This window comes from Dunckerocampus dactyliophorus, chromosome 20 (assembly GCF_027744805.1).
Source record: "Dunckerocampus dactyliophorus isolate RoL2022-P2 chromosome 20, RoL_Ddac_1.1, whole genome shotgun sequence".
NCBI lineage: Eukaryota > Metazoa > Chordata > Actinopteri > Syngnathiformes > Syngnathidae > Dunckerocampus > Dunckerocampus dactyliophorus.
The window spans coordinates 15,263,420-15,534,646 of record NC_072838.1 but is presented as its reverse complement, the minus strand read 5'-3'; the positions used below and the strand labels follow the sequence as shown (position 1 = coordinate 15,534,646).

The 271,227-nt window shown below is 41.4% G+C and overlaps 8 protein-coding genes across 17 annotated transcripts; 4 read left to right on the top strand and 4 right to left on the bottom strand.

Moving 5' to 3' along the window:
- Positions 1–9,683: 9,683 nt before the first annotated feature.
- Positions 9,684–45,038, bottom strand: ctdp1 (CTD (carboxy-terminal domain, RNA polymerase II, polypeptide A) phosphatase, subunit 1). The gene is made up of 13 exons (XM_054764271.1): positions 44,577–45,038; positions 43,839–43,922; positions 42,849–42,942; positions 41,026–41,154; positions 40,801–40,951; positions 40,141–40,231; positions 39,903–40,069; positions 37,543–38,544; positions 35,576–35,717; positions 34,352–34,571; positions 33,092–33,244; positions 23,379–23,584; positions 9,684–10,045 (listed from the first exon to the last, which is right to left on the bottom strand). The coding sequence occupies exons 1-13, from the start codon at positions 44,858–44,860 to the stop codon at positions 9,859–9,861; spliced, it is 2,910 nt and encodes a 969-aa protein (XP_054620246.1). The 5' UTR covers positions 44,861–45,038; the 3' UTR covers positions 9,684–9,858.
- Positions 45,039–46,031: 993 nt separating this feature from the next.
- Positions 46,032–54,465, top strand: adck5 (aarF domain containing kinase 5). 2 transcript variants are annotated; one of them, XM_054764329.1, is made up of 15 exons: positions 46,032–46,181; positions 46,845–46,924; positions 46,994–47,143; positions 47,234–47,309; positions 47,406–47,606; positions 47,688–47,942; positions 48,201–48,332; positions 48,402–48,485; positions 48,576–48,657; positions 49,242–49,320; positions 49,398–49,489; positions 49,551–49,803; positions 49,883–49,999; positions 50,064–51,682; positions 51,784–54,465. In XM_054764329.1, the coding sequence occupies exons 1-14, from the start codon at positions 46,158–46,160 to the stop codon at positions 50,164–50,166; spliced, it is 1,728 nt and encodes a 575-aa protein (XP_054620304.1). In that variant the 5' UTR covers positions 46,032–46,157; the 3' UTR covers positions 50,167–51,682; positions 51,784–54,465. The 2 variants fall into 2 exon arrangements, with proteins under 2 accessions (XP_054620304.1, XP_054620305.1); XM_054764330.1 differs by lacking the exons at positions 46,032–46,181; positions 46,845–46,924 and having other exon boundaries at positions 47,072–47,143; positions 47,411–47,606.
- Positions 48,801–62,319, bottom strand: cpsf1 (cleavage and polyadenylation specific factor 1). 2 transcript variants are annotated; one of them, XM_054764328.1, is made up of 38 exons: positions 62,168–62,319; positions 61,517–61,696; positions 61,415–61,442; positions 61,196–61,329; positions 61,037–61,117; positions 60,789–60,940; positions 59,844–59,990; positions 59,621–59,760; positions 59,428–59,538; positions 59,260–59,353; positions 58,347–58,434; positions 58,095–58,238; positions 57,976–58,027; positions 57,824–57,897; positions 56,794–56,868; positions 56,627–56,707; positions 56,280–56,369; positions 56,019–56,198; positions 55,799–55,940; positions 55,561–55,739; positions 55,061–55,200; positions 54,818–54,998; positions 54,536–54,742; positions 54,370–54,459; positions 54,160–54,303; positions 53,939–54,091; positions 53,740–53,856; positions 53,565–53,655; positions 53,291–53,375; positions 52,576–52,717; positions 52,338–52,490; positions 52,084–52,260; positions 51,804–51,870; positions 51,677–51,724; positions 51,452–51,607; positions 51,246–51,375; positions 51,030–51,168; positions 48,801–50,788 (listed from the first exon to the last, which is right to left on the bottom strand). In XM_054764328.1, exons 2-38 carry the CDS (start codon positions 61,658–61,660, stop codon positions 50,741–50,743), a joined length of 4,404 nt encoding a protein of 1,467 aa, XP_054620303.1. In that variant the 5' UTR covers positions 61,661–61,696; positions 62,168–62,319; the 3' UTR covers positions 48,801–50,740. The 2 variants fall into 2 exon arrangements, with proteins under 2 accessions (XP_054620303.1, XP_054620302.1); XM_054764327.1 differs by having other exon boundaries at positions 48,802–50,788; positions 61,517–61,682.
- A 1,491-nt stretch (positions 62,320–63,810) lies between these two features.
- LOC129173459 (CMP-N-acetylneuraminate-beta-galactosamide-alpha-2,3-sialyltransferase 1-like) lies at positions 63,811–99,454 on the bottom strand. 2 transcript variants are annotated; one of them, XM_054764409.1, is made up of 7 exons: positions 99,182–99,454; positions 74,589–75,069; positions 72,855–73,048; positions 68,864–69,043; positions 66,074–66,119; positions 64,984–65,103; positions 63,811–64,914 (listed from the first exon to the last, which is right to left on the bottom strand). In XM_054764409.1, exons 2-7 carry the CDS (start codon positions 74,874–74,876, stop codon positions 64,741–64,743), a joined length of 1,002 nt encoding a protein of 333 aa, XP_054620384.1. In that variant the 5' UTR covers positions 74,877–75,069; positions 99,182–99,454; the 3' UTR covers positions 63,811–64,740. The 2 variants fall into 2 exon arrangements, with proteins under 2 accessions (XP_054620384.1, XP_054620385.1); XM_054764410.1 differs by lacking the exon at positions 99,182–99,454 and adding an exon at positions 90,088–90,108.
- A 26,178-nt stretch (positions 99,455–125,632) lies between these two features.
- Positions 125,633–135,412, top strand: LOC129173628 (CMP-N-acetylneuraminate-beta-galactosamide-alpha-2,3-sialyltransferase 1-like). Its single transcript, XM_054764684.1, has 7 exons — positions 125,633–125,725; positions 127,392–127,451; positions 130,857–131,056; positions 132,545–132,724; positions 133,189–133,234; positions 133,313–133,432; positions 134,657–135,412. Exons 1-7 carry the CDS (start codon positions 125,633–125,635, stop codon positions 134,837–134,839), a joined length of 882 nt encoding a protein of 293 aa, XP_054620659.1. The 3' UTR covers positions 134,840–135,412.
- Positions 135,413–142,180: 6,768 nt separating this feature from the next.
- Positions 142,181–152,087, bottom strand: LOC129173369 (uncharacterized). 3 transcript variants are annotated; one of them, XM_054764204.1, is made up of 5 exons: positions 151,345–152,087; positions 151,247–151,272; positions 150,856–150,960; positions 150,610–150,750; positions 142,181–150,499 (listed from the first exon to the last, which is right to left on the bottom strand). In XM_054764204.1, the coding sequence occupies exon 5, from the start codon at positions 150,006–150,008 to the stop codon at positions 145,485–145,487; it is 4,524 nt and encodes a 1,507-aa protein (XP_054620179.1). In that variant the 5' UTR covers positions 150,009–150,499; positions 150,610–150,750; positions 150,856–150,960; positions 151,247–151,272; positions 151,345–152,087; the 3' UTR covers positions 142,181–145,484. The 3 variants fall into 3 exon arrangements, with proteins under 3 accessions (XP_054620179.1, XP_054620178.1, XP_054620180.1); XM_054764203.1 differs by having other exon boundaries at positions 151,349–152,087; XM_054764205.1 differs by lacking the exons at positions 151,247–151,272; positions 151,345–152,087 and having other exon boundaries at positions 150,856–151,008.
- Positions 152,088–158,280: 6,193 nt separating this feature from the next.
- LOC129173641 (CMP-N-acetylneuraminate-beta-galactosamide-alpha-2,3-sialyltransferase 1-like) lies at positions 158,281–166,242 on the top strand. Of its 3 annotated transcripts, none has more exons than XM_054764702.1 (7): positions 158,281–158,389; positions 159,633–159,896; positions 160,128–160,324; positions 160,393–160,560; positions 162,812–162,857; positions 162,946–163,065; positions 164,305–166,240. In XM_054764702.1, the coding sequence occupies exons 2-7, from the start codon at positions 159,648–159,650 to the stop codon at positions 164,470–164,472; spliced, it is 948 nt and encodes a 315-aa protein (XP_054620677.1). In that variant the 5' UTR covers positions 158,281–158,389; positions 159,633–159,647; the 3' UTR covers positions 164,473–166,240. The 3 variants fall into 3 exon arrangements, with proteins under 3 accessions (XP_054620677.1, XP_054620676.1, XP_054620674.1); XM_054764701.1 differs by lacking the exon at positions 158,281–158,389 and having other exon boundaries at positions 158,922–159,896; positions 160,393–160,429; positions 160,520–160,560; positions 164,305–166,242; XM_054764699.1 differs by lacking the exon at positions 158,281–158,389 and having other exon boundaries at positions 158,926–159,896.
- A 15,709-nt stretch (positions 166,243–181,951) lies between these two features.
- Positions 181,952–270,849, top strand: khdrbs3 (KH domain containing, RNA binding, signal transduction associated 3). 3 transcript variants are annotated; one of them, XR_008567176.1, is made up of 12 exons: positions 181,963–182,089; positions 182,194–182,317; positions 220,998–221,116; positions 225,711–225,827; positions 236,059–236,205; positions 236,692–236,831; positions 238,852–239,032; positions 248,392–248,474; positions 261,816–261,868; positions 264,705–264,818; positions 267,931–267,978; positions 269,476–270,849. XR_008567176.1 is itself a non-coding variant. In XM_054763783.1 (9 exons), exons 1-9 carry the CDS (start codon positions 182,227–182,229, stop codon positions 264,794–264,796), a joined length of 1,023 nt encoding a protein of 340 aa, XP_054619758.1. In that variant the 5' UTR covers positions 181,952–182,226; the 3' UTR covers positions 264,797–267,921. The 3 variants fall into 3 exon arrangements, 1 of the variants encoding a protein (XP_054619758.1); XR_008567175.1 differs by having other exon boundaries at positions 181,952–182,317; XM_054763783.1 differs by lacking the exons at positions 267,931–267,978; positions 269,476–270,849 and having other exon boundaries at positions 181,952–182,317; positions 264,705–267,921.
- Positions 270,850–271,227: the final 378 nt, after the last annotated feature.

Genomic DNA, 271,227 nt, shown 5'->3' with positions numbered 1-271,227 from the left:
GTGTTCTCACATGAACAAGGCAACAAAACTTAGTGTTTCCTGTCTTCACATGACAGGAGTGTAACTGCTGTCAACACACCTCTAATAGCAAGACTGTGCTCTTTAATGAATGAGGTAGCAAAACAGTTTTTTATCTTCAAATGACAGGAGTGTAACTGCTGTCAACACACCTCCAATCGCAGGACGTTCACTGCAAAACTCGACAGGAGTGCCCCTTAGGAGGTGTGTTCCCACATGAATGAGGCAGTAAAACATTTTTGTATCCCCACATGACAGGAGTGTAACTGCTGTCAACACACCTCTAATAGCAAGACTGTGCTCTTAAATGAATGAGGCAGAAAAACAGTTTTTTTTTTATCTTCAAATGACAGGAGTGCAACTGCTGCTAACACACCTGTAATCACAAGACGTTTCTCATAGCAAAATTTGACAGTGCCACTTCTGTCAACACACCTCTAATGGCAAGAAAGTGTGTTCTCAAATGAACGAGGCAGCAAAACTTAGTGTTTCCTGCCTTCAAAAGACAGGAGTGTAACTGCTGTCAACACACCTCCAATCGCAGGGCTTTTCTCACAGCAAAACTAGACAGGAGTGCCCCCTCTGTCGACACCCCTCTAATGGCAAGGGTGTGTGTGCTGTTACATGAATGTGGCAGGAAAAGGAACCGCTTTAAACGTCATACCTGACGTCTTAACTCAGATGATCTTTTCCTTTGGTTCCTCCGGCAGGTTGCGGGTGACGCGTAGATGAGCAGCTCCGGTCATCGACGCGTTAAGCCCTCGCCGCCGACCTCGGATTAGGGCGAGATGTGGCCCCAAGGTGAGCATCTCATTAACGGCGGAGGGGTCAGACTGCTGTTAGCATTCACTCAGGTGGAGCCCCTGAGAAAGAAGTTGCATGTTTGAATAAGATCGTACAAGCATGAGATCGATATGTCTCGGGGAGACCATGCTGCTTTAAATCCCTCCGCAGTGTTTGGATTTATATTGGAAGGTTGGGAAATTTAATCAGCAACACGCAGTTCCCTCCACGGAGCACAAATGAGCAGAGACGTTTTGATGTTGCGGGACGCACAATGTGCATCCTTCAAATGAAAACGAATGATGCTGAAGGCTGTGCGCATTGGAGAGGAGGAAGTGGAGGAACTACTAGAAAAGGTGCTCGTGGTCGTCAGCTTTCACGGAGGTGAGATGATGAAGTCAAAGTTTATTGACCGCTGGGCCGAGGCAGCACATTTGTAGAAAAGTCATTCATCAACGTCACAGGCTGGCGGCTAATAACAGCCTCATTCTTATCAGCGCACACGCTGCTGATTACAGAAAGCCGTCCACAAATGTGCTGCACCTCGGTGTGCCGTCGCAGCCGTGCTTGTTTCCGTTTGTATTTGTTCTTTGTTATAAATGAAAACCCCAAAATAGCTGCCTGACGCAGGGCGGTTGAATTAAATATGATTTTACACAACAAGCCTGGAATGAGGACTTGATGGAGTCAGACAGGAAGTGGCTGGAGGCCGCCATCCTGTGAGAGGCAGTTTGTCGACATCAGAAGTGATCCCTATAAGATCCTTGGAGTGAACGTGAGTTTAAATCCCACTTCATGGCTCCTTGAGGGGACATTTACGAGACTTTCCTCTGTACGTTCCCAAATCCAATTACATTTTGTCACTTTTAAGGATACTTGGAGTCTTCCTCACCCAAATCCCACCTGCTTCTATTACTTTGCTTCAGTCCTCGTCATAAATACTTCAACACGAGGGTGAACGGCGTGTCAAAAAAAAAAAAGTCAATTAAAATCCGCAGTTGGCGCCGTGTTTCCACTGGATTGCTGCGTACTTTATGTTTTATTTATGAAACGTCTAATAAAGCAACCTTGAGATGAATAAATAACATGTCGTCACATAAGGCCGCTTAAGGCAGCTGCAGCCTCACTTGCTACCTTCATCTCGACAGATCGGCTTTGGCGCAGGTAACAAGCGTGACAGGGTGACTCTATGTGAACTCTGCCTAGCAACAAGTGGCCAGGAAAAAGAATGCCAGCATTTGTGGACATGATGATGAATGGACCATTAGGACGAGTCAAATGAAGCTCCTGCAGCAAGCTCTAATAATGTCTTTTGAGTTGGACACTATTGACAGCTTGTCCTCCCGCGAGACACATTGACTTTAAAGTAAACCATCGCCTAACGAGGGCCACAAGGGCTGATTACCACCGACACCTTCCATCAAAGTGACAAAAACACCGTTAATACGTATTAGTGTGTCCAACTCCACCACTAACATTCATGTTTTTGTTGTCATTCGCACGCAAAAACGTAAGTAATATTCACAATTAAACAAAAGAAAACAAAAATATAAAATATATATTAACAAAAAATAGATTAATAATATATTAAATCATATTAAAGGTGTGTTGATGGAAGTGACACTCCTGTCTTTTGAAAATAGAAAACACGAAAAATGTGCTGCTTCGTTCAAGATCACAGATTTGCCATTAAAGGTGTGTTGACAGGAGTGACACTCCTGTCATTTGCAGATAGAAAACAAATGCATTTGAAGGTCCACTTCCCAAATACGGCTAGAATGCTAACATGTAGCCACCCAGCACTGTGGAAACATGCAACACAAGCAGGAAGCGTCACGAACGCTAGACCGTTGCGAAGGATATCAGTACTTTCTGAGTCAACTAAGGGATGTATTTTCCAAATTAGGACACACCTGCAAAAAAGGTCCCCTGATTGTCCTTAGAAGCCTAAAAATTGCTGTAATTTATTCCAAAATTCCGCTTGGCAGCCTAGTGTGTACGGAGCTACCTCACTGGAGCTACTCTGTTGCCACTGGGAAAAAAAACGTGTCCCTTATTTCACTTTTTGATGGCGGCACAGCAAGACGCAGCAACACAAATAGTCACAAAGGCGTGATGGAAGACACTTTACTGCACTTCCATTTGGGAAAGAAAAATCCCAGAATGAGACATTGGTGAAAGGCGGGTGGAAAGAAAAGTGATGGGAAACTTGGCTAAATAAATGTGGATACCACATGCTTATTTGCATAGGCTTATATATGCATATTCATAGTGTTTTAATACTATTAACAAAATACTATTCATATTTATGACTATTTTTCCCTTTTTTAATTTTTTTTTTTACAAAATTATCTGACGATGTTATTTTAAAAATGATATTTCAAATCATTTTCCCCCTCCTCCATCACTATAAGATAATGACTGCTAATGGGCGAATCCATTTAGCAAGAAAGCACTTGAGTGATGAACACATTACATCCATTGTGCAGCCTTTTGGAGTTTTTTTCTCCTTAAATGTCACCAGGCGGCTCAGAAGCGGGAAGTGGGCGCAGGAAGTATCCCATGGAGGTGTCCACTCACTCTAGGCTTGATTGACACGCTCTTACATGCATTCTTACAGTACGCGTCTTTATTCTGGCGGCGCCCACGTGAATTACAAAGTCAAATCAGTGCGAAGGAAGAAAGAAATGTGCGGCGCAATGATCTCAATGGTGCACTTTTCATAGCAAAATACAAGCAACATTTCTCTTTATTGGCCTCGTAAGGTGGACCAGTGCTTGCTTGGCTTTTATTGTGAAGAAAACACGCCTCCCTGCCCTCCTCCTCCAATGCATCCGCCCTTTTATGTGATCACATCTTCCTCACAAAGCTATCACTGATGGAACTGGCTTAATGACGCCTGAACCGTTGCGTACGGGGGGGGGGAATTACATTTGTTTTGATGGAAAATGTCACGCATGAAAACTAAAGGAGCAGTCCGATGAGATTACTTCATATTGTCGACTCAAGCCAAGGCCGCAGCTGTAAAACAAACAAAATGACACTCCTGACGCGCTGCAATGGGCTGCAGGAGTGACACCCGTCATTTAAAGATATCCATGCCATTAGAGATGTGCTGACAGGAGTGACGCTCCTGTTGTTTGTAAACAGAAAACAAAACATGTTGCTTCATTTAAGAACGCAGTCTTGCATTTGATGCGCGTTGACAGGAGTGGCACCCATCTCACCTGAAGACAAAACTGCCTCACTCATTTAATAACACACAGTCTTGTCATTAGAGGTGTGTTGACAGGAGTGACACCCCTGTCATTTCAAGATAAATGACTACTTATGCTGCCTCTTACATGCCAACACGTTGCCTTTCCTGTCAATTGTTGCCACGAGTGACAGTTTTTGCTGCGTCATTCATGTAAAGAGTCTTGCCTTTAGAGGTGTGTTGACAGAAGTGACCGTCCTGTCATTTAAAGATAGATGACTAACTATGCTGCCTCTTTTGTGTAAAAAGTCTTGCCATTAGAGATTTGACGACTGGAGTGACACTCCTGTCGTTTGTAGACAGGAAACAAAAGTCTGGTCTCATTTAAGAATGCAGTCTTGCCATTAGAATAGACAGGAGTGGCGCGGCACCCCTCTTATCTGAAGACAACGCTAAAGCTGCTCCTTCATTCATTTAATACACGGTCTTGTCGTTAGAGGTGTGTTGACAGGAGGCACACCCTTGCCATTTAAAGGTAAACGACTACTCAGCTGCCTTTAGAGTTGTGGTGACCGGAGTAATACTCCTGTCATGTGTTGACATGGGTGACCTCTCTGTCATTTAAAGATAGACGACTAATCATGCTGCCCCTTTCATGTAAAAAGTCTTGCCACGAGAGACGAAGCGACTGGCGTGACACTCCTGTCATTTGTTGACAGGAGTGACAGTTTTTTTTTGACTCATTCATGTAAAAAGTCTTGCTAATAGATATGTGTTGACAGGAAAGAAAAAGTGATGCCTCATTTAAGAATGCCGTCTTGCCATCAGAATCATGCTGACAGGAGTGGCACCCCTCTTATCTGAAGACAATGCTAAAAATTGCTTCCTCATTCATTTAATTACAAATTATGCTGCCTCTTCTATGTAAAAACATTACCTTTAGAGTCGGGATGTCAGGAGTTTTACGTAAAAAGTCTTGCTGTTAGAGATGTGTTGACAGTAGTGGCACTCCTGTCATTTGTAGACAGACAACAAAAATGGGTGCCTGATTTATGAATGCAGTCTTGCCATTAGATGTGTGCTGACAGGACTGGCTCCCCTCTTACCTGAAGACAATGCAAAATCTGCTGCCTCACTCATTGAAGAACAGTCTTGCCATCGGAGGTGTGTTGACAGGAGTGACAAAAATTCAGCTTTTTAAGTAAAGTCTTGCCACTTGAGGTGTGTTGACAGGAGTCACACAAATTTAGTTTTCATGCCTCTCTCATGTAAGTGTGTTGACAGGAGTGACACTCCAGTCACTCCAGTCCATCCATCAGTGGAAAGCTTCTCCTGTGGCCACGTGCCGGAGATCATGGGACCGCCATGAAAGAACAGCCAGCCAGCAAAAGGCTGTAAAATGCAGCATCAGCCGCACTGAAGGCAGTCAGTACAGTAAAAAGGTGCAGTTGTTGTTGTTTCGCTTGACTACCATTACAGCCAACGAGGAAGCTGTGCTGTCTCTAAGGCAATCAGCACAGAGCATGACTGCAGCAATAAGCCCAAGTCCACAAAAAGCCACTTCCTGATTAATTAAGCCATTTTCCACAGACACGAGAGGGCACACGGGGGCTCCCGTTTTAGCCCGCGGCCTGAGCCTTTATGAGGACTGTAAATCAACATGGCGCAGACGTGTAATTTTTACAAAGTTAAAAATATTTTTTTTCATAATCATTATTAGAGAAGATGACGAACGGGCCTACCGGTCAAATCGCAGCTTGGAAAAATTCATCAAAAGAATTTGGTCCCGCTGCAGAGTGAGAGAAGAACCTTTATTGTTGGCCCTAAATGTAAGGTCGTGTTTGTACGCAGCCGAGCAGCAAACACGACGCATTCAATGTGACGCAATGGAACGCAACACATAAGAATGCGGTACGATGATACAATATTTCCTCATGATGATCCTCATGATGATGCACGGAGCACCACGTGTCTTCTAGGGTCAGGCATTTTAGTCGATTTCCTCAAATAAATATTAAATCACAAAATACAAATAGTCCAAAAAATATATTTAAAAAATACAAATATCAGTGAAAGTGTAAAATATTTTTAAAATAGATTAAAAAAATTAAATAAAAGGATCATTCTTGATTTAAAAATATACAGCAACTTTTAGACCGTCTTGCCTATGCAGCTGAATGGGACTTGTGATTCTTTTACAATATTACTGAATATGTATTAGAAGTAGGATAACACATTTTCAATAATCAAATACAATTGGGAGAAAATAAATAAATACACTATATCAAATATGTAATATTTTATGTAATTTTTTTAAACTGCAAAAATATATATACATAGTATTGCAAAAGTATTGGGACACCTACAGGACATGAAAATGGAAGAAAACATGGAGTCATGGCTTCCACCCGTCCGAGCATTACGTTCATTGAAGGTTTGTCTCAGGACTTTTGTCCACGTTTTATTTCCTCCTCTTTCTGTGCCGTTCGGGAAGAATCCCTCTTATGTAAACACGGGCGGCACCCCACACTGCATATCATCTTACTTTGATGTTTGAAAAATATGCAAACGATGAGGATGGACAAGAAGGGAGAGCGAGGGTGTCGTATTTCTGGCTGAGCGGAAATGAGCTGAGTTGTGGGATTGTGATTAATATTGTCAGCGGTTAATGACTGAGGAGGAGAGCTGATATGATGTCAACGTGCAGCCAATGTACGGCGTCCTTCATTCACATTTAATAGTGTAAAACATGTCAACTCACTGTTATCATCACTGCCTCCAGCATCCAGGACAGTACAGTATGGACACGTAGCCTCACTATCACATTGCAGTATTGCCAGTAGAGGTGCGTTGACAGGAGTGGCACTCCTGTCATGCTCCTGTCGTATAGAGGATCTTTGACTAGTGTTTTTTTAGGGGGTTTTGGGACCCCAAAAAAGGGAGACGTGTCTTTGAGAAGCTTCTCAATCCTCCACGGCGCGTCGACATGTTTTTGCAGTAGATCCGTAAAACAACAATAAATAAATATGAAAATGACACTAATAAAAGTGTAAAAAAACCAACAATGAAACAAATTAAAAATGATCTAAATAAAAGTGTAATAAATAATAAAAATGAATTAAAATGACTTAAAAAAACAAAAAAAATGTAAAAAAATAATTTTAAAAATGCCTTCAAATTAAAAAAAAATTAAGATGACTAAATAAAAGTGTAAAAAAAATAACAGAAATAAAATGATTTAAAGTGTAAAAAATAATACAAAATAAAAATGGCTGAAATAAATGTGTAAAACGTAGTAAAAATAAATGAAAATAAAAATGACTGAAATAAATGTGTAAAACATAGTAAGAATGAATGAAAATCAAAATGACTTAAATGTGTAAAACAATAAAAAATAAGTGAAAATCCAAATGACTTATAATATTAATAATGTAATTTTGAAATACGAAAGAAAAAAGACATTGTAAAAGAAGAAACAAAAATCGTTGGAAAATTGTGTTGGGAAAAAAGTAAAAAATGATGTGAATAAAGTCAAAATATTATGAAAAGAAAATGTATGAATATTATTTAAGAAGAAAGTTGAAATATTTGGAAAATAAAAAACAACCACAGCAATAATGTGAAAAAAGAGTAAAGACTGAAGTTCATAGTAATACTAGGTAGGCTTTTTCACGTGTATCACAAAGCTGAGATGCAGTTTTTTCTTAAAAATGATCAAACTTCTTTTTACGTCTTGCTTTACAAAACACCAAAGTGGCAAACTTGCATCCTTCCATTTTTCACTATGAAAACTTTGGAACACCCCGGGCTAACGTTTTTACAATAGATCCTTAAAAACAGCAGCGCACTCCCATCATATAGAGGATCTTGCTGCAGGTCCTTGACATACTCTTGCTTTAAATCATCTTCCTTTCAGGGCCATCTCCTTTCCAGGGTCTACAGATGAATGCCTGACTCTGAGGAGCGTCATCCACGTTCTAGGTGTAACATTTCCATTTAAATGCGGCTTCTGAGCCTTTTAATAGCCTGACGACCGACTTTGCGCTGCTGCTTTCGGGGTATAATCAAGCTGGCACCTGCCGGGCCATTGCACAGCCTGACAAGATGATGAGAGCCAGAGAACAGATGTCAAGGCGTGCCATAGGTGGACATCTACACAAGTGCTGGTTCTCACTGCTGGCGTCATTGTTGATAAAAAGACATTACAACTCCTATTATTACGCTCCCTAAACTGATGCATGGCGTCGTCTCAACCACTCCCCCCTCCTGTCTAATGACCCCGCTTGTCTTGAGCTGAAGTCTAATGGCTCGGTGATGGTCTGCGTGACAAAGGAGCCATTAGGTGGGAGTCTCACCGTGTCGTACGCCGTGACTACGACGGCCACACTGCGGCAAAAAGATCATGGAAATCATGAGGAGCATCATTGGGAAAGAAACATACAGCAACACTTTTGTTTTTCATATCTTTATTTAGTCAAAGTAGCTCTCTGGGTGAATCTAATCCATTAGTTTGTGATAAAAAAAAACCCAAAACACTAATACAAAGGAAAATAAGTACATGAAATGATGGATGTATTTAATACTGGAGCCAGGAGGAGGTTGATGTTAAAATATGAACACATTCCACCAAACAACGTCAATGATTCTTAATTGCAATGGAGCTCAATGAGGGGAACCCTCAACACAAAAGACGTGGATATATATTGTTTCTTTTTATTGGAGCTTCTTTTACTTGGTGCCTTAAATACACATTGAGACACCCTACAATAAATGTTTTTTTTTTTTAATGGAAATAAGTTTTGCAGGGATGTCTTACAAGGTCGTAAAATACAGGTGAAAGCGAAAACATTTATGACGTTGCTTAGCACCTTAACAAATATGCTTTTTAAATATTTTTTAGACACCTGACAATATGCTTCCATGTTTTTTTGGTATGCTAAGAACAGGTGAATGTGGATTACTTTTTTTTTTTTAAACAAACATTTTTTTTTATGTTTAGTGCCTTCATACGTGAGCTTTAACATTTTTGAGACGCCATTTTAGACAATCAGCTTTGACAGTTTTGTTTTTTTTAGTTAATCTATCTTACAGGGATTTCTGCTTCACAACTATAAAATAAAAGGTGATTGTGGATCCATTTTTTTTCAGAAAAAAGTGGTTTTTTTAATAACACCTGGCAATAAGCTTGGACATTTTTTGGGGTAAATACATTTCACGTGGATTTGTGCTCAACAGCCAATGAAATGACGTTCAGTGCAGACATCACTGCTGAGGGGGGGGTTTCATTGTCTTAAAAATCGGTACGTTGCGATTAAGCAAAGTCTCAAATATTTCCGCTTCAACTGGATCTCCATTTGTAGCCCGCTTTGAGCTGAGCTGAACGAGCAACCGTGTTGAAGCAAAACCACAAAACATGAAACATGATTGGCTCCAGTGTAAGCTGTCCAAAAAAGGTTGAGAACAAGAATGGGGTGGGGGTTCAATTTCAAGGTCAAAGTGCACAAGAAGAGTGTAGAATAAAAAAGAGCAAGAACCCAACTCAGTGTCTATGTACAAATATGACGCGAGTAGTCGAAGTCCAGAGTGAAATTTAGCTGCACAACTTACTTCAAAGTCTTTGGCATGAGCGGCCACATTTGCAAGGTTTATCGCCACTTTATTCAAAATAAATTAAAAAACTCAAAAGTTTTTTTTTTTTTTTTAACAATTTATTTTCTTCACCATAAAATAACTGCTTGGATGCCCACCTAACAAAAAAGGGGGGGCTATCAGGATGAATATTAATGCTACAAAACACAGCAATACTGTACAGAACATTCATGGTTGTTTTCAGAATAATTACAGCTTGTCAGCGTCCCACGTCACATAAAGTCATTAAGCTCCGCCTCCAACGCCGCCACCATCTCATCAGCCTCGGAGGAGCTGCACTCCTCCTCCTCCTCCTCCTCCTCCTCCTCCTCTTCTCCTTCTTCTTCCTCCTCCTCTTTGGAGGACTCGTCAGCCTCGTTGTCGTCTTCCTTGGCGTCGTCGTGCTTTCGTTTGTGGCCCCTGCGTGGACCAGAAACCACGTTTTAGACAGAAAACCCTCACCAAACTTGTACGCAAACACCAACGAGTGGAGAACCCTGACCTAAAGGCTTTTAAAATAACATTAATAAAGATAAAAACATCCATCAGGTCGTCAAATCCGCGACGCTACGATGTTCCAGTTAAATACAAAAGGACAACAACAGAAACAACAACAAAAGAAGAAAATCATTTGCTGGCCTGAGCACAGCACGGCCCCTTGAGAGTTACAATTAACACACACACGCACGCACACACACACACACGCGCACACACACACGCACGCACACACACGCGCACACACACACACACGCACACACGCACGCACACACACGCGCACACACACACACGCACACACACGCACACACACACACACGCACACACAGCAGCTCAGAGCAGAAGAAATTCAAAAGGATTGAGAGAAGCTGCTAGAAAAAGACAAGTCCTCCTCGCTCGTGCTCAGCAAGAAGGTGGCCGTGAGGAATTAAGACTGCAGACGCGACACAGAGGAGTGAAAAGTACAGGAAGTAGCGATCACTCCTATGAAGTGGAAATGAATGTCGGTAAAAGGTGACGGTTACGTATGACTGTGGAGGAGCAATTGCGTTTCTTGTATGACGCATCTTTGTTGGAGCGAGCGTGCTGCAGGTTTGGACTTTGTGGATGGTTTTGGGGTCTTTCTGTCGAATTCTCTTAGAAAGAAGTGGCCGCCATGTTTAACTGGTGAGGAGCGATCGCATTCATTATAGGACACGTGTCTATTTGAGAGAGCTTGTCGCGGGTTTGGACCCTCTGGAGTCTTTTTATTGATTTCTTCCATTCAGCTTGATGGTTCTCACATATACTCTTACTGTGGAGGAGCAATCGCATTTAGTTATTTGAGCAGGCGTGCTGCAGGTTTTGACTGTGGATTATTTTGGAGTCCTTGTATTCTAAAAAGGTGACCGTTATCATGCGGAACTGACGAGGAGCGATGGCACTGCGGTGCCACTGCAGGTTTTCTTTCCAGCCGGTCACCAAAGCAGGTGACTATAATGATGGACGCCTTCAATTTGACGGAAGGAGCTCATCACTTACATCACCTGCTGGACAGAACACCTGCGGCGTTTGCCGCGTGCGCTCCATGACTTGGCTGCACTTCGAGCACGCACGTGTGTGCGTATGTTAGCAGAAGAAGCCAATAATAGCGGCCGATGTATTGTTCATTGAAGGGTTGCAGACATCCGCTTGTGGATCATCGGCCCAAACTCCCACCTGTCATCCTTCCACCACATTTGGTGCAAATGCTGCCTCTAAAGTGTCCACTTGTGTGCAGAAGACAGTAAACAAGCCATCCTTCCTTCCAAATAAACCACTTGGCTGCACCAGCCAGGAGTTCTTTGCATCATGCTAATGAGAAGTGGAAGGGTCGTCCACTTATTATTGGGGGGGTCTGACACCAGCCCTTTCCCCTTCTCATTAGAGCACAGCGCTGTCACACAGCCTCCCGCCACAGCAGGACTGTGGTTTGGTGTTCATTAAAGGTTAGATGTCAGCTTATATCGGCCACACGGGCTCGCTGACGGGACGGGCTCGGCGGACCCCCTGTAGACGTTACGTCGGGATTGCGACAACACGACACGTTGGAGGCTAGCTGGTCAGGAGGGTAGCGCCATGAGCGATGATTGACTGTTTGCTAGAAATGTCAGAAAGATGAGGCACCTTCGTCTAGTAGTGGGAGTCATCTTGCCTGGGATGCTTAACTCTTTCAATACCACAGACGTACTACGGAAAAAGGTAGAAACTAACTTTTTTTCCGATGAAAGACGGGGGTCTAATCTTTCTTTTGGTAGGTTCCATGTTTATTTATATTATTGCGTGTCCCTTGAACCATCAGTGTAGAAGGTCTGAAATGGCCGCCACTGAAGGGGTCGTCTTGGAGAATGGCTGGGATGAACGAGTTAATGAACCTGCTTGGGAAATGACTTTGCATGCAAGGACACTACAAACGCATTTTAATATGAAAAAAAACAACATTTTTTTCTCTCTCCCGTCAATTAACAGCAGCGACAACTGGGGGCGGTGCCAATGAACTCCACGCATGGTCGCATCCAATCTCAGTCGTTATCTATTAATCCCAACACCCACCGACTCGCTCCAAGGGAAAAGTGGAGCAAATCCTTCCTTGCCGTGTTTTTTTTTGTGGCAGAAAAAAAAAAAGCCTTTCCCTTGATCTGTTTTCATTCTAGTTGTGGATTCTTGTTCGACTTTTTCCACACTCTCCTGAAAACCTTTCTACCGAGTGCCACTTGTGACAGCGACTTCCTGTTTGGGTCTCCTTCACTTGCAGCGGGATTGTACAACGTAGCACGCTTGCATTCCGCTAGGCTGTGATGAGTTCTGGGGTCCACCATAAGGCCCCGTGCTCTCGGAATAATGAACTTCACTGTTTGCTTAGTCAGGCTGTCAAAAGGCAAGAATAAGCGAATAGAAATACCAAAAACTGCAAGTAATCTGACCCGCTTCTTTTTTTCTTCCTCCTGGCCCGTGCCTTCAAGCTGCTTGTGTCAGCACTTTCCCCCGCCCCTTATTGTTCACTTATAGCTTAATATGAAGCAAAAAAAAAAAAAAGTGCACCTCAGGGGGAAAACACGAGTGCATGGCTACACGAAAAACTGCAAAAATTGAACAAATAGAGCAAAAGGGTGAAAAGAAGTTGAAATGTTGACATGCATAAATGACCCAAAGCTTTATCTTTAAATATGTATCAATATTTAATCATTATTTGTATTATTTAATAATCATTGGCAGGTCTGCATTCGCCACACATCTTCAGTGGTCAACTTAAGACTGTTTTATTCTTTGTACTTTTATTTTGTTATTTATTATTAATGGCGCCGCCTTGACCTCGGAACTGATTACTTACATTCCCGTTGTTTCCAATGGCAACAATAGTTCCCAAACAGAACGGGCTGTGCACACAATGAGGGATTCCACTCTGATTTCCAAAGGCTGTACCGTGCATGACAGGAGGCTGGATAAATACAAATCACACTCTTAAGACCGGACCCCTAATCAACAAAGTGTGGCTGCGACAGGTTGTAGCTTCTTTTAAACACACGGACAGCAACTTTAACCACCGCTGTTTGGGAAGCGTCCACTGCCGTGGGAAATGATACAACTATTAATCACAGTACGTCACAAAATGGCAGCTCGGCATGAAGACGGCGCCTCGTTAGGAGTACCTCATTATACAAGCCACCTTCTTTCGCACCGGGGCAATTAGCACGATGTGGAGCGAACACTTTTAGCACGGCGCTCGCCCCCTCAAATGGCTGATGAGGTAGGAGGGCATGGAGAGCGGGGAGGAAGGACTATGAAAGTAAGTTGTTCTTTTGCTTTGCTTTTCATTTTCCATGTTAGGGCTCATGTTCAAAAACATGTTGCCTTTAATCATCGTTTCCTTGGCCTTGTAGCCGGGCTTCATAGTGCATAATAAATACATCACTTTCATTTGCACACTCGTAACATCCTTAATGAAAACCTTATCCTCCACTGGCCCCTACTCTTTAACGCAGCGTTGATGCTGATAAGAGAATACAATAATCCCTCCTTTATCACGGTTCACTGGTTCGGTGAATTCCCTCAGAGTAGGATTCCTTTTTTAAAAACCAGATATTTGAATAGAGGATAGAAGACCTGTTACAGACCTTGTAAATACACTTCGACACTGATAGAGACAGGAAATAACACACCTACAGTCACCTTTACCCTCCTATTACCCGATGTAGCAGACATCATCATAAGAGTAATAAGACATCATATACACAGTCCCCCCCCCCCTTTTTTTTTTAAATACTTGCGGGGCGTTCTTAAAGAGTCACACAGAGTTTGATGTTCTTTTACTGCACCTTAACGCCAGCAGGAGTGCTCAAGTTCCAACAAAGGACACTGCTCAGCTCGCACACTTGCCTCCTCCTCGCTCTCTCCCACAACAACAACAACACGTTCTCCTTATGCGCCAGGAACATGAACCCTGAGGTGCGTTCAAGGACATCACAATTTAGAACATCAACAGTGCAGTCCACCAGTCGATGTCTTATATTTGCATTTTAGTTCATTTTGTCATTTTCATGCTTGAAAATGTTTAATTTAGGCCAAAAATATGTAACATTTGCTTCAACCTGCATGTTTATGACTAACAATCGGCCATATCCAACCACGAAACAGCATGTGTTTTTGAGAAACCGTGATCGAGTGGAGCTGTGAAATTCGGAGCACGCTGTGGCGAGGGACGACTGGTGCATCTCTGCAAACACGGAGGTAGATGTACAACATGCCTGCTGCTAATTAAGAAGTCAGCTAGCCTCTTGATGGCTGCTGGATGCGTTTTAAGACCAAGAAACCACCAGCGCTGGCTTGGAAACATGTCCATGTTATTTGGATGTTTTGGCAGCATATAAGCTCTCTCAGCACTGCCACTTACCTATACTAATATATACTGTATGTTCTAATATATACTTACAATGTGTGCACTGTTTAAAACCCCTGCAATGGACAGATTCTCTTTTCCATTATTTCTCACGAGGGCAAATAGTTTGAAATATAAATAAACTGAAGGTCAAACAGCCTATTTTGTTTCATTTTCCACAAAAACAGAATGCAAAAGACTGATAGCGAGCAATAAATGACAAAAGGCTGACAAAAGCACTCAGCAGTCAAGCACTGGCAGCACAACTTAACATTATTCCCTCAATTTGTCTGACAGGCGCCCTCTAACAGCGGCAATCTAAGCCCTAATGCTCCTTTCGAGCATCACTCGTCCACTTACAACCTTTGGTTGGTGGGAAAAATGCTGTCATATTGGAGAAGTCCAGAGGTGAGCAAACTCGAGAGCCAAAATCAACACAGGCAATGCAGCCATGTCATTTTTAAACCATATACAAAATGCAATGGAGCTGTTTTGTTTCTCCAGCCGTGTTAGACGTGTCATTCATCATGCATGGAAGTTTTCAAAGTACAAAGTGCTGTCAATGAGTCGGCTCCGTGACTCCAATAGAGTCGTTTGAACGCACACTAAAGGAAAGACGACACCATTAAGTGCGCTCTTTAGGCTATCAGAAAATCTTTAAAAACTATTACTCACAACAGAGCCTTGGGCTCGTCTAATTAGAAAACTCCAGAAGGCTGACTTACAATATGAAGCTGCGATGGTTCACATTCCTGCTCAGATGTCAAGAGAAAGACGAATTTCAGACCATTTTGATACTAAAAAAACTGGAAGCCATCACGGCAAGGGCCACATACTGAAGAATGAAAGGATGCATTCATTATCATGCATGATATTTTGTATATGCTAAGAAGATTCAGATATTTCAAGAAAAAACTGCATCTCCGCTTTGTGCAAAAACATATTATTAGTATGAACAGTCTTTGTTAGTAAGGGTCCGCTGCGTAATCTGACAATCATAAAAGAACATCTGAAGTTTACATACGTACATTCATCGTGGGAATAAATGTCATATCAATTCATAACGTATTTTAACTGCTCTTTTCACTTACTTATTTTGGAGTTAATATTTGGACCGTTGAACAGATCATTTCCACGTCCATTATTTCCAGTGGCAGGTGGGATCTGCTGTGTGCCCACTTTAAAATGACAATATGGTTTTGAAACCTTAATGGGCATGCTATAAAGCAGTAGAAAAAGACATTTGAAAAGAACATGTCGTCCATATCGAGTGCAAGGGCAGCAGGAGGAAGTGAGAGGGTCCAATTTACGCTGCGGGCTGGACTATATTTTTATTTTGCACCTTTCATGTGGGTCAAAGCAAACAGTGATCAAAAGGAGAGCAAACACTGAGGCGACTGTTTGTGTTCTTCTGTTCGCAGAAGAGTCAGATACGCTGCCAGATTTGAATAATTGAATTTTTTTCCGGGGCGGCGCGGCATATTTTATCCCAACACGCGTGTGCTCAAGTGCGTTTTAATATGATGACACCGCTCATTTCTTCATCCATCAATAAGATTTCACGTCTGGAGAACATGACATACAATGCCTTGCATGCAGACACGCTTCTTATGGAAAGAAATCTAACCCAGCAGCGGCAAACATTATGAGCCTTTTTAACCCCCAACTGCCATTCAGCTTTTTATTTGCAAGCCATTTTGGTTGTGTTGAATAAAGACTCCGGTAGGGGACATTTGCCAGAAGATATTCAGAATTGTCATTTCTGTTCTGGCTGGCGACCAGTCCAGGGTGTACCCCGCCTCTTGCCCAAAGTCGGCCGGGATAGGCTCCAGCATACCCCCAAGACCCTAGTGAGGATAAGTGGCATAGACAATGGATTGATGGATGGATGGAGCAATCCTGTAAGATTTCATTTGGATTACTGGATGTCAATTCTATTTTTGTCCACCAGATGGTGCTACTTTTCCCCATTGAAATCATGCAGCAAATAATGCATGAAAATCATTAATACTGCCAAGCATTGATACATAAAAAATACTCTTAAAAAACAAATACTCTACTTGAATACTTGAAATGTATTTTATTGAAATTGTTACTGTAATATTTTCTTTGTTCTTTATCCATTAAAACAATAATTATGTAAACATACAGGCTTTTAAAGGGTTAAAATACCAAAATATAACCAATACTTGATATGTATATTTCAGGTTGATGTTGTTGACTTACGCATATGAAAATAAATCTAAGGATGCGGGGGCCATTTTGATACTTTAGTTTGGAAAAAAAAAAAAAACAACAACAACAAAAAAACAATACAAAATAAAATTTCACTTTTGTGCTCTTTTTTTCCCTCCCATTGTTTCTGTTTTTGTTGGGGGGGTTTTAAGTTGAATTGAATTTGTAGAATGTGCCACGGGCCAATAAGAAACATCCTGACAACCCTCCTTGAAATGGATGACTTCTTTTTCAATTAAAAACAGTGGATGTATGTAAACATTGGACTTCTAAGGTTTAAACCCCCCCCCCACCCCCCACCAATTGGTACTGTACTGAATGTGATATGTGCATTTCAGGATTACGTCATTTTAAAAGACTGACTTAGTTAAAGTAGGAAAAAAATGACTATATCATATTTTTACAGCATTTTTTACAGTCTATAAAGGACCACTTCATGGTTAAATGCAATCTCACCGTAGGATATGTTGCTTACAAGGCCCAGCCCACTCAGTGGAGGTAACACCACCACAGGGCTGATGATGATCAATGCAAAGTATGGTAATTGACGGTTTATACTGGGGTACAGCATATGATTCTAGTGGAGAAAACCAATTTCCGATCAAGCAAACTGCTTGGGGTTGCTGTTGAAACCGTCCTAGATGGACTTGTCCATTAAAATACAGTAAATGTGGCGGTGCATGAAATGCATGATTTGTTCAGTGAGTTGTCATCACCCAACAACTACACTTTCCTGGAAGCTAGCATTTAGACTAATACTGAACTTTTTCATGTGAATCCTGTAATAGCTGCCTGTCACACTCATAGAAGTCTCTGTTTGAAGGCATCATTGTGTACCACTGATGAATATTTATTAACCCAAATGTTTGAGGAACAAAACAAGAAATCATCAACTGGCTTAGCTCCAGTCTAATTTGTTGGCTGTTCTTTGGGTTCTTTATTCTACAGAAGATGCAGTCTTTTGCATTTTTTCAGCATTTCTGGGCCAAACAAATGGGATTGTTAGGGTAGACCAGCGATATTCAACTGGCAGCCCTGGGGCCAATATTGGCACAGCAAGTTCAAATGAAAATTGGGAGCAGTAGATCCCTAAAACACCACAGCACTCATGCTATGTAGCGCAATGGTTCTCAACAGATGGGTCGGGACCCAAAAGTGGGTCACTGGTCTATGCCTGGTTTTTTCTTTTAAATAATGTAATGACCCAAAGTCTGTGAATGCATCTCACGTTCTTGTCTGCGCCATTCGCTTGCTACGCCGCCGTGAGGTGCATGCCATGTTTCCGGGTGACTGAGTGACGGCGAGAGTGGAGACTTAACGTGCAGTCCGTCTGAAACACAGTTGCAGATGTCTGCTGGAGAAGAGTGCACCGTAAAGAGACAGCGTGTCAGCGCTGCAGCTCTCCTTGTGTTGAAAACAGTCCCTTCAAATAAAAGACAAGAAAAGTTGGAATTGAAAAATTCCTGCAATTTGGGTCATCACTTGTCATTGCGAGGTGATGGTGGGTCACGCTGATGTAGAGGATCTTTGATCAGTGTTTTTCCAGCATGCCCTTAATAACAGCACAGCAGTCCTGTCATATAGAGGATTTCTGGTTGGTGTGTTTTGCAGCAGGTCCTCGGTCTAGTAGCTACCAAGGCGGGTTTAATCCCTACCACCAATTCAGGGAGGATCCAAAAACTGCTGGGCCCTAATGAATCACGTTTGACTTAACAATGTGCCACTCTGAAAAATGCTCAATTTAACAGCCCCAAAACTTTAGGACACTTTCCAGGCTGTCTTGCTTCAAACACGCTAGAGAGTGAAGATAAATACTTGTGCTGAAAACTTTAGGACACTTTCCAGGCTGTCTTGCTTCAAACACGCTAGAGAGTGAAGATAAATACTCGCACTCAAACCCCATGAAAAAGTCTTTCCCACGCTGTAAAAATGCAATACATTTTTCCTGGGACAACTGCAACAATGACCATAGGAGAAATTGGCACCAGGCGTAGTTTCATCAGCTCTAGACGTTTAATCTCCACCAAGGAGGTACAGTATATCGGGACACTATTTCCCCTGAGAAAATGGAGGCTGCACTTCTGACAGAACAAAGATTGTGTAGAATAAACTGCACTTGAAGAAATGTGGGGATTGTCAGACTGAAGAACTTAGGAGGTGATGGCTGACAAGTGGGTTGGGAGAACATGTGGCTGACCAATCACATAAACACAGATGGGATTTGGACGTATGAACCCCTAGCATGACCTTGACAGTGTGGCAGGCTCATGACTACGCATGAATGCATAGAGCAGAAGGTAATCCCCTATGCGCTGCTTTAATAATTCATCTAACACAGTACAACTAATAGTGCTGGCTCATCACTTATGACAACACTGCTCACAATCTGTTAAAGACTGCCTGAGGCGCAATGAATTTCACACTGTGATGTGTTCACTTGGTTTAACAACAGAGGCACATCTGGTTCAAGCAAACTGACAAACAAACTGACTCCACTGACAGAAAGTGGACACACTGGTGCTAGTTTGTTAGAAATGTCCTCGTCTTCCTGTCACTGCAAATCTTTATCAATTAAGCACAGTCTCCATAATTGCAATAAGACAAGTGGCATTAAGGGGGTAACTGACATAGGATGAACCCTTCAAGAACCTCATGCTCTCATCTAATGAAGCCCGCAAGACAAGCGGGGGCTATTTTGAGCCATTCAGCTCATTTTCAAGCCCTTCAGCCTGTGTTGCATGAATATAGGTTGAATTTCATGGATGATTTTCATTTTTTAAATGTTTAGAACTACCATGGCTTTTCTCAAATTGGCCTAAAATTGCAACGCTACAAACAAACAACGCCAGTTTAGATCCCAAATTATCTTAAGATTTAACTCTGACTACTGGCTCTCAATTTGATATTTTTGTATTTGTCCGCCAGATGGCGCTACATGTTCCCATGGAAAGCATGCAGCAAAATGTCACACCTGCTTGCTTCTTTCTGCAAGGGTGCCTTGCTGCTGAAATGACGAGTACGTGTCTCTACTGATCTTGGATAACGGTGTGCATGTTGTGTGCATACGGGAAAAATGATTAGTATTTGACATGTACTTCATGCTGAGGTAGTTTCAAAATATTATTGGTAGTAGATTGGGAAAAATGTTAATATAGAACATTTTTATAGTCATAATAATGCTACCACTAATAATTATTATTAATTATGAATATGTATATTTCAGGCTGAAGTAGTTTTAAAAGACAGACTCACACACCCATCACAACAAAAGACACACAAACCAATCAAGCCAGTGCAGTAAATTCATTGCCAGAGAAACACAAGATGAAACACATTTTTGGATTTCACACTTGGCTGTCTGACAACCTGAGCCACGACCCAAACCTACCCCTGCCCCCCTCCCCGCTGTGTCACCTTCACTCTGCTAACAACAAGTGACAAGTTTCACATGGCAGAGAGGCAACCGAGCATCTGAATGAATGCGTATCGACAGACAGGAAATGGAACAAAGACGACAGCTCATAATGGCGGACGTGTGTGGGCACCGAGTGGCTCCAATTATGGTCGTGAACCCAAAGAAAAACAATTTTACAGCGGCAAGGTTGTGCAATTTTTGATGTATGACATCAAATCTCACAATACCTCGCCAAAGCTAAGTATTGCTTACAAAGGAATAACTCATGTTTTCATTTTCCTTTGGCTTTTTGTGACTGCCTGAGTTCGACTGCTAACATTAGCTGCCAACTAGCTAGTCGCTATACTGATTGAGGCAAATTACTTTTACAGTGGTTAACTTCCTTTTGCACTTAAAGTCATCAAAAAGAGATGAGTGTTTTGTTGTTTTAATGAGCTAATATTGAAGTGGTTAGCGTATTTTACACTTACACAAAAGAGATGCACTTTTGTTGTTGTAACGAGGACATATTGCAGCAGTTACCTTATTTTTACACTGGGTGACCATTAAGCAGTGGCGGGCGATGCATTTGGTTCATCTAATCAACCAATCAGAGGACAGAAAAGTGCTGTTATCACTGTGGGCCGGCTAGCGGGCCCTGAGAGGCGAATCTGAAGTCTGATTGGCTAAAAAAACAAACAAACAATCAAATAGCCCTATTGCTAATAGTGTGAATGTGACATGGACCAGCACTCCTGATCCTGAAGGCCTTGGGCAGATTACATTAATATGGTAACACATAAAACCTGAAATCTGATTGGACAAAAACAAAAACTGATACACATATACACTACTGGAAGCAGTGCAGCCAAGAAACACGCTACAAAATGAAGATAATAGACTGCTGGCAATAAATTAATATAATTTAATGGAGCAAATACTACAATTTAAGTTTAATGGTAAGGCCAGCAGAGAAGGTCTTGCTGGCCGTGACTGCACACCACTGCCATTTAAGAGTGTTAAAAAGTTACTTTAAACATTGCCTGTTCAGTTAGTGAAGGTGACGGTTAATTCCATGTAAATCATGGCACAAATTGGAGGTGTGTTAGAGCTTTTAAGGTTCCCCTGCATACGGAAAAGCACGAATGGAGAAATATGTAATTGACATTTTTAAGCATACTGACTTTTATGCAGATGTGGGTTAAGATTTCCAGCTCAACAATGCGTCTGGATGTTTTGCATTTAACCGGAAGAGACAGTAATGGAAGAGTTTATCCTTGGAATGCTGTCAAGAGGATTGTACATGGTTCCCAAAAGTACTCGCTTTTTTTATTTGCCCGCCAAGCACAGTCGACGCGGGCTACTTGATCACGTTGTGCCAACTACTTCAACTAGTTTTTAGACACATCAATTAAACCAACCTCAAACCGGATGAGCTGCTCCACTGCCGAGTCCCGCGAGTCAGTAAAATCATATAATATGCTTCAAAGTCAAAGATTTATAAGGCTGTCGGCCAGATTTTTACACTTAAAGTGAACCAGTCTGCCCACACGAGGGGATGATGGTGGGGATAATGTGCTGAAAATAATCACCAGTTGGAATCAGCCTAATCACTCAAAGGTCATTCTCTGGCGGAAAATCTAATTAAGCTAATTATGCACAACTATGTGGGGACTTGCAATGAGGCGGCGGAGAATTGTGTACAATCACGGACATCAATGTACCCTAAAAAGCAGCGTCTTTGGACTAGCAAAGAGCAGCAACATTATTGTCATCATCAGGAGCGGGTAAGAACAAGGCGAGGGACACGTGCATTACTGCGGTATCTTAGCAACAGATGCATGTCTGTTTTGGTGCTGAGAACTACCAATCCACCCTTCTGAGGGATAAGAGCTGAATTAATGGAGGTTCTGATTGAAAACTCGAGCCCTAAAACCACAGCCTGAAAAAATAAACGCTATAAGACGATTGTGGAGGCGTATAAAAGACATTGGAAATTGGAAATAAACTGCACACCGTCCATTGATAATTACTGCACTCACTAAGCGACACATTTACAGGGAATAAATCAAACTGACCAGAAGAGACTGGATTCGTCCAGACTGAATCTAATGTCCTTCAGCAAAACTAAGACGCCTGCTCACAACTGTCTGCTCTCTGTTTTAGATATGTCTCCATGGCAGCAGACCACTCTGCCTGGTTCCAGTCTACTGATGAACTAAGTGGTGCCTTATTTTAAACTTGCAAATGCTCCACGTTTCGCATTTTTCCATTCCAAACTTAAAAAAAAGATTTCAAGTAGTAAAGATTTGCTAAAGGTACAAAGACAATGACACATTTCCACAATGGTGACGATGCAAGAAATCGTTACAACCTCGGTATGGGGTGCCAATGCCAAACCAATAGAATACAGCCGATCCCAACATACAATGCAACTCACTTTGCAATGTCATGATGTCACTACTTTAAATGTCTTGCAAAAAACACTTTCGACTGATGTTGGTGTGCATAAATGACCCGAATATAACACATGTTTTAAAAAAAAAATTGACTTTTTCTATAATACATAAAAATGTGGTGTTTTTTTCTTAAATCTTGTTATCAATCAGTGAAAACTGCAATAAAAAATATTTCTCAGCTGCTTCATTGTCCACCCTTTTCTTAAAATTCGCATTCTAATTCCTCCTCTGTTACAAGATAAGCTGCCCAACCAGTGAAGCACTTTTTTCAGGTTGTGGCTGCATCCCTCCAGGTCCACTGGTATAAGTGACAGGAAGAAAAGCTCTGACTCACTTGGGGAGAAGTCATAACGTAGACCCTGAATATAAGACCACATGACATTTTGAGACTTATTTTCTAGTGGAAAAAATACTACATGTTTGGGACGATTGGGTTTGTTCTTTAAGCAGTTTTTGACTCGTGGGACCCAACTAAACTAGCTCATCACAATAATGTGACGCATCGGTCAAAACACTTCTAAACAATACATCTTCCTGCCTTGTGGCCTACAAGTTCCCTGGTTCTGAACAGGAAGTCGTGCATGTGTACATTTCTAGACTCCAATTAAAAGACGACCTTAATCTTTGAGACGTTTTTATGCGAGTCAATTTGGTACGACAGCTTATGTTATTTCACTTACCGGTATTTCAAACCATGAGAATAAAATTGGGTGCCTTAAAATTGAGTATTTAACCATTTTCACTGCAGCATAATAATGAATGGGTTGTGGGTCTCACCTTGACAAAGTAGTCCCACTGGATGTCGCTTGGACCTCTTCCTCCACTTTCAGCTCCTGAGGGCCACCTCCTCTTCCTTCTCCTCCTCCTGTTAGGGGTCCGGCTCCTTGCGGCTGTTCCTGCTCGTCCTCCACCTCATTACCCGCTTTCTCTTTCCCTCGTCCCTCACTCTCGTTGTCGCTCTCCTCACCCAGGATGTCATCCACCTATTCATAAAGAAGACAAGGAGTTGCAGTGGAGTGACATTATGGACAGATGACTCAGTAATGAGACTTGTTGCATCGTGGACCACCTGAACAATTGTCACTCTCATGTTTTTTTGGTTCTATCTAAACAATCATGAGTATTTAACCCAAAAAATTAAGCGCCCCATGGCGTCAATAATGTATGGATGGATGTAATTGCATTGCATCAATATGTCATTGTACTCTGCGCATGTTGAAGTACAGCAGGGGCTGCCAAAATCCCACCCGGGGGGGCTATTTGTGCTGAGCAAAACATACAACATAAAATTAAGCACACATAATCTTAATTTCACATTAAAACAATTCCAAACTATTGGGATATCTATGGACCCTTTTTTTAGCATGTAAATAAGGAAACAAGAAGGAGAAGAATATAAGTGGTCCCTGCTTTCTTCGCTTTTTCTGGGAAAAAAAGTAGTAGTGTGAGTTCATTCATTGATAACTTGTAATGTTGTATTATAACGGCTGAGAAAGTCGTTTAAATTTCTTTGTATGAGGTCAGTAAATGTGTTGCTACACTTTCCAAATGGTCTCTTAAGAAATTCATACAATGTCATTTTCTGCCTTTTATGAGACTTTAATGTGCTGCCATGAAACACAGTATTTGAAGGCACATTAACGCACTTTTTGAAAAATGTAAAATATGCACAATTGCTGCTGAAGCAAGAAGGCTAAAAAGCAGGTCCAACAAAGGCGGTCAATTATCTTGACATTGTTTTCCCAGTAGAGCCATGAAAGATTACAGCTTGGATCTCCTGCTTCACAGCACAGTGGATGCAGGATGCAGTCATGTGTTCCCGATCGCCACAATTTAAAAATCTGCCATGACTCATTTGACCTTTTTCGGAAATGGAAGCATGAACAATCTCGAGATATATAGCTAAGTTCCCACAACATCCATTTCCTGGCTGTAATCAAAGGCCACACAAAGTGCAAAGGAGGCTTTCAGAGCCCAGCAGAACAGAGCACCCCCCCCCCCCCCCCCCTCCCTAAAGCTACATCACAAGTTGCAAAGGCATCAAAGTGTGAATCTAAGGTAGTAGATTTTGTTCAAGTTGGTGCAAGGTGGAAATGCACTGATTTCTTCTATGTTTCACACAGGAACACTGAAAACGGCCACGGTTCATCTCATTGAATCATTGGTGGTCAACTTCCTTGAGCCATGTATCTGACAAGACTGCTTTCTAGATTTTCTTGACGTTATGCATTGGGATTAGCTCTTAAAACAACAAAATACGACAGCAGGGGGGGATGCATGAACATTTTGACTTGCAGTTGCCAACAATGTCAGATGACGTTTAGGTGGAAGTTTCTTTTCTTTGTGTTTTCTGCAAAAACACCTGAAAATGCTGGAAAATGCATGCCACACCACTCTGTAAAGAAACACTGTACGCTAGTGCACCAACTGCTTGTCGTCCTGAATACCCTTCAGCTGCGCATCTGTGTGACAACCAGTTGAGGCTGCGTCTCGGTTCTGTTTGAGCTTTCTTCCTGTGAGAGAGGGTTTTTTTCCCCCTCAGTCACCAAAGTGCTTGCTCATAATGGTTTTCTTTGATGTACAAGCGTGGTCTCAGACCTGCTTTAAGTACCTTGAGATAGCTACTGTTGTGAATTGGCGCTATACTCGTACAGTGGTACCTTGGTTTTGCGTGTTTATTCATTCCAAAAGGTTAGATGAAAACAGAAACATGAAAATCGAGGCAAATTTTCCCATAGGAAATAACACCAAGTGCAAGTTGGACTTTAAGGTTTATGGTGTGCGTAAAGCACTTAATGTGCAGTTGTGCTCCTGCCTCGCACACTTCCAGTTCCATATTATGTGTATTATCATTCACAGTAGCGACGCCATCGTTCACTGTCTGACAGACTTCTGGCTGCCCTCTTTCCAAGCGACAAATGTCATCACATTTTGATCTCGTGAGATACACAAGATGTTGTTATTTAGCAGTGACACTATATAAAAAATGCACGGACAGTGAGCCAGCAACACATAAGGTTCTTTGTTTGGGCAGTATGTAGGACTGTATGAAAACCAAGACAGTGTACGAAAACTATGGTAAAACTTTAAAAGAAAATCATACGGGGATGTACAAAAACAGGTTTGATGGTAGAAATAAAACTGACTTGGCTTCTGTTCTTACTTTTGAAAAATGGAAACAGTAATGCGGTCACAAAACAGCATTTGAAAAAGTAAAGGCTCGACCTGGTAGACCAGTAGCCGGTGGACCTAATACAGAGTTTTTTTTCCAGTATGCCTCCCCCTTGAGAGGACATGCGACGGTTGGGGCCCATCCTACTACCTGAAAAACAGACTCCATTTACTTGTCCATTGTAGAAACTACAAATAAATTCCTTCGGCCTCTGACATAATTCAAGTTATCTCAGCAGGTTTCTTTATTTTTTTTGCCCCCACCCCGAAGTCTTCTGGCACCTCCCAGGGTAACCTATACCAACTAGACCTGATAAAGCAGTATTGGGTAGACCTAACTGGCATATACTCTGCCCGTTCCACCTGGAGTATATTTCACTGTGATGTTGATGAACTATCACACCTCAAAGCATCCCAAAAAAGGTGTAAATCCGCAGTGGCAGCTTCTGACTGGCCAATTTTGTTTGCGCCAGGCAACCTCAGCCTTTGCACAGCAAACACCCACTGAAGAAGGATTACGTGGGCTTTATCCCGTCTGAAAAACTGACTTCATTTGTGAGGAGGTGCTAATAGGTCAGCCAGTTGACGTTGGAGTCGGAAGATGGCGAGGTAGTCGTTTAATGCCGCCATGGAGGAAGATTAAGTCTTTACGTTCGTACCGGAAAGCTCATCCGACGCTCAGGGGGGATTTTGGATGGAATCAAACAAGAGGAGAGGCAGCCAGGCAAACATACACCTGAGTTGTTCATTAGCTCAGGGTGAACTCAAGGCCACGCAGATAGCGTACTCACCGAGCAGCTACCTCAACAACTGGCTGTTACGACAAGGACAAGTGAAGAATGGAACTATTTACAATACAATTATGTTTTATTAGACTGTCAATGTTATCCCTTTATCCCATTATCTCAGAGGCACTACATAATGAGTCGGTAGGTACAAGTATAAGTACAAAAATAAACAAAGGCGTGCTTGGACAAGAACTTAAGAGCGTTGACATCAAGCCAATCAAACACCTTTGGAATGAACTCGAATGGAGATGAATGCTGTCTTTCTGTGACTAACTCCACATTTTCTTCCATTTTCCTTTGACCATTGAGCATATGTTACTGTTTGAAATGTAAGAGATGACTGAGAGACCAGATAAAGATGGTTTATCTCGAGCATAAGAGGAGAACGTTCTGGAATCTGTATGCCACAACACGTCCTTTAAGCAAGCAGCAAAGCGAGACATCTTGCCACCGTCAGATGAATGAAAATATTTCTGCATTGCCTGCCAAGAACCGTGTGCAAATGGAAATGAGAGCAGGGGGAATATTCACAGTGTTCCAGTTTAAGGACACTCAATTGAGTCTTGGGAGATGGTTGTGTTGACGTGACGGCTGAATGCCGAAAGCTGGAACCTTTTAGCAGGACCACTCAAACTGGGGGCCACCGGGCAGGCAGATGTGTATTGTTTTGAATCGTCTATTGCTCTTTGACTTTGATCACTAGCCAAACTGCAAATTGTATCTAATTCTGTTAGTCAATAAATGCTTAAAAGTCATAAGCCAAATGACTGTTGTCTTAGCTTCCGGCCAAACAAACTTTCCAAGTGAGTCAGAGCTTTTCTTCCTGTCACTCACACACACACACACACACACACACACACACACACACACACACACACACACACACACACACACAATTCACTACATGCACTAAAAAATCTGAATTATTGTGTTCTAAAATCACATGTAAAGACAGTTACATCATGTTTGACTGTTTACTGATCGGATTAACACATGTAAACAATGCAATTGGAAACCAGATCCCTCAAGCATGTATGTACTTTTATCGACTGATCATTGGAGGGGGCTTTTTATGCATGTGCCATCGTGGCGCCGCTCGTAACAGCGTTGAATTCACAAGAAAATAAATAAAGCCAGAGGGAGGAGGGATGTTTAGACCAACAAGAATGGAATGTCCATATGCAAAAATTTAGAAAACTTCACTGACATGTAATCCAGTGGCTCTCTATTTTCTGTCATACCCCCACAGAAATGATTTTGCGCACCCCCCTCCGATTTGAAGTACTATTGAGACGCTGATAATATCTATTTATTGCTGTAAAGACTGAACACAAAACTGAAACCAGCAAAATGCAACAAAATGGAGAGCAGTGAAGCATACAAATGTATTTAAGAGTTAAATTGCATGCTGAGTATGACAAATTCATACATGTTGCCTGCATGATTATTTAAAGCCCCCCTTGACTCTCATGCCCCCCATGACAGTTCACCGCACCCTCCCACCCCACTATTTGAGAAGCACTGATGTAATCTATGAATTAAAATAATCCACTTTCATTGAGGGAAAGTTTGTTTTTAAACAGTCAAGTCAGTCAAAGCATCCACCTGTGATTTTTTCTGATGCCTCTGAGGAGCACCATAGCCACAAGCATCCAAAATCTTAAACACGCATTAAAATGTTACCAACCACAGGTAAGAGTTGTGGAATGCCGCGAGACTGCTTCTGCTCTTCCTCTACCCACACAGCTGAACACGCTGAAATGACCACAGTCACCCCCTAGCGTTTCAGAGGCTCACAGCGTTTTGGCCAATGATCGAATTAGAAATAATGCATGTAAGCGAGGACTTCACATAAAAGTGTACCAAACTAATTCAGGATATCCGACTGTTTTAGTGCATGCAAATGTGCTGAGCGAGACAGGAGAGGAGTCATGTTGTGATGCCTCGAGTCACTATAGTAGTTGAAGCTTTTGATGCGGAAATTCATAAATGCCTGTTAACATGTGCAACACATTGCCATCAAATGTCCTGGTTGGATTAATTCCTCGATTTTTTTCCTCAGTAGGGTGGGGGGTTAAAAAAAATGATCTATTGCAGGTTTATGATGGACACGTTTCCCGATAAGCTTTCTGCAGACTCACAGCAAACCTTGTCATCCCCTTGGCGTCTAACAAGGATTAAACCTCCAGATCAATATCTGTAAGGCGTGGGATCATCGTGAGTGATGACTGGACCACCATCTCCTATGATAGCAAGGCTTAACGAGTCGAGTCTCCAAGGGTTACACATACACACGCGTGTCATGTCCAATTCTTTACCTGCACTCACTACTTATTTCTTTATTCACATGCTGGAGCTGTTATTAAACACCAAAGTTTGACCCCTTAAGTCGAATAAACTTAAAATTTCTCATGCTACAAAACACCCACTGCAAATTTAGGGCTGAATCGCCTCCGAATTTGGTACACACCTTTAGGGGACAGACAAGCACATGCCTGCAAAATTTGAGCAAAAATGGTTATAAAACATGGCTTCCATCAAGCAAAATATCCAACTTACCTGGCAACTAATGTTCCATAAGTTATTGGCCATTTGTCTAATGATTATAAACTTTGAGGACATCTGCATTACATAGGGTCTTCTAATTTTTCAGATGATTATTTAATGAACTAATCAGCATTAACTGATATCATGAGTGGCTTGGCAGTCTTATCACTGGTCGTTATGAAAGGACAGATCTGCTACATGTTTATTGTTTACTAGCAGGGGTGTCACAGGATCTTGCCAGATTAAAACGTGACAAGATTGCTTCTTCAGAAGTGGGCACTAGGGCTGGAACAATAATCAATAAATTAATTACAAAATAAATGAAAATTAAGTCGATCGTTTTGCCGACCTTAATATATTGCCATGCGCATGCGTGTCCTGTCTTCCTTGTCTCTTGCTTCCAAACAGGCAGGAAGAGGATTCACTCTGCGCATTGCTTTCAGCACCTAGACGTGTTTGCTTCATAGAACAATGGCATGAACAGAACCTTTTGTCAGTTATACGGTCTTTTTGTCTCCGTGAGTGGAGGCACACACACACGCACACACACAGACAGTGCAGAAGAGTGCGGCCTCATGAGGAGCAATGCAAGCTAATGTAGTAGAAATTAAATTTATAGATTGCAATATACTGTCATATTTTTTTCATTGTACTTTTCTTAAAAGTTGTTAAAATCTTGTCTCACCTGACGTATCATCTTGTCGTGTGGCACCCCTATGTATAAGCAACAGCACTTACTTGTAGGTGTACCCCCATCCGATACCGATATCAGATATTGGTCTGATAATAACAAAAAAATGACTGCAAGTGCCCTGATGTTAGCACTCTGATACAAGCAGTCCTTTCCAGATTCCTCTCCAGCACTTCTATCCAGCAGCAGTAGATCCAGCATGCAGACCCCTGATCTCAACAATAGTGCTAACAAGGAAGGAGCGGGACCAACATCGGCAGCACCCCACAGCAAAGTCTGAATAAGACGTCGCAGCCCAGTGCAAAACCTGGCATGCACAAGCCCCCTGTGGTGGCACAGAACCGTGAAAGTTCAAAACAACCAACCACATTGCGCATCCAAAGCAGCACCACAAAAGAACAGCATGAAGATCCTTGCAAGACCTCAGAGGTGAAAAACAACCCTCAGGCCCCTCCGTAAACTAATACATTTTCCTTCATACCTACAGTTGATAACTGTTGTTCTCCGTTTGCGTGATATCACTTGATGAAGCCTTTTCTAACATCGCACACTAGAAAATAAGTAAAAAAAGGAAGTATGACGCGTGCTGATATCAAATGGGATTGATATTGGTATTGTATCGAAAGTGAAAAAGTTGTGTCAGGACACCCTCTCCTTACTTGTATAACTTGTCTTTGCACTCACCCATCAATAACTATGCTAAAATTGCCTATACTGCACAGCAATTACTGTAAATGTTTTACGATGACAAAAAGTTTGCCTTCTGAAACATTCCACTGGGGTCCACTGTAATTAAAACAAAACTAGGATTCCCAATTAAAACACGAATGGGAGATTGTAATATTTGAGCCCAACCATCAAAGACCAGGTACATTATATACATTGCAATGTTGCCTTTGCAGTACAAACCTACACGTCTCCTCCATGTCAACCCAACATCACCACAGGCGACATTTAAATGCGCGTCTGTCGCCCCGACTCAGGATTCTTACCTTGCTTCACTCAATTAAAGCTCTTTTTTTTTCCTTCTGCCCTCAAGATGGAGAACATTTAGTAATGTCACAGTCTGCCCTTTAGCTCAGGTGACATTTGAAATGCAATGTTTCTGCAAAGGCCGGGTCATTCCATTTACTTTTCCCAGGGTACAAACGTGTACAACAAGGATTGGTCTTTCAAGAAGCAAATACTCCTAATCTCTGTTTTGAAGGTAAGGTTTGCCACATTCATGGTTTTTGGAGGACTGCCAAAATGATGACGATAAAGGCAAAAAGTGTGATGATAACCAAAGAAGCAGGATTGAACAACTTTCCACTGAAGTTCCCATCACTATAAAAATGTCATTTCACACAATTTGTGAGCATATCATGGCAACCAAATGAAACACGGAAAACAATTAGCTATACAAAATACAACAAATGCGCCTGAACCGTGATAGGAATCCGTGAAGTGAGACATGGTCATTAACACTTCTAGATGAGCTACTTCGACTTTACGTTCATGCAAAAAGTGACAATTACACAGCAATCGCCGTGTAAGCATTGTACACCTCATTAACCTACTCGCTCTTCAACTCGCACGGTGCTACATTAAAATAAGATGGCCTTTAATTACTGCACAAAATTAATTATGTCCATTACGTCAGGCCATTGTACACAAAGGCACTAATTAATAAGCACTGTGAACAGAATAATACAGGTCTTTGGGGGTTTAAAGATAAATAAAATTAAAGTGTATGTACTCTCCCAACACTCTGAGCTCGCAATTTCCTTCTTACACGGAGTGACAATTATTGGATAGATTATCCAGCAGATATCTCAGTGGAAGGCCGTAATGGAACAACACCAGTGACATCATTTTCACAGTCGGTCCAAGACTTGCCATAGCAACGTCCTCGCAGGCTATTATAGTTCTCAGACTTTCATTACATGAATAAGAAAAAAAAACAACCCACAAACACGCTTTACTGTAAGTCACCCTATTATCAGCTGCAATAATGGTGTATTTCCACATTAATAATAACGGAAAAAAGTGATTCAGTCAGCATCATGTTGGGAAAATGTTTCCTTGCTGCAGGAATATTGTCTGAAAGCAACAATAGACATGTTATTTGACAACAAACTATGGCTAGAGGGAGTATATATGCATATAGCATGCCATGTATTTATTCAATTATCAGCCAAGTCTCTTACAGTTGCTGGGTGCATGGTCTACAAACGCTGGGGTCCCTAGGTAACGGCGGGTCCAAAATACATTAACGGCTGTGGCTGTAGGAAACCTCCTAATTTTTATTCATATTGCAAGATGGCCGTAGCTGCATTAGGAGTACCATGAGCGGTGAGCATCCGGCAACTTTATCTACCTCTGCATGCGCTTTAAAATGTTGCTACTCAGCTGTTGCTGTGAAACTCACGCTCAACTCAACTGTTTACCGTCTACATTGAACTGAAGCGGTATTAATGCTGGCTCAGCACTTTGCGTCTAAGCAATATTACAACATTGTTTCTATTGCTGCAGGGCAATACAATCAAAGAGTGCTACATTTTCCTTATAGACTTTCTCGTGCACTCCAAATTATTATTAGTTTAAAAACTAAGGTTTCAAGCAACCTCCCTCCAATTATCGCCTGTTTCCAAAGACGCTACGTTTTTTAAAATTCAAGTATAATACCTTAAAGGTCACCACAACAATGGCAATAATACAGGTAAACACTTATGGTTATATTTGTTTGCTTAGTTATTTTAATTAGATGACTTAAAGGCTGCCAAATTCAATTAACTTGATTTCAGTGGATTATTATCATAAAGCTTTACAATTGCTATTGAATTTGGCTCCTTTCCTGCCTTGTAAGCATTATGCGCCTGCATCTTTAAATACTTACATTTGAGAAAAAGGGTAGAACAAAAAAACAAAAAAAAGAAAAGCATGGCGCAGCAGTTTTGAAATCTGAATTGCCGCCTGCAGCTATACAGAGTTACTTAAAATGAGTTATTAAGTGTGGGATGGCTTTAGTTTAGTATTGCAGTAAATTCAGTCAAGTTTGTCATTCAATGCGTGACCAATCATAGTGACATCCAAGTCCTCGGGCCACATTTCATTTAATGAAGTCTCATTTCCGTGCGGGATACACAACCGCTGATGAGTGAGATCAAGCGTAACGGACAAAAATATTTAAAATCTTCATAAATAATGTGTATTTTTCTGCTGTTCTCTCTAATGCAAACAGCAGAAAATACATAGATGAGAGATACATGAGTGTATCAAAAAGAAAAAAGTGCAGTATTGACTGGTCTCACCTCTTTATCCATGCTCTCTAGATCCTCCTTGCAAAGCGTATATAGCGGCATCGTTTCCGACAAGCTAGGCTCCCGACGTGCCGGCCCTAATGACTTGTCTTCCTGGCTGGGTCCCGCTGCTACGTCTTGTTGACTATTTGGCGTTCCCCTGAGGTATGCAAACAAACAAACAAAAAAAGGAAAACATCGTTAGCAAAATGAATGCAAAGATGAAAGTCTTTCCATTTCTTCATTCTTTCATTTTACACTTCCACTTCATTAAACTGATCTTCTTGATGACTAAAACCAAAGTTGATATAACTGTGCTGTGTCCATAATCCTTGAATTACTAAAGCCTCTATTGAACTGAACCGCCGGGTGTGTGGTCTACAAAAGAAAATAACTGCCGGGGTCTGTGCTGGGTCAAAAAACATTAACAGCTGTGGCTGTAGGAAACCCCCTGATGTATTACACTCCACAAGAAAGAAGTAGCGGCATTTGAAGTAGAATGAACAGCTTTATCTAACTCATTGGTGGTATTAATGCTGGCTGAGCGCTTCGCTTTTGCAACATACAGTACTTGGAGCTACTTTACACTTTCTCTTGCACTCCAAATCCTTATTAGTTTAAAACAAATGAAGTTACAGTATGAGTTCATGAGTTTTGACATTTCGGAAGCCTCTCTCCAATTATCGCCTGCTTCCAATAAATGCCAATCGTCTTTGAGGTTTAGGTAAATAGACGCCATGGAGTACTTAGGCTTCTTTTATCCTTCTTCATTATCATCCAATATCAAAAAGACATCAACTGTGGTACCATAGAGCCGCAACTCAATCCTTGCTCGCCCCCTTGTGGATCATTTCAGAATAAATCGTAAATCTGGCTGTGCGATGTTGACATAACAGTAGCAGAAACGCAACAAATAACCACCAAAGTGTGAGCTTTGCCGCCCTGATGAGTAGGTAAAGCAACAGTATGTCTCCATTGGGAGCCATATAGCAAGCACAGAAGCTTGTTTAAAGAGAAGGAGTGGAAGCAAATGGGACTCAGTGGACAAAGCCATGTAGTTAAGATGTGTTATGAATGAGTTTTTAGGTCAATACTACACAGACAAATACCAATAGTAGTTTTGAGCAATACCCAAGGGTTGGTACTTCCATGTTGCCCTTATTTTGCAAACATAGCAATTAGAGCAAATCATACTCCAGCTGATGTCGAGTGGTGAGAAACTGCTAGAATGTTATTGCATCCGTATGTTATCATTATATGACAGTACCTGAGACACGTTAGCTCATGTTGATCAGACAGAGAAGAACCCGACGTCTGGAGGTAAGGCGCTGCCGGCAATGCCCGAGGGGCCCTGCGAATCAGCTTCCCGGTGACGCGGTCATAGGTTCGAACCTCGGGAGGCGGAGGTGGAGGTCTGTGTTGGATCAGAGGGGGTTGCTGGAAATGAGGCTTCAGCCGGGAGCCCCATAGGAAAGCTGCTGGGCTGTTGCTCCTTCAACCAGGTGAAGAAACAAAATGAGAATGATGTAACACCCTGCTACCTTCACCTACACAGTCATGTTAATATCACGCAACATCGACAAGATCTTTTTTTGCATCACTGCCGCCCACAGGGTTGTGATGTTCACATTTACTACAACAGCTATGTCCTTTCCGAGTGAAATAGCAGGGTAGCATCAGAAACTTGATGCGCAATGCAATTACAAATTATGTTAGTGAATGTTGTAAAAGCTATTTCTTCTCTTTAGCCTTTTTCCCTGGTCCTTCAGGGCACTTTGCTATCAGTGAATTTGTCAATGACCACACAATTTATAAGGTTGTCAAATCGTATTACAAAAATTAACAGCAACATATTTGGTTACAGAGCTGGACTCCATCATCAGTGAGGAAGATTGAGGAAGAGCCCAGTCTATATAGCAGTTGCCGAGCCCCTCTAGAAAGCGAAAGTTAAGCTTGTGTGAGTGAGAACAATGCATCTATTGTGTGTCTCCCAGTGCTTTTCCATCAGTTGTACGCAAGTGCTATGCAACTCTGATTGTGCTGTGTGAGTGTGTGTGTGTGAGAAGCCATTAGACTTAAAATGCACTGATATTAGACTGAATCTACAAGTGTAATGTAACAATGTCCTTAATTAGGAAGATTAACAATCACAAATGTTTTGTACGTTAGTTTATGTATATGTATATATTATTGAAGCTGATGTCTTGTTCGCCTTTTTATTTTTTGCCTCTGTTGCCTCAAGATGCAATTAATCAACAATCGATTAATTCTAGATTAATCCAAAATTATGCCCATCCATAGTATGAATAGTAATTATTTCATACCTATACTACTGGACTGCAAGGCAAAACAGCAGTCCAACAAGTTTATCAATTTATAATTTAATGTTATCAATTCAAATTAGGGCAGACTCTACTATCTGGTATTACTGTTCAGCCTTGGCGATAAGTGTGTGCTCTACCCAGTCAAGCCTGGTTGTTGCTAGTTTCATCGTACCGTGTCTGCTTGGAGTAGTCCTCCTTTAGCGGGAAGAGCGTCTCCTCCACCCTCTCCCAGCGCTCGAGACAACTCCACAGCCAGTCGGGGTTAACCACGTGGAGATGCTTGCACGCCAATGCCTGACGGACCTTCTCTGTGCCTGTGTCGACAAGGATTAAAAAAAAAAAAAGGTCAGAACGGGTGACAGTCTTGACCTTCTAATCAAAACCTCTTTGTGATTACACTACTCAGTTCAAGGATCACTTTTTGGGGACCCCTGGAAGAGAAAGGAGCAAATAATTGCCAGGTCAATAGGCTGAGAAAGAGAACAAGGTTTCTCTTCTGGAGTCGCTGTCCTTTCACTTTTCTGCCCACTCTCTGAATCCAGAAAGGCATGTCTTCATTGGGCAAATCCACAGTCGGTTTTGTGTTTGGATAATATTTATTGATGTTTGACACAGTGGCACAGTAATGCCCCAGCTGTAATTATAGCAATTACTGTTCTTCCATGGGCTTTTTTTAGTTTGCGACTCGCTTCTTGGAAAGTATAAACAGAATTTGGGGAGAAAATAAAGTCAACTTCATGAAGCTAAATGACAAGAGAACGCAGATTTTAGACGAACACCTTTCCAATCACTACAGCATGTGCTTTATTGACAGCACGCCAAGCGTTTTCGGGGTTTCATTCCAAATTAGGCACACTTTGCAATGTCCTGATTTCCTTTATGTTGCTTCTCCTCACTTCCCAGTCGTCGTCGTCTTCTTCTGCTGCACCATGTGAGTGATTGCCAAGTGAGGCTCCCAAGGCAACCGCCACCGCTTCCTGTGCTTGCTCGCAAAGCAAATTGAATTGGTGGCACATGCAAGGACGGGCCTCATTTTGAATATTCCTCGCTGTTTCTGAGCCAAGAGTAAGCAAGCATTTTACTAATGTTCTCTCTATGAAATGAAGTCCATTATCAATGACCTCTCTATATGGGTTTTGTGTAAAGTTTGGCCAAGGCTGCGTTACACACCACTGCCAGTATGCTGGAAATCTGGACGTTAAAACAAGCCTTGGACAACCCTTGTTGGATTCCAGCCTCATTAAGCAAAGAAAACCTTCCATCACTTCAGAATGGTTCCAGCTAAATGGGCACGTCTCAACTGGCTGAATGAACTAAATAATAATATGACACAAGAATCACAAAAAACAGGCCCTTCCTTTGACTGTGCGGTATAAAGAATGTATCAAGAATGAATACTTTAATAAGAACACATCCGTTAGAACCAAATTTGTAATAATTATTTTTGAAGGGATGGGATGTTCTGAAGTTGCTGCTGAACTTGAACTGTTCTGCTTCCGTGCCTAGAGAAGTTGCCCCAATGGACGTATTCCTGGATGCAAATTCCTAATTTTACCTTCTTTAGACAGCAAACTAGTTGAGACAGCGCCTCTGCGAGTTGTGGCCAAGTAGCACACTCCGTATTGCCTCATTTGCATCGCAAAAATACACCGACCACAAATTCAACATTAGTCAATAGTAAATACCTTTTGACTGGCTATGAGCCATCACAGCCGAGCCGACATGCCATGGCTGAAAAAAAGGTTCTCCTCTCATTCTGTGTGGAAGTGGTAAGTTTTTGGCGAGTTAGCTCAGGAGCTTGCTATGCTAGAGACGGCCATCTCTTATGTCCCTGCAGTGATACCGTAGCCTTCTCAATGTGATGTAAACAAAGAATAATAGGAGTGTAAAAGTAACTATTGGGGTGTTATTTCATGTCTACGGGGCTCTAATAATGTAAAAAAAAAAACAAAAAAAACATATTTAGAAAGTCATAACCAGGTTTTCTGTGCTCCAACTATTAATACTGAATCCTACTTCACGAAAATTAACTTATCGCAGCTGAGACTGGAACCAATTACCCGCGGTAAACAACAGATGAGACTATATCAAAAAATAAAGTAAAACAACATTTGGGAAATAGCAGCCACTCTTACTTACCAGATTTTGCTGCAATGAGGTGTGTTGTTCCATTGGGTTCTTGTGAGTTCAGAACCAAATTCTTGCCAATCTTTGCCCCCAGTGCCTTCGCGTGGTAGAACTCCCGAGTCCTCTCAAATGGGTAGTTGGTTGGGTACAATCCACTGAACACTAATGTGGTGCCCTCTAAGGTCTTGCTCTTCAGCTCAGGAACGATCTTGCGAATGTCCGGCGTGTCGGGCACCTCCTTCTTCAGGAAGGTCTCATAGCGGGCGTAGTACTCCGTGTGGATGCGCTCCAGCACTTCTTCCAGGTAGATGAGGTGATCGTCCTTGTCGTTGTCTGCTTCCTCTTCCTCCTCGTCCTCCATGCTCTGGTCCAGGAGCTCCTCCCCCATGGTCACCCCAGATTGTTCGCTATTCTGCGACTCGGTTTCGGGTTCCCTCCTGTCTGAGCAGCCGTTCCCAAGCTCAGGGAGAAGAACGTCCGAATGTTCTGCTGAGTCAGAACTTGCTCGTGCTTCACTTTGGGCTTTATCTTCTGTCTCTTCTCCGCCATCTTGTGAGGTTGCTTCATGCTCAGACTTCTTTTCCTGACTGACCTCACTGTCACCGTCCGCTGAGGTTGTCTTTTCTCTTATGGATTCACTGTCGCTGTCACTGGAAAGGTCAAAGTCCAGATTATTGGACTCACTGACTGCTGTTAACGAGTTTGCACTGTCCTGTGCATCACCTGTTCTGCCAACACTCTCCTCTTTACTATTTTCTTGGCTATCACCCCCCTGGGTTTTCTTCGATGTGGCCTCAGATGCCTCCTCGTCAGCCTCTAAAGGTTTACTTATCAACGCCTCGTCCTGTGCAGGCCCAGCGGGATGTGTCCGTTCATTTGTGGGGACTCCCTGAGAGCACCGAGACTCCGCTGTGCCGTCGTTTACTGGCTTTTTCCTGAGGCTGTTATTGTGCTCGTCTGCACCGGGGGCCTCTAATGCTTCTGTGCTCTCTGCTGGGCGACATGGTGGGCTTCCTGCAGGGGGACAGGGCACAGCAATCACTTGGTATTCAACAACTTTACAGAGACTGGATGGAAGTTTGCTTGGCAGGAGGATCAGGGCGAGACTAGTCATTGTGCAAAAATAAAGTGATAGCGTTGCAAGAATTAATACAAAAACAACGTTATATCGTCCGATAGAATATTATGTGAATATAGTTATAATTAAACAAAATATAGTCTACATTTAATGAGAAAATTTTTTACAAGAATACAATTTAATGATTAGTAACATTACTTCTTAAGTCATAATTGAACAAGAATGGAGTTGTTACAAAAATTAGTTGTAATTTTCCAAGCATGTGATATTTTCAACATAATTATACAAGAACAAATTTATCAAATGTAAAGAATGAAGTGATACAATTACCAAACTAAAGCTGCCATTTTATGCGAACAAAAAGTCCTCATTTACAACCGTGGTACATTAAGTTACGAGTCAGTGTTACGGAGAATGATTAGATTAGAGTTGTATTATTACAAGAATAAAGTAATCCTAGTATAAGAATAAAGTAAAAAAAAAAAAAAAGTCATACATTTTAAACAATAAAGCCACAATAATAAATGTTACGGAAAATCAAAGTCTTCAAAATGCATAAAATGAAAATACTGCAAGAAAAAGAGATTAATATGACAGCAAAGTACCAACTTTACTTGAATATAGCAACACTTTCTAAACAGTGTCTGTGATGTTTCCTTTTAGTATTGGGCTTGTGTGGGAATTTTGTTGCTCACTTGTTAAACTTACAAATTTATTGTTTAAACGTCTGGTCTGGGGAGGGGGGAAGAAATGTCATTATCATGATATTATTCTCATACTTGTGAAACATTTTTCTCCTGAACTCACTATTTCTTTCATTTCCGTGTGACGCTAATATTCATTTGCATCCAACATCAAGAAGAGCTCATTACATTTGATTTCCCTATAGAGTCTAATTGTGTCTTAATATCATCAGTAAACCTACACGTCATCCTTCCTCCCTCGTCTTCACATTGTTCTTCTTCCTTACACAAATACTGTATATCTTAATTCTAAAAGTCTTCTTCGGGGGACATTTATCACTGAATTTGTTCTGTGGCTAGATGTGTCAAAGTGAATATCCAGTCAAACGCAGTAGACTGAACTCTGTGCTCTCATTTAAGACTCTGCACTGCCTTTAAACAACAACCTAACAAGAGAGCTTTGCTAGAGGACTTTGTTGCTAACTTAAAAGTGCCTCTTAAGAGCGGACTGTGCAGGGAAGTGGAAACCTTGCACATGGCAACCTTGGTTGTACACACAGCTTCACAAGGACACTGTTTACTGGGAGAAAAATGACCAGTAACTTAAGGACCTTTCTTGGCCATGAGAGCTTCCTGCGAGCCGGGCGGTGCGTTCATATCCCCGATGCCCTCGAAGTAGACGTATTTCTTCACAGTGATGAGGTTGGGCGCAAACTTCCACACATCTTCACGGTCATCAATGATGCAGACCATTGAATCCCCACAGGGGAAAAGATTCCTGTTCGAACAATGGAGGGATATCAGCTTGCTGATGTGATTTATTTGCATTTAAAAGAATGGAATTCCCACCTAAGGTTGCCTGTCTTGGAATAGGGGTCGATGCATTCATCTCTTGAAAGGATTCGATGTGAGAACAGCTTTGTTTCAGGGTCTAAAAAGCCTAAGAAAAAGGACATTAAAGAGCAAATGAGCACATTTTGCTTGATAAACCAATCTGCTTTAATAGTTTAAACTCTTCCACAACCTCTCTCTTGTTCCTGACAGGATATATATAAAGCAGACGGTGGCTGCAGTGAACCACACCGGCCTCTCCTCATCGGAGGTAGTAGTAAATTTCAATTCCAAAGGCATTAAACATTCATCATATGGCGGCAAAACAGTGCCGGGCCGGGGTTATATACTGTACAGTGTGATGGAGGGCTGCAGCCTGAATAAAGCATGGCTGGCCTACCTCAATTTCAAATGCATCACAATTCTGCTGAGGTTTTCATGTTTGAAAGTTTTGTAGTATTTCCTTGCAGACTGGTGGAGAAAGAAGTCAAAAATACACATCAGGGGGTAGTTTATGCTCTGTATAAATCAGAATGTGAAGGTTAAATTAGTCTACAGCTAACCTTCCAAAGAACGCAATATACAAGCACAGAGCTCCCCCCTATGGACACACACGGGAAGTACAACCAACAAAGGCAATTACCAAATCAATAATAGACGATCAGAGAAGCAAATTACCCGCAATGGTGTGTGCATAAAGACGACTTCCGAATGTGAAAACGTGCAACTCGTACAGTTTGGCAATTTTCTCCAGGAATTCCTTGCAATGCGGGCGTAGTCGCGTGTGGAGCATCGGCTCTCCTCGCCCCAGCTGGAAGTGGAAAATGCCCTTCAGGAAAAATGACAGGGTTGAAGTGTTGTAGTGTCTTGTAGAATAAACTCGACTCGTGCTGTGATAAGTACCTTATTTGACATTTGCTGGCAGTGTTGATCGGTGGTGTGGATGAGAGTCTGGTCCAAGTCCACCATCAGGACCAGTTTTTTGTTGCGGCGCAGCCTCTGCTGGTCCTCCCGGCCAAGCAGCTCTGCTTGCTGTTTGGGTGGATGAGGACAATTGATTTGGTGACCACAATATTAGACCACACTATATAGAAATGTATACTGTATATACTCACTCTTGTCCCAAATGTCCCAACCACCACTACTTTTTTCCCCACTTTAAACGAGGCAATCTTTTTTCAGCCTAAAATATACATATCAATAATGATTTTTGGGACTTAAACCGTTTAATTAGGCCAGTATTTTTACATAGCGCCACTATTTTTTTTTTTATTAGCAAAAATCCATAATACATTCCAGTAATGCCTCGTTTATCGAAGTTAATTAGTTAATTGGTTCCAGACGCAACCGTGATAAGTGAATTTCCGTGAAGTAGAATTCCTTTTTCATAAATGGAATGTTTTCGCAGTTAGAGCGTTGTAAACCAGTTTTTAATATTATTAAGGTCCTCTTTTAGTCACCTTTCAGTGAAAAATACACACCAACAAGAGAGACAGAACCTTGCTGGAAACATTAAAAGTTGTAAAAAATTTTGCTGCATGCTTTGAATGGGAAAAGGTGCTGCCATCTGGTGGACAAATATTTAAAAAATAAAATTGAAAGCCAGTAATCTTAATTGAAATGTTAAGATGAAGAATTTAATTAGTTTTTCTGAAGATAAATGGGGAATCAAAAATGTCATCTTTAATGGGACATTTTTTGGTCCGAGGAATAAATGTGTCATTTTTTGTGTAGCGTTGCCATGTTAGGCTAATTTAAGGAACACAGAAGTCCATTTTATGGCACAAAAGAATCTCTTAAAGGGGACCTATTACACTAATTTTCAGGACTTTGTATTGAGTTCTGGACTCCTATAGAGCAGCTACACACGATAACCCGCACAGAAAGCTTTCTGGATCTTCCAGACTGTGCACCTCTTCCTTGGGTTTCCTGCCTTCCGCCCAAACGATCTTTGTAATTGACTCCACCCCCGGCCCTCCTCCAGGTACGCCTCCCGCCGAGCCCACTCCGCTGTGATGGGTCATACTCCCAAGCGATCCCGAGGACTTCCGGGCAGCTGCCAAACTGCTTTTGTCCGATTACTTACACAAAATAAACACAGTTAGGGCACTGATAAATTGTTACTTACAGGTTGCTCTTCTGACTCTTCAACACGAACAAGTAACGTTGGAAAGGCATCGGACTTCAGCAACAGTTTGGCGGACAGTCCAGCTTCGTATTGGCCCATGTTCACAAAACAGTCCCGTGTAAAGTGCCTTTGACAGATGAGCATATGTTTCTCTTGCTGGCCGGGAATCAGCGACTCCGACCACTTCTGCCTGATGCTTGCCTCTTTAAGCACACCCCAACAAGCATTTCCTGGGAGCCGTTGCTCGACGTGTAACACAGTGAACAGAGCGATGCAGAGCCGGGGTGCTTTTCATACAGTACAAGGAAGTGCAGGTTTCATCGACGTCAATGGAACTCGGTGTTAAAAAAAGACTGTACAACACAGCGTGCAGAGCTGCCCAAAACGGCTTTCAGGGCTCACTTCCAAATGTGCAAACTTCATCATCTGACGCGTTGGCATCATTTAACGCGAGAATACAATATTTAAAAGGTCAGAAAAGAGGAAGTGCATAATAGGTCCCCTTTAAGGGTTAAAATTGGCCTTTAGTGTACAGAATATTGGAGAAAAATGCACCCAAAAAAATAAAGAGGGTATGTCCATCTGTCAAATGCCTCACCTCAGAGCTGACCATCAACTCGGGCACACTGTGCACCATGGAGACTGTTGCCGTGGAGATGGGAGTTTGCTGGTTTCCATTTGTGCTCTGCAGTCTGAGAGACAGAGAGAGACAGAGAGAGAAAGAGAGAGAGAGAGAGAGAGAGTGAGTGAGTGGGTGTTATGCTTTTTGCTGGTTTCTATTACATCCTTGAAGACACCGTGACTCAAAAGAGAAGAACCCTTTGAATTGGAAGTGTTTTCAGTTTGATGTGACGCAATTCAAACGGAATGATTTATCGCCACAATATTATCTCTGGCGCCACCTGAGGGTCTGGTCTCAAAATGAAGACACCACTGATACTCTAGCAACAGCAACAACGAAAATGTGTCAGGTACAGACAGTACATGCTTAGCAATTAGCTTGTTGCATCACCTCAAACAAACTAATTAATATGATTAAGTTTTCAAATTACATTAAAATTTGTAGAAGATGATCAAAGGTGCGATAAAAGCAAATACACATGACGTCAGTAAGTCCCTGGAACTTTCACAGCGTCCAATCAAACTGCTCATGTCATCTCCTGTACCAGGGTTGCCCAAAGTGCGATCCAGGGGCGCACACTCATTTTGTATTGCCCCTTGGCATATTGTAAGGTTAGAATATAAGAGGTACTATTAGATACTACTCTATTTGATCTGTCAGCTCCAACAAAAATCTCAGATGTCAAGCACATTTAATGTACAAAATGTACAAAAGCGGTCCACTGCCTTCTTACATTTTTCTGTACGAGGCCACATACGTGCAATTCACATCTGTGTTAAAAACCTTTACTGTATTTAGAAATGTAAAGTCACCATTGAATCAATGATCTCAAAATGAAGGCACCACAAATACTCCTAATAATGTGTCAGGTACATACAGTACAGTACATGCTGTTAGCGCCATCACAAAATGTCACAGTTGACAAATATGTATGCAGAAATAGTGTTTTCATTTGTATTTCCTTACTGAGTCAGGTCCAGGCCACATTCAGCACATAAGCCTTTCATCACTATGGGGTGGCTGCATCCTGCTATTCTGACGATGACACCCCTAGTAAAGAACACAAAAGACAGTACAGTGTTAGTCATTTATAATAATAATAAAAATAATAATAATAATAACAACAATAATAATAAGTCACTTTACAGAAACAGAAAAAACAAACTGCACGATAAGTTAAACTGTATGTGATGACAATTATTAATAGTTGCAGTGTTGGGAAAAGCAGAGAGTAAATACGGCAATATGTTATCCTTTTAGCCGAATATTTCCTTAATACTGTAACTATGAAATAATGTCATCAAGAAGGTATGATCGCATCTTTCTCAAAAATACAATGTCCCACTTCCTATTTCAAAATAAGAGCCTACAGATGTACCAAGTTAAAACCCAAGCGTGGGTACCCCAGTTATTAAAGTATAGTGTTCAAAGATTTAATGCATTCCTAGTTTTTGTCACCACCACCAACAACGACAACCATAAAGCTATAAATAATCTTTACTAACACAAAGCTAATTTATTTTGAAAGCCAAGCCAAACAAAACATTGTAGTCTCTAGCTTGATAGCAGTGTACCAAACAAGCTAGCACCCATGCTTAGCAGATTGTTATCCAGCTAGCATAACACAGCTGCAATGTCCTCCCTCAGGGTACAGCTGAACCGGTTAAAATGTTGAAAAGGGGTTTAAATGTTACAACAACTCACCCAGGCTGTATGACCTGTCCGGGGTGACAGCACAGCTCCTTCACGACTCCCGCGCGGTCCGACTTCACCTTCTTCTCCGGTAGCCTGGTCGTCGCTGCCCTGATGGGGACACAGAGCGCCAACACGGAGTCCACATTGACGTGAGAGCCAGGTTTGACTTTCCACTCCAGAAGCCGACAGGGGAGCGTCCCAAACGTGTAGCAGACATCCGTCACCTGCACCGCGGGGCCCAGCGTTGATACATCGCCGCCACCGCCGCCAGAATCTGCGAGAGGATCCTCCATCTGCTCCGTACAAAAAATAATTAATGTTCCGTTTAAAGCGTATCCACTACAAGTTGCAACTCTAGAAACATTTAAAAACGAATAAATGGCAGGCTTGCACGGAGAATTAAAAGAAAAGTGCTGGATTTAAAGCTACTAGCTTCGACAGGCAGCCTCGTTCACTCTTCCCGCCCGTAAACAGGAAGTGGCAACACTGCAGACGCGCAGGTCACGATGACAACTTCCGGTAGTTAAAAACAGACTAAATGTATAATGCTACAGCATTAGAAAAACAAACCAACTAATATTAAGTAGTGTAATCAAAGGTTAGTTCTGTCTGTCCAACCACTTACTAGATATTGTAGATTTTCTAGAAGATCCGCTGTGAGATAAAAGCAAATTGAATATAGTCGCACTTTCACAACGTCCAATGAGATTGCTTATTGCTCAAACGTCATCTGCTATACCATGGGTGTTCAAAGTGCGGCCCAGGGTTCAATTTTAGCTCAGCGCGTTATGTATTGCACCTCAGCATATTGTAAAAGAAAATATAAGTTTAATGATAAGATATTACACAAATTTGCTTTGTCATCTGTAACACAAACCTCAGATGTTGATGTTTTATTCAGATAGCTTAGCGTACATTGACCTACACTGGACTCGTTTTAGCATCTTTATGTACAAAGTGTATCAAAGTGACCCCCACATTTAATTTTTCTGAATGTGGCCACACACACACACACACACACACAATATACACATATACATATACAAATATATACACACAGACATTTTGGATTTTCTATTCTCCTCTAATACTCCTACTCTATCCTCCTCTAATCTAGTATAATTTCATTCTTGTAAATGTCCAGTTTTTCTTAGTACCACGAGATGGAGCCCCATGTTCCACAGTTTGACAATAAAAGGTCTTATACCGATGACAATCCACAGCGGTCACTACTGCATATTATCTGGGATTTCTATTATATGTTGTGAGGTATTGTCACCAAAAGTTCCCTTTATTTGCCACTTCAGCAACTTTTTCATTACATTTTCAGTATTCCATGTTTAATATTTTGGCGTATATAGAAGGGAAACGAGATAAAACTACAGCTCAAAATAACACACTGGTTATTAACCAATGATGGGCGTGACAGCGAAACCGGAAGTAAGTCTTTACGTCTCCGCCCTCTGCCGGTTGAACCAATAGCTTACTAGCAATGTAGCAAAGTACTAGAAATGTAGTTAAAGGCTGGCCAGGCGGACGTCACCTTGGACATAAAATTCATCCGACGAAGAGGTGTATTACTCAGGAAATATGACGAGGAAGATCCAGGGAGCTGTACGTTGTGTATATTTATTTTTTTTTAGAACCCATGTGTTCAAAGTAGCCTTGTTTGCTATAGTTAGCTAGTTTCCAAGAAGCTAACAGTAGTATGCTGGCTTGACCAACTAAATAATATGCTAACATGCTAACTAGCAGGCGTAAAATGTTTTTTTATTGCATGCTGCAATATATTTCCATCAATCTGATTATGGTTGTTATCAACTACCTGATAAAAAAAAATGTTAAGGAAATGTCTAACTAGTCACACTCTTTGTTTAGAAGAGCAGTTATTTCGTTTCCCTGACATGACTTGACCATCTCTAGCACCTATTTGGGACATTGTGTCCCTCCGTTGTAGACATGCAAAACAAAAACAACACTCAACACGTCCTGGGCTGGCCACATCGGCCTTGGCTTACACCCCCACCCCTTGCCTTTTTTCCCTCTCACAACACACACATAGCAAACACACACCATTGACACTTGTACGCTTTACACATTAATATTATAGTCTGCTTGTGTCATGACATCTTTGCTGTATAAACACATGCCTGTTTAAAAATCAGCCAACACTGTAGCCCGCGTCTACTCAGTTTAAAGTCCACTGTTGCAAACCATCGTTTTGGCCCAATCGGTTCAAAAATACACTTTTTATTTTTGTGCTTTCTTTCCCTTTAGTGTAGGTTATGTCTGCAGAATCTCCTCCAAAGACATCCTGGCTCATCGCTGCAGAGCTCCAGATCCTTTACTACACTCAGGTACCAATTGTTGGCCCATACTGTTACCATGCAATGTTCATGCATCTCTTCTTATTACTAATATAATAGGGAAGGCAGACGCAGGGGACTGCTATGGAAGACGCTTGCTGCCGTTACAGTTAGTGTGCCAGCAGCAGCAGGTGTGAAGTACGCCGTGTCAGATCCGAGAGAGCGGAGGAAGATGAGAATAGTGATTGAAGGATTTGGTCGTTTTTGCAGGTTTGGGAGTATCTATTTGTACTTAATGTGTAAAACTGCACTGCAGTTTGTCCCCTGAAAGTCACATTTTGGACTGTTTGCATGTTTTAGGTCTCTCTCTGTGGGACTGTTCATATCTGTGGATTACTGGTGGACCGCCAATGTGACTTTGCGAGGCCTGGATGAGGTAAGCTTCATGCAAATACCCTAAATCGAAACTATAAGCACGCAACACCATTTGGTTAATGTTCAAAGTACTCTACTTTGATGTCCTACCTGCCAGAGCAGCCCATCCTACTTGGCCGGGATGTCGGCGTGCCACCAGAGGGCAGCGGAGGGCATGGTGGAGGGTGCGGTAAAGAACGGCGGCATATACATCAAACTAGGCCAAGGTCTGTGTTCCTTTAACCACCTCCTGCCACCCGAGTACATCCGCACACTGCAGATCCTGGAAGACAAAGCCTTGAACAGGAGGTACAAAGAGGTGAGGACTGCAAGGAAAAAGAAGCCTAAAGAGGACATGGTGAGATTTCTTAGGCTTGTTTTTTCCCCCCCTACACAACAGGTGGATGCTCTTTTCCAAGAAGACTTCAAAAAAAGTCCACAGCAGATTTTTAAAACTTTTGATTACGAGCCCATAGCTGCGGCTAGCTTGGCGCAGGTTCACAAGGCAGAACTGTTTGATGGAACCTCAGTCGCTGTGAAGGTGCAGTACATTGACCTCAGGGACCGCTTTGATGGCGACATCAGAACCTTGGAGATCCTGCTGGATATCATCAAGTTCATGCACCCCAGCTTTGGGTTCCGATGGGTCCTCAAGGTCAGGAAGCGTGCATTACAAGTTCCACTTATTGATGGATAGTTTTCAGAGCTACAGGCTTTAAGATGTGTAGCGAAGCCTGAAGTGTTGTGCGTATACACTGGGCGAGCTGATCAAGTTAGGAGGCGGGAAACAGTTGGTGTCATGTCATGAGCAAGGTGGTTTTTCCTTCTGTTTAAGATGATTTTTTTCATGTTTGGTGCTCATAACCACAGGGAACTTTTAAGATGCTGATTTGTGACTTTGATTGCCATTTAGGACCTGAAGGGAACGCTGGCTCAAGAGCTGGACTTTGAGAACGAGGCCAGGAACTCTGAGAGGTGCGCCAACGAGCTGAAACACTTCAAGTTCCTCGTGGTGCCCAAAGTCTTCTGGGAGCAAACGAGTAAAGTGAGGTTTCGACCGCGCTAAAGATGACTTTCGTGTTCTTCTCGATTAAAAGCCCCTTTTCACTTAAAGCGGGTGCTGACTGCAGAGTTTTGCAAAGGCTGCAAGATCAACAATGTGGACGAAATTAAAAGACAAGGATTGAGCCTGAAAGACGTACGTTGACGCACTGGAGTTTGTCCAAATGTACTGTCATACATCAAGTAGAAACCCTGATTAAAATACTTGGGCTAATATTTTCTCCAGACTGCAGACAAACTGATCCGAGCGTTCGCTGAGCAAATCTTCTACACGGGTTTCATCCATGCTGATCCCCATCCTGGAAATGGTAAGTAAATATGTTTAAGTTTCAAGATTCAAGAGTTTTATTGTCATGAATCTAGTTTGAACTTCAAACAACTTAAACCACTGTTATTTCTATTAATATTTATTTCATGATATTTGGAAATAAATTATCAATGTTCCTGGATTAACACAATATTCAATACATTTACAGCATAGTCAAGAATATATTATACATACATATTTATAATCTATTTAAAAATTTTAATTACCATAATTTTGGGGTAAAAGAAAAAAATAGTGGCTCACTAAAATAAGGATGCAGGTTTATTGTACAATATATATTTTCAAATTAATATAAATTACCAGTATTTTTTTGATGGAAATGATTATTAAAAACATGATTCATATAAAATGCATTTGTATGAATGTCTCCTTTCCAATGAACGGCATACTTCTAATAAATACAGGGCCCTCTGCAGTTGAGTCAAGGGCCACTATTGTAGGAAATACGGTAATGTTTTATCTGTAATTAATTGGAGCAAAAGCTTGCAATTTGTGGAGAGTAAACAAGCGAACAAACAAAAAAAAAGCACAGTAGCTAGATGTGTGCTTGTTGTGTGTCTGCAGTCCTTGTAAGGCGAGGCCCCGACAACAAGGCAGAGTTGGTGCTGTTGGACCACGGCTTGTATGAATACCTCAGCCAACAGTAAGTTGTGCTGTTTAAAAAAAAAAAAAAGTAATTCCTTCCATTGATACCAACATGATATTTCTACTCACCTTTAGCGACAGGGCGGCGTTGTGTAAACTGTGGAGGTCCATCGTTCTGCGAGATGAGGCTGCAATGGAGAAGTACTCCAATGCCTTAGGGGTCAAAGGTAAGGACCACTTCAGTCATCACTGAGTGCCAGTATCAAAGTGATACACCCATTTTGGTAGAGTACTTCCTCTTCTGCGAGATGCTGCTGCAGCGGCCCATCAACATGCGGGAGCTGCGCCTGTCGAACATCCTTAGTCGGGAGGAGACGGCCTACATGCGCCAGATGGCCATCAACCGCTTCAACAGCATCATGCAGGTGCTCAAGTCCATGCCTCGCCCCATGCTGCTGGTCTTTCGCAACATCAACACCGTCCGAAGCATCAACATCACCCTGGGGGCGCCTGTTGACCGCTACTTCATCATGGCCAAGAGGTCAGTTCCACGGCGGGCAGCCGAGTCCTACAAATCACTTTACTCCAATGAGAACTGATTAGATGTGATTGGATCTTAGCGCGGTGCGATGCTGGGGGAAGATCCAGGCAGAGAGGACCGGCATGCTGCAGAGATTCTGGGTCGTACGCTGGTTGTGGACCAGATGGGAGGGCCTCAAGTTTGAGCTGGCATTAAGGTTAGAATAATCACAATTTATACGTTTTGTGTGTTTGTTACGCTTAAAATGTATTATCTTGCAGGACGGAGATGGCAGCGATGAGTGTGACCCGGTCACTCGTAAACCTGCTGAACTACTTTGGTCTCATCTCTCTGAACTCGGACCTGTACGAGTACTTGAGATAGTTCTCCTACCTCACAATGTGGATATTTTCTTTCAGGCTTCGCAGTCGGACCGCCTGGCAAACAGTATCTACTCACGCCATGTGTTTTAAAAGCCTAGTGTATGCTTTTAATGAAGGAAACACTTTTAAAGCTAACTAAGTCATTTTAAGCTGCTGAAATTGGTTTTGCAGCAGCGTATTTAGCCAATATTTTAAATTCAAGAATGTTTAGAAGAATATCTGCTTGATTATTAGTCAATGATAATGAGGTGTGTCCTGGATTATGTCAGTGTGCAATGATGTTTGCATTGGGGTCCATTTCTCTATTGAGTAAATTCTCACTTTCAATGCTTTAAAAACAACCAAATGTTCTTAAGTTATTTTAACAATATTAATAAATTATTCTACCTCTTTTTTCCTAGGTACTGGTGCCAATTATTACTGCCAATGAACAAACAAAAATATTGTAAACACATTTTTGTATTTCATTTACTGACCTTTTTTCAACAAAAAATCTCGAGGTTTTCCATAAAGATGGGCATAGCAAATTGGATATAAAACAGACAATAATCACATAAAATATGGGAATGTGGCTCTTAGAAATGAGCTGTTACTCTGTCCATTTCCAGAAGGTCATCCAAGATCTGTGAAGAATCAAAAGGAAAACAATTAGAAATAAGAGGACATATCCAATCCACTTTCTGTAGCGCCTGTCCTCATTGGCATCACGGGTGAGCTGGAGCCCATCCCAGCTGACATTGTGCAAGAGGCACGGTACATATAGGGCTGCTCGCCAGCCAGTTGCAGGGCACGTCTAGACCAAACAACCATTCACATTCACAGCTATTACTAAACATGTAAAACACTGGCATGCTGGTTCCTTACAATATCTTGAGTGGTACCGATCTTCTTGGCCAGCTCACTGCGCTCCATCGTGCTGAGATACAAGTACTTGTTGAGGAGTTCTCCATCCAGGATGTTTCTCACAGCATTCTGCAGGCCTCGTCGGTCACAGTGCAGCATCCTGGAGTACGGACATGAATTTGTAAGAAATGACCTTCCAGTCTTGTGGTAAATACCGCATTGTGAGATGATGGGAACCTGAAGGCTTTGGGGTTTAGCCCGGCGTGATGAGGCAACATGGTGTTAAGAGCATTCTGCAACATGAGAAGTCGGCGATACGTCTTCTCCTGCATTGGGAGGAGAAGCCCTATTCCTCCATCCAGTGTTGCTGTGGAAACAGACAAGCATTAGCGGAAAATCTTTTGACTTGGGTTGTTTTTTTGGGGGGGAGGAGGGAAACTTACCAAACCACGTGATGTGCTTGTTGTCCCAAGTGAGAGACTTCTTGCTGCTGGTGTCCATAGCTCCTCTGCAGGGCATGCGCCAGAATGTGTTGACGTGCGAGCCAACATTGAAGTCTGCGCGCCTCAGCAGGCGCATACCTCCGAGACTCTCCTTAGCTACAAGCACAAACAACATCAGACCTGTGTAATCGGGTGCTGACCTTTACAGGCAACAACATGACCCACCTTCAGGTAAATACATGTAGACGTATAGGTTCCTGTCTCGATCAGACACTGGAAGGAGATAATTGGTAAGAATGTAAAAGGTGGATGTTTTTTCTCTCCCTTTCCAGGATGGCATTCTTATATTTACCCAAGAATCCAAGCTGGTTGTTATCCACCATGAACTCAATGCTGTACACTTCCAAGGGCTTGGCATCCTGTTCCCAAAACAAAAAGAAAACAGCTCAATGCCACCAAAGATGACTCAGAATGATCTTCTACAGCCAGTGTTGCTGCCTTCAAGACTCCCATCAACTAGGGACTTCTGATTGGACAGTGGGAAATCTGCTGTTTTGAAAAGGCAAAAAAACGTAGTCGAAGGTCTTCTATATGAAAGGAGTGCTCTGCTGTGCTCTGCTGCTGTGGCTCACCCTACTGACGAGTGACAGTGTCTTGCTCGATTCCTGGTAGCGCAGCAGTGAGATACTCTTCATCAGGTCAGCGGCCAGGATGAAATTCTTGATACTAAACATCTGGTGGATGTGGAGCTGCGTGTCGATGAAGGCCATGCCGGTCAGATCGTTGTCCTTCAGGACCCACAGGAAGATCTACAAGAATGTGACACCATGCGTAAGTGTAGGGGAAAGGCACAACTTTCCCACATGTGGTTCTGTCGAGGAGATACCTTCTGCCCGATGGCCGACACCAAGTATCCGCTGCAGTGACACAGTGCCGTTACAGGTCCTTTCTGCTCCTTCTCATAAAGCACTTTGAACTTGTTCTTAGTGAGAGGCTGACCCGGCTCAGGCACAACTTCAATCACATCCAGGATCAATATCTTAAAAAAAGAAACACAGGAAATTGATCACTCTCAGTGATGCACTGCTCCTTTGAAAGAGGTTGCATCATCGTGTACTGCTCACTCTCCCCCTGCAGGTGACCTCCTCCCCCTGCATGACGCAGGTGCCGGCAGCGATGTAGCCCTTTAGGCCTGACACCGTCTCCTGACTCCTCAGGGCCACCGTCTTCATGCAGGTCACATGCTCCCACTCCTCCAAGTCGATCCTGGTTCAGACACAAAAAGGTCGACAACTGAGCTGAAGCATGTACGTATATGACATATTGTGATCTTAAAGTTCCCCAATGATGCAAAATGGAATTTGTAGCAATGTGTGCCGAGAGCCAAACCTGCCAAATGTCTATCATCGGCCCTCATTTATTTGCTCCACTTTTGACAGGACACTCCAATGGTCACTTTAAAAGGGAAAACCAACTTCCTCATACCCCGCTATACCTCTTAAAATGCTGGAGCTCTGCCAACAACCCATTAATCAGCTCACAGCTATGATAGTGTTGTTAGCGTATGTGTCCTCCTGTCCCACTCCTTAATGTTATGTTGACATTGGACAAATGCAGAGTCACAGTGCACAAATAAAAGGAGATAAATTACACGCTAGCGCTTCATGGAGACAAACACACTGAGACAGGCATGGATAAACAACTCATTAGCGTTAAAAGCTACAGACACACAAAATGTGTGTTCCCCCTTTTAAATGTTTTACTTTCCAGCATCATGGCCAGCATTTTGGCCAAGACACTTCCACTCGTTGAAAAATGCTACACTTCTATGGATTTTACCGTGTGTTGGGAATGGTCTCCCAGCTGACTGGAGAGATGAGCTGAATGGAAAACCTCTCCTGCTGAGGATTAATGTAGCGTTCATCTGCACGGTGACAAAATCACTTCTTGTTAAACAGCCAAAAGGAAAGACAGCATGGGGTCCGTGTAGTAATTTGGAAATTAGCTGACATTCACTGGCCACTTCATTAAGTACACCTACGAACATTTGGTGCGCCTAATGTTGTGGCTAGTACATACAATGGGTTGGGGCATACGTCAGTTCATTTGTCACCTCGTTCGATCATTTCAAACTCCTTCTCTTCTCCTGTCATCCTGGGGATGCGCGTGCACAGCTCTTTCACACTGGTGCACACAGCATACACCTATAGTGGAAGACGCAAGAATACTTTTAATGTCATGTCAGAGACAATTGCTGACATCTCCTGAGTGGGGGGGTGGTGCCCTGCCTTGGATTCCACATGGTATGAGACATAGTGGACGGTGCACCTCAGTGGGATCTTTCTTACTGGCCATGGGGCGTCATAAGACAAGTACGTGGGGAGGACGCTAATCCTCAACTCCCCCTGTAGGCACATTTAAACACACGCAGTGAAGCATGGTTTAAGTGATTTAGAAGCACGTACGCGTCTCATGTCTCATGCTTACCTGTTTGTTGAAGTAGAGGAAGCCTTTCGGGCAGTTGATGTTATGGAAAGGGGAGAAGGACTCAATGGTGCCATCGATGGTCATGGGATGAAGTCTCAAGGCACCGCGAGAGGTAACCAGCATCCAATGAGGGGAGGGTCCACAGATGAACACCTGAGAAGTATATGGAAAATTAAGAGTGCAGTAATTACAGAGGAAATATTGTTGCATTATCTTTTTACCCCTGAGTATCCAGAGATGTCCTCAAAGTATCTGAACCTTGCACTACGACTTTTGGCCGGCGCATCGTCAATGAGGCCTCCTTCGGCCTTCCTGTCTTTCTTCAGCTTTGACCTCTTCTCTCGGAAGTTAATGTTGTGGGGCACCTATGAAGGGCAGAACTTAAGGTGAGCATCATCTAAAAGTCATCCCTGGTCTGATTGCAACCATACCTTTTTGAAGCGCACTTTGAGGTTATTTTGAGGTTGCTGCTGATCATATGGGAACGCTTCATAGATGAGAAGCTCTTGTTCCACGTGGACCTGAGAAATGAGAGCATGTTGGAATTAAGAAGTGGTGTGAAGGGGAGGGGCAGCTATGGGGGAAGGAGTGACTCACCAGTAAATATGGTCGACTGCGATTGTTGCCCAGCGAAACCAAAGTCACCTCCTTGACCACTGGGATGTCTCCTTGACGAGTCACTTCCTCTTTCTTCCCTTCACCCTGCGTTGCTGACTGGCCGGAGGAGCTGTCCACTAGCACCCTCTGACCAACGGGAAAGTTCTTCACTAGGAAGACCAACCTCCAGTCTGGCAGCTGGTATATCTGGTTAAAAAAGCAGAGTTGATAAATATGTATAATAAATATGCGATTGTGATGAGGTCACGTGTGCTCATTTACCTCCATGACGCCATTTTCTCGCACAATCATACACCAGTGTGTGGGCTCGGCTGTGATGGAGACTCCCTCACTTCCAGAGGACGCTGCTTGTCCAGAAGTGCGAGTCACTTCCTCCTTAGGGGGCGCTGTGCTCGCACTTGAGTCTCCGTATAACATTTCCTCCTCGTCATCTACTGCATTACTGTGCAAGCATTTGCCATCATTTATATTAAAGCATAACAATAACAATAATGTGGCTCTTACCTGAGGTCGTGAATGACTGTTTCCACTTCAGATAGACTCTTCATGTTTGTGTCCTCCAAGACAGGACAGCTCACTCTGTTCTCCGTTGTGAACATTCCGCTCACGTCTCGGTACGCACACAGCGCTATCACCCGGGGTTGCTTGATGGGAGACAATGGAAAACTTTCCATGAAAGTGAGTGACGTGTGGACATTCGCTATACGCTTCATTAGGTGTAATGAGATCCAATTACGCCAAGAGCTGAGTGGTATTAGTTTAATGTTATGGTGGTTGTAATTTGCAGTGGTGCAGAAGTGCATCATACTGAGAGCTGTTCCTAATATTTTGATGATTTAGCTGCACAAGAAGTGTTCTGCAAACAACAATCACAATAATAAACATTTTGTTAAATTACTATTCAGAATTCAGATACTTCAGAGCTCTGCATCGTGAAGACTTTTGGCTTAGCCAGCAGGGGGTGTGCTTTAACAATTCCATTGGTAATAACTTAAGTTCCTCACCATGACAATCTGTGGTTTCTGCAGAGACAGCCGCTGCGTTTTCCCCATGTAAGAGTCCGTCTTCAGCACAAACATGGTGACACCTCCCTCGGCGGTCATGATAACCACAAACGGGTCCGCCACGGAGCAGTGCACTATGGGAGAACCCAGGTCCACTGGGATGAAGTGGAGCTGCGTCACTGGAGAAAGAAGCTGGTCAGATGCAAATCCTTATTTAAAATGCATCATTTTTGTTTACCTCCTTCTAGCAGCCGAATTCCCATAGGCGAGACTTGGATGATGTATTTGTTGTCACCAATGTTGCCAGCAAACACAGTAGGGCCCTGAGTGGCAAACCCACTGGTGTCCAGCTCCATGATCTCCTGACCTGTCTGCAGGATCTACAGTGCAACATGGGTGGCTATGTTTGATATGAAATAGCACAAGATGCCAATAAAGTGGAAAAAATGGCCTCCCACCATTGTTGAATCCTCTCGGCTCAAAATGAGAAAACCGTGCTTCTTGGCGTCATCCTCCAGTGGCGCCTCTTTTTGCTCCTCCTCCTCCTTCTTCCCTTCCTCCTTAACCTTTTCTCCCTCTTCCTTGTCCTCACCCATCTCCTTCTCACCCCCGTCATCTGATTCCTCACTTTTCCCTGCCTGGAATGAGAACAAACTTGTAAACAAAGCAGGACACACTGATTTGAACCTTTAGGCTGTGAGGTTATAAGAAAACAGTACTTTTTCTTTGGCTTCACACGAGATGACTGTCCACATGTCGTGGCACCCCGGCAACTCAAACGTGGTGACTACTTGGGGTCTGATGCTCCTCTGACAACATAAAGGATACATGTGTCAACGTGAAATTGTTGAAAGGTTGTACTCACTGATACTGATACAAGTACTGCGGACAATAACATGGAAGAAGTGTATCTGAGTTGTTTACAGGCTACTCCGTCCATCTCTGAGACAGCCCTGGTAGACCCAGAATTCACTGTAGCACCAACACTGATCCTGTGATAGACGGGCCTCGCGACCACAGGTTTTTAGGATGGTGCGGACTGTCAGAATCATGCAAACACGTGTACCTGCAGTACCGACAGCGCCCCGTTCTTGCCGAAGCCGGAGCACACCACCACTTCCAGGTCAGGCTCTGGGTTGCCCTGGAACTGTGGGTGGGAGCGGAGTTTAGCTTTAAGCCTGAAGTGGTGACACATTTAAGTATGATTTTGATCAGGATGCGGAATATATCTACCTCTTCTGAGAGGAAGGCAGGTTCACCCATGGAGGCATTGGCACACGGTCCAATATTCAGTATGCTGTCACACACCTGTAGAAACAATTCATGACCTTTCATAAAAGCTGTGAATTACAAATCATCCACAATCCTTGAGACACTAACACACGTCTTTCTCTTTACTGTGCGTTCTAAAGATCTAAAAACAGCTTAAAAAAAAAAAAAAAAAAGAAGAGGCAGGTAATTAACGCACATAATGGGACACACCTATCCCGCTATTAAAACACCTCCAGGTTTTATGGTTTTATATACATGCGGTGGCCATGTAGCAACAGGCACATTCATGATAACATGTAATACTTACAGTATTTTGGTCATTTTTAAGCATTACCGAAACTTCCTTCCTTGGCGCAATGATTTCAAATAGCAACATAGAAAAAAAACACAACACCTCACGTTAACTTTTCCAAACTCAAAAACAAAACCGTAGTAGCAGCAGCTTCAATGTGTAGCGTTACCTTGTGGTAGCCTGAGGCATTGTGAGTGCGGCGCTGCGGGCGAGTGTGAGGTGAAGCTAGTCACTAGCCGATAGTAGCTAGCCTGTGTGGTGTGGCGAAGTGCACTATGCCAATAATGTAGTTCTTCGGCGTAACAATGTTAATAACAATAATAATAGTTGCTGTAGCTTGGTTAATATGCAGGTCACATTATGCAAATGGAGGGTTGTTAGGAGTTTTGGGAGATTTTTTCGGAAGGCTTAATAGGCGGAATAGGCGCAAAACCAATTTTGTGCATTCTTACCTGCCTCTTTTTATAGCTTTAGAACCCACAGAAAAGAGAAAGACGTGTGTACATGTATCATAACGATTGCGGATGATGGGCAAAATTCCAAAAAAAAGTGCAGTTTCCCTTTAAGACAACAGTTTGACTCTGGAACAGATTATTCAAATGACCACTGCTTTCAGAAGAAACTGTTTGGAGGTCAACAACCCTCACGGAAGGGACTTTGTTCAACCTTAAGAACTTCATTTTCTTTAGTTTTTTTTACCTCAAATGAGTATGTGGCCAGCTGGGTGCCTGACTGGGCCTCGCTTCCATACACCTCGATCTCATCCACCTCATCTGTTAAAGGGGGCAAGAAGCACAGCAATGTAACAACCATGACGGTGAGGAAGCACAGAGCACATTTCTAAAACGGACCGGTCCAGTTGGTGGAGGATTCTACTCTCTTCTTTTTGCTTGGCGGCTCCTCCTGGAATTTATAAGCTATTGTTCAGTAAAAAGACAACCAGATGCAAGTGATCATCACACATGTTCACCTGTTTGTCTTTGTCTTTCTCTTTGTCTTGCTTTTCTTTCACCTCATCCGGCGGCGTCTCCTGCAGCTTCTCTGTGTACTTCAGCAGCAGGGAGTTGCCGAGGCGGGACCCAAGGAAAAGATAGCCGGGCTCCATGGTGACCATCTGAGGTGGGAAACACGCAAACATATGAAGCAAGGACCAGGTCAGCCAAAACAAACAAACAAAAAAAAATCGCATATTATAGAAATAAAGCCGGCTAGTGAAGCGTACACAGGTTGTGAGGACGCTGGCCGCTGCTTTGTCAAAATGGAAGTCCCGGACGCTCCTCATGCCGTCGGTGATGAGAGTCAAAACATAACTGCAGAAAATCAAGAGACAGGAAAAGACATCTATATTAGCATTGTTATACAACAGCGTCCACTTGTGCACATGTGCAAATTTAATCTCAAGTCCTGTAATTTCCAGTGCATAAGATGCACGGGTGTTTAAGTTGCACCCACCTAATTTAGGGAGAAAAACAGATTTGTACGTATATAACCTGCTCCAAGCTGCACCGGACTATAAACTGCACGTCCACTTCATAAAATGGCATATTGTGGCACGGACGAATCCGTGAGGACCAGGCAGCACTTTATTTGACAGAAGCCAATTAGGAGCTATGAGAAAACTCACAACGAGCTTGTCAACCCATCAGAAATGGCAGGAAGTAATTACTCAATATAACAGTCTGACTCACAGTGTTATCTTACAAAGAATGCGAAAATCATCACACAGCAACTTAACACTCAAAAGGAAAATGGGAAATATGCAGGACAAGTAATAATACGAGTTTAAAATGACCCCCCCCAAGCTATTTTAACTTCTTCCCATAATGCATTGTTCCCAGCAGAGCAGTTCACTGGCCAACGGCCAAAGGCTGCCATGGTTATCACCACAGGGAGCTTGTCGTGAGTTCCCTTGCAGCTAGTGATTGGCTCCTGCTTAAAAAAAAAAAAAAGAGCTACCGTTTCCTCACTGACTCGCAAGCGGCACAGTATTTAAACAATTTGTAGTAATTGTGAAGTACAAGAGATGTCAGGAGATTAGAACATATTCATAAATTAGCCGCCTCACTGCATAAGCCACAGGGTTCAAATTTTAAGAAAAAAGTAGCGGCTTATACATCGGAATGTACGGTACTTACATTTCTCCTCCTTTCAAAGAGATAACCATCTTATCATGGGCAATAAAGTCAGACTGGGAGCAGTCCAAGGTGATCTTCACTTCCTCTTGTATGCCTGAGAAACCACAAAAGCATGTTACATAGGTAAAATGTACTGGAAGAAGCATGTGTGTTCAGTTTTACGCTTACGCAGAGGGAATGCTGTGGTCCCGTTTGTTTGGGAATTAAGGGACACTCCGTATGGTGGAACACTCTGGTTCAGATACAACAAAGAGTTCACAGCAAAAACCACCACACCACCTATGAGAACAGTGGTAAATATCATTTAAAATATCTTGTAGGAAAATATACAAACTACTGTGGAGAAAAGAAAGATGCTCACCAATTGGCTTAGGAACCGCCATGACTTGCGTGCAGTCAAACGGCAGATTGCTCAGGGACCAGATGACAGGGTGGACCTTCTGCATGATGTTGAGAGAGATGGCGACAATGCTGCACGTGTCCTGACGCACGGCCACACGCCTGGAAGGGAGGAGTTAAACGGACATTGTTTAAAAACCTGCCATGAGTGTGTGTCATGGCAGTCGGTGGCGTGAGGGACGGACCCAGGCCAGGTTTGGTTGGGCTCAAACAGGATGAGCAATGTCGATTCGTAGTAGCCGTGGAGGAACTTCATGTCGATGATGTTTAGCAGCTTCTCGTCCAGCTCACGGACGTCGATGATGTAGCTCGGCAGGAAGCTGGATTTGGGTCTGCAGGAAAGTTCACACAACGGATTTACGCCATCTCCGAAAATGCAAACACACCTCACATTTGAGCAAGCATTTACTTATAGTATCAAGGGACAATACTATAAAAAATGTGGACACTTTAGAGTAGTCAGTGTACAGCTTATATAGCAGTATAGCTTTACTATCCACTGAAGGTGACTCAAGACACCCAACGCAAGTCAAATACGATGGTGGTAGCTTCATGGTCTGGCGGTTCATGACGAGGAATTCCATGATCCCCCTCTCTCTAGGGAAACTGGGCCAAAAGGCAGTTTTCCCAACATGATAAGGAGCCCGAACTAACTTCCAAGATGACAAGTGCCTTGCTGAGACAAAGATGAAGGTGATGGGGTGGCCAAGCATGTCTCCTCCAGACATGAACCCACTTGTGGAGCAACCTTAAGAGGAAGAAAGGTGAAAGACAGCAAGGTGTCTAACATCCACCAGCGGAAGAACATTCCAGTAACAGCAGCTCTGGTGAATTCCATGTCCAAAAGGATTAAGGCGGTGTTATATAACAATAGTGCTCACCATAAATATTGACTCCGAGGCCACATTTTGGACACGTTCGCTGTGAGGCATACTCACTTGTGTTGACAACAATGGCGGTGTGGATACTAAATCTACACCGTTTCTCAAGGTGTACACTGACTACTCTAAAGTATATCCAAATTTCATTTCTACAGTATTGTCCCTTTAGAAGATTTGCTGAAGTGAGGGGAGTACAGTATTATTTTTTGGGGTCACAAAGATGTTAAATATACCGGTGTGGACACTCACCCATCGCCGACCCCACCCTCCTGCTCGTCAGTTAGCGTGTCCTTCCGGAACGGCAGCACCACCAGCTTGGTGCCGTAGATGAGCATCACAGCACAGCGATTCTCCGGATCCACACGGACAATGGGAATATGTACATTCTGTACAAAACCATCCTGGTTTAAAAAAAAAAAAAACAGAGACCCATCAGCTTTTTATCACAGTGTACAAATAAATGTCAATTGTATGCAGAGTTTATACATTGTACATACTCTGAGTTCTGGCTCCTCGAAGTAGTGCAGAGACAGGGTCTTGAGGTCATGTGTCCCAGGGTCATACTCCACCACAGACAGCTAGTGGGAAAACACGGACAAATGTAAAGGGATCCAAATCATTTTGTTGATTTTGTTTGGGCTGTGCACTGCTTAGACCTTGGCATCTTTAAAACTGAGGAGAAGCGCATCCCTGCTGGCTCCTACAAGCTGCACGCTGGCCATGGACATGACGTTACCAAAGAGCGAAAAGCTGGCCACCTGCTCCAGCTTCTCCTTGCGAGCTTTGCCATCTAATTAAAAAAAAAAAAGAAGAGTGTCACCACAAATTAACTTATAGTAAGGTACGAATTTCATTTCAGTAACATCTGGACATACCTGAGGGCTTGTCGGCCTTTGATGTACTCTGAAAACACGCATGACCCATTAGATTAGTCTTCCAGTTTCTCGTTTTTTGATGAAATGACGCAGTGCAAATACCTCCACATCGTGGATAATCCTGTAGACGAACAGCTGAGACGTCCCGGCAACGACTAGATTCTTCTCTTTGCTGGAAATGAAGTTGCAGTAGACGGAGAACTCCACAGAGGTGGGCGTGTGGGCTTGCCTGTGCACAGCGTACATCTCGGCAGGCTGCCCTCAGCTTCTAAATACACACGTCTACATCATCACACCATATTCATCACTTGGCCAGTGATTGTAGAGTTCAACATAACGTTCCAAAAGGTAACCAATTACATTCAGCAGGTATTATGTAGCCTAACATTACGATATTACAAACACTAGAATTAAATGGAAGCACTGTACTGTACTATATGTGTAAATGTTAGTCAAACCTGCCTGATGCTAGCATACAGCTGATATCCATTCAAAAGTTTAAGATTTTACTGGTGTTTCGCTGTCATGTAATGACCAACTATGACTTAAAAAACATGATTCTATGTAGGAGTCGTGCTAATGTTTGTGCCTCTGCTCGCATAGTGCGACTTGTTTGAAACAAACTCAATTCAAAAGTCTGCAGTGGAAGAGAGCGGCGCAGTTAGCCGTGCATGCTAGCATAGCATGAGGCTGCGCGTACCACAGCAGACTACATTTTCATAAAAATTTTGTGAATGAAAACACATAACGTACCTCTCTTTACCACACTAGCGAAATGAAGAAGGCTTGCTGTCCCCCCTTTCATTCAGCATTTCACACAGATGAAGGTTAGGGCTAATTTAGTAGCCATTTAATTGTAATTCCGTTTTGTGTTGCTGCTGCCGCTTCGGTCTCTTCTTTGTCGTTCAACGGCGGAAGCAGACTACGTTGAGTGCACTACCGCCACCCTCCGGATGTCAATGATCGCTATGGCGTGCAGGCTATATCAATAATACAGTATATAATTTTTATATATATATATATAATGTTTTACAAATAAAAATCGATTATACTCGATTGCTAAGTTTGGTGGCTTTTAGAATTTCGAACAGATATGTTGTGACTTTATGCTCTGATGGTAGATTTTCTGCTGAATGAATCTCCCATGTCCACAATTTTCCATTCATTTTCGATGCCTCATTAGAGTTGCAGGGGTATACTGGAGCCTATCCCAGCAGACTTCGGGCGAGAGGCGGGGTACATCCTGGACTGGTCGCCAGCCAATCGCAGGACACATAAAGACAAACAACCATTCACACTCACATTCATACCTATGGACAATTTAGAGTCTCCAGTTAACCTAACATGATTAACACGATTTTCGTCTTCATATGATTTCTTTCTCTGTCCTACCTAGTGCAATTTATAAGAACATGCTCTACTGTCAAGAGAACTTTACAGCTATCACACTTACCAGTGTCGTGTTTACCTATTAACAACAGTGTTTTGTTTAACCCAGTGTGTCCTAATCGAAGCCTTGTGATTAATGTTTCTTCTTTTCTGCGGCGGCCTGGACCAACGTGAGGGCTATTAAAAAAACAAACAAACATACAAAACAGTTCTCTCCCTTACTTTCATTACTCCACCTCTCCTGCCATAGCTTGCTTTCCTAATTACAGGTCTTCGTCGTTTATGTCCGGCGGTAATTGTAAATATGTCATGGTGCCACTAGTGGTCATCTTTATTATTACAGTGAAGGCTTGAGCGCAGTCAGATAGACAGACAGTCTTTGACTTGTGCTTTTGCAGTATAAAAACCAGAGTGGACCTGTCAGAAGCAGTGGTTCCCAATCTTTATTGAGCCAAGGCACATATTATATTCAATTAGATGCAAATTTATTGTCATTGTACATGCACAAATACAAGGTACCGTTGCTTGGGGCTGCCATTTATAAACTAGCATAGTTTATGTTAATTTATCATCATCAACTGACTGAATTGTTGCGTGAGTCACACTAAAATGCAATGTGGCCTGTAAAAGAAATGTAAAAATATTCATTAACAAAGACGTTTTAAAAACTTGAAGGTCATTATCATATTGCTAAATAACTGAAAGATTAGTTTCCCTTCAAACAGGAAGCGAATGGATTGTCTTCTAAACTTTACCGTTCTAGCTTTAGTTCATTGCTAAATACCCTAAATTTGGCCACAAACGATCTAAAATACGTTTAAAACGGTACAAATTTGAGTTATTACATTCTTCATTAAATTAACCAATTATTGTGTTCAGTTGAGACCACTGAGCAGTGGTTAAGACCGATTCGTGACATACGTGACGTCACATCTCCGCGACAAGCGTTTTATTTACTGTATGTGCGACACGCCATTGGCGAATTTCCTATTATTTTCAGTCTTCACCAGTAAAAGAAGGTTTTTATTTTGGGGTCCATAGGCGCAATCACACATATCACATTTATCAATAAAATCGTCGTCATTGTGTAAATTATTGAAAAAATAAAGTCCACTTCAACAGATGATTATCGACAAGGTGGCGTTACAGTTCTTGTCCACGTGGTGGCACTGTTGACATCTAATGGCAGCAGCACACAAAGAAAGTGCTCTCATGAAAAATACAACTGACACTGCAATATTTTAAGGCACGTGGCGCAAAATGGAACATGACAAAACTCCCCCAACCATATGATGCTCTGGAATGCAAACGTTTGACAAAACAATGGATATCACATGGATATAATGTAGTTTAATTCCATGTTAAAAAATACAAGCTAAACCCATAAAGGCACTTTTTGTTAAGCTGTCTCACAGACATGCAAATAATTGACTTTATCGATAAGGCACTTGTTTTTGGCGACAGATTATACTAAATTATACTAATACCTTCAACAAAGAGCTACATTCATTCTGTCAACACCTAAACAAAGCTCTTTTTCATCAATAATAGACACTTTATATGCTGCCCTTGTTGTACCACAGACAAATAGCAGCGGCAGCTTGATTTTAAATGTCACAGACTGTATTTTACCTTTGATTTAAGTGGTATTTACAGCAGTTAAAACAAACAAACAAACACACACAAAAATGACAATAATAAACATATAGATACAATAGAACATTATTATTAGGTTTTTGATTGGTTTGGATCTTATTAGGTAGTTGTGTGATTTAGGGACACATTCTGACATGTTTTGACGCAAAATGGAGGCAAAGATCTTAATCTGGCAATACAGAAGGCGTGAAAAACAGTAAAACTTCCTCTAATCCAGAAAAGGTGAAGATTTTTCCCTGGTTCAGTTTGTGGTCATCCAACAGCACACCTGCTCCCTGTCATCATCTACCTTTAAACATTTGGATTTTGTGTTTGTCTGCCAAAAGCTGTGTGACCTTATATTCAAAATCTCCATCATGGACACCCGTGTGTCGAAAAGCGCCGGAAAGAAGATTGTCCTCCCAGTAGTGGTGCCAGTTGCCGGCCTGGTCTGCACCGAATCCGAACACGTTCACCTGGAGTCGAAGAGCACAGAAATTATGAAAGGTGCTAAAAAGCCGAAGTTTAGTGGTTGTGCATGTTACCTCATCACATATGTGGACAGCCAGCATCAAGCTGAGGAAGCCGGTGGAAGGGTAGCGTCCATGCCCCTCAAGCCAAGACTCATAGATGTACTTAAAAAACGTCGGGTTGTAAATCAACACCTGCAGAATATACAAACAGTAAGACAATACTGCTGCTACTAATATTACTATAGTCCAATTTATATTTACTGTAAGAAACCCTGTTCTGCCTGGAAATTATTAAATAAATTTTAAAAATGATACAATAAATAAAAATAATTCATAAAAATGCACATTTCTACAACATTTTTTCCCAATATTTATAACTTGTTGCCATTTATTTTTATTGAATTAATCTCTTTATTACCTGCAATATGTGTTTGCACAATAAAATATTACACTTCAAATTCCAAACTACTGTTCCAATAACATTTTAAGCTTGTTGACTTTCATTTGTATTGAATTACTCTCCTTATGCCCTGCCCGTGAGATTCAATTCAATTAAAATGCACTTTTCTGCAACAAAATTTCCAATATTTCAAAGTTGCTGCCATGTATTTTTTTACTGAATTTTCACAGAATTAAATTAAATATTACACTTCCAATTTCAAACCAATAATATTTTAAAAGACAAAAAAAAAAAGAGAAAAAATACACATTTCTACAGCAAAACTTCCAATAATATTTGTAACTCGTTGCCAGTCATTTTTACTGAACTAATCTCCGGGTTCCCTGTGATATGGGTGTGCTCGACAAAATAAAAATGAAATGCCATCAAATAAAAAATCACTAAATATCTCATCTTATCTTTTTGTGTTGTATTTGGCTTTCATTTTTATTGAATTGATCTACTCCCTGTGATAGAGTATTTGTGTGCTCAGTAAAATAAAATGAAATAAAATGTACACTTCCAACGATCAAATATTGCTCCAATAATATTTTAAACCTGTTGGTATTTATTTGCATTTCATTAGTATTTCACTCTACCCCCTGATTTACCATCATATTCCTTCCATGCTAACTCATAAATGACAGTATATTGAATAAAAAAAGATGCTGCATTGCTCCATCTGAGACTTGCTTTCATATTAAATATAGAATGTTACATTACGTTATCCTTGTTGGCCTTTATCCTGGACTTGACAGGCACGTAGGTGCTGCAGGAAGAGACAATAGAAGCAGGTTAGTGTGTTGTGTCTTTTTCACGCTGTTGATAGCAATCATACATTCCATTTTTTGGAAAAATACAAGTAGGAGATCCTGCCAGACGCACGACACAGTCGTGTGTGACTTCCGTTTCATTTAGGTGATGATGGCCCGGTGTCTCGCCTGTTTGAACAAAGCTGATTAAATCAACCTAGCAGGGTGGCTGATACTGTAAACTGAATTTGGAAATCATTTTTCATATCTGAGTTGTTTGTCAGGGAAACGGCACACCTCAGCGTTAAAAATGTGAGATAACGCGCGTGGAAAGGCTGTTTGCATTGGTGGTTCTGCACCCGTGTAAACCTAACGGTCGGCATACCAATGAGTGCGATGAGAAGCGGTGATTATTATAATTAATATGCTACACAATCCGGGCAAACCTGTAAAGACAAAACCAGGTTTATCAAGTCCATTGTTCTGTGCCTTATTAAAATTCATCGCGTCTGCACTTTTAGTGTGACTTATATGTGCTGTCGCGCCTTTTGCTGTTAACTGTGAAATGAGCGGTGTTTCTGTGCATATTCCTGCACGCAAAATAGCTCAACTCCAGCGCCGCCGTTTGAAATAAAGAGTGTGGCTTAAGCACTCTCCATTCAGTGTCACCTCACACGTCGCAGTCCTTCAACTGGTGGCGGTGAACTGACATTTGATGATAGCTTGGGCGACAACCGCGCTTCTATGAGAAACATTGGTTTGGATGTGCTCGTCCTTCTGCTCCGGAGTTATTGGCAAAGCCTTTCACTTATTATCAGGGGGGTTATTTTCATTTAGTGCAGGGGCGTCAAACTCGAGTTCACCGTGGGCCACATCGCAGTTATGGTTATCCTCAGAGGGCCACTTTTCATAATTCTATTTTAGAAATTCGTTAATTATTACATACATTTTTCATTAAAAAGTAACAAAAAAATAGTCATTTTAAATTGGATTTGACAACCAAAAAATATATGGTTTTCTGTCAATATTGACAACAAATACATTTAGCAAGAAAGATTGTGTTTTTGATTAAAAATATATATATTTTTAAGTTGTTTTTGTTAGTAATATTAATTTTCTTTTTACTTTATTATTTTATTATTTATTGTAAATGTAACGGTGAATGTTTATTAAATTGTTGTAAAAATATGTTTTAAATGTTACATTTTGTACTTATTTAAATATATTTATATTAAGTAAAAACAAAAATTTAATTACAGCATACAGTACGTATAAAAATGCAGTAATATCAATATAATTTTACAATACTGTAAAAGTAAAATAATAAAAAATAAAACTTAAAAAAGTAGACAAAATGAATATTAATAACAAAATTACAATGTACATACAAATATTTTAAAAAATAATAATAAAATAAGTGTCCTTTTGACATGCATTATTTCAAGGCTTTCGCGGGCCACATAAAATGATATGGCGGGCCAAATCCGGCCCCCGGGCCTTGAGTTTGACACCTGTGATTTAGTGATGTATATTATGATCTTAGTTTCATAAATTGAGCATGTTTGCACCTCAAGTGCCGATAACGAGAGCATTGTATGCTGGACTGTAACCTTGGTATCTGGAGCAACACAGAAAACGTTGCCTATTGAAACCAGCAGCAGATGAAACTCCACCTGTTCCCATTCATCATGTTAGCAGGCCAAGCATGCTCCAAACGATGATACGTCAAGAATGGCCATACCATCTGTGTTTCTTCTTGTTGTCCGCCAAAATGTTCACCACAAATCAATCATGGGGGAAAACCCCCCCCCCAGCAAAAGTAGGTGTTAAAACTGAAAATGTGTTAAATACTGTAAGAAATTAAATGAATTAAAATCCGTTTGCGAGACTCTTTAGACCGGTGGTCACCAGCCTTTTTGGGACTAAGATCCCTGGTATCAGCCGTGAACCTGCGCAAGATCTATCATGCAATATATGCTTGGTGTTATTATTCCTTCTTGGTTTCAACATGTTAGCGTTTTCTCATTGTGCCTTTTGCTGTATTTTTGATCATTTTTGCTGTTTTTTAAATGTTTCTGCGGTGATGCAATGACATATGAGCCACAGGCCGCAGATGGCCCCCGAGCCGCACATTGGGCACCCCTACACCCCTACTTTTGTGGATCTTGGTCGGGGTTGTTCTTGTGGCGTCGGCTTCGTGAGCAAACCACAACTCTTATTTGGCTTGTTGGCTCAGTGTAGTGGGCGAGCGACGCAGGCCGAGGAGAGAGGGGCGGGTCAATACAACAGTCAGCCCTTAACGAGCGGCAGCGTCGCGGCTCAAACATTTTTTTGGAGGTGCACATCTACGGAGTTATATTTGTGCCTTAACTTTGAGGTGGCAAAGGCAGACTTGGAGCCCCATTCACGTGCAATAATTACTGTTGTACGCACAGGCACTTCGCTGCATGCGCTCCGTCACTCCCTCCCTCTCTCGTTTGACCTTTTTGCGAGCGCAAACGTCCAACACACAGCTGCACATAACTGCTGGAGAAGAGCACGCCGTACAAAAACAGCGTCTCAGCCGTGTGGCTCATGTTGTGTTGAAAACAGTCCCTTAAGTATCAGATATACGGGAAGGTTGAGTTGGAAAATTCACGTAATTTGGTCACCGCTTGTCATTGAGGGGTGATGGCGGATCCCGCAGCCAAGCCAGTTGAGAACCACAGGTCTAGAACAGACATGGAGACATTGAGATTGATTACGTGACGGCTGCACGTACTATTTAACCGTGCCAGTGGTCAAGGCGCTAATGATCCACTGCAGGTCCAGAGTCTTGAAGGGTATGAGCACCAGCATGGTGGCGTTGTCCAGGTCTATGGCGCTTTCGGGATACATCACATGGTGCGTCGTCCTGGAGCCCACATCCTCCTCAAAACCAGCGGTGGGGGCTTGGTTCATTCTGGAAGGAAGGGAATGCGTTTAATATTGACTTCTTTTCAACACACAGAGCCACCTTGACCATTTTAAGAACAATATATCAGCACAATGTGTCCCATTTTGACCACTGCTGGACTGCCAAACAACAATTTAGAACAACCGTGTGTCCATTTTGAGCACAACAATGCTCCCTCCCTATTATTACGGCCAACGACGCTCGCTCTCTCTCCTGCTGGAGCGGTAATTGCTGAGAACAGAGAGGCAGTTGGGTGCTGTCAGCGCCACGTAGGAGACAAATCATTAGGATGACCCCCCCATCAGCACCACCACCAGCACCTATGAGTAACACCGCCTGTCTTGGCCGTTGAGGTCTGGGCAATATCATTGTGCTCATTACTCACTCTGCTGATGACAGCTACAGTACGTAACAGCGTGACATTTGCAGCGTCAGTCTGTCGCCACTCCAACGGGCCTCCTTGCAAAAAAGGCATTTGGTGTCTATCCACCATGGAAATGACTCGTTTTCTGGTCTTCAAATTGTTCTACACGGCAAATAAAAAGCAGCCTGTGGCAAGAAATGCAAATAAGAAGTAAATTCAACTTTTTTTTGGTCCGTTTTGAAGACTTTATTGTCACATTGACAGCATAGTAAAAGCATAGTATCGATTCCTGCAGGGTTTTAGGTGAACGATGACATTTTTCTTTCTTTCCCCTCAATGATTAAATATGATTTTATAATAATTTCAAGACATTACAATAATGTTTGTACTTTATTTGGTAAAATATTGAATATTTATTGGTCTGAATGTTGTGGCCGAGTGGTTAGCATGTTGGCCACACAGTCAGGAGATTGGGAAGACCTGGGTTCTAATCTCCGCTGTGTGGAGTTTGCATGTTCTCCCCGTGCGTGCGTGGCTTTTCTCCGGGTACTCCAGTTTCCTCCAAAAACTTGCATCTTAGGTTAACTGGCGAGTGTAAATTGTCCATGTGTGAATGATTGTCTATATGTGCACCTGCCATTGGCTGGCGACTAGTCCAGGGTGTACCCCGCCTCTCGCTGGGATAGGCTCCAGCATACCCCCACTACCCTAATGAGGATGGATGGATTTTGTGGCACTGCTGCCGCCTACCAGAATACTACATATCACTTGTGACTAATAATAATTATTATTTATTAATCAATTTATGAAAACCTGCGATATAGAGAGGGAGCGATAATCGAACCGTGATATTGTGAGGGATTACTGGACTGAAACGTGGAAGATTATTTTGTCACCAGTAGGGGGCACCCTTTCATTTGTCCATTCGTTTTTAGCAGACCAGAAAACGGTGCAATGAATGTTGAATGTGGATATGAATCGTGTGCAGCCAAAACTCAGACGCAATTGAAATAATGGCGTCATCGCGCACAATGACATGAGGTGATTTGAACTACCAACATTTTAATGTCACCATGACTCTGAAACATAACGTTTCCAACATTACAATTGAGATTTTTTTCTCCTGAAATGATGTATCTAATCAAGCGGCGACAGTAGATGCTCCGCCGTAGTTTTTCCATTGTAGCCTTTTAAAGGTCAGTGCTATTTCACTTCTGTCTCATTTCACACGCTTCAGTCTTTGCAGCTGCTGTTGCCTCCACTCCTTCTCCTTGAGGTTAACTTCTTCAAATGCTTCAGGCTGACTCATCGCCACGTGGAACGCCGTAGGAGACATCACATCAACAACAGGGGTGCTCCGATCAGGGATTTCTGATGCTGATTCCAGCACCGATCATCCATGAGTGAAATGAATGAGTGAATGATGAATGAATGAATGACATTTTTTCCCCGCTGTGGGATAAATAAATAAAGTACAAATACAAATGGGCCGATACCGACACCAATCAGATAGATTCCCAAAGTGGTTTTCGCTGCATACAATTCCAGCTGGAATAGGGGGTACGTGAATAAAAAGCGTGTACTGCAACAACCCACAGACCAATAAGGCCTTGACGACCAACATCCGTCAGGAAATTTGGAGAACTTGGTTGTTAAACTTTCCCCTTCAATTTGGTATTAAATGAATATGCAGACTTAAACCATAGCCATCACGAGTGGACAAAAAAAGTGATGCACCAATACAACCCATTCAAACAGAAGGACGCAGACATCAAAGTGGGATAAAAGATATGTAGGACAATTACTTATCTATTTATCAGTGCCCAAAAAACAGGTTTGTGGACATAAAAGCACTTACTCAGCGTCCTCTCAAATTCATGATGTCATCCTCTTTGCTTGCGACAGCCACTAGGGGGCACACGGGGCCCGGTATCCAGGGATTTGTAATGTGATGATATGTTCTGATGTATTACCTGGCATTCTAGTCCATTTTGTTGGTGTTAGGCTGAGTACATATGTGGAAAATCACACTTTTAAAGCCAATTTCAAACAACAGCACATATGACGCACCAAGCCTATTTGACACGCTGGCTTAACGGTCCTTCTTAATGGAGTTATTTGCACAAGCTTACATCATGCTCGCCAATATTAGCTTGACTGATCCTCAATTCAGCAGAGGAAATACCGCTGGGAGAACTTGATTGATGAGAAAATAACTTTTTTATCTTTATTGTGGGGGCAAGCATTTGGGGTGAAATATGTATTTTATTGTTCCACAGCTTGTTCTCTTGCAGCAAGGCTGACCTTTTGGCTCGGTAGCGCAGCCTCCAACCAGGCATGACTACAAATATCACGCTTGCGCTGGAATGAATGAATTAAAGAACGGCAGCGCCGTGAAGCAAACCGCTCCACTAATGGCTCACAGAGGATTGTTGTCTTGGTGCCGTCGTATAATTGACTTGGTAAGACGGCGCCATACTGCTGTCACAGCGCTGGCTGGCCCGGATGATAAGCAGCAATGCTGTTACGCGGTGACACAGCAGCCATGTTTGGCATTAATGAAAAGCCGTGTGAGAAAGCAGAGCTGTTTTTTGTTTTCCCATTAGGCTTATAATGAGAAAACTTCGTCTTTGTTTCACTTTCAACAGGATTTATAGCTTTACTTTCGACTTTTTGTTGTCGTTTATTGATGTGACAGGGTTTATTTGCTCTTGTTTTGCGGCAAGAAATGACACAAACAACAACAATGGATAAGGACGAGCGTCTAGTGTATATTAAGTAAAACCGACATGTTATTCAAGAGGAGACTGAGGGCAGCAAGGAAACACAGCAATACAGCAAAGTGGACACTGTGGAGTTATTGCTTTACTTGTTTTTTGGCAGGAAACAAGACATGCTAACAAAAAATGACAACAGAGAAGAAGAAGACATGTTATCCAAGAGGAGAATGAGGGCAACAATAAAACAGCAGCTGCAACAAAATGGAGATTGTGGAGTTTTTAATTTACCTCAATTTAAAAAAATATAATTATTAAGGAGACGTGTTATCCAAGAGGAGACTGAGGGTAGCAAGAAAACAGAGCACTGCAGCAAAGTGGAGACAATGATTTTATGTTGTTTTTTGGCAGCAAGCAAGACATGCTAAGATATATTTATTTCTAAGGAGTAAGATGACCAATTTTATCCAAGAGGAGAGTGAGGGCAGCGAGAAAATGGAGTGCTGCAGCACAGTAAAAGACGTACAGTAGAGTATAATACTGCAGCATTACGGTAAGCTAACATTAGCATGTGTCATTTTTGACATTTTCAGTGAAATTTTGTGGCACATCTCAACTAGCAGCAGTTTATGTCAGTGATATTACTAGAAGTACTAGAACTAGTACCTGGTAGTACCTACTTTGGGAAGGCCCATGACAAATATGGAAAACACGGACGATGCGTTCACAGACTGACCTTATAATGAAATGGCTGGAGTCGATGAGGCGTCCGTACTGGGATCCTTTCAGGTTCCCCGAGTTCCCCACCACGGAGCAGGTCCGGCAGCGCTCGGGGCCGGCGTCCATGTAGAGCACCTCGTCGGGAATGACTTGGAAAAGCTCGTCCACCACCTCGCTGAAGTTGGCCGGCCGGCTCTCCGACTGCAGCCACTGGTGACACAGCAAAGAGACGGCGGACCCTTAGAGAGCGCCTCGCCGCGGGCTAACTTTAAGTGGAAGCGATTGAACAAGGCCAAAAGGTAGCTTCAAACAGCCAACACATCACTGACGTGTCCTCGGGGAGCGCTTTAGGGCGTGCTTGTCTTCTGGTGGCTTTCAACTCACAAAGACAGCAAATCAAATAAATGCAGCATGTTTTTTATGTGCAGGGAAAGCCGAAAACAAGCGGGCAAAAGTTCGCATCACAACCCAATACTTTGACAGCAAAGTGACTATTTCATTAGATGACGTTCCATTTAGCTTTCACGTGTCATTTACAGAAATTAAGCCAATCCAAAGGTTGCGCCCTTGACATCACCGCCAGCCAACTGTTGACATTTGCTTCATCCGAGAGGCATTTGCTCAAATTGCTTGTGACAGGAAGGCAACCCTGCACTTTTATTTTCCTATTCTGGCCTCTAATTGGACACGGTGTGAAGGGAATGCAGGATGGGGTGGCTGCCCGCCAGATAGAAGAGGTTTGACCTTTGAGATAAATTTGCTGTATTCCCATGAAAAAATGTAATTGATTCTTCAACAAATTCAATCAATTAACCACAGAGACTCCTACAACCACCAAAGCAAATAACCGTCAGGGTCTCTAATTTGCGCTCGCTCAAAAATCACCGCCATTGACAACTGAGGCTGTAGGCAACCTACTGATGTAGTTTTTATCAACTCCACAAGATGGCAGTAGGTGCATTTCAATGCATGTGTGCTCAGCGTCCAGCAGCTTGAGCTACCTCTACATGCACTTTAAATTACTCAGCTACTCAGCTCTTGGTGTGCATGTCATGCATGTTACACTTGCCGTAGTGTTGTTTCCAATGTACTACACCATCGGTTCTGTTGCTGCTGTGTTGTGCAAGATACATGTTAATAAACGACCCGCATACATGGCGACATAGGGTAATGGCCTTGGCCGACATTGCAAGTCCCTGTGGACGGGGATTGCTTTATTCAAAAACGTAAAGAAAAATGTGTTGTTTCTAGAATAGGAAAACTCTTCTAGCCTTATGGTGGAGATAATTCGCACATTCTGTCGTCGCTGTATGAGAAAGTCAACATTAGTGCAGTTAGGCATGGGCCATCATCAGAGATTCACGGTGTTATAATTACAGCCCTAAAATGTGTCATTTTAAAAGATCGTTACAGAAAAGAGAAACAAAATTCAAGTCAGAACAGTCGCTTTTAAACCATATACTGTAATATAACACAATGGAAGTGGAACATATGTACATACAGTACTATGTATACTAGTATGCATACTATGCATTGCTGCCGGCATCAACACTGAATTCCATCCATTAGGATTCACTTAGAATTGTTTTGCATTGTTTTCTGCACGTAAAAGTAAATTGCGTTTTTATTGGTATTTTTTTTCCATTATTTCCTATGGTAAAAATGTCGGACCTTTTGGAACTAATTAATGACAAAGACTCCACTGTACTTTGAACCAAACCCTTCCTAAAACACACCTGGCGAATCTTACCTGCCACCAATTAAAGGTGTCGTCAGAGAGGGCGCTGTTGTCCCTGGTCATGAGCGGGTGGACAGACAGGTTGAAGCGCTCCGTGAACCAGGCGTCGTCGTCCTCCAGCTCGGTCATGCACTGCTGACAGGCACACTGCCCCTTGGAGGAGGCCAACAAGTGGAAGGGGTGTTTGTAGAAGCGACTGGAGGGGTCCCAGAAGGTGAAAGTGAACAGGAACGTGGTGACGGTAATGGCGCAAAACAGCAGAGCCAAAGTCCTCAACTTCCTCCATTTGGGGAGCTTCATGCTGGAGTCAGTTGGCTAACAAAACCTTGAGGACAAAAACAGCATCCGGATCATTCTAAAGTGCGTGGAGGAAAAGCAATTCCGTGGAGGCCATGTTGCTGCTTGCTAATGAGATTCACGCAGCTCACTCTGCTGCCATGTTGACTCTGTAAGGTCAGCAGCTGACGGGTCGTCCACTCTCTTAATCATCAACCTAAAATGCACACAAAATGACATTTTGGACATTAAGTGTGTGGGAGAAAACACACGTGTACAAGCTTAATTTTCATCCATTTTTTTGTTAAAACAAAAAAACAGGAGTCCCAAAAACTACTTTTCCCCATAGAATGACACTTTTTAATTAATGTCTTTTTTTTTTTTTCATAAAATCATGACATCATCTTGTAAAATTAGGCAGCCGCTCAGGAGGAGTTCCAGCCTAGGACAGGGGTGGGCAAACTGTGGCCCGGGGGCCACAATAGGCCCGCCAAGCGTCTTAATCCGGGCATTTCCAAATCCCTTTCCATCCAAACAACACAACACGTCAACACACACGATGCACAAAGTAACCTACCTAGCCAATGTTTTATCGTTCATAGCTCATATTGTTGTTGTTGGACTACCCAGCATACCTTGGGGGCATTTGGTAATAACAGTTGTAAGTTGAGTGCTATGTTTAGCGCTGAGTTGTTGATTTATGTGATGCGTAAACTCGCTCTGGATGTGTTGTGTTTCCGTTTTGTGAAACAAGTACGTTGTTCTGCTTGACGCCACCCCTCCGCCAAATTTTTTACCCCGATGTGGCCCACGAGTCAAAAAGTTTGCCCACCCGTGGCCGAGGACATGTTGGAGGGATTATGTCTCCCAGCTGCCCCGGGAACGCCTTGGTGTCCCCGGTGGAAACGAAAGAGGTCTGGTCTGGCCGCGCTAACCCAGTCCTGCATAACTGGAAGAAAATGGCTGGATGTTGTGTTTGCTGTACTACTCGACACAAGTCATGAAATGACTAGACGTAATATGGGTTCATGGAAATCAATGCGAGGCGAGTCCAAAACCATCCTCTTGAAAGTGGCCTAAGTGGATTAAATTGCTGGTGTGCAGAGAACAAATCTTGTGACTATTTTTAGTTTTTCATCAACCTGAGACTTTAATCATAATAACAACATAAGCGGCGTGCTGTCGCTTTCGCTTCTGAGAGGTGTCATTTGTGACGTCTTAAACGTCTCGCATGTTGTCGCAAAAGAAGTGAGCTTTCAAGAGCGAGCGAGAGGAACCAATTTCCGCAGAACAGAAGCCGAACAGACTTTCTTGTAGCGACATCCTGCGAAGGTGATGACTTTCCAAAATTGAAGATTAAGGGCCCCTCCTTCCCCTCCTCTTCCTTCTTTGCTGTCTCAGCTTGGCAAACTTTGATCCGTGCGAGGTTGCCATTCTCCAGTCAGACAAGGTCGAAGAACCAGCTGTTCTAGAATGTTCAAGATAGGAGGGGGGAGAGGCTTCAAAGTGAACAACAGCCTCATTTATGGAAAGAAGCATTCAAGTGTCCCCGGCTTGTCAAAAGCTGCCCCCAGTAGACAACAACCACAGTGGCGTCGTATGCAAATCCACGGTCCTCTGTGACGGCGCCACTTAGAAGAAGCCTTCCTGTGCATCGGCTCGTGTCCTCGCTGCCGATAAGTACCCTTGTTGTTTTCCCTGCTGGCCTGCTCTAGCCAATCCTCTTTGCTTCCCTCCAGGGGTTAGGATTTGAATGACCTGATCAATTTCTAATCAGGAAAGACCAGAAGGCTTTCTTCAATCTGTAATGTACTTTGCCACAAATCTTCCCTATGGGAAGAGGGCGGCTTGTTAAAGGCGAAAGGGCAGGTAGAGTGATTCTAGATGCATTACACTCTCTCTGCGCTGTGTTGATAGCCCCGTATCTTCACTGGAATCTGCTGTCAGCTAAATATAGACATATAGCATTTGTGAAAGGCCCAAACATGAAATGAGAGCCACAAGCAGTCTACATCTCGGGAACATTTTTCCTCCCCGTTTTTCCTTAAAAGCCACATTTTTCATGATATTCAAAATGTTGCTGTTTGTTGGCAGCAAAAACTACAAAACCAATGAGCGCCAAACGTCGAAAACAGGCGGCGCACGTGCAGAGCAAAAACCCAGAATTGCAATAGAGCGGAGGATATATCCCGGTTAACTGGCTCCAGACACGACCGTGACAAGTGAATATCCGCAAAGTAGGATTCCTTATTTAGCTAGAGCACCTGTTTACAACCTTCTAAATATGGTTGTTAACATTATTAGAGCACATCTACACATGAAATAACAACCCTTCAGCCAACTTTACACTCGTATTACCCAATATAGTCGACATAAAAGACAGAAAATAAACCATTTCAGACATAACACAGAATCACACATTCGCATTGGGAGAATTCCTTTTTTTTTTTTTCCTGAACAGCACACGTCCTGGGGGCTACTGTCTCATCAATGTAACATTACTGACACCTAGCTACAGATCAAAGTCTTATTCATCTTGTGCGTGAATTTCTGACTTGTAGGCAATGTATTTCTGTCCCAGTAGGGGGCATCAGTTCTCTTTTCCTCCAAACGGCAGCGACAGATTGTCGATGAAGAAGACGGATTGTGGGTTGAGTTAGGAAAATGGCGAAACACATGCAGAAATCGAGCGGAGACAAAAAATACAGGCAGCTAACACTGTCACAGAGCTTGTCTGGCGGTGGATCTGCCTTTACTAGTGACGCGATCGCAAAATAGAGAGGTGTGGTTGACAATGGCAGCAACAAGCTAGTGGTTAGCGTTTCTGAGCCGGGTGGCGCGACACCGAACGCAGTTCAGGGTCGAGTGACTCAGAACCCGACCCTGATTCTTGTGACGAGTGGCTGCCGTCTGGATCAGTCAGCAGCAGGGATTCATCCCCACATCCGGCAGACCCCACCGTCACTCCGCTTGAATTGGCTTCTCTGCAAAAAAAGCTCGTTTTCTCTGTTTTTTTGGTCAAAATCAGGTGTTTTTGCTGAAACTATCCTATGATCTATCGCCAGTATCTAAAGACCCAAAAGGGCTAGAAAGAACCTTTTTTTTCTGATGAAAGAAGAGCGTCTAAAGGTTCTTCAGATAGTTTCAATGTTTACGTAGTCCTAAAACTCAATATTCTGTGGGTCTTGGAAGTTCAGCAAAAATGCCCAAAAAGTCTGGCAGTCTGGAGCTCTCTGCTCTGAACATGGCTGGCAGTCAATGAGTTAATGTGGACAGATTTATTTTTCCAACCCAACAGTGTGGAAAAAAGGGTTTAAATAAATAAACAGTAGTAGTAATAGCTATGGTCATAGTGTAAAAGTGGGCTGGTTTAAAAGTGTAATATCAGCATTGTGTTTGCTACGCAACCTTTTCAGTGTTTTTCCACCAGTGGAAATTCAAGTAAGCAGTGCAGATGTATGTGAGATGTGTATGTGTTACTGATGGAAGAGGACATTTGGCTTGTGACCGATGGGTGCTAGAGAAGAGAAAATAGTCTGTCAAGCAGGCATGTTTCCCGTATTTTCACTTCCTCTATGGGTAATATTTTGGACGTGGTCACCTTCTGTGTATGTTTACGAGCTGTCATGACAGGAGTCGGGCCCTAAACTGGAAGCCTATTGTCATCTGGGATGTAGACGTCGGCTTTTCTGGCAGGTTGGAGCAGGAGGGCTGACAAGATATAACAAAAGCAGGCGAGGGAGCCAAGAACAAAACAAAGGAACAAAGACCTAACAATAAATCAAATCCCTACAGCTCATACGTGCAAAAATGCAAGGAGCCCATTGGTTGTGAAAACATTCTTTTTGTGTAGTTTTTAGCAAATAAAAGCCCAGGAAAAGCAGTTAATTCATATGTTTATTATAAATGTAGCGTGGTCCCTATAAAACCTGGAAGGGCCCCTGATAGAAAAAAGCTATTTTAGAGGACACAAGACAATAAATCCAGAGGAGGCACAATATCCTCTCCATAACTAATACCATCACTCAGAGAATATGAAATGCACATTTTTACATTTGATGGCATCATATCTGCAACTGCACACAGGCTTTCAGTCTGACTCTTTTCATTCTCACATATTGCCTTTCAAGGCAGCATTTTATCTTCCTATAAAAATGTAAAAAAAAAAAAAAAGAATGGAGCAGCAGCAACTCCTCGAGTGCATAAAGAAGCTTTCAGAGCGCAGTGAAGTCTTTTCACACGATTACAGAAAGGCAAGAATATGACGGTGGACGTGCGTTGTCAGATCTTGAGGATTAAAAACAAACACGAGATAAGGACTATTGCTTTTTGTGAGGTGGAACGAGTGGAAGTAAAACAGGTTGAACCTTTTTGGTGCGCTGATAAGTTCAGCTGATATTTTATTCCTGGATGGAAACCTTATGTGACATGGGATTTTAAGATACATCGAATCACAGATTCAATGTCTTCAGTCTGACATTTTGCAGGCGAGACAATCCAAGCCTAATCACAAAATGTACTTTTTAAGACTGGAATTGATTTGGACCACATAGTTACACAATGTTTCTACCATGTTATGCATTGAATTAACTGTATGTATGTAATATTTGCAAAATAAGTGCTTTTAAAATCTGATTACCATATTTTCCAGACTATAAATCGCTCCCGAGTATAAGACGCACCAACCAAAAATGCACAATGAAGAAGAAAAAACATATATAAGTTGCACTTGACTATAAGTTGCATTTTTGGGGGGACATTTATTTGATAAACTCGTGAATAGGTGGTTTGTTAACGTAACATATTAATAGTTATTCAGATAACTACGTATAGCTAAAACAACATGACATAACCAGTTTACTTGCAGCTTGTAACCTGCAGAGTATGGTTTTCTTTATGGTTGCATTCGTTTTCCGTCTTTCTCAGTTGTCTTTATAAGTTGACGTTTACATTGTAAATTTCCAGTGGTACAGAAGTGACTCTCGCGGTTGTCAGTGTGAAGTCGCTCCGGTGTATAAGTTGCAGGACCAGCCAAACCATGAAAAAAAAGTGCGACTTATAGTCCGGGAAATACAGTAATCACAGCTTTCAATGAATTCATCATGGTTAATCACCATAATTTTAACTCAATTCACACACAATCATAATATAACTTCCTGTCTGTCCATTCATTTTAGTCCCAAAATAAAGTGCTTTCTGTGCACAGTTGCCCGCTCCAGTTGCAAAATCAGTCTGGTTTGATGGTAATTTACTGCTTACTTCTTACATTTGTGCCACTGATTTGTACTTCAAAAGGAAAGAAGAAAAGAAAATGTGGACAATACTTGTGTTAGTTTCAGTTCCACGCACTAATTGACCTTCGCTCATTGGCCCTGGCTCCGCTGCAGCTTATTTTAGGTAAAAGTATCATAGCAACAGTACCGCGTTCTCCGCTCACATGTTTAATGCGTATGTCCTTCACACTCCATCCGTGCGCATGCAGCCTGGAGCTCCGAAATTTCCCCAGTGAGTTACCTCCTTCGTCTGGTGTCCCTGAATGGAAGCACAGAGCAGCTCGGTCTGAGATGAGCCGTCACACCGTGAATTGTTCCCTCAGCTCTGCTTTGCCATTTTCTAACACTCAGACAGCACTTTACTCTCCCCTTGAAGCTCTTAGAAGTACACTGCGCATACAAGGTGGGCGCACTAGCTAATAAATACCTAGGGCGCTAGCAACAGTTTTAAAACTGCTGGTTGCCAGTTTACTGTACCAGTCTATTCACATTCACGTTTGTCTAATCACATACACACATCATTTAAATATCACACTGTCTCTTTGCATACACACACGATTTGAATATCTCTGTCCATTCACACAAACATAATGTAAACAGCTGTCTGTCCATTCACATACAATGTGAACATCTGTCTGTCCATTCACACAGACACATACAGTGATATGAACACATGTCACACATTAACACGCTCTGCACACAATGTGAACACGCCTGCCCATTCCCATACGTGCAATGTAAATATCTGTCTATCCATTCCCACATAATGTAAACATCTGTCAATTCACACACACACACTGCAATATGAAGACAGCAGTTCATTCCGATACACAATGTAAATATCCTCCTGTCCATTCACACATCAAGTAAACACCTGTCTGTCCATTCACGCATCACATTTGTCTGCCCAGTCCCTTAATACAGTATGAACAAATGTCGGTTCATTCGTATACACAATGTAAACTATCTGCCCGTCCATTCACACATTAAGTAAACACCTGCCTGTCCATTCACTTACAGACATAATATGAACAAATGTCAGTTCATTCAGATACACAGAATGTAAATATCTGTCTATCCATTCCCACATAATGTAAACACCTGTCCATTCACACACATACCGAACACACGGTGCATTCAGATGCACAATGTAAATATGTGCCCATCCATTCACACACATTGAACATCTGTCTGTCCAGTCATACATCATATCTGTCTGTCCATTCACTTCCAGACATAATATGAAGACAAGTCAGTTCATTCAGATGCACACAATGTAAACACCTGTCTGTCTATTCACTTATCAGCATGTTCACTGACACACACATACTGTATAATATGAACACATCTGTCCATTCATTGTACATACACACAATGTAAACATCAGTCTGTCTATTCGCACATCATGTAATGTAAAGTCTGTCCATTTAGACACACGGGCTATGGCCACAGGTTGAAGCAACAGGTTTTGTATGTGTAGACATACTTTGGTGAAAATAGTATTTCACATTTGGTGATGTGTTTACTGATCAATAGTCACTCAAAGCAGCGTTGCTCTCCCCTGAAAAATGGATTTCTCTCAAATGGAAAATATCCAATTCTTGCGTGCAGTCAATTTGTTTTTTTTTTTTCAGGAACTGATACCAAGGTGCAGAGAATGTAGAGCAGCCTCGTTTATTGATGTGCGTGTGTTGTCGAGCCCCTTCTCCATCCGAAATGGGACATCTGTCTCATTAATCTTTAACAAAACGTAGGAGGCCTCGGATAGAATGAGATGGATAATCCATTTGCACGTTTGTCAACACTGAATGTGAAGCCAGGAATTTTCTCCTTTTGCATCTTCCTGGTGTTTTTAGCAGCATATTTTTGATGAGGCTTCCTGCACTTGCGCCGATAGGGTAATGTAGCCGGGAATAGCGTATGAAGCAGCCTTGTTATTAATGTGATTTGTCAAGGAAGTTGTTCTTCCAGAAGCCAGACTGGTCCCATTTATCATTAGCACTGAGGGGAACAACACCAAAATAAATGGCTTTATTTGCATTTTTGTCATCATTTGACATGATCCCGGTGTTTTTATGCAATTTTATTGATACTCTCATGTTGCACTGGGTTTTTATTCTACATTTTGAATGATTTTGGGTGATCATTTCCACACATGGCAGCAAAACAGCTTACAATGTGGAACTAGAACCCGGAGGATTTGGCTCACCATTTGAAGGAAAACAGTTGCCAAGCCCGTCTTGTCCGACAACTGCATCTCTTTGTTTAATTCCCGCAATCTTTAATTAGAGGGGATGGTGTTTTACGCCACATGACGCCAGAATGATTGATTTTTCCATTCCTTTTTAGAGCTATTTCTCTCACGGTGTGTCGATCAGAGCCACTGAGGAGTGGAGGCTGTGTTTGATCGCGTTCCAGATTAAGCTCAAAAAATGCTGTCATCAAATGAAACGTTGTCCTCTCTGGAGAAACGTCGCTTGTTTGTTCAAACTTGAAAGGACCAGTGATGCTGATCATCCTCATGGTGGTGTGCAGCCACCATTGTTTTTGTAGAAATCATCATTTTGAACACCAACAAACAAATCCGATTAAATGGCGACGTAGGCGCCATGTCGCAATTTGTTGCTGGATGCGTCCTCAAATGTCTTTAACTTCTCTGTCTCATCCCGAATCTTTCACTGAGAACTGATCTTACATTATTTCAATGTCAGTGCGAGAAACCTATTGATTTCAAAGAAGCAGATCCAAGAGGGTAAAGGTACCAGAGCTCAGAGGTTCATGTCGTAGGTTTAAGTAGCTTCTCATGACATAATTGAAGTCTTTCTTGACACTTTGACTTACAGTATTTCAATGTCAATGCAAGAAAACTATTGGTTTCAAAGAAGCAGATCCAAGAGGATTAAGTCACCAGAAGTCAATGCGGTAAGTTTAAGTAGCCTGTCATGACTTAATTTAAGTCTTTCTTGACGCTTTGACTTACTTCAATGTCAGTGCGAGAAACCTATTGATTTTCAAGAAGTAGATCCAAGAGGGTAAAGGTACCAGAGATCAGAGGTTGATGCTGTAGGTTTAAATAGCTCTCATAACATAATTGAAATCTTTGACACGTTGAGTTATTTCAACGTCAAGAAAACTATTGATTTCAAAGGAACAGTTCCAAGAGGGTCAAGCCACCACCGGTAGGTTTAAGTTTTCAGATGTCACGTCCTAATTGAAGTCCTTCTTCACACAGACTTATTTCAATGTCCATCCATCCATTTTCTGTGTGGCTTGTCTTCATTCAGGTCCTGGGGGTATGCTGGAGCTTATCCCAACTGACTTTGGGCGAGAGACGGGGTACACCCTGGACTGGTCGCCAGCCAAAAGTAAAGGCACCAGAGATCAGCACAATGCCACAGGACTTATTTCAATGTCAATGTGGAAAAAAACTATTGATTTTAAAGAATTAGATCCAAAAGCGTTTGAAAAATCAAGTTAGAGTTGATGAGTTGATGCAAAATGGGATATAGTTGTGCATAAATCAGGGAGTCTTTCCTAACTTCCAAAGGAGCCCGTGTGAAGATGGATGGACACGGGGGGACTTTTTGTAGGCGGACTTGTCACTTACAGTGCCAAGCGATTTAGACGCGAAGTATTAAATCACCTGAACCTCCTTGGGAAGGAGAGGTAGCTCTACCTCCGCTAATCTACTGGGCCATAGTGTTATCGGACCACTGCAGGTTGCTCACACTAAGAACCTCTAATACACCAGACAGACCAAGCCATTATGTCATTTTTGCAAAACCGAAAACCTTCTCCAACCAAAATATAGATCGTTAATTGCATCCCAATATTGTATCCTTTATAAGATTTACCGAAAAATTAGGACACGCATCCTCAAAGTTTTATAATCAGTAGACAAATGGTCAGTGACTTATGCACCAAAGCCTTTTGTCTGTTGGCGGCCATGTTTTTCAACCTATCCTGCTCAAACCTGACACACATGTGCTTGTCAGTCCCCTAAAGGTGTGCAGCAAATGTCGTGGCCATTCATGTAAAAAACAGAGAATGTCTTGTAGAGCAGTACGTAGAGGCATATGAGAAATTTCAAGTCAAGCTGACTTATGGGGTTTAATAACAGAAGAATAACAGCACAGGCAACACTGTAGGAGTGCATGTTTGGGTGCATTTGCAGCCTTTTGTGTGCAGTCGTCCCTCGCCACTTTCCGCTTTGAATTTTGCGGCTTCATTCTATGTATTAATAAATCACACTGTTTTGTGGTTGACTACAACCTATTGTGAGTGAAATATGTTTGTATTTAATAAAATTTCACATGTTTCTGGCTTAAATAAAGCATTTTCAAGCATAAAAAATGGCTAAAAGGACTAAAATACAAATATAAAATGTTCAGAAGAAGCTTTCAAATACATGTACATGTGTACATGTACAAATACATGTTGATATGTAGTATTGTACATATCATTGATGATACATTGATGAGACAATAGCAGGAAGTACTCTGTGAGAATGTGACTCCCAATGCTAACATGTGTTATATTATCTATATTACGTCTTATTAATGTCTCAAATGGCTTATTTTCTGTCAAAAATATGCAATTTATAAATAAGGGATCCTACTTCATGGTCTGGTCTGGTATTGAAGGGAGGGATGACTGTACTCCATTTTTTTTTTTTGCTTAACTATTCTTGTGTGGATTTACATGCACTGAAACAATCAATTCTAATTAAATGAAAGGACAAACTGACTTATCTCGTAGATTTCATTAACTGATCCTCTTGATTTTTCGGGAGTGCTCCATTATGATCACCATTAAGATTCCTCATTGACCGCTTATCAATGAAAAGCAGCAGCAGCAATGCAGAAAAGATCTGGAAAGAACGCTTGAGATCAATGGCATGATCCCATTAAAGAGCCCAGTTAATGGATTGGAAAGCACTTCTATCTAATGATACTCGTGTACGTACGAGAAGGTCAGAGACTTTTGAGATCTTCCATACTGTAACGCCAAATACTCGTATTCTTAGCAAGGAACAACAGTGGTCAACTACAAGCCCTGTAATTTGACAAGTAAACACTACACAGGCATACACTAAAATAGCGATCCCTTTGACTTGACTAGTACTAGTTTGCGCCAACATTGTCAAAGGATGTAATTTTGCATTCAAGCTGTATCTTGCTGAGGATGACAGGTTCAGCTTAAGTATCACCGCGTGTTCTCAGATAAGAAGTGTGCTGGAGGTGAGCTAGAGAACAGGAGCAGCTTTTACAATCTGTCTTTTAACACACAGCCGCCCAAAAAATAAAACAGTGGCTTGCTAAGTCTATAAAATCTACTATTTATTTGTTGCGTGTTTCCTTTCTCAAGTGGTTTGGTAGTGCAAACTGAAACGTGATAGCTGGAAGCAGATCCTTCCTTATGAGAACTGAGTGGAAGATTGCCCGACAATTCAGCACTATATTTGACATTTTTTCACTATTTTCCAGTCGCTACGTAACACAGTGGGGTGCAAAATGCGGCCCGGGGCTATTTGTGACTTATTTTACTGTGACTTATAAAGTAATTTTCTAAAAATGACTTTGTCATTAATGAGATGTTACACTAAATTGCTTTCTGACGTATAAGACAAATGATATGTTAGCATGTATTGACTTTGTATTGATTTTAGTATATTTAATGTGCAAAATATATTAAAGTGGCCCCGCATATTTGATTCTTCTGTGTGTGAACCTCGAGGAAAAAATCTGGACACCCCTGCTGTAAGCAATTTGTGAGTTGATATCCCCACTGTTAAAAAAAAAAACAGGTAATAATGCGGGTACACGTTCTACAAAAATGGCTTACAATGATGAAAATGCAAAATTTAGTCACAAAAATGAAAAATATTACCATAATTGAAACATTATTCATCTTTTAGGAGTTACATTAAATACATGATTAAATTAAAATAATTACGAAAATATTATTTTATACCATTATTTTTTATGTGCAAAATCCTACTAAAAATCAGATGTAATTGCAGAATTTGTATGTTGTATGATGATGATAATACCAAATTATGATTACGCCATTTTTTTATCTATTTATTTTAACGGCTGCCAAGCTCTTTATTTCTTTATTTTATGTTTTATTATGTTTTAAATTATTTTTTACATTAAAACGACTAGGTGTTCTTGGATTTTATTATATTTTCACCCAAAATCATAATATAAAGTACTATAATACAATTTTGGAAAAATTATCCCCCCGGCCGAAAAATACAAATAAAAGAAAATAAACTTTAAAAAGGTTTCCAGATAATCCAGATTGCCCATTCAGTTACCATTTATATTTCACATTGGAAACCGCATGGAACACATTCAGCCCTTGTAGGCAATAATGACTGTGTGTTGTGTCATTTTCAGTGGACATGTAAATACCGCTATAGAAGCTGTACAGTGACTACTCTAAAGAAGTATATCCAAGTAACCTCTCTGTAGTATTGTCCCTTGAGAAGCTATACTAAACATGTGAAGGGTGTACTGACTTTTGTGAGATCCTCTACTGTATAGGTCTAGTCTGTATATATGAGTTGAGATGATAGTTCTGTTAGGTACAGGTACACCACATACAGTAAGTAGCCGATAGGTCAGTGTCGTAACATAATAACAGCAACCTCCATCAAGTCTTTAAATCAGGATTTTCCAGGTGGTGCTGGCCGACTGTACTAAATCTCTCAGGAGGCAAGTAATAAAAAGCGTTGATTTGAATTCGCGGAGAGTGACGTTAAAGGGTTACCCCCAGGAGAGGAGTGGTCGGCGGAGAGAAAGCAAAACTCAATAATGGCGGCATTATCCTTTAAGATGATTATGAGCACTGAGTCTAATCTGACAGCAAGACCGACTGCTCATTTGTGGGCAATGCAGGTGCGAGTCCAATTTTCAAACTTTTGCCGGCTTCTTTGATTAAGCGAAGGTGAGGCTCCTGTCTGTTTCGCTCCTCGCGCTCGCCACTCCTTGACGTCGGCTCGCCTTTGATGGCGACATCTGTGGCTTAAGCCTCCCCGGCAAAATGAAGCGTTTGATCAGCCCCAAATGGAAACGACGCAGTCTGAAGGCCCACACTTGTCGCTGTGCTTTCAGCCTCCGTTTGTGCCAAATGACAGGAAGTGTGTCCTGCTGGGAGGCGCCGCGGGAGAGTCGGACGTCGCAGAAAATCAAAGGGGCACGCGTTACTCGAAGACATCTATTGATTTGAAGGCATCACATCCAAGAGGGTTCATGTCGGTGAGGCCAAAGATCACATTGTTAGCTTTAAGTGCCTTGTCATTGCTCAATTTGAATCCCATCTTTTACGTCATGTGAGAGCAAGGATACTATTGGTCTTAAATGAGCGCAAGTAGAAGAAGTGAAAGGTCAGATGTACAAGTACAGCTTCTTCTTCCTATCGTGACTCAATTTTCAGCTCATGTTAATGATCCAAGAGGATCAAGGTACCATGGGTTGAAGCAGTAGGTTTAATTAGCTTGTCGTGTACTAACTGAAGCCTTTCTTGACACTTTGACTTGTTACTTCAATGTCAATGTGAGGAACCTTTTGGTTTAAAGAAGCATATCAAGAGGATCGAGATACCAGAGTTCAGAGGTCAAAGCAGTATGTTTAAGTAGCTTGTCAAGTCATAATTTAAGTCTTTTTTGACACATTGACTAATTTCAACAACAACGTGAAAGAACTATTAATTTTAAGTAGCTCCAAGAGGATCAAGGTACCAGAGATCAGAGTTCATTCAGTAAGTTTAAGTATGTTGTCATGACATAATGGAAGTCTTTGTTGGCACTTTGACTTATTTCAGTGTCAAAACAAGAAAACCTTTATTTTAAAAGAACCAGATCCAAGAGTAGCAAGGTACCGGAGATCAGCAGTTGATGCAGTAGGTTTAAGTGGTCGTCTGGTGGTTTGACTTATTTCAATGTCAACACAAACAACCTATTGATTTTACAGAAGCCAATCCAAGAGAATCAAGGTACTAGAGGTCAGAGTTTCAAGCAATAGGTTTAATTAACTTATGTTTACAAACTTTAAGTCTTCCCTACATTTTGACTTGTTATTTCAATGTCAAAGCAATAAACCTTTTCATTTAAAAAAAAAAGAAGCAGATCCAAGAAGATTAGGGTACCAGAGGTCAAATTTTGGAGCAGTAGGTTTAAGTAGTGTGTCATGACATAATTGAAGTCTCTCTTGGCACTTTGACTTATTTCAGTGTCAAAGCAAGAAACCTTTTGATTTTAAAGAAGCAGGTCCAAAAGGATCAAGGTACCAGAGGTTGACTCAGTGGGTTTAAGTACCTTGTTACAACATAACTGGAGGCTTTGTAGACACTTTGACTCGTTATTTCATTGTCAACACAAAAAAATACTGATTTTAAAGAAACAGATCTAAGAGGATCAAGGACCAGCGGTCCGAGTTTGAAGCAGTAGATTTAAGTAGCTTCTCATGACATACTGAAATTTTTCTGGACACGTTCACTTCAATGTCAACACAAAAACCTTTTCATTTTAAAGAAGCAGATCCAAGAGGGTCAAGGTACCAGAGGTCAAAAGCAGTAGATTTAAGTAGGTTGTTGTTCAATTATATAGCCTGTGTCTCTTGATGCATTAACGTAGTTTCCTTGTCAAAGCAACAAATGTATTTGTTTGTAGTTTTAAGTGACTTATCACGTCTCACTTTAATCCCATCATCAGGTGGAAGACAAGTGGAAACAAGACACCTATTGATTTTTAAACAAGGACATCCAAGCCTGGGTGAAAGGTTGTCACCCCCTGTAACATATTACAGCTGATCTTCAAACCTATATCAACCCTATTGATTTTTACTTTTGGAATCCCATTCAAGATGCTTGAGGTAGCTTGTGTCAAAGGTCACAACAGCTGGTCATTTTTAGTTAAAAATGACAGAAAATACAGCTCATTAGTAATCATATTAATAATATTCTTCAACCACTAATTCATATTCATCCACCAATCTACCACTCCTGTCACACATATCCAGTATGCATATGCTATATTCTTTATATTTAGAATGTGAATGAATAGATTAGGAGTTTCCTGTGAGATGAATGAGTGCTTAGAGAGCAGCCCAAATTAGCAGCTACACTCAGGATGTCGGAGTCTTCCCACTCCCACTCATCTGGCTAGAGCACCACTCATTTGCATATTCACAAGGCTTCTAGGCCGTGCGGTCGGGAGGTGGCAAGACCGCCACCACTTTACCCCTAAAAATACCACCCAGTTCGTGTGAATAATGCAAGAAAATGCACTCAAAAAATGATGAGGAAAAATAGGCGCCTGGGGTCGGAAGCAAAGTAGCACAAGCTGCGTTCACACACTTGAGGGTTGGTACTCTGGTCTGCAAGAAAAATGGGGGAAAAAAGATACTTTGGTGTCGTTCGCTCAGGTGTCGCACTGGTATCAGATATTCCAAACCAAAATGCCGCCTGCTGAGTTGAATTCCTACTTATACTGGCTTAGATTTTTTTTTAAAAGGTTCTAAAATATACTTTTAAAGAGCACCATTGTCACACACACAGAATGAGAGAGGAGAGCAGAGAGACAACGCACTTTCTTACATATTTGTAATTTCTGCATGATTTTTGCAGTCATGTTACCCCTGCTCTGTGTCTTTCGTCACATTTGAGCTCAAGTGAACCGAACTGCGCCAGAGTTCACTCGTTTGTTCGACTGATCGCATTCACATCTGACCAAAGGAAATGGCCGTACCAGCACAGCAAAGGCACCAGTGTCGGTTTTATCCGAACCAAACACGACAAGTGTGAACGAGCCCAACGTGTGCAGCATTTACTGCGTTTGAAGAAGAAAGTCTGCTCTTTACCCTGCGAATTTTTAAGTTGTCGAAACGGCAAGACTCCAGCGCTCCCCGTTTTCCCATTTAACACGCTGTCAGGAAGCAGCCCCTTCTCATTCTTACCTTTCTCTCTGCTCTTGAACATATCCACATGAAAATGGAGCTGGAATCCTGTGTGATTAATAGGTTTTTCATTTCAGCCCCTCAAAGCAATATAAAAAGCTGGAAATGAGAAAGAGCCTGTGGACGTGTGATATGTGCGAACCAACCAGGCCTGATGTACTCGCACTGCCGCTGATTACGGAATTAGCAAAGACAGCAATTATTCACAAGCGTTACAGGAACAGAGCGGCATGCATGAGCTGCTAGGAACTACATTAACACTCTGATGTGACTTTTCTGGGAACTAGCAAGCAAACATTATATCTCTATTCATACTTTTAGGAGCTATTCTTAATTGTTGTTTGAGGTAAACGTGAAATATAATGTTTGAATTTCAAATATGCGGTCTCTGAACGGGAAACGTGGCTTCAAGTGGACCCTCTAAATTCAAAATTTGACCAACATTATCTGCAAAACTATACCTCTAAATCAGGGGTGGGCAAACTGCGGCCCGGTGGCCACATCATCCAAACAACACAACACGTCGACACACACGATGCACAAAGTAACCTACCTAGCCAATGTTTTATCGTTCATAGATCATATTGTTGTTGCAGCGGGACTACCCAGCATACCTTGGGGGCATTTGGTAATAACAGTTGTAAGTTGAGTGCTATGTTTAGCGCTTAGTTGTTGATTTATGTGATGCGTAAACTCGCTGTGGATGTGTTGTGTTTCCGTTTTCTTGCACCGTGAACAAATATGTTGTTCTGTTTGACGCCACCCCTCCGCCAAATTTTTTAACCCAGTGTGGCCCACGAGTCAAAGGGTTTGCCCACCCCTGCTCTAAATATTTGCATTTTGGACACCATGCATAACATCACATGATCATAACACGCAATAATTAAGATGAAGCATAATGAAGGAACGTTTATAATGAACCCAATGGGTTCTGTCATTACTAAAGTTAATAACTAATGTATTTTAAAATACATGAAACTACTGTAGTTGTTGTAATTTTGTTGTTTAATTATGCACATTTAATGCTGTCCATTTGTATGGCTTATAAGTGAACAGCAGAACAGAAAAAACACATTTCCCCCTGCAGCTAAATTTTGTCCGGTTTGACAAGCGAGCGATGAGACTGCTTCGGTGGCAGCCTCATGGATCGATAACAATCAGTCATAAATCCTTAGATTAATCGATTGTAGAGACATGCACCGGGTATCGCCAGACTAGCACCCGGCTGAAGGTGCGTCTCTGCTGGCATGAGGATTGTCACGCATGCTCCATACTAGCTTACCACGACTGAAAACGAGAATGGATGTAGGAGATGGTAGTAGCGCTACATTACAGTGACCTAATTTATCTTTTATCTATCTTTTATCTTTTTCTATTATGTACTGCGTAAAACTAAGACAGCAACAACGCAAAATATAAATCACTAAATGAATACAGAGCCACCACCGCCAATACAGAGTTTGTTCCTCAGAGAGAAGATTATACGTCGCTGCTAGCATGTGCTAGCATGAATTAACTTGATGTTGAGGGCCGAACATGCGCAATAGCACTCAACAAAGTCGTCAAATGTTACCCCATGCCTTCTCACATAGTATCAGCATTTGGGAACAAATATGAGGTGAAAGAAACATGGGAAAATACAGTATAGTAGTCTATCTGTGCAGCGTGGGAGAAAGTCAGATGGTGCGTTCAAGGACCGTCAAACAACATGGGACATGCAAATCGGGGGGAATCAGAGTATTCAGACCCCTCTAGATTTTGTTTCAAAAAAGTGACTAGCAACAAATCTAGTGACTTTTTGGACATTTTTGGAGACTTTAGGAGACTTTCACCAGAGTCTGACGCTGTTTTGTAACTTCATTCTGACCTGAACACATCAACAGCAGTACAATCCCATCACCATATACTGTATGTACATCCAACCCACACACGTCTCCAGCCCATTCATCCTGGGAACGACTCTTCCTCATTCCATTGACGAATGCGAGATGCATTCAAGGACACTCCGAACATCACAAAAAGGTGACATTTGTTATAATGTGTGTGTGTGTGTGTCAAAACACAGGAAGGAAAACATGAAGTGGATGTTCTTAAGTGTGCTGAAAAATACACTGAAAAATGTAGCTTAAATTATGTGATGTCTTTGAACGCAACCCCTCATTGCTCATAATAACAGGGTGAATCTCAAGTGTGATTCAAATGTTCCGCTACAATCCAAGAGACTAGTGTTTTTAGACTTGTGTGGTATCTTCTAGCGTGATTCAGTGCATTTGGAGCTTTAATGCATACAAATATACAGTATACAGTATAACCCTGTCCTGATGTAATACAGTAAAAATGGGCATATTCCAGGCATGGTTGCTAATGGTGATTACTCATGATTAATTCATTTGAAAAAACTGTGATTAATCAGATTAAAATGTTCAATCATTTGACATCCCTACTTTCTAAACATACTTATTTTGCTCTTCATGTTTTCTGCTCACTTTTGCTGTCCATGAAACGTACACGCACACGCGCCACGGCCGATTATGCCAACTAGACAATGACGCCGTCACCTCCCACACGCTTTGAAATTCTCCATTTTCATTTTAAAAGCTAAACATCTCATTAAGCATCTCCGGCTTGTTTCAGGTGTTGTAAGTGCTGCTGGTCATTAGGCAAAGCGCTATATTTACATTTCCGCTGCTCATTATTCCTGAAGAAGACCTCCGGATTAAAATCACGCTACACTTTCATTCAGTCAAGGAGTCAAGTCAGTCCATTTCTTCATACAAAAATACGCTGTTTTCCAAATAACGAGCTGCTATTAAACGCTGATAGCGGTGAAGCATTAGAGGGAGTGATTCTGTCAGTGATTACAGCAGAAATAGGCCTATTTATTATGATTAGCTCGTGTAAGGCAATCAACTGTTATTCTTTGTTGCCTCTTAATATATGTTTTCATTAATTTGCTTCCACACTTGTACGACTCGAGCGGCCCGAGGCAGCGAGCATAACATGGTTACAAAGCGTTTTAAAGCCCGCCGCGACAACATTGCGTCTGTTTCAAATTCCCATTGTGAGCGTGGAACAAAGGGATGACATATTTGGAAATCAGCGTAAACGTTAAAAGCTGCTGGAGCGTGACAACACACGGCTTTGTGGACAAGCGCGGGTCTAAAAAGGACAAAAAGACTGTTGTCACTGTCACAAAGCACGTTTTCACACGCTGGACTGGACACAACATTAGGTACACCCAGGAAATATCATCAGATCCTCGACTAATTGCTGTTAAATACTCAGCTGCAAAGAGAACAAAGAGTATTCATGGGAACATACAGTATGTATTAAAGGAGGAGGTACAATGCAATTTAATAACTCAATCAAACCCTTGGGACTGGCTGACAGACGACGACATAAGCGGTTGTCGACATAACCAAAACTAACCATTGCTTGCACATTTACTTGTGACTTTCGGCCAAGAGAGAAGAAGAAGTTGCAGCGTGTCGTGCGTGTTGGCGTACGGTGGAAAGTAGGGATGCACGATATTGTTTTTCAAGCCGATACGATAACTTTCCGCTTCTCAAGACCGATAACCGATAACTTTAGTGGTGTAGTTTTTGTCGTTTGTGCACACGTGGAAGTACGAACGACTCAAACAAAGTTGGATTTGACAAAGTGTACCTTTGATTTGTACAAACCGTGGATCCAAGGGCTTTACTAGGCGACAAAAACCTGTAATCTTCAATGATGGTAAAGGGCTGGTCATCGCCTTAGCTCTTTTTGCACTTTTCAAATGCCACGGAGATAGGAACAAGCTCTGGGCGTCTCAGCGATGCTGGTGTGTCAGGTGGCTGATAAGGTTTGACGTGTTGAAGCTCAATAAATTATATATTTATAATGCAAAATATAAAAATACTAAATGTATTCATAAATGTAATCAGCTCAATTGTGTCAAAGGTCATTCTTTTCTATTTTTATTCTGTTCAGTCCGTGCCGATATTCCGTAAGCTTCAGCTTCACAGATGCCACATCTGCCTTGCAGGCATTGTGGTAACGACGTCCCGTGCGACACATGGAGGTGGTACCGGTTTTAGTAAAAGGTAGTTTACCTGTTCATTCATGAAAGCGTTTATTTGAGCAGTGGCGTTTATTTCCTTTGAGTGGACAGCACGGCGTTTTTTACCACCATTTCATCCTCGATGAAACGAGGAAGAGTTTTTTCACATTTTGATATAAATATTTTTTTGTATGACGGTATTTTCTAAGAGAACAAACGGTCACAGGAAAGATAACTGACCTGCTAATTAATTAAGGGGTTAACTTGAGATGTGGTGTTTATTTATTTCCACTGGAAGGCAACTTTTATTCATTCTAAATACAAGAAAATTCTACAAAAATTGCTTTTTTCCCTCTTCTTTTTCTTTTTTTATATTATTGGTTGAGTAAGCGTGTTGTATAAGTGCTATAGCGGAAATTCTGTCTTGCCAATGACACACATAAAATAAGTGCATACCTCCGCCAAGGCCAAACAATCCAAATGTTTGACACCCACCTCCTGCATAAAGCCTAACTGCATCTAAATAACTGAGAAATAAGCCAGCGTGCTGAAAAATGCTCTGAAAAATGAGGAAAAAACTAAGTTAACACAAGTTTTGAATATGCCCATCAACACATTTTTGTTGGTTGGTCTTTTATCTCCCAATGAATAGCAAATGCTGTGTTTTGATTGACGCTGTCATAGAGCTATCCATTCGACATCTTTGTGTTTCTGCAGCAGTGTGGAACTGCATTGTGTTAACATTCTGCTCTCATTATTTGGAGACTGGTGTTCGTATTTTTTCTATCTCAGAGACCCTTTTGCTTTGTAATTCTCTTCCACCGTTCTGGCAAGTGCACCTGGCAAGGGGTAAAAGTCTTGGCTTGGTGCTTTACAGCTTTGACTGCCAATTATAGCCATACGACCGGGCCAGGGCTGCCTACAGTGGACTAGCTCTGAGGCCTGACTATTAGCCAAGCTTGCCCTTCAAACAACGCCGGGTAGCAGCAAGAACAGTGCGTCTTCAAGAGTGAGTGGGACAGTGAAGGCTGCATTTTTTTCCCTATGTTTTCAAGGCCACTGATGCCTGACTATACTGTAGGTGCAAACATGAGAATAAGGCACACCTAAAATAGTAGACACTCCATTAGGTGTACAAGCCACTAACATGGAAGGATAGCCACATAATGTAAAAAAAACAATGCTGGCTATAAAATTTGTACATATTTTTTCAATGTTTTCTTATATTACGCTACATTGTTTGACATTTTACTGAATTTCTCAGTGATTAAAGCATGGATCTTAATGGCAAAATGATATGCTGTTTGCATGTTTGAAGGCGCTGGATGTTAATTAACCAAAATGCTAGTATGATGTTCTACGCCACTGCAATCCACAACCACAATAATAAAACATTGAAAGTGCAGCGGGGGGGGGGGGGGGGGGGGGGGGCAGTCAGTCAAGTCAGTGGGTGAGAGATGACTCTGTAGCTCAGCCATCACAGTTTGCTTAAAGTGTCTATCTAAAAAGGCACCTGCCAATGAGCAGTGAGCCAAAATTGCGGGAGGCTCCTGAGTGCACTTCTATCAGCGGGAGGACTGTAAGCGCTGCAAATCGTCATCTGGGAACCATTTAGAAATCAGGGGGAAGAGTATGTAGCGTATATCCAAATAGTATCTTATCTGTATGTGCACTATGGAGTATAAGCAGTCTGCTCATGCATGAAAAAGAAAAAAAGTTGCTGAGGTGTTTCCTGGAAACCAGCCAAGACAGCTAAGTGGAAACAGAGGGCAAATCAAAAAAGCCAGGAAGAAGTCCGATGGGAATACGGTGAAGGCTCGGACGACTGGATGAAAAAAAAGACAAACTATTTAGGCTATATCCACACGTACACATTTACAGCCAGTAAAGTGCATGCCAAAGCAACAGGTGGCGCTGTTATCCATAACGGTAACACCATTCTGCTCAGTCGGAGGCATTAGTAGCTCCTTGGAAGACATCCACCAATTCCACTTCAAAACTGTAGTGTTGTTTGCGTTTAGCTATCAGGGTACTTCCTGGTTCATGGCGGATGTTGTAGCACAATGGGACCATACCATTTCATTCTTGGGCAATGGGGGACAGTTTTGCTGACATTTAAATAGCCAAAAGAGAGAATGGAGTTTTTTAACTAAAAATGCAAAGTATTTGTTTTTGTTTGTTGTTGTTTTTTTTAGCTAGTAGGCTACTTCCTGGACTATACCATTTTATTCTGGGGCAATGGGGGATGATTTTAGTTTTTTAAAACTACAAAAACAAAACACTTGTGTTTGTTTGTTTGTTGTTGTTGTTTGCTTTAAGCCGGCAGGGGACTTCCTGGTTCATGGGAGATGTTGTAACACAATGGGACCATACCATTTCATTCTAGGGCAATGGGGGACAGTTTTATTGGCATTTTAATGGCCAAAAGAGAGAATGGAGTTCTCTAACTAAAAATACAAAGCATTTGTGTTTGTTTGTTGTTGTTTATTTTAGATAGCAGGCTACTTCCTGGTTAATGGGAGATCACGGTGACCACTTGAATGGCAAAAAGTGAGAATAAAATCTGTGTTTTTTCATAAAACTGTTGGCTTGCTAACTAACAAATCAACAAACACACAAAATTAGTGCGTTAGCAGCTAATGACACATAATGATTAATTAAATGTTTTGAGTGAAGTAGAATAAGTTCCAAACATCACACTTGGTAAGTAAGTCACCAAAGCAACTACAAATAGGCTACTTCGTTGTGGACGACCACAAACATATCCTATCCCCCATGGTCTGTCATACCGCCTCTGACCCACCCCTAGCTAGATATGAGACGTCCATCACTTCTCTAAAAAAAAAAAAAAAAAAAAGAAGTAAGCAAAGCAGGCTTTGCTACACATCCTAAAATAAACCATCCATGAGATAACTTCAAATGTGTTTTGTGGTTGAATACGGCCTATTATTAGTGAAAACATATTCAAATTTAAGGTACATTTATGCATTTTTTGCATAAATTAGGCATTTTCAAGCATAAAAATGGCTAAATGAACTAAAATACTGGAGGCATTCAAAGACGCGGACGTAGTATTCCACACTGGTCACTAGGTGTCAGTAATGTTACTGTAATCACCAGACTTGATCGCTGAAACAGGCTTTAATTGCAAGTTTGAATTTCCTCACAACAGCCATATTAATCCCGACAAAAATCTCTAAGAAAAACATGCAGCTGTAACCCACACAAAGCTGAAGCTCAACTCTGAAGCCCCGACTTCACTTCCAGTCCGCCACTCACTCAACTCCCCTGGGGAACACATTTATAGCAACACGCACAAGCACAAGTCGTATTTATGTCTGCTATCTTGAATAGTACGAGTGTAAAGGTGACTATAGGGGTGTTATGTCATGTCTACAGGGCTCGGATAATGTTAAAAACCATATTTAGAAGGTCGTAAACATGTTTTCTATGCTCTACCTACAAAAATATTCCATTTATAAAGAAGGAATCCTACTTCATGGAAATCACTGTCAGATCTGGAACCAGTTAACCGCAATAAACGAGGGAATACTGTATATGTAAAAAGTAGATAAAGTACACAATAGCGCTTCATGGAGACACATACTATCGACGGTTCATTAGCGTTAAAGCTACAGACACATAAAACGGTGTGCTCCCAGTAGGGCCTACTAAAAGAACTTTCAATACAGCACTGAAATGTATTCAAAACCGGTGAAAAATAGTATAATATGGGACTTTTAAGGACAAAAACCTATACTTGCGTGTGGACGAAAGGCACAAAAAGACACATACTATATCTGTCTTAGGTACACCAAGAAAACACAAAGATTCCAATGCTTACGCATGGACTGGCTTTGGAGGACTATACACTACACACACATGCTGCAGACACATGTGGACCACCAACTGGGGGAGAGGAAAAATTCCTGCTCTTACATTCTCGGCCGTTGACCTCGCTTGGAAAGCCTGCACTTCTGACGTACGATGAACGACTGGGATGCTTTTGTCAGGGGATGAAATGCAGAGAAACTTTTCCAAACTTTGATACTTACTTCACCCTGAGGTGTCATTGCCCCCCCCCCAAGAAAAAGATCGCTAATCATCTCAGCACGGATGAGTGACACAGTTAAAAAATAGCCTGAAAACAAACACCTCCCCCGATAATTGCTTCCTTTGTTAATAACTGGTACCTGCACGCGTGCCACCCTCCTCGTGAAATACAGCAGTGCGGTCTCCCAAGGTCACGGCGTCCAATCTGAGATGTGATAAGCGGTGGGGGGGGGGAGTCGGAGCTGCGCTAATGCATTCCTCTTGCTTATTATTTATAACAGTGAGGTGGACGAGAAGGGGAGTTTTGGGAAACGAAGCCGTAGACGCCTTCATTAGCAAATGAGGAGGCATCTGCTACAAAATGTCAGCAGTTCAGTCACCTGGACCTTTTTTTGGGTGGGTGGGGGGGGGGGGGGGGCACGCAAATGGACAATAGAGATAAAAACAGCATCAAATTAACATTTGTGCAATATTCACACAATTTAAAATAAACACAAATATTTCAAACTATCAAAATCTAATTTAAGAAATTGTAAAAAAAAATACGCTTAATGCAGCAAATATAATCTTACAGCTGTAAATGCAACAGTTGCACACACACGCACACACACACATTTTTTTGTAAAGTGGAGCCTAGCCTATGTAAAGCCCAGGTGTTCCTCAGGAATAAGACTGTCCCACCAGATGGACGCGTTTAAAACACATTCATTCGTAATTGAAATAAATGTGGATTAAATGAGCTCTGCTTCTTCCTCCTCCTTTTCAGACATGATGAATGCTGCGCATATAAACGTGTGATGCACTCCGGTGTAACGTTGCCACACAATAAATGAAAGCATCACCGTTACCGTTACATATAGTGCAAGAAAAGCATGTGGCCGAATGCAAAAGTATGCAAGTATCGTGTGCAGAAAGTGAAAAGTTGCACCACCTTTTCAATAAAGCTTGGAAAACATGCTTAAACTCAAAAGGTAACACTGTAATTGAACGTGCACTCACTTTAAGGCGAGCCCCTCAGTGGCTTCTCCCCACACGTGTGTGTGTGTGGTCCGGTTATTTCAGCGCAGCAGCCCGCTGATCCACACCTAACCGAACCACGCTGCAAACACCGCAGGCTGGAGTTGAAGCAGAGAAGAAAAGCGAGCTGCAGACCGGCTCCTTTTCTTCCTTTCCTTTTTGTTTGCTTGCTTGCTGCACACAAAAGAAAGAGCAGGTTCGGGGGAGTCCTGACACCAACAGCACTGTCCACAGCACTGTTCTGTGAGAAGGAGAGGAGAAAAAGGACGAGGGAGAGTAGGAGGAGAAGGAGGAGGAGGGAGAGGAGGATGCATTGGTCGCCTTCAGGCAATGAGGACGGCATGCGCTACGCCTCTCAGCATCCTCACTTACTTGCTAATTGTTTGGGTTTTTTTCATTGCAATACATAATTATATGAATTATTTGTGATTCATTATTTGGCTCTTTATTGCAATATATTCATAAATAAATGGGAATTACTTTGGGATTTATTTTTACTGCAACCAATTATTTTTTTTAAATACGTCAAACAAATAAAACATTAATAAAAAAATAAATTATTATTTGGCTTTTTAAATTCAACTAAAGTAATTAATAAACACACATGGATTATTTTGTGATTGGAAAAAAGTACTTTGATTTGTAATAAATTCATACATAAATGTCAATCAATAAACTTGATTTATAGCAAAACATAAACAATATGTGAATTTTTGTCATTATTTGTGTTTTCATTACAACACATTCATAAATACTTTGGCATTTTTACTGCAACCAAAAGCTATTATTCAATATTGTTATTATTCAATATTAACAATTATTTCTTTGGCTTTTTAAATGCAATTCTAACTAATGACAATAATTAATAAATAATAAAACAAATAAATACATAATAGGAATCATTAATAATAAGCACATAAATAAACACTGTTTTGTGCTTGGAAAAAAGAAAAAAAGTTTATTTGTAAGAAATTAATAAATAAATGTCAATCAGTGAACTTTTTTTAGAGAGCACCTTAAGGGGTCTTGAGCTGACCCTCAGTCCCTGACCAATCGCCACAGGTTAGGCTTGATCGGGGCAGGGGGCTGCGGAATCCGAGCATGTCGGCCAAGAGGAAAAGAATGCAGAATTACCCTGGAAGCAATGTGAAATTTATGGAGTATTTCATTAATAGTATACTTACTAAAGTTCCCCACTGGGTTCCAATATCATTTGGAATGAGCAGGATAGGGCCCCTTTAAGAAGCAACAATAGCTATACAAGGTGCTGTACACCAGGCCAAGTGGACAACTAAAAACTCACACAAAAAACGTGGAAGTACAAGAAAGCAAGATCGATGAAATAAATATAATTATTATTTATATATTAAATATAATTATTTGAGATGTTTTGTTAACTGCAAGCATATCAATAAATGCGATTAATCTGCATGTATTGCAAGCTGTAAAGAGCTACAGTAAATTCCCCATTAAATAGTGACATGAATTACAAGTCGGTGGGGAAATGACACCGGCAAATAGTTGTGTGCTTTCTAAGGTGTTACATCCGCAGGTGACTAATAGGATAAACAGAGGTGACTGGTAGCTTAACTGTACTGGATCTAAAGTTCACTCAGCCGTAATATCCTCCCTCCCGGGCCCCCCAGAGACCTGTTTGCTTTGGCTGCATGACTCTACCGACGTGGCGGCTCACCAAAAGTAGCCTTGAAACAATCAGGTCACGCCGTCGTGCCTAAGGGTTTTTTTTTTTTTACACATATTTCTTGCACAGCATTATTGTCGGCACAATACCGTTGCGTAGTGTAACAGGCTGGAGCAGGCAACAGGTGGTGCTATAATCCCCAGCAACCTGAAGAAAGGGACTTCTGGAAATGACACTAGAACAATTGCAATGGCACCCAATGTTTACAAAAGTGAAAAGGTGTGCTGTGTGTCGTAAATTCCGGTGTTTTTTCTTGAACTTTTAACCCTGAGGCTTATACAGCGGTGCGGCTAATTTATGGCTAAATTCTAATCTCGTGACATCTCCTTTACAACTAATTGTTTAAATACTGTGCCGCATGCAAGTCAGTGAGGAAACAGTAGCTCTTTCTTTGGCCGCAGCCAATAACAAGCTATCAGTGCACTCACAACGAGCTTTTCAACCCATTTCAAATCCCAGGAGGCCATTATATATAACAGTATAACAACATAAGAGTCTGACTCACGGTGTCATTTTACTAAGAACACGTTACTAACAACACTAAATTCATCACACAGCAACTTAACACTCAAAAGGTGTACCTGCCAAATACAAAAACATGTACCAATATGAAATGGAAATGAAAAAAACAACTCTTTTAAAGTTTTCTCATAATCCATTGCATCTGAACAGCGCATTCATTGTGGCGTTGCAATGACGTCAGCCACTCTCTAGGCTGTGGGCTCTGGGTCCTCTGGCTCCCTCTGGTGGACAGAGGCAGCGTTGCGGTGCCATCCACCATTTTCTAGGCAACTTGACCTCCAAGGACCTGCTCTTCTGGCAGTAATGGATTAGGGGTGGATGTTAAAATGTCTGCTGTTTGTTATTTTATACTTATCTGTAATCGAAACCTAGCTGTGAATAAAAAAGCAGAGAGGGTGTGCGGCTCTTTGGAAGACTGGTGCCTTTGGAGGGCTTCGGTCTGATGGACAGCTGCTTCTTCTCCTTTTGCAGCAAAAGATAAAATTCTGACTCCGGTTGTGTTCTGTGGCTCCTATCTCTCGACGGGTGCGCGTCCTATCAGGATAACCCTGACACCGCGTGACACACCAAACTACAGAAGAAGAAAGAACGCATGTGTCCATCGTCTTCAGCCTGTCTAGACTGACGACAAAGTGGAATTACTTCTGCGAGTCATTTTTGAGTGTAAGACAACAAAACATCAGAAGAATGTCGAGTGGGGTGGGTCATGCCAGTCAGAGTATTCAGGTATTATGTCAGCTTGCTGACGTGTCACTTCTGGACGGGGCGGTGATGTCGTCGTTCTCAGAAAGTAGTGGCGCGGCTGTCTACACGGCTGACTTTCCCACTCTTTCCCACTCTGGGAGCCGTTTTGAAAAAATACCGTTTCATGCCGTCTCCGTGTGGATGAAAGGCTTTGGCATTTTCACCTGAAAAACATTTTCGTGTGGACAGCCCCTAATGATTCTGGGGCAGGGGAACCAGAATGATATCCAAATGAAAAATGTCATTATTAAAAAATGTATCATGAACAAAAAACAGGTAATGGTACTGTACTGGTACGGTACTGATGAAGAGGGCACGGGAAAATATGTTTTGTTGAACAACCATGGTAGTGTAGTGGTTCATGTAGCTGGATGAATGTTTGTGTGGACATGCAGTACCTTTTGGTGGGTAGGTAGCTTCACTGTTGTCATCCAGGGGTTGATGCAAAATGTCTGCACAATGAAAAAAGAGCCTTTAATTGTAGAACAATAGAAAGTAGGCAGTAGTAGTAGTTTGTCAATACTTGCAAGAAAACACGGTCGTATAAAAGCACAATATACTCCACCCGGAAGACAAGGGTGTGCTTGTTTTAAAAATGTCTCAATGATATTGTGTTTCTATTGATTTTTCTACAGCTTGCCTTTGAGCGAGTGTGCTTGTTTACACAAAGACTTTTGGCTTTCCATTCGTCCACATTTGCATTCAATCTTCCACTCAACAGATGGATGAGCACTGCTTGTGATGGCGACTTGACAGGCCAGCTGAGCATAAGGCATGCTGCATGGCTGCTGGCACTCTCTATATGCGCTTTCAGTCAATGACATGGCCGCTATCAGGTGTTGTCACAGCCGTTTTAAGGCTTCAGCAAGTGCCAGCCGACCAAAAGATGACCAGGGCGGGAGGCGCTACGAGATTCATGACCATTAATGTCAATCAGGGATTTTCCTCACATTTCAAAATCAACTTTTCAGAAGCAAACTTTTACAGGGCACTCACTGAAATGTCAAGCCCTGAGAATTATTGTAGTACAGTCAAACCTCGGTATTCCGTAAGATTCGGGTTTTGTCAAAAATGTTTTGCCTTGGATTTTGTACAGTATAATACAGTCATGGAAACAATTATTAGAACACCCTTGTTTCTTCAGTTTCTAGTTCATTATAATGCCTGGTACAATCCAGCCATCCATTTTCTATACCGCTTCTCCTCATTAGGGTCGCGGGGGCATGCTGGAGCCTATCCCAGCTGACTTCGAGCGACAGGCGGGGTACACCCTGGACTGGTCTCCAGCCAATCGCAGGGCACATATAGACAAACAATCATTCACTCTCACATTCATATCTACCAAAACTCAACAGATTTCTGGTCTGAACCAGGAAATAACCTCTAAAAGTCTGAAGATGCTTTGAATATTTTGACCTTGCAAATGTGATGAAGATAAGTACTTACCAATTTGATCTTGACATCAGCTGTCTGGCTATTTTTCGGTATGTGTCAATCAAAATCAAAAAATTTCTTGTCTTAGGCAGGAAATAACCTCTAAAAGTCTGAAGATGCTTTGAATATTTCGACCTCAGAGATGTGCCGAAGATAATGTTTATACCGATTTAATCCTTGATGTCAGCTGTCTGGCTATTTTTCACCGTGCATCGATCAAAATCGACTGATTTCTTGTCTTGAGAAAGCAGCGATGGCCAAGAAAGTTGGAATATTGAGGCCGAGATGAGGAAGAGCGCGTGTGCCTTCAGATTTCTTGCCTCGACAAAGAAATAACTCCCAAACCTTTGAAGACTGTTTGAAAAGTGTGACTTTAGGGATATGATATTTCATACGTTTTTTGTGGACAAAAAATAGCTCCGTTCGAACATTGTGACCAGGATACGCAAAGAACATGTGCCTAACGACGCCACCTTTACCTCGGTCACCTAAAGAAGAATTAAGCGATTGAGAGAGAAACAGTTCAGTTGGAAACCATGGCTGACAGAACAATGCTCCAACAAAAAAACGCCTTGGCCTCAGTTGCATTGGAAATCATAAGTCAGATGGAATTAAAATTCAACAGGGTCATTGCTTTGAAATGATGACGCGCGGCATTGCAAGCATAGCAGCTAAACTCAGAGCTGAGAAAGACTCGTGGTCGTATTTCCTCTCGGAGGAACCAAAAAAGGAAATTCTTTATGTGCTGCGCATGGCTCGCTAACTAAACTCCACCATCATTCATCTTTTGGAGAACTCCCAAAGCGCTTTGAGGAGGTTTAGCAAACTGCCAGTCAAAGCCACATTTGTATGGAAAACTTACACTGAAGGTTACTTCCCTCCTCCCACAAAAAAGAGAAGAGAAAAAAATGCTTTTAGAATTCTGATCAACCGGTTGATTCATGTGCTGACGCTCCCCTGCTGGTCTAAGCTGAGGTCATGAAATGTTAATGTCAGCTTGTAATTACTCTGTTCAAAATAAAAAGTAGAGATAGATGGGATGAGCGCACTTTCTGCTGATGGTGCCGATCAATACCAAGCATTCCCCCCCCAAACGCTCGCCCGCTGATGTTCAATTAACGATGAACAAATGATGGATTGTCTTCATTTTCAAACCTTGCTCACCTATTTCTATTATACATTACACGCCATACTTTGACAACCACAATGTCCTCACTTGCATGAATATTTCACAGTGTGCGCTACATTGGAGAGCTGGCTGGAAGCTTTGCATTCTATTGTGCACGAGGTCGGTGGAAGTTCCATCAACGTCGATATCCGCGGCTGAACTTTTGTCTCAAAATGGGGTTTGGATATTCTCCTGTTGTAAGCTTTCACTACAAGCTCGGTATAACAGATGGAAAATGATTACTTTCACTGATAGGAGTACATATAAAAACAGGCGCTACACTCACCGAGGAGCTCAAGGGTGAGACTCTGAGGGCTGCTGGACCAATCAGAAGACGGGAGAAAGTCTTTTCCGGAAATGGCTCATTAATAAAAATGGAGGACTGACTAATGACTGTGAATCACACTTGAATATGAAGTTAACAGAGTCTGCGTCGAAGCCGAGCTGTTTGTTTGTTTCCGCATGCTAACATGCTACTTTCTGGTTCATGAAGATGAATGTAAGATGACAGGACTGTGCTGTTTTTCATTCAGTAGCTGGGCTCCCTTGTCATTTTAGATGTCAAAAAGAAAGAAAACAAATTCCTCTCACAAACAAAAAGAATATCTTATTAGCTTAGCTAGCAGGCTACTTTACTGTATAGCTCATGGAAGATGACGGAAAATGGTGTCGACATACTATTTTCAATTCAAACAGCAAAAAATGCAATACATTCCTCCTTACAGTGAACCCCCCCCCCAAAAAACCCCCCCCGCCGGATTCATGTCTGTTTGGTCGGTTGTTAGCTGCCAGGCTACTTCCTAGCTCACGGAAGATGACGGAAAATTGTGTAAATATGCCATTTTCAATTCAATCATAACTCAAAGAGCAAAAAAAGTGATACATTCCTTTTAAAATAAGTGAAAAAAAACATGAACATCAGCGGATTCATGTTTGTTAGCTAGCGGGCTACTTTGTAGCTCATGGGAGATGACGAAGATGGTGTAAAAATACCATTTTCGATTCAACCATAACTCAAATAGCAAAAAAAAGAACATGCATTCCTCCGAACAACAGAGGAAAAAAAAGCATGAAAATCGCCGGATTCCTGTTTGCTTGCCTGTTTGTTAGCTAGCCGGCTACTAACTAGCTCAAGTAAGATGACATATAATGACATGAATGTACTACTTTTTATTGTCGTAATTCAAAAAGGCATCCAGCGATTACGTTCCTTCTAACAAAAGTGGAAAAAGAATCCTGAAAAGTTCTGGATTCATGTGTGTTACTCCGTTTGCTAGCTGGTGGGCTACTTTGTAGCACACAGAAGACGACGGAAGATGACATGAATGTATTATTCTGTCATAACTCAGACGCCATAAAGCGATTGCATTCCTTCTAACAAAAGTTAAAAAGTGGACACATTTATGTCCTTTCTCAGCAAGCAGGCTGCTTTTGAACGAATGCAGGATGACGTAAAATGACGACGCCATAACGGAAACGGATACATTTCTAAGTAAACACACAACAATGCAACAACATGAGAAAATGTACTCTTTTTTTGTGCAACTTTGCTAGCAAGCAGGTGATTTTCAAAATCAGTTTGTAAAATGGGATTTTTACAAAGTACCAAAAAATAACATACTACGATATATATGTTCCTATTCCTGCACACCAGTGATACTTCTCAATGCAATGTACCCTTTAGGTAGCATTCCACTGGGGCTGGTACCCAAAACAGCAGGGTGCCAGAAACAGTATAGACTGGTTATTTGGTAGCCTTCAACAACTACTTTACTGATACTGCTGGTGGAAACGGGGCTTCAGGGGGAGGAATCAATATGGAAAAGCCACCAAGAGATTATTAGGGATGGGGGGGGGGATCTGGTTGTTGTCATGGCAACACAACATGACATCAATGATCCACACAAAACTTTTGGGCTCCGTCAGCCAAATAAGTGAAGATGCGTGGCGCTAAATCAAAGTTGGCGCCCCAGGCTATTGGCAACTTGCCGTTTTCTGTCTGCGGGTCATCAATATGACGCCGTGCGAGACACAGAGAATTGGCATCGCTAGCGAGCCGGCAGCAGCAGCAGCAGCAGCAGCAGCAGCAGCCGGCCCACACGAGAGGCGAGACCCCGCCAGTGTTGTACACGGCACATGATCAATTGGCTGCAGCCACGGGGAAAAAGTAGCGCTCCTCTGCGGGATGCCATTATTTCAAATCTTTGTCCAATTCTATTATGCTTGCAGGGCCAATGTGTGCAAGACATGCTGATTGATTGGGCAGGCTTTACTGCAGGATGGGAAAGGGGGCTGGGGCTGGGGGGTGGGGAGGGGGGTCGTCCAAAAGTGTTCACAGTCAATAAAAGCAGTTGGAGAGCTTCAGAGGGCGAGCGGGAATGTGTGCTCTCTCAGGACAGGAGTGTCAAAACTCCTCTGGATTCTTTGGATTTGGACCTTTCCCGCTCGTTCTGATTGGGTGTGATTTGGTCTCAGCGTGAGGCCGAGGACTCACAGAAGACATCGCTTTTGATTTGACGCTGCCGTCGTCTTGTTAAGTGGATCGCAGTGTGGCCCTCACCCTCCTGGCTGGGAACGTTAGAACTCGTACTGCAGTTTCTTCACGGCCGCACGGAGAGAGAAGATGACTTGACTTGAAAGTAACAAAGCACGCTCGCGATGACGGACCTTGAGCAAAGACAGCCTGAAAGCCTCACCTTTCCGTGGGGGGAGTCACCGAATGAAAATTTGTAGCAGCGGGGAACGAAAGATGACCTTGTTTGTGTACGTCTAACGCAAAAACAAGGCGGAAAGATTTGACAAAACTAAACCAGAAATTGCAACTTGCGACTGTTGGGGAACAGAAGACCACAGAAGACTTGGATTTGAGTCAGACTCGAGTCGCAATTTTGATGACTCGACTCGACAATATCATCAAAGACTTGCAGCTCGAACCCAAGTGAGGGCGAGCGGTACAAACAATGGATGGATGGACTCACAAGTGGACTTAGACTGTGACATCAGTGACGTTGTGTGTGACTACACCATGTAGTCTCGGGGGGTGTGGGGGGGTGTGTGCTGGGGGCGCTCGGGCCGTTCCAGCTTTCAGCCGGCTGGGCTCACCGTGGGGAGTGTGGCAAGCAATCTCTGCTCCGCTCAGTCAACCAGTCAGTAAACATACAAAACAATGTTGATTGTATTCATTACCTCCGCCAAGGAGGTTATGTTTTTATCTGTTTGCTTGTCTGTTTGTGTTCAAAATGAGTCGAAAAGTTCTGAATGGATTGGCATGAAATTTTCAGGAATTGTCAGAAACGGGATATGGAAGAACTGAGTAAGTTTTGGGGGTGATCCGGATCACCGTCTGGATCCAGGATTCTTTAACATTGTGAGATTGGACCTTTTTCTGCATTTGTGCATATAACGCCACATAAAATGGTCGGAGCACTTTGTAAAAAAACACAGAAAAAGTTTCCAACAGGTTCTACAAAAGCTCAAAGACCGATCCAAAAAGTGTAGGATGAATATTTTGGTGCGAATCACAATATGGGGGGGAAGTGTGGTGCTTAGTGGAGGTCTGCGTTCTCCAAGTGCTTCTCCAGTTATTCATTTTTCAACTAGTATTTTTGTTTTTGTCCGATTTTATCTCATTTTTGCTCTCCCTATTTTGTTATAATTTACTCTTTTTTTGTCGTTATACACATACTCGTACATTTGTTCCCCCTTTCTCTCTCCACTATCGCAAACATGACTGCTACTTATCACCATCTTGGGTGTTTTTTCCCTCTCATATTCCATTAGTCTTTTCCACTTCTCATTCAACATCGCACAACCCTCCCTTCCTCTTGTTATCTGTCTTATGTCTTAAGTGTGGTGTTTTAAACCCCCCCCCACGTATGTAAATATGCACACTATATGTCCATCACTGCTGTGAATACACACTCAAATAAAATAAATAAAACAATAGATTAATGAAATAAGACTTCTATTTTGGGCCGCACGGTGGATTAGTGGTTAGCATCTTGGCCATCGGGATCTCTTTGTGGAGTCTGCATGTTCTTCCCGTGTGCGTGTGTGGTTTTTTTCCGGGTACTCCGGTTTCCTCCCACATTCCAAACAACATGCATGTTAGGCTAATTGGCGACTCTAAATTGTCCATAGGTGTGAATGTGAGCGTGAATGGTTGTTTGTCTATATGTGCCCTGCCATTGGCTGGCGACCAGCACAGGGTGTACCCCGCCTCTCTACCAAAATCAGCTGGGATAGGCTCCAGCAGAGCCCCGCAACAGGACAAGTGGCATAGAAAAGGCATGGATGTATTTTGAAGTTACATATTACAGCAGCCACCGACACAACTTACCTACTAAGCTTTCTCCTTCTCCCGCTTCCGTTTTCTGTCGTGCACCCCGAGAGCTTTCTTTTCTGCCTCTCCATCTTTAGCTCCCTGTCATCAGATGACAGCATCATTCAAATGAAAAGACTCAAGCTCCAGCGCGTGCTCCAGGGGGCGCTCAGTGGAGCGTATGCTGCGTGTGCGTGTGGCGAGGGGGGTTTGTGACGAGCCCCTGTCATCGATCACATCATTTACACGTGTGCCAACAGCTGTTAAATACAGAAAATGCAGACTCGACATTCGGCAGCAGAACCCTCCCCCTTCTCTCTCCAGTTTGCCTCACGCACTAATCGCATTTTAAAGTGTCAAATGTGGAGGTACTGACCACGATCCATCCATCCATGTTCTATGCCGCTTGACTTCACTTGGGTATGCTGGAGCCTATCCCAGCTTACTTAGGGAAAAGGCGGGGTACACCCGAGACTGGCCGCCAGCCAAGCGCAGGGCACATGGAGACAAACTTATGTGGCCCTCGCTGGAAAAAGTTTGGACACCCCCAGTGCAGACATTTAAGAATAAGCGAAATCCATGCAGGAATAGCTGGACAGGTCTATCATTTAGTGGAAGGCCTCCATCACGAAGAAAACAAATCACAAACACTGTATTTTTCTTTATTTCTAAGCAGGCTACTTCCTCGGTCATGGAAAATAATGTACGAGGTTAGCATTAGATGCACGGGACGCTACCATAGCAATACCGCTACCACGCTACCATTGTATATTGGGGCAGGACTCAAATTCTCCATCCATGCAGCAATAAGTGCAACAGGTTATTTTTATGTGTAGTTTTACATCCTGCAAAATAACAAACAAACCACCTGATGAAAACAATAGCTAACGTTGTGAGCTGTGAGGAGGTAATAAGTGCGAAAACATCAGCATTCACACAATTAGCATGAGGGAGTTACAGGCTGATGTCATCCTGGGTTAATGACAAACATCATCATTAAGTGTGAATGCCGCTAAGCACACACACACACACACACACACACACACACACCTGAGGATAAAAACAAGCGTGGGGATTCTGAGACTGCCACCCGCTCTCCACCACCAGCTTTTATCCTCTTTTTCTTTTGACTCTATTTTCCCTTTCAGGCTCTCAACTTGTTAGTCGGCGTACCAAACAGCCTCTTTTGCCACATTGCTAAGAACTTCAAAGTGTATTCGACATGTACTCTCGGGAGCCGGCGTTTCTCACGCTGGGTCCTGAGGTCTTCAACGCGCAGCGTGCATCGACTCCATTGGCATTCAAGGGAGCTGCGACTCGGACGAAGCTCGCAGCCGCTTTGAATTTTTGTCATCTGCAATAACACTGTCTGTCTGTAGAGGACACACAAAAAGGTCAACATATTAATTAAAGTCCTGCATTCTGCTTGACATTTAACACACCGCTGGCGCCCTTTTGTCCCGCCTGCCATGTTTGTGTCTGCCCGTTTCAATAGCAGGCAGACTTTTTTCCTCACCTTGAGAGGGATCGGGACCGAGAAATTCTTGTACAGAACAAGCAAAAAGAAAAAGGCTTCATTTTGTCGTGAGACGCTGGGATTTACTCAGCTTGTCTCTTTATGTCTGCAGCCGCCACATCAAGGAGGAGCTCAAATTACAACAGTGCTCAAGAGGGCTTTAACGCACAGGCTGCATGAATGACTAATGAAGCCATAAAAAAAGAAGTGTTGCAAATCTTAGAGAATTTTAATACTCATCTCATACTGCGACTGTGCTGCGTTTCCACCTAGCAGACTCAGTTCCACTTACAGTAAGTCTGTTGGAATTGGAATCTTTCATGCAACAAGCTCTAAATAAAATGGGCAAAGTGAAATACTGTATGTTATTATACCCGGATGTGAAAGCCGAGTGCCTTGGAGATAAATAAAGTATTCATCTATCTATGTTGTCCATTGTGTCTAAAGAAACTCTGAAATATGTTTCTGCTTTCATTCATCATGTGACCAGCTGACCTCGAGCAAATGTGCTCTGTACGCAATCACAGAAAAGTGGAAAAGAGTTTCTTCTGTGCTTTCAATCCGTCGGGTAACCATGAGGGACTATTGTCCTGGAGAAATTCCACTTAAATGTACAGTAGTAGATATGTTTCCCATTAGTAGACCTACAAAAAAGCCTCAGGAACCCATCCCTGAAACCGCACAGGAAGTCGACCACTGTGGTTCGAAACGGCCATTTAATGTCATTTTGGGCATTTTCGGGGATCCTTCACAACTTAACTTCTCCAAGAGGTTTCATCCAATTGCTACTAAATTTTAACCACCTATACTAATCAAACGGCCGACGCAAACTATTATGATTTTTTATTTTTGTGAATGCACATGCCCAAACTTGACTCCAAACAATGTGGCGTCTTTACAAGTTGAGTAGTTAGTTTATTTTACTTTAATTATATGTTATCTTAATACTCGTATTTGAATGAAGACTGTTAAATGTCACCCTGAACTAGATAAATCTGGATTGAACTAGAGTTGTCAATTGTCCAATTCATCAACAACAATTTTGCTATTTGATGAATTGTAATTTCATTAAAAAATGTAAATATCCTCTCATTTCAGCCTACGAAATGTGAATATTTCTTGATTTCCTTGGTCATCCATGAAAGCAGACCTATTAGCTTGGTGTCTTAGGCAAGCGATCACACACATGAGCTGTGATTTTGGAAAACACTGATGGACATCGTTGCCTCTTTTGTGATATGTTGCGGACCCAACCACTAACCGTTTGTGTTTGGTTCATATTGATTTGTTCCGTCTGGGGCCGATTACTCGATTGATTAAAACAACAAGCGCCAGATTAAACCACTGAGAAAACCGTCCTACTCTGAACGTTGCTAAGGTTTCGTGATGGCGACAGGAATGGCTTAATCCACTTTACATTATTATCATTGTGGTTGTAGTTTGCAGTGGCGTACGGCTGCACTGCATCACCCTCAAATCCGTTCCTAATATTTTGGTTAGCCTCAACAACAGACAGAGATCACACACTGTACACAAGCAAAGCCAGGCTGATAAAAAGTGACAGTGAAAGAACGGTGAAAATGACAGTAAGCCAAGTCGAGACAGCAGAGCTGCTCCCTCCCTTGTCGCTGTTGCTTTTCTTGCTTTCATAAGTGACCTTGGAAAGAACGTCTTTGTGTAAACATGACTGCAGCGCGCCAGTAATTACAGCAGGGGTGGCTGTTTGGATTCAATGCCAACCCTCCTCCACATTCTCTCCTGACCAGACAGTAATTTGATTGTTCCCACATTGTTTATCTCTTAATTTCCCTGAATCTGCACTTGGGAGTGGGGGGGTAGTGTTCCCACAGCGAACTCTCCTGCATGGATATGTGTGTGTGTGTGTGTGTGTGTGTGTATGTGTGCGTGGAATTACAAGGTGATTTATTGATCATAGCTTATGGCACAAAAGGCAGCGTGTTTGATTTTTGTATTGATCCTTTTGGACAGAAATGGGAGTGGAACTCATTAGAGCGAGATAAAGATGTTTTTATTCACAATATGCAGCAACGGATCAATAAATCTCATGTGTGGTGGAACATGTCTGTCCTGCATTAAATTGACAGGTTCAAAATCAAATACAATTTAATAAATCAAAGAAAAAAATTGAAAAAATATCATATGTAACAATAAGACTATAAAATAAATGAACGTATCAGTGCTGTGTTGATCTGACATGTTATGAATAGATTTAAATACATGTAAAAATAATACGATATAATAACACACAAGAGCAGACGATAAAACAAAAATCTGACAATATAATGCAATCTACAAATTTAACTTTGACTACGTTACACTCTCCTGCACTCTGTGTGCATGCTAGCGGCCCCGCCTCCGCCCACTGACACAAAGAGACTGTATGACGGACAAAAGGGCTCACTTCATTAGTGCCGCTGTTCCATGGAACAAGCGCGCCAAAGTGCTGAACTCTCTTCCTGCCTGTTTGGCGGCAAGAGACAGGACAGACACGTACACGCACACGGGGAGAACGTGGAGATTTTAACACATTTCTACATTTCGATTCTGCTTCAAAACTTTCACACACAATTTGTACTGAAATTGCTTCATCTATTTATTTGTAAAATGATTTATTATATATAACGTAACCACTAGTTTTACACGTCAGATCCAATCCCCCTAAAAACGTTTATTCCCGTCACGCTTCCTGAGCACCTTTCAACCACCAAGTAAATAATAGCATTGAGAGCTAAAACAGATTGAAACCACTTTCTCCCGTCAATACTGTTTAGATATTCTTTGTCCCTCATTAGTCAAAGTCTCCAGCAGCAGCACTTCAATGCGGCTGATTAATTATAGATTTAGACACAACAGCAAATGCATCTCGGTAATATCATGAATTAGTCATCTTTCATCATATGCGACCTACATTCTTTTTTCTATTTGTAGAATGAATATGATGTGAGGACACGTAAGAACAATAAAATACGCTGTAGTGCCAAAAGGGGGATCACATGACACACGTCCGCAAGGCAAAGCGTGGTGTCATTGTCACTTGTGATAAAAATCCGCGAGCCGTGTTGCTGCGCTGACCTTTTCACAAAGCGAGCAGACAAGTTCAGCGCCGTCCATTTGCATCGGCAAAATTAAAGCCCCCGAAGCCCCCCCACCCCACCGACGTCCACCCCTGTGAGGTTAAACCCGCTGCCGTCAGGGTTGGAACCAATTACATAACAGCATACGGTGAAATGGAGGCTTGGTTCACTTCCTCCAGTGCTCAACACAGAATTCAGAATAGGCCAAGAGTTTATTCATTTTCAGTTTTTTGCCACAGAAAACACATCTTATTCACCAGAAGTCAGTAATAATTCATACGTACATGATAATACAGGTCAAAAGTACGGCATACACAAGCCGTGTGTCTTAGCCATTTTACAGGGGAACCTCGGTTAGCGTGTTTCTCAGTTTACGTCAAAAATTTAAGCTACAATTTTGCCCCGGTTTACGTACGTTTCCCGGTTAGCATACCATTTGGAGGTCGTCATGTTGTGTTGTTAATACACAGCGTTTGTCCAACTGTGTTTTTAGTGTTATTTTTTTAAGTCACAAAACGCCAATATTGTCAGTCATCCAGCTCATTGAATTCCCAGGGTCGTTGAATCAATCGCAACCGGACTGTTCAGGGTTGTCTTAGAAGATGTTTCGCCTCTCATCTGAGCAGGCTTCATGGGTTCATGCTCAATGACTAGGTAGGACAGCCCTAGTCTCGGATGAGAGGCGAAACGTCTTCTAAGACAACCTGAACAGTCCGGTTGCGATCGATTCGATACCCTGTGAAGCTGTAAGTCTTTGTCTCTCCGTCGCCCGTCTATGAAGTCGTCAATGGTTGACTCTGCAGTTGTTTGCCAACTAACACAACTACGCCACAGTTCTCTGCTTTTTTTTCATTTTTATTGATCACTGCTGCAAAATAACCCAGACAAAGTTGCATGTACCAGCATTTTGATAAAGAAGGTGAGAAACACTACTCAAATTCGCTTCTCATCCAAACAGGGTTCATCAGTTCACGCTCAATAACTAGGTGGGACAAACACTTGTTTCACTAGGTAGGACAGCCTTGTCTCCTGCTCAGATGAGATGATAAACATCTTCAAAAACAAGCTGAACAGTCCGGTTGCGATCGATTTGATACCCTGTGAAGCAGGAAGTCTTTGTCTCGCAGCTCCATTGCCGGTCTCTGATGTGATTGGTGGTTGACTCTGTAGTTCTTTGCCAACTAACACAGTCACGCCACAAGCTTTGTTTTATTGATCACGGCTGCGAAATAACCTACCACGGAGCCATAGAAAGCTGCAAGTTCCAGCATTTTGATAAAGAAGGTGAGAAACATTACTGGATTCCAGAAATAAATCATAGCAAAACACTCACGCGGTGTCTGTGTGGCCCTCGGTGCTTTGTCAACAATCAAGGTAAAAGTGACATTAAATGCAGGGATGCACTTTTGTTTTCAAGCCAATCCCGATAAAATCCTGCTTCTCAAGACCAATACAGACAACAATTACCTTTTTTTATATTATTCTTTTAAATTTTCATTTAACTGTAGTTTTTACACACCTGGAAGCAAGAACGACTCAAAGTTGGATTTGACAAACTGTACCTGTAGATTTCTTGTGACCAAATATTCTGTAAGAATTGAAAGTAAAAACCGTGCTTCGGAGTGGATCGCTGGCCGATGAGGACATGTCTCTGGTGGAGGACACTGCTACGTCTTTGCTGTTGGCTTTAGGGCAGCTTCTTTGGCGGTGCAGGAGTCTCTGTGGGCTTTCGGGGTGCCCCGTTTGTGGGGTTTGGTGTGTTGAGGGTCAATGTTTTTGTTTTTCCTCTTGTCACAAAGTGTTTGCGGAGCGTTTGGTGCGACTGGCGCGCGAGGTGTCTGAGGCAGTGGGGGCGTCCCACTCGACGGATGCCGTGTTTGTTTACAACACGTGTTTACAATACGTCACGCGTATGAGATTTTTATTTTTGCCATTTGGTGATCGTCTTGGAATGCAGCCCCTGTGAAAAGCACAGAGCTACCGTACTTGAATAATGTTGTGTCCCCATTGGTGAATTGTAGAAAATCAGAAGGTTCTTGTCCAATTTCACAGCCATTAGAGTGACATTCACTACCTGCTGTCTCCTCTGGTTTGTCTATCAATGAAGCTATCAATCATGTTGCATTGCCTGTCAGCACACTTACCAGTTATGTGTGGTTTCCACCTGTAAAGAATATGTACAAGTGTGTGTTTCTGTGTCTCCGACTCCCAATGAAGACAAAATTGAGGACACACCCTCATTCAGAGTGTCTCCAGATGTCAGACAGACAGAACCAGGGCCTCATGTTTATTAATTACAGACTATATATCCTGGAGCTGGGAGGGGAAAAGAAATACAATTTGTCTTTCACCACAGGAATTCATCCTTCGCTGCTGTGGCTTCTGGCTTTGGTTTGTGAATTCTACGGGTGTCTTTCATTTTTATAGGCAGGAAAAAAAAAAGAGGGGGAGGTTGGTGGAGATTGGCGGAGTAGGTGGGGGGATCCGAGATTCAATTTACAGACGAGATGGAAAGCCAACACACATGTCGGAAGTGGAAATAGTGGCAACGGACAAAGACATGTGCGGCTTGCAAGTTGAAGGCCAAATATTACTAAATGTACAAATGATGTCATCATCGTAAATGCTGTGTCGCAATATCATGAGAATAATATGGAATACTGATTACAGTGTGATGAAAAGAAATTAGAAAAAAGCATTGAGAGAATAAACATGTGGTTTTTAGACCAAAGTGGTTAGTGGTTTTAGCATTATGTGAATTTCTACAGTTTAGGATTCAATGTTAATAAATGGAATACTCGTGTAGTTAGAGCATAGAAAACCTGTTTCTAACTTTCTCAATATGTTTTTAAACATTATTAGAGCCCTGTAGACATGAAATAACACCACTATAGTCACCTTTACACTCCAGTTATTCATTGTTTATGCCACATTACGACTCTTATGCTGCAGGGACTCAAGATGGCAGCTAGCTGGCAAGCTAGCGAGCTAACCAGTTAGCCTCAAATTTATTTCTTTTAAACTCAAGAAGCCAAAAACTTACCACTTTCACACGGAATGGGACTTTCACTCTATCATGTGGAACATGCCATGGCTGACTTCATGCAGTGTTAAGGTAATGTCATGGAAGCTAATGTCTCAATGTTTTGTGTCATTACTGCCACCGAGTGACCAGAATACTGCATGTCACTTGTATTTCAATATGTTTTAACTAATAACAGACCATAGTCTTCCATCAAACAGCGATCATTTATTAATACATTAATATGTTGCGAGGGACGACTGCACTTTAAAACAAATATTTACTTTGATTCTGTTTAAAAACGATTCCAAAAAGGGTTGTCTTATATTCCAGTCCATTTGGTAACAGAATCCTGTAGCTATTTCGAAATGGACATACTCAACGTGTTTTCTCTGTATGACTTTCCTACTTTAGATTTTTAATGCTTTTTTTTTTCCTTAGTCGAATCTTTTCTCCAAACAGTGTTAGAGGTGATGCCCTGAAGGAGCCAAATCTTGCATGTTGAGCTTGTTTACAGAGAATCCTTATTTCGGGATGCCTTTGGGAAAACATTTGCAACAACAGGTTGCAGGAAAGGCACGTGCATTATTCATTTCCAGGCTGTGGTGATCAAAGCTGCCTTCTTCGCCACCAGACCCACCGACTCCCAACCTGGCTTGTCTTCTGTGACTGACACTGACGCTTATAATCCACAACGCTGGAAAATTCCATTTCCCCCCGCATTCCCGGATCTTGTATAATCAGTGCTGGTTCATCAGGAAATGAACAACAAAGAGGACTTGAATCGGTTCAATAAACACAAACAAACACGATCAGGTATGCGGTTGGCATCCTTCTAAAAATCCACATCTCCACCCTGCTACACTCAAAGGTGTGTTTATCCTTAATCTCCTTTCTTATTCCTCATTTAAAATGAGAGGTGATCGGCGGTCTTAATGCACTCGCTGGAGAATACAGCGCGAGGCAGGAAGTCGCAGCCACTAATACATAAAGATGAAGGAAGGCTTTACCAAGACAAAACCAATTACTTTAGCAATTTCCCAGTCAGAGAGCGGACAATGGGTCACTTCACGCCGATTGTCCAGGAAATATGGAAAGCATACAGCAGCAGAGGTAGAGGAGAGAGAAAGATGATATTCAGCAAGAACACCGGGTTAGTAGGGGTGGTCCCGAAATATAATATATATATTATATAATATATATTATATATATATATATAATAAATGCACTATAACAACTATAATAAATAAAAATGGGGAAAAGGTCAAATAAAAACATTATTGTAACTTGTATTTTCTGTAGTGTTATATTCCATAAAAATATATAACATTTATTAAAACATACACAATATTGCACGATAAGCGAGACAGTGTACCACAACCGGGGCAAAATTTTGAGAAAAATATTCGGCCAAAAACAAACCACACCAAAACTAGGGAGTGCAAAAACCAAGATTCTCCTTTACTAAAAACATAGATGTGCAAGATTAGTACGGATGCTGTCGCATATGTCGAAGAATATGGAATTTAATTCTATTTATAAATGCATATTTTGTTCATCAATGAAAATAAATCACTGTTCTGCTTGCTCTGACTGGCGCAAGAGCACAGAATGTTGGCTTCTGCAAAAATAAATATATAATAAATACATAAATACAAATATTATTGTAGGTTATATTATATTACATAATATATATAACATTTATTAAAACATACACAGCAATATAAGAAATTACGCATATTTTTTTATCAGTTTATCAGTAGTTATCAGCAGTAAATCCAACATGAATAGAAATGGTCTTTAACATGCAGCTATCTTGGTTTATTCCAACACTTCAGTGCAATTCACCACGTTTTGCTGTTTCCTGTTGGATTGTGGACGTTTATGCACATACTGCATGTGTGTTTAACCCAGCTGTGCACCCTGATAAGCCACCTGCCAGGTCTGGGAGGGAAAAAAACCCGACGTGAGTAGAATTTGCAAGCTACAGCTGAAACGTAAAGTCAGACTGGTGTCGCGATATCGAGCGGCCGCTTTGATTTATCGGTGATAAAAACATATGAATCGGTGCGGGTTTAATTTCTACTTACACTAATAGGGCAGGTAAAGTACTCATGGAGAATATTAAGAAAGTATCAATTTGTTAAACAAGATATGTTATTGGGCTTTGCCCTTCGCTGTCTGAATTGATGGAGTCGCTATGCAGATGACCCCATTCTGGCGCGGCCAGCGACTGGATCATGAATCATCTCTCACAAGGGACTTGGCTGCCGGGGCAGGTTATAAAACTCAGCCTGAATGGCCGAAAATCATTTCATCACAAGAGTTTTCGCTATAAGGTGTTTTTTTTTTCATGCAGCGGATGAGAGAGAAGGGGAAAAAATACACCTCTGGAGATGCGAATATTCAATTAAACACTTCACAGTCTGGAGAGTTCAACCGCGCCACGGGGGCTACATTTTGCAAAATAGATGAATATTTCCTTCGGCGAGAGCTAAAACTTTTTAGGGGGGGAAACAACAACAACAACAGCAGCTGTTTAGTTGCAAGGTTGCACCAGAATCAACCAGCCATGAAAGGCAGTTGAGGTACCCCAACAGCTGGCATGAGCTTAGTAAATAAAACAGTGGAAAGCACGCTTTTCAACCCACATTTCATGTACCGAAGGAGCTGAACGGAGGTAATAGAAATTAGGGAGAGCGGTGTTAAATAACGACGGGTAATAAATTGCAGTGATAAGCAACACCTGACTCACGATGATCGTACGTGACAGACTATGCAAGCAAAGTTCAAAAAAAGTCATTTCGGTTACTCAACGGTACGAAAGGTAATTTCACAGAGTAATTCAAAGCCTTCCTTCTGACCTTCCGAGGGACATCATGTATGCTTCCTGCGCTCTCTGCAGCACAGCTTGAGGGAGCAACAGCCTAGCATCTTCAGTGTGTCTTAATGTGATGTGACAGTGATGTTAAAGTGGCACTAGTCTCCAGGGTTGCACTCCTGTTTGGCCCACTTTTCACCACGAGCTCCTGTAATGTGCTAATGGGACCTCACGAGCGAGTGCGGTACTGAAGAGGAGAAGGTTGAAAGTGGCTCTCAACGTCCTGTTACGGCTTCTGCACAGTTAACTGCAAACACAAGGACACAGACGACCTAAATGAATCCCACGGGGTATTCACCAAGTGTTTATGATACTGTGGAGGAGCACCGTAAATGCTGTCATTATACCGCTAGTGCTTTTATTTACCTAAACAGCAAACTGCATAACACAGAACCAATTGCGGTTAATTGGTTCCAGACCAGACCGTGATAAGTGAATTTAAACAAAGTAGGATTCTTTATTTATAAATGGAATATGTTCGTCGTTAGGGCATAGAAAACCTGTTTACAACCTTCTAAATCCGGTTTTTAACATTATTAGAGCCCTGTAGCCATGAAATAACACCCCTATAATCACCTTTCCACTCCCATTACCCAATATAGTGGACATAATAAAAGTCAATAAGACTAAGATATGTGTGTGTTGCTATTCCCTAGGGGGACTCTAGGAAGTGATGTTGGTGGTTCAGCAGACTATTTAGCCTGCCGTTCTCCTTTTTATTATTTTTAACTACAACTTTCCTTTCAAGATGAAAGATCTGTCATAAATGTTCCCCCCAAAATGCCACTTATAGTGTGACTTTTCTGTTTTTTTTCTTTTTCATTGTGCATTTTTGGCTGGCGCAACTTACACTCCGGAGTGACTTATAGTCTGGAAAATACGGTATTTAAATTTGAAAAAAATACATTTTGTTTTGAAAAGCACACTTTACGTCACAGATGGATCATTTTAAACATGAAAGCAAAAAAAAAACGGCTTCTTCCATGCAAATTTAGCATGATTTTATATAAAAATGACTGCAGTGTAACCAGTTACAGATTAAAACAATTTAACTTGAAGCTTAAATAGCTCAATTCTTTCTTGCACCACAGCAAAACATGGCGTTTTTTTTCTCAAAGTGTAACATTTTCAGTGCTGCCATGTTTGCGGAGTTGGCTTGCACCAAGACTTTCAGTTATGCACTTAATCCCTTTTTCCACCAGGACAATGTTTTTATACCCCTGTTTGTCACACAGTGTACGCCTACACCACGCTGACTCCTAACCCAGCAATTTTACTGCAGAACAATAACTCAAATTCCTTCCCTGAAAGTAACATCGCCACTGAACATTATCTGCAATTACCAGTCCCTCAAAATAAACTGGCAGAACGACAACAAGAATGTAAGCCAAAACAGCATCTTGATGATAGGTAGGGCGTTTGGATGAGAAGTGGCGTACGCTTCTAATTAAAAGTTGGAAATGCAGGAAGGACTTGCTTGAAGGCTGGCATATTTCAGCTGAGACTGCCGTGCATTAAGCAAATCTCCTTGGATTTATCGCCGCAAAAGTCAGCAAATACGTTAGGAAAAAGAAAAAAAACTTTTTTAATGAGGTGTACAAGGAAGTGTCAGATCAATGAGATGAAATCACTGCAGGGACGCATGAATTAAACACCTACATAAGTTATCTCTCTTGATAACTTAAGGCGAGAAGAAGGAGGAGGAGGAGGAGGAGGAGGGAACAACCCCGTTCATGTTTCATGTTAAACACGAGTCCCTGTCTGACGTTTAATTAAAACACACTTTAAATAGCAGCAGTAAAACTTTCACAGCCTTGCACGTGTCAACAACACAATAAGAGCAGCTTTAATTAACATCTCTAAATATCACACTGATGCCATTCTATTAATAAAAGCATCATTCATGCTGGTACACTTGCTTTTTGTGTGAGATATTTATCTGGGGTTGTCGTTTGCAAATGTCAGCCATGTTTTTTTCTGAGGTGACAATGATGATAAGATACAGACAGCAAAAACATGCCATAAAACATCTGATGTATTGATAAGACGAGGACATTTCATCTTGCGTAGTCCAAATTGATGTAGAGTGTCCCCTCGCTCTATCGCGGTTCACCTTTCGCGGTTTAATTTGCAGACAAAAAAATGTACAAAACAAAATTAAAATATTTTTCCAAATTAAAAAAAAAGAAAGAAAGTGCAATGTAAGAAGAAAAAGTCCATACTAAAATAATTTCCATAATTTCCAGTGTGTATGGTAAGCTGCTACTTTGAACCCTGCGGCTCATACAGCTCGGGAGCTCATGAGCTCCCTCTGATGGCAGCCATTGGCCAATGAACTGCTCTGCTGGGAATAATGCATTAAGTTCAAATAGTTGCAGTTTTTTTTAATTTTAAACTCATATTGGCACTTAACTCTTAGCAACTTTTTCAGTGTTAAGTTACTGTGTGATGATTTTAGCCTCGTATCTAAGATGACACCCTCAGTCAGACTGTTATACTGAGTCATGACCTCCTGTGATTCCTCATGGCTTGACAAGCTGCTTGTGAGTTTTCTCACAGCTCATGATTGGCTCCTGTCCATCATAGGGCTGCCTGGTCCACATTGTCTTTTTATGATGTGTACAAGTGGTGCAGCTTCTACAGTATATGTACAAATCTGTTTTTCTCTCTAAATTTAGTAGGTGCGGCTTAAACACCGGAAATGACCGTAATGCGCTTTGTCACTGATCACACAAAGCTGAGATGCAGGCTGTGTGTTTCTTCAAACGTAAACAACGCCTCAGCATATCTACATGGGCTGGTTTAAAAAATGTAAAAGTGGCCCCCCACATCCTTAGATTTTTCACTATGTTTGGACATACCTGCTCTCAGTCATCTGATGCATTTTGCCCCTTTTTAATCATTTAGGAGACGCATTCCAACTAGAAGCGGCTCCCCTGTTAAAAATGCAAATCTAATTTATATTACATACAAAACAACTTTGTCAACTGTGTGAGCGGGCTTACAGAGAACTGTCCATCAACCTCCCTGCAGCCCAGCACGCTATTAAATATTGAAATTGAAAATGTGAAACAATTTGCAAGGTGACAGCGCAGAAAGGCAATTATTGGCACAAATGGACGTCACTGGGATTTGGGAGTAATTAGCCAGGACTCGCCTTGACCAGACCCTCTGCTGTCTTAAGTCTGTCAACCGCGGAGGACACAACTGGTGAAGCAGCCTAAACTCAAAAGCAATCACCGGTCCCAGCATAGGACCGAGGCTCTTCATTCATTAGCATCTCGTTAGCGCTTAATTGGACCTCCGTTTGAATTTATTCATGGGATGGTGATTAAGGCTTGCATGCCATCACGCTTCCAACGAGGGCTGTTACAGTATCGTAGCCCAAATTCACATTCAAATAATAGAAAAACAAATGGTAAATACCACTTCGGGGTTTAAAAATAGCCAAGTAATGACATTAAAACCTTATTTTCAGGGCTTGTTAGTGTGTTATAAAAATCAGAATGAACAATATTATAACACTTCATACCTGTGTATTACCAATGGTTAATTTTGCAGGTGTAGTTGCAAAGCTTTACCTCAAGAGGGAGTGTTTACTTTTTCCTGTGATGCAAGGGCCACTGATATTTTGTAGAGCAACACATGTACAGTAGGTATGCTAAGAGGTTAATAGTACTGTGGTACACTGTAGGGGAAAAAGCCTACTATTAGTATCTACTTCGCTCTTTTTTTTCTTATTTTTGTTGTTGTTTTTTACATTTTCAAAATGTTTCAGCTTTCTTCTTATGTAATCTTTGTACATTTTCGTTACGTAACATTATGACTTTATTCCCAATACATTTTTGACTTTATTCCCATAATATTATATATTTTTTCCCCAACCTAATTTTACAAAAATTACAACTTTATTTTGTTTTGTTTATTTCTTGGAATATTATGACTTTTAAAAATACAGTAACATCTTTTCTTGAATATTTCAACTAAAATGACTTCATTTTCCCTCACATTACAAGTTTATTTATTATCCACTTATCCATAAAACTGCAACTTTTTTCATGGTTGGACTTTATTTGTTTTTTTTCTTGTAAATATTCTTCTCATAATTGTGAATTTTTTTTTCATAATATTTTCACTTTATTCGCATAACATTGTAACTTGCACAACCTAATTTTCCAAAAATGACAACTTTATTCGCTGTTTTGTTTGTTTCTAATATTACGGCTTAACTTTTTTTTTCTTTAATATTTCAACTTTATGTTACTAAAATGACGCCATTTTCCCTCATAATATTGCAACATTACTCTCCTAAAATTATGACTTTTTCTCATTCGATTACAACTTTTATTCTTGTAAAATTACTGCAGATTTTTCCATTTTTGCTGTTTTGGGGAGGTTTTTTTTGGTAGTTCTGTTGTCAAATTATAGTTTTAGAATGTGCCACGGGCCAATAAAACAACAGCTGTGGGCCACAAATGGCCCTCGGGTCACACATTGGACACCGGTGAGTTAACCAATGAGTAGCATGGTTAGGCTGCTGGCTCAGCATAATGTACATCTCTTGTTTCTGTCGTTTTTACAGGACCAAATCCAAGAAAAGCAGTTTTGTATAGCACAGAATTTTTGTTCATTGTTTCACTGCGTGGAAAAACTAACAAGAAGCGACCTGCACTGCGGGCAAAGTCACTGACATGTGCCTCTTCTCTTCCAAGTTGGCCCGACAGCGAGGATTCATCACGTACTAATTTTCACTCCGACATCCCTAAACAAATATTTTCCCCGACCTTCTCCGCACGTCACACCGATTCACTTAGCGAGCGCCAAATAAACGACGACGCTCACGCTTTGCGTCGTAAATCAGACAAATACAGGACAGAACTAATTGAGTTCTCCCACTTAGACTGATGAGTCTTTGCTGCTGGCCAAAACTTGCTAAAGCAGGTCATCCCTCCCCAAAGTTGAAAGCACGTGAATAATGGAGTTCTTCTGAAGGGGCTCGTTTAAATAGTTGATGAGTTCTTCATATTTGTTTACATAAAAATAAAAAAAAGACAAATTCACTCAGAAATGGGCCACGTAGTGGCCTAGTGGTTAGCATGTTGGCCACACAGTCAGGAGATGTGGAAGATCTGGAAGATCTTGAATCTCCGCTGGGCATCTCTGTGTGGAATTTGCATGTTCTCCCCGTGCGTACATGGGTTTTCCCCGGGTATTCTTCCAAAAATATGCGTGTTATGTTACTGTTATGTATATATATATACTGTATATGTATGTATATATAGTCATAGTCTACAAATCTTAGAAAAATAATATGGGTTTTCATGCCAACTTTCAGGGCTAGCTAAACAGGAACAGCTTCTCACTCGTCTTGTATCTTGCAGTCGATCTGTCAGTCAGTCAGTCGCCGCCAGTCAAACAACATAGCTGTTGTGGCTGATTGTTTTTGTGGCCGTTATATCAGATGGTCAGGGAACTGCTTTGTCAACACAGCTCTACCTTCCAAAACTGATGTAGGGCCAGCCGACGCTGCTCGTTCTGTAACTGTTGAAAAACAAATGCATACAGTACACGTACAGTATGTAGTATCAATGTACAATCTTATCACTGTCTTATTGTTGGGAATATTTCTCTTTCTTGGCTTTGCTGTGCGCGGTGCCTGTGTTTTTGATGAGTCACAGCAAAGATGGCGGCGGTTTTTTAGCCATTTTTATTTCTTACAAATGTATGTCTTTTTTTTGTTTTATCGCCCATCATCTTTTGAAACATAAACACACATAATTAGGTGTCCTAAGTCCATTTTAGAGGAATTTATTAACACATTTTGTCAAGGAAATGAGGAAAAACATGACAACTGCATGCATACAAATAATGCATAAGCTAATATTAAATATCAAAAGACCACAAATAGATATTTAACTTGAACTGTGTAAGGTACACATACCAAGATGACTAAAACATTGCTCTCAATTTTACATCCAAGTACCTATTTTTATGTCATTTCAGACTAGCAGTCTGCGACCCACCCAGGATGAATCCGCGACCACTTTTGGGTCCCGACCCACCAGTTGAGAACCCTGATGTCGGCGAACACGTGGCTGTTGCTGCTCCATGGCTGCTCCAAGTACTGAACGGAGAATACATTTTCAGCACCGTGTTTCAAAACTACTAACATCTTACTGGCTTTGAAAACGACCAAAATCTCTTTGGCACTAAAATCAATAGCAACTAATACCAGTGTAGCTAACAGATTGGTTTTGGATAAAAAGCAGCAGTGTTATTGTCATATACTGTAACACAGAGCGTCTTGCTGCGTCCTCTGGGATATTCCAGCATGGACACCCGGATGACGTCCGCACCAACCAACGTGTATCTTAGATACTCCAGATGCACTGAAGCAAAGGTAATTCACGCTCCTGTAGAGGTGCACTGGCAGACAGTCAAACATGTTCCCTTGGCGTTGAGACGGATTAATAAATAACAAGCAAGTGCAACGTGACCCCCACCGCCTTTGTTGGTGTACGGCCGACAAAGGACTGAGGATGGAGTCGCATTCTGGAGTAGCTGCATTATTGTCCTGCACGTGTCAACCGAGACTCTCCATTGTCCCTGTGAACACATTCTGCCGGACCACACTAAAAAAAACACTAAGCTTTTGAAAAGGACACACCTGTTTGCATATTTACTGTCAACATACTCACAGATGAATGCAAACTAGTGCAACTCCATTATCTACTGTACATGGTGTTAAAATGCAGCACATGTATCCACATTTCGACTGCTGCCAGTGTAATAGTTTCACAAGCACCTCCAGGAGAAAACATTTGGGATGCCAAATATAAATAACAAACCTTAATGTAGTGAATGTCAGATCATGACATTTATTCTATTGGGATTTCTTCTGATAAATTTTGCAAGTAAAATAGTCGCAAAGGCTTTTTACAGGGAAAAAGTGATAAAAAGATACAAAAAGTAGTGAGGGATTCAGTTGATAGCACGTTCTCTGCCGGGTAACTTCATCGAATCACGATGAAAAGGCACCCAGGAGTCGACAAAATTGAATATGTCTTACTTTTATTGTTAAGACATGAAAAGAAAAGTCGGGTGAGAATGTGAGGAGCGGGTGAAGGACACAGTGTACAAAGCACTGCCGTGTTGACAATGTGTGCGATTGTTGCAATGACGTCAAGATGTGTTCTTCAAAGTGAACAGTGAAAATGTTCTGAGTCACTGGCTAAAGCAAAAGCACATAAGAAGATCTCACAGTGTAAAGACCAACAAAGTAGCGGCTCAGGGACTGAGCCCAGTGGAACACCAATGGTTAAAAAATGCACTTTCAAGACATGCGGTAGTTGCTACATAGTTTAAATGTGAACCACAACAACCCTGAGTGTGCGACAGATACAGTCATCCATCATTTATTGCACTTAATTGGTTCAGACCTGAGCTAAGTAGGATTCCTTATTTATGAATCAAATATTTTCATTTATTTCATTTAGAGCATAGAAAACCTGTATATGACTTTCGGTTTTTAACATGATACCAGACCTCTAGACATGAAATTTCGCCACCTTTACACTCTTCTCTGCCTTTTCAAGTGCAGGCTGGCTTAAGTCCAAGAGAACTTGACATTAGTGTGCACTAGTCTGGATAGTTGGAAATGTAGAAAGAGCCTGTTTCTTGTTGACCTGCATTGATTTTAATCTGTGAGAGGGAAGCCACTCCCCCTGACTTCTTAGCCTTAGTGTGCAGTTATTTCCTCTTCTTAAACACATGAACACACACCTCAGGTTGCCCTAACACAATCATTTGTTCACTCAGTACAGACGGACTTACTTCTCTCTGACCAGGTAAGACAAAAAACAAATTGATATTGAACATTAATCACGAAAATAATTTCATTTAAGTTGGACTTAGTTGCAAACACTGTCAGACGGGCGTATGGTATTTGACATTTCATGTCGTGATTTAGGTAGTGCTATTGGCAAAAATAATAAGAAGAATTTGGCCCAAGTTAAAATAAACAAATAATTTTAAATAATTTGTATATTATAATATACTGTAATATAATACTATTATATAATAACAATTATAATAATATAATAACACTGTGTACATGCAATTCTTTGTCTAAACAATACTACACTCACTACTAACTCTTCATTCTTGTGAGTTCATTGTCAGTAATCACCCATTATATTACCAAATACAGTCAAACCTGTCTATAGCGGCCACTAAAGGGAAACGGCAAAAGTGGCCGCTTTAGGCAGGTGGCCGTTATAGACAGGTTGGTGGCCATTTTGAATTTGTGCGCGCACATATTAACATGTCTGTGATTAGAAGCTTGTGTTTGCAAATACATATAATTATACTGTTACATGTTGACCAGTAGAGGGCACTGTGGGACTGCGGATAAAAGTTGTAAAGAACTACAGTACTTGGTTAATAAACCGCTGTTAATAAAGCGATTAAAGTGCATCGGCGACGTGAGTCTCTCCTTCCCCACAACAAGGGCATTACAGTATTGACTAGTACTTCAGGACTGCTTTGGCTGCACAAACTGGGATGTGTTTAGAACTGCAGCAGGGAGGAAAGATTGTACTGTTGATTTGAATGAATATGATTCCGCTGTCACTGGCTACATTAGCACATGTATAGAGACTGTTACCACCACCAAGTATTACAGAAAATACCCTAATCAAAAACCGTGGATGAACTGTGATGTAAGGGCTAAGCTACGTGCTCGTTCGACTGCATTTGTCACTGGCACTGTTGAGGATTATAAAAAGGCCAGATATGACCTGAGGAGGTCCATACGAGAGGCCGAAAGACAGTACAGACAGAAGCTGGAGGGCTACTATTCCACCTCAGACCCTCGGCGCATGTGGGCTACAGCACATCACGGAGTATCGACAGCGGAGTAGCGTAGCCACGTCCAGCCAAACCACTCTTCCCGACGAGCTGAATGAGTTTTACGCCCGCTTCGACACCCAAACTCCGGATGAGCAGAGAGGGTAGCTGAACTTGAGCACACAGGACTCACCTCTCCTGGTGACATCAGCTGATGTGCGCAGGATTCTGAACAAAACAAACCCACGAAAAGCAGCAGGCCCACACAACATCTCAGGACGTGCACTTTGGGTTTGCTCATCAGAGCTAGCTGATGTGCTTGCTGATATATTTAACCTGTCGCTTGCACAAGCATCTGTACCGACCTGCTTTAAGTCCACCACCATAGTGCCCGTACCCAAGAAGAGCAACGTGACCTGCTTGAATGACTATCGCCCTATAGCACTCACTCCTATTGTTATGAAGTGCTTTGAAAGAATAGTCATGACCCACATCAAAAAGAGCATCCCGGCGGCAACTGTGGACCCTCTACAGTTTGCATATCGCCAGAACCGGTCCACGGATGATGCAGTCAACACTGCCATCCACACAGCCCTTTCTCACCTACAGGGCCAGGACACATACGTCAGAATGCTATTTATAGACTATAGCTCTGCTTTTAATACAGTCAGCCCCCACAAACTCACAAATAAGATCCTCACACTTGGCCTGTCACCCTCCCTCTGTAACTGGGTGTTTAACTTTCTAACAGGCAGGTCCCAGTCAGTCAGAGTCCACAATCGCACATCCAGCTCAAGGATTGTGAGCACTGGGACCCCACAGGGGTGTGTGCTGAGTCCGCTCCTCTACACGCTCTTCACCTACGATTGCGTGGCATCCCAGAACAACACCAGCATCATTAAATTTGCGGACGACACTACAGTCAGCGGCCTGATCACTGGTGGTGTTGAAACATCATACAGAAGAGAGGTGGCGGACCTCATAGCTTGGTGTCGTGATAACAATCTCCTTCTCAATACAGATAAGACTAAAGAGATGATCATCGACCCAAGAACAAGGGAAAAGGAGCCGCATAGACCCCTGTTTATTGATGAGACTGAGGTGGAGAGGGTGAAAACCTTCAAGTTCCTTGGCACACACATCAGCGAGGACCTCACCTGGTCTCACAACACCCAACAAATTCTGAAGAAGTCCCAAAGGAGACTGTACTTCCTGAGAAAACTGAGGAAATTTGGCATGTCCACCACAATCCTGAGTTGCTTCTACAGATGCACTATGGAAAGTGTCCTTTCCGCCTCCATCACTGTTTGGTACGGTAACTGTACAACACGTGATAGGAAGGCACTCCAGCGGGTGATCAAGACCTCACAGAACATTGTTGGGGCAGCCCTCCCCTCACTGCAAGACATTTATAAAACTAGAGTCCTACGCAGAACACACAACCTCATCAAGGACAGCACACATCCACAACACTCATTATTCACACTCCTACCGTCAGGCAGACGCTACAGGAGTTTGAAGTCCAGGACCACAAGGCTGGCGAACAGCTTTTACCCACAGGCCATCAGGCTTCTCATCGAAGCACTCACACACGCCACACGCACACACTCATAGCACTTTTATTTATTTCTTTATTTGTTTGTATTAATGTCTCTTCTGTTGTTGTTGCTTTATTTGTTGGTATTTATGTTTCTGATGTTCTTATTCATTTTCTTGTGTTTTTCTTTCTTTTTTTGGGAGAATGAACAGAACAAGAATTTCACTGCATAACAGAACTACCTGTTTTACTGTGCATATGACAATAAAAACTCTTGAAACTTGAATTATCAACTGGGTTCTGTTATGTCAATCTCACACATACGATTTATTATGATTGTCATGTGAAGTAGCTAAGGTGACAAGAAATTTGACAACTATTTTACCACATTATGTTCCTTTTGGACATGTGGACTGTGAATTGTAATATGTGTTGTATTCCAAAGTAACTTGTATGCATGTTCAAATCAATTTAATCATTACCATTACCATAACAATTTAGTATAAGTAATATTTTACCCCAATTTTTGCCTACAGAGCGAAACCACATGCCAGCAGCAAGCATGAATATCATTTTGAAACAGAAGGTGCTCGTTTTGCTGTTATTTGTCCCACTCTTTCTGCTTATGAGCAAACTGTTGCCGGAGTGGGTTGTGTACGAAAGCCGCGCCGAGGACGACCCCTGGTTCACGCGGCGTTTCGATAGCTCCGTCGAGCCGTTTTTAACAGCAAATACACAACTTTCAAAGGACGTGTTCAACTGGTGGGGGGTGAGTTTGCAGTCAAGCAAGCGTGCAGTAAACACTTCATGCTTCGTCGCTGTTGGCAACCTCGGCTCATCCAACCTGCTTCTTTTGTTTATGTGTCAGCAATTGCAGTTTGAAAGGCGCAGCTTCACTTCCTACCAAAGAGCAGTGGACGGCTTGTTGAAGACGTTTCCATCCATCTCAAAGGTTGCAGAGGTCAGCCTGGTTGACCGCCGCAGGACTTGCGCGGTGGTGGGCAATTCCGTTAATTTGAAGGGCTCTCGATACGGACATCTGATAGATGCTCATGATGTGGTTCTAAGGTAAATCACAATAACCCCATGGGGTGTCCTCATTTTTTCCCATCTCAGTAAATGACGCAGTGCCCACCTTTGAGCTCAGAATGCTGTGGAAGACATGCGAGCATACATATAAGAAAGATATTCTCAAAGTTTGATAAGCATTAGACAAGCCGTCAGCGATTTAAGAACAAACTTGTTGCTATGTTTTGTTTGATGGCGGCCATTTTCAACTAATTTTGCTGAAATTTTGCACACATGAGCTTGTCAGTCCCCTAAAGGCGTGTAACAAATTTCGTGGTGGTTTGTCGAAACAGGCAAAAAGTTACACTGGGTGTTTTGTAGAGCACATTGACCTGTGTGAGAAATTTCAAGTCAGTTATGGACGCCAACATTTGTCAGAAAGCACAGGCAACACAGGAGGGGCGCGTGCTTTGACAAATTTTGTCGTCACTCGCTACATCGCGGTTGGAACCTCACTCCCTCACTTTTTTTTTGGAAAATTAAATAATAAATTGCCGCTTTTTTTCCGGTTGACTGTAGACTATTCCATCCTCACTAGGGTCGCAGGATTGTGCTTGGTCCTATCCCAGCTGACTTCGGGCAAAGGGCGAGGGACACCCTGGACTGGTCGCCAGCCAATCGCAGACTATGGACTATTATTAGTCAAAAAATATTGAAAGACAAGGTATATGTAGTATTCTGGTCACTAGGCATCAGTAATGTTACATTGATGAGACATAGATTACCTTACCTTAACACTGCATGGAGTTTACCATGACATAGCAAAAGAATGTTCTCCTCCCATTCCGTGTGGAAGTGGTAAGTTCTTGGCTTCTTACTTTGTCCTTCTTCCCCACTCCGTTTGAAACCCTTTCTCATGTTTATAATAAATAACTTGGAGGCTAGCTAGTTGCTATGCTTAAAGCGGCGGCCGTCTCTTGTGTCCCTGCAGTGACCCCGTAGCCTGCGCAGTGAGCGATGTGTTGTAAGCAAGGAATAATAGGAGTGTACAGGTGACTGCATGGGTGTTATTTCGTGTCTACAGGGCTCTAATTATGGGAAAAATCGTATCTATAAAGTCATAAACAGGTTTTCTTTGCTCTAACTATGAAAATATTGCATTTATTGTACTTTATCTGGAACCAATTCATGAGGAACGACTATACATCAACACACCCACGGTCAATAAAAAACCTACTAGTTAAAGTGAGTGGAGAGCATCAGGCGTTTAATAAATGTATACAGTGATATCGGATCCGGGTTACTATACTGTACTTGTAAATATATGGCAAGATCTGGATAAAATTGTGAGTGAAGGAATTTTTGCCGTTACTCTCCACTTGAAGCCAAGCACCACCACATTTTTTTAGTCCGACTGATTGAGTGGCCTTGGGGGAGGGCTAATGAGTGCCATCTACTGTAGCTGCTACTGACATGCTTGTCATGTAAATGTAAAAACGCCACACTAAACGCTGTGCTATCCTTATTAACCCCACCGGGGTTATGTAGAATGAACTACGCTCCTACCAAAGGATACGAAGAAGACGTGGGGACTAAAACGAGCCATCGCCTCATGTATCCAGAGAGCGCCCTAGACTTGAACGACTCCACTCATCTTGTGCTGTTACCTTTCAAGATCCTGGACTTGGAGTGGCTCCAGCAAGCCTTCACCACGGGATTTAATGGAACGTGAGTCCTACTCATAAACAGTACAGGCCATCCCGGTGGAACCTATACTGACCTGTCAATTTGAACTCCCGCTCTCTGTTGCTGCCTCTCCGCTTGTGACCTTCTAGAAAGCAAAGCAAAACACAAAGATAAAAAGATATTTAATAACAAAAAGTCACCTCCGCCGCTCTAAGCGGTACGCGGGAACAGGACAAAGTCACGAGTACAATGCCAGAAAGTCAGAACCAGAAACAGGAGTTGCCTCTATGCGGAGGACGTGGTGAGCATGGGAGTACAATCTAGCACGGGAGTGCAGCCTTCCAGCGGCTTAAGAGCAATGAGTGGTACATTTTTTAAAACTTGAACCATGAAATTTGAAGCGCGAAGTGGCGAGGGACGACTTGATGTGCGCCGCTATGCTTACTAGCAGCTTCAGAGAGTCCCTCGCTATTCCCCTCATGAACCCTTTGTGTTGATTCCACCAGGTCATACAAACCAGTGAGAGCCACCATACGAGCAAACAAGAGTCTGGTGAGTATTATATTATTTTGAAAGGGCTCTGCATCTTGAAAGAATATCATGTATGATGTGACTGAGTTTCAAAAAAAGGTGATGGTGGTCAATCCGGGCTTCATTGCCTACGTTAACCGAGCGTGGCTGGGAATGAGGCGCGGGTATCCCTCCACTGGCTTTTTGGCCGTGATTCTGGCCCTGCACATGTGTGACGAGGTGGGTGGCACAGAAGTGGTCACTTCATTATTCCTGTCCCACACTACTCACAACGAGTTAGGCATACTTGACTTTTGGGTGGAATGTCCTAAAATGCGCTGTAAGTAGTGATAGGGCCCTAGGATTTCTGCGTTAACAGACTAGCGGAATTGGCCAATAAAACGTAATCTAACGTTAAACGCGGAATCTTTCCGAAATGGACATAATATGACTGAAATGCTATCATCGTGAGGAGAAGGAACGTTTGCGTGGGGAAATATTTCCCCAGCAAAACGCTCAATCGTGGCGGAATCTCCTCACAAACATGTAGAAGCAGCCACCTGAAACACCGGCTACGTTGGCCAAAAAAACCTAAGAAACTCATCTTTTTTTGCATGTAAAACTATAAAAAGGTGTTTTGTGTTAACATTTTTGGCTTTCTGGAACTGATTCATTTACAGGATTCTTTACATTCTTTACGTTTCAGCCCTTCTGGAACCAATCAATGACTCGAACCATAGTACAGTGGAACCTTTACTATAGAAATGCTGACCAATCACAGTCGCTGTTGATGGAGTTTGGAGGGGTAGCTTAAGCGGGCGCTGATACGCTGGAGCATAATTCAAGCTTCCCAGTCTCTCTGTACTGACTGAAAAGACAAGATTGCGGCCAAAATGAGTTTTCTCCGTGAGGTGGCTGGGCTCTCCCTTAGAGATTATTCGAGAAGCATTGTCATCCTGGAGAAACTCGATGTAGAACCGCTGCTCCTTTGCATTGAGAGGCGCCAGATGAGGTGGCTGGGGAAGGCCCAGGACACACTGGAGAGACATATGTCTCTCAACTGATCTGGGAACGCCTCGGGATACGCTGCAGGAGCTGGATAAAGTGGCCCGGGAGAGGCAAGTCTGAGCTTCCCGACCTCGGATAAGCTGAAGAAGATGGATGGATGGATGGACAGTCTCTTTGTCGCAACCTGCTGATGAAACTATGTGAGCCACTTCATGATGAAGATGATTAACGATGGTTGATTCCCAATTTTGATTGAAGTAGGACATTTAATCATCCAACAGCAAGTTGGGCAAAATGTACGAAAACATTCAACAGTTGGATTCAACTTTAAAAAAATGTCAAATTAAGTTCACCTGGAAAGGTTACAGTGCATTTTAGGGTCATCCTGAATTTTCACCCAAAAGTCGCACTTTTCCGACTTTTTGTGAGTAGCATGTTGTCTTTATGTCTTTCCAGGTCCATGTGTTTGGCTACGGAGCAGACAGAAACGGGAACTGGAGTCATTACTGGGGAAAAGTGGGGGAAAATCCAAACTTTAAAACTGGATTACACCATGGAAAACACGAGTACCACATGCTACGAACGATGGCTGTGCATCAACAATTAAAGTTTTTTAGAGGGTGTTTTCAAAAAGCGTAGAAAAAAAACGCAACAGGTGCCATTCTGTTCTACATTTTGTTGCCATGTTGTCTTGTAGCACCAAATGAGTGCTTACCTGAATATCCTTTTATGGATTCTGCTATTTTTGTATCAATATGACTGGATTATTTATATCAAAGGTCTACAAAGAGTTGCCAGAGTTATTTTTAATAAAATAAGACTCTTTCAACATGTCCTCATATGGGTGTCGACACTGTGGATGATGTGGCATAATTGTGAATTAATTGAACAGACTGCCAGCTTCAGTTTCATTGTGAGTGAGACTTAATTGCTCTAAAATGGAAGCTAGAAGCACAATTGTACGGCCACTGCATGTTTACAAAGTAGTGCAATGCTGCTGTATTCACTGGCAATAGCAATAATAGATGCCTGCTTATTGCTGACGTAAATGGACAAATCAACCAATCAGGAGTGTTCAGGACATTACCTTACATTACATTACCTTAACATTGCAAGAAGTCAGCAGCGTCTTTTGTTCCCAGTTTTTGTGTGGCTTCACCTGGTATTTTGGTTTGTGCTTTGTTTCGGCTTTGTATGTTTATTTCCCACGCCGTGGAGTGTATGGTATAAAACTCTACACCTTGCTTTTGTTGTCTCTGCATTGGGGTCCAACCACCGGCTTAACGCCACTCGTAACACTAATCATGTTAAAAAATATACTATTTAACATTGAATCCAATATTGCTGAAATTCGGGTCAGGTCTGACCACGATAAACGAGGGACGACACTTGACGTACATATTCTTTGACACTTAGGCAAGCGACTCACAATAGTAGGGTGACATGTACATTATATAGCTCGCTAACTACCTGCTGGAGACCCCCCCAGTAAAACTTATATCCAGCACTGTATAAATGATAGAGTCACGGCTCACCTGTTCAGAAGTTGGCTCAGAAAGTGTCTGCTCTCTCAAATATAATAATTATAGAGGTTTTTCAGATACTGTAGACAGATTTAAACAAACGCCTGACCAGGATGTTAATGAGGTCACGTGACAGTCTCATTTATTTCTGGCTTGTTGGGTGGAGCCAAGTCCTCAAACTAGTACCTTTTATGCTGTCTAATGTAGGAAAAAAATGACTGAATGGGTAAATCATTGTTACAAGTAGATTTTAGAATAACCGTTTGCATTGGTGGTTATTGACTGAGTTATTGTTGAGCGTCTTAAAATACGTACAGTATAGATATAACTATTTAATCAATTCATCTAATAACTTAGTGAATGATTACAAGTCATTTAGAGAAATAATGCTTTATTAAATAGTTAGCGGAGTAGATGAACACCTGTTTAAGTGTGTCAAAGGTTAAACAGAAATACTGTTGGTCAAAGCTTCTACACACCGACGTTACCAGGCAGATATAGCTGTAAGCTCGACGTCTAGCGTGAGTTTGAAGGTGTCAGGGAGTAAGGTTTACGATCGTACATCTGCAACAGAAGAGAAATTTAGAGTAACTAAGTGACAAAATGTGATGACGTCATATAAATTTAATCATTAAAAATAATCGTCAGAAACTAACTGTCAAAATATGATTGATGACTTGACACATCAGATGACATCATTTGGGAGGGGCGTGGTGAGGGGGTGTGGGGAAAAGGAAGAGGCGTGACTTTGTTATTTACATTAGAATGTGGCTATTATTCTAGAGGAGGGTTGATGGGCGTGGTTAAGGTGGTGAGGGGGTGTGGAAATATATGAGATGTCTTATATAACGAGGAGTGTTTCAGTCAGACTATGAGTGACTGCTGGAGAAAAAAAAAAAAATGGCGGTGTTCAGGAAAAAGAGTCTGCATCTTGACGGGGGACGTCTGGTGGTTAGTGAGTTTAGAGGTATGGGAGTAGTTCCCTTTGTGGATCTATACAGTTATGAATATATGGAACCAGAGGTTACGCAGCTGAGAATTTATTCTACTGAATTTGAAAAACTGAAGAGCTCCATTCAAGATTTCATCGATTACATGCAGCATGTGCATGATGAAGGGGAAGTAGGACTTACGAGAATGCCGCCAAGTGTAGCGGTGAGAACGGATTCGCTACAGCGTGAAGGGGAGGGATCTTTTTTCGTCGATTGTTCGAGATCACACATCTGGCTGCTGGTGAGATATGGCTCCTCTGATGCTAATAGTGTCAGACCAAGAACTGTTATGGAGAAAGAGCGGCATTTCCCAATTCACCTGGCGTTCAAGGTGGAAGACTTCCCAAAGCTGGGTGATCTCTTGAAAGAAATGAGTTTGTTTTTCACTCAAGATAGTGTGAAGCGGAGGCATGACCTGCTGGAGAAGAGGTTAACCACTCGAGCTGAAGGCGGTGTTGGAAGACAGAGGCTGGCTAGTGTTAAAAGGCGGATAAATCTGAACCCCGTTTTTGACAGAGAACTGGAGGCTGATGGATTGGCCGGGAGAGGCTATGTTTCTGAATTGGAGACTGATTCCGCGTAATCACGCATGCGGGTCTCCGCCTTCTACACAGACCTCCCAGTCCTGCTTCTCTGACCCCTCCCACCAGAACCCTCCTACCAGACCCGCCTCCCACTAGGCCCTCCATCTACAAGACACGCCTCTCAGACCGGCCTACCAGACACACCCACTCGTTTTAAAATATAAATACAGAAGAAGTGGGAATAGAGAAAGTACTTTACTTCATCATGGCTGATTTTTCCTCGGACAACGCTCTGACCTCTCTTGCTGGAAACAACGTCGGCAGCAGCAGCACCAGCTGCAGCAGCTATGAAATCCGGGATGAAGAGCTTCTCAACTGGCTGTCAAACATTTCTCAGACATCTTCAGGACACGCTGAGATGTATAGGCCACTTTTCCACCGCTATCATGAGAATGATTCGACCCTTGTCACGACGTGTGAAGCGCAAGAGTACCAGACCGATCCCTACGCGTGCATGGTGAAGGGGGACATGGCGCTCACCCCTGGTCGGATCACTGGAGGATCCATAGCCAGCTCCGGTTCTCCACCCAAGGTGACTGAGCGAGAGGTGCCAGAAGGCTCACCGATGTATACAGTCGGTTGTTTTTCCCAATCCCTCGACAATGGACAGAGCCATGGCGAGCTACCATGCGGACCTCCATCCTACTGTCCATACTGGGGGGATAATGACAGCGGGGAAGAGGCAGCGCCTGCTCCAGTCTACTCCGTAGGAGCACACAAAGCGGTCCTGACGCCTCCAGACTCGCCCGCGCCTCAGTCTCCGATAGCGGCGAGTGGCGGATTTCTAGACACTGTAAAGGCGTGCGTGGCTAGTGCCGTGCAAGTGGTGGTGCAGGAGCAGATAAAAAAAGACTGTTACGGCTGTGAAGTCGATCACCCTTCTCAACGTCAGCATCCCTGTCTCTATCCTCCAGAACCTGGATATTTCAACACTAACTTTAAACTGTTAACAGAGAATCTGATGACATGGGAATTTCTTCCAGCTCTCAAGTATACACTGGAATTACTTGGGTTAGACATACTGGATGCTAGAGTGGAAGGAGCAGCGGAGGCTTTTCTTTACGATCTGAAGCCTGAAGAAAACATTCTGGAGAAAGTTGCAGAGATCAGGCGCGCCTACATAGAAGACGACACGGATAGGGAAGATCTGCTGCAGCGTTTCCTCGGTTTCTGGAATCCTTGATTCATCAAAATGGGAAATTATTATTTTAAACCACCCCCTAAACCAGTTGACAGTTTTCTTTTAAAACATGCAATTGCTAATCGGATCAATGATACATCGTTATATCTGGCAAGCGGGGATGTCGATACAAAAGACTTGGAGCGTTTTGAAAGAGTGATGGCCATTGTAAGGGATAAGGGTCCTTTAGACCACTGGGAGAATCTGGTGTATCTCGGGTCAGACTTAAACAGCGATGGTTTTGAAGCAACATTACGGGGCATTATCGGGAATATTTCTGTGTGTAGTCTCAACTCTAGTCTCATGCACGTCTTGTATACCTATGTAGTCGATGTAGCGGTGTGTAAACTGAAGAATGGAGATAAAGTTGATGTTGATCAGTTGCTAAATGTATTACATGCTTTACACGCTTCAATTTTGAAAAAAAAAAAATAATTTAATATAAAACATGTATTGTAATCACTAACTGTGTAATCACTAATCATGTGTGGTCATCAATAAAGTCGAAGTCAAAACATTGTCGTATGATCTTTTCTGTTCACTAGTAGACATGGCTTCAAAGAAGACAGAACGCATGCTGAAGAGTATATATTATGATCCTGCAAGAGCTGGATCTTATGGTGGGGTTGAAAGACTTCAAAAGGCTGTCGAAGAGCAGATGGGAAAAAAAGTTAGCGGGGATGAAGTGCGAGACTGGTTGTCAGCTCAGGATGCATATACCTTACACAAAACGGCACGAAAAACTTATGCTAGAAATCGTGTTTTTGTTCCTCGTCCTTTGTATCAATTTCAAGCCGATCTTTGTGATATGAGTGCTCTGTCTAAAGACAATGATCGGTTTAAATTCCTGCTTACAGTAATAGATGTATTTTCCAAGAAAGCTTATGCACGACCACTGAAAAACAAGACAGCCTTTGAAGTTGCAAAGGCTTTTGCTTCAATTTTAGACCAGAGTGGTATTCCGGCTAAAATTCAAACGGATTCAGGGAAAGAATTTTTTAATCGACTCTTTGAAAAACTAATGAAGAAGTACAACATTCAACACTTTGCAACAGGAAGTGAACTGAAAGCATCAGTGGTGGAAAGATTTCACCGTACGTTGAAGGGAAAAATGTGGCGGTACTTCACTGCAAAAAACACTCGTAGGTATATAGACGTAATTCAAGATTTACTCGATAGCTATAACAACAGTTATCATAGTGGAATAAAAATGAAACCTGCGGAGGTAACCCCTAGCAAGACCTCGCAAGTGTTTGAAAATTTATATGGGACACTATCTCTGAGCGCAAAACCATCCGTATTTAAATTCAAAGAAGGAGACATTGTACGGATTTCAAAATACCGTGGAGTATTTGATAAAATGTATGAACAGTCATTCAGCGATGAATATTTTATAGTGAACGAACGTATCCCCAGAGTCCCCCCTGTTTATAAGTTAAGGGATATAAGAGGTGAAATTCTGAATGGGACATTCTATGAACCAGAACTGCAGAAAGTGATAATTGGTTCTGACACTCTTTTCCGCATAGAAGAAATTTTAGACCGGAAAATTAAAAATGGTCAGAAGATGGTTTTAGTCCGGTGGCAAGGGTGGCCTCGTCAGTTCGACTCTTGGCTAGCTGCTAACGAGGTCGTTGAGCTCAGGAAGAAGAGAAACAAGAAAGACCAGGAAACAGCACAATGACAGGACGAGAGTCTTTCTACGTGACACTACCGTCGAATGCCTGTAATGACATTTTCCCGAGCAATACCAGCTCGAACTATATGACAACATTGTCACAACCTATAGAGCTGGATGGAGCTTACGAGGTCGCTTTAGCTGAAATTATGTATTGTCATACATGGAATAATATACGTGGGGGTGAGAATGGTTATGAATTATTGGATCATTCGAAGCCAGCGAATCCTCCAATGTATATGAAAATTCCTAGGGGACATTATGACAGCATTGATCTAATACTGAGGGAGATAAATGCTTTATTTAAGTCAGTAAACATTGATCTAATTTTTCATTACAATTCTATAAACAGAAGAATTTATATATTAGGGAGTGCTAAATATTCTATCAAGTTCGAAGCGCCGCTGTCCTACATGCTGGGTTTTGAACCCGGTCAATGGATTAAAACAGAAGGAAATCCCGTGAGTAAATATCCCTGCGATATTAACGGCGGTCAATATAATTTTTTCGTCTATACCAATATTGTGGAAGCACAACATATCGGAGACTATGTTGTTCCCCTTCTAAGAATTGTTAAAAAGGAAGGATCTTACGGTGATCTGATCACTTTCTCCTACAACCGCTTACACTACGTTCCTGTCAATAAACAGCGCATACAGGACATCCAGATTGAATTAAAAACAGATTTAAATACCCCGATTCGATTCACATACGGGAAGACCATCTGCAAACTACACTTTAGACCGGTATCAAAGATCTTGATCTGAATTCAACAGAATAACGCAGAATGAATTCGCAAAGATTTGTGGATTATTATGTGAATCAGGCTGGAGGCGGATCACTCAACGGATTTGTTGGTGCCCCGGTTCTTTACGGCAGGGGATTTGGTTCTATGCTGAGTAGGGCATTCAGATTCGTCTTGCCTCTTCTTAAACGTGGAGCTAATATTGCCAGGCCGCATTTGAAATCTGCTGTGAGAGGGATAGCATCTGATGTTGTTGGAGCTGTAACCAGCCATATTGCCAATCGTCGACGTGACGAAACTCAGGACGGATCGGGACTACTACGAATAGCACGTGGAAGAGGAAAAAGAGCTCTAGCAGCATTATCACACGCTATACCAAAAAAGAAACGTAAAACCTCATCGAAAATACACCGGAAAGTTAAAAGTCAACGAGGCGGAGGGGATATATTTTAACCATGTCTCTTACACATCACCTCTCGTCAGAGTGCACCAAATCAGAGCTCGACCTCTTTGCTCCTCCGATGACACAGCTATCTATAGATCAGACCAATTATGTAGAGATCCATCCTTTGAACTCTATTGCTGATCAAGAAGTGTTAGATTTCCTGATACCTGGAAACGGGAGTTTCTATCTAGATCTAAACTCAACACTACTCTATTTACGCCTCAAGATTACAAACGCCGATGGGACTAATCTCGGAAATGCTGATAACTGTGGAATAATACAGTACCCTCTAAATACTATATTTTCACAGGTAGATGTCAGTCTGAACGATGTTCTCATTAGCTCTTCATCCGCAACTCATCCTTACAGATCTATTATTGAAACCCTCCTCAACTTTTCACGACAAACATTGGAGAGTCAGTTTTCAGCAGGTCTGTGGTACAAAGACGATGGCGATGATTTAGATTCAATTGACACGACACCTGGGGGCCCCAACAAAGGCCTTATCAAGCGTACAAGCTTCACTCGTGGTTCGCGACCATTCGAGTTAATTGGTCCCCTGCACAGTGACATTTTTTTTTCCGAAAGACTCCTGCTAAACAATGTGGATGTGCGATTGAAACTTGTAAAGGCTAAAAGTGCTTTTACACTGATGTCCGCTGCAGCTGACGAGTTCAATTTAAACATTCTGAGTGCTAGCATTTTTGTGAAAAAGGTGCAAGTCTCGCCGGATGTCATGCTAGGACATTCAGCCGCTTTAATGAAATCCAACGCAATTTACCCGATAAGTCGTGTTGTTGTTAAAAATTTTAGCATTCCAGCACAGTCACGTGTATGTTCACAGGACAACTTGTATCTGGGTAGACTTCCAAAATATATAGTCGTCGGAATTGTCGACCACAGAGCATTTGTCGGAGCAAGGGAGCTGAACCCATTTAAGTTCCAACATGCAAATCTTGAATACCTCTCTCTCAGTGTAAATTCACGCTTTATCCCGGCGAAACCTTACCAACCCAACTTTAATACACATCAGAGTGTTCGCGAATTTTACAATCTCTATCTGGGAACAAACAGACACCTCAGAGACGCTCCCCTGAGTATTGACCGCGAAAACTTTGAAAATGGTTACTCACTGTTTCTGTTCAATCTGTCAAGAGACGATGAAATGGACGCTGAAGCTCTCTCTCCTGCGCTACATGGAACATGCCGTTTGGATTTAAGATTCAGAATGGCGTTACCGAGAACTATGACATTGATTGTGTACGCTTGTTACGACAGTGTCATAGAGATAAACTCGAAGCGTCAGGTTCTGATCGACTACTAAAACTGGAGAAATGAACAACCATCAAATAGATTCTATCCTGAGACCGATCTTGGGCGAGACGTTTGGAGGGGTTTGGCCTAGTGATTTACTGCCAACTAAGATTGATAAACGACCGTGCTATCTCGTCGTTAACACCCATGACCAAACCCGTGAGGGTGAACACTGGGTGGGGATGATTATTGAAGCTGAACAAGACAAATCATGCTTCTTCGACAGCTATGGCCACGAACCGGATTTTATATTTTATCCTGAAAGTTTTATAACTTTCCTCACTAGAAATTCTCATGAAATACGCTACAACAAACTCCAAGTACAAGATGACAACTCTTCGACTTGTGGCGCCCATGTTATTTTTTTCCTCTGTCAACGCTTTAAAGGACTCTCTTTTCAAGAAGTAATGAGGCTGTATTCTGATAATTTAAAAAAGAATGATGCTCTTGTCACCAAGTTTGTCAAGAAAAATGTTAAATGTATTTCACATGTGAAGACCGCTAAAACCTGTAATCAGAAAGCATGCTCTTTAAAACTATTTAATGAGTGTTATATCTGTTCTGAATAAATGCTCTTACTCCGATGTATAATTCCCAATAAATTTTTATTGGTAAAAAAAAAAACATACAGTCTGCATGAATTCATTTGTATCGAGTGAAATCTAACCAGTTGGAGGGGATCGGTGTAGACAATCGCCATTCAGACGCTGTAGGTGTATACAGTTGATGAACGAGATTCGGACTGTCATAATCTCTGTCTAACGGTGATGCCGCCCCAGATTTTTTCCCCCCGCGTTTTCTCTTACTCCGACGTATCTGAGGGCGAGGTTCACTCGTGGTATTGGAGGGTTTAAGTCGTAATTGCTCGCGTGCGTGAGTGTTCATAACAGTTGTGATTGGAATATTTAATTCAGAAATTGTTTTTAAAAATGTATCCCATCCGCGAGGTACGGTCCGTCCGTGGAATCGACGGTTTGTCAGAGTTTTCATTAAATCGAAAATATGAGACCCTTTAATGAGGTTGTCCTGCACAATTATCTCGCCTGAACGGTTCCATCTTAGAAGGTCTGAATTACGAAGCTTCTGTAGAATATATGCCGCATTTTTCCGATTGCGTGATCCTATGTTGTCTAAAATCTCTTTTTCAATGTTGTCAGGACGTTCTTCCTCTTCAACCTTGACATAGTCACCTACATCTTCACCTCCTTTCTCTGTGGGTGTAGTAGGTAGTTTCAAAAGTATTTCACGACTGCGACTCTCCTCCTTTCTGAGTAAGGCCAGATATTTTTCAAGTAGATCGTTATAATGTAGTGACTTGCTGTATGCCGGTCCAGGTTGTTTTAACAGACGTTCCATTTTCTCTTCCAAAACATGCTGAGCTTTCTCGCTGATGTTTTCTGCATGCGTCTTCTTCTGGGTTAAAGTCTCTAGTTGATGGGGGGAAATCATGTACATTTTACTAAATGACGCCATGACGATGGTCTGTGTCTATCTCCCACCGGTAAACAAACTGGTTAGGAGTGGGATTGCTGCTCCTAATAACGCCCCAAGGAAACCACCGGACTGTGTCAACACCTTACGCTTATGTTTTATGGCAGTTTTACGGTTAGCAAAGAGTTTGATGATTTTTTTCTGCTTTTTTAACCTACTGTACTGCTCGGAGGATAGTGGGATGTTCCCCTTCAAAACATTCAAAGCTATCTCACAGACTGCCAGGACGAGATCTTTCGATGCATGGCTAAGAAGGCTCTGTCTCTCTTTTGGTTTTAGACTGAGCAGGGCTTTTAAAATGGGGAGGTTTCTTTTAATCCGCTTTGACATGGTTTAAATCACTTTTTATACTGATACACTACAGGCCACTCGTGTGGAAGTATGCCGCTTCTCAGTCGGAAATGTTCTGGACAGTCGGGTCTTAAGTCCACGATTAAATATGAGTAGGGGTCTTTAGTCGCGTCATTAAAACTCTGAAGAAAATATTCTCTTCGTCCGGGGAACATTTGCTGAGCCAGAATTCTAATCTGCAGTTTATCACGAGGCGATTTGAAAAGGACCATATAATTAGTGTTTAAACTAATAGTTCTGCTATGTTTTCCTTGATGAAACAAGTTTTGAACTAGAAAGATTACAGATAATTTTCGATGATGTCTATACATTGTAAATGCCTTCATTAATTCATCATGATTCGCCCCAACGTCCATGCAATCATCGACAACTAAAAGACTGTGCTGATTTGATGGAAAAATATTTTCATCCGTCAAAGAGTCAGGGATTCCTTCAATAAATTTAATCTTTACATCTCTAGCCAATTCATCATACATGGGTTGGTAGGATGAATAGCTCCAGATGATTCGATCGGGAACTCTGGAAAAAGTATCCTTCATATTTTGGAGTACATGTTTCACAAAGAACGACTTCCCACTTCCACTTGCCCCTACAAGGAGAGCGGTGAATGGAAGTTTGAAACGAGGATCAAAATATACTTCTTCCATGTTACGCATCTGCTGTTTCTGTAAACTGGCAACCTAAATAACCAGAACACTGATTTTATTCACAGACATCAAGATGTAAACACAAACAAATGAAGAAGGGTTTATTGATATAGCATATGTGCATATATGATTTACTACAGATTACATCATGACTAAAAATACAGAATACATCTTCAAGAAAAACACAGAATACATGATAAAAAATATAAAAAACAGAATAGAATTACAAAACAATGATATAATTCTAAAAAGGTCTGGGTAGAAAAGTCATCAGGTCAAACCGTCATAAATCTACACAGTCCTTTTCAGAAATTGCTGCCGTTTCATCCTGGAACTAATAACCAAATGGTAATGTTTTTCCATCTGCAAGGAGTCGTCTTTTATCATAGACAACTGCGAAGTTGATTATGCGTTGTTTATTAGTGAGTTCAAAGGCTTTCATATTGCGAGTAATTTTATTGTAATGTGTAGAGATTTCACGCCGATTGTCCGGCTCTCTGAGATATCCCTCTACCAGATCTGTGAGGCTGTCAAAGTTAATTTTTTTACAGTTTTCATAATTTTGTGTAATCCCTTTAGCACGTAAAGTCACCTTACCCTGTTGTGTGAGATAGGCATACGATTTGGGACCCGCAGCGCTCCAATTGCATATGTAGTCTCCATGATCTAATTCTGATGTCAAATCTCCGAGATAATTACCGAGTGGAGGGTTATATTGATCAGAGGGGCTGCTTGTGTAAACGATAGAATCAGTGTCACAGTACAGAACACGATCTTGGAGCAAATCTAATTGCTTGTAAAGTTCAAGTCGTGCATAAGAAGTTGTGAACGCCGCTAGAAAAATATTTGCGTCGCCTGGGGGTAAGACACACCTAGAATTATGGCGCCATTGAACAAGTGCAATATCGTCATTTATGAAGTGAAACTGTGAAATGTCGTACTTGCTAGAAAAGAGAAATTCAAAAAAGCGTTGCGGTGTGCTCACCAGACTGGTTGAGAGCTGGTTTGATCTTTGTGCTAGTTTTCCCCAGAGAGAATTTAGCAGTAGTTTGGCAATCTGTCTTTTTGCGGGGTTGTAGACAATTTTCTCCGGATCGAGATCGATACCTTGCTTCTCTTTATAGTCACGGATGTAACCCTGTTTAGTCTGAAGAGTTTCAACTCCGCTAGGGTAGCCCGACGCCTCTTGCTTCTGTTTAAGGAAAGTGTAGATATAGTCTTTAAACAGCACATCTGATTTCTCTTCGAAGTTCCATATTTCGTAAATTTCAGCCAGAAAATACCCCTTTCGCACTGCCTCGATTACTTCTATCGTTACCCACACCCCTTGGAGGGCCCGTTCTTCATCATTGTGTGTACAGTCAGTAGTTTGATTGTTCACGAGTGCACATAATCGACACAGTGTGAAAATTAATTTCCCTTTGTCGTTTCTAATAGGCAGTACAGGGAAAAACAGTTGACGTGGAGGGTAAACTTTAGCATGTATTAATCCAAAGTAATTTTCAATGCTGTCAAAATCCTTTCGAATTATTTTCGGATGCCCTAATGGGTAGTGAAAATGTGCATTTACAAACGGATACAACGATGTGAAATCAACGTAATTTACACGCTCACCTGGGCTGACAACATGGCGGAGACGGATAGCAGCCGTACGGCCTCCATATAAGGCTGCTCTGGGATCTAACGGAATTGGTTCTTGAAACCTCTCTAAGAAAGATTTAACATTCGGGTCTGTTTTTTTCTGTACACTCCATTCGTGTTCCCACTTGATCACCACAGTTTGCACCTTGTAATCGTTTTGTAATCGATCCAGCCTTTTCAAAGTCTCAGAGTACACCTCACTAAAACAAGTCTTTGACAATGGAGAAACATCACTTCCCATATAACACTTTGGACAGCCATGAAAATAACAGCCTAGAAATTCAAAGACAACTTTCCCTCCATTTAACTCTCCATATCCATCAACTGAATAACGCCCAAATTTAACTTCACCTCCGTTCAAAGCATGTCTTATTGAAATCCCCCGTGAGAAGGCCTCATACTCAAGCCACTGTATAGACGCATGTGAGAAAGCCTTGCTGTTTGTTTTGTAATTGTTAGGACAGGGAATCGCGATTGTATTGGGTTTTAAAAATTTTGTTTGAAAGACATTCAAAGCTGCTGAAGCAATGGTCACACTGTCAAAAGGATCACAGTCGGTTGTTTTTATGAATTCATTACGGAAATTGCTTGCACCCTCGGCTAAGATTTCAACATCGTTTTCACAGTAAGATACTAACTCTGCATCATAGTCAAACTCTTGATCTTTGACAGTCTGATACCAGTTAAGGAAATCCTCTCTTTGTTTTGGACTCATTTCGTCAGGTGAGTACATCTCGGCCGGTGGATAGCTTCCTCTATAGCCATTTTTTGAAAGATCGGTAAATCTGTGTGGGAAGTAGCCTTTTTTAAGCTGTGTCTTACATCCCAACGCCTTGGAAAAGTCTCTGAGTGGGATAGGAATAAATGAGAACGAGTCAATAAATTTAAGTTGAAAGTCATTATCCAGGATCAGGATTATTTTACTCCCTTGTGCTATCACAGACGGTGACAAACCTTGAGTTACATAAGCATTCAAGATGATATGATGATCAAAACCTTTGCCAAAATGGGAAATGAAAGTTGTCTGTTTATGTTTTTTCTGTCGGAAATGGAGAAGAAATTTTAAAGCGCATGAATGCCCCTTCCAGACACGGCGCTCACCATTAAGTGACTGAGCCACCACAAGCACCGGAAGATGGGTTCCAGTGGTTTGAGAAGTCTCAAAATCAAAAAATACAATCTTTTTTTCATGTATTTCTTTTTCAGATTTGATTGGTTTTGTACGCATGTAACAGACATGTTTATCTTCGCCGCTTTCAATCATAGAGTTATTAGCTGATGTCTGCTCTAACTCATTGTTACGAGACGACAATGTTGTTTTAGGTTGTTTACAAATTGTGCACATCTTGATAGCACAAGTATGCTCTTTAGGATCTCTGATAGATGTGTAGTACAATGATTTACATCTAGGACATGTTTTATTGGTCTGACACATGCTGGCCATCTTTTTGATTTTCGGATGCCATTTTTTCTCGCGATGTCGTTCGTAGCATTGTCTATTTGTACAGAATCGATTGCAATCAGCACAGTAGGTTTTTTGAATTGGACCCTGTTTACAATCTGTGCAACAGATGTTGCAGCTTTTTTCACAGAAATGCTTATATTGACACTGATACCCTGTGTGACAATGTTTACAGAAAAACTTCACACCTAGAAATCCCTTAATATTATTTATCCCGTAAAAATGATTATTGTGTAAAAGCAGATAGCGTATTGTGTCTCGTTCGGGTGTTCCTGTTTGAAATGTAACCAGGTTGTTGTTTTTTTCTCTGTCAGACGTTTGGTAAAAGATAACAATTTTACACGCTAACAGCTCCTCAAATTTGACAACATCATCGAATGTGACCATTGTATCAGCAGTCAGACCTGCTCTGGTATGGATGTCCCAGCCTGCCTTTATGGCTTCCATCATCGTCAACTTCGGATTTGTCAGTAATGCCAGATTTACAGCAAAACATGTTTGATCGGGATTGGGGAGTACAAATAAATGTCGTGCTTTTTTCTTCACAATTTCGCTCGCAAGACATGATTCAATTCGTCTCTTACCCCCTCCCCGCGGAGCCTTCACAAAATTGACAATTAGCTCAAGCGATCCATCGGTGAAAACAGACATATTACTCTGGACTAATCTGTCTAAAAGTTCCTGTAATTGTGACACTGTCCCCTCTCCATAACGCACGCTCATTGAGACATCGTCTTGCAAACGATCAGCACGCAGATTAACTTGGATAACGTCATTTGGCTGGACATCAGCTCTGTGAATCATGCTTGAAATCCTATCGCGAAAACCATTTGTGACATTCAAATAAAATTCACGAAAATTGGGAATTGCAGATGGTGGTGGAAAGCGAAGGAAAGAGCGAATCTCAACATTATTAAATCTTTCACGGTTTGTGACATGCATGTCATCACTAGTGCAAGGTGCTGGAACATTAACAGCCGCACTATTTGTGTTGTTTATCCCCATAGATGTGGATTGACCCTCATTACTCTGATTGATGACGCTCTCTGTCTGTTCACCCTCGCCCCCACCCCCCACCTGATGGCCTCTTTCCAGAATGTTGAGTGCATCACAACACTGACTGTCTGATGGAGACCACGGGTCATCTATTTGACTGTTGAGTGCATCACAACACTGACTGTCTGATGGAGACCACGGGTCATCTATTTGACTGTTGAGTGCATCACAACACTGACTGTCTGATGGAGACCAAGGTCCTGAGTCAACATTGCTTTGCGATACGGGCGAAGGAACGGGGGAGGGGTATCTGTACATTTGGGGTAAGGAAATTAGCTCATCAGGGGATGGAAGAAAAACTTCTCCCCCTCTTTCAGGTGAATCATGCCGAGCCTGAATTGGGCTATTTTGGGGAGAAGGCTGATTAGCCCGGCCTTCAGATCTTTGACAGTTGATCTCTGAGATCAACTGGAGAAGATGCTCTCTAATTTCAGGGGAATTGTTGTGATCTGATTCCGCACTGCTATGCGGAACGGGGGAGGGGTATCTGTACATTTGGAGCAAGGAAATTAGCTCATCAGGGGATGGAAGAAAAACTTCTCCCCCTCTTTCAGGTGAATCATGCTGAGGCAGAATTGGACTGTTTCGGGGAGAACCCTGATTAGCCCCGCCTTCGGATCTTTCTCGGTTTATCTCAGAGATCAAGTGGAGGAGATGCTCTCTAATTTCAGGGGAATTGTTGTGATCTGGTTCAGCCATTTGTCTTTATCACCCGATCAAAAATTAGTCTTCAAATTGCAACCTGCGATGGACTCTTTGTGGCAGTGTTCTTTGTTCACGAGTGGCACGTCTAGCGTTAGCTGAATATGAATTGACAGAATGCCTGCGTCTAACGTTCTGTCTAAGTTGATTATATATATTCTCAATCATGCGGCGATTTAAACATGCTATATCATACATGTATCTTCTGAACACTTGTTCGACAATTAGCACAGAGGTGTTGAAATCCACTGTTTCAATTCCATCATTGTCTGAGACTATATCCCTCTGATTTAGAGCTTGCATGTCAACATATTCACTTTCACTATCTGGAAAATAATGAAATCTTTCCTGGTTGTAGACTCCAGCGTCAGATGTCTCCTCCTGTCCCGTTTCTTGTCCCACATCGGACTCTGCTGTGTTTTCCTCGAATTCTGTGTCGTTTTCTCCCTCTGTCACATCCAGCGTTGAGGGGGTCAGTGGCGCAATCCCTATAACAGAGCAGACTCTGTTATTCATCAACATTTACACAGTACATACAGAGATAATTGTTGACATAAATATGAATTCATTAAAACCGACACACATTTGTTTAACTTACCGTGACTTGAGTTTGGACTTGTAAACCCCACAATAAAATGCAGTGGGTTTTGGACCGGCGGTGTTAAAGTGTTTTCCACGAATCCCGAAGTCTGTCCCCAAACTCCCCCGTCTATCGTAGAGCGATCGCCCTCTGCAAATCCTGTGTCAGAGAGGATCTTGTTAGTCATCAGCATTTACACAAAACATAAAGAGCTAATTCCCGACATCATCCTGTATTAAACTAAACCTACACACGATTGTTTACCTTGTGCCTGGTTTTGAGGCGTTATAAAGTCCACATTAAATCCCTGCATTGGGTTTTGGACCGGTGACACTAGGGCCACTGGTGGCGGTGAAGTCAGATCGATCACTGGAAATCAAACATACTCAATTTATTTTATTTTCCCCAATATATATTATATAATCAACATCCTGGCTCTCTCTCTCTCTCTCTCTCTCTCTCTCTCTCAGAGGTAGAGAGACATGCGCACTCACACACACACACACACACACACACACACACACACACACGCAGACAGGCAGACAGGCACGCACGCACACAGGCACGCACACACACAGGCACGCACACACACGCACCCTGAGAAACATAAACCTCTAAAAGAAATTTCTTTCAGCTACATGATTTGAAAACGTACCTTCAATTGGTGAAGATGCAGCTCTCCTGTAAGTAGAAAAAAAAATTTACCTTTCAGGCTAAACACCCTAGATAAATTATATACAATATGAAACTTACGTACATGCAACAGCCCATGTCAATGTCCGATGTCTTGTAGTCGTCTCCAGGCTCTGTGTTCAAACTCTCTGTCTTGACGTTGTTCGCTGATTTTTGCGAGTGATCTGGAAACCTACCGTCGACACCTGCCTTTTATACCATTTTATACAATAGGGGAGGAATGTTTAAGTGCCAGATATGTTTTTTAAAGCCTCAATCACATTGTCTTTTTTATACAAACCATGAGGCCCCTAGTATTGATTAGAGCTAGCTAAAAAAGACCCCGCCACGGATCAGTCCAAAGAAACCCCCATCTACTATAAAAATGGTATTAAAATGATCTCATGTGAACCATGGGCCCCCGCTATTGACACGGGAGCCATGAGGCCCCCGCTATTGATTATAGTTACCTAAAAAACACCCCCATGAGATATGTTTTTTAAAACTACAAGCACATTGTCTTCTCCCGTGGGAAAACGAGACACCCTATTGATATTATATATTTCACACACCCGAGACAGCACCCCACCATTCTTTCTTTTTGCTTGAGAGACCCCCATAGATCACGCCCAGGAAATCCTCATCTACTACAAAAATGGCGCGAGTATTAAAATGATCTCATGTGAACCACGGGGCCCCAACCTAATGATCATAGTTACCAGAAAACACCCCCATCAGATATGTTTCTTCATCGCCCCAAGCAGATCCTGTTCCCCAGGAAACATGAGACCCCCACCATTCTTTCTGCTTGAGAGACTCCATACACTAAACCCAGAATGCCCCCACATACCCCCTCCCCTTCCCTCCACAGCCAGTGAGAGGTGTCTCCCACAAAAATGGCGCGACTATTAAAACGATCTCATGTGAACCATGAGGCCCCCGCTATTGATTATAGTTTCCTAAAAAACACCCCCATCAGATATGTTTTTTAAAACTACAAGCACATTGTCTTCTCCCGTGGGAAAACGAGGCCCACCTTATTCATAATATATACCGCACACACCCAAGAGTCACACACACACACACACACACATCACCCCCCAAGAATCTCGCCCACACCCCCCTCCCCTTCCGCAGCCCTCTAAGACCTCTCTACTCACAGTTTAAAAAAATGATGTCATCTGATGTGTCAAGTCATCAATCATATTTTGACAGTTAGTTTCTGACGATTATTTTTAATGATTAAATTTATATGACGTCATCACATTTTGTCACTTAGTTACTCTAAATTTCTCTAACAGATCCGTTACATATGAATTAGGACCTCCGCCCTCCACTTGGAAGGTCCCCACAGGTGGAAGTCTTGCTCAGTGCCCAGCGAAGGTGTGCATCAGGTGGGCAAAGATGGCACCCTAATACATGTTCCTTTGAAGTGTTCAGAACTTGATGACTCAAACCATGTATGAATGCAACGTTGTAGCAGCTGTGGAAAAGACAATTGGGTGGTTTGCTGAACGTGTCTACAAAAGTCAACAATTTTTATGGATGTTTAGCATCGTTACTATCGTACCGTGCTTTAGACAGGAGAACTTTTAAGTGGAGGAACTCAGGGTGCTGTGGCCGGGCAAACACGTCTCCGTCCGACAACAACTGAAACCACGCCAAGAGAAAGACCATCCTGTAACAAATGCTAAGACAAACACTTGGTGACTCACGTTAAGACGTGTCATTCAGTGTGGAAACAGACTTCCAATGCAAACATTCTGTGGAAGAAGAAGTGACTTGTCTTGCTCTTCCAAACAATGGATGCCATGTCCTGTCCCTAACGAGAAATGCTGGTTCTACAAGCAATGACTTTCACCGAAGATTGTGGTGTTTGTAAGCGTGGTGCACTGCACCCTTTGCCCCTGACAATACAACTAACACAAAATTCTTGATGGGGTGTTTAGCAATTGAATCACAGCTCTGTATTACATATAAATGACATTCTGGAATGAAAAACGGTGCCACCTGTTGGCAGGAGTTGCCCTTGTTAGTGTCTTCATGCTCCATCCATCGCAAGGGTGCATTTTTCTTTTGGCGTTTTTTCAGTTAAGGTGTATTATGGCACATTAGGAGTAATCCTATGCTGGCTACATTTAAAATATTGAACATTTAGTTTGGTTTGGTTTCATTTCATTTGAACATGCATGCAGGTTCCAATGAAAAACATCTCATGAATCATTTCACAGTTCCACATCCTACCCACCATCCATTCCACATCTTGTGCAGTACATATTATTCACTTCCTGTATTCCATGTAATATTATTCCATATAATAATCTATATAATAATACATAAATAAGATGAAGGTGGTCTAGTGGTTAGCATGTTGGCCACACAGTCACAGTCTGGAGATCGGGAAGAGCTGGGTTCGATTCTCCCCTGGGCATTTCTGTGTGGAGTTTGCATGTTCTCGTTCCGTTTGTGCCTGGGTTTTCTCCGGGTACTCCGGTTTCCTCCCACATTCCCAAAAACATGCATGTTAGGTTAATTGGTGACTCTAAATTGTCCATAGGTATGAATGTGAGTGAATGGTTGTTTGTCTATATGTGCCCTGCGATTGGCTGGCGACCAGTACAGGGTGTACCCCGCCTGTTGCCCGAACTCAGCTGGGATAGGCTCAAGCATGCCCCAGCGACCCTAATGAGGACAAGCTTCTCTCCTTGTTTCAGCAGTGCAGTCTTTGAATTTCCTGTCAGTGAACTTGACGATGATGATGCTGTTCCTGCCATACAGTGGGATACAAGTATCAATAGTTCGGATGTCTTCGTCCACCTCCGTAGATTGCAAAAAGGTGACAACTTGTTGCTCTGTTGAAGCAACATCCATTTCGTCTCGTTCGTGAGTATTCGCCACTGCTCTGGCATAGGACCCAGGTTTGATCCGAAGCCCCGTCACGACCACATCCTTCATTCGTGTGTTCTGATCCATGTCATCTGTGGTGCATTGAGTGCATTTGTTAACTGCTGAGAGATTTATTTGGAGTATTTACGATAAAATACAAAGCTAAATACAACTTTGCAGGGCCATTGGATCCTGTTGAATAGTTCCAGTTTGAAGCTGCGACCTCTTTTGTCTTTCTCCACCTTCATTACTCGGACTGCCCCGCTAAACAAAAGAAACTCAATGCTGCCACAGCTCCTCCTCCTTACACTTCTGCTTTCTCTTTGTTTTGTGACTTAAATTGGCCAGGTTTGCGAAAGCAGGTTTTATGTTTCTCAGTCGGAGCCATTACAATTAAAGGTGGAGCTGTACACGATAACATGTCTCACTACAGGAAGAGCATGGAGGCATCAACGAGCACGGGTCAGGTTTATCGTGTCTGTTGGCAGGATGATGTAAAAACAACTCTGTAGAGTGATGGGTACCTTATAGCATTTTCCTACTTCATTCTTGCCCATGGTGTGCGGTCAGTTGTGGTGAATAGGGAGCTGAGCCGAAAGGCAAAGCTCTCAATTTACCGGTCGATCCTCTGTTCCTTCCCTCACCTGTGGTCAAGAGCTTTAGGTAGTGACCGAAAGGACAAGATTGAGGGCCAAATTGAGTTTCCTCCCTTAGAAATAAGGTGAGAAGCGCTGTCATCTGAGAAAAAACTTGGAGTATAACCGCGGCTCCTCCTGATGAGAGGAGCATCTGGTCAGGATGCCTCCCGGATACCTCCCTGGGCTGGTGTTCAAAAAATATACCGTAAATCACGGTGTATAAACCGCACCCCTATTTTCAGGCTCACGGCGGGGAAAAAACATTTTTTTACTTAATAAATGCTTGCCAACTCTTTCATCTCAAAGCAACATGCGTAAAGGTACTAAGCAATTTCAAAAAGAAGAAGAAAGGAGAAATCTGCCATCCATCAATTTATCTGCAATGGAACTCATGTAAGAAAAGTTTGCCGTCAGCTTGCTGATGATGTCCGCTCTCCAACGCAGGATGACTGACTCGTCCACACCGTGCTGCCGTCCTGCTGCCCGGTTCCCAAACTCTTCTGCATCCCGCGTTAGCTCCGGTGCTAGCTCTGGGCCTGTTGATGCTAACCGGGGTGGTCGCGCAGGCTTCGGTGACCGCACCAGCTCTGGGCCCGCTGAAGGTCGCGTTAGCTCCGGTGCTAGCTCAGGGCCGCCGATGGCAGGCTCCGGTGTCCACACCCGCGTTTGAGCGTCGGCGAGGAGCAGAACGAGACCCGAGGTGAGCAGCAGCTGTAGCAGCAGCGTTGCAGGTCTCATGTTAGCGCCAAACTGTGGGAATGAAGCGGTCGTCTTTGGTGCAGCCGCCGATGACTTGAGCGATTTTTACCCTTGAACAGTAAGAAGAGGGGGCCGAATTTCAACAACGCTCGTCACAAAATGGGAAAATGAATTTGAATAAAGTCCAACGTTGTATTGTATTTGAAACCATCTGCAATGTTTTAATGGAAGCTTAGGTTAGCTTCAGTGTATATAGAGATCGTTTCACTGCGTGAAAATACAGACACACAGCAAGTTATAGAGGAATTGCACTTTCAGCAACTGTACAGCAGAGGGCGGTAAAGTCAAAGCAACTGTGTGACCCACAGACGGCTCTTCTAAAGTCTGCTTCTGGTCAATTTCTGTCTGGTCACAGACTTGTCCTCGTGTATAAACCGCACCCCGATTTTTGGCGTCTTGCCGGTGGAAATAAAGCGCGGTTTATACACCGTGATTTACGGTATATAAACACAGTACTGTACTTTTGTTTTTGCTCCCATCCTTCATGAGTAGAGCTCAAAAGATCTAATTGTCTACATTTCTCAAATATTTTTCACATCCATCCACCTCACAATTGTAACATATCAACATGGGCAGTTTTACTCAGTGCAATATAGTAAAACAGCACAATTTGTAGTGACCTTTTATTCTGACCGGCCTCAGGCACACCTGCGTAATAATGCTGTCTCATCAGCATCTTGATATGCCTTACCTGTGAGGTGGCTGTTTTATCTCAGCAAAGGAGACGAGCTCTCTAACACAGATTTAGACGGATTTGTGAGAAATATGCTTTTGTGCACATAAAAAAATCTTGACTTAGGCTCATGAAAGACTGGAACAAAAGCAACGTTTTTGTTGAATGTAATTTGCAGCAAATCTTGGGTTCATTGGTGTCAGCACAATCATTGTAACTCATTTGAAAAAGTCCAGTGTTGCTACGTACCCCTAGATTGAACTTTTTGACTCACGGGCCACATTGGGTTAAAAAATTTGGCAGAGGGGCCGTCAATGTATAGGGGTCATGAAACAGAACTAAACATACTTGCTCACGGTGCAATGGAACGGAAACACATCCACAGCAACGCAACACGAATGACATAAATCAACGACAAAGCACTAAACATTACACGTAACTTAAAACTGTTGTTTCCAAATGCCCGCAAGGCATGCTGGGTAGTCCAGCTGCAACAACAATATGAAGTATGAACAATAAAACGTTGGATATCAAGAGTTTGTTAACTCCTCTTTTATTTCTCTGACCATCTCCTCAACATATTTTGCAATGAGGCAAAAATGCGACAAACACAGCAAAATGTTGGGAGAAATAGTATCACAAGCTACCCAGCATGCCTTGCGGCGGGAATAGGTAAATGGGTGGTTTTTTTGGCATGGGTATTGCGCATATAGATATTTGTTTGTATGCCCACATGGTGCAGTAGGTAGGTTACTTTGTGCGTCCCGTGTTGACATGTTGTGTTGTTTGGATAGCTTTTTTGTACAAGCTACTGATTGCATCTGGGGTCACTGCAAGTCACCGGCTGCAGTTTCCATGTTAAAGGTTTAAAAAAAGGAATCTGGAAATGCTCAGTGGGACGGATTAAGACGCTCGGTGGGCCTGATGGGTGGTCCGCGGGCCGCAGATGGCCCACCCCTGCCCTAGATGAAGCTTGTGTACCACCAGCAGTACTCAGTTTGACAATGACATATATACAGTAGGGTTGGGCATCGACTCTCGATGCTCTCGGTTAATAAAGGTTGCATAATGCATTCAATTCGTCCACTTTGCATTATTCCGAATGCTGTGAAGTCAACTTGGAAGTTAACCAGTATTCCGTTGTATTTGAGTATGCCGGGAAAATACACAGACTTCCACAATAATTGCAATATTGACACAAGATCTTCTTTTCCATGTTTGGAATGGTGTCTGTGTTTTTTTCAAGAGCCACCAGCAGGTCATATGTGCAGGATACTGCCTCAGAGAGTGTTCTTTCAAGACCTGGGAGTTGCTGGTATTAAAGGACAAGTGACAAAAAGTGCTGCGTGTATCGCTATGACATCTGCCTCAAGGGGAGGAGTTGATATACACCAAATTGAATACTTTCTTGGCTGCATTTTGGTACTTTCGCAGCCTTGAAAATGAAATAGCATGGATAAGATATGAACTCACTTACAAATAAATGGGAGACTCGTTGTGCATGTTGCTGACAAGCGATAAGTGGAAATGCAAAGTATCATGCAAATGTTTAAATTTGTTAATAAAACAAACACAGGCAGGTGAAATTTGGTACTTCGTGATGATTTATTTACAGTCAATTGCATTTTCAAAAAAATCTGTCTTTGTAAAGATTGTAATGATCGATATTGTGTTTGCCACTGCATTTAATCGAAATTGAACACTTATCGACTTTTATTTTGAAATCTGCCATTCGTGTAATACGGAGTTTATGTGAACCCCGAGATTTATTTTCAAAACCACATGACCGCAATGGACCAAATTTACATCACTTCGCACATAATGTGCAGTGAACGCCGGGGTACCACGCGCTTTTATTTTGAAATCGTTGAAACAAAACACGTCAGTAAACACCTGGAGGCGACCATTATTGTTTGGGGGTAATTAGCCTGGAAGATGAGCCCTGTGGCGGTAGATTTATCACACAAATGGCGTCCCAGACACTTGTAGGAACTCCCAAGCATAATTTTAAAACTATTGTCGTTTTAAATCGTGATGTATCAGTTCCCCCCCCCCCGCCCCCACACACACACCTTGCAGAGGCCATCCCCCGCCCCTCCCCTTCATCCACCTGTTACCTGCTCGCATCCCTCGGCTGTATTCGTAACTGGTACTCCTCATCTCTTGGCAGGTAAGACAATATCTCTTTAAAAACCTTACACTTTAATATGTTTGTTAATGTTGTCCTGGGAGTGATTTGTGTTACAGTGTACAGCCCAACAGTGATTTCTATAGGACGTAACATACAAACGACATGCCGCCATCTTGCCTCCATTTTGATAAAATAAGCTGTTAATTGGCACCGACTAACAGTTGCCTAACTATGCTGGTTGACTAACCTGTATGCTCTGTGCGATAACATGCAGAGGAAACAATTACCTCTTTCTTAACGATTAACGTTCAGTTGTTTGCGTCAAAGTATTACATGAAATGAATGTAATGTATGTTTTTGAAGGCCACCCTGGCCCACAAGGTGCGGACACAACAGTTTTGCATGTTAGAATAACGGCAACAAAAGCGATAAATGTTAAGACCACAAAAACAGGCGTCAGAACCTTTTCAGAACAAGACACAGGTGGCGTTAATTGCATGTAATGTTTTTTTTCTAATTTTTTTTATCATGACAATCAATACTAAGGTAGTGGCTTTACTTTATTGTGTTACACTGTGGTAAACTTCATTTTGTAGTAGTCATGTGTGATCTTCTTTTCTCACTGCTTTGATGACAGGAGCAAGACATTTTTTTATATATATGAACTAAAAACATTGAAACGTGTCACTTTTTGTCGTTTTGTTGTCATATCAATGCACACATTGTATATAAAAATGTAGTAAGCCCTCATGTCCCCCACTAAGGACATTGGAAATGTGTTTTGTTTTCAGTCTCTTTATAAATAACTGTATAACACTTAAAAACACACATTTTCTCCGGTTAAATAAATGTGGTGATCAGTATGGCAGCCATTGAGACGCCAACAAATCACATATCACTGGAAAGCCCAGGATGTCCTCTCCGCAGCACAACTGGTTTTATTCTTGTAGAGTGTTTTACATTTGGAATAAAACTCCTGTTCCTTACAGAGGACAAAAATTCCATTGCTGGGTCTCAGGAGGATGCGTCAAAGTTTAAAAATAACGTTGGTAAAAAAAAAAAACAATGAGTCGCATTGTTGTTTTTGTCTCCTTTTGTGTTCATCTATGAGACTGAATTTCGTGGTGTGGACCTCCTAAGAACAGGTTTTGGGTGTTGATACGAGGCAACAATGGTCACGACTGTTGCAGCACATTTGAATGCCAAGGCCAGGTGTGGCTGTCCTATAGAAATCGGGATATTAGCTCATATTTTGTTTGTAAATATCTGTTGTGCCTCACAGGCCCACATTGCTGAGATGTCCAAAGTGGGGAGGACGAGGGTCGTGGTGGTCCTACTGTGTTTGACGGCCGTGGGTGTGTTTTATAAGTCCAAATGGAATCTGGCGTTCATGTATTCTCTCAGGCCATTGAACCTGAGTCTGTGCAGCTGCCAGAAATGTTTGACTGAGAGCAACAAGGAGTTGAAAGAGCTTTTGGACGTTTCGCCCAAGCCCTTTTTGTCCAAGCGGGACCGGACCTCGGAGGACGAGTTCAACTGGTGGAAGGTAGGCTTTTGATGGTTAATTTTTATAGTGGAACCTCCTTTTTGTGATGCCACCGCTGTAAAGAGTGATGGCAAAGGTAGAAGTTTTACACTCTATATCACACCAGCAGCGACCTGATGCCGTATTTTCTTCATTTTTAAGATCTCTGCTAGCCTGTGACTGCCAAACGAAATCTATCCGTAAGCGCCTCCAATTAAAATATTTCTTGCAATTGCTTTCTACCCGTGTCAGCACTTGCAGTTGGAAAAGCGCCCCTTCAGTTTCTTCAATGAAACAGTCAACCAACTATTCACCATCTTTCCACCCGTCCCAGATGTGGAGTCGTCGTCCTCGGATCATTGCAGGACGTGCGCGGTGGTGGGCAATTCGGGTAACCTCAAGGGATCACACTATGGGACCCTTATTGATGACCATGACATCATAATCAGGTAGGTCCACCACCCTGATACTTCAAAATGCCTTAAGTTACTAATTTTATGACGCACGCGTCGACTAGAATGAACCGCGGGCGCACCAAGGGCTACGAGAAAGATGTGGGCACCAAGACGACTCATCACATCATGTATCCCGAGAGTGCCGTTTATTTGGACAACTCCACTCATCTTGTGCTCTTTCCATTCAAGATCAAGGACTTACTGTGGCTGCTCAAGACCTTCACCCCAAGGTAGCTTGTTGCCACTCTCAATACTTTGGACAGCAGATTTAAATAAACATCACGCTCACATTTTGATGGCCGGTTGGAAATTAGAATGAAAAAATCCATTGACTTTCCATGAATTACTTGCTTCGTATATGAATGCCTTTGTGAAATAAATTGAAAATAATACACGCACATCTAAATGAAAGAAAGAAATTGACAAATGAAATAATGTTTGAAAAAAAAAATTATAAATGAATAAATACCTTTAATTTAGTAAAAAGAAAAACTGACGCACAAATAAAAAAAGAACTGCAGCCACACGTTGCATAAATGTGGCGGACACACTGTGCTGAAAATTATTTTGCCATAAAAAAAAATTACAATGTTTTACATTTACCTGTAGATATTTAGTATTTAAGTTGCTAAATTTAAAGACAAAAAAAGATTTGTTCATATACTGAATAGGCCGCACCGATTTACAAGCCGCAGTTGGACTTGTTGTAACATGGGATATTTAGTACACACAAAGTTTTAATTAAATAAATGCTTTTCCTAAACAGTGCCAAACAGTGGGTGTAAAATTGCGTGTAATTCATCGCTGTCTTCTTCCTCCTCTTGGGAACTAAAACCACTACACCTTTTCAAGTGTTGGAACCGAACAGCCACACAATTCCCTCAGCACACACACCGCCGGTCTCGCTCCTTCTGTCGTCGCTCTGTGTCACCCACGCCCTGAGGCAAATGAGCCTAGAAAATGAGCTACCAAGATCCACCGGCAGACCCAAGCAAAAGCCACTGGATCGATTGCCTTCAACCTGAAAAATATTGACACTGATACCAGAACTTTAGGCTCTGAAATAGATTCTCAAATCAAAATATTGATACTTAGATACTTCGGTCATTTGATATAATGTATATTATTAACAGGAACACAGGGGAAAAGTATTGAGACTTTCTCTAAATGGCATGCAGTTGTTTTAAATCAAAGAATACATTTATTTTATGAGCTACGCTATAAATCGAAATACACTACTTTTTCAAATTTACCCGACACATGAGGTGTATTGCACACAGTATCGGTATCGCACACCACTCATGGTGAGGGCGCGCACACGGCACAAAATGACTGCTCCGAAGCATACGAGGTGGCCGCTTTCAAAGTAGCCACATCACTGTATAAGCCGTAGGGTTCAGAGCGTGAGAAAAAAGTAGCGTCTTGTAGGCTACACTGGAAATTACAGTAATGTAAAAGGGTTATATCTGAAAAATAAGTGGAAAAAATGTAATTAAACTAAACAAATAAAATTACACAATATATAATAGTTAAAATTGTTAAAAAAAAAAAGTTAATGCAGTCATGGCCAGAAATATTGGCATGCCAAAGATGCTAATGTTTTTGGCCATGGTTGTGCAAATTAGGCTGATTTTGTTAGGGTTTTGACACAGAGCCACGCCACACTTTGGGGTACAAAAAATGCAAGTCTTTTAATGAACAAAAAAATACAAAGGTCTCCAATGACTGTGTCACAAGGCGCTAGGAGGACGGGAGACAGGTATACAAAAATGTGAAGCCAGAGCGAGAACAGGAACTACAATAATCAACTAGATAGGAAGAAAAGGAAACTGACAGGAACTCCACTGTCTCCAGTAGCATGCAGGTGAGGCAGTACGATCCCATATCGTTCTCCTGCAGCCAAGTGGCTAAATACCACTAATGGTTAGGTGGCTACAGGTGCGCCTTGTGGCACCGCCGTCTTCGGAAGTCACAGAATCTAAGGGGAACAAAAAAAAGGAAAAATGGGTCACCAAGGTAACACAGAGCCAACACAACAGATTTGGTTGTGTTCCACAGTCATGGCTAAAAACATGTGGCATGCCAATACGTCTGGCCATGACTGATTATGCAGATATTTCTGAAATAGGGTGAAGTGCATTATATTACAAATTTAAAAAGGCAACCGTTTAAAAAAAATAAACTATTGAACTTGAGTAAAAGTGGCAATATGTTCTCACATAAATTTAGTGGTAAATCGTAAAAGGGGGGGGGATCTGTCATTCTCAGCACATCATATTTAACGTTGAAGTACCAAGGGTTAAGATAACAATCCAAAGTATGTCACAAATTTTATCTGTGCAAAATCTTCCTGAATTCTCGAGAACAGCAGGTCTACTGCATGTCTGTGTGCGTGCATGAGAAGGTGTTAAGCCGTGTGTGACGGTGGGGAACTGATTAATGATGTGCATGTACGTGCTGCTGTACTTCACCTTTTAACAGAGAAAACGGTCAGGAAAACCCAGAGAAGCGAGGCAACAAGGACCTGGTAAGTGCTGCATGTAAATAATCACGTACAGCATCTTGTTTTGTTTTGTTTTGTTCATTTAAGATTTGAGTGTGACTTGTGATATCAGGTGATGATCCTCAACCCCGCCTTCATGAAGTACGTCCATGAAATGTGGCTGAAAAAGAGAGCGAAGTACCCATCCACCGGCTTTATGGCCTTTGCTCTCAGCTTGCAGATGTGTGATGAGGTAGGAAATGATGCAAACTTGTGTATGATCAAAACTGGGGCAATTCCACGGTTGCCCACTGGGGGCAGTACTGCACAAAATACAATTACAATAGGTCCTCTGTTTGAGTTTGGTGCTGATGATGCGTTGTTAGAGCTTATACCTAAATTAAGTCACTCACACTCTACACAGAAGACATTTAGGCCATATAAAATACAATAATAAAAATACTAAATACAAAATTACATAACACTGTCATTTAAAAAGATACAAGTTACAGGATCACTGATGTGATACAAGCAGATTCTGTCACATTTAAGAATACGATCTTTATCCATGATAGTCGTGGCTGTCAAGTGGCTTTAACGGGGCATGCGGCCATTGTCTATTGCCGTTTCGGAACATTTCTTTCAATGTCTGGTTTTACTTCCATGGTGGTGGCTTTCCTTTTCATTGGTGCACTTCGGGGGAAGTCTGCCTTACGCTTGGGGGACATGAATAAGAGCGGGAGGTCGGCAAGGGACAGCAGGGACCCCGCCATCCTTCCTCAATGTAGTGCACGTAACTACTTCTCAAGCCGGTCTTGTATGTGTGAACCAAACGGCTTTTTTTTCCCGGGAGTAGCATTATACAAATACTAGCCGTTTTTATGTGAAGGAGTCTGGCAAGACAGAATGAATGCAGGCTCAACTGAGTTCCATTCTAGTTAGTTTTGTCTTTCTCTAAATTGTGTACATATAGTAAACTTAACAAGATACTGTATGTTTGTGCACAATCAATGCCTTGCACGTTACTCTCATATTGGCCGCTAGGGGCAGTAAAACTGCTTGAAATATTCAACTTAGTTTTAGTTCTTTGTATGTTTTTGTACATGGCTTGTAATTATTAGTCGTAAAGAAAGCGGCCTGTTGTACTTTCTCATTGTGAATACATTAGGAGATTTGCCTTGCCGCATGTTGCCGGCATGAGAAGGTTGTTATAAAATATACATGCGGGTACAGTACATAAATATTCTGTTGGAGTCAGCAGCTGTGAAGCACATCCGTCAAAAAGGTGGCGCCAAAACCGGATACTCGCTCACTTAATATCATGTTGCATCCTGCCTATTTAGCCTAGCGTAATAAAGATGTCCTCATTACAGATTACACTTTACTATGCATTAGAAAGGATGGCAAATTGGACAAAAATATGACTGAATTACAATGATAAACTAGTGTTTAAACAACAACAACAAAAAATGTTTACGTATTTGTTTCCTAGGTCAGTGTTTTTGGGTTTGGAGCAGACAGAGAAGGAAACTGGAACCATTATTTTGAAACCCTGAGGATCAAAAACCTGAGAACCGGACCTCACCCTGGCATGCAGGAATATGAACTGATTCAACAGTTGGATCAGAAGCAGATCATTCGTTTTTTTAAAGGACTGTAATGTTTGTTGGCTTCTTTCCTTAAAATAACCTACATTTGTTTACGTTCTTCCGTAGGTTTTTGGGGCATCTGGTTGTTCATACACTGTGCTTATTCAGTCTGGCATCATTTCACTTTCTTGCCACAATTCAGTGTTTTTGTTCTTGCATTGGACCCCGGTGATAACTTACTTGCTGCTTTTAAAACGATCTCTTTCAATTGTGTGAAGGAAATGCAGCAGACGCAAAGCACCCAAGCCAAGTGACTCAAATTTGTAGTTGTGTCCCACCGTGTGCCTGCTTGATGCCTCGTTTACAATGCTGATTATTCCCAGCAGCCTTATAATAAAACGTGGACTTTTACTTTTTCATTTTAAGATCACTATATGATTAAGTCTTCCCTAAAAAGTTTAAATAAATATATTTGTACTACATATTTCTTAGGCCTGTGTACTTTAGGAATGCAAAATCTTCAAATAAATATGCACTTTTTAAAAGACAGTTTCGCTGAGTATAGTTGCATGGTGCAAAACAAGAATGGCACCAGAAATGTCATACACTCACTGGCCACAACATTAGGTACACTTGCACCTAATTTTGCCTTTCCTATGCTTAGAATTGTTTTGTCCCTCTTGTGGCTAAATTAGGTAACCAAAATATAAAGAACTCGTTGTGATGGCACTGTACCCCTAATGAAGCGTCTCATTAAAAAAAAAAAAAAAAATAGAGTGCTGCCATCTAGTGGCTGCTCACTGGTAAGCGCAACATTTTCTCTTGAGGGTCACAGTGGTGTTTATGGTAATAATTCAGAAGTAAACCTTAAATGATTGCTTTGTACGTTATTCAGATGACAAGAGATCGCATCAAAAGGTAAAAAGTTATGAATGTTTAGTAAACATGAATGTCTAAAGTGCTGAAGGGGGACGGGGGACATTACAGCCAACTTGCCTGCATGGCAGCATAAAACAAACACCATAACATGACTGACGGGGCTTGTATGATGAGGTTTCTTTAATTGACCTGCAGTGTTGGCATTTAAAAAGCAGCATAATTCCTTGTTGTGCAACACAAAGAAAACAATGCAGGGACACATAAACTAACAAGCCTGCCTAATTAAATTAATTGGGGAGAAAATACAATGATGACTTGACAGGCTCTAAAGGACAGCAACATAACGTGACACGATCTTTTAAGAGGTTTTATTTGCACTTTCTGGTTCTTCTGGTGACGTTTGGTGTTGCCAGTGCACGTAAACAACCTTCTCTCAGCCACTTCTGCAGCAGATTCCAGCTGAGTGTAGGATGTTTACATGAACTCAGCCCCGATATTTACATTTACTCCAGGTGAGAAGGGAAGTGTTCATCCCTGGCAGTGGAGAGAGGCTGGAGGTAGGTCGGGGTAGCAAACATCAGACTGAAAGCTCGGTGGGTGGACAGCTTCCAGTCGGGGATGTTTACAGCCCCTCAACTACCTGGTGAAACTGACAGGCTGTAAAAGTAAATACAAAAAAAAAAATACATTAATGTTGACAATTTTTTATGGAAAAAAGCTGTAATATTGTGAGAATATGGTTGTAAAATATGTTATATGAATAAAAATATTGTTTGTCCCTGGAAAACATGAATCAAGTCGTATTACCATAAAAGGTCATTACGCTATGCTTATATGTACAGTATGTATATGTGTGTGTGTGTGTATACAGTATGTATGTATATGTGTTCCAGGAAATTCACAATATGAACGTCATAGTTTTACCCAAGGAAAAAAAAAGTTTGTTGAAACAGAATGCAATGGGAATACAATTGCATTTCTGTGGGGGGAAAAGACACAATATGGAAAAAGTTGTAATATAGGTTTAAAAAAGTCAATCTTAAGTCACTTATTATTATTATTATTAAAAAGCAGACATTTTGAGTGGCAATGCTACAAACATTTTATTTTAAAAAAGTCATTTTTTTAGTTATGTGTATTGTAATGTGACTACATCAACATACTCTCCATGTAGAGGAAAGTCTCTTTTTGTCAGAAAATAACAAAAGTTGTAATATTACAAGAATAATTTTTCTGTCAAACGCCATAAAGTCCCAAATATAATTTTCAAGTCAATGTTTCCCACTCAGATGTAAACGCAACTAACATTACGTTAATTATCATGAAATGATAACCTTTTCTCCTAACATTACTGTCATTATTCTCAAGCTATTACAACTTTCTTGTAGCACAACAACTTTATTTTCGTAATAGACTCCAACTGGCATCCCATAACTTTATTTCCACAGTGTTTTTTCCCTTGTGGCCCAAATACTCTTTAATACTAACAAAGTGTCTTTAAATTTCTACCTAGCACGCTAACTGTGCTGGTGTAGCTTTGCATGCACGACACTACAGTGTGCATTCCTCCTTCACTTATACGATTAAGAACCACACAAAAAAGTTACCCTGACGTCACATGTATCTCGTCACCTTGCAGTTGTGCTTACGTGACCTCTGTGTGTTTACGTTGACTTTTAAAGCTGTGTTTCTTGTCCCTTTGTTTGGCATTGCAACACCACGGCTTTTTAAACAGCACGCGCACGGACGTGCCGTAACGACACTGTAACGTTGGCGAAGTTACACAAACACTTGATGAAAGGCCACTGCTGTCAAAGGCTGCCGAAAACACCTACGAAAAAGACAACTTAAACGATCACGTACTCGCCATGGAAAGGCGTCGGCGCTTCGAAACGCGCCCGCTGTGGCAGGAGAACTGCCTAAAGTAACTTTATGAAGCCAAACGGCTGTTAAAAACAACCAAAATAAAAGTGATAGCTGCAGCTAGCTCGGTGACTTAGCTAGCTAGTGCTAGCTTGGCTGTGACCCTAACCTTCTGATGTATGACGTCTTCTTACCGCCGAATAAAAGCAGCCTTCCGCCGGGACGACGTCCATTCGAGACGAATCTTATTTAAAAAGTCACTCTTGGCATATAATGGATTCAGTTCGGGCAACCTGTTGTTTTTGTTTCCCCCCCCACCATCTTCATTCACTTGCCTTTATTTTGACCTTTGGTTACTCGACACCAACATTGACGTCATTGTCATGGCAACATAGCCCCGCCCACTGCCAGTCCTTCTATAGTGCACATCCAATTATTTAAAATTTACATTCAGTTTATTAAAATATAAATTTGAATAAAAAATAGGTATACAGTGGTACTTTAAATTTAAAGGAGTAATTATTGGTTTTAAGTTTTTACTATCTAAAAAAGTCATGTTACATAAAGTTGTATTTTTTTTCCATGAAAAAGTCGGAATGTTATGACAATAATAATGTATTTGATTGATATAGCACATTTCTAAACATAGGGATAAAGGTGCAATGTTATGAAGAAAAAAACTGTCAGTATTACACGAATATTAGTTTTTTTTAGAAAACATACTTTATAATAGTCAATATACAAGTGTGTACAATACAGTAAAGTTTGACGATCCACTCTGCACTATCCGTCTAAATAGTCTACATGCCAACGCAAGTATGTGTCACGAGCTCTGTTGTCGCTCTGCTGCCGCCTGCTGTCTGTCTGTTGTAGTGCATTCTGCCTTGACGAGGCGGAGCTGGCGACACACGCACCTGTTACCTATCACCGCTGATTGCCGACCTGCTCTTAAGCTGTGGGAAGGCAGCACCGCAGTGCTCTATGTCCGCAACCTGCGCCAAACCTGCCTTCTGTTTCTCTGCTTATGCCTTGCGTATGTTTTCTCCACTCGTTGTTAGTGAGTAGTTTGGATTTTGTGGCTTCTTTATCTTCAGCTGTCAGTTCAGTAGGTCGCTAGCCTTTCTCCTGCCTGAACTGAAACGGCAGCGTTTTCAGTTCGCTAGTGTATTTTTTTGTGGGTTTTTTCCCCCCCCCCGCAGCACATTTTTGCTGGCAGTGATTTTTGGTTTTGTATTTTTGTGGCTTTGACTGTGCCTTTTGTTTTGGACTTTACTATTTTTGTATTGTACCGTTACTTACCTTCGTAGGTCACCTTTTCGTTCTTAAAGTATTTCTTGTCACTTCACAACCGTGTTTGTGTTACCTCTCTGCATAGCGGGTCCGAACTGCGGGGTAAGGAGGGCGGAAGTGAGAATGCTAATCTGTTTGTGCTCATCTGGTCTGTTTTGCTTCCACGTTATAAATAAAAGCTCAGGAACGTTTCATTCCTTCCTGAAGAGATATGCTCGATTTTTCCCTCTGACGCGTACAGTATGACACCATGGTAAGATAAGATGTGCCTTTATTAGTCCCACAAGGGGAAACTCCAGGTTTACAGCAGCAAAAGCAGAGTACAAAAAGCACACAGGAGCATGGAAAGTGCAAAATCAAGGTAATACAAATCAAGAAGTTAGATTATCACTATTTCCAGCTGTGTACATGTTGATCAAGCCACAGGTTTATTGCACGGTTATCGTACAGGATTGTTGGAGCAGTTTATATGATGAAGACCTGAGATATCTATCCTTCACACACTTTGGATGTATCATCCTGATATGTTAAAGGAAAAAAAGTTGTAAACTTACGACTTTATACTCATTTACAACTTTATTCTCGAAATGTCAGATTTAGTTTTGTCAATGTGGCCCTAATGCTCCATTGTCGTTATACAGCGTGACTTTCCACAGCCTGTGTCATAACATTTATGTGAGTGTGACGTCATTATTCTTGGTAATCGGACAATACAATAGAGAAATGTCAAACGCACAGGCAGTTGCAGTACTGCCCTCATCCTGACGGGGTGGGGGCGTGCTTGAGCTGAAAGGTGCTCGTCACTGCCATCCTTCCATAAAATCTTTTTTTGTTATTTGTACTTACTAGTATCAACATGTCAGCTTTTTCTCCATACATTGTTGTTCAATTGATGTTCTATTTTCTTATTTTTGCTGTTTTTATGTTTAATTTGTGCCGCGGGCCAATAAATAAAACAAGCCAAAAGCCAATTTGCCCGCCGGGCACCCGTCTTAGTACATTTGATGCTTTTTGTACTGTTTTCTTGTTTGTTTTTGTAATAAACGTTGCGGAATGTAAAAGTAAATTCCCCATGTTCTGTCTAGTTAGTCATTTGTGAACATCGTGTTGTGCTCCGAGTGAGCCGCATCATTGGAAATGGAATCAATATTCCAAACAATGATGTAGCAAGTGAGGCATTTTTAGTTTATAGGAGAAGAATACACCATAGAACTTTGTCTGTGTGTCAAAAAGTGCTCGAGGATAATATTCCGAGACATTTACATGGAATGTCATTCAGCAGCAGGGTCGTTATTGGACATTAACATCACTCTAACTGATAACCGTGTCTCCCCTTAAGGTTTTAAGGCTACATTTAAGACATATTTAATAATGTGTGCATCCATTAGAGTCGTTCACGACTTCACCTTGCTGTATTTAATGCACCATACTGATCACTTCTGACAGCTTTGACCTCCTTGTTACCTTTGCTGGGGCACATGCTTGCAGTAACAGCCATCTTGCGCTTATTGACAGACACGTGACCCCACTTGAACTTTATGTGCAACCTCCTCCACTAGAGGTCAGGCTGGGATAGATCACGTGGAGGCATGTCTATGATTCACGACATACCAGGCGTGCTGCAAATGAGCTGGCTAACCCTCCAAGTCCACATACTGAAAAATGAAAAGATGCAACTTTGATATTTTGTAAAGCAACACATGTAGATATGCTAAGAAGTTTTATATTTCAAGAAAAAAAATGCATCTCGGCTTTAATGATATCGGTGAAGAAGCGTATTGTAAGTATGAACGTCAGTCTTTGCTCTTTGTCTCTCATTTTTGTTGATTTTTTCACATTTTTCAAATATTTTCAACTCAACTCCTAAATTTTCTTCTCATAATGTTATGACTTATGGCTAGTCTTCATTCCCATGAGATTAGTACTTTTTCTCCCAACCTTATTTCGTTTTGCTTGTTTCTCAAAATATTCAGACTTAAAAAAAAAAAACATCTTTAATATTTCAAGACTAGTATGCTGCAAAAATGACATTATTTTTCCTCCTATTTTTGTAAAATTGTGACTTTTTTCCTGTTGCGATAAGCAAGGCAAGGCAATGTTTATTTATAGAGCACAATTCATACGCAAGGCAATTCAAAGTGTTTTACAGCAAAAAAGGGTAAAAACACGTCGTAAAATCATTCCATAAAACCATAAAATCATTCTAAAATTATTACATGAATTTCCATAAATCATTCCATCAAACAAAAAAAAAGATTCAAAATGAAGAGAGCAGGTAAAATACTTTCCGTTGTCGTGTGCTCAGTTGAACAGAAGTGTTTTCAGCCTGGATTTGAACGTTGCCAAAGTTGAGGATTGTCGCACATCTTCTGGAAGACTGTTCCAGATTTTGGCAGCATAAAACTGAAACGCAGCCCCACCGTGTTTACTCCACTCCCTGAGCTTCTCGGAGTTCGAGATGGTTTGCAATTGGACTTTTTTTCTTTTAATATTTTGACTTTGTTGTCGTAAAATGACAGCAGTTTTTGTCTACTTTTGTCTACTTCTACTTTTGTCTACAACCTTACAACCTTTCAACCTTACGCTACTAAAATGATGTTATTTTTGATCATAAAATTAAATTTTTTTTCTCTTAATATTTTGCCTTTATTCTTTATTGTCGTAAAATGACAGCAGTTTTTGTCATTTCTGCTTTTTTTGAATTTTCCAACTGTATCTAAAAATGACAACTTTATTTGTTGTTTTGTTTGTTTTTCATAATACTTAAAAAAAATGACGACTTTCCTTAATATTTCAACCTTACGCTACTAAAATGATGTTATTTTTGCTTATAAGATAAAAAAATTTTCTCTTAATATTTTGACTTTGTTCTTGTAAAATTACTGCTGATTTTTCTCTTTTTTGCACCTGTTGTTTTTAAAAAAAAGTTTTCATGTTAAATTACAATTTTTAGGATGTGCCGTGAGTCAATAAAAAAAACAGCCGCGGGTCGCAAAAGGCCCACACTGTAAGTAATCAGTTTGTACCCATCCATCCATGCATCCATCCATCCATTGTCTATGCTGCTCCTCCTCATTAGGGTCGCGCGGGTATGCTGGAGCCTATCCCAGCTGGCTTTGGGCGACAGGCGGGGTACACCCTGGACTGGTCCTAACCTAACCTAACCTTGGAATGTGGGAGGAAACCAAAGTACCCGAAGAAAACCCACCCACACAGGAGATTCGAACGCAGGTCTTCCCGATGTCCTGACTGTGACAGTGTGGCCAATATGCTAACCACTCGACCACCGTGCGGTCCGTTTACAGTTAAAAAAAAGCAAAAAGCAAATGACCTCCACATTTAGATCTATTAGATTCCACAGGAGTACAATATGTGCCGTGTGCGTAGCTCTGATTTCTCAAGATTTCGTAATATTTTATGTAACACATTTCCGCTCCTGCTTATGAAAAAAAAACCACAGTGAAGAAAGTCCATCTATAACCCAACCAGGAAAATGGATTCCCTTGTCGTCCTGTGTGGTCTGAAATTGCCCAAAGCTGTTATTAGAGAGAGAGAGATTTTCTTTGCGCACTGGAGTGGAACCTTCTCTCCTTGTGGGGCTTTTTGGGCCAGATGTGAAGAGATTTACAAGCAACAGCAAATGTTCAGGAGGTCTCCTGTCAACTACAATGAGAAAGATTTGGGACTTTTTTTTTAAAGGCATTGAGGTCGCAGGGGGAAAAAAATCAACAAAATATTGAGATATAAAGTATTTTTCCTAAGAAAAAAAATGTCAGAAAAAGACGGCCACCCTCAGACGGCCACCCGCCCTTTCCATGTCGCCTCCTTTCTCTCCCTGGGGCCACCCAAGCCTTTTCTGCTGGCTGAACCCCCACCACAAGCACTGACCTGCATTTCAGACTTCAATTCTCGTACCGTGTCTCTTGCCAGTACGTTGGATTTTTTTTGTCAAATCAGATTTCAGCTTCAACGTAAACCACCCAAGGCCTTCAGAATCAAGAGTGCTGGCCCCAGCGATGGAATTGTTTCTTTAAGCAATCAGATATTCAAGTTTACTTTCTATAGGAACCTTTATTTATAATCTATTGGAATGTCTCCCATTCATGAGGTACTTGAAATAGTCCTCCATGTCATGTGACTTTTCCTCAGGTCCCAGTCACTTCCTGTCGGGCTCTTCGCCCTCGGAGGATTTATGTTTTGTGTTAAGTAAGGCTGAAGCTACTCATGTTATTTCACTCCCATCAATAGCAAATACATGAACAATATCCAGTGGCTGCAAGCACACTATTCATTTACCGCCACCTGTCCCTACAGGGGCCGAATGATTGTCGGAGGCAGCGAGGTGTATCCTCTTACCCCTCCATGGGACACGGTGTCGCAGCTCATGGCCAATCGATGCTCCATTGAGTCCGGAGAGGAAGAAAGGCAGGCAGGCAGCCAAAGCAGTATCTGGATGCAAAGCGGAAGACCCCCACCTCAACTCACTGTCACCTTAGAGGTCCCAGCAGGCACGGCCCAGACCAAGAAGGATGAACGGTGGAGCCTTGTCCTCTCACGAGGAGACATCAGACATCGGCCCTCTAAGGGAGAGAGGCGCTGACGAGTCAATATCAGCCTGTCACTTTTACACTAAATACGCTGAAGTGGGGCAAGTACTGTAAATAAAAATAATGGCACTCTCCCCAAAATGGCAGGAAATGCCACTTTTCCCAAGTGTTGATCTTCAACAAAAGTCGTAGGAAGGAATTCTTTTTTTCAAGTTGCTGCAAGACACTTCTTCTGGTCCGGGATGTGTGGGGAACTTCTTTGGAAAGCAACACAGGGCGATGTGCTAAGAAGTTATGCTGTATAGGTTATACTGTAGATGAAAAACAATGCATCTCAAAAAGTGGGTTATTAGTACAAACTACCGTCTTTGCGCCCCCCTCCCTGCACATTTTTGCTGTTGTTTTTTTTTTAAATTTTCCAAATATTTAAACTTTATTTTTTCGTTGTTTTTCATAATATTATGGATTTTAAAAATAGCGTGTTTTTAAAAAAAATGTTTTTAAAATGTTTAAAAAAAAAAATTCTCATAAATTACGGCTTTTTTCCGTACAATATGACTTATTTCTCTTAATATTTTGACTTTATTTTCGTAAAAAAAAAATGTTTTTTCCACATCTGCTGTTGTTTTTTTCAGCTAGCTCAACTTTCTTCTCGTAAATTTTCTTAAACATTTGTTTATAAAAAAAACAAGGTTCTTTCTTTAGTATTTCAGCTTTATGTTACTAAAAATAACATAATTTTTCTTCATAATTTTATGATGTTGTTCTCATAAAATGACAACTTTTTCTCATTAGATTCCACCTTTTTTTCCTTAATATTTTGACATTATTTTTGTAAAATTACAGTACCTTTTTCCCCAGTTCTGCTGTTGTTCTTTTAAAATTTCCAACTATCTCAACTTTTTTTTTGTAACTTTTCTTCAACATTTGTTAATTTAAAAAAAATTGTGTTTTTCAACGTTATGTTATTAAAATGATATTATATTTGCTCATAATATTACAACATTATTCTCGTAAAATTACCACTTTTTCCTGTTGGATTCCAGAATTTTTTCTCTTAACATTTTGACTTCAATTCTTGTAAAATGACTGCTATTTTTTCATTTTTGCAGGGTTTTTTTTTAATTTTCCTTCTTTAATTATATTTTTAGAATGTGCAGCGGGCCAATAAAAAACCCACCGGGGGCCGGACACCCGGCGTTACAAGAGGCACAACTCAACAGGGGTGCACAGCTCGAAAGACCTGCGGACCTGTCGCAAAAAGCCTTTCTGGTCCGAGAGGTGGAGCAAACCTCCAATGCCGCCATCAGGGGGTCCCGGCAGGACCAAAAAATTGCGCTGTGATTGCCAGCAGGGTCCATTTTTGGCTAAATCTAATTCTTTGCTTCAACTACACGAAGTATAATTTAAAATGAATAAGTTCCCCCCACCACCAGAAAAGTGCAGTGCAAGCAAAATGAAAATAAATAAATAAAATAAAAGCATTTTATTATAATAATTAATAATAACATTAATTATAATTATACTTAATACACCTATAATTGTACTTTTTTTTTGTTTTTTTACAAATCACATACATTATATATTTTTAAACCATGTTGAAATAAAGAAACAATGAATAAATAATATTATGAATATTACATAAGTCCACAAAAAAGTATTTGTAATTCCAAAATTGTACATCAAAGCTAATCTCTGCAGACTAGGTTTGGTACATTATCATTTTCATAACAATTAATTATTTTTAACTCCCCAAAATGTCAGATTTTTACCAATTATTTATGAACTCCCACAAAATTTCTCAGTAACGACGTAGACAATGTGCTGTGATGCACATTGGAGTTGCATCAAAAAGGAGTTGCATCATCAGAAGGTGAGCGTTAAAGAGGGAAATGCTGGAGCACGGGGGTGTCAACCTCGTGCCATGGAGGGCCGAGACACTGCAGGTTTTCTTTCCAGCCGGTCACTAAAACAGGTGATTTTAATGATCGACACCTCCTTCAATACGAGGGAAGGAGCTCATCAATTAAATTACCTGCTGGAGGAACTGGTTGGAGAGACAAACCTGCGGTGTGTCTGCCCTCCATTGACGCATGTGCTGTAGCAGAACCTCCATGGTCCTATGTGGGCCGGATTCTCTTGGAAGAGGTGTGTCAACACAGGATGCGGACCCTTCTGAGACAAAGGGGGTAGAAAGCTTCTGCCAGAGGTCGGCCTGCAAAAGCACTTAAGCGACCCTCACAACAGGTGATCATTGGAGAGATGTTTTTGATCCGTATTTGTGAAAATGATGATGAAAAGATTGTGAAGTGCGGCGTGTCATGTGATCATATTAAACAGGACATGTGGGTTCACTGGATGCACTATTATTGCCTTGGCTGAGGACCGGTGGTGTGAAATGATATTTGAAGTGATCAAAGGGAGCCACTCAGTGGAGCTGACAGTTCTAATAGAGAGCAGAAAGTGCTGGTCCAGGCCTAACAGCAACACGGGTCCGCTGCTGGAGGAGCTCTGAGGGACAGTTTGACTGTTTGTTTAAAAAAAAAAGACTATTTCTTTGACGTCTGTCTTCAGTAGCAATAAATCCATATAATTATCTTCGGAACAATACCAGTTTCACCCATAATAGCACTTTGTTGACATGTGACTAAGGTGAGAGGACCGCACCATTTTGGAATTGCGGGTGGAGGGAACAGTTGAAATGAAAAAAAATAAGCTGTTGTTAATGTTTGTTCATCCTTTTTTTAAAATACAGGCTACTGGTTCACAAAGGCTGATATAAGACAACAGGACTGCACCAAATGTGTTTTTTTGTCAGTTTTATTTTGTTGTAAGTTGCTACTTCCTGGTTTATGGAGGATGACTTAATACAACAGGACTGTACCACTATTGATACTGGGGCCATGGAACTGGTTCCATTATGACTCAAATGACACACAAAGTAAAACAAAATGATCATTTGGAGTATTTGTTTGTTTGTTTTTTTTAATCAGTTTTCTTTGTTAACAACATGCTACTTCCTGGTTTCTGGAGGATGACGTGAGGCAGGACAGGACTGTACCACTCTTTAGCCTTGGGCAGGGGAATCCATTCCATTGTGACTCCAATGACAAAGAAACTAAAACAAAATGATCATTTGAAGTATTTGTTTCTTTTTCACCACTTTTCTTTGTTAGCTACATGCTACTTCCTGGTTTATAGAGAATGGTGTAAGACAACAGGACTGTACCATATTTTTCTTCTCTATCGTGACTCAAACAGCAATGAAAGTGGGAACAAATGGTGGAATTCCATGTTTGTTTGCTTTTCCACCCATTTGTAAGCTAGCAGGCTACTTCTGCTATGCAAGACGACAGGAGTGGATCAATTTTGAGTCTGGGGTGAGGGAAACAGTTCACTAATGACAACATTTTTCTTTTCTTTTAATATTTGTTTGATTTTCCATCCATTTGTTAGCTAGAAGGCCACTTCCTGGTCAATTGAGGTTGATGTGCACTCCGATTTAAAGAACTTCGGAGGTGCTTGGCACTTATTTGATTGTTAGCTAGCAGGCTACTTCCTGGTTAATAGCGGATGATGTAAAACCACAGGGCCGTACCATTTTTTTTTTTTAAAAAGGATTTTCAAATAGAATGTTTTTTAACAGCTAAAATACCAATCTTTGGATGCGTCCTTCACACCGAAGACGCTTCGGCTGCACTTTTAACTCCAACTTTGTTTGGTGTTAATGCGGTAAGTGTGCTTGTGTGTGTGTGTGTGTGTGTGTGTGTGTGTGTGTGTGTGTCCCCTGTGACGACCTTGGTAGAGCCGCTGGGCGCCATTGATTTGTTTACCTGTGCGCTGCTGACAGTTTCTCATTAGGTTTCTTTTGCACAACATTTCCAGGGCAGGAGACGAGAGTGTGCACGTCAAAGGCGGCCATGCGTGATCAATGCTAGCTGATGGATGGGCTCTGGCAGTGTAATTGTGTTGAATAGCTGCTTAATGGGTGGCAGCGCTACGTTTAGTAGCCACGCTCCTCAGTCGCCTTTTGTGACCAGAGAAGCTTTGTTGGACTGCATGAGGAGGGGGAAAATAATGATGATAGTTTGGAATTGAAATTGAAAATATGAAAGTATATTCATATTTTGGTTAAAAGTAAAAAAAAAAAATTAGAATTATAAGCTTTAACTAAAACTCAACTAATTCTTTTTAATTGAAATTGTATATTTTTTATTTTTTGTTTTAATGTATTACTTAAACTAGCTAACTACAGACAATTAAAAACTCAAAATAAAAAACAATACACAAAATATTTAAATTATTTTGAATAATTTAGAATGTAATTATTACAATTTTTTCAGAATTAGAAGAATATTTTGCAATACAATACCACTAATAAGGATGATAAAAATATGTAATTATCATATATTGAGCTCTATACAAAATCAACTTTTAAAATATATATTTATTACATTTATATGTGGTTTTCATATAATATTTGATTTGTTGTGTTTTATCATTATATTTTACATTGTATCATCTACATAACCACAAAATATTACAAACAGTTTTTAATATGATGCAGTGTATGCGTTTTATATGTTTGTAACTATGTTTTATACTACATATTTATATTTTATATATTTTTGTAACTATGTAGCTTTATGTAACTATGTTTTATATTACATATTTATATTTTATATATTTTATTTTACATTGTATCAACTACCTGGTATCTGAAACAGTTCTTAGTGTGATCGAATTTATATCATTTATATTGTGATATATTAGAACGTTTACAGTGCATTCAGAAACATCCAGTACCTAAACTACATAGAATAAATACAGTAGTGGGCTGTACTGTATTTTATGGGTTCAGCATGGCCACTAGGAGGCAGTGTTGTCCCTCTACTTACACAGTCAGTCAGCCACGCATGAAATCCACGATTTGCTAGTGTATACCCCCACCCCCCCACCCCCCCAACACGTTTTTAAACAAGTTGCATGCATGTTTGTGTTGTTTCATCTACACAAAGTGACACCGTGAGTCAGCAACCGTGCGTTATGAATGACTCCTCAGGTGACAAGACCTTTTGACCTGCTGATGATTGAAAGCTGATGAGATGGGCGAGTCTGTTCTAATCAGGAAGGGTCGCCAGTGAGCAAGACATCTTTAGTGGGCTGCGGGTGCTCCTTTTTCCACGTACCAGGCCACCGCTCTTTTGCCGTGTGACAGAACATTCCTCGTCGCTTGTGTTTGGCTCTGCTGGCCTTGTTAACTAAAAGTGTCCAAAAACTGCACTCTGCTCGACGACGACGTGACTTTTTGTTGATGAAGACATGGCGCAACAGATGGCAAGCATATCTATAAATAAAGTGTTCCCCTGCATGGCAGATTAGTGCATTTGAGCTGCTTTTTAATGGTCTTTGGTAGAGATTAAAAAGTAAGCTGATTCATAATGCGCTTCTCTTTGCGATGAATCACTCCTATACCCAAGAGGGAAGTCAGAAGGGGGGAGAGGGGCTACAGACAAGTTACATGCGAATGAAACAAGGCATGTTTTCTTACAAACTTAGCATCACCTGAATGTATTAGTGGCAGGATTTACAGCCTCCTGCGTGGACTCAGCAGCGTATAAATAGAGTACACATCCTGCTTTTCGCCTCTGTGTCACATATTCTCCACGTAATTGAGCATGTTTAAAAAAAAAAAAAAGAAGAAGTATGAATTATGTAAGCAGTGTTGATCGGCCTACAGATATAGCCGCCCACCTCAGGCAAACCTCAGCATCCTCCACAAATATTGACAGCATTCTTAACGTTTCCTTCCCCCCACACTCTAAAACAAATGTATAGCTTCTGCTGCGTGGAGATTCTAAAAAAATGTGCCGAGGGACACACTTTCAGAAGGTTAAGCACCGGGGGACTTGGCTAACGGTCACAAACGCAATAAAGTTGTACATTAAAACGCCAACACGATGTGGAAATTTGTCAGAGAGCCTTTCTGTGACTGGAGCTTCCTGCTGTTTTTAAGGACCTATTGCTATAAATACTAGTCAAAGATCCTCCACATGTCACAGGAGGACTCTTCTGCATTGATGGACTTACAGTATTGCATGAACACTAGTCAGAGATCCTCTATATCACAAGAGCGTCATGCTGTTATTAATGATCTACTGAAAAAAAAACAAAACGAGTCAAATATTCTTTATATGTGACAAGAGCACTCTGCTGTACTGGAAAAAAGACACGAGTCAAAGATTCTTGTCATGTGACAGGAGTGTTTTGCTGCATTCAGGTACCTTAAAAACACCAGTCAAAGATCCTCTATATGTGACAGAAGTGCCTTGCTGTTTTCAAGAATCGACTTTTAAACAAATCAGAACTCAGAGATTCTATAAGTGACAGGAGTGACGTGAGGTTTTTGAGGATCTACTGAAAAAAAACATGAGTCAAAGATTCTCGATATGTGACAGGAGTCCTTTGCTGCATTTGTACCACCTTAAAACACAAGTCAAGGTCATCTGTATGTGGTAGGAGCGCTCTGATATTTTTAAGGATCTACTGTAGAAATCCCAGTCAAAGATTTTATGTGACAGGAGTGCTGTGTTGTTTTTGAGGATGTACTGGACATTTTTTTTGCTTTATTTGTACCGCCTGAAAAACATCCTCTATATGTGACAGGAGTGCTATGCTGTTTTTAAGGATCTACTGCAAAAATGATAGTCAAAGATTCTCTTTCTTCAACAGGTGTGCAACGCTGTTTTTAAGGATTTACTGCAAAAACGGTAGTCAAAGATTCTCTTTAAGTGACAGGAGTGTCGTGCTGTTTCTGAGAATCTACTGCAAAAATGATAGTCAAAGATTCTCTTTATGTGACAGGAGGAGTGGTGTGTTGTTTTTGAGGATGTACTGGAAAAAATGAACAAATCAAAGATTCTCAATAGGTGACAGAAGTGTTTTGCTGTATTTTTACTGCCCGAAAAAAAGATCCTCTATATGTGCCAGGAGTGCTCCGCTGTTTTTAAGGATCTACTGCAAAAACACTAGCCAGAGATCATCTATACGACAGGCGCTTCCTGTTGTTGTTAAGGACTTGCCAAAAACAGTAGGCAAAGATCCTCGATATATGAGAGGAGTGTCCTGCTGTATTTGTACCACCTTTAAAAATAAATACTCGTCAAAGATCCTCTCTATGTGGCAGGAGCACTCTTTTTGTATTGAAGGACAAAACTGCAAAAACACTAGTCCTTGATTCTTTATATGACAGGGGTGCTCTGTTCTTTTTTTAAGGATGTACTTCTAAAATGGGCATCAAAGATCCTCTACTGTATGCATGTGACAGGAGCGCTGTGTGCGCTACTGTATGCACTACACTATATTGTATGAATTCCTGTGGCTTTCTAACAAAGAGTGCATTTATGGTGTGTTTGCAGAAAAAGCAAAGTTGATAAAAATGGATTTTGGGGGTGCACCCTCTCACATGGTCTGTCTGTCCTGTATAAAAACCACAATAATAACAAGCAGGGCTTTCATTAATTCATAAACACGGCCGTGAGGTGAAGCATGCCTGACCTGCCAGAAGGTGAATGGATTCCTGGAGAACTATTGACAGCTTGTCCTTACAATTACAAACAATCAATGCTTTCAATGAGTTAAGAGGGCAATTACAGGAGGCAGGAGGCTTGTAAACTACATACACGGTGCTTATGCGATTGCAACGTTTTCTGCTAACCTTTTTATCCAAATTCCTCCCGCACAATTCTGCTCAAACAGATTTATGACTCTTTAATCACAGAGGCTGCCTGGTAAAGCTGTCCCAAAAGCAATGATTCAATCAGTGACCTTTTGCTTTTTGGTGCTCAGTTGACATCATGTTCAATAAAAGAACACCTTTCTGGCATAACAGGCATATGTCAATGGCAGGGGGGACATTTCACATACCTGCTGTGTTTATAGCCCCCACCTTCATTTATGTAAACCACAAAGCGCATGGGGCTTTAGTCAATTCTGTAACGTTTCATGATTTGGAGTACAGTACATGTGAAAGTGGGAAAAAAAGTATGCTGCACAAAAATGCAGCAACAGAACCAATGTTGTAATAGGGGTAAGGAGCAAACTGGTGCTGAATGTTGCTGGTGAATTCATTGCACACCTTTTTAAAGCGCATGTAGAGGTAGATAGAAGTTTTGCAGCTGCCGACCACTCATCGAATGCAGTGTGGAGTTAATAGAAGAAGTCACAGATGTTAATGTTTGTTGACCTGCCGTTGATTCGAAATCATACACATATTTTGCGTAAATTTGGAGAAAAAATGCGGCGGGGTGTGGATGCTGCTGGGATGGGCAGCCGTTAAAGGACATACAGTACTAACTTTGCAAGAAAAAATGTGGCGGGGAGTGGATGCTGAAATGCTTTGTCTTTGAAAAAATAGCAAAAATAGCCAAGAGGGTGCATGATATGCTACTGTGATTGGCAGCGTGAAATAACATACGTATGTTTTGTGTAACTGTGCAAACTGTGTTCACCGCACATGCCCATCAACACAGCTACTTGAGGGTCACCGTGCGGCCCTAATTGGAACGTTTACAACAATAATAATGATAATAATCACCCACAGTTTTGTGCCTAGTAAAGTGGTCAATGATGGATTCCCTGGCAACAACATTAGGTGCACCTAATCCAGTACAAGTGCTCGGTCAACATATTTGCTTGTACAAACATAATAATAAAGTAGGTAATTGGACTGTCGATTGTGCCTAATGTTGTGGACAGTGAGTATATATGTTCTTATATGTCAACAGAATAATATACTAACCATGACATGCCAGCAACACAATGCCTTTGCTTCATGATAGAGATATGACAAGTGCTCCTGATTCAGCACCGCGGACAGTTCCATCCCTTGTTTTAGCCCCGCCTCCTGTACGCCCACACGGACCAATCAGGCTGCAGCTTGGCTCTCTGCCACTGGCTCCATTAGAGCGGGCTTGTGGCAGACTGTCCGCCCAGAGAGGACAGGGGAAGCACGGCCAGGGGGACACGCGGAGGAGCACATCACTTGGATGGGATAAAAAAAACAAACAAACAAACATTTAAGCTAACATTGGGAAAATGCTCTTCTAGCGTGAGACCTTTTAATATTACCTGCGTTTTTTCTTCTTTTGGACACCACCTCTAAGCTTGTCCATTCATTCAAGTTGTGTGTTCATTTTTATTTTTTCCTCGAAGTCCACCTTGCTTGGAGACAGAGGCCAGGACGAGATGGGGAGCGAGCAATACTTACCGGAGCTTCTGGCGGAGAAGGACACGCTGGATCCGGCTTTCCAGCACTCACTGCGGCTACTGGAGCAAGGTAAGGGTCGGTGGTTCGACGCTGGACTCTTCATTAGGTACACATGCACCATGAAAGTGTGGTATGTGATGGTGACTCGCTCATGTTATATGCGGTTTTTGTAGTGGCTCTCAAGATTGGAGTTAAACGTCCAATTCCTTCACTTTTAACGTCATTGTTACTTCAGATTGTTATTTTTGGGGTTGTTTTGCGGACATGTAGTGAAGAAATCAACAGCTTTGGCTTTGAAGAGCACTGCTGCTTCACTGCCCAAGCCTGAAATTGACCAACTTAGTTGGAAATCTTATATCTGGAGACTCTTTTCGTTGATTAATATATATCACTGGCACGTGACTCTACAAAATGCATCTATTTCAATTGCAATACACCATTTTTTAGTTTGTAGAGAAACTACAAGCTCACCTGAACTACATAATAATAATATTTAAATCTAAATTTAAGTCTTCCTACAATGTGTGCCTGCTTCCAAACTATATCCATGTTATACTGTATGTAGAAGGCATACCTTCTACATATAGTTTTGTGACATCCCTCCTTGAATAAACTGCTTGAAAAACGGTATAAATGCCAACAATATGTAGTTATAAAACAGAGCTGTTCATTATTTCACCATCATAACATACATTATTCCTATTGAGTGAAGCGTGTACTGTATGTGGGAGTAATGCTGTGATGGCTGATGCAGCAGCAATATGGACAGTAAATGTTTGCTCCTATAGAAATAAAACACTAAAATACCATTTATTTTACATTTTCCAAGTAAATATGTGGAGCAGAAGATGCTTAATACCACTCAAAGGACATCTAGCCATGTTCTCCTCGCGTGTTTCTGTGCTGAAGTGCTTCTTTTGCTCTTCCAGTCTTCTCTAGACTTAAAAGAAGTAGTTCAATAATATTCCAAAATGGAATGAACACCGTTAAATGTATATTGAATACAAAAAAGAAATACATTGCAACCATAAAGGTCAAAGACTGTTCTGAGATGCTGGATGTGTTTTAACATGAACAGTCCTAAAAGTGTAAAAAGAAGTGTACACTGCGCAATAAATCAAATATATAGTGCTGTAAAGCTGTGAAATAAATCTACTCATCCTTTGATGACATGTTGTGCTTAAATAACTTGAGAAGTTTCCTGAATTGTGCTTTTTAACCTTCTTATCCAGTGTAAAAAGTGTAAAAAGAAGTGAACCACTGTTCAATAACACCAAATATATAGCACTAGAGAGCTCTAAGATGCTTCTATTTTGACATGTTATGTTTAAGTAACCAAAGATAAAGATTGTCTTTTAACATTGTTACGAGGCATAAAAGTGGAAAAAGAAGTTAACTGCTGTACAACTAAACCCAAATGTATAAAACTAAATTAAAATACACTACTCAACCTTTGATGAAAGGGGGTTTAGACGCTAAAGCAAATGAATAGGGAGGCTTCATATGTTGTCTTTGAACATTTTTAGCTGTGATAAAAGTGTAAAAAGAAGCTAACTGCTGTATATTTAAACCAATTTATTACTGCCAACTTTTTGTCAGGTTACCCATATTGTACTGAGCAGCCAGGACTGAGACCTGTGTACCACTGTCACAATGTCCCTTTGGTTTCTTGTTCCTGTTCTATGGTCATCATCACACTTTTTTTACTCTCTGCCATCACTTCTTTAGGAAAAGAAAAACACGCTGTTATTTTTTGTTTTACAACAGCTTTTCATGAGGTGTGTTAGTGTTGGGCGAAAGAGTTCAGTGGGACAACATGGCAAGCGTCGCAACTAATCCGTGACATTTAGTGAAAGTAAGCACAACTCGCCAATGCAGAGAATTTGGCAAAAAAGCCCACTCTGCCTCCACTCTCAACGCGTAAATACTGTTATCTGGCGCTTACACAACAGATGGGACACGACACAGTTTTTCATATACAGCACTTCTTCTGCCATCTTGCTGATGAGTTTCCAACCTGATTACGTTATTGGCTGGAGCAGCTACAGTTAGCACATACAAATTGGGGAACATGAGATCATTCCTCGTCCAGGGAGAGTTCCTTTCGGTAGAAATTAGGGGAGTATTCGGTATTAGAGGCACAGGGAGTGCTTTGATAGTGTGGCTCCATCTACAGAGATCATACGCTTGTAGCAAAACAGAAATCTTGTGGCGACGACCCCAGGATGCAGAAAGCAGGAACCAACTGCAGGTAAAACGTAAATTTGAATAATAGCGGCAGGGATTCAACAAAGACGTGTCAAGCTTCAACAAACACTGCAACGACAAAACTAAGACGTACCTGAACTAAATAGAAGGACAAGTCAAATTAGCAACAGGTCCAAGTGATAACGAAAAAAGCAAAGCAGGCAGACACAGACCAAGCAAAACAGGACGAGCTACCAAAGTAAGAGCATACAAACAGAACTAAGGCATAAAAGTGTCGGGGCTGGAACCAATTAACCACGATAAACGAGGGACGACTGTACGCTGAAGAAATACTTACAGTTCCCACATTTTCAAAGCTGTGTAGCGAAGCCTGCTTTTGGGTCAAATGGTGGGCGTATACACGGGCATGCTCATCTAGCTAAGGGAGGGTCTGTATCATGTCCTTGAGGAAGGAAAGCAACAGTTTGAGTGCCTCTTGTCTCAAAAAGGGAGCAAACAAATGAGGGAAATGATTTTTTCTCATGTTTGGACACATATTATACTGTTAGAACATCATTAAAAAGTCCATTTTGCATAATTGGGGACCTTTAATGTTTGAGAAGCTTTGGCCCAGTTTGGATGTTGTCACTTCTAGTACCTTTTTAATCGGATATTCCACAGCAGCCGGCAGTGCTTACACAACTTCCTCAGTTAGCTTGCCCTCAAAGCCAAAACAACAGCTCAAAACCCCCCCTCATAATCTCTTAAAACTGTCAGTTTTGGGATAAGTATCCTCATTTTGGGGAAGAAGATGCCTCATGGTTAATTTATACATTCCCATTTCGTCAAGACAGCAGCGTTTGTATTTTTAGCCCGAGAGTACTTCCTGGGTTAGGATGCCCAGAAGTGAAGGAAAATCAGCTTTGGCGCAGGATCAAAGGCAAGAGATAGCAATTTGTTTGAACGGAGGGGAAACAGTGCTTGATAGTGATAATGATCTGCCCATCCACGCATGGCTGACGTGCCGAGCCACACAGCGAGACGTCCCTGACTGGAGACTCGACCCCCTGATATAGTGAACTTGTAGGAGGGCAGACGGGGGAGCATCAGCGAGCTGCTTTGCATTCAGACAAGCTGTGTGTCTGTGTGTGTGTGAGTGTGTGGGTGTGTGTGTGTGTGTTTCTCTGGGATCCAGGAGGGAAATGTAGGCCAGGACCAGTGCAGGAAGCTAGTTGGAAAGCCAACAGCGCCTCTTTTACACTCACATGCTTGCACTGATTTTACTGCTAATGCGCTTTGCATGTACTCCTGCAGTGTGTGGCCATTAATGAGTCAGTGACTTGATATGGTGACATGGGGGTGTACTCATTTTAGTTTTCATTCAGTAAAAATGCCAAACCTGCTGTGAACTTACACTTCTATTCAATTAACAGCTGGAGCATTTTATTTTTTAATGAACTCCACAAAATGTCAGCAGCAGGCCCTATCTGCCTCTGCGTGCGCTTTAAAAATGCTCAGCGGCTGGTGTGAAATTCATGCGCGTTGCACTTGACATAACGGTGTGTACAATGAACTCATCAGCCGTAATCATGCCGGCGGAGCAGTTTTCGCCTTACCGCTATTACAACATTGGTTCTGTTGCTGCTGCCATTGTGCACTACGCTGATCATGTGGTCAAAGGGAACTATGTCTCCCTTTCCACTTTCTCATGCGCCCTAAATGATTATTAAAGTGAAATAAATATGGTATATCATCAAATGTAAGCCTTTCTCCAACGTGCTTTCAGTAAATAAACACCCCGGCCATAATTACATGCATGACATTTATGGTGTTTTTGGTATCATCTTTGGCAAAATTCTACAATGTAACTCTCACTTGGTTGAACTTATTCATTTCAATTGCATGGAAATTGTGTTTGATTTTGTGCTGCACACATTTGATGGTATTAATGAATTTCGTTAATATCCTGTTGTCTTACCAACTGTCTAACTGCAGAACACTGTTTGTTTTTTATGACAAGACAAGGTGTCTAGCACGGTTTTAACGGCCATTTATTTTCCGTACCGCTTGTTCTCATTCACACCTATGGACAATTTAGAGTCTCCAAAGATTCAGCAACATGTTTTGTAGATTTTTCAAACTAAACTAAGCTATGTTTATATCCTGTGCAAATTCCCTACGCTTTCCTTAGGCCCGGGTGTCAAACTTGCATGCATTGGTCTGAGCCGTGCGTCTTCTCTTGGAAGCTCTGCTGTTATCCAAACAATCCATCAGCATATCGCAAGGATACAATCACTGTTTGGAGCAAAGCTTACTTTGTGCTCATCTTATGGATTCACTGTCGAGACATGTCAAACTTGCCCAAAACTGCCTTGGGCTGTCTGCAAGCCGTAGACTCTCAATCAAAGCAAACAGACAAGACTCTCTTTAATAATGCAACATTTTATTCATTTTTAGCCATGACGAGTATACTGCAAGCTGATGATCGTCCATATCTCTGCAGCCATGATGTTAAATATGTGTCTCAGACACTTACTTCCAGGAAGAGCAGCATCTAATTACCTTCAGATCCATTAATCAGACGGTTATTGATGACAATTCTCTGCAACAATGCCCAAGACTGGGATTAAACTAGATTAGCTTGAAAAAGACTGATAGGAAAGGCGCCGCATCAACCCCTCAAACCGGAGACAAAGGCAGAAAAAAAAGGTGCTCGGTGCGTGTTATCCCCGCTGTACGTTGAGAGGATTGTGCCGACAATAAATTGGGTGCAAAAGGGAAAGCAAAGTCTGCGCAGAGGAAGATAATAACATTATGGTGAACTCGACTCATAAGTTGTCCAGCAGTGCTCTGGTTTTGGTATTTGTGGTATTCATATGACTAATGGCTTGATAGCGACCGTGTCTTTTAACCAATCTTGCTCAAATTTGAGAGACATGTGCTTGTCAGCCCCCTAAAGGTGTGTGCCAAATTACGTGGTGATTCAACTAAGCTACCTAAAGTCATGCTGAATGTTTCGTGGGGCGATGCGAGAAATTCCAAAGCAGTCTCGCTCACGGGGTTTAATAACAGCGCCATCATGTGGTGGATTTGCCAGAAAAATAATAGCACGGGCAACACAGTAGGGGTGCGTGTTTTGACAAATGTTCACTCGTTTGTGCGCTTCTGTTCAGGGGTAGAAGCTTACACAAACAAATACATACCATCATGGTTTAACACGGTACGAATTCCCTTTTGAACGTACTGAAAAAGTGCTTCAAGTTGAGCTTGGAAAAGTTGCAGAGGCAATGTTTGTTCCATTAAAACAGCCCCACGGTTGATTGACAGATTCCAGATAATAGCCCTGTTTGACACTGTAGCCCGAGAGTACAGTACACTGATGTACTTTTGTATAGGTTCAAATGGCTTTGCTCTAATTTCATACATGACTTAATCACTGTCATTACCGCTGTGACAAACGACAATGTTGGCTTCCCGACTTGCTCCAAAAGCAGCAGTGGTCTAATGGCATTACTTTGTCATTTTTGACAGCGTGAAATTCCTACCCCCTGCTCACCCCCCCACCCCCCCACCCCCACACCCCCATTTCACAATTACAGGATCATTTTTGGATGACTAAAACAGCAAGATTTGGTAGATGGTGGCAATTTATGAGAGAATCTTTTGGAAACAGTCTTTCTGCATGCACTGTATTGCTGGGTTCCGACCACGTGACTTTGCGTCACTTCCGGTGAACAGATGGGGCGGGGGGGGAATTAGAGATGGCCATGTACACACTCAGTATAACATAAAAAACATAAAACATAAAATAGTTCACACAAAACGACCGAAAAGCACTGAAAGTAATGACAATAACGTTTGTAACGTGTCAGTTTGTGTTATTCCACCGAGTGCGCATGAATACGTTCTTGTATGTGTCCTTCATTGTTTCACTGCACTGTTTGAGCTCCACCACCGGAATTTTACGCCATGTTTCCGGGCTGCTAGAAGCTAGCAAGCCATCCATGGATCATCACTGGACATTCTTCCAGGTGGCTGCATTTCACATTTTTAAGTTCCAACAATGTTTGAACTTAGATTTTTGTATAAATTGTGCTTCTTCTTGCTCACGGTAAACTGGAGCGTGTTCACTCGGCCCCACCCGACGAGGACGGGTTAGCCAACACCAAAAAGGTGGCCTCTCTGCGTTTTTTGGTTGTTTCCTGAACTTTGCAACACCAGAAAAGGACGGTTGTTTGATGCCTCTTTGGTTGCTCATTTGCATCAAAACTCCTCCTCTGTAGTTTGAGAACCTTCTAACAACCTTTTGACACTTTTTTTTCCCTTCTGTGTCGCCAGGTCATTGGTGTGTGCGAGTGAGTGACAGGAAGAAAAGCTCTGACCCACTTGGGGAAAAGTTGTTTGCATGTGTAAATCTTTAGACCCTCCATCTAAGGCGACGCATCTTTTTAGACTTTTATTTTTCTCGGATAAAAGGTATGGCGTGCCCAAATAAAGCACCCCGAGCCTTGCTGACTCACTGTCCGTGTATTTTTTACGGAGTGCTACTGCCAAATAACCTGCCATGGGGTCAAAGAAAGCTGCGAGTGCCAGCAGTTTGCTAGAAGGTGAGAACCACTTTTGAACCAGTCCGCACCAACACTACGTTCCATCCATTTGTTGTTTATAATTATTTTTGCTTTCTTTTCCTCATGTAAAACTATAGCTATTCTCTATGAAATGTATTTTTGTTTGTATTTTTTGTGTCTAGAACGGGTTAATTGGATTTACATTATTTCCTATTGGAAATAATGTTGCCCCGGTTTTCGTACGTTTTACGGATTAATGACAAAACCCAGGTTCTACCGTACTGTATTGAAACTCAACTGGGTTAGGCTCCATCTTTCAGAGTTATATATATATATGTATGTATGTATGTATGTATGTTGTATGTATGTATGTATGTATGTTGCATTTATTTTGACGTTTGACTTTGGAGACCCTTCAATCTCCTTGGTGCCAGCCACCGTTTTCCTTCCCAACTTCTTCATTCCGCCGTTTTTGTGTGTGTGTGCGTCTGGCACGTCTATAGAGAGGATTGCACTGGATTAGCTTCTCCGCCTTCCCAACTGATCCCATCCATTTTGTGTAATCCAACTCAATTTAATTATGTTTATCGTTCCCCCTCGCTGGCGCGGCAAGCGGCAGCACACCTCCACCGCCAAGATAAGCCCGCCGGCGTCCACGCGGCCGCTTGAGCATCCTGTTGCTCTCCAAACAGATGCTCCCAGTCACCTACACACCGGCGCGAAATTGCTTCCATCCTCCAACATTTGGTGACATGGATAAAAATATCTGAGGTTGGAGATCATAACCTGACATTTTTAGATTTTTGTGGTGGAAGCAGTGACAGGTTGTACAGACAAATGTTCATTTCCCAGCAGAGCACTTCCTGTGTCCTGCTCTCGCTTCATTGTGCGTCCTGCCTCTATTTTAGACTCCTGGTACTGTGTATTTGTGAGAACGCTGCTTAAAAAAATCAACAAAATATTTCCTCTCCACATCCTCAATGGATAGCATGTCCATGTTAATAGTCAATCACTTGCAATTGGCTGTAAAACATTCATTAAGTCTTACAGCCAGACCATAAACAAAAGGTCAGATGAGGGGGAAAAAGACCCTCGTAACAAGTCCGCTAATGCACTCTTTCCCCGTGTTATGCAATCACCCTAACTGCTGTGTGTTTGACACTTGACCCTGCGCTTCAGATGCTCTCCTGGCTGCACGTCTCGTTAGAGTTTGACCGAGGCTTTGCGCGATAAATGGCTTATTAAAAAAGAAAGCACTGAAGTAGTAACACCAAAAACTGGACATGTTCCACTACAGTTGAGAAATGTTTTGCACTGTTGGATCTTAAGGAGGTTCTAAGTCGAGCTTCACAATGCAACAAGAAGAAATGGGAGTGAGACAAAAAACATTTGAGGAAACAATTTATTGCAAACAAGCATAATCCATCCATCCATCTTCTATGCTGCTTATCCTCACTCGGGTCGCGGTAGGCCTATCCCAGCTGACTTACCGCAGAGAGGCGGGGTACATCCTGGACTGGTCGCCAGCCAATGGCAGGGCACATAAAGATCCTGAGGGTTATGGAACAAAACAATGTCACCAGCCATGAGCCGGAGGATCCGGTTGGCTGTCCTTCAAGACGTGGGACAGTCCTCGGCCCAAATGAAGGTTGTTACTGGCGCCGTGTGCAGTCCGATAGTCATCAGACGACATCTGTGAGAGGCGGCTTTTAAGGCAATATTACGATACGATAAGCGACACAGCGTTCAAAAAGCGAGGCAAAATGTTAGCACATTTTTGACGAAATGTATGAAAACTGGGTACGAAAACTCAAATTTTTTAGTAAAGCCAAATAAATTGATGATAAAACATGAAATAGTCATTTAAAATTCCCCCCATTAATTTCATCAATTGTGAATTCTAATATTAAATAGAGTTTGCTTTATCATCAATTGATATATATTTCATGGCCTTTTTAATTCATTCATTTATGTTTATTTGGTAGAATTTATGGGTCATTATGACATCATGAAGGAAAACCCTCACCTCTGACCCGCCCCTAGCTAGATGAGCCTGTCCCGTGCATACACCCACCGCTTCACAAAAAAGCAGGCTTCGCTACACGTCTTCGGACAAAGCTCTGCCAGCTGCAGACTGTGACGTTTGATCATTTAGTGTTTCTTCAGCGACTAGGCTAACCAAGCACGAGTGTAATGTTAGCACTGTAGCTCGCGTTGCTAACATTTGTGTCCTCCTGTCCCGCTCCTTAATGTTGTGTTGTTGTATGTGCATGTACGTTGGACACGTGCAGTTTTACAGCGAACATGTAAAAAGTGGACACACTGTCTGAGACAGGCGTGGACAAACGCAGCTCATTAGCATTAAAGCTACAGACACACAACACGGCGTGCTTAAAAAAAAAATCCAGCATAAAAACCAGATTTCGGGCTTGGAATAAACAATTCTGAAACGTATTTACAACTGGTGAAAAATTGTACACTACGGAAGCTTATGAAAATGAACCTTTCAAATATTTGCAGCGGTATCTCAGATGAAGGATTCCATGCTCTCCAACGTTCTCGGACTTGACATGTTTCTATTGATTTTTTTTCCCCAGCCGAGCGCAACATCTCAGTCACTTTAGCTGACAGTTATGAAATTAGAGCCTCCCCCCTATACCATCTCCCTCCTCCCTCGCAGGAGTTGCAGCTATTTATTAGACACCTCATTCATTATTAGCGATAACATCACCAGTATCGCAGCTCGGCTCTCTTCTGCCATAAGTAATACGCGTCTGCCAAGGATGAGCGTAATTACAGCGAGCGTGCAGTCAACACAGTAAATGTGTCGATGCGAGAGGCTGCAGGAGGTGAATGGATAGAAATCAACTTTATAGATCTGTGGTTCACGCCCGCTACCCACCGGAGGGCTGAGGTTTTAATTGCTGTCTGACCAGGGCTGGTCCTGTGTGAAGATCCGCCACATTGATATGAGCTAAGGGGTGGGAAGGAATGCTTTCTTTCACTGTGGTTGTTGTATTGACAGCTGCTCATCCTGAAGCAGCTGATAAGGACACAGGAGAGGAGACAAACATAGCGGACTGGATTGCATATCGGTGCTGGGGTTTTGCACTGGTGGTGGAAATTTCACAGAAGCTGACAATCTTACTGCTGAGCAGGCGGTGTGCATGAGCCGAAATAAAATAACGCTACAAACAGCTCTTATATGGGGTCAGTGCTTACAGAAACCCTAACCTAGTGCAAAAATGCTCGTCACCGATCATCGATATCAGCGTGGGTCGCGGGTCTTTGCCTCGGCAAAAAAAATCATACAAAAATGATGCAATGACCCGATGTCCTCTGGTTCTCCACCGGAAAAGGGTGGATTGAACCCTGCAGGTTGGGAGTGAGGTCTTGCCCCAGGTGGTGGACTTCCAGTATCTCGAGGTCTTGTTCACGAGTGAGGGAAGGCTGGAGCATGACATCGACTGGGCCGTCGTGGTATATTCTGACTATAAGACGACAAATCTTTTTTTTTACGGTAAAAAACCACCATCTTACATTCCAGTCTACATGGTACTTAAGGACTATTTTCTAGCAAGCCAACCCCAACCCCTACCCATAAGTCCACCTGATTTAGCATTACCTTAAGCTATGCTGCTAATGTGAGCATTAAACACCTTAAAAAACATCCCTTTGAGGCACATTCTAAACAGATAAAAGCGTGTGACTAATGTAATCGCCATTAATTATGGAAAAATCATGCAAATAAATTCTTTATCTAAGCCGGAGCTATATTACTTCTTCACGTGAACAAACTTAGCAAATTCGATACAGAAATCTCATTTGCACACAAACACAGTAAAGCATATTTTATTCACCAGCGGCCTACCTACAAATAACCCCCTCCGGCAAGACGGGTGGCGTCTGCCTCATTATCATATTTATTTAAAGTATCATATGACCCATTTCATTCCGACATGGGATCCTTTCGTCATGACTGAGCGCCCCCGTATTTAAGGGCGGTCTCCGGAGATGCTGCTGTGCGTAACGGAGCGTTACCATTAAGCATAGTGTTGGCGCCGTCCTTGTCATTGGCAATGAAGGAAACGTAATAGTTTGCGACATCCGAGTGATTATTGATTTGAAATAGGGACTATTATACATATATTTCACATTGGCTGTTGGGGACTTCTGTCCTTACTGGACCACGTCTGATGAGTACAGCAATAATACACAGACACCTTCCAACACATATTGTCAAGACAAGTTTTGGACAAAAATCAAAGACAAAATACATCTTTTTTAATATCTAGTTTCAATATTAGTGAAACACCATTTTGACCCTAATATAAGATGGCCTTCAATGTAAGACGACCCCTTTTTTAAGACACATTTTCGGACAAAATGAGTCATTTTTAAACTTGTATACATTGTTTTTGATATTGGAGAAATACCATATTGACCCAAATATAAGACAACCCTTTTTTAAGTGAAGACCCGTTTTTGAACAAAATCTAAGTTTTTGTTTTTAAAATGTTTTCAATATTGGTGAAATACCGTGCAGACCTGGATATAAGATGACTCTGAATATAAGATTACCATGAATATAAGACAACCACTCTTTTAAGACCTGTTTTTGGAAAAACTCAAAGGCAAAATGTATCTTTTTTATCTAATGTTTTTAATATTAGTAAAGAACTATATTGACTCCGATATAAGACGACCCTGATTATAAGACGGCCCCTTTTTTAAGACCCGATTTTTCATTTCTATGCCGCTTGTCCTCACTAGGGTCGCGGGTATGCTGGGGCCTATCCCAGCTGACTTTGGGGAAGGGGCAGGGTACACTCTGGACTGGTCGCCATCCAATCACAGGGCACAAATGTAATCGTTTTTTATATAATGATTTCAATATTAGCGAAATACCACATTGACCCCATCGTCAGACAACCATTAATATAAGACAACCCCTTTTTAAAGACCTGTTTTTGGACTAAGTCAAAGATACAATTAATATTTTTTTTACATTCTGTTTTAAATATGAGTGAAATACTGTATTGACTCCGATATAAGACGACCCCGAATATAAGACGGCCCCTTTTTTAAGACTCGGTTTTGGACAAAATCAAAGGCAAAAAAAGACAACAAATCTTTTTTTTTTAAATCTGAATCTGATGACGAATGCCGAACTACACACTGGACAAGTTGTGGCGATTGTGAATTCCATCAACCTTTGTGAACCACTACACTCCCAACGGCCCCTAAGTTTGCGATATCAGTGTGCACTGATACAATGTGATCCTTGAGTACAGGCGAAGGCTGGATTCAGTCGATGAGGCTGGTAATAGAAGATTAATAGCAAGCTAACCCCATCAGGGTCTTGTTGGAGTTATTGAATGGTTTCTCTGGATCTGCTTCTCCTTGTATTGATCTGCTACTTGGAAATATGTATGGTTCCTCGTCTTCGATTTGTACGGATGCAAAAACGTTGTTGTTGTCGCTGCTGGCATCATTCATTGACTTTACACGGTCCCAACTTGATCCGTCCATTTGTCCCAGAGACGCAGGTCATTTTTTTTTTGTTACACTATCCGTCTTAATCATCGTGACCTTCTCAAGGATTCAAGAAATGTTTATCGATAAGGGCTGCGTCTCCGCGCTTTAAATACATTACAGACTGTCCTGAAGGTTTTGGGTAACAAAGATGGCACATTATCCCTTTGGAATGTAACGTAACTAGTTAACCCGTTACTCAGCGACTTTCCGGCTTTAATAGCAGGTCCAGCCTCCATCCTCCAGCATTCCCGTTCAGCTCTGATGCGCAGGGTTTCATTACCTCTGCCTGAGTCAGACGGCCGCGAGCTGTGGACTGACGCTTCAGCTGAGACATAATTAATGAGCTGCGTTTCTCTCCTCTGAGCAACATTTCTGTTTCGGTGTCTGCTCGGAGAAGCGCCGGCGCTGCTGAGGTTGCTGTAGCGACCGTGATAACAAGCCGTGACATATTTGAACTATAGGGGGAAAATGGCAATGCGCTGCTACTGAGTTGTCTGGATTAAATGAAAACATACTTTTACGGTTATGGGATAGCTTTGAGTTTACTATGTCAAATCTAAACCTATGCTTCTAGTGGCTATTCAAATAGGTTGGGGTAATACTTCTTCTTTGAAAGGTTCAAATCACCCGAATATAAGACAGTCCTGGATGTAAGAGAGTAGGGATGCGTACCGTAACGCTGTACCGGAATGGCACTTGTGGGGACATAAACGGTAGCAACCGGACCGAAAAACTAAGAAGCGTACGGTGCCTCATTTCCGTGTTGCTAAGTTATAATTAATATTAATTTAGTGGTACTGAAATGAGGTATAGTAACTCGCACACACGTTCATGCCATGCCAGCAACACAGCACTTCCTCATTGCGATTATTATCCACCGCTAATGGCAAGACGCATTCAAGACTTTATCATACTTCTTTGTGCTTAAAAGGACATTTTTAAGATTATCAGGGGCGTCCAAAGTGCGGCCCACCACTCATTATTTGTATTGGCTTGCGACACATTGCTAGAAATATAATACAAAATAAAAAAAATATAATAAAATACATAAAAACAAAATATATATATATATATATATATATATATATATATATATATATAAATTGTATATATATATATATATATATATATATATATATATATATATATATATATATATACGGTAAATAGGTCTAAAAATATCTATAAGTAATAAATATATAAGTGGCCTCCTGCATCCTTAGATGTTTCAGTATGCAGCCCTCGGTGGAAAAAAATTGGTCACCCCTAGTCTAGATCTTTGAGTAATAAATAGTAAGTAATTGTAACAAAAAAAGTAAAAGTGCTCAAGAAACCTTCAGTTTCAATTGGACTTCTTTGAGAGATTTAACTGAGCATTTAAATGGCTGAATGTAGGGCGGCCTCTCTTTCTCAAAACCCCTTTTTAGACAAATCAAAGATTAAAAAAATGGCTAGTAGCATTTTTTTTGTTCTTTTAAATCATGGTTTCAATGGAAATTATTTCAAAATTGAAATACCCTTTTGACCCGAACGTAAGACAACCCTGTGATTAATTTAATGAACAAAAGGAAAGAAAACAAGCCCAACTCCAACACAATCCCAGCTATCCAGCACTTAAGAGAGAAATGTACACAAAACAATTGAGAAGACATCCAATTACAATCCTCAAAAGCAACATCAGCAACAATAATAATAATAATATATATTTTAAAAGCATTAAACAAACAATAATAACCCGAAAAACAACACAAAAATACCTAACATTTATCATGGCTCTTATCACATATCATTAAATACCTGTATTGACCAGAATATAAGTTGACAAAGAATATAAGACGACCCCTCCTTTTCAAGGCTGTTTTTTGAACAAAATCAACCCCCCCCAAAAGACGAAATGAATTTGTTTCATGTTTTCCGTGGCAGTGAAATACCGTATTTAACGGAATATAAGACAATGCAGAATATAAGACGACCCCTCCTTTTCAAGGCTGTTTTTTGAACAAAATCAACCCCCCCAAAAGACAGAATGAATTTGTTTCATGTTTTCCGTGGCAGTGAAATTCCGTATTTAACGGAATATAAGACAATGCAGAATATAAGACGACCTTCCTTTTTAAAAATCAATGTTTGGACAAAATCTGAATTGCATGAGACTGCAGCTAACCGGCCCCTATGTTTACGATGCGATATCAATCTGAAGTTGTACGACGGTGCCTTCTAAAATCGACATATCGTGGTCTTGGAGAGCAGGCGAGGGCTGGATCTGGTTGATGTGCTCGCAGTCCAACAGCTGTGTTATTGAGTGAGCTGCGCCCTGATCTTTGTCTAACAGCAGCTTGCGGAGAGGTCATAAACCAGCTGGTATTCTCCCTCTCTCTCTCTCATATCGACTCAGAATGGGAGGATTCTCAATTTAAACCACCATCGAATGTCCAAGCGTCAGCGCAAAGACTCATTATATCTGTCAGGATGGGACGCCAACATGAAGCTGAGATGAAATATTGCGTGCTTAATTAAAGGATCGTTAAAAATCTTCCCAGATTGCTTTGAGGGCCTTACTATTGTACAAACGCAAACATTTATTTGGCAGCGCAAAAAGACAAAAGTATGTTGACAGCCTTCGCTGTCTCTGATGCAGGCCAGTTTTGAATTCACCTGGGCTTCATCGCAGCCAACAAAACACGGAGTTGGAACTTATTCTTTAATCACACAAAAATACAAGAACATATCACTCCATTGGGACTCTTTTCCCAAAGTTTTACATTTAACAGTGAGGACAAAAACTAATTAAAATGCATTCAGGCATGTGTCCAATTTTTAAGATAAGATTTTGTATTTGTTCAAGCTTGTCTTGCACTGCAGTGTATACATACATAGATACGGTAATGTCAAACAGTTAGACACCCCGTTTGTTTGTGGAAGCTAACTCTTCTTCTCCTGAATCCCTGCACACAAAAGGGTAAAAATGTGTCAGTACATGCACCCGTATTGTGTTGTCTGTGCTATTGTGTTTCGGACAAATACACAACATGGTAGCACTGTTATTAAACCCCATAAATTGGGTCGACTTGACATTCCTCACACGGCTCTACAATACACTCACTGAAACTTTAAGGTGTTTCAGCAGATTGCCACCGAATTTGGCACACACCTTTAGGGGCGTGACAAGCACTTGTGTGTGTATTTGGAGCAAGATTGGTTGAAAAACATGGCTGCCGTCAAGGAAAATGTCTTACTTGGCATCGAATTCTCCGTAAGTAATTGACTGTTCGCGGATATTTCTATTACATGTTTGCTAGCATGTCTTCCAAAGCATTTCGACTACATAAATGTCGTGTAGGACATGGGATGCCCTCATTATTTGTGGAATTAGTAATAGTTGCAAAGCACAAACTGAAAAATTAATTTAAGAAACAAAACAGGGGAAACAAATATTGACCAAAATAGATTATATTTATGTATTATTTTCTTTGTATTTTAAATAACATTTAAAAAAAAATGAAGATAAACAATTAAGGAAGTGGTCTTGTGTTTGTTTTATTGGCCTCCATTGACTCCATGCATTTAATACGCAATCTACAGACTCTTTTAACTTTACTATGATAAGATTGTGTAATCTTCTCATTTCGTCAGAGTAAGAAAATTGTAACCGTGTCCATGGTAAACACCCGAAGTCGTCAAACTATCAGCAACCGCTTCAAAAGGGGTAGCATTCATTAATAAAGCATTACCAAGTGTCACTTCTGGGCGTTGAATGTTGAACAAACAGCTCCGTTAACGACACATAACGTGAGTCTGACCTTTAGCTGCTGAGATTGCATTATCACCTGCCCATTAGTTGGCATGCGTGTAGCTTTAAAAGCACATTTCACACCTAGACTTTTCACAGCGTTCATCTTGTTATTTATTCATTTTTCTCCCTGCTTATTGCTACCCAGATGTTTTTGTGCAGCCTTAACTCAGGACCCTTGCAAATGTGAAAACTCCTGACCTGAGCCCTGGGAGAAGTTGACATCGTACGTTTGTCAGTTTGGAGCCACCATGCTAATGATGTGCAGTGGGTGGTGATGCTCGGAGGCGTTGCACATGCCTCGGCTGTGGTGGGAGAGCGCGAGAGAGGGAGAGGATTCTCACTTCTCAGATGACACGGAGCCACGTCTTTCGGTGCGAACTGTCAGTCTGAAGTGTCTGCACACCACTCTCACACTCCGTCTCATTTTCACAGCCATATTTGCTCATATGCACGTCTCGGGTCGCTGCTCTGACATTGACAGCGTTGTCAAAGATTATTGTCACGCAATGTACTCCCAGCTCGAGTGTCGGCCTACATCTCTGAAGGACATTGAAGGCAACACGGCCTCCTCATCGAGGGGTTAAGATGAAATTGGAAAACAATCCCGGTTATTTGAGCGTTTCCTCCGTCATCTTGCTTACAAACAACATGGCAGCGACGGGGACAGCGGGCAGCAGGATATGGTTAAAATGTTGACGTGACACTTCAATTTCCTCTCCGTCAATCGGGGCGGCTGGCAGATTTCGTCTTATTGCCGGGGCTCGACTGACAGCTCGAGATGGCTCTGGGTCTCGGTTAGCAGCGAAAATGTGTGTGATTACGTGCATGCAAATGCGACACTGACATGCGTGCACACCCCACGTGCGCCGCATCAACAAGTTATTTAGATAAGAATTTAAGTGAGTGGAGTGGATTACATGAATTTCATTTAAAGCGGCAGTCAGGAACGGGTGAGTGGTGTCTCCTGTGTGCCCTCTACGGTTTTTCACATACATTTGGTGCAATTATTTATCGTAAAGAGTTGGAGGCAAAATAGAGTGCATTGCTAGGCTGTTACCAGCAGAGGCGCTGTTGATTCAATACCAACTAGATGGGCATGGGAACATGAGCTACAGTATAATCACCCATCAGTATTTTAGGGTCAAATTAACATCAACTTGGAACATAAGACGACCCCCCACGTGTTGGGACAAAAATCTAAATAACAAAAACCTAATTATGACCTATTTTTTAAAAATCATCAAAAGCATCTCCCTCCACCCTTTTGCAAGACCAATTTTGAAGTAAATCACAGATAAAAAAAAAATCATGTTTTCATGTCCATGAAGTACCGGTTTGCCCCGAATATAAGATGATCTTTTTCAAGAGCAGTTTTAGGAAAAAATCAAAGACAAAAGAGAGAGAGAGACTAAATTATGTTCTTAAAACATGTTTTCAACAGTGAAATACCAGGTTAACCAGAACATAAGACAAGCCTGAATATAAGAAGACCCCTCAGTTTGGAAGAAATCAAAGACAAAACCTTTTTAAAATCATGTTGCCCACAACATCAAAACAAAAGAAAAAAAAGACAAAACAAATCTATTTTTTAAACAACTTGTTTCCATTTTAGTGATATACTGTATTAACGCAAACATACAATGACACTGAATATAGGACAACCGCTCTTTTTCAAGACCACTTTTCGGACAAAATCATAGAAAAGAAACCCCCAAATTAATATATATACAGTATATATGTATATTTAAATCTTGTTTATAATATGAAATGCCTTTTTGACGTGAATATAAGACAACCATCTCCCTCCTTTTCAAGACCTGTTTCTGGACAAAATCAAGGAGAAAATAAAATGATTTTAAAATAATTTTAATCATTTTCATATTGGTGAAAGATTGCATTGGCCCGAATATAAGATTCAAGAGAATATAAGAGTCAAAGACATAAAAAAGACAAAATGAATCTTTTCTTTTTTTTAAATTATGTTTTCATATTCATATGTATCAGTGGAATACCATATTGACCTGAACATAAGACAGTCCTGAATACAAGATGACTCCACTTTTTCAAGACCTGTTTTGTGACAAAATCAAAATCAAAAACAAAATTAATGTTATTTTAAATAAATAATATATAAATCGTGTTTTCATATCAGTGAAATACCATATTGACCCGAATATAAGACAATCCTGAATACAAAACGACTCGTCTTTTTCAAGACCCGTTTTGGGACAAAATCCTAGGGAAAAAAAAGACAAAATTCATCATTTTTTTTAAATCCTGTTTTTCACTATCAGGGAAATACCACACTGACCCTGATATAAGACGACACCTCTTTTTCACAACCCATTTTGGGACAAAATCCCCCCCCAAAAAACATATGTACAAAACATGCTTTCAGTATCAGTGCAATACTGTGTTAAGACGACCCTCAACTGGGAAGAAATCAGACCAAACCTTCTAAAGTCACGTTGCCCATATCAGTGAAATGACAACCCATAGCGTAGGATATCATACGTCTTACCTTCTCCAGTGTTGCCTGATGACTTTAAAGCTCGCACTGCAGCATGTAAGGCGTATGCTTCGGCCTCTGAAAGAATCCCAATTTGCTCTGAGAATTGATGTTGTTTACAGTAAATCCTGCACAATCACGGCACGACGGTGATGGCCTCAGGGGCCCCCGTTTGCCCTCTGAGTCCTCTTGGAGAGATTGTCATCAAACTTGAGGCAACCTGGAGAGACAGCCGGCGGCACTGCTGAGTCAACGGCCCCCGCTGCGGCCACGGTAGTCTATTAGCTTTTACCTGCCACCTTTCGCCACATGGATCCCCACAGAGCTAAAATGAAGCCGGGCATATTTTCATCTTCCCGACAGCCTGGCGGCGGCTGCGGCTGTGGGAGATGAAAGTCTGTGTCAGCCTGCGCATTCTGCTGGCTTTCTGTCGGCCAGACCGCAGATATGCAGATTACTGTATCAATCATGCACAACTTACCCTAATTTTGGTTATTTTTCAGAAGTTGGCAGTTGGTAACTTTGAGGGAAAATGTTTGCTCTGTAAACAAAAAAGCGGTGGACGCGATTCAGTAGGTACAATCCACATCACCTGACTCGTATTGGACCGCTGATGGTGCTGCCGGTTGGACAATTTGGAAGATACGGAGCATTGGAGCAGGTGGCTGCTAATAAAATGACCGTAGTGACCCGAATCTTTTTGGTCGGCTGCATCACTCCGGGTCACTAGTGTGTGTGCGTAGCAGGAAGAAAATCTCTGACTCACTCAGGGGGGGAAAAAAAAAGCAAAAAGTCCAACTATTAAGAGACATAAGTTGGAATCTAACAAAAAAAAGTTGTCATTTTCGGAGAATAACATCTTAATATTACGAGGAAAAAAGTAAAGTTGAAATTTTAAAGAAAAAAAACAGTATATATATTATGGGGAAAAACAAAATTAAGTTGTAATTTTTGGAAAATTTGGTTGGAGAAAAGATAATAATATGGAAATATTATGGGAATAAAGTCACAATATTACGAGAAGAACATTTACATGAAGAAAGTTGAAATAGTCGGGAGAAAAAAACAACAGCTGAACAGAAAACAGAAAAAAACTGTTGTAATTTTACTAGAATAAAGTTAAAATATGAGGAGAAAAATGTTATATTCTAACGAGAAACAAAGTCACAAGTTTGGGAGAATAAACTTGTAACATTATGAGGAAAAATAAATCCATTTTAGTAGCACAGTTGAAATACCGTATTCAAGTGTTTTGTTATTGTGATTATTATTATTAATATGATTTAAAAGTCATGATGTTATGAGAAACCAAAACAAAATAATCTACATTTGTTGCTTTGCAAAATATCAAAGTGGCAAAGTTGCATCCTTTAATTTTTCATTATGTGGCCCAAGGTTTGCACACCCCTGCCGTAAAGGCTCTAATTAAGCCTGGGTGCTTATTTACCTAAACTTCAAAGAGGACATTGAAAGACAGCGATAATTGGAGAGAGGCTGTTATTTCGGAAATTGAAAAACACATTATACTGTACAAAGCAAGTTCATTTTTCAACTTTAAAAATAACTTAGAGTGCAGCACAGCACAGCAGCAACGGAACCAATGTTGTAATAGTGGTAAGGCACAAACTGCTCAGCTAGCGTTAATAGCACAAAACAACAGCACAGCAAGTGTACCACGCATGAGTTTCACACCAACAGCTGAGTGGTGCAACCTACATTTTAAAGCGCATGCAGAGGTAGATAAAGCAGCTGGATGCGGACCAATCATACCTCAAATGCCGCTCCTGACCCCTGGTGAAGTTAACTCACTCAATACCAAACAAGTATTTCAGCATCTTTTACGCTTTTTTTTGCGCGAGAGGCTAAAAGAAGTGATGACGCAACTGCACACTCATAGATGTTGGTTTTGCAGCAGTTTTAAGCCATAAAAACGGCCACAAGGTGGCAGAAGTGCATTTGCTAGGAGCTTGGCATGGATCATTTGCTTGTAAAAACACACTCGACAGCAAGGAGGAAGTGGAAGCGCATGGAGGAGTGTAGCTTGCAGAAGCTTACACATGGAGGGACATTTTAATGCATGCACACGCGCGCGCGCGCACGCGTGCACACTCACAGTTTAGTTCCAAATGTGAAAATTGTAAATAGTGTTATATTTGTTATATGTTATATTCGTTATATTTGTAAATGCATTTTTATTTTGCTGTAAACCAACTCTTTTTTGTGTTGTGGGATAGTTGTTTAGGTATTTGAAAAATTGTGTCAAAATGAAAGATATGCCTGAAATGTATCTTTTCACAAAAAGCAGTTTTTTAAAATCCCTTTTCTCCTTGGGACAAGAAAGGGATAAACAAACTATTAATGCCAATGTTTTTTGACCTGCCGCTAAAATAAACACCAACTGTTATTTGCTAGCCGGTGACTACCGGAGACTGCGGTTAATCACACATGCAAAATAATGTGCAACCACATCAGGAAATGAACCAATGTTTGTTTACAAACCGGTGATCTATCCCACGCCTTGCTCATTTTTAATTTTCTCCATATTGTTTGGGCTGCTTTGGAGGAAGTTAGTGTGCCGACCAAGGCGCAGGTGCTGCGAGCCAAATTGTCATCCCCTCTGGTGCATGGTCGATAATGAAACGGGGGAGAGGGAGAGAGCGACATGAATAACTCGGCGAACTCCCTTTTTTCATTTCCTTAATCTCTGCCCGCAGGCTGGTCCTGTAACACCCAGCCATTATTTTCCACCGCTTTTACTCCGCTACTTGATCGCTCACATGGTCTCCTAAGGGACGGGGGATAAAGGGAAGAAAAATCCACAGCACAAATAAAGCACGCTGTGTAATTTGATCACCTTTATAAAGATGGTGAACAAATCTCCCTGTTGAGCTCCGTGTAGGACGGTTAATTGCAACTTGGAGCGCTTGAGCCACTTGTGACCGCTGCCTATCGGACCATCAAGGTCTTTTTGGACTTTTGACCAAACACAATAAGGTCCTGTTTTTAAGCTGGTTCCAATTACATAAAAGCTTCTATATGCTACAAGCCGATACTATAAAGTATGTAAGCAAGGACAATAAGCGCCTGCAATGGATTTCATCTTGTCGAAAGACACAATAAACAGAGACTCTTTGTCCATACTTTGGCCACCTGCAAAACGCTCATCAGACACTAAGTGAGGGGCGGGGGTGTTATTTTCCAAAATGACAGCCAAATTAATCAACCATTAGTGCCACCAGTCAGGTCGCCCCAACACCGAAACAGCCAATTTTGCCTTTTTAAATGTAATTTCCAGAAAGCTCTCCTGCAGAACGAGGGGTAATAGTAAACTGTAAGTGACAATTAAGGGGACTAATAGCACTAATAGAACATTACAGGCAATAAAGGAAGGAACACAACGGCTACAGGTGGAGGCTATTACCCTATAAACTGACTGACCGCTGAGCTGTAATAATTACGAGACTCCACACTTGGAAACAAATCTCGCCAACGTAATCGGGCGGAAACAGTCGAGGACTTTTGCAGCGGTGACAGCCTGTTGACATGGACACCATGAGTGGAATTGCTTCAATCTGCGCTGCACATTCCCTCTCCTCATGATTTATTTAGTCAGAGCGCACTCTTGCGCAGCGTGACCTTTTAATCGCCGGCTCGCCGAAGCAGCTACCGGGAGACCCTTTTTTTAAGCGCTTCATTCATACCGTAGCGCAGTGATGATCCCATGTGACATAAGCCCACAATCAAACATGGCGGGGGGCTGCACGAGTTCTGTAACGAGGGGAAACATGAATTCCAACACGTACCGTGACCTGCTGAAGCAGAACATGAGCCCCTCTGTAGTTGTCCATGAGTGAACCACAGCTCGCCAATGCTGGCAGCACTCATGCAGCCCCAGACCATGCGTATTTATGAAAACAATATGGCCTTAGTTCCTGGCAATTAGTCTTGACTAAATCAATGAGCGTCTGCATTGTCGTTGTCATACAGATATTAGATTAGGCACTGCTATGAAAACCGATATCAGCTTTGTGCAGGAAAGCTCTTCGGCGCTTTTTAATTCACTGCCAGTGTGCTAGAAAATGCCTCTTCTCAGATTAAGTGGCTCAGCAGCATGTTCACCTCCATCTTTGGAGACATTTCAATGACGATACAGGCTGAGGCATTGTTAAAAGGGGGAGGAGCGGCGGTGTCCATTTACCCCAGGAGAGAGCTGGTGTAATCCATCAGCCTGGCTTCTGCTGCCCGTTCAGCACAGCTCGCCTCCCAGCTGCTTGCTGCTAACCACTGCACCCCCCCCACCCCCCCACCCCCCCACCCCTGCCCCCCACAATACTACATGCTTGCTTGATCAACCGCTCTTTTTCTTTGACTCGCTTCTCAAGGCTTTATATAAAGTGCTTCCCGCGGTTGAACTGATAAAAGTTTGACCTTAGATGCTAACTTGCCTTCTTCTGAAGGCTTTACAGGAAATGCTACCGCTACTGTTTCAGTCCACATGAGTGAACTAAATGACAAATGTTTAAGAATTTTACCTGAGGTGGCAACTTGGTGGGTGCTAACAGTATTGCCTTAACAGCACTCTCTTCTTTAGGCTTGAAATGAAATGAAATGATTTATTTTAAACTGGTTTCAGTCCACATAAATTGGCTAAACCATGAATGTTTAAGAATTTAACATTCTCGCAGTTCAGTCTCATTCCGGAAGAGACGTCATCGGGGTGACACCTCTCAGCTCAAGGTTTAAGACAAACATGGACGAGGCAAGTGCAGAGAACGAGAGACAGATGGAAGCCCACCTCGAGTTCTGTTCTTTGCAGTGTTCATTTCACTGATGCCTGCTATGAAGGAACACCTCTACAGAAGCATTTGGCTTGAAAGTACGGCATAAACACATTATGAAAAAAGGATACTATTCTGCCGGTACACAGGAAAAAAACCACAAGAACAACGATGTCGAAGTTGCCACAGAACAGAGTAAGTCCTTGTCTTCTAAACACTATTCCATGATAGCGACAAGGCTGTAAAGCATTGGGGGCGGTTGAACATGTTCTTTGTTCATCTTACACTGCCTCAGCTTCTTAAGCTTCCGATGATTAGCTTGTCCGTGTTCAGTTTATTGACATATAAATAGCGCAATATTGTTCCACTATACAATAAAACAAACGCACCCCACTGCTTTCTTCCATAATATCTATGAATGTCAGCTGAAGGTTTAATAGTTTCCTGCCTCGGTTCCAACTCCATTGCCTGTGTGTCTCCCTCTCCATAATCATCGCCCGTTTAAACGCCACACTTTACAGCTAACATTTTGGGTGCTTGCGTTTAAGGACGTCATTGCTTATTTTCCTCATAAAGATATCGGCTGTACAGATAACAGATATTCTCGTGCAAGTCAAATTGTGGCTGCGATGTGCATTTTTTAAACTTGAAACATTGGACATAATCATCCGCGCTACCTTTTTAAATGTGAATTTGTTTTCAACAGCTACGACGCCCTCTTGTTTGTTTCTTCCTTTTCAAACATTTAATTTCCCTTCCACAACAGTGCAAGTGCTTGGGATTCAGTCAAATGAGGCTGCTAAGTGCAGACTGTTGACATTTTAGAAGAAAGTGTCTTGGGGATACACAAAGGAAAGTCTCCACTGGAACATTTGGAAACACAGGCCGTCGAAATGTCCTAATCTAGTAGTTACAGTGTCTTGTTATTACGCCACTGCTAAAGGTCTCATATTGTTTTTCAACTATTTTAAATAAGTCTCAGAGGTCCCCCAACAGTTTATTGGAAATGTGCTGTCCAAAAGTTAGCCTTGGTGTTGCAATTTAGACAGTTTATTAATAAGCCCTACTGGGAAGACGCCGGTTTGTGCGTCTGTAGCTTTAATGCTGATGAGCCTGTCTTCGACGGAGTGTGTGGCTTGAAACAGTGCAATTTAGCCACTTTTTACATATACACGCTAACTCTGCACTTGTCCGACGTAACAGATGCCGTATTTGACAGATCACAATGGAACAGGAAGGATTGGGACACGGAGGACACAAACGTTAGGCAGCACCAGCGCAGCTATGTGAGCTACAGTGCTAGCATTGCATGCTAACATTGCACTCGCATTTTAACAGGAGCATCATGCTGGGTTAGCATGAAGAAAAACAAAATGCTCAAAATTGCTGCTGCCACGTCTGCTGACGGACTTATTTTAAGATGTGTAGCGAAGCCTGCTTTTTTTTTTTTTTTTTTTACAAAGCTGTCCGCCGTGAAGATTTTGATGCACACGTGGGGGTGGGCTCACTTAGCTAGGACCGGGTCAGCGATGTCCACGAGGAGAGCGGTTTTAACTTCATGACATCATGGAAGCCTACAATTTCAAAAGTGACCTCATCTCTCAGAAGTGATAGATTTTTCTCACGTTCGGTGCTCATAAACAGGCTCTGGGGACACACATTCATGTGAGAACATCATTAAAAAGTCACTTTTGCTCAATGGGGGAGCTTTAAATAAACACAAGGGCTACCTTGAAGCAACCTCATTTATCGTTGCAGATTAAACCCCCCGCTTGGTCTCACAGGTAGGCGTCCTGCTTGGCACCTGTGTCGCATTAGAAGGAAGTGCTAATTACAAAGTGAAAGGTGCATTGGAAATGAAAGTGTGGAAATAAGAGCTGCGTGTATCGACTTCCAGACAAAGATATCCCTTTCAGGTAATCATCTTTTCATGGGATGCCTGGCAAGCAAGTTGTCAATGAACTTAATTAGAGATTAAGTGTAAACCCAAATTGCATATTTCCTTTAATTCCAATAAAATCCTGGTCTCAGCTATTCACAACGTTTTAGGACTGAAGTGAGGATTGCGTTTTTTCCTCCCAGTAGGAAGTCCATCATCTGTGCAGCTGTCCGAAGCGACTCTTAAGATAGCGCTAAGTCCCCTTTGCCTTCTTGAGAGCCCACAGAGACCCATTAAGGCCTTGCTTATACGTGTAAAACCTGTCACAGCTCCATGAACACTGAAGAGCCCAGAATCCTTTTCGGCATCTGCATTCAAACGTCAGCTTAATCAAGATCTTATTTTAGGCCCTCAGCGCTTGGCTGGGTCTGACTGGTACAAGTCACATACATGAGCTGAGCTCGCTCTGAAAAGGTTCGACTTACGGGTACTTTCAAAATTGCACTGTTTCGGCTTGATTATGCGAGCTGTAGTAGAATTCACCCGAGGACACGGCACAGCTCTGCACAGATCCAATATTCTGACCCGGTGTCAGCTCGTTCTATGGCAAGTGGAATGAAATGCTTACAGGCCCAAAAGTTGCCCAGCGTGCTCTCAAGAGACTTTGGTAGGAAGTTTTACATAAAGCACTCCAAATAAAGTTGAATGCGATGCAGTATTTTGTATTAAAAAATGAGAGCAACCATCAATGAGGAAGATTGAAAGTACACAGAGTCTGTACAGCAGTGGCGCGGCCCTCTAGAAAGTCAAACTTAAGTTTGTGTAGAAGTGAGAGTTACGTTTGTGTGAGAACAATGCATCTATTGTGTTGTGATGTGTTTCCCAGTATTTTCCATCAGTCGTATGTAAGTGTTGTACAAGGGATTTGTGATTGCAAGTGGGACTTGTGACCACAATGAGAAACAATTATACCGACAATGTACACATTAGCTTGAATCTAAAAGTGTTTTTTGCACAAAATTCCATGAAAGGAAAACTACACTTCTTTTGCCCAACATCCACAATCCTTATATGAGACATGAACACACGCCTCTCTCGTTTCTTTGCATTCTAAAGATATAAAAACAGCTAAAGAGAGGCAGCTAAGAATGCACGTAACGGGATGCAACCATTCCGCTTATAAAGCCTTCTGAAAAACCCTCCAAAAACCTCCAACTATGCTCCATTTGCATGATGTGACCTGCATATTAACCAAGCTGCAGTGACATTATTATTATGACTATTATTGTTATTACCATTTTTACACCAAACAACTGCTTTAATGGCGCGGTGACACCTCGCTAGCTACTAGCCGGCTAGCGACTAGCTTCACCACACACTTGCTCACAACGCCTCAGGCCACTACGGAAAGGTAACGCTACACACTGGAGCTGCCGCCACTGCTGCTGTGTTTTTGCTTTTGAGTTTGGAAAAGCTAACGCTAGGTGTGGGCATGTGGTTCTATGTCGCTACGTGAAAACAATGTGGCCAGGAAGGAAGTTCCGGTAATGCTTAAAATGACCAAAGCATGGCAAAATACTCTTAGTATTAAATGTTATCATGACTGTACTTGTTGCTACATGGTCATAGCAAGTATTTAAAACCATAAAACCTTGTTGGGGGTTTTTGGAGGTGTTTCAATAGCGGGCTCTGTAGGCGGAATAGGTGTGTCCCATTGCATACATTCATTATTTGCCTCTTTTTGGCTGTTTTCACACCTTTAGCACGCACAGAGAAGAGAAAGACGTGTCTTCATGTCTCACATAAGGGTTGTGGATGATGGGTAAAATTCCAAAAAAAGTGCAGTTTTCCTTTAAGTTATTCTAAGACTACCATGTATGCAAATAAACAGCTTCACAGTGCAAAAGTAGTTTGATCAGATTTCCAAAGTGGAAAATGACACACAACATATGTTTCTTCATTGTAGTGTTACTCACAGTATATCATATACATTTTAATATTTTTTCCATAGTAATCAATCTCAAGACCTCGAGGTCTTGAGATTTATGCGTGCAAATCAACACGCAAGTGGCAAAAAACAACTTCTCTCCAAGTGAGCCAGAGCTTTTCTTCCTGTCACTCTCACACAGTGACCTGACGACACAGAGACACGCTGGGAAAGAAGTGTCTCAAAGGTTGTTAGGAAGTTAGCAAACAACAGAGGAGGAGTTATGGCCGATTAATTTGGTCTTAAAGTGTCTTTTAAGTTATTTGTTTCACTGAAACTACCCACAGAAGCGACTCCCAAGTGAATTATTACTACCTTTTTCACAGTTTTGCCTGTGTTTTAAATGAGCTTGCACTCCACTATTGGCACCGTCAACTTTGGGACCTATTATGCAAATTTCTACCTCTGTATTTTTCTAGCTGGACTCCACAAAAGTAACTTTGCACGGCACGCAATTAAAATAAAACTTGTCCTGTTGTTTTCCACTTCCCATTAGGAAGTTTGCCCATCCATGCATGAATTAAACAAGGGCCAGTCCTCCTCCAGATGCGGCACAATTACCCACAAAATAACTTTGGAAGCTACAACACTTCTGGATCAACTTTAAATAGAGGAATACAGTAGAAAATGTGGCGCCCCCTATGGGTTGTGGTCAAAATTCCTTGGAAGACATGCTAGTGCACATATAAATACAAATATCCTCAGTGCTTTATATTCCTTAGACAAATGGTCAGTGACTTCTGGCCAATTAGATGCTTTTCTTAAAGATTTTTAACTAATCTTTTTCAAGTTATACACACATACGCTTGTCAGTACCCTCAAAGTGTGGCCCAAATGTCACGGTGATTCGGCTTTGCAGAGCACGTGTGAGAAATTTCAAGTCAATCCGACATATGGGTGTCAGATTTGGGGCTTTAATGACAGAATAATGTCAGGCAACACAGCAGGGGTGAATGTTTTGACACATTTTCACACTTTTGTGTGCAACGGTTCAGGAGTAGGAGAGTCAGCTTCCACAAACGTGGCACAGACTGTACAGTATGTGTGCACACACTGATGACTACTGATGACTTCAAATCCAGCTACGCGGATACACATTTGATGTGAAATCTGTGAGTACTAATGATCACAAGTTTGGGAGGGGGCGGGTTAGTCTTTGTGATGAGATTCCGCCGCAGTTGAGCGGGAAATACGTTCCTTCTCATCATTTCATTCACATGATGTAGCTTTCCTTGAGATTCCGCGTTTAACAGTTCATTTGTTTTGGGGGTTTTTGATAACGCAGAAATCATAGGGCCCTACCAGAGCATTAGCAGCCATCACAGGTAGCATCCGACCGTGTCTCTGGAGAACATCATCCATCCTTCCTCTATGCCGCTCATCCTCACTAGAGGCGGGGTACACTCAGCCGCAGGGCACATATCGATAAACAATCATTCATACTCACATTAATACCTGTGGACATGTGTCTGGAATGTGGGAGGAAACCAGAGTACCCGGAAAAAACCCACGAGAACATGCAAACTCCACGCAGAGATGATCAGATCTCCTGACTGTGGGGCCAACATGCTAACCACTAGGCCACCGTGTGGCCCTGGACAACATCAAAGCACCCTAATTCATTTGCAATATTGATCCCTTCCCAGAAATTGATTTGAGCTTGGGTTAGTCTCGAGAAGGCTGAAATCCTCCCTAAAAATGCTGGGAAAGAGGAGAAAAAATGTCACGACTTCATGAGGTGCTGCTCATTATTATGATTCAAGCGCATCGTTGATAAAAGTGCCTGAGATGAGGTCTAGATAATGATGTTCATTAAGCCCCACAGTTTTATCCTCACATTCCCCCCTCTTTGACCCACCCCCTTCTCTCAGGCTAATGACGTTTTTATGGGAAACTTCATTAGGGGAAAGGATACTGAAACCATAAACATCCTAATTGTGGGATGAGGTGGCCTTGCTGTGGTCCTTTCATGTTAAGGTCCATTGGAAAACAAAAAGATTTTATGGTGATTTATGGTTAAAATGTTGATTTATCTCCGGAGCTTACTTCCAGAGAACTTTAGCATCCTCGAGGCTGGCCGTGTTGTCGTACACCGCGGTGGGCTCCTGATAGCCTAATGAAGACAAAGCAGGGCGAGCTGGCTGGTGCCGTGCGTAAACACAGACGGTGATTCGTCACCGCAGGCTGGTGTAATATTGTACTTTGCTTATTTGTCCACCTTTTTCGTGCAGTAAACGTGCTTGTTGTGGTTCGCTGCAGGTGGTCCTCGGGTTACGCACGAGTTCCGTTCCTGGACTGTCAGATTTTGGTGGAAGTTGCATCTAATACAAACATTTAACTCCTAAGTCGCTCACAGTGTACACAGAACACATGAAAGATACATATAATCCCTAATAAAAAATATTAAATACAAGAATTAAATCAAACAGTAACAAAAAAAGATAACACTTTTGTCACTTTTTCGGAGTCTCAGTAATGACAACACTATGCTGCTTATGCTGTTATCACTGTCCATTTCATAGGAGCATCATTTCCCAGGTTCAAAGATAGCATCTTTATCCTTCATGATGTTCCATCGCGTTTCAGCACCTTGGACGGGGGCATGCAGCCAGTGTTGGTGTCTCCACTGAGCGTCTCAGGATGGCGAATTTCACTTTCGCTTTCACACGGTGCCCCCAGACGAGTCTGCATCAGTGCGTTGAGAGTCAGAATGTAGATTAAACTTAAGTACTTCACAAAAAAAGAACAAAAGTAGCGACGGCGTGTGACACCTGCCGACGTGTTATTCCACCACGTGCACGTATAAATAGTTCCCTATTTTTTTTGTCCAATGTTAATAATTAATGGCGGCGCATACGCAACCATGAAACGCGACTCTTGTAGCGCCATAAACTGAGGTCCACCTGTACTCTGGTTTGGACCAAAAATAAAACAATAGAGACTTGGAGGCACTTCGGTGTGGTTTGCTTAGCGTTTATACTGGTATTTGTCATGGCTGCTCAGAAAAGAAAATATGTGCATCAAGTCAGGACTTAATTGGCCGGCTGGCATGGCTGGCCGATTGATCGCACCAATGTCCTTAATCTTGGGCAATCAGCGATCGGCCGATTGTTACATATGAAACTGATCTCATTCACCAATTTTATAGACATGCGCAAAGGTCTGAACGTCCGCCACAGCCCCCTTTTGCTCTACCAAACTGACAGCTAGCAATCAAGCTAAGGCTAAAGCTAATGCTAGCGAGAGTAAGTGCTGCCTTCCATTTGTACGAGGAAGCTGGGATTTCAGAGTTCCTAGTCAGAAGTTTCAACTGGAATGCCCCCCCTGGCTGGATTTCCTACTTGGATTATTCCATCAGAGAAGCCTCACTGCTCCCGTGTTGACTATCGAAAATGGCTGTCCCAAGAGTAAATAGCATGTGCAAGCTATGGAAGTAAGCTGAAGTAAATAAGATGACGCTAACATTTTAACCCTAACCCAACAAAGGAAGAGGGAGCGGGATGATCACACACACACAAAGAAAGAGACAGGACACCAATTTGTATATGGAGTCGTGTCCTTTGATACTTTCTCCAAACAATGAAATATTCCAAAAGAAACAAAAAATAGGCTACCTTATGCGTCGTTGTGTTTCCTCTTCATCCAACATGTTTGGAGGTTGCAAAAGTACCTCGTATTTGTCCAGAAGGTGTCTGTATTCCGACAAGGCAAACGCGATACTAGCTTTTGTGGAGCCAAGCAGCAGCCCGCTGTTAGCGCTTATGAGCAGTGAAAACAGCAAAGCTACTACGAGGAAAAGTATGGAGTTCATGGCATTGGACGACCAGCCATTTTGTTTTTGGTAAGAGGCTCAGATCAGGTCTGCGGTGCAACCAGGTTTTGTTCTAAAGTTTTGACTTAGATTTGAGAGAACTAGTTCATGTGCAGGTAAAACAACAACTTTGTATTGTTGCATGTTTTTCATTGAAAGTGCCAGCTGTATAACAAAAAAAATCGATATCGGCAAAAATCGGAATCAGGACAGGTTTTTTGTCGGCCAGACCGGGCCCTCTCCGATTATATTTTTGTTGAGTGTAGTCGACTGAATCGACAGCGCCTCTGCTGGTTGCAGACGTAGTGCACTCCATTTAACAATCAACGGAATCGATGGGATCCCTGGTGTGTGCACTTTCTAAAAGTTTTGTGTTTAAAGAGAATATTTGATGATGCTGTGTGTTTGAATCCTAAATGTTGGAATACTATTAGCCTATTTAACAGGCATTGAGGAACAACCCAATTCAATATTCAACATTCTGAACTTGAGTTTCCAGCGTTGTTGATGTTTTTCCTAATTCCAACCAGACGTCCACGTACCAAACAGCGTGTTGCATTAGGAGCTGAAGACAGTTACGACTGTTAGACACGGCTGGCTTGCTAATTCACGCTAACCTTTTAAGATTCCTGCCAAGCCAATTTGTTTGCGATTTTGAACACTTTCACCTCGTCACGCGGCAGTTGGGATGAGACGTAATTTGCCGCGCGCATTCTGGCAGGTTTGAGCACACTTTGATAATCCCCCTCACTAAAGTCGAATTCGCCCTGCAACTATCGAAACGATGATCAAATAAGTATATCAAGTGATGTCATCTCGGAGGTGGAAGCCTTGAGCGTTCTGGCAATCCTTTGCAGAATTTAAAGTTCCATGTGCACTCGAGCAGGAGTATGTCAGTTTTTGCAGTGAAATGCATCATTTGTCTTGATCCATTACCACTGAGCTTTCCAGATAAGAACCATCAGCAGGCTGCGAGCGGTGTCTTGTTACCAGTCGGATGTATCCCTGACACTTCACAGGCCGCAGACTGAAATGAAGGAGGCGCCACTCGAGGGGCTCTCTGTCTTAATCCGCGGACATTATCTTCGACACTGTAAGCGGGTCTTGGCTCGTTACCTCGCAGTTGAGAGCCAGCCTGGCAGAGTTGCAGAGAGGCAGGGGGAAGGAGGGAGGGCCTCCCCGACCGCTCAGAATGTAATCTCCAGATTAGGGGGGCGAGACGAATTCTGCTGCCAGCCTGACCTTGTCGAGGCATTGCAGGAGCTGGAGTGAAATTAAGATTTCAGCACCGGGGAGAGCTTTTTTTGGGGGGAGGAGTAGCATTTCTCTTTGTAGGGGTCACAGCCTTGACACTATGATTTACACAAAATGTGTGTGGTCACACTGGCAGCACTCCGGGCAAACTGTTTCTGGCACCGCAAGCCTCGGCCCTCACGATCCCAACAAATACAAACATGATTGCTACTTTGTCCTAATTTAATGCGACATGTGCAACCATCTCCTTATGCAAATGCAGTCGAGTATTTTCAGTGCTAAACAGCAATAATGAAGTACAGTATTTGCAGTCGGCATTCTTGGAAGTCACTTACATTATGTTTTACCCGCATTTTGTATTTGTTTGTGTAAGCGAACTCTCCTACTCCTCAATCGCTGCACACAAAAGGGTGAAAACACGTCAAAACCGCAGACTTTGACCACATAAATCAGATTGACTCACAAAGTTCAATGCGCTGCCCCACGCGATACACACTGTAACGCTGGCGTGTTTCGTCCAATCTCCCCAAAATCTGGTACGCGCCTTTAGGGGACGGACAAGCACATGTGTGTAGAATTTGACCAAGATTGGTTGAAAAACATGACCGGTGTAAACCAAAATGGGGTCGTAGCAACTAATTAACCATTTGTCTGTTCGTCCATCCCACCCTCTCACGCTCATCCGAGGTCGGGTTAGACCCGGACTTCCATCTCCCCGGTTGGTTTGTGCAGACCCTGAGGCGTTGCCAGGTCAGCTGACATAGTCTCTCCAACATGTCCTAGGTTTGTCCTACCGGTCCAATGTAACTTGAATAATCATCATTAGTTGATCAAATCAAGGTTTTCGGGCAATCAAAAAAAAAAAAGTCATGTTGTCGTACATAATCTGTTAAATTCTCTTAGGCAGTGTGGGCAAATGTGTTTTTTTCCACCTGTAGAGCTGTTAAAAGTGCAAAAGGTCTATTTTTTTGTTGTTGCTAAATAATAAAAGTGACATTTATGCAAAACAAATAGCATAAAAAAAATCTTGCTGTGTTTCATTTCCGAAGCTCAGGTCACTATTTTTCATATAGCCAAGAAAATATGTAGGTTGTCACTTTTGTCACTGCGCACAATTAGAAGCTGCAAGCAACACGGCCTGGAGCTAACACATGTAACAGCACTTAGGCTGTGAAAAAAACACCACGCTGCGACGCTTAATTGAAATGTCAAACGTTTTTCTTATTATTTGAGCCTAAAAAAGGGACAGCGCATAAACACTCCTCTAACTCCTGTCAGCATGCCTTTATTGCCTCTGAAAAGCTTTTCAGTGCGAGAGGCAGACATCGCCAGAAGGCACCATACGTAGATAAATACCACCGGGAGATGAATGCCACCCTGTAGCTTGAGCCACCAGTGCAAAAAAAATGCAAATAAAATGCCCTGAATTGCTTTTATGTGCATTAAATTGTACAGCAGCAGTCAGTTCTGCTACATTGAATAACAATATGTGAACTTCCTTTGGCTCTTTTATTCATATTCACGTGTTTGTGTCTTGGTTTACAGTGTGAGACTTAAACTAATGTCACTCTTCCTGTGAAAACAATAATGAGCACTTGGATAAGTACTGTTTGTGTCCCAGGAGTGGGGGCTCATTATAACGCTGCACAAATATTTTTTTAACCACATTGTCTCGATACCAAAGCTGAGCACATTTAAATGAATGCGACACCAGTTCCTACTTGTTTTATACGTGATAATTCAATCTATGTTCAGGAGTCATCACACATTTCTTTTTTGTGTTATGCGACTCATCGCACAAGAATGGAATAGAATTGTGTGCCCTCTAATTTGTGAAAAACCTGGCGTATTTACCAAACTAAATATAAGACACGCCGGCGTATAAGACAACCGTTCTTTCTCAGGACCTGTTCTGCTCCTCAGTTTGCCGATTCTGCGTCATTGATCCCCATTATCTTAAAATTAGCATCAAAACTTCTCCTTTGAGACAATTGTTTTTCATGTCGCGGTTGCATCTTTCTAGGTCACTCGTGTGTCCGTGAGCATTATTTGCTGGTTTGTTGGGCAAGTTAGCAAACAACGGAGAAGGGAAAAAAATGAGAGAGGTCGTCTTATATTCGGGTCAGTACAGCAATTCACTTTTTCATGTTTTTTGTGCGAGCGGAAGTGAATGTTGCGTGTAATTCCAGCAAAACCAAAGTGATTACAGGATTACTCTCGGTACACACTTATACAGTATTGACACAAATATAAGACGCCACCCCTTATTCACCTGTGAGTTTGCATGTGTAAACGTCTCTTTTCAGACTGTTTTATTGGGGAAAAAATACCATCTTACATATGGGCCAGTACGGTATTTAAAGCACCAACATTTTGTCGTTTATTGGGGTGACAAACTAGCTTTGAAAACAGTGAAGACAGTCGATTGATGAAAAAAATGTCACGCGTCCACCATGCCTGGTCAGCATTCTTGCGTTTCCACCGCGGGTTGTATTGCTATGGAACTACCGTGAAGTCGTATCACGCTAGCAAGATAGCGTATAATCGACTAATTAGAAGATGGGCAGTTATCTGTCCTCCAATTACAGGAGAGCAGGGTGTCCTAACTCCACCCCCCGCAAAGGCCACATTTGAGGTTGGAAATGAAACGAAATCAAAAGGCGTACAAACTGTGTTTCTGCTGTGTTTTTCCACAGAGCTTCCTAAGACGTTCATTAAAAGCAGTCTCATTAGAATACGATGCATTTGCAGTCGAGAGGGGGAAGAGTCTCTCCTCTGGAAAGCAACAGAAGAGGCACATTGTGGGTCTCCTCCTTCAGAACAGCTGTTAATGACGCCGAGGTGATGCGCAGTTCACGTAAACGACTGAGATCTTTCCCCAAAGAAGTGCGCTTTGTTCCACTCATCCGAGGCAGCGAATGACACCTGCTGAGCGGGTGAGCCGGAGGTCAATTCCGATGCAAAACGACACATTTTTGTTGCTCTGTCACATTTTCTTGCTCTTGAGAAGAAGTAGCTGGAGCACAACATACAGTATGAGAGTGTGGAGGGAGGAATCTCTCTTGGTGTGTTGCTAGGTGACGCATTAATATTAATGTTGTTTTCTTCCTAAGATTGCGCTCCACCCTCAGGATAAACGGGCTCAAAGATATCTCGACTCCCTGATAGCTCAATTATCCTTTATCCTTCAAAAAAAAAATAAAAAAAACTCATATCCAAGCTTTTTAATTACTCTCTGCAATTTTAATGCAGCGGCGGAAGCTTTATCGGAAAAATCGCAAGCCCCTTTCTTGCTTCTAATTTGCACATGGCGTAATTGAAAACGTGTATGGAGTTCATGCGTGCTGTTTGTCCGCAAAAACATGTTTGACTTCATCAATGTGTTGCCGTTACGAGAATAAAATTGTAACGTTACAAGAGTAGAGTTCTGATCTTGTTAGAATGAGGTCAGAATTTTACTTTTAGGACTTTTTAGTTCATTATTTAAATCCCTGCTCTTGTCAGAGGTCGTCACAGCGAGTCAATGGCAGTTTAGTTTTTACGCCGGATGCCCTTCCTGATGCAACCCGGCCGGGAATCAAACCCACGTCCTCTGGAATGAAAGGCAGAAGCGTTTACCGTTACACCACCAGAGTTCAAGTGGAATATCACAATGTGATTTTCATAAAATTGTGATTTCTTTCCGAATAAAGTAGTGCTTTAACACGAATAAAGTAGTGATATTCCATTTTTAATAAGGTAAAAAAAAACAACATCTTATAACAGTATGACTTTTCTCGTATTACGTTTTTACCTTTTTTCAAAAAATTAAATTGTATTTATTTCATAAATTCACATACCTTTTTTTCCTCATATTAATACTTTTTTAATCTTAAATTATATATTACTCTTTTATTCTTTTATTTTATAAAGTTACTTTATCAGTTTTTGTAAAGGCATAATATTCCAATTTTACTGAGGTAAAACGCTTTTAGCATTTTTTTCTAGTAAATTCCGTAACATTACAAAGTAAATCTTAAAATCTTCAAGTTATGTTTTCTTTTCAGGAACAAAGTAATGATTTAGTTTGAATCATGTTGTCACAACTTTAATCAGGTAAAATGAACTATGGTCTTGTTACACGGCTTTTTAAAATGAACCATCACTTACATAAATTAAAAAACAACGTAAAAAGTTCCGTAAACATACAGTACGTTGTTGGGGTTATAAAAACGTATAACTGCATCTTTGGTGTAGAATGAGTTAAATCATGGGGCTGCTCTTTTTTTTTTCCGTAAATCATTTAAAACAAATAGAATTTATTTTTAAAAAGCCCACAAGAAACAAATCGGAGCTGGAGTTTTTCCGCCATTTCATACGCGAGTTTGTTTTTCCTGGCACACTGACAAGATGCCCTTTCTGCAAAATCATTTTGCCGGCACTGAAAGGCCGCTGTTATCCATCTGATTAAGTGTTCAAGGTTACGACTCTAAATACATCAAAGTCTACCGCAGCTACATGAAAAAAAGATGTCGGGACCAAGCTTTTTTTTTTTTTGCTGGAGTGTGTAAGTGTCCACCGGTGTTAAGCACATGAAAGAGACTCTGTCCGAGTAAATTGCTATGAGCTCAAATGAAATGAGTTTTACAGTACCCACCGGTGCATGAGTGACGCTGAAAGAACCTCACATCTAATTTTGCTGATCATTTGTACTGCTTGCATTTTTGACAACCTGAATAGACCGAGCCGCTTTACAAAGCCAATGTTTGTGTAAAAGGGGGGCTTTGTTTCAAATCGCCAGAAAGTAATGGGAGTTTTGAACTGCTCGGGTTATCAGAGTGAACGTTTGTTAAAAGCAAGACAGAATAAAGCGAAGATTGATGGAAAGATGCTTATTTGCTTCCCTCTTCTGTGTGAAAGGCAGCATTTAAAAGCAACAACTGAGATTGTTTGTGTTACTCTATTATTTAGTAGCTATTATACAGCTTTTTAAAATGTTACCTGTGTTCCGCGGTGGGTGGTTGTTGTCTGCGTGCAAATATAGAAATAACACAAAAAATGACTAGAACATGTTGGGAATTTGCAAATCTGGGTTAGGATTAAATAAACTCTGCTTTGTCCTTCTCTTTTTCGGAAAATGTTGACTCAAGTGTAAACGTGTGATGCACTTCAGTGTAACCATTAGCAACCAGGTTGTGGGAATCGGGAATTGTGACTTTTAAATTGCATTTTTACATGGTGGTCAAGAAACTCGCTTACAGCCATTCTACTCTGACAATCAGCAACCCCAACAAACTAATTTTTGGGTCTGGAGCCTAGGTTTGGAGACCCCTGTTAGAACCAAACATATCTTTTGTATTATTGCTTGTCTTTTCCAACAAGTATTTATGGGATTGACCTGAATTTAAGCATTTTTTTCTTATAAAAAAGTTGGAAAAGTATGTTAAGGAAGATTATTTTGTAATTTTATTCATTTTGTCTTTTTTGTCTTTTGACTGTCTCATATTTCGGGGTGTTTTTTTTACAGTAATCCCTCGTATATCACCATTAATTAGATCCAGATCTGGCGGTGATAAGTGAATTTGCGTGAAGTAAGAGTCCTGATTTATAAATCGAATTTTCGTGCTATACTTAGGGCATAAACAACCTGTAGTCCAACAAGGTTTGGTCTAACATTCATACGTTCTAAACAGTTCTTTTGACAGACCTGAGTTGGATAGTTTTTTTTCACTTGACAGTTTCGACCGCCCACTGGCAGTCCTCCTCAGAGTGGTCACGTGATGTTCCTGCGACGTGTCAGCTGATTTATACAGATGTGTCTCTGTCTTCCTGTCATCCGTGTACATCCGCTGACATGACACAGGCGCTGTAAAAAGAACTGTTTTGAACATAGACAACCTGTTTACGACCTTCTAAATATGTTTTTTTTAACATTATTAGAGCCCTCTAGACATGAAATAACACCCCTATGGTTACCTTTACACTCGTATTACCCAGCATAAGAGAAAATAAGACGTAAATAAGACATAAGTAAGTTCTAATATAGACTCACACATGTTAGCATTGTTGTCGTTCTTTTTTTTTACTTCCTCTCTGTACAGTACTTCCTGCGGTGGCTATTGTCTCATCAATGTGACACTACTGACACCTAGTGACCAGTGTAGAACGTCTTTGAATGCATCCACTGAATGCCTCATCTTTGTTTTTTAGTTCGTTTAGCCATTTTCATGCTTGAAAATTCATAATTTAGGCAAAAGAAAACCATTTATTCATTAATACATTTTTGAAAAACCGTGATAGAGTAAATCCGCCAAATTCGAAGTGCAACGGGCCGAGGGATTCCTGCATTGGGGTCAGTAGGTCTTTTTGTATTTCACATGAAATGGCAGCTTTTCCCCGTTGCATTCATGCCCGCAAATGTCCCGCTCGCCCACACTGATCCACAGCCTGCTTTTCTTCTTTCTAGAAATTGAAAAGATTCAGAAAGACGAGGGCAAGGAGGAGGAGAAGTTCATCGACGTCGTCATCAACAAGAACATGAAACTGGGCCAGAAAGTTTTGATACCAGTCAAGCAGTTTCCTAAAGTAAGTGGAGATGTGGAAGTGATATTTATTAGGAAGACAACCTGCTCTAGTTTGGATTGCAATTCCTTCCAGCAGCTGCCTTTATGTTGTTGTGATGTTTAATGTTGTTAGATGACATCTTAGCAAGGAGAACTAGATCCAGGAGCTTTTGAATTGTTACAATTGTAATATTTTACACACACACACACACACACACACACACACACACGCATACATACGCGCATAGATACAGATACATCTCCATTACACTGACCTTGATCAATGCCGCTTTGATGTCTCACCATATTGATATGGTCATGAATATTTATGAGTATACGATCGAGGAGAATTATCTCACAGCGGATTTCATTTTCTTGCCTTTTGCGACGGATTTCTTCACACGCGCTGTAAATAACAGCCATTTTCACGCTTCCTAGATGCGTTTTTCTTCAAGAATGAGGCTTTTTTTTGGCGCACTGCAACAAACAAAGGAACACACAAACGCCTCACAAGAGGGAAATGTAAAGGCTACGACACGCTTTCTTTTCAACGGCAGTCTTCTGTAATCACGTCCTTACTAGCTGGCATAGTTTGAAATAAAACGCTCCTTTGATTCCATTCAATGTAATCTCATTTAGTTTAGTTTTGCCACAAAATTTTCCTTCATTTAAGTGTTTTGGGACACAAGATTATTTTTATTACATCTCAGTTCCTGCAGCTCGGAAGATAATTTAGTCTGCCTTTAAATGAGCTGACATTCCCATTCTGAGAGCATAATGTGCTCCCAAGTAGCCATCATATAATTGTGCTTTACCATTCAGCCAGTGTGTAAATAATGAATGGAACAAAGCAATGTGTAAGTCTAGCTCCACCTGAACACATTTTTCTTTGACAGCTTTGATAAGTTGAGCCGCTGATCCGCTATTTAGAGCTCCAACAGGCCACTGGGGGAAGACAAATTCAATTTGTTCTATTAGGCAGCGAGCGATGGCAAAAGTCATTCGTCAGACTTGAACTGTTTGAGCTGCAGAGCGTCACCTTTTGACTTTGGTACAGGTGGTGGTACAGCCCTTTCCCAAATAGCCATGTAGGAGTGTTGTGTGTGTAAGATATTACATGCCTTTGCTGTGTGTGCAGTGTGGGGAAATGATAGCTGGTGCTAAACACCTGTCTTCCTTTGACTGTCTGAGGTGTTACATTCTAATATTATGTCGGGGTATTGTTGTCGGAGAACAGGTAATCACCTTTGATGGTTGTTTTAGAACATAAAAACATAAAACATAAAAAACAAGCGTAGAAAAAGAATTGTTCCCGCCCAACTGGCGAGAATGCTGTGTCTTGTCTCTGCTCTGCCTCTCAGTCATGTGCATATCAACGCAAAATGATAAATTACTCTAAATAAAATCAAATACGCCATTTGGAAATTTTAGATGATTGTACACTGATGTAAAATGTTTTAAATACATACTGTATTTTTTCAGTATTTGTAAATATTAATATATACTGCATATTATTTGACTTTAAATACATATTTTAATAGGTTTAAAAATAGATTTCTTCAATAAATATTTTGAAATAATTAAGTATTTGTAATTAATACACATTTTGATGCATTTTGCATTTTGCATTTTGAATCAAGACTATCTTAAAAATGTCCTAACAATTTTTTGGGCTTATTTTTTGACACTTTTTTTCCTGTGATTTTTGATGTTTTGGTTTGTTTTCTGTATTTTTTTTTCACTTTATTGTTTTCTTATTTATTACCGTGTTAAATTCAGATGTTTCATGGTTCCTTTTCCGGATGTGACGTTATTTGTCATGGACTAAAGTGCCTTCTTACGTCTCTGAGTTCGACAGTAGTGCCATCTGTTGCTGTGGCATGTACATGACACAGCATGCGCGGTATACTGTACAGTATATGATCATTGCATTAGTTCTTCATTTCAGCTGCTATTTTGTCAAAAGAACACCCCCAAGACTAATGTGATGTTTACTCCTCATTTGAATAACCAGAGCTCTAATTGAAAACGTGCTGGTCGTTTTGTCACAAGGCCCTCCCGGCCCAGTTACGAGGCCCAATAAGGACTCCCACTGGTTTATTTCCAGTTGAGGCTGTGGTGTTCCTCCCTGCCTGGAGCAGTGACTTATCCATCTCCTCTACTGTTTCCTGTCCTGCTGTCCTCAGCACAATGACTGTGCTCTGCTTCTCTCCGTAATACATTCAGCAAATGATGAAAAGATCTCCGACGCCTGCCCACAAAAACCCGCTCCCCCGCCACCACCATTCCTTCTTTGCCATTCTTTACCCTGCATCTGCTTCCAGTTGAGGGTTATAAATCACACCTGCACTCCCTGCTTTTGTCTTTATCATCCACATATATTTTCTTCCCCCTCGCTGGCGCCTGAGTGGAAGCAAGGTTTAATGTTTTCCTACTGATATTTTCCCTTCTCGTAATTTTCTAACGCGTCGTCTTTTATTTCCCAACATCGCATCGCAGTCCTCTCCCGCATTGTAATGACATCATAAGGAGTCCAGACGGGTCACATAATCCCTCATGATACCAGAAGTATTATCAAAACCCCCAAAAGCATTAGTCACAGGAGGAGCAGATCTGAACAGGAGGGATTTATTTGTTTTGGTAGAAGCCATATATTTATATGAGAGATGGTATCACCACTCAAACCGTATTGACCGGTGTCGGCTCGTATGTGCTTTTACCTGGAATATCATGTATTTGTAGACAACTGCATATAGACTCACTGAAAAACCTCATTACATCGTCTTTTTTACCCCGTTCTGTCTGCCCAGCCCCACAAATGATTGGTGTAGGTACAGCGCAGTTCAGTGATCAAGGCTGTGGCCATGTGAGGGATGATGAATGGGCAAGGAATCGCTTAAACTCAGCACATTTTTTACATTAGCCGACACGCTTTGTCCATCCTAATGGAAAACTGGACACATCATGTTGACTTAGGTCATCCTGGTAACGTACCCTCTTGACCCGAATATAAACAACTTTTTGAAGATGTGTTTTAGAAAAATATTTTAAAGATAAATGTTTTCAATATTGGTGGATTGCAGAAAAATATAAGACGACCTGTCTGACTTTCTTCACTCGTCTTCGAAATACAGTAGAGAACCTCTATTTGTGTGGAGACCAGCCACAAATGGTGAAAAATCGCCAGTACTTGAGACTCCCATAAAAATGTGTATTTTTGACACATAACAAGTTGACTGTCGAAGTTAGTGCTTCCGTAGCCACACAAACAGCGCGCATCCATCTTGCACTGACGTCACATTGTACATGTATGCTCTACATTTTATGCTTTATGATTAGGGGTGTCCCGATCCGATATTGGTATTGGATATCAGGCCGATATCAGCAAAAAAAAAACAATATCGGATTATATCGACCCGCATCTCAAATCTCCGATGTTGACACTCCGATACAAACAGTCGATTGCCGACTCCGCCCCAACTCCTCAAGGTGTAGGAATGGTGTCGGGGGGTGTGGCAGTAAAAAGACGTTGCAGCTGAGTGTAAAACTTGCTATGCGCAAGTTTCCTGTGGTGGCAGAGAACCGGTGCCATACCAGAAGTGGAAAAAGATGTATCGTATTGTATGTAAATTATTTCCAACTTAGGGCAAATGAAATTGGTTTTCTGCTGAAAAAAGGTCATATTTTTTAAAATAATTCATACCTTTTTGGACCAAACCTTGGAGTTGGGAGTTGAGAATGGTGAATTGCAAATACATACAGTATGTGAGGATCTATTGAAATCGTTTTACCGTGATGATAAGTGGAGGCAGCAAAAGCAAAATAGTTCTTAGGGGGTACTTTGTGTAAAAACTACGACAACCGCTGCAGACAAAAGGTTATTATTGGACATCCATCAATCAACAGTTTGATTCACGACTCCACGTTGCAAGAGGCCACTTAACCCCCGCGATCCATAAAGCCTTCCGTGTGCTGTATGATAGCGTTCACAGAAATTGCTGTAATTGCAAAACACTCATAGAACCACAGAACCAAAATGTCTACCTAACCACTAGTTACTGTACTCAAGTGAATGACTATCAAAGACTCCAAATAAGCTGTGGGAACAAAAGGCTGCAGGAGAAGAATGGCTGAGGTGAGGTGGCGTTACCTCCTGCTAGCTAATTGATGACTTTGACGGTTAAAAGAGACGGCCGTATAAGTCACCTGCAAAGGAAGGAAGGAAGGCTTTGGCTGCCTTTTGTCTCACTTTAACCACCTCCAGCTGAGGGTAGAATTGGGTTTGGCCCGTGTTGATGTTCCTCTCACTTTGATGGGTCCCTGAATGCGGCACTGCTTGGCATTATGATAGCCTAGCATTTCAATGACCTTGTGAAGATCAGATGGCTGCTACAAAGTACATTCGACAGACTCTCGCTAACAAAAGGTGACAAAAAATGATATTTGCTTGATTTATCTTCCGTATTGATCCCACCGAAGAAGGAAAGAAAAGGTTTTACTAGCTTTAGTGAAAAGCTTGTACAGGCTAAAGCCACGTAGAATTGACATCTTGGTGCTTTATCTCAAGCACACATGATTGATCCTCACTTTTTCCTCTTTGTCTCTCTTTCCCGCAGTTTAACTTTGTCGGAAAACTTCTCGGGCCACGCGGGAACTCGTTAAAGAGGCTACAGGAGGACACCCTCACAAAGATGTCCATTCTGGGCAAAGGGTCCATGCGAGACAAAGAAAAGGTAAGCTTTCCCTAGTTTGTGTTAACCCTCATTTCTGTGCACAGTAATGATGTTAATATGTGGCAAAACTATTTAAAATGCTCTATTTTCTATCAGTGGATGTCAGACGGTTTAGCTTGGAGGTTTGAACACGTGGCTGATACTTGGTGTTCCTGCGTAGCAGCAGTGCTACTCCACCACAGCTTGAGAATCGATGTATTCCAACCTTAATGCATCATTAAATGTAGAAGTAAGTAAGCAAGCAAAAAGGGAAAGAACACGCTTTCATTCTTAATTCATCCATTAAGTTGTAAAATGTCAACAAAACATCAAAAAATTAGTGTTTACTTACAACCAACACTTCAAATGTAATGATCATTTTTTTCATGAAAAGCATCTTGACATTTGGAAGCTGGAGCGAGTGACGGGTAATGAATAATCGCTCGACTAAAAAGGCTATTGTGCTTTCTTAGACTTGGACATTTGCGTTCATTTCCTGGATGAGCACACTCTATTTTGCCTCAGTTGCTTCAAGCTGCGATTAAGCAACAATCAATTTCAGAAGATCAATCAATCGATTGATTATTCCCACGAGAATTGAATCGGGTTTTGCACAAAACGACATCCGGTACACACTAATTACCGTATTCAGCCGAGTATAAGACGAACCCCGCTGTTTCAAGACCTGTGTTTGGGAAAACACATTTGCTATATTTTATGTCGTAGCTGCATCTCTCCAGGCCACTGGTGTGTGTGAGTGACAGGAAGAAAAGCTCTGACTCACTTAGGGCTTGAAGTCATTTGGCGATACGGACCTTGTATAACGCTCCAGACCCCGAATATTAGATTATATGATCATATGATCACTACAATACTGAAATATGCTATCGTACTTTCCTTGGTATTGAGTAATTGAAATACATTGTTGTTGTATCGTATTGCACTTTGCAGTATCACAGTACAGTATATGGTTATGTAGTATGTTCATGTTACACATTAATAATAGATATACATCCACTTGAATGTGAAATGGTGCTCCAATTTTGTGCAGTTTCCAGCTGAACGCATTCATTCATTCGGACTTGTACGCCGCAAGCCATTCACCTGCGAGAACAAGCCACATATTGGAAAGCTAAGCCAGGATACAGCAGATCCCCGCTATTCCGAGACTACCCGTGAATAGCAAATAAAATGCGAGTAATTGAGACGCCCCTAAAAATGTCTATTTTTGACACTTTAAATGAGCCTGGATTAAGCTACCGTGACGAAGGAAGCTAACCAGCTAAATGCAAGTAAGCACAATCCAGGTATAAGACCTAAATATAAACAAGTAAATTTCCCCGCTGTGGGATAAATAAAGTACATACAATACAATACAATACAAATATGCCTCATACACTTATCAAACACGTTTTAATGTATTAAGTGTGTAGGTACTCACCCCTAATGAATGATAATGAAGATTGGACAGATGGAATCGGTGTCGCCTTTCTCCAAGCCACATCGACATAATCCACACTGCTTGCCTCTTGTAATTCCAGTACCGATTTCTACGATAATATATTAACTTATGTTCACATTGCCGCGAGTTTTGAGGCCGGATTGTAAGAAAGCTGACCGTAGAAGCTATCTGTCTGACGTTTTGCACTGAACCATTTATTTTTCTACTATTTATGTTGCTATTGGTAACCTAACGAGAAGCAGGGCTCGTTTGCGTCCTGTTCACCCCAAGATGTGTTCCAGAAATTGCAGCACAAAGCAGCTTTAATAGTTTACAGTGTCATAAATTATGGGCTTTGCTACATATTTTATGCTATGGTTTCAAAAAGAAACACAAACAAAAGGTACTCCCTGACGAGTACAGCACCAACTCCTGTTATCGGTCACACTGGGCTCACTATAAGCACAGCATGATCATAATTAATATTTTTTTGGCTCTTATGTGGGGAATGAGACAGTGTGAAAGTCCCAGGGAGCAAAATGGATGAGTTAATTACTGCGCTAACAAGCGGAGGGGTGGGGGGTGGTCGTGCAACCCAGATGCCTCTACATCATCGCGTTCTGACAGCAGCAGGACAGCTGAGGTGCCGTAACGAGGCAGGAAGACCGGGATTCCGACAGCTCCCTTTCAACCTTTCTGCGCTCATATTATTGTCAACACCAGGGCGGCAAATATTAGAGCAATTATCCCGGCTCTTTGCAGTGTCTCAGGTTGCGTAAGGGAACATTGTACGCTTTTTGTCGACTGGATTCCTGCGTGCAATTACACTGCCATTCTCTCCAGGGCGGAAACTTTCCGACCCAGAGTGCCAGCTCCAAAGTGCAATGCAGCGTGTTTTACCAACATATAGATACAGTCATATAAATAGAAGCGTCTGTGGGAACAAAGCGGCTTTATTTTTACTCCTCTGGAAAGAGGCTTTCGGTGTTTTGCCTTTGCAGTAGCTTGGCACCACACGTCCAAGTCACTGAAAACTACAATGTACAGAAGAAGATAGGAGTAAGACACTGGCTGTGTCTCACCTTCATACCTAGCGTTTTGCAGAGGTGCGGACTCCATTCATAATTTTGATGACTTTGGACTTGACAATGTCATCAAAGACTTGCAATTCCACCTGGGCTTTGATGTCATTGACTTGGGTCTTTACTTACTTGAGATTTTCAGTGAATGTGGTGAGTAAAATGTGTCCTGATTTAGCCTTGTTGGCACGGACTTTGTCCCCAGTTTTGCGTGCCAACGGCGTGCCAATGAGTGAACTGTGCTGGAAAAGAAAATTTAGAAATGTTCAAAATATGTGTCACGCATCATTTCCGTGAACTAGTCGTGAATGCAATGGGAATGCACCGCGTATTGAAGCGTGCCTCTGCATGTCTCATTCACATGAATGGGTTAACTTAGAGCAATTTGGGGGAATTCTTAAGTAATTTCTGTAGCATCATGGATCTTTCTGTTCATAACTAATCATAACGCCCAAAGCGATGTCTTCTAGTCAGCAATTCTTTCTCACACGCTGTCTTTTCTTCTCATTTATTGCCTCCTTCCTGCTCTTTGCACATTACACACAATACAGACTTACCTTTCTTAATTGCATGAGCTCTCTTCTCTGGAGCTCAGCATCTTGCAGGTTCCTTGCAAGTAGGGGAATTAGTGAAGCTAGGGGTGATGCCTGCTTTCGCGTGGCGTCATTGGGGACACAGCGGGACCAAATAATGCCACAGCTGCTTCACAGATACGGGAAGTGCCGGCGACAGTGCATACCCATGCGGGAACAATGTAATACATCTTTTTCACCCAGTAATTAGTTCCCGTCTGGATGCAGCAATTCACTAATCTGGCACAGTGTGGATGCAGATTTTTTTTAACCCGCCAAAAAAAATATCCCAGGAACGTTTCCGTGTGGACAGGGCCTCACTTGCAAAACACCAACTTGCTCCCACCTCTGGCATTTTGAGTGCATAGGTGCGTTCACACTGAGAAGTGTGTCGTCAGTACTCCACTCCAAACAGCCCTCAGTCACGGCCATCTTGTGGCAGAAGGGGAGGGACTAACTCAAGTGGTTGCAAAAAGGAGAGAGGAAGAGGATAAACATTGTGATTGTCATTTCCGACAGTAATGCATTTGGGACAGCGCGGCGCTGTCAAAATTCCCACCCTGAGGAACCAAGTACGCAGAGTACATATTGATGTGTACTGACGGAAGTATTCCATTTGAGACACAGCCACAGTCTCTCTCGCCGTAAAAAATAAAAAAAAGCCACTTGGAGCCGCACAGAGCTGTCGGCCTTAAATCGCACAGCGCAGACAGGTTCGGGTGCTCAGGTCAGCACATCTTCGTGACTGATCTCTTCAGGGCCGTCTGAGACTATTGATCACGGTAATCAAAACGAATGCGCTGTATGATAACAAGAATCATTGCGGCCGACAAATCACAGACACAGACGAGCCGTGTCGATTTATACGCCGCTAACAAAGTCTGCAATCAATCCTGCTCCTTCTGAGTCATTTAGACTCCCACATCGTCTTGGATAAACAGGCGGAAATTCATGCTTTTTAATCCAAATGAATGCCTTATTGGAGTCTTTTTCTCATCTTTTGACAGTTAAAGCTATAACATTATTCAGCTCTGCAGTGTGTCTTGTCGTGTCTGCCAAGTGTGGTTAACATAGCCAGGTGGAACCCTGGACCTCTATGTGTGGACTTTGCATGCTCTCCCAGGTCATGAGGGTAAGTTGTTGGCCAATTGTTGTTGAGTCATTGCTGCTTGGCTCCAACCAGCAGAGGCACTGCTGATTCAGCCTCAACTAATTAAGAAAGAATATTTCCTAAATTTAGTAGTTTTCCCAGCCAGGACATGTCCTGTTTTCACTTCCTGTTCTGCCCGTCCTGCTTTTATTGTTTTCTTTTTTTTTTACAAGTGATGTTTCATTGGGCCTTTAACTGTGCTGCATGTGACATAACCCCTGGCTGCCATTGGGGCATTTTGAATTAATGTTGCGAAAAGCCAAAGAAAAAGCTAAACACATGCACAGAATTAATCCTCTGTCGCTTGCCGGGTTGAAGTCTCATGAAATCATCATGCACAACGGCGGCTCGATTTCCCAAGTTCTTGCGACTCTGGAGGGCACATTTTTTCCCGAAAATATTGGTTACACTCCAAAACTTAACAAGCATTTGACCTCAGGTTAGGCTCTCAAGCACACTTTAAATGTATTCCAATTATACGGCATACGTATTTGAGTCAACTTCCAGTGTCATTCCAGCATCTCATTGCCAGGCCGAGTGTCCTGGTTTTCGGTAATCAAAATATGGTCACCCCATCTAAATTGGAGTTCAGATTAAAGGTCTCCTACTATGCAAAAGGGACTTTTTAATGATGTTTTATCAGTAATATGTTTCCCCAGAGCCTGTTATGAGCACCGATCGCCTCCCTCACTCATTTGCTCCACTTTTGAGAGAAGAGGCGCTCAAACACTTGCTTCCAGGTTGTCATGATGGCCTGGAGGAAAAACCTCCTCCCTCATGGACGTGATACCGCCTCCCATGTAAACGCCCACCACTTCACTACACAGGCTTCACTACTCATCTTAAAATAAAGCCAACTAGCTATATACACGAGAGCAGTACAGTATGTTGTTTCTCTTCAGCCAATAGGCTAACCTACTATGATGTTGATTCAGTCTATTATCTCTATTATCTCAGCCGTATAGCTTCTCATAGAAGGCCTTCTTGACACACACACTCACATAGCACAACATGTACATACGACTGATGGAAAAATGCTGTGTGTGCATAATAGATGTGTTATTCTCACTTCACCAAGCTTAACTATCACATCTACACAACTGAACTTTCACTTTCTAGAGAGGCGCGGCACCTGCTATCCAGTCGTCCCTCGCCACATCACGGTTTGAACATTTCTCCCTCTGTGTATCGCGGAATGTCCATCCATCCTCTTCCGCTTTTCCGAGGTGAAGTCGCGGGGGCAGCAGCCTAAACAGGGAAGCCCAGACTTCTCTCTCCCCAGCTACTTCGTCCAGCTCCTCCCGGCGGATCTCAAGGCGTTCCCAGACCAGTTGAGAGACATAGTCTCTCCAACGTGTCCTGGGTCTCCCCCGAGGCCTCCTACCAGTCGGACGTGCCCTGAACACCTCCCCAGTGAAGCTTCCAGGAGGCATCCTGACCAGATGCTCAAGCCACCTCATCTGGCTCCTCTCAATCCGGAGGAGCAGCGGACCTACTCCGAGCTTCTCCAGGATGACAGAGCTTCTCACCTTATCTCTAAGGGAGAGCCCAGCCACCCTAGAGAAAACTCATTTCAACAGCTTGTACCCCCGACCTTGTCCTTTCAGTCACTACCCAAAGCTCATGACCATAGGACCACAGCGCAATGTATTAATTAATAAATGATTGCTGTTTCATGGTTGAATACTCCCTATTATTAGTAGAAAAATATGCATATTGAAGCAAATTGTACTTATTCTTGGCCTAAATTAAGCATTTTCAAGTATAAAAATGTCTAAATAAACTAACAAAATGAGCTAAAATACAAATAGATGGCAGAAGAAGCATTCTAATTGTAAATGTAGGACTGTATTCTACATTGGCAACATAATAGCAGCATAATAATCATATTAATAACTTGGGCTACTGTTGGGGCCGTCGTCCAACTCTGGACCTCTCATGTCACTTCCTGTCACCCACACATCTGTCCGCCTGCCACTAAGGTCTGCTAGGGAACACTTTTACTGTGACACACACAAACAGGAGCTTTATTTATGTCTTAAATAGATTATTTACTCTTATTATGTCAACTATATTAGGTAATACGAGTGCAAAGCCATTTAAAGCTGTCATTACGATACATTGATGAGTCTGTTACCTTATTTATATCTAATATGTCTTATTTTCTATGATTATATCTACTGCATTGGATAATACAAATGTAAAGGTGACTATATGGGTGTTATTTCATGTCTAGAGGGCTCTAACCTTCTAAATTGTGTGATTTTGACTCCTTCTCCGATAGCAACGGTCCAAAGAACCAGGAAGAAAGGCGAAAGTGAAGCAACAGCCTTTACACTAGTGTTGCTAACCTTTGTGTCCTCCCACTATTCCAATGGCGATGTGCAGAGTGATAGTGGACGACGTTTCTTGGAGCGCTACACTGTGTCGGAAGCAGACTTGGACAAACACAGCTCATTAACATTAAAGCTACAGACACGCAATGGCGTCTTCTCAGTAGGTCTTCCTAAAAGCACTTTTAAACTGCCTAAATTACAGCATCAAGGCCAGCACACTTCCGATACACTATTTGGGGATGTCTACTAACTAAAGCAATTTTTACCAAATAGTATAATTCGGGACCTTTTTAAAAATCATCATCATCAAAATGTCCATCTCTAGTTGCCATGGCAATGACAGCAATGCCTCTCACCTTTATTACAAATGCGTGTGTCATACAAACCACCGTCACAGTAACTGGCTGATCGGTATATCAGGCATGATTCGTCACCTGATGCTCAGCTGGCAGCCTGATATCATCCAGCCCATATTTTTCTTATGAGTCCTCAGCTCCAGTATTTAATGTGGTTGTCGTGGCTTTAGCGTGCTGTTATTCTTTTCCTGGAAGCCCTGTCTGCAGAAGCTCCAGCATCCACCCTGTGTGTTTTCAGCGTTTTCTAAGCAGCTTTGTTTGTTGGGAAAAAAAAAAGGGGGGAAGATGCTGCCGGTAGATATGAGAAACAGACAGCTGTAATCTCTCGCCTTGGGCTGCTTAGCTGGATCATGGATGCCTCTTATCAGCCATTGTAGAGCGGGTGAGGGAGTGGGGGGGCTCCACGGCTGGACTGCTATCATATCATATACAAACCATGCGTTTTGACTGAGATATCACACAGGATGATGTGACTTCTAGTCTAAGAATATAACCTTACATGTAACGTAGTTATCCACAAAGCTGGCCAATTAGTTGCTAAGTCCCGACCACGTTTTGATTGATGTCGGCCATGTTTTCCAACCAATCTCGCTGAAATTTTACACGCATGTGCTTGTCCGTCCCTTACAGGTGTGTACCAAATTTTGTGGTGATTCGGCTACACTCCCCAAAGTTACAGAGGGTGTTTCGTAGCGCACATCGAGCTGTGTGAGGAATTTTAAGTCCATCTTCGGGGGTTAATAACAACACCACCGTGTGGTGTGTTTGTTGAAAAAGTAATAGCACAGGTAACGCAGTAGAGATGCATGTTTTAACAAAGTGTCACCCTTGTGTGTGCAGCGGTTCAGGAGTAGAAGCTTACACAATCAAATCATTGCGTTTTAACGCAAAGGAAGTCCCCAAATGGCTCATGGTGTCATTACACAGACTGGCGATGATTGTTTTATTCAATGCACATGAAAGGAAGAAAGCTGAGGCAACCACATTCCTAACACTCTTGCTTATACACACTCAACACCGGCGGCTCGGCTTGTAAAATCCCAGATTTATGGGGTGGAAATTAGCATATCATTAACATACCACAGGCACTCTTAAAAGAAGGTTATTTATAATTAGATGACATCAGAGACACTGGCTGGCATGGTGCAGGGAGGGGGGGGGGTAAAGGAACTATCGGAAAGCCCCGGAGAAGACTCTTAGTGATTTTTTTTTTTCGTGTGTGTGGGAAAAAAAGCAGAAACTGGGACACAGAACCTGTTGTTTCTTTGTATGATGTTATCAGAGACATTTGGGGCTTTTGCTGTCCTATTTCCCGCCATCAACATTATCCCTGGCCTGCTTCTGTCGGGGCCTGAGTGGCCGCTGTTTACATGCCATCATTTCCCCGTCGCGGTCTTGAGCGAGGTGCATCTGCTCCACTTGCCGGTTAAAACAAACAAACCCGAGCGCTTTAATTTTCCGTTTAAAACAACACTTAAACCCTTCTAAAAACTTCAGCGTGTAACGGATGATGAAAAACTGGAGCGCTACCAAAGAAGTTGTGGAAGGATTACTGCTTGTGTAATTCATCCCCTGAAAGCATCTTTAGTCTGGAGCTGGTGAAGTAGGATGGAAGTAGAGACGCCGTGTACTATATAGTATAGCTCTCATGCAGCATATGTTTTGCACAGACTTGAATGCTACGCTGTCTGAACTGACAAGCGATCAACACATATAGGAGCAAATTGTTTTTTTCGTCCTCCAGCATCGCTTTCTAGAATAAAAAATCACACTTTTACCACAGTATATTTGCTGGATACGTAGGGAATGTTTGCATTGTGGCTAATACAGTACACAGTGGCACCTTGCTTAGCGTGTTTTTCAGCTACCATCTAGAATTTACATTGCTTTACATTTACATTTCTGGTTGGCGTACGTGTTATTAATACACTGCATGAGACCAACTGTGTTTTCAATATGTTTTTATAGCAAAACGTCCTTGTTAGCAGCTTGCTAACATGGAAACAGTTCATTTATAAGAACATTGTTGGGTTTAAGTTTTCTGGGAACATTATTAATGTCAATCCATTCCATTATTGTGTATATATATTTGTCTTCTTAATGTAATATTACCATTCTCTAGTATTTAACCATCTTCAAGCTAAAAAAATGGAACTGAAGACTGCTAGCTAGAAGCTAGAAAAGCTTTATAGCATTAATAAATATTGTCATATTTTAATGTTGGGCAAAGTTGGTACATTCTCTATCCACACTTACTGTATTAGACGCCACTGGGTTGCCACGGCGATGGCAAAGATGCTATGTCCTTATTATAAGACAGCCGACCATTAAAATGCTGATTGACAAACACAAAGAAGCCCAGGAATACTACGTATGAGTCATTTCACTTCTCAAGCGTTTAACGTGATTACGCCAGGCGTTGCAGTAATTACAGTACATTAATTAGGACACTTCATATTGATTATTCACAACATAAACACTTTGTGCTCTTTGTCGTAATGAGGGTTTTCTAACGAGTGTCAATCCTCATCATGACAAGAAGTTAATGCAAATTAAAAATGCTCATGCAGGTTGTTTTGGGGGTTTTTGTGCAGAATTTGTTCTTGATCCTGCAGCATTTATGTGATCCATCCATTTTCTATGCCGCTTGTCCTCAGGAGGGTTGCGGGGGTATGCTGGAGCCTATCCCAGCTGACTTTTGGCGGAGAGGCGAGGTGCACCCTGGACTGGTCGCCAGCCAATCACAGGGCACATATAGACAAACAACCATTCACTCTCACATTCATATTCATATTATTATTATTATTATTATTATTATTGTAGTTATGCATTTTAACACATGCACACACTCACACACATGCACACACACAGCTCAGTTCCAAATGTGAACATTTTAAATAGTTCATGGTGTTATATTTGTAAATAAATTGTTATTTTGATGTAAAAAATTATCTTTTTATAAAAAGCTGGTTTTCTCCCTTTCCTAGTGGGGAACTGATATTTTCCTGAAACTTACTTATGTTCTACTGCTGATTACTAAAGAACGGAAAAAGGTGGAACCAAACTTTTTTTTTCTGTTGAAAGACCGCAGTCTAATCTTTCTTTTGGTAGGTTGCATGTTTATGTCGCCATAGAACCAATATTCTCAAATAAGCGCTACTGAAGGGGTTGTGTTTTGAAAAATGGCTGGGATTGAATGAGCTTTACAGAACCTTTAGTGGCTCCAGACCCACAATTTGGGAAACCCCCCCAAAAAAGCATCATTCTGTTCTTCTCTGTCCAAGCTGACAGCAAGGACTGATCACTTTGTCCTGTTAGGAGGAGGAGCTACGGCAGAGCGGCGAGGCCAAGTATCACCACCTGAACGAAGACCTGCACGTCCTCATCGAGGTGTTCGCCCCGCCGGCTGAGGCCTACGCCAGGATGGGCCACGCTTTGGAGGAGATCAAGAAGTTTCTCATACCAGTATGACACACACACACGCACAAACCCAGACACACATGAGGGAGGGAATCTGGCTCCCCAATCCTCGCATGCTGCTGCATGGAGCTTATTTACTCTCCCTCCATTTATTATAGATGATCTCTGCAATGCTCTCAGCTATGCTGATTTACATCTCATTAATTATCTGCACAACCGCTGTTGCCATGGAACGCACTCGTATGTTCGACACATATCAACCCACATATTTACACTTTTGTGAATGAAGACCTTTAAATTCCCGTGCAATGATGTATTTTCATGTAAAGACAAACGGAGGTCTGCATATTCATCAATGTTGGATTATTTTTGACAGTCTTAGCGGTCACAGCAGCACGGTAAAGTACATTAATTAGATATTCCCTGGGCTGTAGCCCCCGAGATAAAGTCTGTAATTTAATACAGTGTAATTGAAAGGCAGTCTATTGTTGTGTGCATGTGTAATAAAATGCTTTGTGTGTGTGTGTGCAGGATTACAATGATGAGATCAGACAGGCCCAGCTGCAGGAGCTCACATATCTGAACGGAGGCTCGGAGGATGCCAAGGTGCCATCGGTGAGGGGGAAGTCAGTGGCCCGTGCAAGAGGGACACCAGTTCCAGGACCTCCCAGGTAAACCGCTTCCTAATATTGTCCTTTTGCAATTGAATGGTGTTATTGAAAGGTGCAGCACATATTTAGAGCTGATGTACATGAAGTCATTTTCATGTTTTTTTTGTAAAGTTAAATATGTTATTCTGTAATGTGAGCATTTACAGGTAGAATGTTTTTAGGTTTGAAGTTGTATTGTTTTTTTTAGATGAGTAATCATAATAATTAGTAATGAAATGGGACCCAGCTTTTCTTGTTTCACCATTAACAATCACTTCAGTAAATATGTTCATATTCCATTGTTTTATGATGAAATATTATATTATTTTAACTTATTTTTAAAATTAGGTAATTATATTACTTGATTTTGTATTTTCTGTTAGTTTTAGATGTTATAGAAAGTTTTGTCATATTTTATCTTATTGTGAATTCTTATGATAGTATGTTATTTTAATACATTTTTACTTATTTTATGCACATAGATGATCTTATTTATGAAATTATATTATATATATTTTAAATTTCCTTGATGGACTATGGGGAAAATTCATGGTCAATTCAGTTGTGATTATATATATATATATATAATTCATATTTTATTTTAATTATTATACTATACTTTAACATATTTGTTTCATTATGTAAATATATTATTTTAATTAGCATTTCATGATAGTTTTAGATGGTATGGTGCTGTTTTTATATAGTATTATTTTATATTAATATATGGCATATTGGTATAGTTTATTTTAGTATTCATTTAATTAATTTAGTATTAATAAATATTTTTGATGTGAGTTGATTACCAAAGTTATTATTTTAATTGTAATAATTGCATTTTAGCTTCGTTGAATGTGTTAGTTTTACATAGTTGTACAGTAGATGATGATGATAATCAATGATAATCAATTACATTATTTTAATTTATTTGGTATTATCACTGTGTTAATATTAGATGGTAGAAAATACTATGGATTTTTTTAGCTGTATTGATTTTTTTTGCAGCATTAGTTTCATCACCTACAAATGAAAGCAGATTTAACGGCAAAGTAGGGTGACATACTGAAAGGCGCTCGTGCATTAGGCCCAATCAAAGCCCTTCATACAAGTATTAGATGTAAACAATGCTTTCAAAAGGTTAAACCATGTTGTCCATTGAGTTATTATTTTATTCTTCTGATATGAAACTCCCCATCTATTGCATAGGGATCGGGATATATGCACTATTTTCTACTACTTGCACTTTTGCAATAAAAATATTAGCATAAAAACCTTTATATGCAAGTGATCTTCAGGGCCTGCTTTCTTCTCCACCATCCCTGTGAGCTCACAGCTCCTTTGAGACATCACACGCCTGCAAATAAAAAAACAAATACTCGAGGCCAGTGTGAGATTTTAGAGCTTTAAAGACTAAAAACTGTCAGTTGCACTGAATATAATTGACTGTGTAGAAGATACCAGAAGATACTAGAAGGAACAGTGCACTTTTCCACACCAGGATGGAGAGTTTACAAAGCTTTCCTCTTGCTTTGACTTGAGAGAAAGTGGATCACGAACAGAATCCTCAGTAAAAGACTGGCCCCGACCTTAATCTTCAACTTCCTGTGCTGTCATTTCTATCAAGTAAACATCCACCGCTGTCCCCGATCGTGGAAGAATGCGTGGTTTCACCTGTGTGCCGCACATGCAAAATGGAAAAGTATAGAACGGAATGACCTGCAGAGCTGCAGAGCCACCTTTTGTGGGCTTCTGCCGCTGCCTCAGATCATTTGACTGCCCTGAAAGTGCAAAAACAACCTTTTAGCAAACCACAAGGTCAGGTTGGCTTTGATTTCAAACACAAGCGTGTGACTGAATGTATCAATTCAATGAACTGCAGCATTTTGCTGCACGGCTTTATGGCCTCCTTGCGTATTTTCACAGTAAAAATATGCTTAAAAAGTTCAATAATTACGTAGCAACAATTATTCTATTCAAATAACAATATGGCTGCATGTGTAATGCAAACCCTAGAGCAACAAAAATGTTTTTCCTGTGTCAGGACTCGAGGCGGAGTCCCCCCACTGCATGCGGCCGTGCCCAGAGGAGCAGCCCCCAGAGGAGCCCCGCCCAGCCGCACACCGTCCACCAGGGGGAGGGGGGTGCAGAGAGGCAGAGGCGCCCCTCCGGCAGCTGGATACCGAGCGGCTCCTCCCATAGTCCAGGACACCTATGACGAATATGTAAGTAAGCAGAGTGGTAATAAAATTTTGTACAAAAAACAGAAGTAATTTGCTGTTATTCATAGAAAACTGAACAATAATGGAATAATGGAAATTGTTGGTGACCTAGTGGTGAAAACATACATAATGTATTCTAAACAATAGTATTGTGGTATTGTAGGCTCCTACATGACTTTTTAGTATTATTTTTTCATTTGAGTACACCATAAATGCTTTTATTCAAGGCATCTTTGGCAGTGGCCAGCTGCGTGGTCTACAAAGCAAACAACTGCCAGGGTCTCTGCACACAATGTCATGTGGCCATTATTCCATTTGATTTTACTAATATTTGTTCCAATTATGCACTAAAACACATATGGATTTCTGCTAAGATACACATTCATGTTGCTACGATTACTACTTGAGGCTAGAGGCTTCTTGTCTCCAAAACAAGTCCTCCACATGCTTATCACCTGATTTTAACAGCCTTGGGTGTCTCGGCATGCAAATGCGGTTTCCTGTATTAACTAACATTTTGGCATGAATAGTCAGATAGGTTGTGTTGATTTGTCTCCTCGCATGCAAGTTTTATTAATCTGTACCTCTCATTATTCTCAAAGAACTTGTCTCATCTCTTGTCTGTTTTGGAATCAAGAGGAGATTTAGCCTTGACACTCTCGAATTAGCACAGTGTCAAAAACATTGGCACCAGCAACTATGGCTGTAGGCAACCTCCTGATGTTTTTTTTTTTTTAAACTCCACAGGATGGCATTTGAGGTGTTATCAGTGGTCGACATCCAGCAGCTTTGTGTAGTACCCTACCATTCTACGTAGGAGATGAAGGATGGGGGGTTGCTCGTCTTGGGATATTACCCCAGCCGCCCGAACCTAAGCACATGTGACGGGTTTATTCAGAGGTTGCAATTCAAATGTGTGGAGGTCGTAGCGAATGACTCCTGGACCAGCTGTTTCCCATCATTGTCGCAGTTGTAAACTACACCCCCCCGACGCCTGCACCTGTGTAAGTGGTTCAGGATAGAAAAAAAACAACAACCCAGAGCTGAGCATCTGCTCGATGATAAATCTAACAACATCACGGCAAATTAGAGGCGGAATGAGTTACTCCGTGTTATCGGAATACATCACAGTCACAGGACATACGTTCTCGGTCAGGTGCTGACAACTCCTCTTTGTAGTCACCAGTGAGATGTTTCCGCATCACACTCGCTGTACCTTCATTTATCGCTGGTTGACATTCACACCCATGCACACCACAACCTTGCAGGTTTCCTCCTGGTGATTTGTTTGGAATGAATAGATGGAATGCGTGATGCACTGTTCTTAATTCTTTACTCAAAGCATTGTGTTTTGCATAATGAACATATGTTGAAGCTTCTGTTTCTGCAGGGAGCCACATTATCAAATTACTTCAAATTCAGTTGTTATTATACAAAATAAAGGGAGCGCCATATGATCCTACACTTGCTGTTAACACAATAACAATTACACACCATTCTTGAGGGGAATATATACAGTACCAGTCCAAAATGTGGAGACACTTCTGCATCCTATTCAATGAGAAAGTGTTATCCAAACGTGCTATATTTAGCAAAACAATACCGTAATACCGTTATGCAATTATAGGGTAAGCTCTCAACGGCACATGCAAAATATTTGAAGGTTTTTGACAAGGGAAAATCTGCTGCTGGCTCAAAAATAGATGTTCTTTGACAATAATGAGAGGTAGAATTTAATAAAACGCATATGCAAAGGGCGGGGTGATCGCCTCCTGTGAGGGATAGAGACGATGGAGGGCAGGCCCACATGCCTAGACACCCAAGGCCATTTGATTCAGGTGATAAGCATACGGAGGACTTGTTTTAGAGACAAGAGGCCTCTAGTCTAGAGTGACATTAATGTGTATCTTAGCAGAAATACATATGTAGGCTATGTTAGTGCATAACAACAACTAATATTAGTAGAATCAAATGGAATGACGGACACAAAACATTTTATAACTTCGATAACAAACCACATTTTCCAATAATCTTTGTTTCTTATTGAATTACATTTTTGGGAAAGCAACTAGTCAAAAACATTTTGGCCATGACACATACGTTTTCAATGAGAAAGTGTCTCCAAACTTTCAACTCTTTGTAGGTTGTGATTCAATTCCAATACCAATTCTCACTCAGTCTCACATGAGGAAAAAATGCTTCCTTTATGTCCCCCAGCCCCACTGTACATGTTCAGTCCTGTTGAGAGGCTAGAAGTGTTAATTGCATCCTTTTTCCTGGTCCTGCCGCCGGATTCTTTTTTTATCTGCTTTTCGTTCAAGCCCCTTGGTCACATTATTAACACCATTGTCACCTGTGCTTTCATTTTTGGACAAATAAGTGAAAATACAAGTGGATTCATGGACCAACTGCTGTATGGATTCAAATCCTTCGTATTGCCTCTCCCACTGCAGCAGCAAAAAGGTCACCCATTGGTCAGCGTTAGTTCTTGCGAGCAAAAAAGTTGCATTTTGATCTAAAATGCCTCCCAGTGTAGATGAGCAGTGGAACGGTGGCCAGTATGGGTGTAATAGATGGGCTGCTGGTGGCCCGTCCTGGATGGAACGCAGCCTGGAGGAGGAGAGGCCGGGGACAGGCAGCAATATTACATTTCATCTTTCCGATTTCTGCAGGGCTATTTCATCAATGAATGCCGGAGCTCCCCTAGAAAGTGCATGTCAGGGTAGATATGAATAAGCTTGTGAGTCAGATGAGACTTAGACAGAAAAAAAAACATGCAAGACATTTGTAACCGCGTAATCGTGATTGGGCTAAACACACAAAGGTTACAGCCTGTTGAACGGTGCGAGAAATTTCAAGTCAATCCAACTTATGGGGTGCATTTGTCCAAAAAACAATAGCACATGCAACACAGTAGGTTTTGCCAAATGTTCATCCTTTTGTGTGCCGTGGTTCAAGAGTAGAAACGTTAGCTTACACAAACAAATGCATAAACGCCGCAAATAAGGAAATGTGGTCATTTCTGCTATGGGCTTGTGCCTGGTACAGAGAACCTAGTATCGATGGCAGCCTATCTGTTCCTGTGGTATTGTGGAGCACAGTGGAGCAGCTGTGATAGCACTGTTGTAACACAACAGAACCGAGCCCTCTTTAGTGTCTTTAGTGGCCTCTGAGGCCGCCCCTTATCTTTTAACAACACGCCTCTCAGCCGTCCTCTGGCATACAAATGAAAGACTCACTCAGGGAGAGCGCTATCTGCCTCCCTTGTGCTGGCTCTGCCCGCATCCAATAAACCCCCCCCCCCCCCCCCCCCCCTCTCCCCCAATTCACTGTCACACTAATCCTGTCTAGTGTTCGGGGGCACAGCAGTGTTGCAGGCGTGTTGCGCCATTGTGCTCACCGAGATATTTCGAGTAAAGGAGATATCAGACATCTCAATAGCTTCACTCGCTGTATTTTCATCATCTTAGTTCAACAATTTTGACACCAATAAAAGGAATCCTCTTCCAATGTGATTTATCAGTAGACCTTAGCGCTGTTGCTTGTAAAGGGATCTAATAAATTATAGTAACGCTGTTAAAGGTTAATATATATAGTGCAAGGTTAAGCAATGGACCAAGCGCATCATCCTAGGGTGCAGTTCAGGGGCGACATTGACTTTGCTAGTTTTTGGATGAACGCAGAACCACACCACAACGGGGCAGGGGTGGCATCTGTCAAGCTGAAATTTACAACAGTGTTTACGGATCTCTGATCCAGGTATTGATCGCATCTTTGGTTTGAATCCAACCATTTTTAATGTGACCAGAAGTATTGGAACATGTCACTAACAGGTGTGTTTCACTGCCCAGGTGTGTCCTATTGCATTGCTTATTCCACCAATATATAGCACTGAATGTCTAGGTTCAGTTTCAGATTGGGTAGGATGGGTTTTGTCAGTGTAGACTGCATTTAGAGGTGAAAACAACATGAAAACCACAGAGCAAAACAAACAATTGTGAATCTGAGAGAAGATGGAGAACCGTTGCACTAACGTTGGTCATAGCCAGTACAACCATTTGGAATGTCCTGAAGAAGCAATACAGTGCTACATCGCGGTTCACCTTTTGTGGATTTGCTGCTTTGCGTTTTTTTTAAAGTGCAATTTATCTTTTTTTTTAACAGCGTATGAACGTGCTTTGTGTTTTGCGTCCTCGTAGTACAGTAAATTAGCGCGATCTATCGGTTCTCTATTTTATGTGTCTGTTATTGTATTTACAACTGCTACCAGTAGATGGTGTTGTACACTAATTGGCGGTGTTGAAGACGACATGTCCAGTTCTTCCCAGTATGTGTAGCCAGCCACAACAGTCCTGATTGGCTAAGGGAGAACCCTTCCATTGTGTTCTGCATTCTGATTGGCTGTAGGCCAATGTCAATCAATGTCCTCCGTCCACCACTGCCCCCACTGTTTCCCGTTGGGCGTCATTATGGAATACTGTAAATGAATCGTGGGTTCACAGAGGACTACAAGGAGGAGTAAAATACTACAACAGGAGCAATATGTTTTAACGAGGATACAAAAACGCTACAGCCGAACGGCGCCGGAACGAGGCACGTCGGAGGATTGAGTCACTTAATGATTTTTTTGATCATTAAAATTCAAATGAAATTTGAACTTTGAGAGTGTTTAAACAAGAGAGAAATGTGAGAAAATGTTAATGCCTCTTTGAGAAAAGTGTATAAAGTGTACGGTGACGGGTTTTACAGCCTTAAAACATATATAATCATTGCAAACAAGTTGACTACTTTGCAGATTTCACTTTCACCGGCTATTTTGGGAACCGGTCCCCCACGATAAACGACACTGTAATCCTAAATATATCACAAATAAGACAGAGCTGCCTGTGAGTGCTCTCAGATGGGGGAGCGGCCCACAGGAGCAGCCTGTGTTCACTGCGAGCAGCAATACCTGCTTTCTATCTGGATTGTACATTCATTTTGTATCAAAGCCCCGTAATTCCTCTAGAGAAAAGTGTCCAAATCTAAACATTTTCTTGATGTTTGCATAGTTTTTGCATCCAGTAGGGTTCAGCTGTGTATTGTTGTGATATTATCATATTAAGTGAAAGGAATAACACGCGTTTGGCGTGTTAAATGTCAAACACTTGCTATATTCTAATGCATTCAAATGGACAGCTGTTACTGTATTGTATTATGTCCTTAAGCTTTGGCCTTGTGTGGAGCATTTTCACAGGTGACAGCTGACTTTGTTATCCACTACACGCGTTGACTCTATACAAGTACTAATGCAATTTTATTTGACAGCTTAGTCTTGTTTTTGCAACCCGTGCTACACGCTTTTACTTTCTGTGTCGCTGCTTTATTCAATATTCATAACAACACTTGTTTATTTCCAGCACTGCGCTCCAAGCTGGATAATAGATATAAGTTTTAAAGAAGAAATGCTTCTTGGAGTTTGGAAACAAACTGAAAAAATTGATTTTTTTTGACAAAGACTTCATATCAGTATGACATTTCTGGCGTTTTACGCTGTTTATTTCTGCAGTCTGTCTGTTAACGTCTGCTTATTTTTTAAGAAAAGATAAGGTTGCTGTATGCTATTTTGATTTATAGTATTCACTTTATGTAAGAATGGAGAGTCTACCAATTCGGCGGACAGTAATGGAATTTTTTGTTGTTAAGGTCACGGATTGGCGGTCACTTGTTTGTCTTGTTTGCCCATAAATAAAAACATGAGTTGTTTCACATAATGAAAAATACCACCTTAAAAGGCAACATGTTCCTATGAGTGTTTACTTTTGTGTGTGTTTTCTAGACACGGCTACTGTGGTTAATGTTACTCAGTTAAGGTTACGACATACTATCCAAATTTACTTATTTTTTAAGGTAATTTTCCAGAAGCATGAGTTTTCTACAATTTACCTTAATTTCCGGACTATAGGCCGCACCTGTCTATAAGCCGCAGGTGTCCATGTCACAACATATTTAGTACACAGAAAGATGGTACACGGAAAGATTTTTTCAACTTTTGATTAAATAAACATGCGTGTAATATGGCTAGTCAAACAGTAGCCAACCGGAAAAGTCATTCATCGCCATCCTACTCCTCCTGGGAACTAAAACCACTCAGGTCGTCTTCTTCAGCATCACAATGGAGCAGCTTCATAATTCCTTCGTCACACACTTTGTCAGTCTCTCTCTGTCTCTTTCATTGTCGCTCTTTGTGTCACTTTTGTCTTGAGTCTTTAGCCATGTAGCTTGAGCTAAAGCTCTTCATCACGAAAGTGGACGGTTGGCCGTCTGAGTAGTCTGAACAGAAGCTGTAGTAATCCTACACTTGACAAACTTTAGATGTGTCAGAGGTTGCTGCATAAGACTTCAAAACGCGACATTAGCTTTCACTTCACTCGCCTACGTCACTACTTCCTGAAGCTTCACTCGAAGCATCATTGGAAAGGTTGTTTTCATAAATTAGCTGTGCGTGAAGGCTACTAACCATGCATGACAACTCACCAAAATTTGTAGGCATGTCAGCACAGGCAAAAAAATTTATATTTTGGTGGTCCGCACACGGACCAGAGAAAGTAATTTGGAATTTGCTACATTTGCCCCTGTAACCTGCCCCCAGTGTCACGGATGGAGATGAAAGCTGGAGGAGATGTTTGTCATTGACAGGATGAACAAAAAAGCATAAGCCATTTTCGAAAACACACAGGGAGACGACTATTTTGATTAGAACAAGTCGTTTTTGTGTTGCAGACCGGGGTTCTTATTTTGACGAGCTCCTCCTACAGATTTGGACCTAATAAGCCCAAATTCAAACCATGGGTGCTAGACAGATGGCCGCCAATAGTTTGTGAACAGATTTGGTCTGTGCCATAATATGGGGGATCCGGCTTTGATGTCTTCATAAGCGGGTCCACACATCAGACTTCAATAATTAATAAGAATAATTATGTATAACATGCCTCATTATCTGTCATTTAAAGATTTTTTTTCAAGTCAGAGCTTTTTTTCCCATCACTCACACACACCGGAGGTTGGTGTGGGATTCCGAGTCAACTAACATCACAATACAGTACTTTTGTGAACTGAACTTATCAATTGCATGGCAAATTGTTGACGATACCAAACAGTAGACTTCCAAAAGTGAAAACAAAGTAAAAAGATTATTCATGTAGATCAAATAAATTCCTTTAAAGCAGCGATTTATCATAGCAGTGCATAAGTAACTAGAGTGACTGGGTCATACCATTCCTCACACTAACTTCTTCCAGGAGACTTCAACATAAAAGAGTCCATTCCGTCACTTTTGCAAAATGTGCACTTGTAATCAGGAATTAGCACCTTCGTAATAAAGCGGATGTGATGAGCGTTTCTTGTGCGGCTAAATCTTACAGACGTTAATTTCATGCATGCAAATCAGCCGCAGATGGAATTAGCCGAGAAGTGCGCGGAGGGGGGATAAGAGACATGTCGCCAGGGGTCGAAACCTTTTGTGGAGCATAAGTCCCCGTTTATCCCGAATTAGGACGGTTGCGGCAACGGATCACTTTGATGTTTCTCTTGGCGGCGAGGGACGGGGTGGTGCGTGTGCCGCCGTGCGGAGGGGTGGACGGGGCACATTGCCAGAGTCCAAACAGATGTTCAATGCTCAGGCTTTGAGGTGGTGATGAGACGTGACCGCGGCGTGCGTCCTTCCTTCCCGCTGTCACTCGCTTGACACGAGGTTGAGGCACTGCTGAAATGGTGGAAGGCCTCTGTTGGCCCAAAATACTACATCAAGTTAAATTATGTCGAACATTTTGCACAATTGCACTCACTCAGTGGGACACAAATAAGGAAATGATTGCATGCAATAGAAATGCCAAATGAAGACGACCCTTTTTGTAAAAGAAAAAACATATTTTTTTATTTTTAGGGTTTTTTAAATATTATTTTTAAGACAAAATGATTTTTGATTAGCATCATGACTCCTAACTTCCTAACAACCGTTGACACACTTTTTGTGGGAGTGACAGGAAGAAAAGCTCTGGCTTTGGGAGTAGTCGCTCGCCGCCACTTGTTGGTTTGCATGTATAAATCACTACACCCCTAATATAAGCTAACATTTCTTTTTCAGACTATTTTTCATACTTGGTTTGCCTCCGTATTGCAGCGCTACTGGTTTGTTTGTCTGTTACGATCTTTATATTTTGGTGAAAACCTGTCTAGGTGTGTGGTTTACTTCAGCAAATTGGAGATTCATGCATAGACCTTTTGTAAGACGTCATACCCCATGATGATGGTTTTTTCCAATACTTTTGTTGATTTGTACATTTTACGGCCTTTACGGTTCCACCGTATTGCTGTTATGTATTCACAATTATGCTTTTTATAATACAGTGTGTATGTTTATGGTTTAATAATGGATTGAAGGCCATGAATCTGTCCATGTAGTGACTCTGATGGTATCATTGAAATTGAATGTACTGGTTACAGTAATCCAGTAAATTGGTTCCACACCCTACTTACTACTAATAAGTATTACTGTGTCAATACAGTACTGTTGATGTTATCTTGTTATTACTATTGTGGACTTTATGGTTGTTGCAGAGCAAATCTGTTTAGCATGAAAGAGCATCTAGGTACCAACAATACTATTTGGACAGGTAAAAAAAAAAGACCCGACCATGATAAGTGAATTTAGTAGGACTCCTTATTTATAAATGACATATTTTTGTAGTTAGAGCATAGGAACCCTTTTTCCAGCCTTGTAAATATGTTTGTTTTAGCATTATTAGAGCCCTCTAGACATGAAGTAACACCCCTATAGTCAGTTTTACACTCATATTACCCAATATAGTAGTCATAACAACAGAAAATAAGTCATTTAAGACTTAAATAAGCTTGTGTGTGTTGCTATAAAAGTGTTCAGGTGCTAGGAGAGCAGAGTGGCTGGCGGACAGGAAGTGATGTCAGGGGTTCAGAGTTGAGTTTTATCTTGGCGTGGGTTACGGCCGCAGCAGCAGCTCGTGTTAGGGATTATTGTGCCTGTTGTGAGATCATTCAAACCCGCAGTGAAAGCCTGTCAATCAGGTTTGGTGCTTGTGTGTCTCAGCGAACAGCTCAGTAACATTTTGAATGAGTCTTTGAATGCCTTATAATTGTATTTTAGTTCATTTATCCACATATTTAACCACAAAACATCACGATTTATTTACTAATATATTTTTGAAAAACTGTGATAGAGTGAAGGCGCGAAATTTAAGGTGCAAAGTGGCGAGGGATGACTGTACTAAGCTAATAAATGATCCTGTTTAATCAGCTGTTCTCTACATTTGGGTACCTTAAGTCATTTGGCGACTCTTGTGTTTCAGGACTACGACGACGACTACGGAACAGCGTATGATGACCAAGGATACGAGTCGTATGACAACAACTACACTAATCAAGGACAAAAGTAAGTTGTGACTTTCTACACGCGCATTTAAGCATTTGCTAGCCCATCCGTACAAAGATTTAACTGCCTTGGATACATTAGCCGATAGCTTTCATTATGCCTTTACAAGGTGCTCCCAGTAAAAACAAAAGAAGCCATTTATAACAGACGGAAGATTATTCGCAGCCGTCTGGTTATTCATACTTGATAGAAATATCTTGCAAATATTTATTTGCAGTCAGACTGTCGTGCAAGGAGTTCACGCTCAGATGCACTTCCTGTTAATGAGGCGTTTTCTTGTTCAGCGTGACATTGGAGTCGATCACTAAATTCCATTTAAACAGTCAGCTGCAGAGCATACCTGTATGCTTTGTTATGACTGTCAACAAAGTCCACTCTGCTTAGTTGCTGTTTTCTGAATTCATTGTAAACACTCATGGGGGGATGTTTGTCCATTTAACAAAGGCTCCAAGACAGCTAAATGCAGAATATTGATTTCTCTGCGTCCAGGGAGCGATCACTCTCTCTCCTCGAGCATCACAAGGTCAAAAGGCTTTTGGTGTCCTGCTATATGTTAACAAAGCGCAACAATGCGTGTCTGTCGGCGGCATTTTTTCTTTTTTTTTCAGAAATAATGACTGTTGGCCCACTTAGAATGCCCGCAATTTGATTGTATTGGCAGCAGCTCGGGGGCAAAAGAGACGTATTTTGTCTTGTGGGCAGCAGGGGTGGATTCTTTTGTTTATGGCACTGTCAGGTTGTACTGTACATCACCCTTTGTCTTTTTGGATGGGGACACCCTTTCCTCATTCTCTGACATGCTGAGGTTTGTAACTTGGAGATACTTGCTAAGGAGGATAGAGAGGACGGTCACGGTTAATGCCAGTAAACTAAATAGCAGTGGGAGTGTTTTGGTGAAGATAGTGGGAGTGGAAATTGAGTCTATCGCATAAAAAAGTGTCCTGAGGCAGGGTCAAGTCCAAGAGATGTTCATGACGGGTATCTGGCCTGCAGACAAAGAAGCAATTATGTAAATTGTAAATACACTGAAAAAAAACAGGGAGCTTTTGCGAAAAAAAAAGTCGCAAATTTACGAGAACAAAGCTGTAAATTTACGAGGAAAAAAGTCGTAAACTTACAAGAAAAAAAAAGTCGTAATATTAAGAGACTGAAGTCGTAAATTGACAGGAAAAGCAGTTGTAAATTCCCAAGAATAAAGTTGTAAATTTACGAGAAAAAAGTTGTAATATTACGAGAATAAAAGTCGTCAATTTCCGTGTCATCGTTTCATACGTGTCATAGGGAAAATAGAGCATAGCTCTTCAGGAAGGAAGGCAACTTTCCTTTTGCTTCAGGCAAGCTAACAGAGCATGTCTAGCCCATACTTCCGCCTTCTTTACCCCGCCCCCTCCGCATGCCCAAGGCCAGAGGTTACACAAGTCCCCCCTTTTCCTAGCTGTCTCAGGCAATGCCTGTTACATCGGACTACTAAACTAATCTGAGATTTCGAGAAGGAGTCGTACATTTACAAGAATAAAGTCGTAAATTTCCGAGAAAAAAAAGCCCTAAATTTACGAGAAAAAAAGTCGTCATATTACGAGAATTAAGTCATAAATTTACGAGAAAAAACGAGAAAAAACAAGAGGAAAGTTGCCTTCCTTCCTGAAGAGCTAGGTGCTATTTTCTCTATGACACATACAGAATGACACGATGACACGTAATATTACGACTTTAATCTCGGAAATGTAAGTCTTTATTCTCGTAATATTACGACTTCTTCTCGGAAATGTACAACTTTTTTTCCCGTACGTTTAGGACTTCAATCTCATAATATTACGATTGTTTTTCTCGTAAATTTACAGCTTTTTTTCTTATTATTCTTGTAAATTTACAACCATTGTATTTTTACGTTTAAAGGGATAGTTGGGATTTCTTGACATGAAGTTGTATGACATCGCCATCAGCATTGTAGTCCAATAACAGCGACTTACCCCCCACTTGGTCTCCTAAGTCCAGTTCTGGTAGGATTTCCATGATGAAGAACGGAGTTCCGCTTAGTTGCTGGGGACAATTAAGTGCGTTCAAAAGATTAGGGGACCAAGTGGGGGGTAAGTCTCTGTTATTGGGCTACAATGCTGACGAGGATGTCACACAACTTCATGTCAAGCAATCCAAGCTATCCCTTTAACACTGGTCTGTGTCTTTGGTCTGTGTAGCGTTCACAGAACTGAGTTCCATTGCGAGCGGACCAAGGTCTTGTTGTTCCCCTTGTTTGGCGCACATGAGGGTTCAGACGATCGTGTTCCCGCTAGCTGGCAAACGTACTAGAGTTTGTTTTAACCGAACCAAACGTGACAAGTGTGACGACAGCCTTAATCCTCCTTCTAACACTCATTAAGTATAAGCACATTTACAGATGCAGCACTACAAGCCTCCTCTGTCTTTTGCTTTCCCGCTTGCAAAGAGAAGGTCTGTTAGGAGTCAGAGCCAGCGGGCTAATTCCATGACAGAGACACTGTAAATTGTGCTGCTTGTTATCCTCCGGCAAAGTGAAACCCTGCCAAGCAGTCACAGCTCAGATTGGTGGCTGTGAGCTCTTTAGGTGCGAGAAACATTGTTAGCACACTCCTTGTCCACACACACCTCCAGGCTTTCCTGCAGCAGTGACACACTGACTTGCTTCCATCCTTTGCCTTTTGTCCCTGGTGCAATGAGGTCGAAATGCGTTGCTGCCTTTACACACTGTGGTACATTCATAAGTAAGCAGCATCACTGCTTCTGCAGGAGCTTTGCACATTCAAATGCCGTAAAAGAACGATGTGTCCATTTCAGCACCAAATTTCAGCATATTGATTCTAACATAGTATATTTCATTTACAGTATAATGATGCATTTCTATATATAATTATTATGCATTATTATTATGATAATTGATGACGACTATTATTATGATTATGATGATTATTATTATTAATAATAATAATAATACTTTTATAGTTGTGTAATTTTTTTACTCCCAAAATATGTACATTTTCAACTAATTAGTGTTAATTTCTTTGTATAATGCTCCTAAGTTTGAGATCTAGTCTGGATATTTTTCCTTATGCAGACCCCAAACTAGCACATTTATCTTTTCCTAATTTTTTATATTGTATTTGTATTTATATTTATTTCAGTTTTGTCCAAATGAATACATAAATTCAATAAATAAATATTAGTAAAAACTAGCTTTAAAATAAATACAGTATATGATCAATAATTAAAATAAATAATAAACACAAATAAAAAATCAGTTAACAATTTAGTAGGACTATTAAAAATATATATTTTTAGTAGAAAATGCACATAATTTGGGAGCCTTTTCTTAAAAATTTAAACTGGAATGGTAATACATTTTTATTATAATAAATAAATATAAATATACATTTCTGCATAGTATGCACAACAGGTAGTTTTCTAGGTACTTTTACAGTCTCTACTTTGGCGCACTTTTTTCACTGCACTCACTCTCCTTTTGGAGCAAACTGAAAAGTAAATACAGATCGACCCCGTGAAACGTGCGACACAAAGTAAACCAACAAACATGTCTTCTTCCTTCTTTTCATCGAGGAGAAGATCACTGTTTTATGTTGGCTTGCGCTGCTTTGATAGCTAAATGCAACTCACGCAACCTCAGAGATAAAACTGTTGTTACGCACCCTGAAGACATTTTTAGTGATATTTACAGAACAGAGCGAGTGCCTGCGGGAGGGGGCCTTGGAGAATGTTACATGACAGCGATAGCCACATCACAGCGTCCTCCAAACATGCCTGTAAAGCAACGCGAGCTTTCAGAGAGCTTTATCTCAGCAGAGTTATTAGAAAGTGCAGCCATTAAGTAGCACTCGACTGCTATGAGGTCAGCACGGCAGCTTGTGGGGAGTCTTTAATTTTATTAGCAAAGAGGAGAGGATGGATGGCACACACTAGCAGAGGTCACGGTTCTCCCTCAAAGCCAGAGTGCGATGAAAGCGTTATTTTACATTTTACACCTGAGGAATGCCGTCTTCTGGCACCTTCACTTGTACCGTTACTTTGGCACTGCACGGACCCAAAGCGCCCATTTTTTAAAATGGCAACTGCATCCTTTGGGAGCAAGTGTAAATCTTGACACACAGGATGTTAAGAGATTACAGTTTACACTTTCTCTGGTCTATAAACTATAGTTTTTTTGTCGCCAAGCTGTGTCATTTCTTATCGGTCGAATGCAAGAAACGAAACAGGAATGTTTGCTGCACAAACTAGTCAGCGAACATGCGCTAATAACCACAACATGATACAATATTGGGATTTAATGCAAACACTAATGACTATCTGGAGAGGCTGCAGTGCTCCAGCAAATATCCAGATGTGCTTTGTTGACATATTATGGAAAACAGACTTTTTGATTGTTCGTATACAGTGTTCCCTCGCTACGTCACCTTCACCATTTGTGGAGTCGCTGTTTTGCAGATTTTTTTAAGTGCACTTTTTCATTTTTTTTAACAGCGTATGAACTCGCATTGTGTTATTAGAGCTCTGTTGTATGTGTCTGTTACTGTGTTTACTACTGCTACCAGTACAGGGTGTTGTATACTCATGGTGAAGACGAGTGCAGCTCCACCTCGTCTCAGTGTTTTCGTGCCTACACTGCCAAAACTACATTTCAAGAAAATAAAAAAGTCCCATTTCTTATTTTTTTCCTAGCCTTAAATTAGGAGCAAAAACTGCTTACCTAGCTTTCTAAATTTAAGAACGTACTCACACACAAGGAAATACGTTGTGATGTACGTGAAAAAGAGGTTTATTTTTAGGAACTTTGGTCTATTCCCATTTTTTTTTTATTTTCCAAATATTTCAAATTTCTTCTTAAATAATATCCGTAAATGTTCTGTAATAATATGACTTTATTCCCATAATATTTTGACCTTCTCATTTCATAACTTTTATTCCTCAATCTAATTATCCAAAAATTACAATTTAATTTTGTTTTGTTTGTTTCTCATAATATTGCGACTTTTTTTAATACTTCAACCTTATGCTACTTAAATGACATTTTTCCCCCTCACAATATTACTGCATTATTCTCGTAAAATTATTACTTTTCCTTGTTTAGAATACAACTTTTTTCTTGTAATATTTTGACTTTGTTCTTGTAAAATTACTGCTGATTTTTCCATTTTTGCTGTTGTTTTTTTTTTAAAGGATATTTTTAGCCACGGGCCTCACTTTGGACACCCCTGGTCCAGGGCCGAAGCGATTACTCGATTAATCGAAACGAGCAGCTTCAGATTAATCGACTAAGACAATAAGCGTGATTTGCAGCTCGAGTTCCACTTAAACATTTCAACCGTCAAACAGAATGGTTTGTAAAGCTGAGACGAGTCCAGGCAGGACACCTCGATTACAAACATGGTTGCATACTTTTTCTCCCCGCTGCTCGGTTTGTGAGCTCGCCTTTTGAAAGAAGAACCGTTTAGTCGACACCATTTTTTTTTTTTTTTTTTGCTCTATAATTTTAGCCGATTGGCCGTGCCGAGCTGTCAGACTGCGAGACACCTGCAGCGCTGCCGTGCGCCTTGATGCTGTTTTGAACGTAGACAGCTCATCAAGAAGAGTGACAGGTGCTGCCGAGGGAATTTGACCGCATCTAAGAGGGGGTGGGGCCGAGTCAACATATTGCGCCTTCTATACTACTTTCCCATAGATGTCAAATGGAGAGTGGTAATGTTTCTCCTAAAAGGGGGCAGGAAAACAGCTTGCCTAAAAATGGAGGAGGGGGGGGTCTGCTTTATAGTGTTAGCTTTGCAATCAGCCCCCACATTGAGCAATCAGCGTATCCATAGGGGACGTTTGACATTTAAATGTGTGTGAGCTTCATTCAGTACTTCTACGACATGCTGCTTTTTCCCGTCAGATGTTTTCTTTGTATTGTTGTCTGCAGAAATCACTAGCAGGCTGGTATAATCAGAAGTGTCCGTGTGGGCCATTTGTACTCAGCACTTTCCTTTGCACCGGGCGCCAGAAGAGAATGAAAGGCGTGATTGCACAAAAAGGAGCATCACACAAGTGTGTCACCCCAGGAAATATGGTCTTTTCATAAAACCGGGCTTTTGCAGAAGGAAAATGCCTAACATATTATTATTTTTTTCTCGATTTTAAAGTGACCAGTGAAAAGTTGGAAAAAACCAGAACAGCAAAAATGCTGCACTGACATTTTTGTGCCGGTAACAAAACAGCCTATTACTATTCTACTATAGTGCTTTATAGTCCACACTCCCTCACCGCTCCACTGGCTTTTTTGCTCACAACGTTGCTTTCGGTCTGCTTTCGGGGGGCCAATTTGTGTTGAAGTGGACAAATGTTGCACAGATACAATGCGCACCAAGCCGGCAGTCAAACACTTGGCTGGAGGACATGTACTGTATTGTAGAGATACAACTTGTGCTGAAACACCGTTAATTGTCTCCCATCTGGAGGGTAGAGTTGTTTGTCCAGCAGGGACATACAGTATTTCACAAAAGTGAGTACACCCCTCACATTTCACATTTCAGCAAACGCTTTTATGAAAATTATACAAATAAATTCAGATGTGCTTTAAAGTGGTCGGTGTACAGCTTGCACAGCGATACTGTCAGCTGGCCAAGGCAGGCCGAGAGTCAAGCATGGTGCTGGAGGCGTCGTGGTCTGGGGATGCATGAGTGCTGCAGGCATGGGGGAGCTGTGGTTCATTGAGGGGAAAGATGAATGTTAACATTTACTGTGACATATCCGAGGTACTCACTCCTTAGTTGGTTTCAGTCCTGACGGCGATAAGTGAATTTCCTCAAAGTAGGATAATGGAACTTATTTTTTTAATTTTCAGAATTTCGTAAACCTTCTAAATATGGTTTTTAGAATTATTAGAGCCCTCTAGACATGAAATAACACTTTGTAGTCAATTTTACACTTGTATTCTTCAATATAGTTGACATAATAAAAGAAAATAAGACATCTTAGACATAAATATGACATTACATAAACTCACACATTAGCATTGACTGCATACTCGGTGGCTATTGTCTCATCGATGTACCGTTCCTGACACCTAGTGGCCAGGGCAGTAGAATACTACTGCAATGGCGCAGAGAGCACATGCAGTAAACATAATAATAAAATACAGAATCTAATTTAATATTGTAAAAATGCCGTTGTCCAAATACTGGCTCCCTACCTTATCAATGGACCTAATAGGCATGTGGTACTCTCTGCAGTTTAGTAAACAAATCAGCCACTATATGAAGAAATGCTGTATTTTTTGAAGAAGACACCAAAAGAACTAGGCATGATGATTCCGGTACATAATATGTCGCAGCTGGAGGACATCCTGTGGAATACATTGTGGTCATCTACAACCAAGCATTTAGAATTTCTCTGCAAGGAAGCACACGAGAGGGACAAACTGACGACTCGCAGACTTTATTACCTCTGCAGCCTCTTTTAATGTCCTGCGAGGTCTCTTCAGATTCATCACAAGGCACCGCCAGAGTAATGGTGGCGTAAGACAACACAGTCCACTTGGGACGTGTACTACATCATTCATTTTTAACACCCCCATCTGTTTGGCCCTAACGGCAACATCAGGGCTCGGGATGAGGCATTTACACAGATGACAGATGCATTACAGGGGCCAGCATTTTTTTTTCTCCCCTCCTGAGGGAAAGTAGGCTTGGGATCACATGTTGTTGTCGTTGTGTCTCCTGGTCGGAATCACGACGTCACCTTGACAGCGTTTCCTCCAATAGGGAGGACAAAAAGCAGCGGTGGCCTTCTGCTAATGAATGCCAAATAAAAAGCTGACCTATTTAGAAACATCAACGTGCGTTTACACCTGCGACAGCGCCACCTCTCAAGTGACATCCATGCTAATGCGCTTGAGTGATAATGGGATGGTCAGAGCGGCGTAACCAATAAATTACTAGCATCCCCAAAGTTGGATAGACTCAATGCTCAATGTGCTCTGCAAAACACCCACTGATATTTTTGGGGGGTCGCAGAATCAGCACGAAATTTGGTACACACATTGATGAGCATATGCTTGTAACATTTGAGCAAGATTGGTTGAAAAACATGGCCGCCACAAAGCAAAACATCTTTGCATTGTGCAACTAAAGCCTGGGTTATGCTCCTGCGTCAACCCACCAGGGTACACAGCGCTGGCTCGCTCCTCCCCCCTCCAAACACTCCTGCATAGCTTAACGCAGACCACAAAGGCTGTGATTGGTCGGCCTGAAGCGCTGCCTGTTAAGAGGGACGACAGAAAAAGAAGAAAGTGACAGAAGACAGAAAAGACAGCATTAGGTCGCATGAATAACTGATCGGAGTCTGAGTAGGGGCTATTGAGTAAGGGTTCGGGGAAGGGATCAGAATGTAGCCACAGATGGTGAGAGCATCCAGGCCCAGCCTGGCCCTTTAAGAAGAATTGCATTGTGGGAATTTGAGTGTCTCTGTCTTCCCTCTCTCATCCGTCTGCACCGCCCATTGTTTTCTGCGTCCTGTTGGCTGTAGACCATTGTCAAGCAATCTCCTTTGTGCCGTCCTGCCGTGTCTCCTGTGTCATCGCTAGCTCGCTTGCTTGCTGTCTTGTAAGTGAATCTTCGGTACGTCTGCAGCAATATGTTTTAACAACTGTCATTACTGTAATATATGCATGATCATGAGAGAGTAAAAAGTGGACGCTAGGAACTTGAGTGGTTTGTCAGTCGAGCAACTGACCTACAGGGAAAGGAAAATACTGGATTTATTGCTTTTTCTTGAGGTTTGTTTTGGCTTCACTCCACATTTTGAAGCAGTTAAAATAACACATGGACCACTTGGGGAATTTTTTTCACCAACAACAACAAAAACAGACATATTGTTAGTTTAATACCTCGAAACTGAGCATTATTATCTTTGTAAAGTTAGAACGGATCAATTCCTGTATTGGATGTCGTTATAAAGTGCAAGCGAGTGCAGTTTTGTGTGCCGTACGTCTTTGCGGTTGTCAGCTGCAGCTTGACTTTCATTGATAGGATTCTGCCAGGGAGCGGAGGTGTCTCGCTGCTCGCAGCGCGCCTGTAGTGCCACTTTTCTTTTTTTTCTTTTTTTTTTTTTTAGCTCAACTGACGAGGAAAGATGCTTAAAATAAATCAAGATCAAAAAAGCTGCCAGCCTCCAAGCATGTAAGGATGCCTCTGCGTGAGTGTTGTTGTTTTTAGTTGGTAAGGACGCGTACGGGAAAGCCTAACATTGTACAAAAATGTGCCTGTTTTTGAGTGGTGACAATTTGGATCATCAGGATGACTTCATGTTTATTTTTAAATATGTATGCTAAACCTTATTTAAGCGCAAGTGTCTTCAGGGAGCATTTGTCTGTCACTGCAGTGTCCCTCCCTCCATCCTCCAATGACCTCATTGTCTTTTAAGGATTCTTTCAGTACAAAAAAGCAATGAAACATTGATGCTGCTCGCTGTTAAGAGCGACTCTCAGGACTGTGAGGTGTAAGGATTGTTGCATTGGTGCACTTTGCCATGTATTTTGTATATGCAGCACAGCAACACGCCAATTAAATGGAGAACAAAACAAAATATGATGCAAAAGTAGGTCCTGTAAGTACAGTGATAACAGTAGCAGTGATTAGTCCTTATTGCTGTTGCTGCCATTAGCCCTTAGCTTTGCCATTCATGAGCCTGGCTTTTGTCATTGGATGGTGCTTCTGTAATTCTGCCTAGCAACAAGTGCTGGAATCCACAATAACCAAGACATTATAATATCCATCCATCCATTTTCTATGACAATTATCCTCATTAAGGTCGCGGGGGTATGCTGGAGCCTACCCCAGCTGACTTAGGCTACACCCTAGACAGGAATCGCAGATATTATAATATATTTATTATATTAAATTGATAGAGATTCAACCAAATTTCTTCTACACTTCTGTGGGTAGACTTTTTATTTCAGTTCTGGTGCTAAAAAAAAAGTCATCTTATTATTTGACTTCTTTTTATGTTGTTTATGTTTTATGTTTTTCATTAGTAAACTGGTATTAAAAAAAACACTTTTGGTTTGGTTTGGTTTGGTTTAGTTTATTTGAACATGAAGGTTACAATGGAATACATCTCGTGAATCATTCTTTGACAGTTCCACATGTCCAAAAGGAGTAGGAAGAAGCAAAGCTTATTTAATCCTACCCCCCATCCATTCTACATCTAGTACAGTACATGTAGTTCACTTCCTGGATTCCATGTCATGTTTTCAGTGATAGTCAGGATAACACATAATAGATAACGGTGAGATAGCCCTCCCCCCAAAAAAAGAAAGAACATTAATAATAATAATAATAATAATAATGACCTTTTTTTTTTTTTTTTTTTAAGCACAACAAAGAAAATTATAAAAATAAATAAATAAATAAATAAATAAAAATAAATAAATAAAAAATAAAATTTAATTAAATAAATAAAAAATAAAATAAAATAAAATAAAATAAAATAGAAAAAAAATAAAATAAAATAAAATAAAATAAAATAACAAACCTGACAGAACAATCAGGACTCTTCTGCCTTGTATTTAGCAAACATCAACTGCTTGTATTGTTTTTTGAATTTGCTCATCTCTGTACATTGTTTGAGTTCTTTACTCAATCCGTTCCATAGTTTAATTCCACACACGGAAATGCTGTGGGTTTTCAGCGTTGTTCTCGCATATAAATGTTTTAGGTTTAATTTTCCTCTAAGATCATATTTCTCCTCTCTAATTGAGAAATACTTGATTAGATTTTTGGGTAACGAGTTATTATTAACTTTATACATTATTCTAGCGGTTTGAAAGTGTACTAAATCTGCGAATTTTAATATCTGTGATTTTAAAAATAAAGGGTTTGTATGTTCTCTATACTTGGCATTATGAATTATCCTCACAGATCTTTTTTGCAGTACAGTGAGTGAGTGAAGATTGCTTTTGTAATTATTTCCCCATATCTCCACACAATACGTTAGATATGTTAATACTAAGGAACAGTACAGAGTGTGGAGTGATTTTTGATCAAGAACATATTTTGCTTTATTCAATATAGAGATATTTCTCGCCACCTTTTGTTGTATATATTTAATATGAGATTTCCAACTCATTTTTTCATCTATTATAACCCCAAGGAATTTATATTCTTCCACTTTTTCAATATCCGTTCCATTAATTTGTATTTGGTCGTACGTGTCCTTTCTACTATTACCAAATAGCATTATTTTAGTTTTACTTAAATTCAGAGATAATCTATTCTTGTCAAACCATGACTTTAATATGACCATTTCATCCTTGACCTTTTTAATGAGTTCTTGTGTGCTTTCACCAGAACAGAAAGCGGTGGTATCATCGGCGAATAAGACCAATTTTAAGTTGTTAGTTACTTTGCAAATGTCGTTAATGTACAAGTTAAACAGTTTTGGTCCCAGTATGGACCCCTGTGGTACTCCACACGTATTGTGTAGACTCCCAGATGTATATTCTCCTAGCTTTACAAATTGTTTCCTCTTTGCTAGGTAGCTTTTAACCCAATTTAAGACTAAACCTCTAATTCCGTACCTTTCTAATTTTGAAATTAAAATAGTGTGATTAATTGTATCGAAGGCTTTTGTCAGATCCATGAATACTGCTGCTGCGCATCTTCTGTTGTCTATGGCAGTAGTGATTTCCTCCGTGATTTCCGTCAGTGCCATAGAAGTTGAAATGTTGGCTCTGTAACCATATTGACTACTTGCCAATAATTCATTCTTATTAATAAATTTGTCCAACCTATTATTAAATAGCTTCTCCACAATTTTCGAGAATTGTGGTAACAAAGAAACTGGTCGATAATTTGTAAATTGGTGTTTGTCTCCTTTTTTGAAAATTGGAACCACCTTGGCTGTTTTCATTTTGCTTGGAAATATTCCAGTCTGAAATGATAAGTTGCTAATATATGTTAACGGGTCTGCGATCTCATTGATGACCCTTTTAATTGTTTCCATTTCGATTCCATGACAATCAGTTGATGTTTTTGCCTTAAAATGGTTAACAATGTCAGTGATCTCCTTTTTGGTTACAGCAGTGAGAAACATAGAATTAAGATTCCTATCAATAATATCAATCCCTTCATCAATTGTGTCTTGTTTTGGAATTTCCTCTTCCAGTTTTTGTCCAATATTTACAAAATATTCATTAAACATTTCAGCTACCGCATTCATGTCATTCCTGTAAGTGTTTTCCGGTGCTATGTTATGTATAAGATGTTATTTCATGCAAAAAAGAAGAAAAAAGAAGAGAAAAAAAGTTTGTGTTGTAATATATTTTTAGATTTTTCCGTAGAGAAAGTGAAGTAAATAATTCAAGCAATTCTTTGGGAATTATTTTAGAATTTACATCGTGGCATTAAAAAAATCACAGTAATTTGTATTTTCATATTTTATTCAACATTATTTATTTAAATAAGACTTAATAAATATTCAGAAATAGTCATGTTTCATTTAATATTATTTGTTTAAATACAACTTTATTTATTTATTTAAATATATTTCATTTTCCCCAGAGACACAAAAAAAAAAAAATACTTTGAGTATTTTTCTGTTTGATGTGTACAAATACTTTTGCACTTGTAATATTCTCTAAAATTGAAATTTTCTGCCGCAAACGGTGCTGAAGCTTGCCGTAAAAACAAAAATAGGAGCAATCTTCTTGCTGCAGAAGCTGCTCCACTCCAGTCACACCAAGTTTAAAATAAACTGTTATTCGTTACTTCCAATCTGTCACCTCTGTGCCCCGAGCGGCCGCTCCGCGTCGAGGTTTCAGGTGCTTTCAGCCCTCTAATCCACGCTGCCGTTGAGGCGGCGCTGTCACACATACACACGCACGCAGACACACACACCGGATGACAGAGAGACAGGCGACGAGGACCCAGCTGTGACGGCTGGTGTCGACTCAGTGGCAGCCTTATGATGAATTGCCTCCTGAATGATAGCGCCGGTGCTGAACGACAGCGATGGTTCTGTCGGCGTCTCGCTGCCGAATTGCCGTGCAACTGGCCTCACCACATCTTTTTGTTTGTCATTAAGGATGCCACCTCTCGTCTCCATCTCCATATTCAGCTGCGTGGAACCACAGCTCTATCTTTGCAGGAGCACACATTTCCGAATGCTGCTTTACGCTCACCTCTTGTTTCCTAGCATAGCAGTAAAACAGCGGTGATGAGTTTACTTAAATCAGTTTTTACGTTTGAGAGTGAGGCGCTATTAATGCACAAGAATCGTAATGAAGCCTTCCCTGCTGATAACGTGTTCTGTTTCTGCTTCCAGCTCAGACGACTACTATGAATACGGACACAGCGGAGAATCGTACGAGTCGTACGGTGAGTTTTCCATGAGTCTTTGACTAAAAAAAAAAAAAAAAAAAAAACATCAAGATTTGCTTTAAATATGAATGATTTATATGCCTCGTGTGTTTACTTTATTTTATTTGATTTATGGCTGACCTATGTTAACACCCCACACGTGCCCTCCCTGCCCCAACTGTGCCTCCAGCTATCAGCTCATTTCTTCATTTCTTCATTTCTTCTATACCGTAAAGCCACATCGTTATCAACTGAAAGCTACCGGTTGGTATTGGTGTGTAAATTGGACAAAAGTTTAAGCCAGGTGCATGATGACATAAAAATACATGAAATATGAAAGTATTCCAGGGATACAGTACATATTGTTATGAACGGCCAAGGCCGTGATGCAGGAATCCAAAATGCAGAGTCGAATAGGTGAAAACAGAAAAGGTCTTTAATACAAAAATGGATAACAAAAAAGGTACCAAAAACCACACAAGAAACAAAGTACAACCAAAATACATCCGGACCTAGTCGCGGGAAACAGTAACAAAAAACACTGCTAGCAAGGTGAGCTGAGCAGGGAAAAATACAGACAAGAACAAAAAGAGCTGCTAACAAAAAACTAGCAGAAGTACCAAAGAATACAGCTACTGCAGAAGACGTCAAGCAGGCAGGTAGGTACTTACAGGTGAGCAGAGCGAGGGTCAGAAAGCCAAAACACAATGCACAAGAACAAGCTGGAAGGAGCTGAACAGGGTGTAGCAAAGGGACAATCTGGCACTGGATGTGAGTAAGCACACAGCTTAAATAGAACAACTAATCAGGCACAGGTGAAGATGATCAGTAATCAGGGTGCTCAGGAGTGTGCTGCAACAGAGAAGCAGTAGAAGGCAGTACCGCAGCACACAATCCTGACACATATTGGTCTAGGTCCATAGAAAAAGGCGCCCAGGACCAAATCTTGACCGCTGGGTCATATTTACATCATAATGCTCTCAATTTAACACGGAAAATGTATCCATAAAAATGGGCTAAAGCTGTATGTCCCAAAACTTTTACCGTTTTTTTCCCCTCAAAAATTATTTAAAATTATTTTGGTAATCGTATGTTTTTAGTCAAATTTTGTTTTAGTAAAATTTAGTAAAGATATAACTGTTGGCCGGAACATTTTCACTACTTCGCAAGCCTGCTTTTTTTCCCCAAAAAGTACAACGATGTCTCGTAGAATTCCGACAAGCAATTTTGTTACATTTTTACTTATTTTTCATTGAAAAAAAATAGACTACTGCCCCCGTGAACCAACATGGGATAAGCGGAAAAAGACGGATGCATGGATATTACGTTTTCACGTGAAATTCTGACGACAGTCGTCCCTCACTATTAGTCAAAAACAATTGAAAGACAAGTCATATGTAGTATTCTAGTCACTATGCATCCGTGATATTACATTGATGAGACATTACCTTACATTACATTGCCTTAACACTGCATGTAATCAGCCATGGCATGTCCGACATTATAGAGTGAAAAAAGTTCTCCTCCCATTCTGTGTGGAAGTGGTAAGTTGTCCTTCTTCCCCGCTTTGTTTGAAGTTTAGAGCAAACATATTGGAGGCTAACGAGTTAGCTCGGAGCCTTGCTATATGCTATGAGCGGCGGCCATCTCTGATGTTGCTGCAGCGATCCCGTAGCCTGCGCATTAGTGCAGCGCAATGTGGTGTAAACATTGAATAACACGAGTGTAAAGGTGACTATAGAGGTGTTATTTCATGTCTACAGGGCTCTAATACCTTTAAAAATCATATTTCGAAAGTCATAAATTTTCTATGCTGTATGAAAATATTCAGTTTATGAGCATTGAATCCTACTTCACTGGATTTCACTCAACACAGCTGGGCCTGGAGCCAATTAACCGCGATAAACGAGGGGTGACTGTAATATTTCGAAATACAAAATGTGTGTTTGTGTTTTGTTTCTTTTTGTACATATTCTTACTAAATTGAACAAAAATCCTTATGAAGATACTTTTTCATGTTTTTTTTTCCTCTGCTAAAAGGAGGAAATAATAATTATGCGGGTTTATTAGCCAATGTTAGCGTTTGCTTCATTGTTAGCATAGTGACTGCTGGGGCATTGTTTGTGTTCCACATGTAACCACTTTTTGGCATGATGGAGAAAACATTTCATCATTTCGTTTTTCGGATGTTTTTGTTTACTTTTCACCAGCCACAGCAACAAAACTTCCACTTAACTTTTCTGCCCTCGTAAGCAAAAGAAGCAAGCGTGTTTAGCTCATTAGAATTTTGCGTAGCGCCACATAAAATAAACCTGCCAAGTGTTTTTTCTGTACTGTACGAGTCACCCAAAGGGCGACGGCTCAAAAGAAGGAGATAACAGCAAGGTTCCGGATGCTTCTCCTTGGTTTCAAAACACAAGGTTAAAATGGTGTATTTCTTCAAAGTGACACTCGGCGAAAAGGGTGACAGGTTTAATTAAGGAGTATCGGCTGTGCTGCCGACAGCTTGTACACAGAAGAGGAGGAGAAAAAAAAAGATACAAGGGCTTTGTGAGTCGGAGCTCCAGGGAAGTCTCAACACTGGCTGCAGATCAGACAAAAGGTGCCATCGATAGCAGCACTTTCCCACTGACAGAACCAGAGGCTGATGGTGGCTAATGGTAATGCTGACCTTTCCGCTAGGAGCCTCTAAACGGGCCTTTCTCGACTCCACGTTTGATCATCTGGTTCAATTATCTCACATGAAACCTTCCAGGTATTCCCTCGCTGTCGCTCCGGTTACCAAAAGTTCGAGAGGCGTCCGTCGAGTCGCGAATGTTTGAACAACTTTGCCGTCCTTTTTTCCCCCAATCAGGTCAAGAAGAGTGGGCGAACGGTCGCGGCAAGGCGCCGTCGGCGAGAACGACCAAGGGAGTGTACAGAGAGCAGCCCTACTCCAGATACTGATGAACTGGATGGTGCAACCCAAGTAATGGAGTTTTTTATGGATGTTTTTAGATATGAAACCTTAACCTGCAAAATAATCCCTTAAAAAAAAACAGCTATAGAAGGACTGGGAATGAATGGTTTCAAAAGTGACACCCCCATCCCCACCTCTCCGAAGCTCCACTGAAAAGAATTCAAATATACTACGAGAAATAATCTTGGCTGTAAAGTCCTACTTACTAAAAAGCTAAGTGCTAATATGCTGTACACGAATTTGGACTTTTACAATAACATTGCATTGGGTAAATGGCAAAGTGACAACTTTTTCCTACCACTGGCGGACTTAAAATAAAAATACTTTATTCAAGTAAAATGACGTTTCCTCAAAAAACAACTTTTTTCTCTGAAACGTTATCCGCGTACGACTTTTTCTCGTAAAATTGCGTCAATCGTACTCGCTGGAGTTTGACCTGTTCTCGTCATATGATGTTTTTTTGGTCAAATTCAGACTACACTATTGTACATGGCCGACCGTAACTGTCTTAATAGCACTGCCATAATTCCAATATGGCATTTTTTTGTTCTTGTAAAATTACCACTTTCACTTTATTCTAGTGATATTTTTTTCTTTGAGTTTTTCTCGGAAAATCAACTTTTTGTTTTCTCCTTCATAAAATTGCAATTTTATTCTCGTATCGTTATGACTTTATTACAACTTTATTCTAGTAATGTTTTTTTCGCAGACTTTTTCTCTGAAAAGTTGGACTATAATTAAATTATTTCCATTATTTGGGCATTTTTTCTTACATGGCCTAAATTTAATAATATTTATTATTATTATAACATACAGTCGTCCCTTACTACATTGTGGTTTGAACATTGTTCTCCCTCTGTTGCGTAAGTAATGTGGTTGACTATGGCCTATTATTTGTCAAACAATATTGAAACAAGTTATGTGTCGTATTCCGGTCACTAGGCGTCAGTAATGCTACATTGATGAGACATTACTTTACACACTACATGGAGTCAGCCATGGCATGTCTGAAATGATACAATGAAACTAAGTTCTCCTCCCATTTTGTGTGGAAGTGGTAAGTTTATGCCTTCTTACTTTGTCCTTACCCTCGTTTGAGACACTTTCTTAAGTTTAGAGTAAGTATATTGGAGAGGCTAACTAGTTAGCTCGGTAACTTGCTATGCTAGCAGGCGGCCATCTCTTATGTCCCTGCAGGGATCCCGCAGCCTGCGCATTAGTGGTAGTATGGTGTCAACAAAGAATAATAGGAGTGGTGTTATTTCACGTCTGCAGGGTTTTAATGGTAAAAAGTGTATTTAGAAAGTCCTAAACTGGTTTTCTATGCTCTAACCGTGAAACGGTGAAAATATTCCGTTTGTTAATATTGAATTGTACTTTGTGAATATTTACTTCACGTGGTCAGGTCTGGGACCAATTAACCGTGATGAAGGAGGGACGACTATGACAATACCAGGATTATGACAAAAAAGTTGTAATTTCAGGAGAAACTTTGATATAACATATCAAACTTTATTGTCATAATGTTATGTCTAATAAAATGACTAGAGGACTTCTTTTCCTCCTAAAATTGCGACTTCACTCTCATAAGTTTATGACTGTTTCTCGTAAAAGTTTGATTATGGTGCGAACTAACTTTATTCCGCCTAACTTGATTCTCGTAATATAGTGTTCTTTTCACTGTGGGCCTCATGCTAACCCTTCTTCCTGGTCATAAAAGCACACTCCCACCGGGTAATGCAATTGCCAGTAGTGTATTAATTCCTCTCTCAGCTCCAGTGTGTACTAACGAGGGGGGAGAATATTTACATTGTCGCTGTGAGCTATCGATACGATGCTTCTCCACAGCTGCCAGTACAACTTAATGTATCTCCCTTAATATCTCACTAAAGATGTAATGGCTTAGTTCTAGGATGTAGATATCTTTTTTTTCAGAAGGAGTAATGGGTGGAAAATGTGTCCCTTGTAAAGTAAAAAAGAAAAGAAAAAGCAACTGTATACATATTGTATTGCTGTCTCCTCCTTTTTTTGTATTAGTGTTAAAGGGCTTATGGAAGCATGGCGTGCAATGTGGATGCTGTCAGATGATTCGCTAAATAATTGTGCTTATAAAACACTTTAATACATCTATAAATAGGGATCTTAAAATGGAAATCTGCAAAACACACAACAGGCTTTTTGTGATTATTTTTTTTGTGACATTATCACAGCTTTTTTGATTTATTTATTTTGTATTATTGTCGGACCACTTGTGGTCAAATGCTTGTGAATATGCCGGACTTGTTGAGCTAACAGTATATGGATTTTTTTGAGCTTATATAAGCCCTTTAATATTTCCCTCTTGTCGATGCTGAATAAACATTTGGAAAAAACGATCTTTGTGGCAGAGACAGAAATCATTGACTCGTTAAAAGCAAACTTTTAATTTAAACTAAATGAAGTTGGCATTGGCACGACTCGCCTTGCTGTGGTGACCTTGTATGTGATGCACTCTGTGGGCAGGATTTAGCCTCAGCGACCGGACCTCCTCTCTGTTTGTTCGTATAATTTGCTGTCCATCACATGGAGCATCATCATCCGTAAACACGCATTAACTTTGTGAGTGTTTACCTCGACAGACGTGCCTCGTAGCGCTGCATGAAGGCCTCCTCCACACCCTCTGACGGGTGGGAATTGCTCTCTCTTCTATTTTTTGGCCCGCATTTAAAGAGCCCCCTCTCCCCCCCCGCCCCCGTCCATTAAAGAGACTCTAAATGACCCCCAGCTGACCTCAGCAGAGGGAGGACGGCAGCAGTAGCTGTTTAAAAAGACCGCCTCCGTCCCACAAGGTAAACAACCTGACCCAGATTAACTCCTCCCCTAACGTAGCTGCACATAAACGCTCTCTAAACTTCAGTGTAACATGTTTTCCTGTCTGTTTAGGCCGTTAAGATGAGAATAATTAGATATATTTAACACAAAAGTAAACTATGTGATAAATAGCAGTAATATTTCCATGAAGTGTTTAAGGAAATAACCTATAAGCCAATAATGAAACCCCATGTGTTGTATACTCTAATTGTGTATTTCATGTTACAGGTAGTGGCGAGGAGTTAATCGTATTGTTTATATTCCACTTTAGGTTGACGCCAGTCCGACTAGACCATCCATCATCCCATTGGTACTTAAGGTACGTGGAGTTCTCCTTTATGGACACATACTCAACTTATGATGTAGGATTTTCAAAGTTTAAGACATATTATTTTCAGAAAATGTCATATGAAACTTTTTCGAGTAACATTGAAACACACACTCATTGCGTACCAGCTACTAAGTGACTGGTGCCACAAATATGGCTGACAGGTTGCGCTGCATTTTGCCACAAAAACAATTCATTTATGATATGTTCCACAAAGATGGCAGACATTATGCATGAAAAACAATATACTTTGCCACGAAAATGCATTCTTTTGTCCCGTTATTTTATTTAAAGGTAGTTTTATGATTAACATAATATTTATTAAACCATCGTAAATAAATAATAAACATAAAATAATAATAATTAAAAAATAATAATTAAAAATGTATAAATAATTTTTCAATTACTTTTTCAAAAAAAATTTACTAAATTGTTGTGATTTGCATATTAATACAAATAAATAGTTGCTGTCTAATAAAAAAAAATAGATACAAAAATACACAGTATATCTTCCTTCAAATGTTCTGTTTTATTTAAAATAAATAAATAAATAAATAAAAATCTGTGGAGAGAAAAACTCAAAAAGTTTATTATCTTCACTGAATGGCAGCTGAACAGAAATAAGATCAAGTGAAAAGATGTAAATACGTACTTCAATCAATTATTTTCATCAAGTATACACATGTCAGTCTTTTTTTCTTACATTTTTTTACAACTTTCATTTTATGTGTAATCTTTGCGACCTGAGAAGGACCTACGGATCAGATGCCAGTGAGAGAATTCAATCCATAGCTTTCTTTTTGTCTATTTGACTTAAGGCAGGGGTGTCCAAACTTTTTCCACAGTGGGCCCCACACAGAAAAATCACAGGGTGCGGGGGGCCACTTTCACATTTTTATATTTGTATTTTTTATGTATAAAAATAAAAAAAAACTGTATATATATTTAAAACCAAAGCTTTGTGTTATTATTAGTAGTATTAGTATTAGTAGTATTATGAGTTAGTATTATTAGTGAAATTAACATTCCAGCCTTTTTCTTTACATTGTGCCTTTTTGTTCTTTTTTTCCCATTTTTGCTGCTTTTTTAGTGTTACATTTTATTTCTACAACATGTTGTGGGCCAATTATGCTGCAAATGGCCCTCGGGCCGCACTTTGGACACCCCTGACTTACGGTATTCGGTGTTGCAGCAGCGCATCCATTAAAAAACGAAATAAATAAAATATTAACGTGAAATGAAAGCTATATTCTACAAAAAGTAACCCGTGGTAAATCGAAACTGAGCACACGTACAAGTAATATAATCCATTGCCTTATCATTGCCCTCTCGCGGGTGAGTTTGTCCGCACGATATTCCAATGAATGTCACCATTGCGTTAATGCAGCACAATGCTGAAGAAGCACAATGAAACATGACAGATTACTGTTGCCCTGCGCTTCTGTTGGACTTTATCGTGGCTCATATTCTTTCTTTTCCCCCTTCCAGATGTGATAAACCGCACGAAAGAAAACCCCCAAAAGGCTCACAAAGAAATCTCCCTATTGGCAAGAGTGTTGGACTAACACGTTCACAGGTGAATCCTGCAGGGGAAGTGAAGGCAATAAAAAAACTAAAACATGTATCGCACGTCTGCTGAGAAAGCGGGAAGGGGTGGAGACCGAGAGGGAGAAAACCCGTGAGCCAAATGGAGTTCCTCACTCTCTAGAGATGATCAGTCAGAGAATATTTCCCTCACATTTCCTTGTATATATTTTACATAGACGCAGGAGTGCTCTGAACTGACTGTGAACCTGCGCTGGTTTTCGCTAAGAGGGAGGAGTCGTCATCTTCCTCCTACGTGAGACATCACTTGACACTGATTAGCGAAGAAAAATAAATAAGTGATGCTTTATATGCAAAAAGGAGTGACAGTGAGCTCATTGACATCCACTGTCATCAATAAATAAGTGCCTTGCATTGTTGTCCCGTTGTGGGTGTTACTCTCAAAAAAAGGCAGCTATTTCTACCCCAGAATCCTGTACGCATCATGGAGGTGTTCCCAAACCCCGCCCACCTGCATTCCACTTGTACTTCTTAATGAGAACCGACTTGGGTGGCTGTTACAAACCCAGAATAGCTTTCAGCAGGAATGGGGGGCTTACAGTACAAGTCCACAAAAGCCCGGCCGTATTCCGTTGCGTCGTGTTATGTCCTGGGTGGCAGACAATGCTTTTCCATTAGAGGAAGCGAATCTCGCCGGAGACCCCGGGACGAGGCTCAGACAATAACAATCGACCCGACGCTTAGATGCTCCTGGCAACCGCCACCTGGGGGGGGGGGCTGACTGTCTCTCTGAAGTGACTTCAATCAACAATGTTATCTGGAGCCGGCTAGTCCCGGTTAATAAAGTAAACAGGGATTATTTGACGAACGATGCGTACAAAAAGAGGCTATGGAGTCTCTGAGCAAGTGTTGGATCCAACTACCTTGGACTTGGTCTTGGACTTGTCACGTGTGTCCACTTATGCAGATATTTCTCTACATGTCATACATTTCTCAGCACCAATCAGAAACATCCGAATCAAACTATAAGCAAGTAAATAAGTAAATCAAAACACACCCGTGGTAAATCCTAACTACAACAACACACATGAGGTAATCTATAAAATCACGCTTAGTAAATCAAAGCTACAACAACACACAAGGTAATTATAAAAATATTCCTGGTAAATCAAAACTACGAGGTCACAATAAAAACACCATGGTAAATCAAAACTTCAACAACACGCACGGGGTAGCTATAAAAAGACCCATAGTAAATCCAAACTATTATAGACATGGAGGAAAAGGCTTCTTGAGACGTCATCTGTACTTCTGTGTAGAAGGTGTCGGACGTTTCGCTCCTCATCCGAAGAGCTTCGTCAGCAAACTAATAAGTGCTGGTAGCTTAGGCCTTAAATACAGTAAGAGTGGGCGGAATTGGTGTGCCAACACCCTCCTCCTATTGGTTCGTTACACTAAGCCTGGGCGGAGCAGTGGTATAATCCTATCCTGTTATTCACACCTACGATAAAAGGGAAGTGTCGCTCCCTGAATTGGGTATGAACGACTCTGATACTGGCTTGTTAGCATCTATTGTTCTGGCTCGGCCCTGCCTTCACCTCATTTGCAAGACTAAGAGCTGTGGGTTTTGGTCTCAGTAACCTGCTGAACACAGGGTCCAAATTAAACCTCAAACCACCATTCCGATTCAATGAT

Coding starts and splice junctions, on each gene's coding strand:
- cpsf1 (XM_054764328.1), bottom strand. CDS start 61,660: ATGTACGCTGTGCACAGGCAAGCCCACACGCCCACCTCTGTGGAGTTC. Junction 60,941..61,036: donor TCGAGGAGCCAGAACTCAGA/GTATGTACAATG, acceptor TTTTTAAACCAG/GATGGTTTTGTACAGAATGT. Junction 52,491..52,575: donor AGGTCACCTGCAGGGGGAGA/GTGAGCAGTACA, acceptor TCTTTTTTTAAG/ATATTGATCCTGGATGTGAT.
- adck5 (XM_054764329.1), top strand. CDS start 46,158: ATGACGAGGAAGATCCAGGGAGCT. Junction 47,144..47,233: donor GGATTTGGTCGTTTTTGCAG/GTTTGGGAGTAT, acceptor TGCATGTTTTAG/GTCTCTCTCTGTGGGACTGT. Junction 47,310..47,405: donor CTTTGCGAGGCCTGGATGAG/GTAAGCTTCATG, acceptor CCTACCTGCCAG/AGCAGCCCATCCTACTTGGC.
- LOC129173459 (XM_054764409.1), bottom strand. CDS start 74,876: ATGAAGCTCCCCAAATGGAGGAAGTTGAGGACTTTGGCTCTGCTGTTT. Junction 73,049..74,588: donor ACACCTTTAATTGGTGGCAG/GTAAGATTCGCC, acceptor CTGTGTCACCAG/TGGCTGCAGTCGGAGAGCCG. Junction 66,120..68,863: donor ACCACTGGCACGGTTAAATA/GTACGTGCAGCC, acceptor CTCTTCCTGCAG/CACCTACGTGCCTGTCAAGT.
- LOC129173628 (XM_054764684.1), top strand. CDS start 125,633: ATGAATCCGCGACCACTTTTGGGTCCCGACCCACCAGTTGAGAACCCT. Junction 127,452..130,856: donor ACTTACTTCTCTCTGACCAG/GTAAGACAAAAA, acceptor TTTATGTGTCAG/CAATTGCAGTTTGAAAGGCG. Junction 131,057..132,544: donor GCTCATGATGTGGTTCTAAG/GTAAATCACAAT, acceptor GGGGTTATGTAG/AATGAACTACGCTCCTACCA.
- LOC129173641 (XM_054764699.1), top strand. CDS start 159,522: ATGGTCACGACTGTTGCAGCACATTTGAATGCCAAGGCCAGGTGTGGC. Junction 159,897..160,127: donor ACGAGTTCAACTGGTGGAAG/GTAGGCTTTTGA, acceptor TACCCGTGTCAG/CACTTGCAGTTGGAAAAGCG. Junction 160,561..162,811: donor CTCAAGACCTTCACCCCAAG/GTAGCTTGTTGC, acceptor ACCTTTTAACAG/AGAAAACGGTCAGGAAAACC.
- khdrbs3 (XM_054763783.1), top strand. CDS start 182,227: ATGGGGAGCGAGCAATACTTACCGGAGCTTCTGGCGGAGAAGGACACG. Junction 182,318..220,997: donor ACTGCGGCTACTGGAGCAAG/GTAAGGGTCGGT, acceptor TCTTCTTTCTAG/AAATTGAAAAGATTCAGAAA. Junction 239,033..248,391: donor AGGACACCTATGACGAATAT/GTAAGTAAGCAG, acceptor CTTGTGTTTCAG/GACTACGACGACGACTACGG.
- ctdp1 (XM_054764271.1), bottom strand. CDS start 44,860: ATGGAGGATCCTCTCGCAGATTCTGGCGGCGGTGGCGGCGATGTATCA. Junction 43,923..44,576: donor GGACAGGTCATACAGCCTGG/GTGAGTTGTTGT, acceptor GTTCTTTACTAG/GGGTGTCATCGTCAGAATAG. Junction 40,070..40,140: donor TCCAAGACAGGCAACCTTAG/GTGGGAATTCCA, acceptor TTGTTCGAACAG/GAATCTTTTCCCCTGTGGGG.
- LOC129173369 (XM_054764204.1), bottom strand. CDS start 150,008: ATGGCTGAACCAGATCACAACAATTCCCCTGAAATTAGAGAGCATCTC.